The sequence below is a fragment of the Clarias gariepinus genome, chromosome 17 (genome assembly GCF_024256425.1).
Source record: "Clarias gariepinus isolate MV-2021 ecotype Netherlands chromosome 17, CGAR_prim_01v2, whole genome shotgun sequence".
Taxonomy (NCBI): domain Eukaryota; kingdom Metazoa; phylum Chordata; class Actinopteri; order Siluriformes; family Clariidae; genus Clarias; species Clarias gariepinus.
Genome location: NC_071116.1, coordinates 8068379 through 8356736, shown reverse-complemented (window position 1 = coordinate 8356736; position 288358 = coordinate 8068379). Strand labels below are relative to the sequence as shown.

At 39.1% G+C, this 288358-nt stretch overlaps 16 protein-coding genes across 47 annotated transcripts; 6 read left to right on the top strand and 10 right to left on the bottom strand.

Moving 5' to 3' along the window:
- Window positions 1-3600: 3600 nt before the first annotated feature.
- LOC128545738 (kinesin-like protein KIF2A) lies at window positions 3601-24648 on the top strand. Of its 3 annotated transcripts, none has more exons than XM_053516339.1 (21): window positions 3601-3737; window positions 7924-8018; window positions 8343-8471; window positions 10072-10126; window positions 10762-10866; window positions 13758-13858; window positions 15343-15438; window positions 15550-15604; window positions 15728-15890; window positions 15979-16069; window positions 16173-16236; window positions 16324-16415; window positions 16529-16671; window positions 17684-17888; window positions 17987-18097; window positions 18630-18697; window positions 20291-20374; window positions 20804-20951; window positions 22019-22120; window positions 22360-22495; window positions 23908-24648. In XM_053516339.1, the coding sequence occupies exons 1-21, from the start codon at window positions 3677-3679 to the stop codon at window positions 23991-23993; spliced, it is 2190 nt and encodes a 729-aa protein (XP_053372314.1). In that variant the 5' UTR covers window positions 3601-3676; the 3' UTR covers window positions 23994-24648. The 3 variants fall into 3 exon arrangements, with proteins under 3 accessions (XP_053372314.1, XP_053372313.1, XP_053372315.1); XM_053516338.1 differs by having other exon boundaries at window positions 20291-20404; XM_053516340.1 differs by lacking the exon at window positions 20291-20374.
- Window positions 24649-30627: 5979 nt separating this feature from the next.
- On the bottom strand, window positions 30628-99870 carry LOC128505529 (membrane-associated phosphatidylinositol transfer protein 2). Of its 11 annotated transcripts, none has more exons than XM_053476014.1 (26): window positions 99309-99870; window positions 73066-73234; window positions 58270-58484; window positions 57338-57459; window positions 55769-56002; window positions 54590-54913; window positions 54404-54502; window positions 54195-54299; window positions 52309-52373; window positions 51118-51362; window positions 50825-51014; window positions 50619-50738; window positions 49316-49572; window positions 48989-49167; window positions 47279-47449; window positions 46788-46913; window positions 43184-43348; window positions 42687-42905; window positions 40358-40506; window positions 40119-40235; window positions 37696-37812; window positions 37443-37591; window positions 36188-36337; window positions 35213-35396; window positions 34983-35111; window positions 30628-33752 (listed from the first exon to the last, which is right to left on the bottom strand). In XM_053476014.1, exons 2-26 carry the CDS (start codon window positions 73141-73143, stop codon window positions 33402-33404), a joined length of 4260 nt encoding a protein of 1419 aa, XP_053331989.1. In that variant the 5' UTR covers window positions 73144-73234; window positions 99309-99870; the 3' UTR covers window positions 30628-33401. The 11 variants fall into 11 exon arrangements, with proteins under 11 accessions (XP_053331989.1, XP_053331994.1, XP_053331992.1 ...); XM_053476019.1 differs by having other exon boundaries at window positions 54404-54499; XM_053476017.1 differs by lacking the exon at window positions 99309-99870 and adding an exon at window positions 83678-83910.
- A 934-nt stretch (window positions 99871-100804) lies between these two features.
- LOC128505531 (M-phase phosphoprotein 9) lies at window positions 100805-123358 on the bottom strand. 2 transcript variants are annotated; one of them, XM_053476026.1, is made up of 24 exons: window positions 123277-123358; window positions 121192-121433; window positions 120197-120344; window positions 119758-119847; window positions 118429-118841; window positions 118113-118257; window positions 116872-116926; window positions 116499-116602; window positions 115973-116098; window positions 114734-114996; window positions 113661-113810; window positions 113411-113498; window positions 111384-111599; window positions 110585-110632; window positions 110406-110470; window positions 110156-110257; window positions 108766-108873; window positions 108201-108352; window positions 106572-106739; window positions 104909-105029; window positions 104695-104783; window positions 103935-104116; window positions 102690-102758; window positions 100805-102054 (listed from the first exon to the last, which is right to left on the bottom strand). In XM_053476026.1, the coding sequence occupies exons 2-24, from the start codon at window positions 121395-121397 to the stop codon at window positions 101953-101955; spliced, it is 3210 nt and encodes a 1069-aa protein (XP_053332001.1). In that variant the 5' UTR covers window positions 121398-121433; window positions 123277-123358; the 3' UTR covers window positions 100805-101952. The 2 variants fall into 2 exon arrangements, with proteins under 2 accessions (XP_053332001.1, XP_053332000.1); XM_053476025.1 differs by lacking the exon at window positions 123277-123358 and adding an exon at window positions 121580-123263.
- A 2372-nt stretch (window positions 123359-125730) lies between these two features.
- LOC128545550 (cyclin-dependent kinase 2-associated protein 1) lies at window positions 125731-128227 on the bottom strand. Of its 2 annotated transcripts, none has more exons than XM_053515943.1 (4): window positions 127991-128227; window positions 126650-126747; window positions 126441-126567; window positions 125731-126340 (listed from the first exon to the last, which is right to left on the bottom strand). In XM_053515943.1, exons 1-4 carry the CDS (start codon window positions 128058-128060, stop codon window positions 126273-126275), a joined length of 363 nt encoding a protein of 120 aa, XP_053371918.1. In that variant the 5' UTR covers window positions 128061-128227; the 3' UTR covers window positions 125731-126272. The 2 variants fall into 2 exon arrangements, with proteins under 2 accessions (XP_053371918.1, XP_053371917.1); XM_053515942.1 differs by having other exon boundaries at window positions 126650-126750; window positions 127991-128214.
- An 817-nt stretch (window positions 128228-129044) lies between these two features.
- On the bottom strand, window positions 129045-144874 carry sbno1 (strawberry notch homolog 1 (Drosophila)). 5 transcript variants are annotated; one of them, XM_053515937.1, is made up of 33 exons: window positions 144545-144874; window positions 143243-143359; window positions 142943-143044; window positions 142479-142818; window positions 141284-141322; window positions 141030-141130; window positions 140843-140936; window positions 140471-140631; window positions 139962-140095; window positions 139661-139751; window positions 139402-139563; window positions 139106-139241; window positions 138919-139024; window positions 138660-138813; window positions 138355-138537; window positions 138139-138236; window positions 135756-135901; window positions 135428-135619; window positions 135145-135324; window positions 134000-134172; window positions 133718-133849; window positions 133508-133643; window positions 133279-133391; window positions 133118-133189; window positions 132922-133021; window positions 132753-132827; window positions 132511-132657; window positions 131942-132036; window positions 131665-131751; window positions 131436-131573; window positions 131252-131328; window positions 130967-131160; window positions 129045-130835 (listed from the first exon to the last, which is right to left on the bottom strand). In XM_053515937.1, exons 1-33 carry the CDS (start codon window positions 144620-144622, stop codon window positions 130693-130695), a joined length of 4296 nt encoding a protein of 1431 aa, XP_053371912.1. In that variant the 5' UTR covers window positions 144623-144874; the 3' UTR covers window positions 129045-130692. The 5 variants fall into 5 exon arrangements, with proteins under 5 accessions (XP_053371912.1, XP_053371913.1, XP_053371916.1 ...); XM_053515938.1 differs by having other exon boundaries at window positions 142479-142815; XM_053515941.1 differs by having other exon boundaries at window positions 144532-144622.
- A 9596-nt stretch (window positions 144875-154470) lies between these two features.
- kmt5aa (lysine methyltransferase 5Aa) lies at window positions 154471-163536 on the top strand. 2 transcript variants are annotated; one of them, XM_053515508.1, is made up of 7 exons: window positions 154471-154660; window positions 160120-160270; window positions 160471-160693; window positions 161686-161773; window positions 161987-162046; window positions 162152-162342; window positions 162687-163536. In XM_053515508.1, the coding sequence occupies exons 1-7, from the start codon at window positions 154634-154636 to the stop codon at window positions 162895-162897; spliced, it is 951 nt and encodes a 316-aa protein (XP_053371483.1). In that variant the 5' UTR covers window positions 154471-154633; the 3' UTR covers window positions 162898-163536. The 2 variants fall into 2 exon arrangements, with proteins under 2 accessions (XP_053371483.1, XP_053371484.1); XM_053515509.1 differs by lacking the exon at window positions 154471-154660 and adding an exon at window positions 157413-157738.
- A 1186-nt stretch (window positions 163537-164722) lies between these two features.
- Window positions 164723-167206, top strand: snrnp35 (small nuclear ribonucleoprotein 35 (U11/U12)). The gene is made up of 2 exons (XM_053516273.1): window positions 164723-164852; window positions 166097-167206. The coding sequence occupies exon 2, from the start codon at window positions 166100-166102 to the stop codon at window positions 166880-166882; it is 783 nt and encodes a 260-aa protein (XP_053372248.1). The 5' UTR covers window positions 164723-164852; window positions 166097-166099; the 3' UTR covers window positions 166883-167206.
- rilpl1 (Rab interacting lysosomal protein-like 1) lies at window positions 167207-185411 on the bottom strand. 3 transcript variants are annotated; one of them, XM_053516271.1, is made up of 9 exons: window positions 184864-185411; window positions 182186-182336; window positions 178999-179117; window positions 178365-178607; window positions 175577-175699; window positions 173716-173867; window positions 172496-172600; window positions 172065-172152; window positions 167207-168226 (listed from the first exon to the last, which is right to left on the bottom strand). In XM_053516271.1, exons 1-9 carry the CDS (start codon window positions 185149-185151, stop codon window positions 168221-168223), a joined length of 1275 nt encoding a protein of 424 aa, XP_053372246.1. In that variant the 5' UTR covers window positions 185152-185411; the 3' UTR covers window positions 167207-168220. The 3 variants fall into 3 exon arrangements, with proteins under 3 accessions (XP_053372246.1, XP_053372245.1, XP_053372247.1); XM_053516270.1 differs by lacking the exon at window positions 172065-172152; XM_053516272.1 differs by lacking the exons at window positions 172065-172152; window positions 175577-175699.
- Window positions 185412-186310: 899 nt separating this feature from the next.
- Window positions 186311-205836, bottom strand: LOC128505631 (huntingtin-interacting protein 1-related protein). Of its 2 annotated transcripts, none has more exons than XM_053476157.1 (37): window positions 205703-205836; window positions 204928-205017; window positions 204772-204835; window positions 203211-203353; window positions 202113-202169; window positions 201920-202000; window positions 201757-201833; window positions 201601-201662; window positions 200830-200970; window positions 200518-200575; window positions 200344-200419; window positions 199280-199405; window positions 199146-199195; window positions 199000-199048; window positions 198702-198879; window positions 197476-197564; window positions 197259-197375; window positions 196797-196898; window positions 196507-196701; window positions 196127-196237; window positions 195850-196044; window positions 195481-195591; window positions 194872-195066; window positions 194401-194548; window positions 194226-194312; window positions 194026-194133; window positions 190280-190416; window positions 189895-190005; window positions 189313-189371; window positions 189183-189213; window positions 188761-188823; window positions 188580-188680; window positions 188012-188117; window positions 187716-187839; window positions 187315-187376; window positions 186938-187195; window positions 186311-186832 (listed from the first exon to the last, which is right to left on the bottom strand). In XM_053476157.1, the coding sequence occupies exons 2-37, from the start codon at window positions 205006-205008 to the stop codon at window positions 186824-186826; spliced, it is 3762 nt and encodes a 1253-aa protein (XP_053332132.1). In that variant the 5' UTR covers window positions 205009-205017; window positions 205703-205836; the 3' UTR covers window positions 186311-186823. The 2 variants fall into 2 exon arrangements, with proteins under 2 accessions (XP_053332132.1, XP_053332133.1); XM_053476158.1 differs by having other exon boundaries at window positions 195481-195585.
- Window positions 205837-206157: 321 nt separating this feature from the next.
- ccdc62 (coiled-coil domain containing 62) lies at window positions 206158-216086 on the bottom strand. 4 transcript variants are annotated; one of them, XM_053476162.1, is made up of 15 exons: window positions 215919-216086; window positions 215624-215774; window positions 215481-215534; window positions 213265-213423; window positions 212867-212965; window positions 212524-212716; window positions 210207-210373; window positions 209902-210003; window positions 209651-209822; window positions 208986-209087; window positions 208048-208136; window positions 207633-207733; window positions 207034-207136; window positions 206418-206672; window positions 206158-206292 (listed from the first exon to the last, which is right to left on the bottom strand). In XM_053476162.1, the coding sequence occupies exons 4-14, from the start codon at window positions 213412-213414 to the stop codon at window positions 206457-206459; spliced, it is 1494 nt and encodes a 497-aa protein (XP_053332137.1). In that variant the 5' UTR covers window positions 213415-213423; window positions 215481-215534; window positions 215624-215774; window positions 215919-216086; the 3' UTR covers window positions 206158-206292; window positions 206418-206456. The 4 variants fall into 4 exon arrangements, with proteins under 4 accessions (XP_053332137.1, XP_053332134.1, XP_053332138.1 ...); XM_053476159.1 differs by having other exon boundaries at window positions 215494-215534; XM_053476163.1 differs by lacking the exon at window positions 213265-213423 and having other exon boundaries at window positions 215494-215534.
- Window positions 216087-216362: 276 nt separating this feature from the next.
- Window positions 216363-222288, top strand: denr (density-regulated protein). Its single transcript, XM_053516504.1, has 8 exons — window positions 216363-216523; window positions 220295-220405; window positions 220602-220621; window positions 220736-220820; window positions 220934-221041; window positions 221436-221552; window positions 221721-221860; window positions 221969-222288. Exons 2-8 carry the CDS (start codon window positions 220306-220308, stop codon window positions 222011-222013), a joined length of 615 nt encoding a protein of 204 aa, XP_053372479.1. The 5' UTR covers window positions 216363-216523; window positions 220295-220305; the 3' UTR covers window positions 222014-222288.
- A 3862-nt stretch (window positions 222289-226150) lies between these two features.
- Window positions 226151-227107, top strand: hcar1-2 (hydroxycarboxylic acid receptor 1-2). Its single transcript, XM_053476318.1, has one exon. It carries the CDS (start codon window positions 226151-226153, stop codon window positions 227105-227107), a length of 957 nt encoding a protein of 318 aa, XP_053332293.1.
- A 3770-nt stretch (window positions 227108-230877) lies between these two features.
- Window positions 230878-253275, bottom strand: LOC128545687 (CAP-Gly domain-containing linker protein 1-like). 6 transcript variants are annotated; one of them, XM_053516203.1, is made up of 23 exons: window positions 253065-253275; window positions 250463-250527; window positions 249416-249573; window positions 248837-249330; window positions 247803-247927; window positions 247514-247709; window positions 247208-247405; window positions 246972-247075; window positions 246817-246877; window positions 245984-246088; window positions 245523-245648; window positions 244513-244629; window positions 243287-243344; window positions 242812-243062; window positions 241771-241833; window positions 237994-238100; window positions 236832-236931; window positions 236665-236699; window positions 234797-234857; window positions 234519-234675; window positions 234375-234430; window positions 232291-232403; window positions 230878-232201 (listed from the first exon to the last, which is right to left on the bottom strand). In XM_053516203.1, exons 3-23 carry the CDS (start codon window positions 249501-249503, stop codon window positions 231973-231975), a joined length of 2844 nt encoding a protein of 947 aa, XP_053372178.1. In that variant the 5' UTR covers window positions 249504-249573; window positions 250463-250527; window positions 253065-253275; the 3' UTR covers window positions 230878-231972. The 6 variants fall into 6 exon arrangements, with proteins under 6 accessions (XP_053372178.1, XP_053372180.1, XP_053372177.1 ...); XM_053516205.1 differs by lacking the exon at window positions 250463-250527; XM_053516202.1 differs by lacking the exons at window positions 250463-250527; window positions 253065-253275 and adding an exon at window positions 252746-253053.
- Window positions 253276-255072: 1797 nt separating this feature from the next.
- On the top strand, window positions 255073-259849 carry LOC128545688 (dual specificity protein phosphatase 26). The gene is given in 5 exon segments (XM_053516208.1): window positions 255073-255138; window positions 255140-255177; window positions 256520-256681; window positions 256838-257049; window positions 257241-259849. Coding segments are annotated over 5 exon segments (681 nt in total). The 3' UTR covers window positions 257444-259849.
- Window positions 259850-264698: 4849 nt separating this feature from the next.
- ved (ventrally expressed dharma/bozozok antagonist) lies at window positions 264699-266119 on the bottom strand. Its single transcript, XM_053515735.1, has 3 exons — window positions 265831-266119; window positions 265268-265524; window positions 264699-265040 (listed from the first exon to the last, which is right to left on the bottom strand). The coding sequence occupies exons 1-3, from the start codon at window positions 266117-266119 to the stop codon at window positions 264699-264701; spliced, it is 888 nt and encodes a 295-aa protein (XP_053371710.1).
- Window positions 266120-272433: 6314 nt separating this feature from the next.
- polm (polymerase (DNA directed), mu) lies at window positions 272434-282703 on the bottom strand. Of its 2 annotated transcripts, none has more exons than XM_053515694.1 (11): window positions 282318-282703; window positions 282051-282234; window positions 281653-281751; window positions 276412-276582; window positions 276267-276338; window positions 276045-276165; window positions 275817-275970; window positions 275382-275484; window positions 273825-274118; window positions 273575-273658; window positions 272434-272844 (listed from the first exon to the last, which is right to left on the bottom strand). In XM_053515694.1, the coding sequence occupies exons 1-11, from the start codon at window positions 282497-282499 to the stop codon at window positions 272758-272760; spliced, it is 1551 nt and encodes a 516-aa protein (XP_053371669.1). In that variant the 5' UTR covers window positions 282500-282703; the 3' UTR covers window positions 272434-272757. The 2 variants fall into 2 exon arrangements, with proteins under 2 accessions (XP_053371669.1, XP_053371670.1); XM_053515695.1 differs by having other exon boundaries at window positions 275817-275949.
- Window positions 282704-288358: the final 5655 nt, after the last annotated feature.

Here is a 288358-nt window from a genome sequence, read left to right as displayed (position 1 = left end):
GATGACCTTCATGTCTTAAAATTACAACTTACTGTTGTTGTTACTTAATCACCTAATGCCATGTGTATTTTATTGTTTTGAAATCCCCAGTATTATTCTAGGGGGTAGAAAAATAATTCATAAAACAAAAAAACATTGAGTTAGAGGGTGTGTCCAAAATTTTGATCATGTGTCTGCTGGAAACTATTTATATTCAGTGTCATGAGAAAGTATTTGCCCCCTTTCTTTTTTTTTGTCACACTTAAATGATTGATTTAATCAAACAAATTTTAATATTACACTAAAATAACCTGAGTAAATACAAAATACAGCTTTTAAATAATGGTTTTATTTATTAAAAGACAAAAATCTAAACAAACCTCACTGGCCCTATGTATGTGAAAAAGTAAGTGCCCCCTTTATTAATCATGAATGAAGTGTGATTTTCAGAAAGCTAAATTCAATTTCACTCCACATTTCCACATTTTATCTTAAAATGTATTCTTTTTCCCCCTCACCATTCTACACACAATACTCCACAAAGTCAAAGTAAAACCAGGTGTTTATAGGTTTTTTGTTAATTTATAAAATAAAATAAAAAAGACTCCTTAGTCCTTGGTCGAAGCACCTATGGCAGCAGTGACAGCCTCAAGCCTGCCTCTGAATTGCTACAAGCAAGGAATTTAACCTGGAGTCATTTAGGGATGAGTGCAAAGTGCAATCTTTATTATGACAGCAGCAGTGTATACACTATATGGTCCACTGTACAGTATGTAAATATTTGACATTCACATCCTGTGTTGGCCTTTCCCAGATGAGTGACACAAAGTAGGAATTACAGAGGTGTATAGGAAGTATTTGGATGCACTGATACTAGGATGTGCTTTTACTGGATCTAAATGCCCCAAACCTGTTCCAGCATGATGCACAATGCACAAAGTAAGATTGGAGCAGGAGAACGCAAGTGATCTGCACAGAACCATAAACTCAACAACACTGACTGTGTTTCAAGTCTCCTCACCCAACATCAGTCCCGGTGTAAATTATAAATCAGTCTGGACCCAGACTGAGTGACTGTTCTATCAGGGCCCTTATTCTTTTCTAATAAACAAGAACAATTAATATACCAGTAATCTAGCGCTTTTTCCCCTTGACAAGGGTGTGGCTCTACGTGTCACTGAACATAGACAAAGTGTGTGGAAGAAACATAAAAAAAGTGGGACACGGCATAGCTAACTCTAAAAAAAAGGAAAGTACTCTTTGAAAACTGAACTTTTCAGGATGAATGAACAGACCAAAATATATATTTTTTTCTGCAGGAAATCAAGAGGCGTTTGAGCAAACATATCCACAGCAGTCCGAGGTTTAAAGTGCTTGTAAAATACCCGAACCGATGACAGAGCAACTGTCAAAAAGATTGCTGTTTGTATTTTAATTAAACACAGGAAAATGTACGAGGTCATCAAAAGTTAAACTGTGCACAAGTTTAATGTAGTAACTGAAAATTTATAATAAATATTATTCAAATGCTACTGAAATTTTTAATAATAGACTTACAATAACCGCATATACTGTATATATAGAGACCTGAGAAACACGAACATGAAATTTGGACCATGGCTTGAAGCAAACTATTACTGACCGGACCTTATTAAAATTTAGTTCAGGACCACTGCTCTAAAATCTAGTGGAAAACATTTCCGAAAGATTGGAGGTTATTATAACAGCTAAAGGGGGCCATATCTGAATTAGGATATTAATCATGCACATATGGATGTAATGAAATTGCCCGTAGTGTGAAAATGAGCGAGTGTGTGTGTGTGCCCTGCAATGGATTGGCACCTCATACAGGGTGTACCCCATCTTGTGTCCTATATCTCCTGGGATAGGCTCCAGACCCCCCATGACTCTATATACAGGATAAAGTGGTATAGACGATGAGTGAGTGAGCGAGTGAGTGAGTGCGTGAGTGAGTGAGTGAAGATGTGAGTGCTCCAATATCTGGTGGGAAACATTCCCGGAAGAGTGGAAGATATAGTAACAGCTATGGGGTATCACATCTGAATTGGGAATCAACATGCACACATGGATGTGATAATCAGATAAATATCCATGTCTCCACAAAGTTTTACCCACATAGTGTATCTATAGTATCCAGGTGAGATTATTAATTGAAACAGGGGAAAAGCTGACATTAATTCTTTTTAACATTCTGTTAGGTAGTTATCTATACAAGGTGGCATGGTGGCTTAGTGGTGAACACTGTCGCCTTGGACCTCCTGGGTCGGGATTCGATTCCCGCCTCGGGTCTGTGTGCATGGAGTTTGCATGTTTTTCCCATTCTTGGTGGGTTTCGTCTGGGTACTCAGGTTTACTTGCACAGTCCAAAGCTGCACTGTGAATGAGCGAGTAAGTGAGTGTTTGTATGTGTGTGCTTTGGCTGGATTGGCTCTCCACCCAGGGTGTACCCTTCCTTGTCTCCTATATCTACTGGTATAGCCTTCAGGCCCCTGTGACCCTGGATAAAGCACCTGGAACTGCTGATAAGTGAATGAGTGCTCTAAAATCTAATGCAAAGCATTCCTTGAAGAATGGAGGTTACATAACAGCTAAGGGGGAATTGGGATGTAAAACATGCACACATGGATGTGATAATTAGGTGCCCACAAAGTGTTTACCCATATTTAAGGGATACATTGGCAACTGTTTTTAATGTATAATTAGAAGTTACCTATACAAAGCGGCACAGTGGCTTAGTGGTTAGCACTGTCGCCTTGCACCTCCGGAGTCGGGGTTAGATTCCTGCTTTAGGTATGTGTGCAAGGGGTTTGCAGTTTTTTTCATGCACACATAAATTCAATTCAATTCAATTCAATTTTATTTGTATAGCGCTTTTAGCAATTGTCATTGCCGCAAAGCAGCTTTACACAATCAAAAGATGAGATGGTAATAGGATGAATACCTTGAGAGGAACCAGACTCAACAGGGAACCCATCCTCTTTTGGGTGAAACAGAAAGCAGTAAATGATCTGCATTTATACAGTGTGTTAGGTGGCAGGCAGTTCAGCTATAATAGCTGATGTTAATTAATGTTAATATGGAGTCCAGGTAGTTATTGAAGACTCAGGTAGACTTGTAGGAAGTTCCAGTCCTGAACAATCGAACTGTCAAGTCCCCAGAGAAACAGTTGCCAACACCAGTCGAGGCCAGAACCATCTTCTAGGTAGAGAATCATCCCAAGACGCATCCCAAGGAGACACACAGGGCATCCATGTGACGAGATCTCTAAAATCTAGTAAAAAGCATTCCAGGAGGTTATATAATATAGAATTGGGATATTTAACATGTACACATGGATGTGATAATCAGACAGATAATCAGGTGTCCACAAAGTTTCACCCATATAGTGTATCTACAGTATCCAATTAAGAATATTTATTGAAACAATGGATGAATTGAAATAAATAGTTTGTAGTGTGTGCAGTAGTTTTCAATAATGTATACACCGAATTTAATATCAAAATCCAGCCATGACATATCGCTTTAGCGCGTCTGTCACTCAGCTAGGAGCGGTGGTTTGCGCATGCGCGGTGCCGCTCCCTCCCGGTTTCTGCTGTGCTGCTGAACTACTTCGTCCCGTTTGTCATAAAGACGCGGAATAAACGTAAATATACGGCGTCTCGTTGACACGTGCGGCATGGCGGCGGTATTTGGGAAGATTCTCATCGGTATTTATGTGGAAATCAAAAGAAGCGACGGTAAGTCACGGCCTGGCTGAGTTCTCCGGGCTGAATGAGGATGCAGTCCCCGGTAGATTAGCTCCATCATCTTTGTTGCCGAGTAACCCCCGGGCTAGCATGCAGCAAGCTAGCGTGTGGCAACCGAGGCGGGGTTAAAACGACCTGGGAGCGGTTATATCGAGTCTCCTTATAGCGTGAGGGGAATTAAAACACCGCCCGTGCTAGTGACAGTGTGCAGGGTGTAAGAGGCTTTTCCTGCCGTCCTGTATCTTATCGAGCCGGGTTAGCATGCTGGCTGAAAACGCCCAGGCACATACACGCACACGCACGCGAGCGCGCGCACCGAGACACTAGAGCAACAAATGGCTTAATAATCAGCCTGGTAATGACAATGGCATTAGTGTAGTGCAGAAATGAGCCAGATTGCATTGGGTCTACAGTGATTACAGTGTGCACCAATGAATAAATTATGACCGTGGCATCAGGTACTAACACCAGGACACTACTGCAGGTTTAAATCATCACATTATAGAAGTGTGTGTGTGTGTGTATGTGAGAAAGAGAGAGAGTTTCATTTTTAAAATCTTATAAATCTAGATTTGCTACATGATTTGCATGTGTGTGGTCATGTTTTTCTACCTTTGTGTCTAATTGTCCTATACATTGGTAGAAATATCTGACAGTTTTACCCTGTGAGGACCTGAGGGAAAAACTAAATAAATAAATAAAAATAGACGCCACAGTGACGTGGTGGTTGGCACTGTGGCTTCGCAACCTAATGGCAAAGGGTATGCCCATAGTGAGTGTGTGGTGTTGCCCATAGTGAGTGTGTGGGTGTGCCCTGCGATGAATTGGCACCTTATCCAGGGTGTACCCTGTCTCAGGCCAAAAGTCTCCTGGGATAGGCTCGAGGCCCTTGTGACCTGTACACAGTGTAAAGCGATATAGACAAATAATGAATGAAAGAATAAATTAATTAATAAAACAAATACTGTAGGCTTGATTCCAAAAAAAAAAGAGCCCCAGATATGTCACTTATTTTGTTGCTGAGGTTAATGTTGGAGTTAGATTTAGATCTAGTCGTAGCAGTAATTAGTTATAATTATGTCAACGTAAGGTCCTCACAAGATGAACAGGTGTGTGTGTGTGTAATATATTAGAATATAATAGAATAATTCTACTTTGGTGAAATCTCTCGGTTAAGTACAAAAAGCTGGCCTTACTTTAACCAGCAGTACTGTGGAAAATACTGCTGGGAGAATCCGTCACGAGTCTGTGACTTTTCCAGGTTTTTTTTTTCTTTATTTATTTAAAACAGATTTCCAGATGTTATCTGTTTCAATACCTCATGACTTTTCTTTTTCCTCAACTATCAAAAATTCCGTATTAATCATAATGGTGCATCATTGATGCATCAATTTTTCTCACTTCCTGTTTACTCTTTAATAGGAATATTAACAATTTGAATCATTTTGCATTGACCAGACACCAGCTTCTCAAAGTATTTGCATTCAGTTGCACTTTTTGTGAACTCACTTGATGACATCTCAGGAGTGTCAGAATGATTTTTGATTTGAGACACAAGAGGAGATCTTGCATGATTCACTTATTCAAAGTGACACTCCTTCAGATTTTCCTGTTTGTTTGAACATGAAGTCAGTTGATTCGGGTGGCACTTATTTTTAAGGTTGTGTCGATACTATAATTTTACAATGTCATAACCTTTTACTTTCAGTGTAATAAGCCTGTAAAAAAAAGCATTGGACGATTATCACACTCACAAGGCTTTATAATCTCACTTATCGAGATTTGTTTTATCAAGCTTTGTCTGAATTAAGGGTCTGAGTACTTATCTAAATGAGCACTTTCCTTTTTTGATATTGAATATAATTTCAAACGTATTTGGGGGGAAAAATACGTTTTTTCTGGCTCAAAATTAGTTGAAGGTGATACCAACTTAATCATGTTTACACATACATGTTGTGCTGAATTAACCTTCAGCTAATTTAAGCAAACACCTTTTTTATATAATGTACTGTTTTTAAAGACTTATTTTTTAAAGTAATTATATGACAGAAGAAAAGGATAATTATTGTTTTGAAGCATATTTTATTATAGCGTATAATTAAGCAATATCACATGATGGGAAGACAGTTAATGCATTTAACAGAAGTGAAATTAGTTTTAAATTCTTACCAGTACTGTGTAGCCAAAATGTAAGAAGAATAAACTATGGAGGTGGAGGACAGTCCTGTAAATCTCATTTAAATTTAAGTTTCTCTTCATATTTCCAGTCATTACCTTTTAGAATATCAGCTTTGTTAACTTTCCATTAAATTCCTAATAGTGTTAAATAGAATGCTAGTGTACTGTTCTATGTAGGGTGTTTAATCCCTCTTCCCATACACAAGTAGTGCCCTTGATTAGGGATTGCAGAGGGATTTGAGATTCAGCCTTGTGTTAGAAGCTAGTCTTACTCGTCTTAACAGTAAATAAAACAACAAGGGGCAAAAACTTCAGAGTAATTATTATGTAGGCAAATTGTTTAAAATTATATAACATTATTAGATGTGTTTCCTTGCTAAAATGTGCCCATGACTGATTTTAATTGTGGGTTTTGGCAGGCAGGCAGGCTCTCTTCTCAGTATGATGGACCACAGTGACCTACTTTCACGCATGCTGCAAATGAGAGTTAGTGTAATTGAGATGGGTAAAACACCTAGGATGCAGAGTGATGCATGGAATGTTATTTTTATTTTTAATTTTATTTATAATTTTTTTTAATATCAATTTTGCAGGCTTTTTAGTTCAGTTCCAGTAGTTTTACCATCTTAAAGTTAGTTGTTTTCTTTGCTTGACGCAGCCCAATAACATGACCCTTAGGAAATGGTGACTTTTTTTTCGGCCAGGCAGTGTGAGTGTGTGCGTGTGCGATTACGTTTAACTGACATATATCTGATACTGTCTGCACTGTTTCATCTTCCCTCTAATGCCTGAACAAAAAATAACAGTGATGGTATGTAGCTGTCCTGTTAATTCAGGACAGTATACATGCTTGGATTTAAGGGAAACAATATTTACCTGTTTGAACAACAACAATATATCGTTGCCATCAGACATATTCCTGCTGCAGAAAAAAGGAGCTTATCTGCTGAGTAGCAAGGCTCATCTGAACACACAGATTAGCCCAACTGAAAAAGATAGTGATTCAAGATGTTTTGCCAGGCTTGTGACTTTTCACCCCATCAGCTGGCGGTGGCTTTGGGAACAGATCTTACATGTTAAGTGCTGTTGATCATACACCGTCCACTAACCGTGACATATTTTACAAGAAAATCTGACTGAAGGTCATTTCTGCCTGTGTATACCACAGATAAACTTCACAATAAAAAAAGCTTTTTTATTTGCTTGAACTATAACATTTTATATTGGAGAACATGTGCAATTGTTACATTACTTTAATCCTCCCAACATGTTTATTATAATTGTACAGGATTTTGTTCAATCCTTTTATTTCCCCAGCAGTGTTTTCTTATTTATGGTCATTCCTTTTGATGCTATGATTGTAAGATACTGCATAGTAGTTTCTAAATGATTTTTAATTAGAGTTTGGCTTTAGGTTTGGATTTAGTATTTTGACTTAGTTACATTTCTTTATAGTAAGTTTGTAAGTCCCTGACTTACGAACATCCAAGTTACAAATTTTCGCAGATACGAACGGACCACTGTAGTCACAGAAGTAGCTCACATTTATTATACATTTATACAAAAAATGGACCCTGCAGTGCACCAGATACCAATATTTACAATTATATACAATTTTCCAGTTACTATAAGTCTGGTATATTGTGTAGGGGTGCGGGAGAAATAAGTTGGCCTCATTGGTTTCAATAAATCTGTCTGGAAGCATGATAATAGAAAATGGCTGTCCTATAAATTAGTCCTCATGGTGAATAATATTCATTTTGGAAAATCCTTAACAAAACAGAGTTCACAATGGAGTGTAATTATGCACTGATTATGCAGTTATTACAAACAATGTACAGGTTTTTTTTTTGCTTAACTGTATAAATTGCATACAGGAACACAAAACAGATATATAAAATTAATTATATAAAGAGATTAAAAATCAAGATTAAAAGTCAAATGATCCATGCAGAATGTGGATGGTTTAAAGATGTGATCCTTTTTTTTTTCGTTTTAGGACGAATACACCAGGCCATGGTCACATCGCTTAACGAAGACAATGAAAGTGTCACTGTGGAATGGATAGAAAATGGGGACACCAAAGGCAAAGAGGTGCAGCCTGTTGTCTTTATGAAATCATAGCCTGTGCACTGGATGCCGTGCTGTGTCTTGGATCACTAATAATGTTTATGAAAATTGAATTATTTTTTTCTACCTTCACTAACTTGTTCTTTTTTTACAGATGTAGTTTTGGTCTGTCCATATAGGGACTGATTAACCTCCCAGCAGTTTGATCTCACTAATTTCCTGTCACACAGATATAAAATGCAGATCCATTGATGCAGTTTGCAGTGTGTTTTATTAGGCAGGACATGTAAAGCCGCAGTATAATGGTTTACAAAGCGTTCAACTAGTCAATTTGATTCGTCTGAACAGATTGACCTGGAGAGCATTTTTGCCCTAAATCCAGACCTCGCACCCGATGAAGAGATTGCACAAAGTCCAGAGACTCCGCCTCCTCCTGTGTCAAGTTCTGTTAAAGTTAACAAGGTCCCAGCAAATAAGGTTTGTCCTTAGCATCCTGAATAGGATTTACTTTTAACGCAAGGAATGTTTTGTAAATTGAGTGTGGATTTGTAAATTGATTGTGGATTAAAATAAGACATGCTGGTATATTAAAATAAATCAGTGATGAGGAGTAGGGTTATTTTTACCCAGTAGTTGAACACATTAACAATCAATAATTAATTAATAATGATTTATTGATTAAACTCCATTATTTATCTATTGATGGAGTTAACAGTTCTTTTGGCACAATTCCAATGAATTACTTATGTGAGATAGGCCGATAAGGCCAAAACAGTTTAAACAAACAGAAAAAAAGATTTTTAAAAAGGGCTGTCCAAAATATTGCTTTTGTCATAGATATGTAATCTAGGTTTTTAAATCTGTAAAATTATTAATGTCAGTTAATCGTATGAGTGATAGTTCAGATCTTAAATATTATGGTGTGAAGTGGAGTTACTGTTATCACCTCTAAATTGAAAATTTTGTTATAACAGCAAGAAGGTAAATTTGGTGTTTTGTTGGGATGGGAATCACCAGGGTCAGCCAGATACGATATTTTTATGATCCCTGGGTGCCGATTCGATCTGTTTTGCTATTATGCTAATATCCTGATTAGTTATTATTTTATAAAAGGTTTTGGCACAATTCTAAACAAATTTAGGGGAAATAATATTGCTCCTACAACAAAGGATGCTGTGCAAATAGTTTAGAGCGCACCACCTGTACGATTTTACCACCTCAAATGCAAACTATTAATATATCATTAATTAAGTTAATAATATATGTATATATATGCACTTACCCAAAGGATTATTAGGAACACCTGTTCAATTTCTCATTAACGCAATTATCTTATCAACCAATCACATGGCAGTTGCTTTAATGCATTTAGGGGTGTGGTCCTGGTCAAGACAATCTCCTAAACTCCAAACTTAATGTCAGAATGAGAAAGAAAGATGATTTAAGCAATTTTGAGCGTGGCATGGTTGTTGGTGCCAGATGGGCCGATCTGAGTATTTCACAATCTGCTCAATTACCTGTATTTTCACGCACAACCATTTCTAGGGTTTACAAAGAATGGTGTGAAAAGGGAAAACATCCAGTATGCGGCAGTCCTGTGGGCGAAATGCCTTGTTGATGCTAGAGGCATAATTTACATTATAACACTCTAAACCAGGGGTGTCAAACATACGGCCCACTAAGGCGTCCAGTACGGCTTGCGGGCCCGTATGTTTGACACCTCTGGTTCAGAGCGTTATAATGTAAGTGGAAACATGAGTTAACTTGTTTCCTGGACATTTCACAGCGTTAAATGTAATAATATATACGGTTAAACGGCCAGGGGACGTCATCCAAAAATGCTGAATCGGCATCTTTTAATAGAAAAGGTTTTTTTATATCAATAATTACTCATGTTTTTAAATTAAATTTATATGGCATGTCAGTAATATAAGTCGCTTACAGCTACAACAGTAAACTGGTAATAAACACAGAATAGCATGTTAGAGTTTCTGATTCAAATTCTAATTTTATTTGTCACATACACAGTCATGTGAAATGCTTGTATGATTCAGCTTTTTAACCCTTTTTTCTGTAGAATCGCCGTACTGCAGCACCATCTAAGAATGAAACACCTGCAAGGGATAACCGAGGTAAGGCGCTCTAAGACAGACCCAAAGAAATCACAGTAGGATTTTTATTTTATTTATTTGTCACATTTTAGACCCAAATCTTTAATCTAAGAACTTTAATATCTTGGATATACAATGTTAACATTATGCTTGTGCTTAGTATTATCTTTAAATCTTTAAAATTTTTAAATCTTTAAAAGAAATGGTGTGCTACAATGCTTTTGCAACCTTGTCTCTGAAAGCCAGCAGCTGGTCTTTTAAGAATAGCAGTGATCATTAGTTTAGACACCTATTCATTAACATGGATCAGAAGATCCTCTTTCCAAAAAAAACACTGTGCAAGAAATCCAGTTATTCCATGTAAACTACAGAAGACTTCAATACAATACAGCTACATAGTGTTTTTTTCCCTTGTACCTTATTTATTTTGCTTGTGGAAGATTTGAAAGAATTTTGCAAATGATCAGGACCTTGTATTAAAGTTAAACAGATAATTTTATTTTTTAACACTCATTAAAAATCATCCCTGTAGCAGCCAGGAGAAATAGAAAGCCTCATAATATCATCGTAATTTCTGGCGTAAAAATGCGTAGGTAAGCTCCTGTCGCAGTCCCTGTGCTGAAGTCTATTAACCTCTATTGTGTTTTTCTTGCTAGTCATAGGTACAACGAGAGCACGGCCCAGCCAGCAGATTGAACAGGCTCCTAGTGCTCCACCTCCGCCTCCAATCCAGCACCAGACACTGCAGCAGCAGCAGAATGGTAAAGAAACCCAGCACAGCACAATGAGTGGAGTTTGGACTGTGTACAGTACACCAAAATGGTGGTAAAATTAGTGATTTTAGAAAAACTTTAAAATCAGGTGAAATTGACTGAAAACAGGCAGAGTGTAAAATCCATTTTATCCTCCTTCTTCTTCTTTGTCGTTTGGCTGTTCCCTTTCAGGGGTCGCCACAGCGAATCATCTGCCTCCATCTTACTCTATTCTCTGCTTTCTTTTCTCTTACCACAACTAACTTTATGTCCTCTCTTACTACATCCATAAATCTCCTCTTTGGTCTTCCTCTAGACCTTCTGGCTGGCAGTTTCAACCTCTACCGATAATTTTGACTTGAAAAATGAGCATTGTCTTGGTTCACGAGTACCGAGTATCATGTATCACGCATGCACTTATTGTTTTGACGCTGAGCGCCACGTGATCACAACAGATCCAACGGTTTTTCTCTCTCCTGCGCTGCGTAATTGTGGATAATCGTCTCCCCTGCTGGGTCCTAGTGCCCGTCTCTTACTGGTATAATCAACATCCGTGCACATGTGTACTGTTTACACTGTGACCGTGTGTGTGTGAAGCATATTTTATTTTGTGTTTGTAAACTGTTTGTACAGCTAAAAAACAGCACTTTACCTTTGAAAAGAATCGCGACAGAGCAGAGTTTCTGTGTAAGGCAGACAGAGTGTATGTGTGTGTGTGTGTGTGTATATAAGTGTGTGTGTGTGCCTGGAGGAGGAGGGGGTGGGAGAGGTTTTGTAAAGGCATATGTGTGTGCGCGCGCATAATTTGACACCGCGCTCCTTCACTCACAGCAAAACGAACACACACACACACACACACACACACTCCCCGCCTTTACAGATCCAGACGGACACTCTCTGCACACACACACACACCGCCTACTTGCACAAATGGAAACACTTATTTGTTGGGATTTTTTAAAACTTTTTTTTTTTTATTAATTATTTTTATGTATTTATTTTTTTGGGCTGTAAAATTAATAATTTAAGTTTCCATTATTTCTTATGAGAAAATTAAGTTTGGTTTATGAGTGTTTTGAAATACGAATTATGCTTGTAATCTGAGGTTCCACTGTAGTCAGAAACTCTACTGCCACCTCTCCTAAGCATTCCATACCTTTACAGATATGTCATCAGGACCAACAGCCTTTCTAATCTTCATCCTCTTTAATGCCCTCCTCACCTCACTCTCACTTATATTTGCTACTTCCTGCTTCACAACAGTCAAGTCTTCTACTGTTCGTTTTCTTTTATTTTCCTTATTTATCAACTCTTTAAAGTACTCTTTCCATCTTCCCATTACCCTCCTGGTATCTGTCAGTACATTTCCATCTCTTTAATCACTCTTACCTGCTGTACATCCTTCCCATCTCTATCTCTTTGCCTCGCCAACCTGTACAGATCCACTTCTCCCTCCTTACTATACACTCGAGCATACAAGTCCTCATATGCTCTTTGTTTGGCCTTTGCCACCTCTACCTTTATCTTACGCTGCATCTCCCTGTATTCCTATCTACCGATCTTTCCCATTTCTTGTTTAGAACATACTGAGTTCACACCACAAGCCACATTGTTTAATTTAGATTTTTTTTGGTCAGATTGGTTTTGCATGCCATAACAGTTCACATTCATAATTGCATAACTAAGTGCTTTTATCAGACTATAATATGGGCATGACTGTTCTCTGAAATGACATCGATATGTTGCTATGCACCATCTGGAGTAAACACGTCATATTAGTGTGACCAGTCACATTCTTTCATTATATATTATAATAGCCAAAAAAAGCCATTCTTGGGATTTTGCTCTTGAGGATGGAAGCAGTTACTCAGCTATATTAGTTGAGATCAAGAAAAAGGAAGGAAGCCAGACGCTTCCCTTTACCTGTTTTATTGCTAGCGCCGCTAGGAAACCCCACGCGCAGAGGCAATAAAAAATAAGTCTCATGAATCTGTGTGTTCTCATTTAAGTCAAGTGACCATACAACAAATAAATATTCGATCTAGGATCACATACAAAAGTGCCTCAGATCCACTCTGAGAAAACATTAGATTTATGTGTTCAGATAGCCCTAACAAATTTAATCAGATTAGGATAAAAAAAAAAAGGAAATAAAAAAACTTGAGATAATGTGAGTGTAGCATGGAAATCTAGCTAGATTATAAAATAGGGGGGCAAAAATCTTTTCTTGTGACAATTGAATTAAATTTTCTCATATATCTCATATAGATTTGTAGTAATTTTTATAGATTTAAATTCATGAATTATTAGATTTTCAGCATTTTAATAATGAAACGGTGAACTTTACAGTTTAAATGCCCATGTTCTTGTGTACATTGAAACTCCTTAGAGAAAAAACTCTTTGCCAAAGTGCACAAGGTAATAAAGTACACTGTCCTGTGTGGGTTAACAAATGGGGGAGGGGGGGTGCTGCCTTTTAAAAATGTTAGTGCTTAAAAATATAAAATACACAATACAGGTAGAGTAGTTCTCAATAATAAACAAGGTTGTGCTCTCTCAAGTGGTAAAGTGTATCATTACCACAAAAGACGTAACACAGAGAAATGAAGAGCTTTCCAAAGCTTGAACAGAGATAGTGTTTAGATGTAAAACAAACCCAGCATTTAGAGTTGGTCTGTAGTTGCTGCTTAGATGTTACGTCTTGTCACCATTGTTCATGTGCAGCCAGTCGGCTCAAGCTAATGTAATTACTCCTTTTCACTGCGGCATGTCATATGTACAGCTTCATTAATTAAAGTTTGCAAAGCGAGGATGATTTTAGCACAGCTTTAAAATGCTGCATTGACGACACTGTTTCTGGTTAAAATTCTATTTAATTTGCGTGTCCTGTGTATTCTCAGCTCGCAGGAAGTCAAACTGTGTAAAGGAGGTGGAGAAACTGCAGGAGAAGAGGGAGAGGAGGCGTCTGCAGCAGCAGGAGCTCAGGGAGAAGAGAGCACAGGTACAGGGTTAAAGCTCACCAGGAACTCAAAATGCTTCTAATCTGATGAGACATCTTATACAACTGGTAAAATATTCTTAAGAAGAAATGGCAATCGGTAAAAGTTGATAACTAATCACGAGAGCTTGTTTAAGATTCCGTCCCCACTGTGCTGTTATAATTACCTTCACTGATTTGGAAAGGCTTTCCTGCAAATTTTATAGCGTGACTTTGAAGTTACTGTATGTTTGTTCAGGCCAAGAACATTAATCAGGTCAGAGACTGAAGCTGGGTGAGGAGTCCTGGCTGGTAGTCAGCGAAGTTTTCACTGGTTTAGTGTTTCCCACAGGTCTGAAGTATTCTTGCGGAACATCCCAGCATTTCTTGCCAGCACAAAAGTGTTCTACTACATACAACAAATAACATGTAACCTTGAACATAATATTTCTGTAATCCAACCTACTGTACAATCCACCCTTTTATCTACCCATATGCAAAGCGTAAGATGAAGTAAATAAAAAATTAAGAACTAAATACTCTTTGGTGTACAAAGATGCCACTTTTTTTTTTTTTGGTTTGTCAGAGCACGTAGTCTTTAAAAACCAGAGCATTTTTTTAATCTGTTTTTTTACATCACACAGTTTTGATAAATATATATAGGGCTTAGAGGCGTGGTGTAGTGGTTATTACTGTCGCCTTGCACCTCCAGGATCCGGGTTCAATTCCCGTCTCTGTGTGCATGGAGTTTGGATGTTCTCTCTCATGCTTGTTAGGTTTCCTCCATCATATATAACTTTTGTTCTACATGAGATCTTAGAAAACCCAAAGCACAGTTTGATGTCTAAAGCCTCTGTCGACACACATCGGCAGGACTTCCGTATAAGCAGGTTTTTTTTTTAAATTGGTCCCCAGGCAGGAGTTTGTTTTCTGTCTCTGGTGGTGAAATCTGCTTGTGTCAGGCACCTACAGTAGGCTGCAAATTCTTTCCTACAATCCATACACACATTGTCAAGGACCTGCTTAATTTTTGGGGTTGCTGTCAGATTATCTTTCTATTTTTTTTATTTAAGGCAGATACTGTAACATAGGCTTAAACTGTGATGCTATCAGTTGTTTTATACTTAAAAGACGTTTTTGAAGAGGTTTAATGGACATTATTTTTATAATTGTATTTTGTTATAAATCATCATGTTATGTATTTAATAAACAGACATTGAGTTAATTGCAGAGCTAATGATTCATGCTAAATTATTAAATCTTACTTACATTTCTATTTCTTTGGCAATGTTTATTGGTGTGTTTTTTATTTAGTAAAAAAAATATTTGTTTTAAAATGTATCTGTTCATGTATTGTACAAAATTGAGCTAATATTTATTGATCATTTTATCATTAATAACAAACTAACAAACAAATTGACTGCGATGTATTGATTTCTTATAAATGGATTGTAAAAGAAGGCATTGCATTTCTTTTAAAGAAGAACTAATAATAATTTTCCACACAGGAAATAGACACAACAACCCCTAATTATGAAATTATGTGCATGATCCGGGACTTCAGAGCCAGTCTGGACTACAGGCCACTGACTACTGCTGATCTGGTAAAAATGTCAGGCTTTTGCAGTTTTATTTAGTATAGAGCACAGTAAAATGAGAGGTTTATACTGGGTAATTGTGCACTGTAAGGTTTATATTATAATTTTTATTTCCAGATTGAAGAGCACAGGATATGTGTGTGTGTAAGAGCAAGGCCACTGAACAAAAAAGGTAACAGAAGAATATTTTAAATATTGTAAACTGTGTGTTATGTGTTAGGTGTTTTTTTTATCTTTGTGATTTTCTGCGTGGTGTTATTATTATATTCACTGAAACACTGTAAATCTGTCATAGAGATGAGCTTGAAGGACTTGGATGTCATCACCATCCCTAGTAAAGACGTCGTCATGGTCCACGAACCCAAACAAAAAGTGGACTTAACAAGATACCTTGAGAACCAGACATTTCGCTTTGATTATGCCTTCGATGATACCGCTACGAACGAAATGGTTTACAGGTCAGACACTAAAATTGTTGTATGGAGAAAATATGAAAATTATAGAAAAACGCAGTGATTGCAAGAGCTTTTTCCTGGATCTTTGCAGGTTTACCGCCCGGCCGCTTGTAGAGACCATATTTGAAAGGGGAATGGCTACGTGCTTTGCCTACGGACAAACAGGAAGTGGTAAAACTCATGTAGGTGTTACTGTTAATAGCATTACGCCAGAGAAGCTGGTCTTACTGAAACAAAGGCTTTTAACCCAGTCTCAGTGTCCTAATCTGTTTCTCTCTGTTCCAGACAATGGGTGGAGATTTTTCTGGGAAAAATCAGGATTGCTCTAAAGGGATCTACGCGCTAGCAGGTATTCATTAGAAACTTTCGTGGAAATTAGTAACTGGAGGTTTGTGGGGGATTTTTTTTTTTTTTTTTAAACTCCATTTCTTTGCAGCACGGGACGTTTTTCTAATGCTAAAGAAGCCAAACTACAAGAAGTTAGACCTTCAAGTTTACTCTACCTTTTTTGAAATTTACAGTGGAAAGGCAAGTAGCATCCTACAGTATCTCCCAAGTCATTTAAAGTCTAAAGGGAAGACTTCTTAAGGCTTGTAACTGACCTAACTCTGAAGGAGCTTTAAAACTTTGTGCGCCTGCAGGTGTTTGACTTGTTGAACAGGAAGGCGAAGCTGCGGGTTCTGGAGGACGGCAAGCAGCAGGTGCAGGTTGTTGGACTGCAGGAACGAGAGGTTCATTGCACAGAGGACGTCCTCAAACTTATAGAAATGGGCAACAGCTGCAGGTGATAACCATCCCAAGTCAGAATTTCAGATCACTTTCTGATGAGATATAACAGGGGAAATCATTTACCTCCTTATAATTTGCAAACATTGAGTTTTTTGCAATCGATATGGCCTCCCTCCCCACTTTAAGGTTATAAAAATAAAAAAAAAGTAATAGTACTAATGTATCATTACGCAGCATGATGGCTTAGTTGTTACTATCGCCACTGTGCCTGTTAAGTTTTCTCGGGGTACTCAGGTTACCTCCCATACTCCTAAAACGTGCAGATTACGTCATGCCCAAAATGCCTGGAGTATGTATGTGTGTGCATGTTATAAGGGATTGGTACCCTGTCTCTTTGTCTAAAGCTCAAGGCCCTGTGACCCTCAGTCCAACGTGGATTAGGTGTTTTTAAATTGCCCATAGTGAATGTTTGGGTGTGTACCTCATTTGCACTATATTCAGGGTGTATCCCATATTGTGGTTTTAGTTTCCTGGGATAAACTCCAGGGCCCTGTGAGCTTATGCATGGTCTGCAAAATTGAAGGATAGATAAATGATGTATTAATGATTATTTTTTTAGTCACTTAAAATATGACTCATGGTTATGATGTTGTTTTTTATTCATAGATAATATATGAGTGCTGTTATTGGAAAATAATAATCATCAGGGTGATGTGATATGTTAGAAAGTGTTTTATTTTTCTTGTAGTACATCAGTTTGTCAACATTTGTCATTTGTAACTAGTGTTGCATTAGTACTGTTAAACTTTTTCTCTCTCAAATACATAAGACTAAAGAAATGCAGCTTGTCATGCTACCAGAAAAATACTTTGTATACATATTTATTATTTAGTTGACTAAAATTGTTGTTATAAAAATAATAATTATGTTTCTCAAGCTCAAGCTCAACCAAGCTCAAGCTCAACCAATCAGATTAGAGAATTCACCAGCGTTGTGCTGAAACATAGAATATCTCCTATAGTATTGATTAAAATTGAATTTAATCTGCTCTGTGCTTCTTACTGCAGAACGTCTGGACAGACCTCAGCCAACGCACACTCCTCTCGCAGCCATGCCGTGTTCCAGATCATCCTGCGGAGGAGAGGCAAAATGCACGGCAAATTCTCCCTGATCGACTTGGCAGGCAACGAGCGAGGGGCGGACACGTCCAGCGCCGACCGCCAAACTCGCCTCGAAGGGGCCGAGATCAATAAAAGTTTACTGGCTCTGAAGGTTGGCCTACTCTCACAGACACACACTTTTATCTTTAATAGAAGATGCCTCAGTATTTGATTTGTGCCCTCACAAAGTGAACTTGATGTGCTTGTTAGGAGTGCATCAGAGCCCTGGGTCGCAACAAGCCTCACACCCCGTTCCGAGCGAGCAAGCTCACGCAGGTTCTGCGAGACTCCTTTATTGGAGAGAACTCCCGAACGTGCATGGTGAGACGATCAGAAAATCAGATTGTGTGTCACTGCAGTTTAACTAGAATGCATTTATCCATGTGTAGTTGTGCGGTTGTTTTTAGCAGCATGGATTTATTTTGGTGTGTGTAGTACGAGTGTTTAGCTCTAGCCATAAAAAAGACAATGTTTCTAGTTTACTAAAATATTAACCATTTCATTATGTGTATAATGATGGAGTCTCTGCAAGTCAGTGATTGTAAATTGCTGCATTGCTATTCAGTTTGTTTTGCCAAATGGGCGCTATACTTCACAATAATGTAATAGCTGAATGCTAGACATTCTTTATAATAATGTGCGTGATAGTTTAAATACTTATGACAATCAATATACTTATGGAAGTAATGTGCGAGCTTAATTATAGCGCAAAGGCATTTAAAAAAAAGGGGGGAAATATATTCTCAAAAATGCAGCTTCAGTGTAATCCACTTTTCAACAAAAAAATTACTGGTTTTATTCAGTGCGAAGGACGTTAGATAGGGATGAGAATGTAAATCTGTCCTGTGTGCAGATTGCCACCATCTCTCCCGGCATGGCTTCTTGTGAAAACACCTTGAATACACTGAGATACGCCAACAGGTTTGTACCAGCCCTGTGTGTAGCATCACTGCTTTAGAATTATAAATTTAAATGCGTTTAGTATGTATTTTTTATGTATTTAATGTATGTATGAACATGATTGTTAATCAAGATTAGGTCTCCTTTGCCACCCATGTGCACGAATCTACTTCTCCAAGGATTTGTAGAGAACTACTATGAAGGACTGGCTCAATGTACTGTATGAGACATGATAAATATCTATAAGGCAATGAAGTCAACTGGTTTTTATGAGTATTAAACAGTAATAAACAGTGTTTCCTACAGGTGTGAAATATACTTGCGGTGGTAGCCAGCGGAACGGGCCGGGATGACCTCCCAGCACGAAAGTGTCCTATTACATAAAGCAAATACATATGAACTTTAACACAATATTTCTATTAATTTTGAATTTTATACATCCAGCATAAGAACCGTCCCATCCCTTTAGCCATATGTGAAGAGTAAGACACAAAAAATATTTAGTTGTATAAAGATGGCACTGTGTGTGAAAGTACATTACCTTTAAAAAACAGAGCATTTTTAATACATTTTTGGCATTAATGTTTTACACATCCCTTTTTTCCAGCTCAATCTAGGCAATATAATGAAGCAACAATTTTTTTATTAGTTTTTTTATTTTAACCAACTATGCAAACATGACTGAGAAAAAAAAAAAAAAAATTGAGTCACATAGGCAAAGAAATTTATAAGAACATACTGTAGATTCATTAGATAATAATAATAATAATAATATGCACATTTTATAAGTAAAAATTTTTTGAGACTTACATATTTGAGACAATTTTAAGATATTCCATTAGCAGTAAAATTTACGCTTTTTAAAAGTAATAATAAATTCTTTAAACCAGTCAATGACCAACAGCATGTTGCCGGCACGGACCCCTTGTTTTTTTTTTTTAAGAGTCTGTTCATTGTGCAAAACTGTGTATCTCTACAGAGCATGTGCAACAATCAGTACGCCCTTCTTATTCCTTTTATGGCAGATGGCATCCGTATTGCATTTACTGCCTCTCAGTACATTGCTCTCACAGTAGCAGAATAAACAGGTACATGAGCGATAGCGTTAGAGGGAACTGTCCGCTTCTAGTTAATCGATCGTTGGATGGCACCGTCAATATAATTGGGTGGTTCGCTCAAATATATGGAAAACGCTGATGAAGGTAAAGGTACAGTAGGGCATGATTTTTTTGCTCACAGCAGAGGTACAGGATCTGGCTGTGCTGAGTGATAATTGGATTCAAGGAAACTGAGATGATGAACCCACATACTATTTTGTGTTACCTAGACTTCTTTTATCCTTGGTGGCAATGCATGCATGATTCACAAACCTTATCTTGATCTCTTACCAAAATTGTTAATACAGGGTGTTTTGTCAAGTTCTGTCATACTGTTCATGTGACTCTTGTACTCAACCATTGGGTTTGTCCACAGTTTGGTAACCGTCTACACTGAATCAGTGATGAAGTGAAGATTTAAGAATACAATACTATTGCACTTGTTGAATGACCAGTTATCAGAACATGTCCACAGTGTCTATTCTTACTGTCTGGTCTCCGTGTGTCCCTCTGTCAGAGTGAAGGAGTTTGGGATAAGCCCCTCAGACATCCCTTTCTCTCAGGGTGGAAGCGGACGCTCTGAACTCTCTCCTACCTACGAGTATGATGACTTTGCTTCCTCACCCAGCAGGTCTTCATTTTTTCCCGTCACGCTTCTTCTTCTTTTTTTTCATTCTTGATTGTTTTTTTTTTTTTTGCCATCAGTTATATATAATGATTTGCTTTCATTTCAGTGTGGAGATACATTTAAGTACTTTTGTATTCTTTTTTTATTACCATGTTAATTTAATACTATTAACCTCATTCTTTCTCATCAGTGCATCTTGTAGTCCTGCATCTGGGCATGCTTAAACCTTTTAGTTCATATCACTATGTTTCTCATGCTTGATCCTTATGTAGCTAATGTGAATGACTTGGGTCAGAGGTCACAAAGATCCTTTTTTTTATGATTTGCTTCATTACCTGGCCATGAGTTAATGTCATGAACATCTTGGGCATTTAAAAATACATGGAATGTGTGTGTGTGTAGAGTGAAGGAGCTTACTGTGGACCCGGGTTCAGTGATGGAAGGCAGATCAGGAGGACATCAAGTGAGCCAGCTAGACGTGTTGGAGCCACAGTGGGGAGTGGGCAGCTCTCCTCAGAGAGACGATCTCAAACTGCTTTGTGAGCAGAATGTAAGAAAAACGATGGCCAGGTCGTTAACACCACCTTTGGGTTAAATGAATATCTGTTGAGATCACCTGCAGATAAACAGTCAGTGTAAATGAGGAAGACCAAAACCTAGCTAGGTTTTCAAATACGATTTCCTCACACAGTCACACTTTAATTAAGTTGCTTGATAAATTTCTATTGTAAGTGTGGCACACACTTTAGCTTTGATTATGGCACGTACTATATTCGCCAAGGCATTGTTTCAACAGCCTTATACAACACAATAACATTTCATTTCTGTCCAGTTTTGCATAAACTTTTGGCTGAGATCTTGTATTGATGACAAAGGCTTGTCTAGTGCATCCCAAAGATTTTCACTGGGGTTAAAGTCAGGAATCCTCAGGAATGAAGGGTATTGAATTGCATAAAACAACAAAAAAAATCCAGTTTTTTTCACTTATTAAACAAAAGAAATCATCAAAAATGAATGTTTCAACTAAGGAAAAAGTTAGGACACCCCCATTATTCATACTTATTCAAATGGTTAAAATTACAATTTAAGTGATTCACATCAGGTGCAAATGATAAGAACATCATATAAAAGTATTTAAAAGGAGGCATCCCTTACTTAAACCTCAGACAGTTAGTTTGGTTTGCTCTTAATTAAGAGAGGTGTAAGCACGGTGAGATCCAAAGAGCTCTCCGAGGCCTTCAGAAAGAAGATTGTGGATGCTTACGAGTCTGGTAAGGAATATAAAAAGATCTCCAAAGAATTTTTAATCAGCCATTACACTGTCTGGAAAATAATTTACTAGGGGAGAACATTTAAGACGACTCACAACATGGCCAAGTCAGACTATTCAAGCCAATTTTCCCCAAGAGCAGACCGCAAGATGCTTAAAGAAGTCTCTGAAAACTCTGAAAAATCATCATGGGATCAATTAACATTTAAAATCAACTGTGAATGCTTTTTGTAACAGTCCATTCAGGCCTCTTAATAATAAAATAGGAAAGATGGGAATGGTGGATACGCTGACTATATAATTATATTGTGTATATCTCTAAAGTCTCCTAATGTGGGTGTGTGTAGGAGGAGGAGGTCTCCCCTCAGCTTTTCACCTTCCATGAGGCTGTGTCTCAGCTGGTGGAGATGGAGGAGCAGGTTTTGGAGGACCACAGAGCCGTGTTTCAGGTACAGCAATAACACTGCCATTATTCCTGTCATTCCCTTTATCTGCTCAGACAAGTGAGTGGATAGAATAACCCATCTTCTTGAATCAGATCAGTATGAGTAATGGGAGATGGAGGATGCATCATTTGTACTGTAAACTTAACTGGAAATCATAGTTCTCGCTGCATTTTTAAACTGCACTTTAAATTTATACAGTGTGTGACTTATAATAACCTTACGTGCTCTGTATTCTGCTTCAGGAGTCGATACGCTGGCTAGAAGATGAGAAAGTTCTAATAGAGATGACAGAGGAAGTGGACTATGACGTGGACACGTATGCTACACAGCTTGAGCAAATTTTGGATCAAAAGATTGAAATCCTAACAGAGCTCCGAGGTAAATAAATACTAGATTGCCTATAGTGATGTTTGTAACCTAGATCTGCACCCCAGCTGTTCCTGTGCATGTTTTTGTTTGAATTATTTTCTTTGATGCATGTATGGGCTGGAGAAAAGTTTTTTAGTTTGTGTGTGTGTCTCTCCGCTAAACAACTACACTGTTTACATGAAGGGGGATTGATATGTCTATAAATGCCTAATGGAAACCTACTGTACCAAAACATCTGCATCTGAATGCAAACTGATGTTCCTGTTATCTGGGCCAAACTTATAGTTCCAATTGCTTCTTCATCTCTGTCATTGAATAACCTTTTGTAATTTGCATTCCTTCTAATACACCAATGGACTTGGATGGCAGGTGCGCATAAAACAACTCATAAAAAAAGTGTGTAATTCATTAATATCGGTGTTACTTGAGCATTTTACAAACACAACACTGTAAGAGTCCGAAGTAGTAGGTACAGTAGCTTTCTCTTTTGGTTTCCAGCATGAGGAAGTCTTTTTTTAATTTTTTGTCATATAGAGCTCAAGAGAGAGAAAGTAATGGAGGTCGGTACAGTAAGAGAATAGCTAGGTGTACTGCTTCTGTAAGATATTCAAAATATCTTAAAAATAAAATATACAGCACTGGAAAAAATGAGACCACTGCAAATTTCTTACAGGTGCATGTACTGGTGAGACAAAATATAAATTTGTTAGTTAGATTGTTTATTTAAAGGAGCTGACAACATCACGACACATTAAAATAACCCAAGATCATGCAGCATTCAGTTAATGCTTTGGACAAACACCATTAAGAAATCAGTATTTGGTGGAATAAACCTGCAGATTTGCAGTTACAGCTTTCATGCGTTTTGGATCTCCACCAGTTTTTTACATTGCTGCTGCAACTTTACTTAACTTCTTTTCACAAAAAAGCAAACAGCTCAGCTTTGCTCAATGGTTTGTGACCATCCATCTTCCTATTGATAACATTCCAGAAGTTTTCTGGAATAAATTGCAGTGGGCTCTTATTCTTTTTCAAAGCTGTTTACTTGGGCGGCCGTCAATATATATGGGCTACAGTATGTGTGGGAAACAAAGATGGATAGTGCTCTGGGGTTCAGCTTTGCGTTGGGCCTTATTACCATACACAGTCATATGATCCTGTATCAGTATAAACAATCTGTCTCATTTTTCTTCCTTACCTACTGTACATCATTGTTAGTTTTAAATCTACGTCGGTCATCAAACATCATTTCATTATTTCACTGCGAGTGGACTCTCTAAAAATCACTGGCGGAAAAAAACAAAACATAATTTTATTCAGATTGAGTGTTTGTCTTTTAACCTGTTGATTTGTTCAGAATGTCACTGACATGTCCAAACCTTCTGTAATCTTTATAAATTGCCCTTTCTCCTTCGAAACAGATAAAGTGAAGTCGTTCAGGTCTGCTCTTCAGGAGGAAGAGCAAGCCAGCAAGCAGATCAACCCCAAACGGCCACGAGCCCTCTAACTCTCTGAGCGCACTGACTACAGATCAGGCAGCTGAAAGGGGAAACCGCAGATCTCCAGGTTTTCAGCATTTCACCCTCGTCTTGGAGTAACTTCCTGTACGAATTCCTTTTTATTTCAAACAGAGTTAAGAAGCACACTTTTACGCCTAATTGTATAGTGTTAAAATAAATTCCAGTTCTAACTAAAAATGACTTTTATAATACCATACAATGTACCGGCCACGATGCGGTGTAAAAGAGAGTGAAAAGAGATTGCATGCACGCAGTGGCTCTGGTCGAACCCACGCATTCCCTCACATTTGCACTCACCTTTTGTCTAAACTACATTTTCATTGGATACGGCTGCTTTTAGAACATGTACAGTACTGACTCCTCGAGTTATGTAAGAGTGGCCCGTGAAGTGAAGAACAGAGCAAACTGCAGGTAACGCAAATGGACTGAATCTAAAGACATTGTTCAGAAATAACAGCTATTGTCTAAATGAATACAGATTCAAATAGGAGGTACACTTTTTTTTTTTTAGGTTTAAATGGCATGTGCTAGAGCTGTTGCACTACTTTCATGCTGGCGAGACAAAGGAGGATCCAGTGATGTTCTTACAGTGTTCATTTATTCATCTTTAATAACAGCGTGGTCAGGGGGACACTGCTTTAAATCCAGATAACTTTGTTTATATATATATATATATATATATATATATATATATACACACATATATATATATATATATATATATATATATGTGTATATATATATATATATATATATATATATATATATATATAATAAAGCCAGGTAAATTCATTTAAAAAATATTGCAGTTAAGCACTCGTGTGATGTAGTTGAGGTTGAGGACTTGAGTGAGAATTTACCCATCAGTTTAAGGTTTCTTTCATGCTTTTCAGTATTTCTCAAAACAAAAAACTTCAGCTATGAATCTCAACTCATCTTTTCTTTTCCACGCAGTTTAAAAATTAAATTAGTATTTCCACAGGGTCCTGTGTAACCAGCACTACACTCACCGCTCACTTTATTAGGTACACCTGTTCAACTGCTTAACAACAGAAATATCTAATCAGCCAATCACATGGTGGCGACTCGATCCATTTGAGCATGTGGACATGGTCAAGACGGAAGTTCAAACTGAGCATCAGAGAACGGTAAAGAAAAGTGATTAAAGTGATTTTGAATCTTGCATCGTTGTTGGTGCCAGACGGACTGGACTGATTATTTAAAAAACTTTTGATCGACTGGATTTTTTACACAAAATAATTTTTAGAATGAACTTACAGAGAACAAACTGAAACAGAGATTACAGAGAATACCTTGTTCAGCTTTATTCATCTCATGCACATCACTGCACAGTGAAATTCTTTATTCTTCGCATATCCCGGCTTCTTGTGAGTAGGGAGGTCAGATTGCAGGGTCGGCCGTTATACAGCGCTCCTGGAGCAGACAGGGTTAAGGACCTTGCTCAGGGGTCCAACAGCGGCAATCTTAAGGAGTTGGGGATAGAACCGCCGGCCTCCCAATCAATAACTTAGAGCCATAATACACTTAACACACCACTACCGCACAGTATGCTCCACCCAGAGGTGATGGCACCACTGGTACAAGCTGACAGAAAGGCAACAGTAACTCAATCAAAACATCTTGTTACAACTGAAATGTGCTGAAGAGCGTCTCAAACCTTAAGGCAGATGAGCTACAGCAGAAGATGATGACCAAACCGGGTGCCACTCCAGTCAGCTTCGAACAGTAAACTAAGGCTACAATTAGCATGGACTCACCAAAATTAGACAATAGGCAAACATGAGACTCGAGACCTGATTCTCTCTGATTATGTAATTCCTTTTATGACCAGAGGATAACAAGCCAAAATGTGCCAAAATGAGATAAATCTAAAATCATCTCAAACTGGTTTGTTGAACATGACAATGAGTTCACTGTACTCAAATGCCCTCACCAGTCCTTATATCTCAATCCACTAAAGCGCCTTTGTGATGCAGTGGAATAGTGGACTCGTCTCATGGACGTGCAGCCAACAAATCTGCAGCAACTGGGCGATGCTATCGTGTCGACATGGACCAAAATCTCTGAGCCATGTTTTCAGCACCTTGTTACAGTAAATCTATGGCACGAATAACTAAGGCAGCTCTGAAGGCTTTTTTAAATGCAAGTACCTAATGAAGTGGCCGGTGAGAGTACATGGCGTGCTCGAATTAGTTAGCATTATTTGCATCATGATTTATTATTAAGCTAGTGTGAATTTATATAGCAGAAAGCAAATATTTGAAAGCAAAAAATTGTCTTGTATCCTCCAGCTCTTTGCCTTTTGAGTGCACACTTTTGAGGGAAAATTGATGCAGGTTTATTTGAGGAAAGAAGTATTGAAAGAATGAAGGACTATTGCTGTGAAGAGAGCCTGAGTACATGACTTAATCACCCTGCCAAGATTAAATGCATATTGTTACTTAGGCAGTAAAGACAGTTAGGGAAACTTTGTGTGTCTGTGGGTTAAAACTTGAAAAGAGGAAAAAAAAATAAAGCATCGTTACAGTCAGTATCTTAAACCTGTAAACAGAGAAAAATGAAGCGGACATTTCCATTGCAGCTGTTATTTAACTTCCCGGTGTAAAGTGTTTCGTCTTCGTTTATTTATTTATTTATTTGTTTGTTGTTTTTTAAATCACTGAACGTATACACGCCGAGTCTAGTGTGTGCTTGTGGCTGTCCTTTACAGTCGTTCATGCCGTACTGAATCCAGCTTATTTCACTCGCACACATGACCTCTGCGTGGTGTGATGCAGCGTCCAGACAGCACTACACCTAGAGAATAGTTCAGCACAAGCCAGTGACAATAAGAAATACATTTAAAAAACAAAACAAAAAAACAGCTCTCCTGTATCATACGACAGGCACCAACAAGAGACAGTAAACAAACTTCCTGGGACGTGAAGCCAGACGAATGTCTCGTTTTTAGACCGCTGTTTGCCATCAGGGTTTCGTGCTCTAAAGGACAGTGTGCTCTGCAGTCCTGAGCTCACTGGTATTTTGAGTGAAATTCGATAAAACACTGGTTGTGAAAGCAGATTCAGAATACGATTAATAACTGTGAATAACCCCAGCTGAGTAGAAAAGCCACAGAATCCCTAGACTGTGCTAGAAAAACAATTACAACTTGCTTTTATATTAGGTTAGTACTGTAGCAATTAAACATGATCAGAAAAGTTGCTGATTTGAAAGCGATACCATAGTGTCCACTTGTACCATATAATCCTGTGTAATGCCGCACCACACAGAGGTCTTTATCCTTCTCCGTTATTCATTTCATTTCAGATGTACTGTCCCCATTTGAAAGCTGTTTTTTAAAAAGAATACTGAGAAACTCATGCTCCTGAGAATAGCTGATGCAGTTTACATTTTGTGGCATTGTGTGTGTGTGTGTGAGAGAGAGAGAGAGAGAGAGAGAGTAAGAGAGATGAGCTAGAGGAAGAGTGTGTGAGAATTGTGTGTGAATGTGCACATCTGATGTATTGCTGGCATAAAGAATAAAGAACCTCATAATTACTGGATCTGTTGCTCTATGATTTCTAACACAACTCATTAGTAATTTGTCAAACCGTGCGGGCCTCCCCCCTCATTTCAGCCTTCAGGAAGAAGAACGATGGTGAGTTTTATGTACAGAGCTGCAAAAATAATACCTGAGATTCGAACACTAGAAATGCATCAATGCTTATATTTGGTGTCGAGGCTGTTTAAAGTCGGCATTTGTTGTTTTTTTTTAAAGCAGATGTATTATACAGATGTATGAATATACAGTTATTAATTAAAGCAAAGCAAACAGCCAACACAGTAAGTCACCTAATAAAATAGCATTATGGTGTTTTAAGAGTATTTTAGCATGTGAGGGTGTGTATTTATTTAAAATGAGCAGTTTGGAAATCCGATAAAGGTCACTGAGCTTTCTTTTGTCTTTGCTCCCCAGCGTTTATACTTAAGTTAGTCAACTGCATTTTGTTCTCACTAATACTGATGAGATAAAAATCAATTCTTTTGTGTGGCAATTTATGTATGGCCACACTATTTGGTCAGCCCCTGTTTCTGAGCCAAGGTCACATTTTTATGGTGTTACGTTATCAAAAGTTGCAAGCATTGAAATCGCCTCTGATCACGTTTTCTTTCTCCAAATATTGTTAAGGTATTAGTCTTAAAACACACTTGTTACACACACCAATCTTAAAACAAGTCCAGATTTAAAGTTAGTTTGTATTGTTTAAAAGCTGAGCTTGTTTGTTTACGTGAGAGAACTTGTACTGTATGTTATAAGGGGCAGTCATAAAATTCGTATTATCTTGCAGGAAAAAACAAGATATTTCCCTAAATTTTGTCGCTGGAAATGAATGTTCATGAACATTTCTTCTTGTTTAAAAAAACACAGTGGTATAGTACAGCACAATGCCACTAGAGGGTCAAAACCAAGGCAATGTGTTGTGGATCGCTCACAAAGGGGGTTGCCTTCTTCATGACAATGCGCCAGCCTATTCAGATTACAAAACGGTGAAAGTTGTGATATGGGGTAACATGACTTCAATTAATCAGTTGTTAGGTCAGCTGTTCTGGAAAAGTTTTGTCAAGTGCATTTGCAAAACCCATCAAGCACCATGATGAAACTGGCTCTCATAAAGACCTTCCCAGGAAAAACAAGACCTAAAGTTACAGTTGTGTTCAAAATAATAGCAATTCAACATCAGTAACCAGATCAATAATTGCAATTTTGCATTATATTGCATTTCCCTTTGAAAATCAGAGTAAAACGGGTTGTTTCAGACATTGTTCAGAACAACAGCATGCTTTGATTCAAAAGTTGATTAGAGATGAAAAAACATACAAAGAAGTGCAGAAAATGATCGGCTGCTCTGCTAAAATATATCAAATGCTTTAAAATAGAGATCAAAACAAGAAAGATGTGGGGGGGAAAAGAAAAACTACCATTCGAATGGATAGAAGAATAACAAAATTGGCAAAGACTCCAATGATTGGTTCCAGCATGGTCAAAGAACACCTAAAGTTACCTGTGAATATTTTGTGGACTGAATATTTTGATTGTCCTTTTTGGGTCTAGAGGCCGCAGACAGTTTGTCAGGCGACCCCCAAACACTGAATTCAAGCGACAGTACACTGTGAAGACAGTGAAGCATGGGGGCACAAGTATCATGATATGGGGATGCTTCACGTACTATGGTGTTGGGCCTATTTCAGAATACTTAAAGAAGTCATGTTGCCTTGTGCCGAAAAGGAAATGCCCTTGAAATGGTTGTTTCAACAAGACAACGACCCCAAACACACCAGTAAGTAAGCAGCATCTTGGTTCCAGACCAACAAGATTGACGTATGGAGTGGCCGGCCCAATCCCCGGACCCTAATCCAAAAGAAAACTTGTGGGCTGACATTAAAATGCCGTTTCTGAGACAAAACTAAGAAATACAGAGGAATTGTGGCGTGTAGTACAATTGTCACAGATGTGAAGCAGTTCTCAGAAACCATAGTTACAGTATACAACTAAATATTAGTTCAGAGATGCACAAGAAAGATTAAACTTCAAGCATTTTTGTTTAAACAGTAAATTCATCACTTTGTAATGATGAATGATGACACTGCTATTTTTTTTTTAACAGGCTAATATTTGTTTTTCTTCACTTTCTGTAAACTAATAATCCATTTAGCACATTTTTCTTCATGTTGTGATTCAGAATAGAACAGAAGGGGTGTACAACGACACTATTGATTCATCCCTAATAGATGAATCAATGGTAAAATTCCCCGGCATAACGTTATATGTGTAAAGGAATGAGCAAACATTCAAGAAACGTCATAGCTGTCCAACTGTATTTAATCCACAGTACATACAGTAATACAGAATCGAGCACAAGTGGGTGAAAAAGAGCCGAGAAGTCATTCAGATCAAAACTGTATACAGGGTTACGCTTTGTATTCGGAGCGTACGGTTGGAAAGACAGGACTTTTTCAAGAAACGGGATACGTTATGTTTGAAGACCATCCGAACACTCAGGAGAGGGAAGTTAAATGTGAGGAAATAAAAAAAGGTTTAAAACCGCTGCCACGCCTTATACGTGTGTATAGTACAGTGTGTATAAGCAGTACATTCTCTGACACTTTCACAATATCACATTGTGCCATATACTCAGAAATATGTGCAAATGAATCTGTTGTTTTTTTTTAATTACATGCTGATTGCCATTTCTACACAGATGACATTGTGTTTATAAGTTATTGGAGAATCGAGCACTCAAAGCCTGACCTGGTATTGTATATAAAGATGTAACACACTGTATAAATGATGTACTGTATATTATATAATAGTGTAGCTGACATGCATGTAAGAATGAGGGACCATATTTCTTAACAGGTTAAAGTGTTGGCCTGTGTTATATATTTTATAAATGTTATATAAAAAGTTAAACAAGTTTTACTTTTAAATTGATGAGTGAGAGAAAATGGCTCGGTTTCCTGTAGGTGCCAGTGATGTTTACCAGTTTTGTGACCGTATTGGATGGAGTGCATCATGTGCTTGAATTAAAAAAGGAAAAATAATAATAATGAGGCAAGCAATGGCAAAAAAATTAATAGGGGCTTTAAAATAAAAGATTATACAGGGTCTGATTTTTGATTGCAACGTGATTTGATTTTGAAGATTAACTTTTAAAACAGCAGTAACAAACGGCGAATCTTAGTCAAAAAGTGCTTCCTAAAGAGATTTTATCATTCATTCAGAGAAAAAGGTGCTGGACATTTCTAAAAATCTGTATTTAAAAAAATAATAATAATAAATCAACTACTATCAATAACATATTGCACATTTCTTGGCCCGAAAGAAAGAAAGGAGGAGGAGGGAAGCTGCTCATTCGCACCCTCTACTGGACAGATTTATATAACAATCTGATGGCGTTAGATCTACACAGAAACATTTTCACTTTCAGGAAAATTACGCTTGTGTCATGTTGCACTAAATACCATAATTAAACAATGTCATTTCATTTTGATGAACTCCAAATAAAAAAAATACAAATAAATAAAAGACCACATAAAATCTGGCACAGTTTAATAAAATAAATCTTTTCCATCCTCAAGATCAAACGTCTTTCATCTAACAGACTTGTTAAATATTTCATAAGTGATGAGTGTCGTATCTCCAGATGTTGGTGTTTTCTAGGTGTTGCTTGTGTGCCCGAGACTGATTGTCTGTGCGGTGGTGTCTTTTGTAGTCACAACCTGCGCTGATGGCGATAATGGTGTTGGTCCTTAAAGAAGCAATCTTAATTATATAACCAAAAAATATATAATAATGATAATAATATTAATAAAATAAAGCAACCACAAAAATCGGACATTACGTTTGCGAATCTACATAAATAATTCCTGACCATACATTTTTCCTATATAGTAAAATGTACATCTTTACAGTATCTACAGTACACGTCCATCATCCGCACGCGCCTGGAAAACATTCTGCGATCCCTAGAACTAAAAACAACAAACAAACAACTCCCAGCGCTTGATTCAAATATACAACTCCTATAATATCTGTTAATATTAAATACAACGTGTCCTCTCATCCAGTGTCTGCCTCTTAACAGATAACCAAAAAAAAAAAGAAATCTTTATACAATATTTGGCTAAAACGCGTCATGCCGTTAAATCTAAAAACAAACATAAAATCACAGCTTATGATTAAAAGAACATCCTGCGATAGATCTATACATTTCACTTACATATGAACAGTAAGCTAGAGCACGGACTTTTAAAGGACTTCATGTTGACCTGAAATGATCTAAAATCTTATAAACATTATACATGTGCTGTCGAAGCTGAACTCAACAGATCTTTACAGCTTAAATATATATATGTACATATATATTTCTATACGCTCGGATGAAATACTCAGTAGTACGTTACAAAGGAAAGAAGTGATGAAGCCTAACGTTTCATTTTTTTTTTTTTGTCGTTCCTATATCCGTCCTAATTTTAGCACGCTTCTTAATCCTGGCGTTAGAGATAAATACTACCGTTGTGCACACGCGTACTCGAATCCTGTCGTATATTAATAAGGATCATGCACTACACGATAACAATATGTAGCCACATGAGATGGTAACAAGGTTCTCCACTATCGACTTGTGCAAAAGGAACAATGAGGTTATACAGTTACGTAACTACAGCTTCTGGAAAAGAAATGATTTTGGCCGCCGGTTGCGTCAAGTTGTCACCAGTTGTCCGTATACTCTGTGATTTTTGTTAGCAATAAAATCGAAGCGATAAAGGTGCGAGAATTGGCGAGAGACGACGAAACTACCGCTGTCGATCGTCTGGAGAGAAAATGAACGACCCGCTCCAGTCATCTTATCCGTAGATCCGAGGAACGCAGTGAGCAAGGGAATCGGTTTTGCTCCAGAACCAGAGAGAGAAGAAAAATGTTTCTAGGAAACGTGATAGCATGGAGGCTCAGAAGGATTCGTACTTGGCTCTCTATACTGTACATGGCATGCTGCACCGTAGAGATGAGAAAGTTTTCAGAAGCACTAGACATCCTAGCGATGTCTGAGAGGTATTGCAAGCAGATGGTCAGATAAAGGGATTGTTGCCAAATTACAGATTAAGTGTCAAAAAAAGAAAAAACAAAAACGCCAACGTCCTCGCTTTTAGCCCCAGAGCAGCACTCGCACCCGTGAATGGTATTACGCTTTGAAGAAGTAAGGCCTCGGATGACCTGCGAGCCAAACACACGATACAACTCGGTGGGTCCTTATTGCCAAATGCTGCAGGGCTTTTTTGTCGTAAACCTCCTCCGTAAGAACAGCTTAATAAAAAGAGGAAGAAACTGGGGGGTTAGCAGTTGTCAAAGAGGGGTTACGTGTGGCTAACACAAGTGGCGCCTGGGATCGACCATGGCCGACTTGTCTTTACACGGCTGCCCTGAGCACGTGAGGAGGGAGGCACGTATTTACACGTGGAAAATTTTGGTGGACATCATGATGACACGTTGGAGAGTTGTTCCACTTTCCCATGGTGCAGGTGGAGATTAAAGAAGTCCTAACTACCCAAGCGTCCATTTTCTCTGTACATTCAAGCTAATGAAGAGGCAAGGATCAGCGTTTCAAAACCTAGAGCGATGCTTAAGGCAGTAGATTTCTTGTAAGTGTGTTGCCTCTGTGGAACAAAATCTTTGTTTTTTTTATTTTCCCCCAACGCCACTCTTGCTACATTAGAAAAGCTGTGCCAGTCTCTCACGGAGTCTGTTCCATGTTATCATTTTCCCCCGATTCACACTTCCTCAAAAATATCATACGGACTGGCAGACTTCCCAGGTATAAACACCAAGCTGAGAGTTACTTGGGGCTCAGGGTGCCTCCGTCCATCTTCCCCGAACGCCCGAAGCAGCCTGCTGCGATGCTCATGCTCCTCTGCGCACGATCGGCCCGCTCGCGGTCAAACTCCGATTGGCTCTGAGCGCGCTCGGGACGGCCCCCGTGGCCAGAGGACGTGACCGAGGAGGTGGGGGTCGGCTGGGAGGAGATGGTGCGCAGCAGGTGGTTACGTTTGCGCAGAAAGTCGCCGCTGGCACCAAGACCGAAGCTCCCTTTGCGCAGTGTCACACGTGTGCTGCCTGTCTTGGCTGGTCGAGAACGCTGACTGTACTCCAGGTGGGACAAGTGAGAGGCGTAACCGTCCGAGATGAACTGCAGTGTGACAAAAAAAAGGACAAAAAGATTTTAAGAAGTTTATGGAGATCAGCATTATCATTTTTTTTTTTGTGAAAAAAAAAATCAGTGTTTCAGAATGCTGTATGAAGTAACAAAAATATAAACAAACAAAACCTGTTTAGTCAAACACATTAGTGGTCTACAGTGCTGAAACTGGACGGTCACTAAAGGTTAACTCTTAGGACACCACTACCATAACCCCATATATAAGGAGTGGAGAGATCTCTGTACATCATCGAATCTCTTTAGAGAACTGAGGTTTCACTAACAGTAACCCATCATTTCAGATCCCAGTGAGAGACTGATATACAGGTGGTCGTCTTGTAAATGTGGTTCCTGATACATCTTGTGTGACGTGTGATACTTGTGAAACTACTGTACAGTATGCACACCTAGAGCAGGAGTATCTACTGGCGTACTAGTAGCAGTACCTTACAAATGTATAACAACAGACTAAATTAAAGAAATTAAATTTTTTGGTTTCTTCTGACGCAAATCATGTCCCTGGGCAGGACATTGGACCTCCTGAATTTATCATTTGTTTACTGCTAACAAGGTCTTGTTGTATGACCGAGACAGTGGTGAGAAACTAGCTGGAAGGTGACACAATTAAACACCTGCTACTTCTTCACATATAGAGTGGCGAAAACTTCTCAAAGTGACGCAATTTTTGTCCTACTTTTAGGAGTAGGAGTAAGAGCAATTTATTAACATTCCTAAAATAGGAAATCACTCCCATTTCCACCAAAATGTATAAGATCTCTGGAGGTGTCCTAACTGGTTAGGAGTAGTGAGAAAATGGTGTTCAGGCAGAGACGTGTGCAGAGGAGAGACGTTTTGATAACACTGAGTGACACGGAGCTTATTAAAAAATATGTTTGAACAGAAATGAACTACGTTCTGTGATGGATCACGTTTAACCGGCTAATCAACGAACATTTTGTAAGTTGTGTCCCTATCAACGAAGGTAATTGCTACCTTTACGGTTTTCTTTACAACTTTGCAATGGCGGCAATAATAACTTGACACTGGTCAAATCATGTATACTGTATAAACTGTATCTTGCAACTTTTGAACAAACTGCCGAAGTCACAATCGTATTTCGTGTTGTTGTATAAATGAACTTACCGAACAAGAATAAATCTTGCCAATAAAGAAAACATGAAGAAAGACAACAACACACATGAAAAGAGCTCTAAGGCGTACCTGACACTGGTGCTGCATCTTTTTCGTTGGTCTGCCCACAATGTAGATATTAGATGGCGGCAGGCCGAGGGAAGTGTACACCGAGATGTCCTTTGTGGAGCCGTATGCAGCAAAGATCTTCATTTGTGCCTTTGGACAGATGTATTTCACCATTTCATTCACCATGTAATAGCCTCGCTCGTTAAATATCGTAAATATTGTTTCAGTTAATGTCGCATTTAATTTCCTACCTCGGTGATAAGGGACTTTAGAAAGTTTGCTTTGTGACGAAGGGGGTCGTGCACCAGACCGTCGCAAAACGACACTATGCCATGAGGAAAATTGTGCTGCGAGAGCCAGGCCACCACCCGCTGCTTCTGCATGTCTGGACGGCCTGTCACGTACACAATCAGGTAGCCCAGGTCTTGCCAGTGCCTGTGAAAACAAAACATTATATACAAATGTAAAGATGTCTTAAACAGTTAGCAGATATAGCATTACGACGGAAAAACTTGAAAAAAAAGAGGATGCTGATAACATGCTAAGCATTCTTGAGTTTTCCAATAAAGTCAAGGTACTAAAAGCAGCTCACAGAATTTTATAATAATACAATGAGTGTTCAAGTCAAACCGGGACTTTTGATTGTGCAGAATAACAGAACACAGGTATGCGAGTTAAAATCACATTTCTTTCTGTATATATTTATACTGTATATGTACATATTCTTTCTTATATTGTATATCATCCGCTGCTACACTAATGCACTTATCAAAGAGTTTTACTAGTGCTTGGATACCATCAAGGGAGAAAGCTTTTCCAGTACACCAGATTCATGATCGCACTGTATGCTTTGAGTCTGATAGTCATTCATGGATATACATCCTTTTTTTAAAAATGTTGTGCAATTCAAATGTTTTACTGCAGCTACGAGTCACACCACTGTGCCCACGTCAATTCAATTAAAAACCCTTTCCACTGTGCTTTATGTCTTCTTTAAATGTCAATCAATTTTGCATCCTCATTCACAAGAAATTTCATCACAAATCCTGGTTTGACATAAACACCCCTCCTACTGTATATACTGTGTGTGTATATATAAATAAATATATAGTTTACTTTGCTGTCCTCTCATCCAAAATGTCTAAATTTTTAACCTGAGTCATAAAAAAGGTAGAATGAAAACACAGAATACATGGCTGTAATTAAACAGGAATGTTGTGATGTACCTGACTACGTCCACTGCCCCAGCTCTCACTTTAGGGTCACTGCCCATAATAGACACACTGGCAGCAAACGAGCCATCGATGCTGAACACTACAAACTCCGTGGCGCGTGGCAGGACAGTCAGATAGCTGTCTGCAGATGTGTGATCACCTCTGAAAGTAAACAAAAGCATGTACAGTAAAGCCTCGGACTGCGAGTGTTCTGCAAGACGAGCAAAGATTTTTTATACATTTTGACTTGAAAAACAAGCAAGTCTTGGTTTACGAGTACCAAGTATCGTCTATCATGCCTGCGCTTATTGTTTTGACGCTGAGCGTCATGTGATGACAACTGAGCCAAAGGTCTCCTTCTTTGTCGTTGTGTGTGCGCGCGCGCGCGTAATCTGACACTGTACCCCTTCACACACACACTCGCCTTTACATCAACTCCCTCCCCCCCGGCTTCAGACACACACTCTCTGCTCTACACAGAAACACTACTCTGTCGCGATGCTTTTTAAAAGGAAAAGTGCAGGTTAATTTGTTTGTTTGTTTTACTTTACAGCAGTAATTGCGTTAGTATGCGCTGACACGATGCGCTTACAATGTTCCTTGCAAATTTTTTACCACAAAACAGTCTTTCCGTTAATATGTGTGTGTGTTTGTGTGAAAAGAGAGGAGAAAGGTCTACTGTGTAAGATGAGAACGGGAGGCTGATTCCTCCTCTAACTTCACACACATACACACAGTGCCTGCGCGCATAAACGGAAACACTTATCTGTTGGGATTTATTTTTACTTTTATTAAAGATAAAGTGCAGGTTAATTTGTTTTATTTTTACTTTATATTTTTTATTAATTATTTTTATGTATTAATTTTTTTGACACGTGGAATAAATAATTTGAGTTTCTATTATTTCTTATGGGAAAATTTGCTTTGATACATGAGTGTTTTGGAATACAAGCCCGCTTCCAGAACGAATTATGCTCGTAATTCAAGGTTACACTGTACTGTATATTACACACAAAAACCCATCACAACACTTAATCAAGTTCATTAAAAAAAAGTCTCACAAGTCAGTGAACAAAAATCTCAAGCCTCACAAACCTCAAAGGCCTTAACTAATCCAGGGTACTGATGGGGAAGTCTACACTCCCTATCAATTAAAACATGAAGACATGAGCTGCTCCAGGGATTTCCCATATATATATATATATATATATATATATATATATATATATATATATATATATATACACACACACACATATACACATACCTGACCACCATTTTAACTGGGTACACGCCAATCCCTAGCCGTTTGCCCTCGGGGATTATGTAGGAAACTCGGCCGCTGCTGTTGGTCAGCTCCGTATCGAAGAGCACCCACTCTCCGGATGGAGGTTGTGTCATTATGTGGATGTCAACCTTAAAATGCGAAGCATGTCAAAAGTGACATAACCAAATAACAACCAAAAAAAAAAAAGATAAAATAGTGCTAAATACTAAAATTCACTCTAATGAAATTGTACCTTCTCTCCAGTGAGAGTGACCATATCCAACGGGCCGTACATGAAACGGCCAGTGACCACCTGCATGCCGTCCTCCACAAAGACTCCGTCATTCACACGATGGTTCGCAGTCACGTTCTGCAACGCATGCAATAGACAAAAAAATGTATGCTTTGCCTTCATGCTCTGCTTTCCGATAAATTCTTTTTTATTTTTAAGACTGATCTCAAATATCCTTTATGCTGCACACTCTGTTTTAAGTTCAGCCACATTAATGCAACACAATGTGAAAATTAAAAGCCAAATCCTTTTTTGTATTTTTTTTATTCCACTGAACTGGTTTAGTTGATTCATATCTTGAGGAAGTTGGGCTAAAAATGTTGTGGTATCTAGAAACAGAAACAGTTGCTGTAGTGTTTAAAATTCAAACATCAAAGGCAAAACTGATCCGCACTCGGATTAGATTAACACTTCTGCTGGCTTATCAGCACTTTCCGTCCAAGGCTACTGTCTCCTCAGTTACTGCTGTGCAGGTGTGAACGTGTTACATCAGTTCATCTGTAACTGCGGTGCGAGCAAAAAATGTTTTCCCCACTTGCGATTGGTACGAAAGTAGAGCAGAGTGCAGTAATTTGTTTTTGTGGTTTGAGGGTGTGTCTGGTGCCGAAACAACTCACGGAACAGCATAAACAGAGGCGTTTGGATATGTGCAAACTAAATATAAACCGATACTCTAAGGAAGGTGAAAGTTTCTTAAAGAGATTTATTAAAGAGACGAGGAATCATCACTATGAAGCCTGAGAGTATGGAAACAGGCAATCGCTGACCGAGGAAAAAGTATAAAGGTGAACTACAACAAGCTTAAAAATTCATCAGTGCTTACAGTTTTCTGAGATTCTCAAAGGCCAGTATTGGAAAATTATCAGGAAAATGGTTCGACTATCAACAGTGCTCATTACAGTGAGACGCTCATTGAAGAGTTGAAGCCTAAACTTCAGATTAAACGCAGAAGACTAATATCCGAGAGCATCGTGATCTCGCATGACAATGCATGTCCGAGTGCTTTATTTTGAGGTTTTTAAGCATCCTCCCCCTATAGTCCATAGCTAATATTTACAAAGCTTATTAAGCCTAAAAGTCCTTCCTAGTGAAGAAATTCTAAGAAAAACTCTTAGGATTATGACATTTTCATAGAATTTCACCATAAATTTAGGACTAAATTTTAGTAAAGGTAAAAATGATTTACGGAACATCTTAGACCTAAAAACAGCTCCTAAGGTAAAAATTGTTAAGGGGAGAGGAGGACGTTTAAAAGGCTTAGGAGTTTCTATAGTAGAGGACAAAATGGTGGAAAAAAGAAATATTCTTTAAACGAAAAAGTAAAAACTGTTCTTTTGTCCAATTTGGTTTTCTTGTTGTTTTACTTCATTCTATCTCTCCTGGATTGTTGGCTACAGTACCTACTATCAAAAAGTTCAACTTAAATAAACTGTCCTGTAATCATGTAAATTGGTAAAAGCTGAGACATTTTGCTCACATCAATCTGAAATGGATTACTAGTATTAAAATTAGTACGGTAAATAAATGTAAAAACTTAAATATATATTAACTACTGTGTGGAAATAGGCTGCTTCAAAAGTAGACACATTTTCAACATTTGGCCATTTTAATGAACTTTTACGATATTTAGCCTATAACAGAAACCTTGCATAAAGTAGCATGTATTCATAATTATACAATTTCTTTATATAGAAACATTATGATTTCACTGTCTGTTTTATTATGATTTTATATTTTAACAAAGAGTGCATTTTAAAGACCTTTACAGATTTTTTTTATCAACCAATCACATTCCTTAAACTGCTGCGACACCTTCTCACTAAGATAAAGGTTTTTGCACTTTCCTTACCCTGAGAAGTTTCCTAATTTACTTTTAGTCTAGGACTCCCAGCTAGGACTTTTTAGGCTAAGATAGGAGCTCTCTGAGAAAATTCTAAGAAGCTTTGTGAATCAGACTTTCACCTGTTTGGTCCCCTGAAAGCAAACCTAAGAGGACGAAGATTCACCTCTGATGAGGAAGTGAAGATAGCAGTGCATTCGAAGATTATTTCAAATACTGATGCATTTTTCTTTTCTAAAAGTGAGTTAAAATAAATTCTACAGCCAGAGTGCAGATCATTTTCTCACTCTCGTGTATACAAGACCAGGCAACCACATGCCTCAAAAAATAATTCTCTTTAAATCTGGAGTCTCTTTCCACTGAAATAAGGGAGACGAGGGGGCTGACCGGTTGCTCATAGCAACAGAGTGATTATATACGTACTCACAGTGTGCACTGCTATAGTAGTTTTACCTGATAAAACCGTCAATAAGTTTAGGTACAAAGTGAGTGTACTGTATGTAATATCTATTCGATGTGGAAAAGGAGGAACAAACAAACGCACCCTGATCTTGACGTGTGTTCTCTTCCTTTGCCACTTCTCCCTTGGCTTGGAGGGTGTAAACTCTGAAACCTCCTTCCCATCCAGCTCCAGAATACTGGAGTTCTCATGCCTCATTACCTGGGAGCAAAAGAGAGATTCATACAAAAAAAAGTAAAAATATAGATACAGATTTATTAAATTGTTCTGTAATAATTTTCAAAAGTGAAGAAAGTGCTTGTGGAAAGCAGATCTAACAGCACCTGTCTGAGCAGAAAGGACACAACGTCTGTAGACTCCCAGTAGGAAGCGTGGAACAGGTGAGGTAGAGCCACAGTGGGAAAGGCAGTCAGGGCATCAGGGCAGTACAGGGCAAAGTCAATGCGCTTTGTCCCCCACCAACGAGCAGCGACTACAAGAGCATTTAAAATAAATTAGAATCCAACAGCAACAGATCAAGGAGTTCCAACACGGCCTCTAACACACAAAAACACTGGCAGCTGATCTACAGATTTAGGATAGAACAAGTACTCTGGACAGTCTGACTTTCTTGGACTAAGCGACAAAAGGTCAGAAGATATGGCACAGGTAAATGTGAAGGGCAGTGGAAAAAGAAGTGAAGTGGAAACACTGGAGTGCACTGGTTCGTGCTATGATGAAGATATCATCTTCTTCCTCCCACAGCCTCACAAGAGTGAGTCCAAGCCGCCAAATACACGTACCCAAACCCGAATCTGGTCCTGCTTCAGTACCGCGGAGAGCACCTGTTCACAACAAGATAGCAGCCTATTCACTGGAGAGCAGCCCAAGCAGGACAGGAAAGTGAAATGAGATACAGCTGGCAGCTTCCTGTTTCAGCAGAGCCAGAAAAAAAACAAGAGTGTTCTAAACCTAACTCTAATGGCACCAGGACAACATGGTGAGCCACGTATGAGGCCGCTCAGACTCCTTCCGCTCACTCACGCTGTCTCAAACAAATTTACAGGAACCCACACAATTCTGATTTAACTGTTTCAAACAATTTTTATGATAAAAAGTCTTGAGCCAACCCTTATTTGTTCATATTTTGCTTCCAAAAAAGCCACACTTTCTTGAATAATAAAAAAAAAAAAAGTATTCTTAAGGAATAGTTCTCCTGCCTTCCTGAAATAACTTTTCTTTGGCCCTCAAGTTTTTAAGAAACAGGTTTATATGATAAAATGTTCAGGCCAGTGATTAGTATACTGGTGATAAGATATGCGGGCGGGGGGGGAATATATATTCAGGTATCAATTAAGATTCTTGTGCGTGTGGACCAGCATGGTCATGTTAGAAGACGTACATGCCCATGTGCTTGCTGTCACTCGACCCACACGCTAACTGTCTGATTGAGAGTTTGGAGGTGTTTGGGGCTGTAACCTGCTCGGTAAAATTTAGCTTTTTTGTTGCTTTAGTTTAATATTAAGTTAAATGTTAAACTTTTGTAATTGAAGTTTGTATTGTTTAAATGCTGCGCTTGACTTTTAAGTGAAAAAACGAATGTTATAATAAATGTGTTATATTTAATTGATCATTAAACTTTTTAAAAGGTTTAAAATCATCATAAAATCTGAGAAAAATGTAATATTGAATCAGGATGTTTAAAAAAATCGCGATACTTAAGCGATCGCATCAAATCGGCAAGGAGGTAACGTGATAACATCATATTTTATTGTATCTTTGGACACTTTCCAGCCTGTCACAGTAAAACATTTGTCCCTATTTTTAAAAATTACATTTAATATGACTAAATGCGGGGTAGCTGAAGACTTATAATATAATACAGAAGTAATCTTTTTTTTAAGTTTTAAGCAAACCACCACCAGGGATAGCCAGCAATACTGGGTGTAAGGCAGACTGGGATGCCAGTCCATCTCACTATCCAGACAATCATTCACACACATTAGCAAATTTGTGTAGCCATGCAGGCTATTGAACAGTGGAAGGAAACCAAAGAACCCAGAGGAATCTCACATGAACATAGTGAACACGTGAAGATGTGAACAACTCTGCACAGACATTAACACTTGAGTGAAGCTGAAGATGGAACATATTTACAAAATGTACCTAAATATCAGACACTAAAACGCTATTTTCGGAAAAAAACAAAAACAATAATAAAGTTTATGATAAAATTGTGATATCGCGATGACGACCTTTTCCACGTGAGACATGAACGCAGTGTAAAATATTCAAATATATGAGGATTTCCAGTATTTAAAAATCAAATGCCAGTTTTAAACAACTCCAGGGCAACCACAGAATATCATGCCAGAGACAACATGTTCATTTAAAGCATCTTCACAGGCAAATTCATCCTCCAGAAAGACACAGAGAAAGCTCGGTATTGCAGATGAAGACTCTATGGTCATGGTATGAGTGACAGAGCGGAGTGAGGACTGAGAAAAAGAGAAGCTAGAGCACAGTCTGAAGATGCAGAGAACTGCGGTAGGGTTTAGTGAGCGCTAACAGGGCAGGACTGGGTGGTTCAGACCAACAGGCACATGGGACAAAAACAGCAATGAAGAAGAGGAAGAGGAAGGCCCGTGTTCCTCCACGCTCCGGCAGCAGTACCTTGCTCGATATCCAGCTGCATGCTCGGCGATGGAGGGCTGGAGTCGGGGAGAGGGGAGGGCTCAAAGCAGCTCACCTCATCCGAGCCTGCCGCTCTGCTACTGAGCAACTTGTAGCGGGCTTTCGGGGATGGACTTCTCGAGGACATTTTGTTATAAGGGAGGGCCAGCTGGGACAAAAGGCTAAGCTTTTTGGACTGATTGAGATGGCATGCTTGTGCTAAGAGATAAACAAAACAACAACATAAAAGGAGGAAAGCTGTAAAGGTAATACTGGACATTTTATATTTCATACTGACTGTGTGTGTGTGTATTGGGGGGGGGACATACTGTACACGAGACTCCCAGATTTTCAGAAAACTTTAAGTTAAACATCATTTCTAAAGTCACAGCCTGGAGGCCTGTTATGCATTACAGTGCAATTTATCATTTTGACATTTGCGTGCACGAGATACAAGAGTGTGTATGTGTATACAGTACATGTGCATGTTTACTTACTATTGGCAATATTGGAGGCAGTGTAACTATCAGCCAGGCCGGACACCTGGCTGGCGATGCTGACCTCGCTGGGTCTTCGAACGATGCGGGACGCCTGGGCTGAGGCAGGAGACGAGGGGTAGGAGTTCTCCAGGAACATACCCCCGTGAGAATGCATTACGTCCGCTAGGAGCACAAAGACAAAGATTAACTTTAAAAAACGAGAGCAGAGATGTTTCCTTTCGTCCAATGTTAAGGTCAGAATCCACCTGTTAAAGGTTCTTTTAGTTCAAGCTGAATGATTATACTGTACCTTTGCTTGATTAAAAGAGACACACACACACACGTGTATATATATATATATATATATATATATATACACACACAGTACTGTCTTAGGCACCATATTATATGCAGTACCAATTTTTGTAATTCACTACCGTTCAAAGGTTTGGGGTCACTTTCTAACTCCATGATGGTTCCTGATTTTTATTTCTTTCTACATTGTAAAGGCGTACAAAAAACGCATTCATCTCCTTTGAACAGTTGATAATGAGATGTGTCTGCTACTTACAGTGGTGTGAAAAACTATTTGCCCCCTTCCTGATTTCTTATTCTTTTGCATGTTTGTCACACAAAATGTTTCTGATCATCAAACACATTTAACTATTAGTCAAAGATAACACAATTAAACACAAAATGCAGTTTTTAAATGATGGTTTTTATTATTTAGGGAGAAAAAAAATCCAAACCTACATGGCCCTGTGTGAAAAAGTAATTGCCCCTTGAACCTAATAACTGGTTGGGCCACCCTTAGCAGCAATAACTGCAATCAAGCGTTTGCGATAACTTGCAACGAGTCTTTTACAGCACTCTGGAGGAATTTTGGCCCACTCATCTTTGCAGAATTGTTGTAATTCAGCTTTATTTTAGGGTTTTCTAGCATGAACCGCCTTTTTAAGGTCAGGCCACAACATCTCAATAGGATTCAGGTCAGGACTTTGACTAGGCCACTCCAAAGTCTTCATTTTGTTTTTCTTCAGCCATTCAGAGGTGGATTTGCTGGTTTGTTTTGGGTCATTGTCCTGCTGCAGCACCCAAGATCGCTTCAGCTTGAGTTGACGAACAGATGGCCGGACATTCTCCTTCAGGATTTTTTGGTAGACAGTAGAATTCATGGTTCCATCTATCACAGCAAGCCTTCCAGGTCCTGAAGCAGCAAAACAACACCAGACCATCACACTACCACCACCATATTTTACTGTTGGTATGATGTTTTTTTTCTGAAATGCTGTGTTACTTTTACGCCAGATGTAACGGGACACGCACCTTCCAAAAAGTTCAACTTTTGTCTCGTCGGTCCACAAGGTATTTTCCCAAAAGTCTTGCCAATCATTGAGATGTTTTTTAACAAAATTGAGAAAAGCCTTAATGTTCTTTTTGCTTAAAAGTGGTTTGCGCCTTGGAAATCTGCCATGCAAGCCGTTTTTGCCCAGTCTCTTTCTTATGGTGGAGTCGTGAACACTGACCTTAATTGAGGCGAGTGAGGCCTGCAGTTCTTTAGATGTTGTCCTGGGGTCTTTTGTGGCCTCTCGGATGAGTTGTCTCTGCGCTCTTGGGGTAATTTTGGTCGGCCGGCCACTCCTGGGAAGGTTCACCACTGTTCCATGTTTTTGCCATTTGTGGATAATGGCTCTCACTGTGGTTCGCTGAAGTCCCAAAGCTTTAGAAATGGCTTTATAACCTTTACCAGACTGATAGATCTCAATTACTTTTGTTCTCATTTGTTCCTGAATTTCTTTGGATCTTGGCATGATGTCTAGCTTTTGAGGTGCTTTTGGTCTACTTCTCTGTGTCAGGTAGCTCCTATTTAAGTGATTTCTTGACTGAAACAGGTGTGGCAGTAATCAGGCCTGGGGGTGACTACAGAAATTGAACTCAGGTGTGATAAACCACAGTTAAATTATTTTTTAACAAGGGGGGCAATTACTTTTTCACACAGGGCCATGTAGGTTTGGAGTTTTTTTCTCCCTTAATAACGTAAAAACCTTCATTTAAAAACTGCATTTTGTGTTCAATTATGTTATCTTTGACTAATAGTTAACGGTTTTTGATGAGCAGAAACATTTAAGTGTGACAAACATGCAAAAGAATAAGAAATCAGGAAAGGGGCAAATAGTTTTTCACACCACTGTATGCTCTGTAAAGCCTTCATAACGCCTTTAATCTGAGGTGCTGTTAATTGGTCATGTTTCAGGCTGATAACTCTAAATGAACTTCTCGTCTGCAGCAGAGGTAGGTTTTGGTCTCGCCCTCCTGGGATGGTCTTCATGAGAGCCAGTTTCATTATGGTGCTTGACGGATTTTGCAAATGCACTTGACAATATTGTTTTTGCAAAAACTATTACAGAAAGGCTGACCTCTGTGTCTTAAAATAACAACTAACTGTTGCTTTTCTTGTTGTTACGTAATTACCTAATCCCATATGTGTTATTTTATAGTTTTGAAATCCCCAGTATTGTTGTAGAATGTAGAAAATAAATCACTAAACAAAAACAAAGAAATTTGCAACTGACCCCAAACTTTTGAACGGTAGTGTATATGTTTATCATGGCCGCATAATTATGTACAAAATCAATTAGTAGTTCCATATATAACTTAAAAATTAATAAATAAATAAATAAAATTACAGAAAAATTTATGCATGGCTGTAAAGAAAAAAATCGATAGTACAAGACAGACCAGTATTTAGATGGAAACAAAAAACCCAATATACGCTCCTGGGATTTGCATAAAAATAGAAAGGAGCGAGTGTGACCAGAAGTTACCAGAAGAACTCGTATTCTCCAACAAGCTCAGTAAAACCTAACAGCTATTTTACTTTTAGTACTGTGTAAAGGTCTTGGACACATACAAAAATATGGTATAAGCAAAAGATGCTTTTGAAAACATTTCTGCATAAAAGAAACTTCTATAAAGAGCAATAAAGAGCAATAAAATAAACAGTCAATATTTGGAGTAAAAACTTGTTGCTTAAAATCATGAGTTTTGAAATTTGTGCAGTTTTATAAAAAAACAGCAGTTTTTACTGGTTTTACTGAGCTTGCTGGGGAAAAAAAAACTGAACCTGGTTCCCTCCGACAGGAGGGTACGACCTTAATGTAGATAGCGTTTTTAATACGACCCCAAACTATATTAATTTTGGTCCAAAAAGGTAAATAAGTAACTACTTGACAATGTTTTAAAATACTGTAAACTGCACAGCACCCCCAAATATTTAAGGCAAAATCTTAGTCACTGTATGATAATTCTGGGGATGACTAGTGGACTTTGCCATTATTTCTCTCTTCATATTGAACTGCCACTGATGAATCACTGATGCAAATTTCTCAGTGCCGATTTTCCCAACCATTTTAGAAACTGCGTACGAAAATACACACATGACAAGTTATGACACAAATGTTCCTTGACTCATTTCTGCTCATTCCAAGCAGCTACATTATCATCAGCGCACCATGGCACAGATTTTTACAAGTCTCTGAAACACACTTACTGTACACACACACACACACAGACACACACACATAAATAGCAGGTGAACAACAGAACAGGAATGGCTACACACACTCGGGCGTGGCTGGCGCAGCCTGCCAGTTGAGCACGGGAACGGGGATGGAGGTCTCGCCTAAGCCATCATGGCAGCGGCCTGCACTCTCCAGCAGGAGGTGAGGGTTGCTCTGGAGGGTCTCCACTGCATGCCAGCCGCAGCACGAGGGCACATGAGGACAGGACGGCACGAGGAAGAGGAGGAGGAGGAGGGGAGAAACAAAGGAAGACAAAACAAGGCAGAAAGACAGACAGACAGAGAGAGAGAGAGAAATGGTATGAACAGATGACAGAAAAGCAGATGTGAATCAAAGAGTTACAAGGGCTGGAATGGACACGGGTCGACTCGACAAAGATGTTCTAACTGAAACACTAGGACGTTGCTTTTTAAAAGCTTAGAAAGATGTTATTCTAATTTTATATACCTATTACATACAAGGCAGAGACAGGATGGAACAGAAATGCAACATGTGCAGGAGGCCTGTGTGGCCGAGTGTGGCCTGGACTTACCCAACAGGGCCGAGAGCCCATCGCCCAGAGGGAAACGCTGGTAACGTGGCACGCTGAAGGGCGCCAGCAAGTGGAACTTCTTCTCCAGGAGCGGCTCCAGACGTGAGGCTGACGGGTCTGCAGGGTGGAACAGGTTATACACCTGCTGGCAGGCTGGACGGAGATGAGCCACTGGACCAGAGGAGAAGACATGTAAAGCGCTTTAGTAACCTGCTGCTTGGACCTGGCGTCAACATGGAAAATATGAAACTATAGTAGATACAAATACAGGAAATACTTTGAGCCTAGGTAGATATGGGATATAGTAGGTTGTTTATAAGTTTATTCTGGTCCTGATCTATTTTCTACTGTTTCTCTCCATTTCCTCTGCCAGCTGGTGTTTGCGCGCCTTTCGGGTTATGCAACAAAACCCAACAGAGCATGAACAAATGCAATTTCTGCCCCAGTGTAAACTATGCACTGTGGAGAAAAAAATAAAAACTATAAATATGCTTGGCTCAGGACTGCATAAAATTTTTATTGGCAGATGGCAGATGTTAATCTCACATATGACTCTCCGTCCCCTTTCAGCTCACCATGTATTTAAGAAGGGGCTTTAAGCAGCTTTGCACAATGAGCATTTAAGCCTTTTATAAGATTTAAATATGTAGCTAATCCGCAGCATAACGCTAATATACTGTACACCCCCTAAAAAAGAAAGAAAGAAAGAAAGAAAAGTCGCAATTTTCGAGGGGGGCAAATTATTGGGCTGCATCAAGCAAAGAAAACAACTAAGGAGATTCAAAATCACTGGAACTGGGTTAAGAGCCCTTCTACACATTAGCAAAACCTGGAAAGATAGGGCTGAACCGTAGCTTTGTGGAAGAAATATGGTCTGAAAAAAATCATGACTGGAGATCACTTAAACACTAAAAAAAATAAATCAACTGTAAACACCAGAGCTGTGTTTAATAGTGAAAGTAAGAGCAAAATATCGGTTTACTTCAATTTGTTCCACGCTGATCAAACGTACAGAGTTATAGATCTCTTGTACTGTCTTTATTTATAACTATGTAAGTTTAAGATTAAGACAAATTACCATTTGTGTTTGTTACACCCTACATCGATATTAAATCTAAATCTGGCTGTTTTTTTCGGGGAAGCTTTCGCAACAGCAGCGGGCGGTCAGTTATGAAGCTTGTGCAAGAACATAATATTTACAGTATTTACGTTTGCTGGATTCTCCACACATAGCTGATACTTTGGTGTTGTGCCCAGGTATACTGACAACAGCCCAAGTATAATATAATAATATTTATATATTATTTATTATGCATTTAAAAAAAAAAAAAAAGCTCTGCTTATTTATTGAGCCATTCTGGGAAGTTACAACAAACCGCCATGTCACAAGTACATGTGAATTTTGCTTACACTACAGTATACTGCGGTAGGAAGACAAACAGCCCATCTTAAAATTATTAATGAGAGTATTTGCTTATTAGACACAACGATCGTTCTGATTGAAGAATTCTGCATTAATCATGCACGGGAACAGAGCGAGTGAACGAACCTGAACGAAATAGTGCCTTATAAAGGCATTAATTTTAATTACAACAACATTCCACATTGTCTTGTGAGTTTCTCAGAAACGCTTTAGAAACACTGAGCTGAATATATTCAAACAAAGTGCATTTAAAATAAGATGTGAGGAGCAGACCAGCGTCAACCTACCATCAAGAGAAGGAACCACAGTTTTCCTCAGAGCCAGGACTAAACCCAGAGGAGAGCCAAACAGGAAGAAATCAGACACCTCGAAATCAAACTTGCCCAGAGCTCCGCCTCCTTCCAGCATAGTGCTGTTACTGGACCGCCGAGAGCCTGGATCATTCCTCAAGACGCTGGAGTGCAGACTACATCAGCCAAACACACACACACACACACACACAGAGCAAACTTTTAAAAATATCAAACCAGATGTGTCACCAGAACTTGCTGCGACACACACATACACAAGTGTCCATCCATCTAGCACATTTGTTTTGTTTTTTTTAATCGGACCTAGACAGGAAGGCCTGGTGCTGCTTGATGGTGTCCAGTTCGTAGGTGGAGGAGTCGCTACGCTTGCGGGGCAGCTGCTTTTTGGGGTCGTCGGCACTGCTGCAGCGCGGGATGTCGATGTTACTGCGACTCAAGTGACGGCTGCCTTCCAGGGACAAACCAGAACCCGAACCTGAACCCGAGCCTGATCCTGATCCTGATACCGTGCCTGAAGGGCTACTGTTGATGACGATACCCGGCGAGAGCAGATCGTTGTCCTGCAATTAAGAGATAAATAATTACTGCTAGAGAAAATGTGACACCTGATACAGTGCGGTTAAAGCTGCAGTATGTAATTTATACTGTACAGTACATACAGTACCGGAGCAGCATTACTAAGTGAGTAAAGAATAAAACAAACATTCTTTTGCTGCTGGCCTGAAAAGCCTAAAATATTCATGGAAGGGCAAAGCTGTCAAGTTGGATTTGGAGCGAGCTTCTGAGTCTAATACGCCATCGCAGATATTGTCGTTCCTCATCACACCACGACCTTAGGCTTTAAAGAATGTCAGGACAGCGTCAGTGACAGTGTCATGAAGTCAAAACAATAACAGAATAATAACATGGAGGATACCACCAATGGACAAGATCTTCGATTCAAACCCATCAGTGTCACATATATATATATATATATATATATATATATATATATAAAACAAAGAATTTAAAAAAATAATCCGCATTCTGGCTGTAAAATGAATTTAAATTAACTTTTAGAAAAGAAAAATACGTCATCATTTGACCTAATCTCCTTGCTTTTTAATACACTTTGTCCATCTGTCAACAAGCTTTCGTATTCCGTCATTAAAAAATGTTTTAGACTGAGCTGTGAGCCATGAATGCACCGCTGTCTTCAGTTTTAACTTCATCAGAAGTGAATCTTCATCCTCGTAGAGCTGCTTTCAAAGGTCAGATCAGACTAAAACGCCTTAAACTAAGTTTTTGCAGAGCGTCGATAGTGTTGTCAGAAGTATACGGACATGCAAGATGACAGCGCACTTAGTCCTCTGGATAGCAGTCCTCTGTCTTCAATCCGAAGTTTAGTCTTCAGCTCTTCAATAAGACTCTCACTGTAATGAGCACTGTTGATTATCAAACCTTTTTCCTCATAATGTTCTAATACCGGCCCTTACGGGAATCCCAGAAAACTTTAAGCACTGATTCATTTTCTAGTTGATGGTTGACTTTTATACTTTTTCTCGGTCAGCCATTGAGATTGAGCGTGTGTGTGTGTGTGTGTGTGCGTATATATTTTTGTTTTTACCTGCACGCTGACTATGCTCCCTCTCCTGCTACTGTTCTGGCTCTCTGACACGGTGATGTTGCTGCTGCAGAGGGCATCGAAGCCCAGGATCCCTCCAACACAGTCTCCTATAAGACACACCTTTCCAACCGACACAGATACACTGCGTAAGGTACAGATTCTTCTCAGTATCCCAATTAACTGATGTCAAATCACAAGACACTGACCTGGCCGGAGAATGCGATACCTTCCAACGATTTAATGAAGTCTCCGTACACCTGATTGGCGCGCACTATCACCGCAGCCACGGCGTCCTGGTACTGAGGAGCAGAGGTGGCCAACAGAGGCAGGGCAGCGAGAGGAATGTGGTCCTGGCTGTTAGAGAGGCAGCCCTCGTCATAGCTGTATGGGCTTAAACTGGTACGGAACAACAGACATAACAAATGGAAAAAGTAGGATTGACTGCCTGATTCTAAACAAGACTAAAATGTAAGGAAAATTGATCTGAAAGAGAACTTACTTTGAGACGAGTGAGAAAGCCTCCACGCACACGGCGGGACACGGCACCATGCGGATGGCGATGCGGCCCAGCGCCGCAGGGTAATGCACGCGCATGACTGTCTCGAACACTGTGCTGATGGTGTTGACATCAGCCTGCTTGCTGCTCTGATCTCCACCTCCCGTGTCCAGGATGTTGCCGCCGTGCAGGACCAGGAGCAACACGTGCACCTTCGACGACTGCAGGCCCTGCTGACCCGAGTCGTCCTGGATCAGAAAGATCACACAAAGATGCGGAGGTTACTCGCTGCAGCGTTGTCTTTTTAGCAACTCCAGTCTGGAGGGAGCGATGTGTTGCCTAATTGTACATTTTCTAACATGTTTAAGCTTCCTGATTGAACTTGTCATCCAATTATCAATGCTGTCATGAGCTAATTGAGGGATGTTAGAGATACAAATACAAAACCGTGCCGTGCTTTCGTCCCAGAGGACGGACGGGGCCTCTGATTGACACTCAAACCTACACCCAACTAATGGAAGGAAGCAGACTGAAGCACCATTCGAACCATTGAGCTAACCACATGCAAGTGGATTAAACTCAATCAAACTGTTTACTAAAAGGAAACGTAATCTCTATGAGCTTCTATGAGAGTGCTCCTATGAGAGTGCTGGACGTCTGGACACTTTGCGCCTGTTCGGTCTCTACGAGGATAAAAGACCATAGAGAACAATTTAACGCCCCCTCAGTCCTTCTCTTGCTTTCTCTCTATGACTTTCAGCTGCATGAGAACTAGGCTCTCATCCTAATCTAAGTGCATATCGGCTTTACCCCTCTGCCTGGATACACACACTTCTGTCTCGTTTGGATAAATCTTGGAAAGGGACGTAGCGGACTGTTTTGGGTCTGATGTAATCCTGTACGCTCCAAGGCAGGTAGTCGATTTCACTTTCGTGCTTGCACTGAACCTTATAATAGCAGCACAGGGAAGGGAAGAGCAGCTGGAGCCAAATGTTCTGATGATGATGATGGATGCTAATTCTGCTTAGCCATGAGGTTACCCCGCATTCGCGATCAGGTATCGAATCTGGGACGAGGAAGCGCTAGGGATTTCATGCTCTCGTTTTCAAGAATCATTTTAGCAGCATAATGAATGCTAGATAGTGAGCTTCACCGTGACGCACTAAGCGAGTGGAACAAGCAGAATTCACACACCTCAGTAAGTCTCTGGACATTCCCAGCTTCGGAATACTCAACCCCAGAGTCCTGATACAAGTCACCTGAAAATGAGTAAAATTCATGACATTCATGTAGTCCTGGCCACAAAAAAACAAACAAACAAAAACATATTCTGTAATTTTCAGCTTTACTTCTTTGAACTTTCCTGATTTATTTAATTAGTATTTTCTCTTTAGTCATAATTTAACACCTGCACATTAAAACAAGTAGGTTCAATGTTGAGTCCTGAGATGCTTTTCAGTTTAACATGGTTGTAAAGAGTAATTATTTAAATTAGACAAAATTCACTTTGTCAGTCATTTTTACACATTCAGATGAGCATGCATGTACAAAACAAACAAAAAAAGATTTTTTAACCCGGCCTTTTTGCTCAGCTGTGCTGTTCAGTCCAATTTAAGTAACAATGGTACTCATCACAAAGCACTGTTACAGAATTAAACATGATCTGAAGAAAATCTATACATATAATAAAACTGTAATGTTTGCAAATCTGTACATTGAAGATATTTGTAAAAAAAAATCATTTCGGCAGAAGTAAGATAAGTATTAGAACACATCAAGATAGTTTTGGGAATTTTTGTCGGACTATTTGTCTGCCTGTTTGTTTGTGCACGCATCACGTGAAAACTGCTGGTGTATTTGGCCGAGCTTAAGGTAACATATATGGGCTTTGTTTCATCGCAATCTGCCCAGGGGAAGAGATGATGTGCTACTTTAAAGTTTAAATAAAAAACACCCTCATATCATAATCTAAAAAAAAAACAACAACCTTAAATAAACCATTAACTCAGATCAAAATTTAACAGATGGTGCCGTACCGTTTTTAATCTCACACCCTTATTCCGCACACTCCACACTTTCACTTTTTTTACTTTCACATTCACATTTCATACAAACTTAAATAATTATTTTTGATTGTGTAACGCTGCTTTGGGACAATGTCAATTGTTAAAAGCGCTATACAATTAAACATTTAATTAAACTAAACTACACCATTCCAACTAAATTCCACTCAAACGAAGTCGCGGGCACTTCTAGTGCAGACTATAATTATCACTTTCTCCTTGATGACCAAGCCAAAGACGGTGAGAAGACAATAGGAATAAACCTTGACATAATCCAAACTCAACAGTAAACTCATCATCATTGGGGTAATAATTCAGGTTCATTTAGGCTCGGCAGTAGCGATTTTTTATAAACACTGAAATGGTGCATTTAAAAAAGGAATGGACGATTTGCATTATTTGCATGTTTCAGATGGAGCATTGACAGACAAAATCAATGGGAGCTCTAAGACCTACAGTATGTTAAAGAAATTGTAAATAACGGGGCCTTTTAGTTATCCGATACTTTACCTGTCTAATGTTTTGATGTTTTATGTAATAATTGCATAAATAAACAGTTACACAAGGTCAGGGAGTGTATGTATCTTATTTTTGCATTGTATTTTAAATATTTTACTTCCTTTTTTTACTTCTTGCTCGGATCTACTTCTCTAATATATTTCCATCTGTTTTCCTGTTGAATATTTACTGGCCACCTTGTTATTTTACAAGAAAAAAAAAAAAACATTGGTGCGTCAAGTAAAAATGCAAAACATTCGATGCTTGCATAATGACAAGTGTATTCAAGCAGAACGTGTTTAGGTCCCTCAGTTATTTGCAAAGCTTCCAATCTAATTTCTGTACTCCAAAAACTGTGAACACAAATGGAAAGAAATAACTAACAGAAACTGGAAGATTTTTGGTTATGAAAGAAGCGTCCAAAAAAAAAAAAAAAAAACTTCATCCCACACTGAGGAGACATAAATAGCCTGTGTGCTCTGCAATGCATCAGGCAGGCTGTAATAATCTTGTGCCTACTTTGGGGCTCGTCCACCTCCGTCGTCTCGATTTTGTCCATCAGGTCGTTGGAGTTCCACTTGGTGATCTCTTTAACAAAGATCTCCTCGTTGTCTGAGAGATCCTCTGTTGAATTGGAAGAAAACTGTTAGTTTCGGGAATATTTCGCGAAGCGATATATTTAAAAAAAAAAAAAAAAGGATATACTGTAGATATTAACTTTTAATTACCGTGTGCATCGAAGAACTCGTCGTCTGTGCTGTCGTCCGAGTCGCGTGCGATGCTCTGCATGCGCCATTCGGAAATACTGTGTCGAGACGGGCTCGCTGCTCCAGTGCAAAAAGAGAAAGAAACGTTAGTGTGTCACTTAAGAGACGCGCATTATCCGTTACATATCACTTCGCAAAGCAACATACTTCCTCTTTTTGAAGAGCGGGAGGATCTGGATGATGTAGACCACTGCTTGGTGAGCTCTCCCCGAGCCTGGAGCGTGTCCCCGAGACTGCGCGTTGCGTTTTCGTTCTCGATGGCGTTGATGGCCTCCTTGGTGTCCTGTTCTTTGGCAGGACTGGCGTTGCCCTCGCCTCCGTCCTCGTTGCAGCTAAACTGCGCCATCTTCTTGGCCAGGGCTAGCTGAGTCTCTAGCTCCAGCTGCCGGATGTCCTCCATGGTCAGGCCGTACCATTCGTCTTGCCAGCACCAGGCCTGCCGGTGTGCACGCACCATCACTTTCCTAAGACCTGAAAGAGGACGGTCCATGAACTTGCATTCGTCAGTACCTAAATACACCCAGGATTTGTTAATATATTTAAGGCGTTTTAATGGATTTGGGTTGAAAAGGTGAATTCAAGATATATGTATTGTATTATGTGTATTAATAGAACATCCATAATTGGATATATTATTTCTAATCCTACAATCAGTGCAGTAAATCTAAAAAGCAAACACAAACACAAACTGTTTTCAGCACTAGGACAAGGACTGGCTGGATATCAGGAGGTCAATGTACTGAATCATATGTGGGTGGAAAAATGGGAAATGTCAAAAGAGCTCCTGATAAATTAACGGTGATGGAAGTCAATAAACACAAAGATATCGGAGTAATGAAAATGATTAAAGCCCGGGCACCAGCACACGAGAAGGAAATTAATCCTGTCTCGATGTTGTCTGAGGAAGGTGGATGACTCTCGTTCCCTGTCTCACTTTCGGTTCCTCTTACGTCTCTCTCTCTCTCTCTCTCCCTCATCCTTTATGTCCTCGTTTGCAATGAAGCGGCACTGCATCAATCTACTTTTCATTAAGAGCAGGTTAATGATTAAGGCAGCAGAACCAGGGCTGTCCCAATAACACTCTCTTCCTTTGCACAGCGCTTCACAGCTGCTGCCCACCCACTTGTCTAGATAACGTGACTTACCCAAGCTGAAAGCGTGCGCACGCACACACACACACACACTTGTATCACAGCACATGCAATTGAAATCAGAGCAGCTGGGCTGCTGGGGAAATATTAGTTGAGCAAACGTCCTCCCCCACAACTCTCACAGAGTAAGTATTCTGAGGATTCCCTGTGGAAATTTCCAGAAGATTGTACGCACCCACGTCGTGAATGAAGCGCTCGATCTTGGACTGCATGCCCCAGTATCGGAACTCCACTTTGCACAGCTTGTAGGCGCACATGATGGGCATAGTGCCCGGGTTATGGCTAATCTCCTGGATCCAGTTGTCTGATAGGGGGCCTCGCTGAGTCTTCACCGACTTGTACAGCTTGGGGTCTTCCTCGGCCAAGTACTCGTGGGGTGCAATGAAATCTTTCACGATGTCTATGGGGTCTGGGAAAGAGAAAACCTTCGGTCATTGCACTGCCATGTCTCTCACACACAGTCCGATTGCAAAAAACAAAGTGGGGAACAAAAAGGTTATTATGGTACACTGCCCCCCTCCCGCCCCAAAAAAAATACACAATTTGATCACTGAAACTTTCTTTTGTAATATCATAACATTATTTATATATTATTGGTCTGTAACTCAAATGCGCTTGTTTTGATACGTTATCGTTTCCATAGTAACAGCTTATACACAGGAACTTTTAATCTTAGGTTTACATTTTTTAAATAAGATTTTGCAAAAATAAATAAATAAACAAAACAAAAAAAACTTGTTGATATGGTAAAGTTTTAACGGTGTGATGAAATCCAACATTAAATGGTCGAAAATCAGGACAAGCTCATTTCTGAATTAAAACTTGTAATCGTTTAAAGACTGTTAAAATTGGAATAAATCACTTTATGCTGTTGTAGTAAAATAATCTTATTTTGTGACAACCTGCTGCTTTTTATTTTATGCCTTATCCTTATTACTGCAATACAAACAATAATACATTTTTAAACAAATGAAAAAAGACATATGTTGGAGTTTGAACACTCTATCCCATTAAAGACGTATTCTTTTCATAAACTCATAAAACTAAATGAGTTCCATTACTTAGTATTTAACCACTTTTTTCATCTATCCCCTATCTCTCGCCCCATTGTTTTATTGCTCCTGCACGGCAGATTGATTAAAAGCCTCCTGCTGGAGAATTTGGCAGATTTGGCAGACGGCCACTAGGTGTCCCCTCTGCACGGTTTCGCTTTTGAACATAGTTATGCAACAAGCACAGGGCGCTTCCCCCTGCAAAGGCTACGCCTGCAGTCTGCCTACGTCTCGGCCTGAGCCTCCAGCGCCTCTTCCCATAATGCATCAGAACACGGGCGTTGAGCAAGCACCGTGTGCGTGTGGGGGCACGGAGGATTCTTAACTAAAAAGCCTGGTCAGCATTGTAAAAACCAGCACGTGACAGAAGGGCAGTGTTTTAATCCGCTCGGGAGACGAGCATGAACGCGTTACGTAACAAGGTTAAGAAGGACGACGCACTCTGGCCTGATTTTCTGCAAGCGCACGACTTGAACTTTGCATCTGAATCATAAGAATTCACCATCCCGGTGCAAACATTCGTGCACGTGTGAAGTTATTTTGCATGACTAATACAGGGATAGAGTACACTATCTGTACTCGTGTGGACGGACAGCATGCACACACTGTAGTGAACGTGTACAGAAAGCCAAATCAGTGTGTATAGATTCTTTATGGGAAATCTAAAAATAATCATGAGACACCATCCTTACCGATATCTCGCTGCCTTTTCTCCGCTGAAGACAAATTAAAGACGTTGTTGTGGGTCCCTGTGTCAGGCTTGTAATACGTCTCGATGTCGATAGAGAACTTCTCCACGAAGGGACACGTGTAACTGGAAGACACAGAGGAACACCTCGTTTACATTTGACATTTTATCTGGGTAACTCACACAACGAGCCCTGAACATGGACACACAGTGAGCGACAACCGAAGATTCTTTTCTGTCGGTTCTGTCTCCCATTAGATTTGTTCTTGTATAAAAATAAATAAATAAATCTGCTGAATGAAACGCAGCACAGCTGCACGTCAGTCTGTGCTCTCGATACCTGTCGAATTCTCAGTTCTGCTCCGTCAGAAGGTGTCGATTGGTCTCGTATAACACCTGCTCTGACAGTAGTGATGGTTATAATTTATATCACAGGTTTATATCCAGACTCTTGGTGTAACGTGTTTTTGTTTCTATAGTAACAACTTAATGTAGATATGAACTTGTAAGGCTGATGCTCGACATAAATATATATATATTTTTTTTAACTGTCATGTATTGCAATACGCATGGTGTATCTTCAGGTTTGGTATCATACAGTAACACGAGCCTTACATTTTCCCACATTTATTTCTCAGCACTTGTATAAAGAACTAATTCCGGTGCTACAAGAGGAGATTATCTGCAGGCTTGAACATGTCATCTCAGACATGCAAATCGCTAGCAGAAGACAATGATATGTGGCAAGTTCCTGTTTGAGAACCTGAAGTGCATGCACACTATCTAACTTAACTACTGCTATAAACCAATAAAGTCATACGCTTGATACAGGATATTATAACATCCCACGTGTGGGAAGCTGGCTAGCGGGAGGCCGTTTACTAACTTTTAGCTTTGTGTGTGTAATAAATGCAGAAATTGGGCAATCAGTCTTACCGGGTGCGAGTGTAAGGGTAGGCGTTCCAGGACTCCTCCTCCACCCGTAGAGCAGCTTTGGGCAGGATGGAGCGAAACCAGCTGGGGATGTGCTGGCCGATGTGGTACACTTTGTGAGTGTACTGTCCTGTGCCGCCGGGCCCGTCCGTGTAGGGACGGTTCTCTAGGATCTCCACGCCACTGCCCTCGCCTTCGCTCTCCTCGCGGCTCTTTTTCTGCAAGCCAGCGTGAGGGTTTTCATTATAATCATTCCATGCATACATTATGTTAGTAGATATAATACCATAAGGATAATGATATGTGTCCCAGTGTGAAATTCTCACTAGATGAAAAATGTCATGCTTACACAGTATTCAACTATTCCAAAAAAATAAATAAATGCACACAAGTGACAAGAAATTTAAGCATAATTTAAACATCTGTTTATTCAATACATAACAAAAACATCATTCAAATTCCCTAATAGTTTGTCTTTCTACTGATGACATCTGGAAACGTCATAAGTTTGTCTCGGTAGCCATTATGATCCCAAACATAGGAGTGTCTTCATGGTTGACACCCTAAAAATGTGCGTGTGTTAGTGTTACTGATTGTTTGGTATGCTCTTGTTTATCAGGCATGGCTGCATCATTAGTAAGTCACATGACCATATGTCTATGCCATACCTCTGCCTATGCGGAACTCTTTTTAAAGTCTGTTTAATGCCTATGTTTAAGACTCGTCATGGAATTTCTCGTGAATGAAGGCTTGAAACTGATTGACATTTGCAGAAGATTTCAAGCTGTTCAGACTTCAGTACGGTGATGAGATTCTTAGCTGCAGTAAAACATCTGACTGGTGCAGATGTTGTAAAGAAGGACGTACATCTGTGAATGAAGATCCGGGCCGAGGTGGCTCCTAGATCACTGCAGTCATTTCTGGGAACATTTAGTGAGTGGAACATCAACAGATATCTTCTCTAACTTGTAGAAGAGACGCATCCGTCTGTGGGAAGTGTGCACACAATCATTCACAAGCACCACTTGCATATTACAGGAATTCGGCTGGGAGTTAAGTTTGGGCCATTAACTGAGTTCCTGGGGGAGGCACGGTGGTGTAGTGATTAGTACAGTCACCTTGCACCTCCAGGGTCTGGGTTCGATTCCCAGACAGATTCGATTCCTGTCTCTGTGTGCATTAAGTTCGCACCCGTGCTTGGTAGGTTTCCTCCTGGTACTCTGGTTTCCTCCCACAGTCCAAAGACCTGCAGATTAGTCTAATTAGCCCATAATGTGTGAACAAGTGTGTGTGCCCGGCGATGGATTAGCTTAGTCTAGGGTCCTCCCCCAAGTCTCCTGATATAGGCTCCAGGTCCCTGCGACCCTGAACACTGGATAAAGCGATATAGACGATGACTGAATGAGTAAGTGAGTGAGTGAGGAGTTCCTGGGAGGCCAGCATTTTAGACGTGAAGCAGGTTGTCCGATCATGGCTCCGACGGACTGAGAAAACTATCTGAGATAAGTGCATTAGTATAGTTTCATAATTACGCAGAGGATTATATAAAAAAATAAGGGAAGTTTTTACTCTTAGAACTGTTCTATATTCTCAAGGGTTTGACTTGAACGCATCTCACATAAAATATTTGATGCCAAAAAAAGCCTCTTATGCCCACAGGACACGTGTTCACATTACTCCATGTAAAACAACTCCAAACAGAATGGGGCGTTAGAAACATTTTCAAGAATGACTTTTCCATAAAAGCAGGTTTTTAGAAACTGAAGCATGGCTTTAAGGAAAAGCCATGAACTGTGAACTGAGGCAGAAACTAAAAGAAAAACAAAAAAAACAAACAAACAAACAAACAAACAAAAATTTTAATCAGGGTTTTGGGAAAACATCAGCAGTAATGCTAAAGCCCTGTTACTAATTAGGATACAGTAAGACCATTAATAAATCAATGTGTGGATAAACAAACTGTAACAAAAGAATCTCTTGCAGAATCTGGCAGTACCACCTCAAATACCCTGATACCTCATGGGTATGTGATGGCAGGTGGGTTATCCGAGACACATCTTTAGCCTCCTAGGCTTAAACCTATAAGAATTTGCATTCCGTGATGATGATGATGATGAAGAATATCCCACTGTGAAATGTCATACAGGTGAAAGGAGCCAGGTTTCTCTGATTCCTTGTGAGAGATCTTCAGCCCTGACCAACTGTGTCTGTGGTGACGGTTGCTTCAGGTGCTGAATCAGAGTAACAGCTTTCACACACAACTGCATTTTTGTCCCAGTAATCCACGGCCAGGCGAAGGCCAGGTGATATGGCTGTTTCTGGAGAACGTGGTGGTGCGTTTGCTCTGTGCGTGACTCATAAGCGGCGGCTTTGTCACGCTCATCTTGAGGACAGCTACGAATCCTCCGAGAATCAGAAATGAAAATGTTCTCTCATCAGTCAAAGCAGCACTGTTTAGCTCGATGGTAGTAAACAGAGGTGATTTGGTGATGTGTTTAGTCATGAAGTATGATCAGCTGACCCTTTTAAACCCTTAGACCCTTTTAAGAGTGATTCCGTTGTGATCAGTAGGACGAAGATTCTTCACTCTAATCCTTTAGCACAAAGACACTATTCTTTTCTATTAAAAACCTCAAACAGACCACGGCTTGTTACAATTCTATAAATTATAGATGAAGAACTTGTCAGAGACGCAGCATTTCAAAGGGTTGAGGTATTTCTTTTTTCTTTACTTTAAAGGACCGGTATCTCCTACACACATTGAGGGGAAATACATATGCAGAGACTTTAATACTGCTTTTGTTATTTAATGTCATTAATGAGGAGATAGAAATATAAAGTCTGTAGTCATATGCTTAGACAAAGATTTGTTTAAATAGCTGAAATGATAAGGAGAATTTGGGGTAGGGCCATGTTGATATCACAAAATAAAACTAACAAGTCTTTCCAGTTTTCAGAAGTACAGTAAGTCTGATGGGACATTGTGGTGCAGGTTCGGCTCATTGTTTTACTTAGCAAACTTCGCTAAAGGTTCAAATTGGCCAATGTTATGAGAGACTGATACGCAATATTAAAATCCTCCATAAATACACCAATCAGACACAATATAGTCACCACAAAACATGAGCACATTGACATTAATTGTCAAGGCCAGTTAATCAAGAATCGTTTATGCTCAAAGAGATTCTCAAAAGTCAGACTGTCTGGCCCGGTCCCACAGAAAAGCCAAAGTAGCATAAATCTCTAAAAATAGTCAATGCTGGTCATAACAGAAGTGCACCAGAACACCCAGTGCACCACAGCCCACTTCGGTTGGGGTCCAGCAGACAAAGAGCTCAGGGCTGCCTCCAAACTGCCTAGATCCCAAACTGAACGAGCACTATGGGATGAGCCAGACAAACAAGTGCGATCCACAGAGGCCACACCCGCAACCTACAGCACCCGAAGGATCTGCTGCCAACGTCCTGGTGCCAGACATCACAGCACACCTGCAGAAGTCCTGTGGATTTAAGCACAAGGGGGAACCTACACAATACTTCAGGATCTTCAAAAACCATCAAACATGATGATAAATCTCGCTCTTACAAGAACGACCACAATCTCTCTCTGAGACAGGTCCATTTAATTACCAACTTCAAAATAAATCCCCAGTTCAGAGCACCTCCTGCATGACAGCTTCACAAACCTGAAGCAGCAGACACACCTGATCATCAACTATTCGATGGAGTTTTTGGATGCCTGCAGCGTTGTTCTACGATGTAGAAAACACAATGAAATTCCACAGAATGAAACTATTTCAGGAGCTATTCAGCATCGCCTTCTATTTACAAAGCAGTCCATGGGCGTCCTACAACAAACTTCTACAATCAAGGCCATGAAAATAAGTACAGAATCCAGAAACCTCCTGAAGAATAACCTTCATCTCTATGCTATGAATTGATATCGCAAAGAAGATTTTTACTCAAACCTTCCCGCAGGAAAACACAGTGCACTTTCTACCACAACAACACAGGAGCACTACGCAGCCCCAACTCTAACAGACATTTCTACAGAAGCCCAGATCAGCACTCACCCATGGTAACGAGTTTGCATAAACGAGTTTTTGAAATCACAAGGAGCGTTCAAGCCAAACCGGGACTTTAGATTGGTTGAAAAACTCCCCTTATTTCTCTATATAATCCCCTGCCACACCAATGCACTTATCTCAGTCTTTCACTAGTGCTTGGATACCATCAAGGCAGAAAGTTTTCTCAGTACGCCAGAGCCGTGATCAGACTCCCTGCTTCACGTCTGACACGTTGGCCTCCCAGGAACTCCATTAATGGCCCAAACATGTAGAAACATATGTTTCCCAGCCGGGTTCCTGTAATGTGCAAGTGGTGTTGGTGAATGACTGTGTGTAGAGTTTCCACAGACAGATGCGTCTCTTGCACATGTTGGAAAAAAAGTTATTTTCAAATGATTTTCATCAACATTCAACTAACTGAAAGTTCACGGGAACGACTGCACTGGGCTCCGGGATCGTTATCGGCGGACACACTGTACGGGTTTGTTTCAAACTTAAAGTCTTCTATAAATGTCAAATGGTTCTGCGCCTCCCTTCATGAGAAATTTCATCACAAGCCCCAGATTTGACATGAACGCCCCTCGTAATTTTCCTGTCCTTATAAAGCCAACAGAGCACTTCCTGGCCTGGCTCAGAGCTCCTGTAGCTACTGTTCTTGCGCATCGATAGTCACGAATACCCTTTGGTTTCACATCAAACCAAGCTAAGCACATACATCAAAACCTTGTGGTAAGAGGCTTTGCACGGCAGTGCTGTACGATTCCCCTGAACGAAGCCCGCTGTTCACCAGAATACCAGCACCTTCTGGTTTGAACAGGTTGTGTAGATCCGCCATGTGCGGCGCCCCCACAATAACCACCAAATAAACACAGTCTGACACAAGATCATGAACAGACAGAAGTTGTTTTAATGTAATTTAGTAAAAAGGGAAAAAAAGGCCTCATTAGAACAGGAACCAAACAGTTTCACATCTTCACAAACCACTTGGCTGTTGGGATTTTCCTTTTTCGTGGCTTAACCTTCTATTAAAGTAAAACTGTTTGGATAGATGAAGGACAGGTTCAAGGACTGACTCATGAACTCATATGAATTAGCAAAATGTCATCTGGCTGATTAAAAACAGAGGAGTCGTAGTTTTAAAGTTTATGACTGAGAGCATCAGTGGTTACTATGGCGAAAACGTTGTAGTTTTAAATGTCGACACGGATATCCGGCTGTACTCTGATATCTTTACTTATTATGGCGAGTTAATGCACGGCGAGTGAGGAAAAAGCTTTGTGGTATTAAGTAAATGGAAGTGACCGGAGAGGGATTGGATTACTTAAGAGGATGTAGAAGTGTATAAGGATAAGACGGAGACCTGAACATGGTTGTAAAAATTTGCATTGAAAAAGAAGGAAAAAAATACTAAAGTAATATTAATGATGCACCAGTTGCATTTCTCAAAGCAAAATAGCAAGTAAACAAAAAAAAAAAAGTTGCAACAAAAATGTTTGATTTTTCTTTTTTTTTTTGCTTCTCAGTTTGCATTTATAACGCTTGAAAGATTCAACACTGTGATTTATTATGGTTGTATTTTTGAAATGAAAATGTATTTCAACCATTAAAAATTCAGTGCCTAAATGTTGACCTGTATTGTAACCTATTCAAGGGTTACAAACACCCTCGTCCCTCGTCAGGCAAACAGCCAATCAGGCTGTGAGCTCACGCAAGCGCCAGGAGCAGATAGCGCTGTCCTCCGAGTGTGTAACTCCGCCCCCAACGGTGCGTGAGTGAGCAGTTCGAAAAGATGCGGTCGGCTGGCGTCACGTGGTTTGGAGGAAACACGCGATAGTCCTCGTCCCTCCCTGACTGTAGGAGTAGCTTAATGTGAGAGCGCCCCTACTGATGGGGAGGAATTGGACATGACTAAATTAGGGAGAAAATCGGGGGGAAAAGCCAAAAAAAAAAAAAAACACCAACAATTATATTTTTGACAATCAAATATATTTTAAAACAGCAATTTCCGTCGAATTTTAAACACATGAATTAAATTTTCATAAAAAATATACAACCACAAATTGCCATAAATAGCTAAATTTCAAGGAATTTAAATGCTTTTTCCCCCCAATTTAGATCAAATTGAAATGCCTTTTTATTGCAACAAGTTTTTGTTCGGTTCATGTAATTCAACATGCTATTTTGCTTTGAGGAATTTTTACACTTCCAAACCACTAGTGCATTATAAGGTTTCAAACCTAGAGATTAAGATTCATTTATATATCACATGTACTTTACAGCACAGCAAAATTATAATATTTTTCACATACCTGGAGCAGATAGAGTTAAGGGGGCCTTGTTTAAAGGATCAAGTGCTGGGCTTGAACCTGCCACCTTGCTATCACTAACCCCTGAGTTTTAACCCACCACTGCGCCATATTTCAGTGCTTTCTCAGGGTAAAAACAGAGAGGGTTGTATGAGGACGGGCAAATCAAATACACAACGCATGATACAGTTGCACTGTAGGAATATCAGATGAAGAGTAGAAGTATTAGCTGTTTCTCTTCTTAGAAAGAGAGAGCATGAGGAAAAAATAAACAGCGGACACGACAGCGATGCCGGCTTGTTGCCGGGATCCGGGACTGACGTCTACACAACACACCTGCATTTTGACTCGGTGAAGAGGAATGAGCAGCCGGAGAGAGTGCGTGTGTGTGTGCGTGTGTGTGTGTGTGCGTAGAGAAAGAAAGAGAGAGAGATGTCTGCAGCTAGACGTGGCAGGTGTGGTGGACGCACAGCAGGACAGAGTGGCAGAGATGGACGGAGAGAGAAAGGGAGAGACAGATAGATGGATGGATGGAGACGGTGGCTGTGGTGGTGGTGTGTACGGCTCTGCTACTGCTCTCCTTCAGCAGCACTTCATTAGGGTGCTGACAGCTGAGATCAGACCCGACACCCGCCGCCCAGACCGCCATCAATCCCTCCCCCTCCCCCTCCTCCTCCTCCAGCCGCTGTGGAAGAGCTGCTGCCTGTGCCCTCTGTGCATACACACATACACACACTCTCTTTACACATGTACATAAAGAGCATGCGGTGGTTGTATGACAGAAAGTATCAGATATTTAAATCCGTTCAGAAAACGTCACATTCATTCCGATCAAAGATAACCGGATGTTTATACGCCACTGAATTGCCCAATACGATGCCATCGCTCGTGTAAGCTCTGTTAGTCGAGGAAATGATGCGCGACTTGCGAACGTGACGTAATTCTAATTTTCCTCAGGGATGTAAAACTCGATCAGAATAAGTTTTATGCTTTCCCCCCCCCCCCCTAATTTGAAAAATACTGCATTCAAAGTTCAATCGATTAGCCAAAAATGTCTGCCGGTCTAGAAACGAACCAAAGCAAAAAACGTTGTATTTATTTTTTTAAAAACCGTGTTATCTACATCATCTGCAAAGGGAAATCATTAGTCTTCGCCAAAGAACACTCAAGTCCAATTTGAGGTTTCAACCCTCAGCTGGGACGAAATGACATCACTACTAATGATGTGTTTACCAACAACAACAACAAAATCGATTATACTAAAGCTCCACCCTAGTGGACCAACATTAAATGATTCTTTGACTAAATTACAGCCAGAAAGTGTAATTATTGCATGAGATCCTGATCTAATACACTCGGTCCAGTGGTGAGAGAGTGGAATTGGGAATGTGTGCAAAAAGGGTTGTATATTCAGTGGTACGAGTGTCATCGCGATGCTGCTGATGGCGCAGATGCACAGCTGGACAGATGTGTGCCCGCCCACCGGGGACGATCGCACACAGATCGCGTGCCAGGAAGATCTCCTCGACGTGCGCCACCATCGCTCAGTGCTTTCGAGGACAACATCGGCACCCGACACCACGTGTAACGTTCGTGAGGGCACTGTGGTTGGCTTGGTGGTGGTTAGCACCGTCGCCTTGCACCTTCAGGGTCCAGGTTCGATTCCCGCCTCTGTGTGCATGAAGTTTGCGTGTTCTCTCTGGGTTTTCTCGATACGTCGCCGCAATAAACTACTATTTTATTTAAAAAATAATAAATCTGGATCAGAGTGGTGATGTGCAAATAGCAGAAAAGAATGATCTATCGCTATCTGTTTTTTACATATCTATCTATGCAGAGCAATACAAAATGAGGGAGATTCATAAACTCATAGTCACACAGACACTGAAGGGAAAAAAAAAACAGAAAGGGAGAGAAAAGTGCCCCTTTGACACCCTGTCAAAACCAGTATTATCATATCAAGTGTTCTTCATCGTGTCGTTTAGTCATATTATGTACACAATGCGAACAGGAAGTGTTGCTTTCATGCTACTTTTTAGAAAAGCAAAAAATGTCCTCCTGCAAGCGTGACCAATCCCCCTCCCCAACCCCCCGTCCCCCCACCCTTATCACACCACATCACATCACAACACCCCACCTCCCCCCTCCCATGTGCTTGAGTTCCAAATGGTGGTTCTTGTGGTCACTCTGCAGGGTGCACAGCTTCATGATGACACACCCTGTGTGGAAAGCATTCGCTATCAACACCAAGCACTTCGGGATTCTGTGTGCCGGCGCGACTGACGAACGGGCCGTGGTAAACGTCGAGCCACTGAAGAGAAGAGGAGGGAAGGAGGGAAAAAAAGGATGACGTGAAACGTATGAACGGAAAAGCGGGTGACGTCAGCGACGCCGTGTTTCGCTTGGCTCGTTCATTTCAGAGCACTTATCCAGACTGTGTGGAGAGTGGCGACACCACTCAGCCTTAATTAACTTACAGCTAGCGCACACATTATCTCTGCCAATTCCCCCCATCCCAATAATGACTTTTACCCATTAAATATTAATATAAGGAAAGTGCAAGGAGAGGGGGTGCACACACACCAACACACACACACACACACAAAAGCCCCATGTTGAGTTTACGACAGTAATACACTGTCATTTCTTTTTAAAGTAATTTACAACCCTTATAACAAAAAAAAAAAAACTTAGAGCTCCTGGGCTGATTCGATTCGTTTATTCTAGTGATGGATTGTGTTCATGTGACTCACGCTAAAATGAGAAATGTCCAAGTCAATACAGGAACTTTACGCCACTCCGTACAACTTTGTTCGAGGAAGGATACGTCTCTCACATTGAGAGCAAAGCAAATCAGCAGGAACCATATTGCATTCCAGACAATGCAAATCATCCGTCCGGAAAATCATCTTCATTTCCCTATCCAGTCCTGGTCGTCTATAGGATTTTTTTTTCTTTTCTCCCCCCCCCCAGCCACCGCTCCTCCTTCCTAAATCCAGCTGACCTCTTTCCAACGCGCCTCCGGAGTCCATCTCGGGCGGCGGGAAACAAAATCAGCGGAGTAAAAAAAAAAAAAAAAAAAAAAAGTTGCCATGGCAACGTGCCTACATCACCATCTTCATCACCACCATCATCATCAACACCACGACCTCTCCCTTGGTCTCCCCTCCCCGACACTACCGCGCACACACACACACACTGCAAACAAATGATTGCAGTGCGCGCCACGCTCTCCTTGCTGATGTCACCGGTAACCATGGCAGCCGGAGCTCAGCTGTGACGCTGTGCGTGCGTGGCGGGGAGGTGGACGCGAGAGGAGAGAGTGATACAGAGACAGGAAAAGACGCCGGACGAGACGGACTCTGACACTCAAGCTTCCTCGTTTTTTTCCCCCTTTCCTTACCTTTCCACTACATGTAGTTTCATCAAATAAACATGCTGCAGAATAATAAATAATAAATCGGAATAGTAAGAAAGGAAAACAAAAACCTGTCGATCAAATTAAGTTCAACACCTTTCTCGATCGCGTCGGACTGTCGGACTGTCTGACTGTCTGACTGTCTGACTGACTGACTGACTGACTGACTGACTGACTGAAAGCTCGCGCAGTAGCACCGGGTGGATTGTTCTAGATCGCCTTGGCGGCTCGGAAGAAAAAAAAAAAAGGAAAAAAATCTGCCTGCGCCTCCTGACAACTGTTCTGACTCATGGTGCAGAGCTCATAAGACATATTCATGCCGCAACACCATCAGGAGAGGAATGAAAAGCCCACACAAGCCAGAGAGGGCATTTAATACTACACCGGTGGGGTCAATCTGCCAGTGTGTCGGTGTGCCACGCCGGGTGCCCGGCCTACCCTCAGCCATTAGACGAGCTCTGCCCTGCCATGTCACACAGGCCACAGCAGATGGCTGCTACACGTTTATAACATCGGTGTGTGTGTGTGTGTGTGTGTGTGTGTGTGTGTAGTGTTGAAGGGGGAGCTAAAATTAACTTCAGCAAGGACAATATGTGTTCTAATCAGCTTTCCATGTGTTTACTATTATGTAATAGGAGACGATGAATCAATTATTTACACTAAATCTTTTTTTACTGTATGTAGCCCTGCTTTAGTGCTAAAAATAGCAGCGCTTCAGAATAGGACGAAAATTCACAAAAGGTAGGGACTGTGAGACATATGCAGGGGTGTATCTTTCCCTACAAATAAATACATTAAAAAAATAATTATTATTATTAGCCGGCTTGGCTGGTCACATTGAAAAGCCTTCAAATAAAGTCAATAAAGTCTTACATCAGTGGAAAGAACTCTTATAGCACTAATATATATATATATATATATTTTTTTTTTTTAACGATTATGTTCTTGAAGTAGATCTATTCAGAGGCGTCTGTGGAATTTTCACACTTAAAGTTTGTGAACACCCGATGCACAGTAGGTGACTCAGTGATGGCTCAATAAATTAATAATAATAATAATAACAAAAAATAATTATTATATAAATCAGCAGCAAGTTGCACCAAATCAACTATAACTCTCACTGAAAAAACCCAATATAGTCTAATTTTGGAAATGAAGTCTTCGCCCGGGGGTTAAAGAGTGTCAGGCGTGTGATCGCTTCTGGAGCTGCCTGACTGTGCAGCGCTGTCTCGCCTGCCTGACAGCTGGTCTGACAGGATGCTAATTAACCTCTTAAAACCGCTGCGCGAGAGCCGAGCATGTGGGAGGACCGGTAGGGACCTTCGGCCCCTTACAGAGCAGCCCAACCCACGTCCGTCTCTGCAGTCACGACCCACTCTCCACCAGAAAACAGAGACGCCTTCAGCGCCCACCGGCGGGAGATAAAGGCTGACCTGCTGACTTATGGAACGCCGCCAGCTCGACACATCAAGATCTGCTTCTTTTTTTTTTGGTTGTTATAAATATTCCTGTGTGCGTGGGGAGTGTCGATTGATGTTGAATAGGGAGGGGAATGGTGAAAAGACAGGAAGTGCTTTCACAAAGCCCTTGCTTTCTATTTTAACACCTCAACAGATTCAACAACAAAACAAAATGCCAAATGCGTAAGGTTTCCCACAGGAGCAAAGCCATGAGAATACTTTACATAACGAGCCTGAAGTCGAAACTGCCAGAAGGTTTGTGCTGCTTATAGTTTATTTTCTTTCCCCAGCATTAAATCACAGCCTCGGTGTCCTACAGAGAAAAGAACATATTTTCTGCACTACAAGATATTTCAAGTCTGTCAGGTTATGCTAGCTCAATGGCATGGCTGCCGGGGCAAGACCCAGTACAGTGCGGGAAGCATCGGGGCGTTGTGCTTTATTCAAAAACATTCCTGCTCTCGGAGATGCCCAAAACCAGAATCTCTCTCGGTCGAGATTTGCCTTGCTCCCAGAAACTGGTGCGAGTTATGATTAATGATGTTATACTAATAACCGATAATGTTTGTTTTGGCTAATAATGCTCCATAGCTCACATTTCCATTCACCTGCCTAATGTGAATGTGCTCTAAGCTAAACAAGCAGGGTTGCCAGATCGGATAGGATTCAGGTTACTTTTTTTTTTTTTTTATCATTGGCTGTAAAAATGTGTTTTGGGCCGGTGATAAATAAGCTCATCACCTCATAAAAGCAACAGGATGAAACCCCGTACTGATATTTGGCCAGTTGTATTTTCTGTCTACGCCTTTGCCTCAGTGCAAGAGACTTTAAGCATGCGACAATATTATTCGTGTGTGTGTGTGTGTGTGCAATAAAGAAATAAAAATAAAAGAAATTCAGTCATGCCCTCCCAGATTTAACATCACGTGCAGATCTCCGTTACTGCCGTTACACCACTGGTCATTATTACTCTTTCATTATTAGTATTATGTTTGTTTAAACTGTTTGAGTTTCATTAATTTCTCTTACAAAACCACATAGTTATAAATATTATTGGGTAATTATTAGTTATTAGGGCTGATATAATAGCTGATTGTTAAAATGGTTAATAATCATGCTCAAGAATAAGTGCAAAGTTTTTGAACAATTACCATTTTGTCTAAAATCTACAAAATGCTTTTTTACCAGGCATCACACCCTTACTATTGGGTGTAATGGCATTGCATGATACACCTGTTTCACCGCTGCATACCTTTGTAAATCTAACATTATTTCCAAAAACCATCACCTTTGGATGACTTAAATAATTTAGAATGTGTTAACGATCTTTTGCATCCGATGTCTGTCTGTCATGGCCGTGCCCACTTCGGGACCACACATTCACAACCCATCACGGGAGCAGCTTCAGCAAGAAAACACATCTGATAACGTTAGGCCACCTCACACACCACTTTGTCTCATTAGTTCTTCCGCTAACTAGCTTCTAACACAGGAATCCCTCTCGAACCTCTGGTCGAGGACATTACTTGGTGTGTGGAACAAGGGCTTCTTCACCCTACATACTATAGAGAACCAGCTTTCCATTTTATGCTATTTGGGATTCAACCCCAGAACAGTTGGTTTGTAAAGCTTGAAATGCCAGTATTAGTTAATGTTGTCTGCATTTCATATTATAAAACATAAAGTACAGCATATTCCATGACATCATCTCACTTGCAACATAAGCACTGAACAGTAATGCTGCCACCATATCCAGGGGCTAAATCAGATCAGATATTTGTACATCCTCATCAGGTTACGATAAGATATCAAACTTCTGCAAATTAATATCTTTATCCATTTTCACACGCTTGCTTCCAACACAACATACTGCATATGAAAATAATTAGCAGAACACAAGTTATCTCTTGCCAGTTTACTCTTTTATTTGTGTAATCAGATAAACCGGTAGGTAATCAGGTTATTGTTTTTTTTTTTTTGTTTCGATATAAACCTTGGTTAACTTGCCACCACTGACACTGTTGTGCCCAGTAATAAACAAAAAAAAAAAAAAACTTTCCATGAGTCAGTTTGACCTCTGATGAAGGAGTCTCTGGAAGCTGTTTGCATATGCAGATCACAGAAGTGGTGGTGTAAGCTCCTGTATCGATTGCGGGTGTCACCCGATGGCAATCAGCGCTTGCAATCTTTTGTTGTCAGCACGGGCTTATTGGCAGACCGGAATGCATACGCCGCAAGTACTCTCTGACCTCCGTCGGCAGCAAACCCCTCTCGAGGCAGGAAACACTAGCCTGGCCGACAGGAAAGCCAACAATAGAGCTAACGTGTCGTTTGTTTATCTCAGCCTGTTTTTATTACAGGATGTAGTGTCTTTAAACATTTTTGTCCAGAGCTTCTTATTAAAGTGGTCCAGAACTCAGAATCAGCGTCTCTGAGCTTTTTTACATATCTGGTAATGTTATTGAAAATCACCAATTTGATAATACAGTAAGTCCCCGACTCACAAACATTCGACTTACGAATTTCCGCAGATATGAACGGCCAGCGGATCCACAGATATTCATAGATGCAAACAAATCACGGAGGTAGCTCAGGTGTATTGTACAAAATATAGACACTGCAGTGCACCGAATACCAATATTTACAATTATATTAATGATTGTATAAAATATATATTATGAGTGTATAAAATGTCCAAAGTCCGGAATATCCAGTAAAATGTCTGTCCTGTAAATCTGTCCTGGTGGTGAAGATTTTGGAAAATCCTCAACTAGACGAGTTCACAGTCCGAAATAGCTGTGAAATAAATGCCGTCCGTTCAAGTGTTAACCACCCACCGCCCTCCCCATTTATTAGGCACAAATATTTGTGTCCAAGGTGTAAAGACTCACTTTGTCTGACTTATGAACGAATCTGACTTATGAACCTGCTCCCAGAACAGAACTCGTGTGTAAGTCAGGGACTTACCGTATGGGGAAAATCTCATTTTAATTTTATATTCTGTCACTGATCCCCATATTCAGTTTGCTCACCCTTGTCAAGTTTGTTTAGATTGGCTAGGTGAGTGACTTGTAAATTGAATACTCTCAATACTCTAAAACTCAAAGGGCCGAAATATACTTGCTGTTAAACCGTGTGGTCTCATTATCAACCTGCAACGTTGTAACCGGATTTGTTCACATACTCGCCTACATACTACCAGAGGATTCCAGTAGGGGGCAGATCGGAGAATTAAATCAGACAGTGTTGCATGAAGTAAACAAACATAGCAACACTCGAGGAGCTTAGCTTCCATGTTGACGTTTGAGATGAACTGTTCTGAAATGCGTATTTGTCACTGTGCAGTGTTAAAGATGCATCATACAGGCAGGGACCTGATCGTACAACTTTTTCTTGAAACTTTCATTAACAAAACCGTTTACATGTGTATTACCTCAAATCAAATCAAGTCACCCATGAAAAAACTTTTTGTTCCTTTTTTTTTTTTTTACAACATTTACACCTAAGTCAGAGATCAAAAAGAAAAGAAAAGAAAAAAAAAATACCAACCTGGATCATGTAGAGCTGGGCAATGCGGTATTCCTCCACGCTCATGGGCATGGGGATGCGGTACTCTTTAATCAGCATATTGGCAGTGGAGCGGGGCGAACGAGGAATCCACCAGGCAGGCCCTAGCTCGAGGGCATCAGAGGGCCGGAGCCAAGTTCATCCCGTACACCTGGACACAGAGAGAGAGAAAGAGAGAGAGGAATGAGAGGGCAGCGTTAACTTTCGTTATCTCCAGATCTCTGCTCGACCCACATGCTCTTCATGTTGACAGGGGAGCGTGTTGACAGGACGCAGAGTCGCCGAGTAGCCTGGTGAGAGACACGCCACAAAAACCAGACAGGGACGGTAATGAATAGACGCTAAACGCTGATAAGAGGAACGTAACCCGAGCACTCGTGCCGTGTTTGACAGGAACGCTGCTGGATGATGTTAAATCTGCTCAGGATTATTTATATATATATATATATATATATATATATATATATAAACCTAATATAAAAATATATAATTAGAAACTGGTCTTGTGTATTTTACTAAAAGCTAACAAACTGAATAGATAGATAGATAGATAGATAGATAGATAGATGTATCATCAAATCATCAAAGTGCAAACAAATGTTTAACTCCAACCAATTAAAAGTGGACTAATCCACATCAAAAAAGCGTAACTGCAATACATGGCAACCTTTTCCTGGGAGGTGGCGATCCGAATCGAAAATGGAAGCGTTTACAAACCGTGTAGCGAGCCCGAGCTTGTGTACGAAGAAAATGTTGATCTGACGACGGCGACAGTGTCCACGCAGCAGGACTACACTTTAGCAGGTCTTTGGCATCACATGACACAACGCGCTTAGTGTAAGACGGATTATCCACAGTCATGATACACAAGTCCGCTGCGAGTCTGTGTGTGCGGGTTTGTGTGTGCATGTGTGTGTGTGCATCTGTGTGTGTGTGTGTGTGTGTGTGTGTGCATTTAAAACAGGCTGAGCAGCTTTAAATGTAAACGTTTGCGGTACACCCGCGAATGGTCTTCCCCACAGCGGCTAACCAAATCAAATAAAAAATGAAGCCTGTGTATATAGAGAGATATACCTGTGGGTGTGTCTAAAAATATCAACTATTCTGCATTAGTTTATAATGATGTGTCATACAATGCTTTACCTTCCAATGCAAGAACTCCGGCCAAGAAACTATGAACCATGTGTTCCAAGTTCACTCTGATAAACCGACGTAATCAGCACGGCGAGCTCGCGACGGAGTAAACGCATCGTATCACAGGACCGACTGGTCAGAAGCTGTTTATTGAGCTTTGAGAGTAAACCCCTGACAGCTGTGTAGAAATATGCTTGTTCTAACGTGTTGCTGCTAACGCGTAAATACTAACAACTCATTCACAGAGCGGATGATCTACACCCTGGCACGGATTATATTCCTATAACAGCATGCCATGTCGTGGCTTAATCCCTACTTTACACCTACTCTACAAAATGCACAGAACAGCAATCGAAATAAATACAATTTATTAACCGACGGGCCCGCGGGATGCTAACAGTACTCGACGCCACGCAGGATCTTGAGTAGTTTTAGGACAAAATACACTGTTTGTCAAGTAAATCTAGCAGACAAACACACTTACAGTGTACAGACTGTCACCCATCTGCTGTGCTGCACCATTTGCAACCCCCGCCACACACACACACACTTTCCTATTCAAAACCAGAAACAGACCACTGCTAACCAGAGTCGATGCTGCTACTGATACGCTGCACCTGAAACCTGGCCTGGTCTTTCTCCAACCTTCAGCTCTCCAGTTTTGAACACTCAGATTTCTGTTCTTATGGCATTTCAATCTTGCGAGCCTGTCTGCCTTAAATCACAATAACCTGTGCGTTGCGAGATGCCTTTAAGCTCACGTGGATGTGGTTATACGACTCCTGCAGTCCATCCTCCAGCGTGTTTTAACCAGTCTGACCTGTTTAGAAAGTGACCTCATAGATGCCGTCAGTCCCTTCTGACATCTGCATCTCATCGTCTGATCTGTACGTCCATGGCTGACGAGACAAAAGTGGGAGCGTTATTCTCGACACAATCGCCAAAATAGCAGGCATAGTGTGAGTAGGGTTGGGTCCCAAAAACCGGTGCTAATATGACACCGGTACCTATATAACCGGTATGTAGCGGACCGAAACAGAACACGAATTTCAGTGCGTCATTTCGGTGCCACTTAAATGCCTGAACTGTCGATTGAGATATTTGTGCTCTGGATTTATATATTTTTTTTGGAGATGAATAGTATAATAGATTAAATAAAAAAAAATAAAAGTACGAATTATCAGGAAATGAGAGACCGTCCGAGATGCGCGTGAATGCAACAACTAACGGTACACTCGCTCTGACGGCAGCAGGCGGTCTACCGCTATCTTAGCTTGTTAAATGAAACTTTCGTAAATGCCTAAAACTAAACGGTCGAAAGTGTGGCTATATTTCACAAGAAAGGATTCCAACACCGCGACGTGCAGCAAATGTTTTACAGCAGTTGCGTGTAAAGTGGGAAACGCGTCAAATCTAATGAAACATTTGAGGGCACATGGAATAAAGATAAAAGCAGAGGGATGCACCGTGATTGACAGCTTGCGGACGACAGCTGGCACTATCGGTGTGGACGACCCCAGCACCCAGTCACACCAGCTTTTGTAAAGTATCAGTTCAGGCACCGTTTTGGCACCGGTACCGGAAAAAACCTAAACGATACCCAACCCTAAGTGTGAGGGTCGACTCTTTTCAGTGTTCAGTGTAGAGTATACTTGGGCGGGCCGCCCCAGTATATCGACGGCCACCGGAATATATTTTCTCAACTTTTTCCGGAATCGATTAACTAGTAGCGGACAGTTCTCTCTTTATCCTGTTTACTCTGCTACCACGAGAGAGTCCTGAGAGGCAGTAAATGCAGTACGGATGCCATCTGTCATAAAAGAAACAGTTTCGATAGGTGAAAAAAAAAAAATCCTAGGAAGATTGACCCTTAACACTCAAGCGGCACAGTGCGGCAACACATTATTGGTCATTGACCGTTTTAAAAAATAAACAACTGCTTATAAGAGGCGGCACGGTGGAGTAGTGGTTAGGACTGTCGCCTCACACCTGCAGGTTCAGGGGTCGATTCCCGTCTCGGGTTCTGCGTGCATGGAGTTTAAATGGTCTTTCTGTGCTTGCTGGGTTTTCCCTTGGTACTCTGGTTACCTCCCACAGTCCAAAGACACTCAGATTAAACTGATTGGCGTTCCTAAATTGGCGGTAATGTGCGTGTGCGTGTGCGTGTGTGTGTGTGTGTGTGTGTGTACACGTGTTCCCTGTGATGTATTGGCACGCTGTTCAGGGCGTACCTTGTCTCGTGCCACAAGTCTCCTTGGAATGACGTCACAGAAATGTAGAACACTAATTATTATTTATTTATTTATTCTAATCACAGAAACACCCGAAAAATACCATAAAAACGCACAATGTTATGAATCTGCGGTATTTCTTTGCTTATGTATCCCATTTGTTAAAATGCAAAAAAAATTCAGCTCATCATATTGCCCTGCTGAAAAAAATGGCACCCTATTACTGCACAATCCTGGATATAGTACGTACATGACAAACAGTGCCATTTCTGTAGACCAAAAAGTGAGTATTATTTTTTTCTTCCTTCGTCTTACTCTTCACATACGGGTAGGTTGCATTTCTGAAATGTGAAATTAATAAAAATATCAAATAAATCAAAATTTTGGGGTTAAAGGTCAGATGTATTTGTGCCGTTCCGCTTTCCAAAACCGCATCAATATTCCAGACCTGAAGGAAACACTGCTGTTATTGCACTCTTTTTCTTCATGCTTGTTTTTTTGGGGGGCGGGGATCCCCCCCCCCAAGGTGCATACTGCCACCTACTGTATCGGAGTGCGTAGACGGGCAAGCGCGCTCGGGTACGAGCCGCTACCACTGATGTGAAAGCTGACCCGACCATTGGAGGAAACAGTACTACACGCTCATCCACAATCTAACCTAACTTAAAACAAAGGACGGGTGTGTATAATTAAACAAAGCGTACGCCCAGTGGCTCTGTATCCCACCCGGAACTCAAGACTACTGACAGTAAATTCCACCCTACCCTGACACACCCTACTGTAGCATTCAGATGCTCCTTGATCAGCTGCATCAGACATGATTACGTGTGGCAAATAAACAATACCCAGAGCTAACCCTAACCCACACATCGCGGATTCAGTATAAGAACTTTGTTTGTTTTTGTATGATTCGTCGCGCTTCCTTGTCCACCAGGCGACTACAAATAAAAAAACTTTAAAAAAAACTCTTATCCTGGCCACCAGGACACGCCACCCCTGAGTACGTATTCCTACTAAAAAAAATTATGGGTTTTTTTTTTCCAACACTGAAATATGCAAGCGAAAGGTCAGTGACTGGAGAAATTAAGAGAAGCATTAGTATCTGTACACAGGACACTAGTGCTAGCGGAGCTCCGTTCCTGAATTAGCATAGCCTCTACAAAACAAACGACCTTACTTGATGTCAGATCTGACAAACAATCGTTGTTTACTGTATTAAACAGGAATTAATCGCAATTTCCACTAAAGTTTGAGCACTGAGCGCTGTTAAAAAAAATTCCTCTGGATCAGCGATCATGTACAACTCAGAGGATCTCCACAGGAACAGGGATCATCATCCATCAGCCGCCTTCTGTTTTAGTTTATCTTAACAATATGAATCATAACCAAATATGTCTATGCACAACACCAGCAACAAAGGGTATTGACCCTTTAGCTGCTGGCGCCCGATGTTCTAGCGAACCATGTCCCTACGTCACTGTGGATCGTTCACAAACAAGAACGAGGAGTTCAGTATCGTATACGGTATTATCCGACCATCTGTGGCCCAAAGGATCAAAACGAATAAATGCGCACTCCAGCTGTAGAAATGTTTTATTATTATTATTATTAATTATAAGAAATACATCATTTTCCAACATAATCTCCTTGCCGTACAATCCGTCAAAAAGCTTCAGTACGTCCTCTACGAATCCACCACTGTAGGGCTGAAACGGTTCCTCGAGTAACTTGTGTAATCTTTTGCTTAGAAGCTTCTTTCAATTAATTTTAAAAGCTTGCGTTATGTTTTTGCGCAATTATTTGTTTGGCGTGACACAGCGCTTCCGGATGCAAGCCGCCAGTAAACACTGATGAAGAAGAATCGCTTTCGTCACCCCAAAATTATATTAATATTTATTGTAATGTGTACCTTAGTTCTTTTTAATACTTAGTTATTTGAAATACCTTTTTTTAGTTTTTGCATCTGAGCAAAGGCTTTAAAATAAGAATGTATGGCACTGTAATGCACTTAATTCAACCTTAATTAACTGTAAGCTATTCCTAGTATTGTGAATAATGACAATGTTTATTTTTGAAAAATGCATTTAAAAGATAATAGTTGATTTTTCTAAAAAAAAAAAAAAACAATCTTCTTTGTTTCTCTTATATATTTTATATTTCTGTTTAATTACGCAAAAGTACATTGTATCCGATTACTCGATTAATCGATAAAATTTTTGGTAGAATACTCGATTACTAAACTATTCGATAGCTACAGCCCTACATCACCGTCTTCATTTCTTCATCAAAGTAAATCTTTAACAGCTAAGTGTCTGATGAAGCGAGATCAGGACTATAAGGACAATAAAAATTAGGGATGCACCGAAATTTCGGCCCCCGAAACGTAAGAAAGCGCCGAAAATAAAAGCCGAAATTGTCGCCACGCCTCTCCCATCCTCCCATCTCGTTCGCGCTGTCATTACGCATCAAACACGGAGTATGTCGGCGGTTTGGAAGCACTTCAAAGTTTCAGATGAGGACAGCAAAGTTGCAATATGCAACATTTTTTTAATACAAACAAAAAGAAAATATTTTAAACGTTTTTTAATGAAGCCATTTTCGGTTTCGGTATCAGTTTTCGGCCAAGTGCATCCAAAAATTTCGGTTTCGTTTTCGGCCCAGAATTTTCATTTCGGTGCATCCCTAATAAAAATGCTTTGACACCTCAAAATTATGTTTTTGCAGTTTCAACAGTGTGGCCAGAAGTTTGCGGACGTACATCGTCATGCAATATTATAACGCCCTTACATAGCAGTCCTCTGCATTTAATCCGAAGTTTTAGCTTCAGCTCTCCAATAAGCGTCTCGCCTTTGAGCTTTTTGGCCCTTGAGAATCCCAAGAAACTTTAAGCATCAGTTTTCCAGCTGATGGTTGACTTTTTTCTCTACGATGGCAAAGGAGGATGTTTCGGTTCCATGCTCTACCATTTATTCTCAGGCTCGTCATGATGAATCCGTGTCTCATCTCCAGTAATGATTCTCTTTAAGAAACTTTCACCTGGTTAATCAGCTTTATTATAACCGGAGCGCGGATATTTTTGTTTTTGTCTCACTCTTCTACATTCTGAGCAAGATATCAAGCCAGACTTTGTTTATGACGATCAGAAGGTCAAAGGTTCAAGCCCAGCATAGCCATGCTACCAATATTGGGGCCGTAACCTCGTAAGCACAAGGGATGGTGTGTTACAGCAGACCCTGCGCTCTGACTCTAGCTTGGGATTCCAAACCTGGGATTTCAGTGTGCTGTAATGTATACGTGACAAATAAAAGCTTCTTATTCTCCTCCTATAAAGCAGAATCGGTGATGTCACATCAGGACAAATGATGAAATTAGATCACTGTGTGCTGATCTCCGGAGTTTGTTTAGCTAAGCTTCCTATGGAAGAACCATAAGCAAATGTGTCTGCGTTCAGGAGCAACCACAAAGGGGTTTAACCTTTCCATGTCTGGGGTGAGACCATGAGCATCACTTATTCGAGCTTCTGTATGTACTGCGGTCACGTGACGATAAGGAGAAGCAAAACTGATATCGGCCGAGCAACATTCTCTAGAACATGGTGGCGCTCAAGTTCCTGATGCAACACGTTACACAAAGCACAATCTGTCCCAAGTAATCGAAATTTCTAATCGAAAATGTCCACAGAGATCCTAGAGGGCTCTTACGGTGGTGTTTCGGCACAGAACAGCCCCAACAGGTTTCCTAAGAGATAAACGGGCAATAACAGAAAACGGCGCATTCATCAGCCTAAAGCGCTCAATTAAGGGCAAAACTGGTAATTGCCCGTTTGTGTTTGTGCCGAGGACGCGTGTGGGCCAAAAATAATAAATAGCAGATGATCAGACTAAGCAAGACATTGTAATGCTTTCTCAAAACCGAAAAAAGGGATTAATTCACTTAAAAATTGGCAACCCAATAGTCAATGACAACATGTATGTATATTATTTTTTTCCTTCCGTTAAATCCATGCACTATGGTCTTCCTGATCTCCATCCTAACATTATAAAGGTTACAAGGTCCAGATGGAACGATGGAAACATCCGAAAGCTTTAGGAGATTACGAATTACATAATCAATGAGTAAATCAATGTCCAATGCCTTTCTTTAGCACAGAAGAAGGAGCGCAAAACATTCAGGACGTACAAAAGACATTTCCATCACCATCTACAAAACGGAATCCAAAGTAATACCGATAATAATGACAATAATAATAATAATAACAATAACAACTACAATAACGATACCGATAATCATCATAATCGAAAACGACAAGATGGAGTTTAATTAGACGAGGCAGATCCAAGCCTCATAAATGCAAAAAGCACATTTCGGCAAAAAAAAAAAAAAGATTTTTTTTTAAATAAGGCATGATTTACCTGGTCTATGGAGCATAGCAGAAGGTCTAGTCAATCAATAGAAAATGAGCGCGCCCCACTCCACGTCTCATTCCCAAACACGAACGCGCTACACCCATGCCAACACAGCCTGGGATCTGCGTCTGCTCCCAAAGCTCACAAGACATCCGAGACGGTCAACGGAATCATCGGATAGATTGGAAATGAATAAGAGAGGGAAGAAAAAATATAAAAAGCCTCTTTTCTGCAACATTATTCACCCCCCCCTGCTCCTGCTGCTGTTGCTCCAGTATCCACTGCTTGTGGTGGGCTATAAAGCGCTGTTACCATGGAAATGCAAGAGGCCGTGTCAGCATTGGCTGGGCCCAGCGTGATGAAAACGGCTCGGGGACGGCCCCTCGGCTCATCTCCCCACCCTCTGTTTGCATTTCTCCCCTGGCTCAGTTTCACAAGTCAGAACATCGAGGAGTGAAGTAACACCCGCTGTCTGTTCTTAAACCGTCGCGGACTGCCGTCGCTCTTCACGCGGGAGACGGTGAGGCGATGAGAAAGACAGCCGGAGCGTGTGGCTGATAGATGAACCTGTGCGGTCACACACTTGCCCCACTAAAGCCCCGAGATCCCCAAAAAAACGTCCTCTACACTGTACAACCACATCATGTTTATGTTCACGAGATGTGGCATGAACACAAACCGGCCATTTTAATAGGTACACTAATTGATTTATTTCCTCAGTCAATCCTGTGGCAACAGTGCAATATATAATAACGTGATTAACGTTCACAGCAAACATCAGAAATGTGAATTCCTGGGCTTTTCACACACCACCGTCTCCAAGGTGCGCTATATCCATTTTTTTGGATACAGTTGCAACTACGCGAGTTCTACAGCCAAGATCTCATTTTTAGTCCCATGTTTAATGAGGTCTTATAAAAGGACGAAAACTAAGGAAAAAAAATAATAATAATCAGGACGTATGACAAAAGAGGTTTCACTCTGCATGAATGAAACACATTCATCCGAGTAGGAGATGTGTCGTCGTATCAGACGCTGATAAGCAACCTGCGGGTCACGAACCAGAGTTGATCTGCACAAAGCAGGAACTTGAAAGCGCTACATGCACATTCCTCTGTGACAGTCATGGTACAAGGTGAGAGACAGTAAGACTAGGGTAATGCATGGTTACCTGTGAACAATTTCGTCTACTTCACAGAGGACACTGAAGTTAATTATTAATGGATATTGATATTACAAGGTGCCGTGTGAAAATCCACAGACATCATGATTAATTAAAATCAATCACGTCTACTTCCCTGGGAACCTACAGGACACTGAGAGTTGTCCAAGACATAAGACTGTGAGGAAAGTCTCATCATAAGCACCGACAACTACATGCGTCTGGCACGAGATTTAGTGACTGTCTTGTCATTTGTCTGTTTACTTAATTAAAAAAAATAAATGAATCGGAACTACTTTTATGAAACAGATACGTATTAAATAACTTTGTTGCTTAGTTAAAAACAAATCCATTCTATTACAAATCCTATGCACTCATTGATCATTTTATACTCTCATGATAGTATTCTATTCATTTAACATCCAACCGATGCCATGACATCATCTGGCGACTCGCGGTAACCTTTTCAGCACACGTTAGCTACAGTACCTTCCCTGGCGCTCATCACCTACAGTACCAACTCTAATGCTTTATGTAAGCGAAACATAGCGTCTCTCGTCCAACTCTGCACTTCTGAATCATACCATAATGGGGGGGGGGGGAGGGAGATATTGCTAAAATCCTCCAAACTAGCATACTACAGTGTTGTCTAGGACACATATCAGAATGCACGCAGTCTCCTCGGTTTTAGCAGTGCTGGAGCTCAACGATAAGCCCGAAATATCACAAGTGCGAAGAAACGGGCAAAACGGGGAGCACAAACAAACGGCTGACACGAGGGGCGGATGATGAGCAAAGGCAGTTTATTTATAGAGCGGCCCCAGCTGATAGTGGCACGCCTCGGCGCTCGTTCGTTTCCTTAAATTACTGTAATAAATCACTCACCTCGAGGGCATTTCGAGCTCGGATAATCGTCAGCCGCTCACCTCGCCACTCACAGCTATTAAAAAGCCTCTTTCGGGGCTGTGGAAGTACGGGATAATGCCGAAGCGCCCATTTCTGCGAAGTCTGACTCGAAAGGAAATGCAAGAATGGATCGCTTATGATCAAATGAGTGAGAGTGAAAAGGTATCTGACTTATACTGGGGTAAAACCAGCCTTAAAAAAAGGAAGAATTAAAAAAAAACAGTCACACTGACCATCCTGTCTGCGATGCTCTGCATTTCAACAATGAAAGCATTCAGGATTTCCTGACTCAGAGTCAGTCTGTTAAGCAGATCACCTATTAAAAAGTGTAATCTGAAGCTGTGCAGGAAATGACATACCTGCAAAAAAAAAAAAAAAAAAAAAACTTTAGACTCATTGAATTTACTGTATAAGGAATTCGAAGAAGCCTTATGAGCTTGAGAATGAAAGGCTGAAGTTACTGTGTGTATATATTCGCTCTTAAAAGTGTGAACAAACCTTTAGCCATATGAGGGAAGAAAACAGAACTAACAAAACTTTGTTCTGAGAACTAAAAAAAACCCAATAATTTCCTGTTGCAATGCCAAAGTTAAATGCTTCTGAAGCTTATCTCTCGCTCTCGCTTTAAAGTGACGTGCTATAAAAAAAATAAAAAAAACAAGCATAAAAAAATACTCTAGGTCTTAGCAAAATCAACATCGTTTTTGCTTATGCAAATATCAGCCACAAACAAAATGCATACTCAAATGACTTACGATAAAAACATGAGCGGAAAAAGCTGACGGGTCCCGCGTGCGGTGAGAGGAAGCTCTGAACAGCGTGAGATGTTGTAAAAGAGCACGTTTGCAGAGGAAACGCGAGTCGGCAGGCCACAATTCCGTCACAGTTCGGATGGCAGTTCTTTCCTCGCTGTAAGACGGTGAAGTGTAAATAGTTTTGGGCTGCTGCTGCTGCTACTGCTGCTACTACGAGCCACATGATAATAGCGCAGCTCGTGATGTGGCTGTTAATAGCGCGAAACGCTGTGCATTTCAGGGACCTCACAACAACGGAGCGATTATGTTATCTCTTTATTAATAACTTCATTAAATACAGCGTGTTTTTTGCCCCACCCCTGAGGGTGTGCTTAAAAAATTAATGAATAAATAAATAATCTGGGTCTCAGGCGAGGGGCCAGACTAAGTATGGTTTAAAAAAGCCCATGAAAAGAGGAGGGACAGCTACGGGGCCTGGCCAGGCACAGCCCGAAAGAGCAACTTAGACCCCTATTCTCCCTCATTTTGTGGACCCCCTACCTGTGAGAGAATCCGTTGGGGTTGGGTGCGCTGTTATTTGGGTAGCAGTAAAGGCCGAGTGCCTCGCGGACCAGACTCAGGAGGCAGAAGCTGGCTCTGAGGACGTGGAACGTCACTTCTCTGTGGGGGAAGGAGCCGGAGCTTGTGCAGGAGTGGAGCGTTATCAGTTAGATTTGGTGGGGCTTACCTCACGCATAGCCTTAGCTCTGGATCCATACTTCTGGATAGGGGTTTGGACTTTGTTCTTCTCTGGAGTTACCCAGGATGTGAGGCACCAGGCAGGTGGGGATACTCACAAGTCCCCGGCTGAGTGCCACGACGTTAGAGTTTACTCCAGTAGACGAGAGGGTCGCCTCTCTGCGCTTTAGGACCATGGGGGGGGGACTCTCACTGTGGTCTGTGCTTATGCAGTTCAGAGAATCTCTAAATACTCTGCAGTTCAGCGACTCTGAATGGAGTACTGCATCGGACTCTGGTGGGGGATTCCATAGTCTTGCTAGGGAACTTCAACGCACATGTGGGCAATGACGGAGATACCTGCAGGGGCGTGATTGGGAGGAACGGCTTCCCTCGTCTAAACCCGAGCGGTGGTTTGTTTTTGGATTTCTGAGCTAGTTATGGATTGTCCATAACAAATACCATGTTTGAACAAAGGGATGCTAACAAGTGTACTTGGTACCCGAGCACCTTAGGCCAAAGGTCATTGATCGATTTCGTGATCGTTTCATCTGACCTGAGGCCATATGTCTTGGACACTCGGAAAAAAGAGAGGGGCGGAGCTGTCAACTGATCACCATCAGGTAGCAGGGGAGGCCACTGGACAGACCTGGTAAGCCCAAACGGGTAGTGCGGGTGAATTGGGAACGTCTAGGGGAGGCCCCTGTCCAAAAGGCCTTCAACTCCTACCTCCAACGGAGCTGGGGACATCAATTTACCGGTTGATCTTCGTTTCAACTCTCACCTACAGTATGGTCATGAGTGTTGGGTCATGACTGAAAGTACAAGATCACGAATACCAGCGGTATTTTTCTCAAAAGGGTAGCTGGCTTTTCGCTTAGAGATAAGATGAAAAGCTCAGCCATCTGTGAGAAACATGGTGTAGAGCCGCTACTCCTTTGCATGGAAAGGACTCAGTTGAGGTGTTTCGGGATGCCTCCCTAGGGAGGTGCTTTTGGCACCTCCAGCTGGAAGAAGACCACAGGGCAGACCAAGGACTTGATGGAAAGATTATATCTCCACACTGGCCTGGGAACGCCTCGTGATTTCCCAGTCAAAGTTAGCTGAGGTGGCTGGAGAAAGAGAAGTTTGGGGTTCTCTGCTGGAACTGCTACCTCTGTGACCCGACTTTGGATAAGCTGTTGAGGATGGATGGATGGATGGATGGATAATAATCTGATTATGGTTTTATGTGATTGCTTTTACACTTACACTATTAATTTGTATAGGGAAAAATACAAAAATGATCCACGGTTATAATAAAACTTCTGTCTTATCAGCGCTTTCCAATCAAGCCTACCGTCTCCCCAGGTGTGAACGTGTTATATCAGGTCATTTGTTTTTTTTGCGGCCTTAGAGTGTACCTGGTGCCGAAACAACTTGAGGAAGAGCATGAACAGAAGCGGTTGGATATCTCCAACCAAAAGTGGACTGACACTCTAAGGAACTGAAAGTTTCTCAAAGAGAAATCATTACTGCTGACGAGAAACTGATTTATCACTACGAGTCTGAGAGTAAACGGCAAAGTACAGAAAGAAAATATCCTCAATCACCGACCGAGAAAAAGTTCAAAAGTCAACTGCAACAAGCTACAACAAGTTTTCTGGGATTCTCAAGGACCTGTTTTGGAACATTATCAGGAAAAAGGTTCTACAATCAACAGTGCTCGTTACAGTGAGACTGTGGTGCTACGTAAGGATATCATGATCTTGCATGACGATGCATGTCTGCATACTTCTGCCTACACTGTAGACACTCTGCAATGACTTCGTTTTGAGGTGTTAAAGCCTCTTCCTTCTAGTCCTGATCTTGCTCCATCTCCTGAAAGCAGTCCTACAAGGACGAAAATTCACTCCTGCTGAAGAAGTGAAGACAGCGGTGCATTCGTCGCTCGCAGCTCAGCTTAAAAAAAATTTAACGAGGGAATATAAAAGCATGTTGACAGATGGACAAAGAGATTATGTGTATTTATCTCTTCTAGAAGTTAATTCGAATAAATTCCACAGCCAGAGTGCGGTTAACTTTTGACCTACCCTCAAAAATAAATGATTGTTTTAATGTTAAATTACAAATCAGTCGAAGCACCACCTCGTTTTTTTTCCATGTTCAAGGCATATGCTGAGAACAACAAAAAACACTGCCTTCTGGGTTACATAAAGAACCTGATCACAAAGCCGCCCTCATACTGCGTACCAAGTGATCCGGCTTTTTCCTGCTCTGAGCACGCGAACACATCTGCCCCTTAACCCGGAACTGTTGTTACTGAAAACAATTCCGAGCGCACACGACTGAAAGTCGGCACTCCTTCTAATCGTTTTAGGGATTCTGGCGCTTTTCCCAGTCGGTGCTTGTTTTTTTTCCCAAGAAGTTCAAAAGCTTCTGAGAACAAATCCGTCTGCATTTTCGTCTTTGCATTTTGGTCCTGCGACGCGCTCACCTGCGCTGTGGGGTGTTTACAGGGTAAGCATGTTCGTGCCTGGAATTTGAGCATCACGTTAAGAGACTATAAACTACCTTATAAACTACTACTCGTGTAAAATTTAATTTTAAACTAGACTCTGTGAAGTGTGAGCAGTGTTCTGATCGCACCGTGAAGTCTAGAGTTGGTTATTTAGTATGAAAAACATTTAACATGGTGGTTTTTTACTCAGTAACCACGCTGTAGACTAAACAAGGGACCGGGCTCACCGACGTATTGGGATATCAAGCATGCTGATATATAAATTATTTACACTAAATTAGCCATAACAGTAATACCACAAACATTATCACATTAACTCTGATTATCAATTATATACCAGTAGACTGGTGACAGGATCATGAGAACCCAAGACTCATTTACGCCAGTAGGGAGCAAAGGCTAGCCTGTCTGATCCAATCCACCTCAAAAGTCAATGCAGAACAAATCACAGAGAAAGTCCAATGCTTGCGACAACAGAAAGGCACCAGAACACCCAGTGCACCACAGTCTGCTGCACACAGCACGGAGCCCATTGCCCCCAACCAGAGCTCCAAACACGAATTGAATTGAACACCCACGGGATAAACTGGACGCACCCTGTAACCCAGAGCACCCAACGGATCCGCTGCCAGTGTCCTGGTGCCAGACACCAGAACTGTAATGTTATAGCTGATGGATGCTTGTTACAGCTAGAACTACTTTTTTTAAATGATGGTGTTACAGAAAATTAATGGACACTTTCTGATTTGAGAATTCAAATCAACATCATTAGATACAAAGATAATGTATGTACAGCTCTCTGATGTTTTGTTTCCATTTACATTAATGGCATTTGGCAGGCGCCTCTATCCAGAGTGATTTCCATTTGAACGTCGATAACAAATACGCAGTTGAGGTTTAAATGCCTTGCTAATAGTGGGCGTGTGCTGCTATCCACTGCCCTGTTTAAACACAACTTTAATTATGTTGAGGGAAATTCTAAAAAGGCAGCGCTTGGGCTCAAGAGTGACATAGTAGTTGCCTACTAAGGATTTTTATTTTTTATTTTTTGCCAATTTGTCCAGAGTCCTAAACCTCCACCATGCCACAGCACCTCATCCACATCAAAGGAGTTTGACTAGAATCAGTGAGATGCCAAAATGAATCATTGGCACTGAAGGGAGGTTGGGTGGCTCCAGCGTGCCACAGCCCAATACCATTAGTGTCTGGATTGGCTCCAAGTGCAAAGGCTGGAAAATATACAGTTTCTTCTCACAGCATTGATGACACAGTGCTCGGAGCCAGCCATGACATAGGACCCTCTCAGTGGGTCTCCAGCCATTTGTTACCAAGATTAAGCGTCTATTAAGACCAAATGCCCACTTCCTGATTGCGTCCATTAATAATGGCTCTCTGCATTGTGGACAATGACTTCAACCCACGCACAGCTGCAAAGCGAAGTTGCAAAGTGCCGGGGTTACAAAAGCAAGGCTTTCGAGGTTGTGAAAGTAGGACTACAGGGCTTTCAAAGAGAAGTGGGACACGTTAGATAATATTAATGCTCAAGCTATTTCGTCACGAGGATTTCATCATAATCAATTGTGCAATTCAGGATCCAGAACACGACGAGAAGGAGGGGGCTCGTTAAAATAAATAAATAAATAAATAAATAAACAAACAAAAAGTTTGGCCGAAAAGGCAATGCATTAGAACCAGGAGAGGTGGTACACTTGTTCATTTTATTTTATTCCAGAGAAATATGAAATAAGTCCAGTTAAAAGCAGCCGACACTGACGGTGATGTGTGTTATTATTGGTATCTGTTTAAAACGTCCACATAATAAGATAAGCCTTAAAAATACATAAAAGCCGGTGGAGAAAATTTGAGATAACTTATTTAATATTACTTTTGTACATCTAAAACAAACAAAAAAAAAAACTTCCCAACTGGTTCTATTAGTGTCTATTAGGGATTAGAATCATCGATACGAGCCCACGATACCCATGTGTGCGGTTCTGATCTTCAATTGTGTTTGTTTTTTAAATTTCGATACAATTTTTTAAACAAACTTTTACGCTAGCAATTTGCTCCTACCACACACAACGTCTCCATGTCTCTATAAAGACAGTTTAGAGCAACATTTTACTCATTTAAATGCAAAGATAGAGGTTAAAAATGTATTTAAAAAAAAAAAAAAAAAGATTTTTGGGTCGTATTTGGGTCATGGTTGTATGTGGGAGTCATTGAGGTTGTATTTGGGTTTATAAGGATGTATTTATGTTTATAACGATGTCTGAGGTAATTAGCATAAATTTGCAATGGAAAAGCCATCGATATAAAGATCATAGAGATGATAGTATCTTCACTATGTCACAGTATAAAGCCCAAGAATGATATGTAGTGTTCATTTTAATGAAATGCTTGTGCTTTATTACACAGTAAGTTTTTTTTTTGTTGCTGTAGTAAAAAAGTGGGGAAAAATTGGAGAAAATTAAACATTACTAAAAACTGAGATCTAAGAAACTGTAAAAACACAGTTGTAAAAGTTAGTAGAGAACGAGGGAAAGTGCTTCAGTTACGTGTTGTTATTCTTCTGCATGGTGATACAAAAATTTTTTTTAAATAATTAAAAATAGTTTTAATTTTAATAATTTTTTTTTTTTTATAATTTCAATATTTAAAAAAAAATATATATATATATATATATATATATATATATATATATATATATATATATATATATTTGTTTTTTAGTTTATATGAGAAAAAAATTTGTTTTTATACGATATGAATTTTTTTGTTTGTTTTACTATATGCCTTGTGTGCTAGGAGCAAATTATATGCTGGTATTGCAACAAAATCTGGGAAAAAAATAACATCGAATCAGGATATTAAAGCAGAGTGATACTTACAGAGTTGCAATTGTACGAAATGACAGACTTGACTGCCCCGACACAAACTCCACTCCAGGGTGTGTTATGATGATGCTTATCCTCCAAGCGGCTTAATTTGCTAGAATGTGGATCTTACTAGCGGTGTAATAGTAAAGTGTCACCTACAGTTGGGTAAGACAGTGGACCGTCGAGACCCATCCTACATTCAGTTTAAAGGATGACCTGAATGGTCACATGGTCTCAGTAATATGTAAATCCTATCACTCAAATGGTGTGATACCACCCACAGCAGGAGGATGCTAGTGATAAGACGTGATGACCAAAAGTAGGTGATCAAAAGATGTTTATTACAAATGGTTTCAGTATATTGTATTTAAAACAAGCCTATTTACCTGAGGAGTGAAAGGGGTTGTTTTTAGGGACAGTGTAAATGATTTAGTCCAGATATTTAGAGTTATTACTTTTGACTCAGAGCAAACCGAAGTCCTTCATGTATTTTGTTACTGTTATTGTGAATTAAAACTTCTAGAATCTTCAACGTCCTCATTTTTTTTTTTTACACAATACAAATCGAATTGGCATTTACAGCACATATCAAGATAATCAGCCAGTAACCCTGGTTATTCCCATCACTACTAGTTATTTGAATTCTTATATAAGAACAATTATACAGTATACTGTATAAAGTCAGCCAAAAAAAATTTATACACACTTCAACATGGAAAAAACACGTCTCTCTTCTGACGATCACACAATAGCAGGTGCGACTATTCAATTCAATTCACTCCCTCACTCATCTTTTATAGCGCTTTATCCTGTATTCAGGGTCGCGGGGACCTGGAGCCTATCCCAGGAGGGTTAGGGCACGAGGCAGGGTACACCCTGGACAGGGTGCCAATCCATCACAGGGCACACACACACACACACTTATTCACACCCTATGGGCAATTTGGGAACGCCAATTTGCCTAACCTGCATATCTTTGGACTGTGGGAGGACACCGAAGTACCCGGAGGAAACCCACCAAGCACGGGGAGAACATGCAAACCTTATGCACACAGAGACGGGAATCGAACCTGGACCCTGGAGGTGCAAGACAACAGCGCTAATTATAGACAGGTGTACAAAACGTGTACAAATCAGAGTGATCTAAAAATGATCAGACTGTCCCTGGTGAGCAAGATGAGACGACGGTGGCATGCTGTGTGTTAGGAGGCTGGAAGTTCAGTATAACAGTTGATGTCTCTAAGTTAATATGGAATCCAGTTTGTTATTGGAGGCAAAAAGAGAGAAAAACGTAATGTTAACAACTATAATAATAACTGCTGAAGTGTGGATAAATTTGGCTGACTTAAAAGAGAGAGAGAGAGAGAGAGAGAGAGAGAGAGAGATGTACCCATGTTCCTATATTAAAGTTCTGGGTATTGAGCGACACTCCAAATAGATACGTAATAAAGCAGAAGCTTGCACACAAAGATCAGATTGGAAAAAAAAAAAATCTCTCAAATCCAACAATTCCAAAATCAATATTTTAGCCCAGTATTAGCTTCAGTATAGATGCTTCCTAATCTTGTTTAAGGAATGCAGTTTGGCCAATTTGTCCACATTTACACAATTAATGTTGAAGTTGATCCTACTACACAGCAAATTATCATACTTTCCAAACGCCTCTTCATCATAATCAACCACAGGGAGTTCCTCTTTCTGCTTCTCGAGGAAAACATGAAAATTAGCTGCTCTAAATCAAACCCAATGTCAGGCAGGGCGGCTCTGACGACTCCAACGCTGACCGCTAAACTGAGCGAACAGCCTGACATACTGACGCGTTGCTGAAACGTTGATCTACCTTTGCGCTTCTTCAGCATAGATTTAAGCTTTTACTTTCAGTATTTCGTTTCATTCTCTGAAACATTCTGCAACCCTGAGCCCTGTCAGTCACCATGTAAAAATAGGTTATGAGCAAAGTGTGGGGTGGGTAGGGGAGGGGTGTTTAAAAAAATAAATATATTTTAAAAAAAAAACTCCGATGTGGTTGCCTTTGTGGAGACCAAGAGGAAAATGGTGCTCGGTGGAAAGAATGACGTCCAGAAATAGCCACAGGAAAGCTGAAGCGAACCATCATGAGGTCAAGGGTGATTGGTCACCGACAGGACTGGCTCGGCTCATCAGGCGGCCTCGGCGTAACCCGACACTTTCAGCAATCACGGCGCTTACGCCTTCGTCCGAGAGGCAGCGCCGCGCCAAGGAGTTCAGAGGTAACCGGCAGTGAATGTGAGACGTACGACCCTTACAGAAACTCATCTCACTTATTAATGGTCTTCCCTGAGGAAGATAGAGAGTCTGGAGGACGCACGGTTTGATTACACTCGCCGACTCGCTCGCAGCAGAAGCGTCCTTCTCTACTCTGGTTATTGTCACTGTGTGACAGCGTGATCCTGCGAGTGAATCAACGTGTTTACCACATTCAAATACTGAGAGCGCTTTGGAAATTTCCATCATGGAAGTACTGAGGTTTTTATACTCACACACACACACGCACACACACGCATGATCATTTCAGTGAGGGCGGGTGGGACTGGCTAAGGGGTCCAAACTTCTTGACGGAGAATTTCATTCAGTGACACCTAATCCCCGTGACACGTCTGACTGTTGATTAGGGACTCATCTTTTACTCACACTTGTAAAAAAAAAAAAAAAAAAATCCCAAAACACAATGTGACGTGAACACTGCGTACGTCATCATTAGGGATAAGAATCACAAGTCACCACCCGATACCATATTATCACGATACCTCTGTGTCAACTTGATTAACATCACGATTTTACATCAAGTATTACATTGAATGTATTATTTTTATTTTTTTACAATTTTAAGAACTTAAACTTTAAATAAAAAAAAGTTAAAAAGTTTATTTTTAATTGCCAGAACTCAACATGAGTAATTTAATGTAGCTCATTCCTTATAACATTATATTCTCATTTAAAACCAAGAGCCGCATTCAGACTATGAAAACTAACTTTATATACAAGAGTTTAACCCTCTCACTATTCAGGGTCGCGGGGACCTGGAGCCTATCTCAGGAGGCCTAGGGCACGAGGCAGGGTACACCTCGGACAGGGTGCCAATCCATCGCAGGGCACACACACACATATACACTCAGACACACTACGGGCAATTTGGGAATGCCAATGAGCCTAACCTGCATATCTTTGGACTGTGGGAGGAAACCGGAGTACCCGGAGGAAACCCACCAAGCACAAGGAGAACATGCAAACTCCATGCACACAGAGGCGAGAATCGAACCCGGGCCCTGGAGGTGCAAGGCGACAGTACACTACCTGTACACTACCCACTACACCACCGTGCGCATCCGCCGTAATTATTTTGAATTAATATTAATTATAATTGAAATAATTCACTTCTACATTGTGTGAATAGTTCAGAGTGTATCACCTGTATGATTATAAAAAAAAACAGTGATGTTTAACTGCTTCACAAACGCCTCCAGTCTTGTTTAGTACTTGTGAGCATGCAGGCAGGCACGTGCGCGCTTCTAAGGCACGTGTTTTGAAACACTAGTGGTGTGTTGAGACTGGTCTAAGAGTGCGTAACAAGTGAGTTTCAAAACTACTTTACTTGCACAGTTAAAGGAATAGGCTTATCGGCGGATTCTTAACACACACGACTTTAATTATGTAACACCATAAAAACGTTTCTGTTGTGCCATACAGAAGCTCGTGCACTCGACACAGAATCGGTTAGATCCAAGGCTGATCAGTCATGTCTGACCAACCAATTCTCCTTACTGTTGGTCGACTAATGCGTCTCTATTATAAATGCCAAAGCTCTAGTTTTAATGCTAATCAACAGATGAGGCACAACAACAGTGATCTGGACTTATTTACAATTAGCAACTGCGAAGCACAATGTACACTACTATTAGCATCTTCTTACAATTTAATCATGCACATAAAGCTCATCTAAAGGAGTGCACTGCTAACAGCACGCAGCAGCAACCAGATATGCAGATCTGCAAGAAAAAAATGTCTACTTATAACGTTGGGTCAGTAAAAATAACACAGCATCACGTTTCTGATGACAAGTCACTTGTTCATATTACAAAAAAAAAAAAGTATTTTTTGCCATGATGAGTGAGAGGACATCCGGGCCAGGGTACGAAGAATCACCGTGGGACTGGTTCACTTTGTTTTTCCTTTTGTTTAGTTTCTTGTAAAGTAAACTATAAAATAACTAACTTTGAAAACATGAAATCCCGCCTTCTGAGTCATGATTGGTCAGAAAAATCCCATCTTGTTTATTATTGGTTATTACTCTAGAGCGCCGTTTAGTACAATATCTGTCCTATATTAAACCTCAGTGTTGTTCCGAACCACATTCATGTACGATTCAGTGATTTATAGATAATAGTTTACGGAAATAATAAATTAAAGAAAAAGTAAAACTGTTAGTTAGAATGCGTGAGGTTAAGAAGTCCCGCCTTCAGCATTGTGATTTCTGATTGGTCACATGAATTGGATCTCGTCTATTATTGGTTAGAAACTGTGTGAAGGTGTGATTGTGTTTTTAAACACACTTTTAAATACCAGGAAGTATATGAGTCACATGGGGTTTTTTAAAATGTTTTTAAAAGACTATTTTTTTTCTTTCTTCTTCGATGTTTGTTATTTCCATTCTAGCCTCCGTACAGTCTTGTTCTTTTAAAGAGTGATTTATTTATTTTACTTCCCACTTTTCTAAAGTGAAACAATGCAAGCTCTCAGATTCTTTCGTGTCTTTTATATATATATATATATATATATATATATATACTGTATATATACTGCAGATAGCTACTACACTTCATTTCAAATCGACTAGCTAACCTCGTAAAGAACGAGCCTAAAAGTCTAGTCTTGTGATCATGATTTGTGTATATGAGCCATAATTTCATCATTTCATAACCGTAATTTAGGCTGGGGCAACAACCCAAGCGAAATAAAATGTTATGATCCAGCCATATCATCTCATCCTCCGTCCGAATAAATAAACCAGACGGGATACGTGTCTATTTCTGGTCAGAAGACGTCTGAGAAACCACGGTCTGCGGATTCCTCTGCACTGTCACTGACCGTGTTTTATTTTTGACACTGAACATGGAACAGTTATTACTCACTTACGTACTGCACTGGGTTATCGTCAGGACATGGTGCTTTTTTTTTCTTCTTTTTTTTTTTTTTCAATAGCCAACATTTCTGAGCCTGGTTTCTTCCCAACACAACTACCGGACATATCGCAGACTCTGAGAATCGAGCACAGAAACAGGAAAGAAAAACGCCACATTGCTGTTTGGTCATCCACATATATTCCATCCTGCTTGCTTAAACATGGTTCCTATGATACCGTCGACCCCTGGTTCAACCAGCGAATCCAAGCAGCCTTGTATAGAAACCGTGGACTTCGCTGTTTACCATGCAGCTATAAATAATGCAGCTGAGGCGTGTAGCCGTTGGACTCAGGGTCATATCGGTATGCTGGTCAGAGTCTGACAGAGGCCCCCCTTGGCTTGTCCTCCTGTTATTTCCAGGCTTCCCTGGGCTTCGGTGTGGGACAGGAAGACAATCAATTCTGTGACTCATTCTCTTAATGATGGCTTCATCAAGGACAAACCTAATCATCTTGGTTTTATAACTGGACCAAGGGAAGCTTTTTTGTTTTGTTTTGTTTTTCTTTTAATAATATTTGAAAAGAACGCCATTTAGGCTCAATCCATAAAAAACACCGGGCGTGGCGTAGTAGCAGAGGGAGAAGCAGCACTCGAGTGAAGTAACTGTTAATATTAACAGGATAAGGACGATCGTAACTCCTCACCTCAAGCGTGAAGCACGCAGAACGACGCGACGCGGAGCGAGGCCGCGCGTCTGAAAATACTAACTTCAGGAAACCGATTAGGTTAAAAGATATCACAGTAGGCTGAGTCAGCAGGAGCGGATCTTGAGGTCGGTGATCAGTATAAAACGTGGCTTCACTTCGCTCGAGAATCACTTCACAAGTAAAAACGTGAATTAGGAAACGTTTCTGTAGTTCAAAAAACAAACCCTGAATATGTTATAGACTAAATTACATTCTGTAATAAAACAATAGTAGGGTATGAGTCAGAAGCAATCTACTTCTCTAAATCCCAGGAAACATGTTTCACATTTCAGGAAGGAGTTATATAATGAAATGAGACGTAAGCTTCGAGCACAGTCGACTCTATCCGTCAGCTAACTGTTTTAAAAACAGTAAATGAATTTCATGCTGTTAGAGGTTTTTTTTTTACTTTTTTGCTTCCAAAGAACCTTATCTGGAAACAAACACCACATGAATAATATTTCGAAAATATTACGCAGTTTGGGGACATCTCCAACCCATAAGAGCTTAGACCCAGTTCTCCTTTAAAGGACATTACAGGGGGAAGTAACGCAGAACCAAACAGACCACATGGCACTGCAAGACTTTACATGGCATTTTTTCCCCTGATGATTTTAGGTTTAAAAGCCCTATGTGACATATTTCGCAACAATATGTTCTTAATTTGTTTTAGATCAATTTGTTCAAGAAATGCACTCAGAACAGGTTAAATATTAAATATAAGATGTTATTAAATCATTAGAGTTGTTAAATAGGATGAAATGTACTTTCAGTAACCAAAAGAAACAAGCTTTTTAAAATGATCTCGTTCTGTCACATGGGCTTTCCAGGCACACCACCATATGATGCATAATGATGTCATGGGTACACACATTCACACTATAACTTCATGAGTTTTAAAGTCAAGGATGAGGAACTTTTCAGAACATTTAAAGAGTTTGTGTCACCACGGGCTCTTATGAGCTAAACATCTCCAAACATACAGCAGGGTAAAACTGAACACTGCTCCGAAGTCGCTAAAGACTGGCCTGAGAAACGGCAAACTAGAAATAAATTACCAAGAATCATCTCGTACCAGCTGCCTGCTCGCATCCATTCGTACATTTTTAAACGATTCACTGGCAATAGTTAAAGCTTCATGAAGCAGGCAGAAAGGAACAGATTGAAGTCTTCTGTGTCCAACAGCCACTGATGTCCTGTTATCTTCGACACCTAGAATTAAGACTTGCCGCATGCCAGGCCTATGAGTCACCCGAGCATAGAATGATAACCCAGACCAAAAAAAATAAAAATTTCCCTCACTTCACCCACCTACACACCACCTGAGATAAAACCGTGACAAGCTTGTCTGCTTCAAATCATTTACCGACGAAGGTTTTCGTTATACTCGGTAAATACTGATGTCCTCTGTGACGTAGTGATGAAAATCTCGAGACGTGATGCCGTGTGAGCGTTGCTCATAGAAAAGCCTAACGGACCGTGCTGCCTATTCTGGTCCCTGTTGCATCACAGATCTGCTCCAGATTTACATCAGCTGCACATTCATGCTGTGAAGCTCCTATTCTAGCACATCCCAAAGGTGCTTTATTAGATTCTGATCTGATAAACGAGAAGGTCACTGAAGTACACTGAACGGACTGTAATGTTCAAGGAGGTCAGATTGATACGACTTATGCTTTGCATTTTATATATGCGGATATGTATACAGTATGTATATACTGTATGTAAGGGGTGGAAATCACCAGGGACCAGCCGATACGATATTATCAAAATACCTAGTTGCCGATTCAATTTGTATTGTCATTCTGTAAATGTCACAATTTTATAAATATTCCGATTTGATATTTATTACGATTCTAAATAAACATAGCAAATAATTTGCTTGTACCACGCAGGATACTGTTAGTTCGTTCATGAATGATTCCTTCTTTTTTTAATGAGTCTTTAACGTGACTTGGAGGAATAAGTGGTCTCAAAGCGTGATTCGCTCATTGTTCCTGGACGGGCATCTCTTTTTTTTATTTACAGCAAGTCTTTTAATCCGAGTCGTTCATTCTTTTGTCGCGTGACTCCCATAGAAGCTATGCATAGTGTCTATGGGATTACGTGACAAAAGAATGAACAATTTGGACCAAAAGATATAAGAGGTGAGCTGCTCATTCTGTTTATCATAATATGTCGTTAGCTACATTGTAATATTTTTATTACTGGAACTATAGCCAAAATTTGTGTATGTAGACATGTTGGGACTGTGTTTATTGAAAATGTAACATTTTATTGTATTTTTTCATCAAAAGAATGAAATGAACTAAATGACAATGAGCTTTCAGCTCTCTATTATGAGCAAGCCCGCTCCCACAACAGTTTCAGATCCCTGTTCTTGACTGATTTGCAGCTCATCTACTTCTAGAGTCGATGTGTTGTGTGAACTGCACCCTTTCTATCAAAGCAGACCTCCGACCTCTGTAATCAATCAAGGCATTTCGACATAAAGAAACACCATGTTCTCTCCGATCCTCCAGAACTACTACACCATCTCTCAGGGATTGAGGAAAACATGCATCTAGACAAGTTTTCTGTTCTGAGTCCTAGATAGTGGACTGAACTTCCTCTAGATGTCCGTAAAGTCGCATCACTGGCAATCTTTGAGCAACGACTAAAACTTTGTTTATTAGTCCAAAATATAAAAAAAAAAAAAAAACTTCACAACAGTGTTTGACTGACTGATGGTACTTAGTTAGTAACCTAGTCACCAGTGTAAGTATCTATCAGGTGACGGAAACTTCAAAGCACTTTTGTAAATCACTTTGGATAAGAGTGTCTGCCAAATGCATAAATGTAAAATACAATTGGCCTCAATAGTTCCTAGATGGAGTGTAAACAAATCAAAAAAGTATTTGCATGATTCCTTTTTTATGGTGTTTATAATGAACTGCCAGTGAGTATATGATACTATAATCCACCAAAATATGTGTATACACAAACACATATATATCCACAGTACAGTTTATACAGTCAGCCAGAAAATGTATACACATATAAATATATGTGCAAATAGCATGATGTATATTATTTTAATACAATAGTAATAATATTATCATATTTATATCAAAATATTATCATATATACATAAATATATAAAGTATAGCAAAGAATTTAAAGGTTTTTTTTTCCCTGAATTGTGTATTCATTTTTGAGTAACTGACTATATACAAATATAAAACACACAAGGGTGTGTGTGTGTGTGTATATATATATATATATATATACACACACACACATGCAGTATATATAAATACACACATACAAGCCCCGCCCCTTATAAAGGTTAACGACGACTTTTTAAATGATTTATACATTTACGCTGTGTTTTAAATAACACCTTTATCTCATTTTTAATCCCATTTTCATTAAACGTGCAGCGAGACGCCGAGGCGTGTGGTGGTTTTAATCTCCTCGGAGACATGTAGTCGGTACAGACGCGTTAGCTACGCGGCTAAAGCTAGTCTATTTTCTTCCCCTTGTATGAGCGCGCGCGAGTTCGCGCGCGCACACACATGCATACATACAAAACACCCCTCTGCTGGAGAAAGCGCGAGCGCTGAGAAACACACACAAACACACACTTACCTCTAATGTTATGTAGATTTTGAGCTTTGGAGATCTGGTCCAGTCGTCTATTTATGAAGCATGGCCATTTGTTTGGCAAATTCCCGAGCTAGCTAACGTATGCACATCCTGTCTGTGTGTGCGTGTCTTTCGCAGGTCGACGCTGTCAGTGTGTGTGTGTGCAATGCTATGTTCTGCTGTTTGCTAGCAGTGCACGCTAGCTGACCCCAATACGCGACGAAAGGTGAAGCAGACCTTCTTGCACACGTAGTGTGTGTTCATGCACGCGCAGTCGCGAGCTTCTGGCTGCTTCTCGTCCGCGCGCGTCGCCGCTGCTGTCAAGACACTCCAGATGTGCAGCAATGTGTGCGTGCGTGCGTGCGTGTGTGTGTGTGTGTCTCTCTTTCTCTAAGCCTGGGTCTTCCGGCTCAGTCACAAACACAATCCGACTCACACTCCGCGTTGTGCCACAGCTTCCCTCCTCCTTTCCTCCTCTTATTCATCATCCGCAAAGAAACAGAAAGCATCACCATCTCTGCAGTGATGATTAAGTTCTTCTATCAGACACACATTCACTCCTCCTCACGCCATTGCTCTTTACCAGGGTTCTGTATTAAAGCTGGAGCGCCACCTACTGGTGGCATGGCACACAAGAACATTGTTCAGCCTTGATTCCTCACATGTACAGTACATTACTGCACAGTCAAATCCTTTCTTCTGCGCACACAGTATCCCAGCTTTGGTAGTAGGCTAGGGTCAGCCATTACCTCCCACAGGCCAAAACCATGCAGATTATGCTAACTGGTGAATGAATGAGTGTGTGTGTACGGCCAACGAAGTAACATCCCATCCAGGGTATACCCTAAATTGTGCCCTAATTCTCCTGTGATAGGCTCCAGCCCCCCCCACAACTGGAGGATAAGCAGTATACATTTAAGCATTCAGCAGATCCTCTTATCATTTTTTTATCTCATTGTACATCTGAGCAGTTAAGGGCTAAGGGCCTTGCTCAAGGGCCCAACAGGGACAACTTGGTGGTAGTGGGATTTGAACTAGGGACCTTCCCAAACAAACATAGCCCAATGCCCTAACCACTGAGCTACCACTGACCCCAGTATAGGTGATGAGTGAGTGAGTGAGTAAAACACACCAAGATTGGTATGATAAAAAAAAAAACTGTGTAAATTTTAATGTATCCATGTATCCATGCTGTTGGCACCAAATTCTGATAAAAAAAAAAAAATTAACCCTGACATCAGTGCTAAAACCAAACCATCGTCACATTGTCTTACTCCCAACCTGTTCAGTTATGGTGAACCGGTCTCCTTTGATGTCCTGCATCAACAATGCATTTCTGCCTTTTTCTTTGTACCATTGTGTGTAAACTCATGCAAAATCAGTTTTTTTTGTCATTCTACTGTTTCATCTTCTATAAAACTTTCCTGTTAAAAATATTTAGTCTTCTGACTGCGCTACACAGGATGAGCTTTAATAGTATCCTTGATTTAAGCCAGAGACCATTTTAATACTTTATTTGTAGGTCAATAAAAGTATTTTTAAATCCCATTACTAAGAGTCTCACAAATCACCTTGGCAGTGTAACGACCAACACAAAGCATTTACATTTATTAATTTGGGGTAAGCTGTGCATCTTAGAACTCAATACAATCCATTAACAGAGCTGAGTAGAGGAGTATTAAGGATAACGCTCAAGGACGTAAACAATGGCTCAATCGGCAACATTCTAACACAGAAGTGTAACAACGGGATTTCTGAAACAGTCAAGTTTTGCATTTTAAAATATATTTATTGAGGTGCTTGGTGCAAGAGTAAATAGCGATCTAGCGATCTACAGGGAACGAAACAGCCTAATTCATGAGAACTAAACTGAATTATTGTAAATCTTTAATTTTCCATGCATTATAAAGGCATTCTGTTTAAATTGGCACAAAGACCTTAAAGTGGCAAAGCTCTGCCTTGTACAAGAGTGCATAAACTATCGATGTTGTTTAGAAAGAGGTAATAAAAGTAATGTGTGGAATGTCTAAAAGAGATGTATCAATATAAAACCACAGATGTGTGTGTGAAAATGTTGGTCGATCCATCTTGTAATGACATGTAAAGGTAACTAAAAGCTATCTGATGCATTATAAAATATTCACAGGTGACACAGTAATAAAAAATGGGAATAAAAAATGGCTCATGTGAAAAAAATAAAAATATAAAACCTGTTGGATAAAAATTAATAAATAAAATTCAAGTACAACTGGAATTTAAAAAAAAACAAATGATTGAACTGATGGAATCAAAAAATAAAAAAGGAACACTGTAAATGTCCTGTTCTTCTAAACATTTTTTGCCATTCATTGTTTCAGCAGCAAAAATGAAGAAAAAAAATACATATAACCCTGAATGAGTCAAGCATACAACACACTTCCATGATGTAAAAAAGTAATTTTTTTTTTTTTTTTACAAATCCATGTATTAAAATATACTTTAAAAATCAGTTTCTGTACTGCATATTAAAACTAATCATATAAACATAAAAAATATCCTACTATGACAAAAGTACAAACGGTGAACGTTGAACTTTGTACATTGGAAGTGTCCTGTGTCCCAGTCAAAAACCTTTTACAATTCTTAGAAGAGGAAAGCCACTACTTCTTTACATGTTGGCAGAGGAGCGAAGGACGTGGAATCGTTTCAGAGTCATGCGGATGGATCCCAGATCACGGTTCACTTTTTCCAAACGGTTCTCTAACGACGCCTAAAGAAAAAACAGCTTATTAAAACGTCTACATGGTAAATATAACAAAAGGCAAAGTAAACGGATGAGTGCAAACATTTACATCATCTGACGGGAAAGTAATAATTCTGTGGCCCTATAAAATTCTTGACACTGATTGGTCAGGTGTTGGTTAATTTCCATAGATAAACCCAGCAATAACTCATTAACAAAGGAGATATAATGGTTGATATAAAGCAGCATTCTATAAGGTGATTATGTTTAGGGAACATGAATGGAAGAAGTCTTCAGTGTCAGTGCTTTGTAATTGTAAGTAAGCTTTTGTGCAACATTGTGCTTTCCTGTTCCTCTATAACATGACAAGCTGCATTTTTTTTTCGTCTTATTTACGTCAAAAAAGGCTTCTTTAGCTATTTTTGTAAAACTTTGTAGCATTCTTTAATTAATAAAAAATATTGTAAATTATTATACAAGAGGGACAAAGCATGGTGTTGTAAGAAAATAACCAACACTAACTACTTGATACATGACTGCATCAAACCATTATGTATTTGATTATTTTCCTTACACATTTATATCCTTACATATTTTACTTGTAGCATATTTTTGAACCATCTCATTCAGTTTTATTCCGTTGTTCAGCGCTGCAAGCATACCTGATCCAGCTTGGTCTGCAAGGTGACCCTGGCTCCAGCCCCGGGAATGCGATTGAGTGCTGCCTCGATCTGTGGGAAAGAAATACAATAAATATTTTGACGTTGGCGCATCATACCGTTGAGAAAATGAATGAAGTGGCTGGTGATGAGGGACAGCTGGAACAACATATCTTTGAATTAGCACCTCTTGGGTTTCAGTACGCAGGAGGGAACGACTCAGGGCTAAAATTAGAGACGATATACTAGGACAGAACTGGCATGTCATGCAGGAGATGTGTACATGGATGATGTGCTGAGATGGACTGAAGCCATGGAGCTTAAGGCGGAGAGCCAGCGGGTGAGACGTGCTGATGTCCTTTTGTGGGCCATGTGGTGTAGCTCAGTCTGAGTCTATGCAGTCGCAGGGAGCTGGAACACTGTGCCACTTACCAGACGGTAAGGGGAAGTTTAACGGAACAAAAACAATGGCTTTACTAACTGAATCTCTGACAACTCTGAAGGACTTGTTTTAAATATTATCATATAGACATAAAACCTTTTTTTTAATGTGTCATATTATTTTTTCGGGCACACAGTGACCTCAAATTACAGTATAGAATTCTAAAAAATACTCCTATGCATCAATTATAGTTGTGCATTAGAGCCATCTGTACATAGGCATGAAACTACTATACATATATATAATTTTCCAGGAAGTCCAGGGGGTCCTTCGCCAAGTATAATCACTTAACATGGCTGTCACTGTCACTGGTTGTTTAAATCTACAGTTTGGGCTTGAAAAAAAAAAACTGTCTTAGCTGCTCCTTCACACCAGCCAGTGTGTACAGTATATGTTTTACTTACAACTATTAGAGGCGTTCTCCTAAAAATATAAAGCACTTTAGGACACTTCTTTTTATCAGATATGCAAAAAAACTCAGTCTGGTTTTGCTGCCATTTTTTTTTTTTTTTTACTTAAATGAGAGGCCGCGTTTATAACCAGCTGGCTGTATTGGTGTATTGTCTTGATTAAAACCTGACTGATCCAATCAAGAGCTAATAAGCGGCAAAGGCCACGGTGTTGTTTTGAATTAGTTGCCATTTGCTGTGTTGGTTGCTATGTCCTAAGCCATAAATCCGCAGACAGTTTTGAAAACATTATTACCCACTTGTATACACGAAGAGAGAGAGGAGATAGAGAGGTGCTTTTCTAAGCGCACGGCGCACTTGAAGCCTGAAATAGGGAAGTATGAATTCCAGACTAACCTGCTGTTTCTCCTGCGTGAGCTCGTCGAACAGCTTCTCGGCGTCGGCTAGAGACTGAACCCGAGGGAGGATGGGTTCGTCCTCGTGGTCATGGACCAGCAGGTCTAAGTCTGTAACCTCTTGCTCCTCAGATTCGCTGCTCCCTATACGCTGTGCCGACGCTGAACTGGTCTGAGGTATAACTGTGAGAGAGTGGTTAAATCCCTGTTAATAATTGCCTAAAACCCATCACATCTAATATCACAGTTCTTACATGGAATGAATATGGATTGGGTTGCTTAAAAAGAAAAGGGGATGCAGGATGTAATAGTGTTATAACAATGCAATAAATTAATACTCCCTAAATTGTATATATATTATTATTATTATTAGAGAGAGTGCATTAATATACACCCGATGTCTTTTTTTGTGGCGACTGGCACTATTATCAGAGTTTCTGTTATAGAAAATTCAACAGCTTTAACAGCATTGTAGTACGATTGTAAAACCCTCAACAATAATATTAAGCACAAAATGGGAAAAAGAAGCGACTTCTGCTCTACCTTCCTCTTTTTAAAAAAAACTTTAAACAAAAATTCTGGAAGACAACAGTTTCGACAATTCCATCAGCGTCAAGAGGAACTAGAATTTAAAGTCAATCTCTTTTGATATTACTGTTATAATGTTCTTAGTGTTGCTCTACATTAGCGTGCATGTTGCTTTATAAATATTTTATATATGTACATTTAATGTTTAGAAGTGCTTGACGAAACAGCGCTACCTTCTGACATGAACTGCAGTCTCGTTCTGGAGTTGCGCCGTGACGGCAGCGATGAGTTGGAACCCGTTTGATCAAAGTGAAAATCAAACCTGAAACCACAGAAAGACCAACTTCTGTTTAAACAAAAAAGGAAATCTGGAAATCTGTGAAGATCATTTTGCTTCAGTTTTAAAAGGGTGTAAAGTAAAAAAAATATAAAACATAAAATTTGTACCGGTTATGCAGGTGCTGTTGGTAATGAACAGGACGACCGAACACAGTGGATACATTCTCTGTCGGGCATCTCTTGGGACTGGACTTTGCAGAAAGCGGATAAAGTAGAGTTTCTCTCTTCGCTAAATTGATTTAAAGGAAATCACCAAAGGAGGAAATAAAATTAACGGTCATCTTCCCATGACATCCTCAAGCCAACATTTCATTGTGTAATTTAAAGCGGATCCATCACACAAAATTAACTTTTTATACATTTTAGATGTATAAAAGTGTGTGTGCAACAACAAAAAGTAAATTTCTGCTTTAATCCGTTTTCCATTTTTGTATATGCCTAGGTTTTAAACAAAGCCAAATAAATTTATTCCGTATTGTGACCTCATGTAAGACAATACCCTTCCCAATCTTGTTGCTCTTTTACAGAGACTTTGAAGCAACGCAATTAGAGGAGCATTTATTTTATATTATTTATTTAGGATTATGTTAGCAGAAACATTAACAGACAACGGTGATTCCTTCTCAAGATAAATGTATTTGGGGGCCCTATCATCCGGGGAGCGCGCGTTCGAACCCCGGGTGATGCTGTTTTCCTCTCACAGCCGGAGGCACAGAGAGAGCTGATTGGCCGAGCTCTCTCAGGGGGGAGGGATGAGAGGTACTTGCGCTCCCACATTAATCACAGCTCTACAGCCAATCAGGGGCGTCTGTGAGCTCGCGCACGCGGAAGGAATGGCTAGCGCTTTCCTCCAAGTGTTACTCCGCCCCTAACGGTGTGAGCGAGCAGTTCGAAAAGATGCGGTCGGCTCGCGTCACGTGGTTCAAAGGAAACACGGGATAGCTTTCGCCCTCCGACTGAGTGGTAGTAGTAGCTTTAATGTGGGAGCCTTCTAGTGACAAGGAGGAATTGGCTACACGACTAGATTGGGGAGAAAATCGGGGAAAAAGAAAAAAAGAAAAGAGAAATGTATTTTTCTTTTTAGTAATTGTCATATATTATTCCACCTTGTGAGGTACAGTTATTGTACATTTTATTTTTTTTATTACTAGGTGGAAAAAGCTGCATAGTTTGATTTGAACATACTGAACATTTTATTTTAATATATTTACTTATGTAATGTATCAACTTTTATTTGAAAGTATTTAAGCTAACACCACATAATGGAACAAATGGTCTTATTAAGAGGTTCTATACCAATATCTATTCATTACCTCAAAAGTATGTAAAGAAATAAACAATTCCACAAATATTGTTGTCCATATCATGATTAAGAAATATATCCGATTAATTGTGTAGCACTGAGGTAAACAAATAAAATTGTATTTATTCATTCACTGAATGCATGTGCTGAAAAAATAAATCTTTTTAATCCTGTGACTGAATCTGTATCAAGTCTAACTGTAACACACACTTTCTCCACAATCCTGAACTTTTGCTAGAGTGCACCAAACTGTCCTGGAGCGGTTCTTGGTTGCTTGACTCTACAACAGCACGTGAGCTACGAAACAGTGCTTAATTCATGCAGAACCTTTTATGAACTTAAATGAACTGATGAGGATTAAAATATAAACTGGTCTTTAATCAGATTTTGTTTGATTAATAACCATTAACTACTAAACATAACATTCTCTTTATAGATTCTGCAGCAGTGTGACATGGATAAACTCACTCGGTGTGGAAGGAGGACCCGCTCTTTGTGCTCTGGGGGGAAGAGAAGAAGAGCGATGGCCTTCTGGAGAAAGACTTCTCTGAGGTTGAAGCACAGCTTCACCTCTTTCCTGGAAAGATTCTCTTACACTGTCCACAAATGCAACCGAGGGTCTCTTGCTTCCTAACCCTGCGCCACACAAACACACACAACACAGGATAATAAAATGATTTTTTGATAAAATTAAAATTTTCACCATCCACTAATATGGTTGATGGATGAATGTATGGATAGATAAAAAGAAAGAAAGAGAAAGAAATTGTCAAAGCAGCAAGTTCACCGATTGTACAGCATCCAAGCCACAAGGGGGAAAAAAAGTTTTAAAAAATGTTTTATATAAAATATATATACAATAATAATAATAAAACATATGATAAACTGTTAGTTTAGATAAACAATAGTGCAGTCAGGTGGGAATCTGAAAACTGATCATTAAGATGCATTAATGAGGTAAAACTTTGCAAATTAATAATATATTGTGTCTAGGTACAAGATTACTTTATATATACAGGTGGGGACTTAAGAAACTATACATAAGGTGCACCAGCTAGTTGTAATATTAATAAAAAGAATAAAAGTAGATAATCATATCAGTGCAACCAGGTGGACAACAGAATGTACATGACCCGATTTATAGTGTCGTCACGGAAGGAGCTCCGTCTCCTGACACAGAGCAGAATAATTGTACACAAGTGCATCATCCAGTTATACAATAGAGGGCAAAAGTTTGCATCCTCCCTGGTTTTCAAGATATAAATAAGGTTGGAGAAGATTACAATGACATGAACAATAATATTTCATTTTAACAAAACAACTTAAAAGTCAATTTCAAATGAACAACGAAACCCTAATATATGCTACTTTTTTATTTTTGCTACCCAACACACTAAAACTCTTGCTGCTATCAATTACTGTTCATTCTGTTCCACAGATAAGCTAACAACTGTTGATACTGTTGACCTTTTGTGACAGTCGTGCCTGGGTGTGAAGAAGGGATCACAGCTAGATTAACTGTAATCACCTTGTCTGAGAAACATGACACTAGGGTCAGCTGGCACGACTGTCACAGACCTCTTTTAGTGTGGACATCACATGTTACAACATTTTACCTCAAGCAGAAGATGAACAGCAAACAAACAAACTCACAAACAGCTTTCGCCCCAGTGTGCCTCATTAACTACAGCACAAACTTGGCACTTTAGCCTGAAACTCTTTATCACATTCTGTATTTGCACAATATTGCACAAAATACTGGATCATTGCACAATTCTGGCATCACACCATAGTTTAGATAACTAATTAAATATTTTTGCAAAATTTATTAGCTAGCCCATCGGACATGTAAAAAGCTCCGTGACTCCTCAGGTCGCTGTAATAAATAACTAAATAATGTACACCTAACCTGTCTGGTTAAGTGCACAGGAATGAACAAGTTGCCATCTTGTATACATGCTCATGTAGTTAAAAGCACACATAATGGAGGCTTAGCGGTCTGGAAGAACTGCTGATTAGAAAAACCTGATTAGCCAGAACAGAAAGGTTGTAAAGCATGTGTGTGTATATGTGTGTCTGTGTCTGTGTGTGTCTTACTCGGAGAGCTGCAGAGGGTTTTCGACAGAGCTCGTCCCTCTGTGGCTTTGGTGTCCTCCATCTGAATCAGAGCCTTCATCATGGGGGTCAGTGGTACGTCGTTTCTTATCAGCTCCTCGTGTGTCTGCTCTCTCTCCAGAGGTGAAGGACGGCTACGAGAGAAAAGGGCGATGAAGTGTCATGTCAGCAGAGTGTTGCCACATGCAAGGCTTGGAAAATTGTCACAAAATGCGATTTGGGTGCTTCTAACGTTTGATAGCCATGTCAGCGTTAACACTTAGCACTTAAATGACTTTTAATGTGTAAAACAGCGTAGCAGCACATCATTAAATAACATCATGTTTAGCTCATCTCCATCAGTACATTGGATTAAAAAAATAATAATGATAAAAAAATTACCCAGTTTAGACGAACTGAAAAACATTTGGAAAGGTTAAGTAGACTGTGTAAAGTGTTTTATACAATTTTTATGGGTTTGATGGGCTAAGAGGGCTATGGGACTAGAAAAGAGGATTTAAACTGAAAGGAAGGTGAGTGAGATCATGATCTCATCAGAAAGCCATACCCTCTTCCTATTCCTCCTTTCTCTGAAACGCCAGCAGTGTTTGTGCAGCATTCCGCATCTCGCTGCCTTTTGCTTGGTGAAAGTAGAAGATCAGGGTGGAGGAATAAGCTGAAGAGGAATACACACAACACAAGTGAATATAAATGAACTTATCTTTGTCCCAATTAGTACTTAACAGGGAAATAGGGGTAAGAACATGCATGCTAATTTTAACTACATTTAATACAGTGCAAGACTCTGTACCAAGCATCCCTATGCACAATATGTGTTGTTCTATCTTGTCTGTATTGCACAGCTATAATTACTAACACAGTAACTATTAAAGTAAAAAATAACTATTAGAGTCAAAAATTAACCGCACTCTGGCTGTAGAATTTGTTTTAAATAACTTTTAAAAAGAAAAAAAAAGAAAAAAAATTCGACATAATCTCCTTGATTTTTAATACACTTCATCCATCTGTCAACAAGCTTTAGTATTTCCTCATTGAAAAATGTTCTAGGCTGAGCTGCAGGCCATAAATGCACCGCTGTCTTCACTTCCTCATCAGAAGTGAGCCCCCGCTCGTAGGGTTGCTACGATGAAAGTCCGATGGAGCGAGATCAGGACTACAGGGGAAACGCTTTAACACCTGAAAAATGTGGTCCTTGCAGAGTCTCACCAGTGTGGGCAGAAGTGTGCAGACGTGCATCGTCATGTGAGATTACAGCGCCCTTGGGTAACTGTTCTGTGCATTTAATCAGAAGTCATTCAGGCTTTAGCTCTTCAATAAGCATCTCACCCTAACAACCACTGTTAATTGTTAAACAAGTTTTCCTAATAATATCTTAATACTGGCCTTTGAGAATCCCAAAAAACATTTTCCTGAAACTTTCACCTTACTTAAAGTATCAAAACGCTTCTATTTACACTCTTCTGTGAGTTGTTCTGGCACAAGGAACCACCAAAAACAAATAAATGTAAAAAAAATAATAAAAAAAATCACTGCACACTGCTCTACTTTCGTGCAAATCATAAGTGGGGCATGCACCGCAGTTACTAATGAACTGATGTAACATGTACACACCTGCACGGGAGTGCGGATAATTTTTTATATTCACTCTCGAATTATGTCAAAGCATTGATTATAAGTGTACAAGAAACTTAAAGATGATCAACATTTTTTTTTTTTTTTACTTTTTGTAAAATTTAGTTTTTGCTTTTTTTGCCTTCATTTTTGCTTATTACAAATTAAAGAGGAGAAAAAACTATATGTTAAGGCTGTGCTATAAGAAAAAAAAAAAAATAATGAAAAGCTCTGGCTTACTTCGTAAATGCACTGCAACAAGTACTAATTGTTTTTCATTTAATAATTTAATAAACTAAATATCAGACATGGAGTAAATCTCTAACCCAGCTCCTGAAGGGTGCAAGTGGCTGTGCAAAGCTTGACGAGTTTTAGCCATGTTCTCATGTTCCAGCTGCTTCACTTGTGCTTCCAGTTTGGAAATGACCCTAAACAAAACAAATAAATAATAAATAAAAAAAGTTAATGTTTACAAAGAAGTCCACTTTATTCCTTTTTCAAGCTTTTTATTAAAAAAAATGTTAGATTTCATATGAAAGCTATAATAAAATCGTGTATATATATGTATGTAAGTACCTCTTTAGTTCAGCTATTTGTTCATTAGCATCAAAGAGCTTATTTTCCGTTGACACCAAATTGTCCTTGAAAAAACACCAACAAAAAAAAAAAATTCACACACAACAGATTAATCTTTGCAAAACAAGCTCATATTTGTTGCTGTTGTAAGAATATTAAAATAGTTATATATAAAATACCTTCACTCCTTCATGATCTTTTCTTAATGAGTCATACTCCTGAAGCAGCTGAAAAAGAGAAAAACTAAATGCCCACACAATTCTCAAACTGCCTCAAACCAAATCTTATTATGAGCTAGACAGTCATTATACAGGCTGGGTGAAAGGTAACTAGGCATTAAAATCTATACATATAATAAAACTGTAAAGTTGGTGTTTCTGTACATTGAAGATATTTGCGAAAAAAAAGTATTTGGGGGGGAAGTAAGATGAGGAACAGAACACTTAAGCTTAAGGTAAAATCAGCCCACTGGAAGAAAATTTGAAATTTGCTAATTTGAAATTAAAATAGGAAACACCCTTATATCTACTTAATAAACGCGGTCTCGCCCTTTTATTCCGCGAACTTTTAGGTAATTCCAAAACTCAACAGATGGCGCTGTACGTTTTTTTTTAAAACGCGCTTACGAGCGTGCAATAAAATTCCATCTGAACGAAGTCGGGGGCACATCTTGCTGGTAATAAAGTTCATACTTCTAATACAAATTTGTAAAAACAAATTGTACATGTACTTTATTACTTGGGAAAATGAAAGAACATCTTTAAATTTGAACGTAGACACCTTCTGAAGGAAGTCGTTTGGGATTTTGCTGAGAACCTCCTGACTCCATAACTCCAAGTCCTCCATATTGCCTAGTTAATTTTCAATACAATTTTTATACAAATTTATAGCATATGTTTTATTAGAAGATATGTACACTGATATAAAATGCTAGGTGAGCTAAAATCAGTGCAACTGAGACAAAGAATACGCTCTCACATCCTGCAGCATCTTGTGCTCTTTCTTCAAGCACGCCTCCTTTTCGTCCACCTCTTTGCAGGCGTTCTGAACGGCCTCCTCCAGTTGCCGGAGGCGGCTCCTCAGTTTGTTTACGGTGTTGTCTTTTTCCCTGCTGCTTTGCTTGCTCTCCTCCAGACGCTGCTGCAGGGCCTTCACCGTGGAACTGGCAGCATCGTAGCGCTCAGGCCACTCCGCCTGAATAAAGTTAAACATTTTAATCAGGCATTTTATACACTGATGACAAAAAAAAATAATATATATATATATATATTTTTTTTTTTTTTATTTTTATTTTTTTTTTTTTTACACTTTACAAAGTCTAATGTGTATTTGAGCACTGTGACCTAAGAGGCATGCCATTTTATCAAATGACATAAGCATTAGAGATGGGGGAGAAAACTGTTTCATATTACGATTTTTTTGTGCGTCAATTCGTATATCATCACTCAGAAACCAATATTTTTTAGATTTATGTTTATACGCTTATCTTTGAGGTTGTAGAATGTTGCAACTATTTTTTTATTAAGAAATAATTTATAATTACTTAATTATAAATTCCACAGGTGGTGTGCTCTAAACTATTCACACACTGGCAGGAAGCAAAAAATCCTGTGTGGTAAGAGCAAATTATTCTCTCATCAGTTATCCCTTGTTGTTTCAGGTCCCACCCACTTCAGTCCGCCCTTTCCTGCAATCTATTGGTTGCTGTCCTGCCTGTCCGTTGTTGATCCCGCCTCCTGCCTGATGATTGGGTAACAAGGAGACCCAGAGGGCTACATAAGCCCTTCAGACCACAGTGCTGCAGACCGTGCTTTGCTTACTGTTTATTGAGAATTGTTGTGGGAAATAGTGTATGAACTCGTGCTACGTTTTCTGGATATGTTTTTCCCCACTTTAATATTTGATTGGCATTTGACAAACTTTTGTGTATGACCATTTGCTTGTTTAGTAGGGAGTCAACATAATTTTGTTTGTACTTGGTTTGTGTTTAGTAAGAGAGTACGGTTAGTATTTTGTATTTTTTTTCTTTACTTTTGGTGCAGGTTAGTTGTTTCACTTCTAGGACTAGGTAGAGGGAATTTTGTTTATTGTTTTGGGCTTGTCGGCTTCTGAAGCTTACTGCCACCTTTGGGGGTTTTGCTTGTTCACCTTTGTAAATAAACACTAAGCGAACACACTATTGGACTCCCCCACCTTTTTTTCTCTTTTCATTCCTGTTACGGCCTGACCTAGACCGGGGCGTAACAATAAGGTATCGGGATAATATCGTACTGGGTGGTTCCTGATGATTCCAATCCCTAATAGGCATATATTGATAAAGGTCTACTAACTCCCTTAAATTATTGTTATATAGAACTCGTGCCATGTCTTTCACAATGTTCTAATAACAGACACATGCTGGGTTAAAATGTGGCCGCAATTTTACCCTCATTCCCATAAAAAAGAGGTCAAGGAGAGTGATTTACAAAGTCTTCACAGACTAATCTTAAATATAGAATTTATGAACATAGCAGAGTAATGTTTAATATTAGGGCTATGTAGTATTTGGGATTAAGGCAATTCAATATTCAGAATTCAGGGGAATTGGAGATTCAGGTTTAAGGAAATTCGGTATCTGTGATTAGAGTAATACAGCTACTATACTAGAATTAGGGCAATGGTGTTCAAAATTAAGGCAAAGTTGCTTTTAGGTTTAGGAAAAAGGTAAAAAGCAGTAGGGCAAAACCTTATGTGAGATCAGGACAATGAGGTGCTTAGGATTTGGACAATGCTGCATTAGAGTTTAGGAAATTAAGGTATTTAGGATTTAATATGTTCAACATTTGATTAGACAAATTTTTATAAAGGAGATTCCATTTACACCTTAATTCCCAATCATTCTTTGGCTGAAAAGCAAGACACACTGCTTTCTGGACACATTCACCAGATAATTGTATAGGGGGTGTGTCTCATCAGTCTCATCTTCTTAAATCTGTAAATTATAAAGGAAATTTACAACTACTCACCAGATGTCTCTCCAGGTGGTGGTTCTTGTTCTCCAGTTCTCTGATGCGCATACTCGCCTCTGTAAGCGCCCGCTCCAAGTGTTCGCACCTGTTAGTCACCAGCAAAGACAGAATTATTGTGACTGGCAATGTAATAACAACAAAAACAACTCCTTGGATACATGTTTAGACTTGCAAATTAAAAAAAAATAATCATGCAAAAAAAATAATAGAAAATGCATCAGACATGGAAAAAAGCCTGGTCTCTGACCGTTCTAGCAGGATCTGGTTGCTTTTCTCCATGTCCAATGGTAAATTGACCAAATCTAACTTTTCTTTCAGGGCGCTTATCTCTGATTCGTAGTATGCTCGAAGGTCCGCTATGTGTCGTGCGTGTTTCTCCCTCAGGTTCTGTCTCAGCCTGAAACAAAGCCAAAAAATAGTTAGTGAAGGAGGTAACAATCCTATACAACTTTCATATTATTAAGTTTTTGGTTTGTTGCTGACTCTTCACAGATTACAAACATAGAGAAATAAAAATAGGTTTGATATGCCTAAGCTTTTTTTCCTCTTTGAGATTAGCATGATCTGTCTGCAGTGTGTTATACAGTATTAACATATGCAACAAAGGGCATTTGATTAGGCCAAAGCAGATTTTATATAGATTATATGATGCACCTAGGATTCAAGATGAAGTAGATGCTAAATTATTATTTTTTTTAAACATGTGAAAAAGACATTCATTCAGTATTTGTTCAGTTCCCTCCAAAAGTGTTGGAACACATATTATTTAGTTTTTGCTAAACGCTGTGAATACTTCGGTTTGAGATTAAAATGTGAATATGAGATGACTGGTCATAATTTCATCTTTTGTGTCCTGAAAAACTCAGAACCCAAAATAAACAACAACTGAAGGAAACTGCAGAAAAACAGATTACAAAAAAAAAAGTTGTTTTTTTATTGTTAGTATTATTACAGTTACTTAATATCTTAATATAATTAAGATATGTTTCAATACTTATGCTCACCTAAAAAAATGGGTGTTCTGCAACAAATATTTTTTGTATTATTTTATTGAATTTTTTATCATGTAAGCTGAAATTCTGGACCATGTTCTCATATTTATCTGATCACGATCACAATATCAAATGCCTTGGCTGTGCTGTTCTAATACTTTTGTCTGGGTAGTTATAATATACAAAATTAATATTTTAAGCTTCAGTTTCAAAAGCGTAGAGTCTAGATCGTCTAGATAGAGTTACAAGTAAATGCACAGATAGGAGAATAATTCAGTATGCAAATGAAACCGAACTGGTTGATGAAAGCAAGAGAAATGACTCTTACAATGAGAGTACTACAGGGTCGTCCAGTGAACCCGGAGCCTCCAGCTTCCTGCTGTTTGGACGTGGCCCGTGTGGAGACGAGCCCGTGGCCTGCAGTGTCATGGTGGCTGTGCGGCTGCCTTCGTCGTCACTATAACCTCGAGGAGGAACCATGTGTGAGGTGTGGGACATGGGCGAAGTGGGGCTGCTGAAGCGTGAGGGAGACGTGAAGCCCGACGTGCGCTCTGACTGCCTCGTGTGAACTCCGGGTTCCAGAGTCAGCACCTGCACCACAGGTTAGAAAGGTTAGAAATTCTGACTATAAAGACTTGAGAAAGTGAGTCTTCTAGATCTACTAAGGAGTACCACAAGTAGAATATCATAGAAAGAAAAACTGGGAGTGACGGCATACTCTGTCTCATAGTGACACTAGCCAAACGTGGGCTTTTGTGAGGTCATGTATGCAGAAGAGGGCAAATAGTGCTGTCCTCCATGTATGCACAGATATACAGTATACTACCGCTCAAAAGTTTGGGATCACTAGCAAATTTCCTTGATTTTGTTTAGTGATTTATTTTCTACATTCTACAACAATACTGATTTCAAAACTACGAAAAAACACATATGGATTTAGGTAATTATCTAACAACAACAACAAAAGTCAGTTGTTATTTTAAGACACAGAGGTCAGAATTCCTGTAATAGTTCTTGCAAGAACAGTATTGTGTCAAGTGCGTTTGCAAAACCCATCAAGCACCATGATAAAACTGATTCTCAAGAAGACCATCCCAGGAAAGTAAGACCAAAACTTACCTCTGCTGCAGAGGAGAAGTTCATTTAGAGTCACCAGACTCAGAAATCACCAATTAACAAACAGCACCTCGGATTAGGGCCGTTATGAAGGCTTTACAGATCATGAGCAGCAGATACATCTCAACATCGACTGTTTAAAGAAGATTGTTGCGTATTTTGGACGCCTTCAGCATTGTTTTACATTGTGGAAAGAAATCAAAATTATAAACGACCACAAAGTTCAAAAGTGATCCCAATCTTTTGAGCTGTAATGTAGCCACTTGTTGTCTCAGAGAAAGCATATGTTCCCCTTTAGATTAATAAATCACATAAGTATAAAATACACAAGTGAATATTTACGCTTTATGGATTTGTAGACGCACTACCTATGTTTCTGTTACTTCTATTAGTAGAGGAGTGTATTGGCTGATGACTTGTAACCTGGCATGTAACCCGTCTCAGTGCTCACCTGAGGTGAAGAAGCATCAGAGTTGATTAAAGAGTCCCACTCCTGGCCTTTGGGCTCCACCTTTTGCTGCTTGTTCTGGTAGATCTCTCTGAGAGACAGAGACATGCGTGCCTCATCTTCTTGAGGCTGCGCACACACACAACACACAACACAGAATATACAATTGAAAACGCTTGAACAAAGACAGGCCTTTTTCCCATGTCACATCTTTCTGTCTGCTGGAATTTGTTCACAAGTTTCATGAAAATATAACAGTAATAACAAACATATTGAAAACATTTTATTAAAAAAAATGTAATCCACTAATGGAGCTTTCTGTAAGAAGATAGTTAGTTGACATTTATGAAAGGAGTCTCCAGTGCAAGTACTTTATAAAAGTCAGACGTTAAACTGTACTTTAAATTGTCTGACAAACCACTGCTGAATGACATGAGGAATAAAATGCTGCTGTGTATGATATAGAAAACAACATGCAGTCTTTTATTTAATTCCTGAACCTGATCAAGAAAAGCTGGAGCATATTTACCTGGCTCAGGTTAACATCCTGCATTAGATAGAAAGAGTTGTTCTCGAAGCTGTCCGGTAGAGGGCGGTAGAGCTCGCCTTCTTCCAGCTTCCAGTAGGTCAGACCTTAAAAACACACATGAATGCAAACTGCATTTAAAACAAGTAACGATGCAAAAAAATTGTGCAGCACTGTGGAATCGGGATCTTTTTTTTTTTTTAGAAACACATTTAACATTATAAAAATAATTCCATCCACTTGATCAGTCATGATGTTATTAAAACTGCTTTTGTACAGAATTTGATCAATAAGATAAATTCACAGATTAAAGTCTGCTCCTAAAATGATCACACGCTGCCAAAAAACAGAGCTTAATTCACTACACGATAATTACCCGAGGCTTCCGACACAAGGCTGTCGCTTCTCTTCAGGGCGACTCTACGTCCAAACTGGAGAGGGAAAAAAAAAACAGGAATCAGATGTGAGAGCTTTGTACACACCGACCCAGATTTTATAATGACACACTATTAATGTATACTTCATCTGACTACAAAATGTGACTCAGCCACATGATGCAAGCGAGTTAAAATTTCTTCAGATATACCAGTGTTTTTTATGGACATAATTCCAACTTCTGTTATTAAATCCAACACAGCGCAAGCTAGCACAATACAAGCCGCCTTAATAAATAAGTATAAAGAGCAGCAACTTAATTTAATAAGAACTTAAAACAATGACAAACACTGGACCAGCATACAAGGGTGAGTCGAAAATTTTGCCGCACCCTGGCTAACTTTTAGCTTACTTTTAGAAAAGACAAATAAATATTTTTTCAACATCTCCTCATTGCTTTTCAATACACTTTGTCCATCTGTCAATAAGCTTTTGTATTGCCTTGTTAAAAATTGCGTTAGGGCATTGCTACCGAGCCACGAATGCACCACCATCTTCATTTCTTCATCTGCTTTCAGGGGATCAGACAGGTGAAAGAACTATAGGCAGGATGAACACCTCAAAACTAAGTTTTTGCAGATTCCCTACAGGGTAAGCAAGATTACGACGCCCTGATATAGTAGTCCTCCATGTTTTATCGAAGTAATCTGAAGTTTAGGCTTCAGCTCTTCAATAAGCATCTCACTGTAACGAGCACTGTTAATTGGTGGATCATCTTCCTGATAATGTTTCAATATTGGCCCTTGAAAATCCCAGAAAACTGTAAGCATTGATAATTTTTTTTCCAGCTAATGGATGACTTTTGAACTTTTTCTAGGTGGGTCATTAAGAATGTTTCTGTTCCGTTTACTCTCAGACATAGTGGTGAATCCGTGTCTCATCACCTGTAATAATTCTTTTCAAGAAACTTTCACCTTCCGTAAAGTATTTTTACGGAAAAATTTTGCTTGGAAAAAAGGGTTAAAAGAGGGTAAAGAAAAAGTCTAGTAAAATACTAGACTAGGTCCACAAGTTCACCTCCTATTTCTATCTTTCAGTTTTGGTTTGTCAGGGGAAAAATACATATACATAGCAGCTGTGGGCAAAACAGACAACCAGGACAGACTTCTCTTTCTGTATAAAATTTTGAGGGGTAAACGAAACAAACTAAACTGAATCCAATGGGGCTTTTTTTCCGCTTACTTCATCCGCTTGTTCCATATGTTCTTTAGTAGAGCCGCCTGACCCATCCTCTCCTCTCCGCTCTATCTGTGGTGAGCGGGTTTCTGCCGTTTTGCTTTTTCTTTGCCTCTGTTTCTGCCTCTGGGTCCAGGAGGTCAGTGGTTGGCTACAAAAAACAAAACAAAAAAAACTTCTGAACCTTCTGTTAAAAAACAATGGAAACCCTTACATCTTAATTTCTTTCTATTGTGTTATAACTATGTCTTGATAAGGCTGCTCTGGTTATGCAACGTTTCACAAATCGAAAAGGAATGTTTCACACTGAAAAGCTTCCTACCTGTTTGGTCTCTGCTTGTCAGAAGGAAGGACTGGCACAGTTGAGAAAGGTGAATTATTTGAAGCCATGATCCTGCTTGCTTTACTGTCCTGTCCCTGCTTTTTCGACACGAGGGAGTGTGAAGTGCCTCTGTCCTGTTTATTTCGCGAGGGCCACGTCTCGTCCTTTCCTTCCAGGCTCCCCGTTGTTGTTCCAGGTTCCCAGGTGGACAGGGTGCCATAGCCGCTGCTCTGGACAGTCAGCTGACCCTCGTCTGAGCTCTCTTGAGGGTTAGAGGTGACCTTTGATGGGCTGAAAGCCTCAGTTTCATTCTCCAGGACAGCCAGAATCTTGGCTGTGCCTGATGGGCTCGGCTGTGCACTGCTTTGTCGATTCTGTAGCTGCACTAATGCTTTAATCTCGTCCTGAATGAGCTGCGAGGTAAGAATAGTCAGCATGTTTTTCTTATACCTTACTTGTAGTTTCTAGCATTGCTGATTAAATAAAGCGTGCTTGCTATGTTATTTTTCTATGCTTGTATCAAGCCCTAACCGTTCTGTACAGGTAGTTCCCGACTTACAAACGAGTTCCGTTTCGAGAGCACGTTCGTAAGTCTGATTTGTTCTTAAGTCCTACAAAGTGAGTCCTACACACCTTTCTGACACGAATATATAAATGGTAAGCATACCAATCCACTTGACTAAATCTGTCCCCTTTCCACACACTGCCATTATGTGGTCAAAGACCGTAATCGCGGCTAAGGAAATTAATCTCATAGTGAAATGTCTCTTCGCCTTTAAAATGGCGAGGGGAATCAAAATTTTGTCTTCGTTTTTTCACTCAGTTTTTTTTTCTATTTTGGAGTTGTTTTCCACTGTATTGAACTGCAAACTCTGTTGTGTTGAGAATTTCCAAAACTACCTGTGTATGTTCTATATGCACATTTTTTGTGAGTGGTTCATAGTTCGTTTCTAAGTTTTGAAAAAGATTTCTGTTTTTCTTCCAGGTTCCTGGGCTCCCTTTAACCCTACAGAAAAATGCCAATAGATGGCCTGGCTACACTATTAGATCATTAGATGTGAACATGGAGTGCAAATATATGTGTGTGTGTGTGCACGTATGAAAGAGTGAGTGAGTGAGTGAGACACCCTGCCTTATACATAGTGTTCCTGGGACTGGCTCCAGATCCACTGTGATCAGGAGCAGGATAAAAGCGCTGAATAATTCCAAACATGACAAAGGCTTCATTCAAGAAAAGATTGACTTGCAAACAAATATATAATAAAGAAAAAAAATTTTTAAAGCATATGCTTCAAACTGTTAGTAATGATTCAAGGTCCTACAACTGACCTGTATTTGGCACTGATACTGGTCTTGCTGAGCTAGAATTTGTTCTTGGTATTGCTTCTCCACCAGCTGAAAGAGGTGTAGCCATCTGCCCTGTTTGAAGAGAAACAACCAAGTAATAATGTGTCATTACACGTCATATAAACTTTGATGTTTTCACATGTACAAAATATATTTATTTACACGCCTAATTCTCACCTTATGTTTTCATTATTGTTGTTAAGTTACTGAAATTATTTACATCATGTGTGCCTTTTTTAATGCCATTTTCAGCAGTATTTTAGTACCATGTCTCAGCCTCCTGTGGGAGAAGATAAGCTGTGTGTGTGTGTGCTCATCAGGAGTCATTGGGGAAGCTCTAAACATTGACCCAGAAACCTGAGTAACTCACCGCGACCAAACAGGCAAAAACAGCAAAGCTAACGCTAATGTCTTTAGTCACCTCACAGTTCTTCCAGATCTCAGGGTCCGTCTCGCTGGTCTGGATCTCGTGCAACAACGCTCGGAGCGTTTCTAAAGAACTTGGGTTGATGAAGGGCAGGTTTCTCCCTGAGCTGAACGCCTCCTCAGCGCCACTGAGACACAAACTCCTGTCGCGTCAGAAAGGGAAGAGAGGTAGCATTACAAAAATGACCACAATTCACACACAGTGAATTACCATACAAAACCATTATGTACTATAAAATATAAAATCCAAACAGAAGCTAAAGTTCAATAACACAAAGCCAAATATAAACTAAATTATCTTACAAAGAAAACTGGCCTCAACATAAAAAGATTCTGATAACGCAAGATAAAATAACCACAACAAAATATAAAACAAAATGTGCAACCACAAAAGAAAAAGAAAATAAACAAGTGAAAAAAAAACAAAAAAAAATGCTGAACAAGTACCAAAAGGCCAAACACAAAACAAAATCATTAACCCTCTAAAAAAAAAACAAAAAAAAAAAAACACAAAACTATATCTGAAAAAGCAAAACAAAATCTAAAAACACCATAAAATATCTAGTGCACATCACCCAAAAAAGGTTTAGTAAAGGTTTGGCCACATTCTCATAAACGATTTAAAAGGAGCTACTGATTGAGTTAAACCGTGTTGACGACAGATGACAATGATATAAGACTCTAAAACGCTAAATAAATTTCTACAAATTAAATAAATCCTAAATTTAAAACAGTGCCAAAGCAAAACAAAATCTAAAAGCACCAAACAATGCCCTACAAATCCCAAAAACTTACAAAAAAAGGATCAAACACAAAACAAACTCACAAACTCAAAAATTCCCAAAGCTTTAACACTAAACAAAATTCCAAATCAAGATCCAAAATGAAACTAAATACCAAACAATAATTTGTTAACTTAAAAAAAAATAATAATAATAAATTTCGCTAAAACGCTAAACAAATAAACAAACAAAAAAAATACATACATACCTTATTTTGCTGGAAATGGTGCATGCTGGTGTGCTGGAGGGTCGAGTTATCACAGCCGGCTCCTCGGGAAGAGCCAGACCCGACACTGTGTCTGCGGACGAGACCACAGAGGCCTCGCTCTCCTTCCCTCCATTAGGACTCGTGTGGTCGTGGCTCAGTGCCACGGAGCTAGACACATCCTCCGAGATGCTGTCATCTGTGGACATGCTTAAGCAGCTTGGCTAGATGAGTGCACACAAGACCTGTTGGAAAACACACACAAAAAAGCAACTTTTGCATGCTTTAAAATGACATTAGTCCATATTATTTTTAATTATTAGTTTATCCAATTTCGTTTAACAATACAATGCAGATATTCAACATAAAATGGTGCATAATGAAATTATACCTTCAAATAATTTGCCAATATTTCCTCACAGAGAGCAGGCTTGGTTGTTGTCCACAACACGGATCATACTTACACCACATGTTATGAATTGTTTACACGACTGGTCACTTCTCTGCCACGCTTCTAACTTAGTCTAATGTCTGCACCAGCATCTCCACTACTTTTATGTTTGAACTAGCATTTAGTTCTGACCAAGTAATCTGATCGAATGATTGAGATAATCCACGAATGGTGATATAGAGCATAACAGCCCTGTGATGTTTTACTATATGAATCACTGCATCAAAAGTCTTCTAACCATTAGGGATGGAAATGACCAGGGAGTATGTATATAAATAAAAAAAAAAATTAAAAATACTTTAGAGTCAGTTTAGCGATACATGTATTGGCACACAAATGAACTGCGATAAACTAATTGACTTTTACTAATCTCTACTAACAATCACAAATGACACTGTCAAGCGCAACATAGGTGAAAGCACTTGCCTGCCAAAACCTACATACAAAAAATGCACATCTGATAACGTCATCTTAAATCTCTTCAGTAAGGCTGAACCATCCGCGTTGTTCTGCTAACACGAGCTACAAATATTCTAACACAAGGAAAAGTTCCTCCCTAACCCATGAACAAGGGCACTACTTTGTACAAGGAATTTAACACTATTTGGGATTCAACGCTGAAACACGAACGTTAGCCCATATTCTAAAGCAAAATAAGTGGAAATATAATGTAACGCTTGTAAGTTTCTCAGGACTGTCCAACACTTTGATCGTTTATTCTTCTTACCTTTTGGCCCACATGGTAAGAGTAAGAACTTAAAACTACCTTCAACACCGTTAATTACCCTAACTGTCGGGCGCCAGCTAGTGTGACTGGCGAAACTAACTGACTAACTAACTGTGACTGGCAGAGCTGGCGACGGTCAGTTATTAATAAATGAGGTTTGTAGAAATGGTGTCACATACAGGTGAAAGCAACATCACACACAAGGTCGTACTGAATATCAGCACGGCTGTACGTCATCGTTGCGCCTGTGATACCTACGCCATCAAGCCTACGTGGGCATCACAGCCATGCTGATATTCAGTACAACAGCACTCCCTCTCTTGTAATATTACTCAATGGGGTTGACCACAGATGGACCTTTATATTGTAGGACCTGACACTAAACCCTATATAGCTACATATCTGTTATGTTAGAGATATTCATGCCGCCGTGTGACGTCACTGCGGCACACAGACACGTTGACTTGTCAGAGATTATTAAAAACAAAATACACCATCCTACAAACTAGCAGCACAATCCATAAATCTACATAACTTCTCTGAAAGATGCCTCGCTTGAGTGATTTCATCTGGACAGGTGAATTAGAGCAAAGCGCAGGAGGCTGAGTCCGTCCTAATGCCCCTGTATGTGGTGGATAGGCACCCTACACAGGGTCCTTCACTCTCATTTCATCCCAATGTTAAAACAAATCATGGAAAATTGGGATTCGGCCCAAAGCTAGCTGGCTAATTAGCAAACACACTTCCTCCAGGCTAACGCTAGCTAGCAGCTGCTGCCACACACACACACACGAATACACGACACACACATCAGCACTGCGGCTACAGACACGTCTTCAACAGCAGCTCGGAGGACAAACAGACCAGACTCGTGCTGCCATGTCGGAAATACGACTTTAATCACACTCACTTGTGAACTTGTCTCATCACTTCTCCCATTTTGACGTATCGCTTTTGCGCCTCTTTCCCCGCAGCACAGCGTTCAGGCTCCGCCCACTAACGGCACAATGCGCCGAGACACGCCATTGGCTGAAAGGGTTCCGGAAAAGGTGATTCGATTGGCCGAGGGAAAAATTCGAGTTTTCTTCTCGCTCTGTGATTGGTGGAAAAGCGCGCATTCAGCACGTTCTGGGAACAAAACATTAGGGCTGATTGGAGGTCTTTGTGTTAACCCTGGACTGGGAAAAAAGAATAATAAAAAAAAAAAAAAGAATTAAGTATAGATATAAAATAAAACATTATTATTATTATTATTATTATTATTATACTGTGCAAAAGTCCTACAAAACTTATTATGAACATGGTGAAGTTCATGACCTGAAACTATTCAACACTTATATATATATATATATATATATATATATATATATATTTATTTATTTATTTTATTTTTTTCCATTTTAAAGTGTGTAATTTTTTTTTCTGTATAAATTCCATATCATGGTCTTTTTCATTTTTATTATTAGCAATAAACACTACTGCAGTATAATCATGCTGAAGGCAACCAAAATCTGCAATAATCTCCTTCAAACAGTTTATATTGAGATGTATTTGCTACTTGTGATCTGTAATGCCTTCAATAACGGCTCTTAATTAATTGTTATAAATCTGTTTGTTAAATAAAGCTGTTAATTGGTGATTCCTAGATGAACTTCTCTGCAGCGGAGGTAGGTTTTGGTCGTGCTTCCCTGAGAAGGTCTTCATGAGAGACAGTATCATGGTGGTTCTTGATGGGTTTTGCAAATGTGCTCGACAATACTGTTTTTATAAGAACTGTTCCAGAGCAGCTGACCCTCATGACTTAAAATAACAACTCATTTTTGTTGATCATGTTTTTTTTTTATAATTAATTAGCTTATGCCATATGTGTTATTTCATCGTTTTGAAAAATTCCATTATTGTTCTAGAATGTAGAAAATAAATCCAAACAGGTGTTTAAACTTTTAACTGGTACTCTATGTATGTATGTAAACGTCCTCTGACTTTCAACTGTTTTAACTTTCAGTAAACCTAATGCGTAATTAATTGTATTTGTATGAACACTAAAAGAGTCGACACCATAAGACATAAACTAAAAATGTTTCCCAATGTGTCCCTGAATGAAGGGAGGCTCAAAATCAAAAGTACCAGTCAGTATCTGGTGTGGGCAGCAGCTGCTTGAAGTACTGCAGTGCATCTCCTCCTCATGGACTGCCTATTGCGGACAGTCTGAGCACTGATGGAGGGATTGTGTGTTCCTGGTGTGACTCGAGCAGTTGTTGTGGCCATTCTGTACCTGTCACGCAGGTGTGATATTCGGATGTACCGATCCTGTGCAGGTGTTGTTACACGTGGTCTTCCACTGTGAGGATGATCAGCTGTCCTTCGTGTCTTCCTGTAGTGCTGTCTCACAGTGCGGACATGGCGATTTATTGCCCCAGCGTTATCAGCAGTCCTCATGCCTCCCTGCAGCATGCCTAATGCACGTTCACGCAGATGAGCAGGGACCCTGGGCATCTTTCTTTGAGTGTTTTTCACAGTCGGTAGACAAGTCTCTTTAGTGTCCTGCGTTTTTAGAATTGTGACCTTAAATGCCTACTTTCTGCAAGCTGTTAAGGTCTTAACGACCATTCCACAGGTGCATGTTGGTGCAGAGGTGGACTTGCTGGTGTATTTTGAATCATTGTCCTGCTGCATAACCTAAGTGCACTTGAGCTTGAGGTCACAAACTGATGGCCAGACATTCTCCTTCAGGATTTTCTGGTAGCGCGCAGAATTCATGGTTCCATCAATTATGGCAAGTCATCACCACCTCCATGTTTGACTGTTGGTATGATGTTCTTTTTGTGTCCACAGAATATTTGCCCAAATGTCTTGGTGATAATTAAGATATTCTTTGGCAAAAGAGGGATGAGCCTCGACGTTCTTTTTGGTCAGCAGTGACTTTCGTCTTGGAACTCTTCCATGGATGGCATTTTTGCTCAGTCTCTTTCTTGTTGTTAAATCATGAACACTGACCTCAACTGAGGCCGAGGCCTGCAGGTCTTTAGATGTTGTTCTGGGTTCTTTTATGACCTTCTGGATGAGGCATTGTTGTGCACTTGAGGTAATGTTGGTAGGCCGGCCACTCCTGGTAAGGTTCACCACTGTTCCAAGTTTTCTCCGAATGTGAATAATGGCTTTCACCGTGATTCACTGGAGCCCCAAAGTCTTAGAAATGGCTTGGTAACACTTTCCAGACTGATACATGTTAATTACTTTCTTTCTCATCTGTTCTTGAGTGTGGCAAAGTATTTCCGTAATTAGAAATATGTGATATATATTTATGATTATAATTATATCCACATCATTCCACCCACAGTGCAGCAAAAACCACAAGAACACCTTATAGACAACGATGTCATGTTTATTGACCTTTATACAAAATTTCAAAAAGTGACCTTTTTGTACATGAAAATACATTTTATTACACAAGGTAATAAATAAAAAAGAACTAAAACGATGTCATTACTATAACTGTCCTCGCTGTCTCCCAATTTAAAGAAAACCTAAAACCTTACACTTGATCAAATTTTAAGAGGACTTCCCTCCTGTAAACCTGTAAAAGCCATGCACATTCACACTCTGATCCATCTCCCTCCTTTCATGCAGATAAGCTTGCTTGTTCTTTATGCTGGAAAAAAATATATATAATAGGAGTTATAAGAGAAATAAAATCCCAAATGGCAACACTCAAATCCCACCTCTTGTTGCATTCATCACAAGTAACATTGCGACACCTCCATCCCATGCTTTAACTACACTACTTAATGAATAAATTTTTGATTGTTTTATCCCTCCGTTATGGGAAAAAGCCATGCAGCACCCTTCTGTAAAAGTAGTAGAAGAAATCTTCTGCCCTTTCTGATCAGAGGCAGGCTTCAGAGGCTAAGATCGCGCATTTCTTTCCGTCTCTGCCAGACACTCCCGTACAAGACCTCTTGCATGGATTATACCTTTGATGCAAAAGAAAAAAACAAAACAAAAACATATGGTGTTTACACCAAGGAATAAAATATACATCATTAAATCTTTTGAAACACGTGATAAGAATACCTCTTTTAAGTCGCTCCATGGCACTTTTACTTCCAGCATACGTCGGCCTTATTTCTTTCCCGAGCTCTTCGATGATTGCGAGAAGTTCGGCGTATTTGCTCTGTGGAGCCTGAGTTCCATTTGGGCCCTGTACATGAGGGGAATCATTCGGATACGGTTAGCTGTAAATAACACACAAGAACCTTGTCCTCATCAGGATTCTAACTGACCTGTGAAAATCCGAATGACGGCAGCCCAAAGTCATTTATAATTGGCTTGTATGACTGAACTGTGGAGATGGAGCTGGAAGAGGGAGAGGGGATGTTTCCTGCTGAAATGGACAAAACATATTATTACTATTATCAGTAAAAGTAGTAGTTTTTAGAGTGGGCGCTGATGCTGCCTCACAGCTCCAGGAATCCTAAGTTTAGGTTTCTGTCCGAGTCAAGTTTTTTTCATGTTCTCCATGTGGGTTTCCTCCGTGTTCTCTGGTTCATCTGACTTTCCAGAAACATGAATGAGTGAACAAACGTGCATGCACGGTTCCCTAGAACAGACTGGTATCCCATAAAGGGTGTTTTCCCAGCTTGCACGGGAAACTTTGACCAGTATAAACTGTTTACTAAAGATTAATGCATTATTATTATTATTGGTACTGTTATAATTAGTCATAGGAAGAGGAGGAGGAGTATTTTTTTGTATTCATTTACCCCAGAATAAAGTGACCTCTCAGAGAGCTTATCCCCTGGGAAAATTGGGCGCATTAATGGCTGACCCTGCGCGCTAACACCTGCCTTCTAACAAAGCTTGGATATACGAAGAATAAAGGATTTCACTGTGTGGTATAATGTGTATGTGAGGAATAAAAGTCTGTTCAATTTACCAACCTATAAAGGTATAACGCATTATGGACAGAGTAAAGGATGAGCACATGCGCACAGACCGGAGGTGAGATTTGAACCCTTAAATCCTGGAGGTGCATTTTTTCCCCCTTTGAACTAAATTCTAGAATTAAATTCTAAGAATTTCGGTAATGCTCTAAAAATAGTAGCAGTATTCTATTTTTGAGGGCTTTCACAGCACAATGTGGGAAATATCTGTCCTGCAGTACCGCAGATGACCCCTAGATGTCCCCAAAACGACGTCTTTTTTTTTTCTTTTCTTTTTTTTTAAGCGCGTCTGAATGCGATCAATCAAGCGCCCTGGAGAGACTATCATGGAGGAAACGGAACGGCGCTGATCTTAGCAGCTAAAAGGATACCTTTTTATTACAACGTAGCGGCCTTCACCGAAACCCGATCGGCCATCTAATGACACGGACACGCCAAGAAGGACCGACAGAACCGCCACAAGCTAGCATTTTCCGCCAAACTAACCGGGGATGGCTGTTTTTTCAGTGGTAATAATGGCGGATGTGAATTAGCCTAGCTCTCAGGATCTGACCCTTTAGCTATCTGACTGGACAAAAACTACAGACACGCTTTTTCCCCAGGTATCCTTTGTAACGCCAAATTTTTACACTCGACGTAACGAAGCGAAGACGCGACAGTTTCGCGCATTTTTTCGCTCACCTTGGTTCCCAGAAGTTCCCGGAATGTGCTGGTGGGGGTTAGGTTTGTAAGACATTCCTAAAGACATCATAAATTACAGAAATAAAAATGTCCCTAAATTCAGCGAAGCGTCCGTCTCACAGTCACTTTTTGTTTACAGCAGAGAGAGCAGCACCGGCAAATATGGCCGTCACTTATATTGACACCCACAATGCAATCCATCATTATAATCATAGAGAAGTATTAAGTTAGACTAAAAAAGCCATTAAAAAGGCTCTGGATTTCGCGGGAAAGCAGGAACATCTTCAACGAAAATCGGAAAAGTTTTATATCAGAAGCAGAAAAGATCAAAAGATGATAATCTCGGGACAACCTTTAACTTTAATGTTACATATGTAGATATTTTTTTGTCTTTGATGAACATGATTAATAAAATATATATTTATGTACGTAAGGCTTAATACAACTAAATAGACAAACCGCGACGCGATATGTACAAAACACATTTTGGTTTATTAATCATTTTACTCCCAAAAACACTTCACTCGGTGTATTTTAACGCTTATTTAAAAAAAAAAAAAAAAAAAAGTGTTTCACTTCGGAGCTGACTTTTAAAGTTTTATTAATCAGAAATAAGCCGGTCTAAAGAGAAACCAGCTCAGCTTCTCAAGCAAGGCTCGACTTTTACATTTCAATTATTTTACCTTGAGGTATATTCATTTTATATTGATTATATTGATCTTACAAGAAAAAAAAAAAATCCACTTTCCTGGGCTTTATCAGCTTTCCATATCAGATTGTACTTGTGGTATCTTAATCTACACATATTGTTTAGTCAGTTTGTTTTATGAGAAATTTCTTCGATAAAATAAATTGATTTTGTTGACCACTAATCAATGCAAAACCACACCACAGCCAGGTAATGTAAAAGTAAAAACAAAATTGATGTACAACAACTTGTAAAGAAGAGAGAAAAAAACCCATTTGTACATTTCACATTCACACATTTTACTTTTACTTACTTTAATTTTTTTTTTTTTGGTGTATTAAACATAAATAAAACAAATAACCTCACTTCAAGTTTAACCACAAGATTTATTGGTCATATGCAAGAGGTAGAGATCTTGCACTCAGCTCAATGTTCATAGGGTTCTTCGTTTTGTTTTTTGTCTTTTTTTTTCCTTTGTATTTACAAGTGATCCATCAGTAGTGCAACTCGTGCAAGGCTGAAATGATATTGTCCCTAAAGTGTGCCAACAACTATACTGTAAGCAGAACATAATTTCAGATATGCAACTATACACAAATATTGGAGAAACTTATCATTTTGCACTGGTTGAACGTTTACACTAAATTATGGGGTGGTAGGGGGGAAAAAGGGGCATTACAGTTCTTCCACCCTACCACATTATATGTTCCATGTGACAGCAAATACTAAAAGCAAGAAGCAAATGTGCTAATTAAAAGCTGGCCACTGGTGACATGGCCTTGCGATGAGCAGATTCCAGTTTATAACAATGTTCAGTCAACAAATCTTGTTCTTAAATATACAAAAACAGAGCAAAGCAGAAAAATAAACTGACCCTCTTAAACTTGCTTGATAAATAGACCAAAAGAGAGAAAAAAGCTACTTTTTCATTTAACCCATAGCGTCAGTTCCTGATGAGCCCAGACAAGTCTTTAAGGGAAATAATTTATTAAATGTATTAACACCCACTAAAGAGCCAGCGCTTTCCCTAGGAGAGCATTACTTGATCAAGATCTTGCTTGATCTTTACACAGGTATTCCACCATTTTTGCACTATGACATTCAACAAATCTCTTCAAAATGTTTGCAGTGGGTAGCATTAAGCATGCTACAGAATGTCACAGGGGGTTTACAGTGCAGAAAGGCAGATCCCATAGGATCCTACCTTGCAGTCAATCATTGTGCAATTCTGTTCTTGTAAAAATGCATCTCCTCCAAAATAATAAACAAATCAAAATAAAACAAAATGATATACCAGAAATTTCACCATGTAATCACGGAATTTGTACAACTACATCCTGAACTAAAATATTTGCAAAAATTTGTATTCTTAGGGGTAGTTATGTGAGAGCCTCAAAGACAAAGAAAAAAAAAAAAGGCTCTGGACACAATTAGGATAAACTGGGATTTTCTTTCAAGTAAATTAATAATTTAGCCACAAACATCCGATTTTTTTTTTTTTTTTACCCAAATGCAAGTTATCAGCCAAGATAGTTAGCTTATTTTGATAAGGAGGATAACATGTACATTATTCTTTGGCCAAAGTGTTTAATTCAGTGCAAAAATGATGGAATAGATAAGAGTCGATCAATGGCCAAGTAGTATGGGGTCCAAAACCAGGGCAAAGCATGCCTTATGTTTTGAGGCCCGTAAAAGAACTGATGTGACGTCGAACCCCTGAGCACTGACCTGTTTAAAACAATTATGCTCGACTTTGCAGCTTTAAAGAGAATAAGGGGTTGAACACAGGGAAAGGAGAAAAAAAAACTAAACAAGCAGCCTGAAAATTTCATTCTCCCAACCCATCCCTCACACTACTTCCTCTTCAACATGGGAGGCTTTACAGCTTTTGAGTCAGTAGTCCAGCAAGCCTCTATCCACACAAAGGCAAGCTTCCTCATAGCATAGTGGCGGGGAGGAAGGCTCGTGATGCAGCGCTGGGGTCCCGTGTCTGCTGTTGGCCCACTGGGTTTTGCTATGTGTTGAACGAGTGGCTGAGGCTCTGTGGGTGCAGCTGCTGCCACATCTGCTGCTGCTGCACAGCCAGCTGCTGCGATTGGTCTGATGAAGACAAGATGTTGGTAAGCGGACCCACGCAGTTTGCTGGAATGATCAGACCTGGGTGGCGAAGTGTGGAGAGGAGGGAAAAAAAGGGAAGGGGGGGGGTAAATAAATAAATCAGCGTCTACTCATGAGATACACAAGGAGGTCATGATTAAAAAAAATAATAATAATTCCATCTTACTCACCCACTATTCTTTGTCCGTCCTCGGTTCTCAAACGAACAATCTGCATCTTCATGTTGCTTCCACTTACAGAGGCTAAAACACCTTCTACTTTGGTCCACACGCTGAGGACGGAGCCACACAGGACATAATACGTCCGGCAACGCAGTCCTATTTCACACTGCAGTCCCACTGATGCCTTCTTACAGTTCCCACGCCTGTGTAGGAATCAGATTTTGTTAATACAATGGAACTGCAAAAGCAAGTATCTCCAGTAAGTAAAACTGTGATAAATAAATAAAATCTCACCAATAAGCATGAGAGCAAACATCCGCTGAAGAGTCGTACTGATCAATCCAACACTGTTTTGCCTCATCTGAAAGAACCTATTTAAAGGTAGAAAACATTTGTAAAAAGCATGCCAATCAGTCTTGTGTTTTAGCCAAAGACTGTTTACAAATATTTTGAGACACAAACTGGCAGGAGAAATTACCTTTTTGCATCGCTTCCGTATATCTACATACGTCTCCAGTTTGAGCTGTTTTCCAGTATTTGGTCGGTACACCATGAACAGTCTCTTTTTAGTGTTGACTTCCTTGACCATGATGGCTATTTTCTTGTTATTCCGTACCTAATTGCGTCAAAACAATTAAACAGAATGTCTTGTTTAAGCACCAGGTAATGTAAACATAACCTACAAAGAGAGATGCAGTTGCTCTTACCTGCACGTAGAAGCCGTCGTCTGGTCCGTTCTGTTCTGCCCAAATATGGGTAGCGTCCTCCCATGACATGCCTCTCTCTACACTGACCTGATAGGCAACAAAACCTTTACTGACACTCTCGTATTATGCAACAGGAAAGAAGCCAACCAAATCATATACATCAGCTTTTAACTGAAGGCAAGCTGAAAGTATGTATGATATTCACAATGTTCATCAAATTTTGTTGCTGTGTACTAAAGGATACTAAAGGATATTTGCATTCTCTGTGTGTACTTACAGTATAAAGTTCAACATGGCCTGAGGTGGAGTAACCTGGCGTCAAGAATTTTTTCGCATCAATCTTTTTAACCTTCTCATCCCCAGAGCCCAAATCTGGAAAAATAAATAAATAAGCCTTAGATTATTGACTTTAAAACAATGCAAATTGATGAACTATACACCTTACGTATAAAAAAAAAAAAAAAAAAAAAAAACAGTAGACAGCAACACAGACTATGGTTTAAGAAAGATATTGGACATGTTCACACTGTTTGGCTTGTGCCAATAATGTCCATTTTACTATTTTTTTTTAATCACTGTATACAAGTAGCTTATTTGAGGTATGTAGAGTACCACTATGCATGGGTAATACTCACTGTAACAATCACTTTTACTACACTGTGAACAGATTTTTCTCAGTTTTTCCGGTATTTATAATTGTGTTGGTGTGGTTCCTTTCTCATTATTATTATTTTTTAAACAATGAGCTACTGTAACAAAGCAAAGCAATTCCGTTCTGGGATTATTAATGTTATTTGAATCTTGAAACAAAAAGCCACTTAATCCTCAAAACCTGTTTTCTCTTACCCAGAATTCCCATGTCATATCTGCCATTCTTTTTAGCGTTCTGAATGACAGCATTTAAAGTGTCCGAGAAATACTGGAAGAGGGCATTCTGCTGCTGGACCTCCATGCCAAGGATACGGTTTAAGAATTTTCCAATGTTGTTATAGTCTTAAATATAAATCAAACAATTAATGCAATTTTACTTACACTACAGGGCATAAACATATTTAAGGTAATAAAAAAATAAAAATAAAAAAACTTACCCTTATCCAGTGATAGAACACCAGACCTATCCTCCACATTTATCAACCCCACACCAATTAACCCATTGCGGATTTCTGCAGACATACAAAACCAGTCAAATTTGACTATTCAGGGTTTTTTTTCCTTTTATAATTAAAATAGTCAACTGGCATATGAAATTCTTCCTACCTTTAAAAAAATCCCCATCGAAATGAGAAGGTGGAGAGACCAAGGGAGAATCCAAATTGACAATGGACTTCATAACAATCTCAAGAGCATTTCTGCCATACTATTGGGAAAAAAAAAAAAAAAAAAAAAAAAACAGGTTAGTGTCTAAGGCAGAACTTAAGCAAAATGTTCTTGATTGTAAACAATCTCTTCTTACCTTGTTGTCAAAATTGAATCGACTGAGGTCCCTAGTCTCTGTGGCTCTTCGGTCTCCGTGCGTAAGCGCGCCCTGTGAAATAGTTATTTATTTCTTTAATAGATTATTATGGGGGGGTTTTAATGGGTGGTGGGAAGGCAGAAAAAAAAAAAGGCACCTACCAAGCTCTCTAGTCTTTTGGCAACAATGGAGGCAAATCTTTGTTCTCCGGCAAGTTCAGATATCAGGAACACATACTCAGGAGCCGTTACCTGGTTAGATCTGTGTGTTCTACCTGTAAGGTACATTCTAACACTTTAATCACATCCACAGCAATTAAAAAAAAAAAAAAAAAAAAAAAAAAATTTGTTGTGTATTCTAAAAAACAAAGCAGATTGAAAACGTACTAACCAAACTGCTGAATAGCTCGGTCTGCACTCCACGGTAACTCTAAAGTCATATGAACTCTTCTTCTCTGGTTCTTCACTCTACGGTCAGCTTGAAGTGAAATACCAGAGCTGGCTGCCTCAGATATTATAGCAATGTTCTACAAATAAAGGCAAATTTAGTCCTAATTTCAATACAAGGAACAGTTTGAAAGGGAAAAATATTACAACTTACCTTCTCTCCATCCATGAATCGCTGCTTCTCCGTAAGGTTCAGAATTTCTACAGGAACGTCCAGTTCTGATCTTGATTCATACGAGATGCTGCCGTCGTCATTGCTGACTACTCTGCCTTTGCGTCCCGTCATCTAAACACACATGGGTTGTCCAGATTACATAAAAGGACTAAAAGGACATAGATGCTGCTTCTATACTGACTGTTTAGAAAATTAAAGCAAAAACATTTTTTTTTTTATTTATTCTTTAGCATAGTAATTCCACATTGTCTCATATGGTACCTCTGCCACATTTTCAGGGCCTCCCAACTCATCAATAAGCTCATCAAGTGTGTTTGGTGGCAGATCCTCAGCCAGTTTCTCTAGCTGTTCTAACAGCTCCCTTTTCATTTGCTGGGCATCCTCCACTGCATCATTACTGGTCACACAGCTGTTTTCTTCTGGTTCACTTTTAGCTGAAATAAGATCACCAACTCAAATTCAAGCCTTAAGAAAAAAATACACATTAAAAAAAAAAAAAGCGCACACATTTAATGCTGGACATAGCAATGGAGAGATAAGACCTGAAATTAGTACATGCAACACTTTTGCACATATTTCACCTACCTAAGTAGGCATCATCAATGATATCACCCAGGAATGTTTTTTTTTTTGGCCCTTCAGTCAAATTAAGCATTTCTACACCTATTTACTATCCAAGCTCTCCACCTAGAGTATTAGGCTAAATAAAGTGCCTTGTACACTTTATACAGTGTATTTAAAGATTGAGACAAATGAAACAGTAAAAGTTTGCCTGATATTCGCAAGAGTAAGATTAATTACAATATATTCTTACTCAAAAGCAGTCCTATAAGCAACACAGTTCATATACACTACCGCTCAAGTTTGGGATTACAAATGTTATTGTTTTACAAGAAGACGCAAAATTAGTCTAAATACAAAATACAGCAAAAGAACAAGACATGCTAGTTAGAAATTATTTTGATGGAAATGAATGTTCTTCAAAATTTGCCTTTATCATCAAAAATAAATACATAAATATTAATAATAATCATAAAATAAAAATAAAAAACACCTTTTGCAGACGTTCTAGCTGTCAATTTTTCACAATAATCTTATTTCACCCCATGCTTCCTGGAGCATCTCCCACAAGATGTTTTGGCTTGATGGAATTTTCCATTAACCATGTACCTGTACCACTACATCACGTAATGTGTATTTTCTTAATTGGAATAAGTTGTTACAGAATGACAAAGATTTGAAATGTCAAGTAATTTTTTGGATTCAAATAAACATCAAAATGTATACAGTAATGGGTATGGGTGAAGCAAATAATTTTGCACTTATTCCTTGCACATGAATAAGTAAATAAAGTACAGAACAAAGATGAAAAACTACATTTTGAAAACATGCATCTAACCACCCACCGGGAACAACAGAGTTGTTGGACGTTGATTTTACAATAGGTGTTGTGAAAGCAGGCCTGGTTGAACCAAGCCCAGAAGCTAACAAGGCACTTTGAATGGAATCTGGGTCTATGCTTTTCTTCTTCTTCTTGTTCTTCTTTTCCTTGCTCTTTTTTGAGTCTTTACGGATTAGCCAAGGATCTACAAGAAATAAAATTACAATATAAATCAGTATAATGTACTAATATACATCAAAGATTCTTGTTAAAACCGTTAAAAGAAGGATCTACACCCAGGTGCTTACCATCTTCTTCATCCTCACTGGAATCATCCTTGAAGGGGTTGAAGTCATCCTCGTCATCTCCTGAGCTGACCGAGTTAAAGCTGTCGTCGCTGTCATCTTTGTCAGAGTCTTCTGAATTGCTCTCATCTGAGCTGCTGCCTGAAAGCCCTCCGGATTTACGGGACTTCTTTGCTCCTTTTTTAACATCTCCACCTGGAGGAAAATTGTCGCAAAAAAAAATATGAAGGTTTCAAACATTTTTCCCTTAGTCATCTTAAAAATGTAAAACTGGTTAGGAATGAGGTAATGAAATCTTTTGTTTTTCTGGACAGAAACGAATTTGGAATACCTTTCCTTTTCTTGCCCTTCTGCTCCTCCTTAGTTTCTGCTGGTGATGGGGTTTTCTTTGCCGATAGATCAATACCCAGTAGGCTGAAGAGCTTCTGTCTGTCTGGAGCAGGGAAGTGCTTCTCCACCAGTGACTGCAGGACACCCCTTCAGAATAAAATACAAAACTTGTTTCTAAGACCACTGGGATCAATTGGAATTTCCCAACACAATTATATTAACATGCTCATAATGGTATATATACTATAAGAAACTAATTTCTAGAACAAAAATCAGCGATATCGCTGGCAGCATATACCACCTGGACAAAAAAAAGTCAGATTTCAAAAGGGTAAAATTATTAAGCAAGGAAAACTAAGCAGATGTGAAATTACTGGAACTGGGTTAAGAACCCTTCAATACATTATCTGTAACATAACACGGAAGGAGTGCTGAAACCTCAACTATGTGGAAGAAATGTGTTTAAAAAAAAAAAAAACATTTAGTTACAACATTTGGTGAAGTTGCATGGTTTAAAAAAGTTTAATAGTTAATGTTGCATGTGTTAATATGCAACATTAAGAGAGTTCAAGATTGGGACAAAACAGCTGTGTGGCCATAAGAAAGCTACTTGCTAGTCAGACTCGATCAGAGAAAAAAAATAATGCTTTAATCAGCTAGAAAGAATTTTTTTTTCTTCTTTGAAACAATGGAAAAAGGTCATGTGATCTAATGAGTCCAAAGTGATGGGTGTCTCAGGGCAAGAAGGGAAGTGCATGAAGCGATGTGACCATCATGCATAGTAGCCACTGTTCAAGCCTCTTGAGGCAGTGTCATGATCTGGGGTTGCTTTAGTTGGTCAGGTCTAGGCTTAACCACCTTATGTGGCAATAAAATGAAGTCACCTGATGACCTGAAAGTACTGAATGACCAGGTCATCGCATGGGCATATTCCAGGACCCAAATCATCTAGGAGAATGAGCAATCATTTTTACACATGAACTGGCCACCACGGTGTGTGCTCTAATCAAAGCTAAAGGTGACTGAATGAAAACCACAAAAAGCACATTAAAAGGGTACATCAGGCACCCATGTTTCAGCTGTAGAATTTATGAATTTTCACCCCTTGCTACAGTGATTGTTATGGTTTTATGCATTCTTATGAAAAAAAGTCCACTAAAAAGGAAAAGACATGAAGGATAAATGTTATGTAAGAGTAGGTACTTTTACTTTACACTAACTGCATCTAGAATTTGAGTTTGTTGCTGGACGGGTTCTAGTAAACAATTAGTAATTCTGTTTATACCCATTAATGATTTTTTATATATTATATATATATATATATATTTTATATATATATTATATATATATATATATATATATATATATATATATATATATATATACACACACAAAATTTTATTCAATTAGACATATGCAAAAATGGTATAGAACGTTGTGTTTGTCTTAACCACCAGGTCGTTCAAGAGTCACCAATTTTGCATTACAATTTGGGTATTTCATATTTTCCTTTCATGTCAGTAATAAACAAGTAAAAATATTTTTAAATTGCATGGATGCATGTTATTGTTACTACATAGTATATAGACACAGACAAGTCTTTAAGCCCAATATGCACATGTGCTGATACTGATAGTTGCATAAAATAGGCTGTTACACTTAACTGGTTGCTTAGAAAGACAAGGGACCGTTTTCCAGACACTTTTCAGCTTTAAATGCCTAATAAACAACATCTAAAGATTATAGCGTAGATAGTAACTGACGAACTGCATCACTGGTGATCAAGTTCATCTTTTCTTGGCTACAGTTTATCCACACTCTAACAGACACTTCCAGCATAACAACAGGTTCTCTCATGCATGCATCATTACTGAATGTTATTCAAATGCTTAAAATGTTCTTAATGCTTAACCTGCTCTCACAGTCCCTGAAACAATGTTCATTAGACACCACAGCTATAGAAAGAGCAGCAGTAGGATTTGCTGTAACCGTGTCTGCTGTCCTGCAAAATCAGTGAAAGCACAGCTACAGGAGCAAGCACAGTACTAAATAATAAACGTTTTCTGTGCAGAACATGCTAGGGAAGACTACATAACGATAACATTTTTCAATCATCTTTGTAAAAGCTTTATTCTTGCCAAGGTCACGGTGAATCCAAAGCCTCTCCCAGAACATAACATTCAGTATATAATTTAATATTTTTCATTGTAACAAGGCACTCTTGCTTGCAACACAAAGCAGAACATAAAATATTCCATGGATAGTGGAGTTTTCCAACTCTTGTAATAGGGATTTTTAGAAGTAGAAACAGCAAGAGGAAGTAGCAGGGATCTTCCTTTTTCTTAGTCTGGCTGAGTGAATATTTTAAAAGGTGAACGACTCACTTTGCAGTAGAGACGAAGTCATTGAGCTCGCCTCCACCTTCCTCCAAGGCCTCAAGTGTTCGAGCTTCACCTGTTGACTGCAGCCCAATAACAACGCACTAAAGAAGAGGAGGGGAGGGGGGGGGGGGGGTTTGGCAACTTAAGTAAACAGTATGGCTAGCTTTTTTTTTTTTTTTTTTTGTTTAACATGTGAACGTACGCAAAACAAAAATTAACCTTTCCATTCTTGACTTCCTCTCGGGCTAGCTGCACCACTCTGCGCACCTTTGAAGCAATGCACAGGTACTTAAAGAATCTCTGGTGTGCGGACCAGAACTGTCCCCACATTGACTTCTTCATGCGCTGTTCAGCGTCCATCAAGTTAGCTGCTTGTTGGAATTTCTCTCGTGCGCTCACCCACTGAAAGCAACAGCGTCACAGGGATGGAATACTTAATTATTAATCGAAAGCCCAAAAGACGTCTCCTTTCTTATGGGAAAATATATTCTTTCATTATAAATCAGATAGCTTGGTGCACATACCAGACGGACTGACTTGTTATACATTTTGATGTAGTTGTTTGTCAGAGGGACTTCCTCAATCTTAAATGTCACACCCTGGAAGCTCAGCTGTCGAGCAATGTACATTCCTCTCAATTTCATATCCATGGCAACAATTTCCATGGCACCAACACCTCTAAAATAAACCAACACAAAAAGGAACATATTAAAAAGAAAAAAAAAAAGGCAAGAGATAACGAACATTAAGAAAGCCACATTATCCAAGTGTGAAAGAACTGACCTTCTTTCAACAGCCTGAATAAAATTAGAAAATTCTTTGAAAGGGGTTCCTTCCCCCCAGATCCCAAGACGATTCATGTAAGCCATGTTCCGAGGCTCAGAGGCTCCTACACAAAAAACAATAAATGAAAGAGGAGCCAAATCCACATTTAAGTTTAAATACAGAGAACACATTTCTGGGCACAAACCTGTAGCGCTGGCATAGACCACACGTGCTTTTGGCAGCTTGTTCTGGAGCTCGAGAACAGCCAGTCCGGTCTTTGTGGGTTTTGATGACCCAATTGGACAGACGTTTTTGGCTTTGTGACATTCATCAAAGATTATCTGAAAGGTCCAGTTAAGGAAAGCAGCGCTACAGTATTTAAAAGCTCATAGATGCAGCTGATTGCACAATTAAACAATGCTATTACTCTGAACGATGTTCATTGCAAGTTGTGTTTTTTATCTTTTAAAAAATAGAAAGCCGTTAGCGTTAAAAGGATACCACACCATCAAAATCATCACCACACCAATGCAGTAACTGCTTGAACCTTGTCTTGTATTTTCCACCTGTTTGGCTTTCTCCAATCAGAGATGAGTATGTAGCAAAGATCACACCTTTTTTCACACTTCCATTGTGCTTCGATGAGATTTTTCCATACTTGAACTGGTGTAAAAAATAAAAAAACAAACAAACAAACATTTACCAACATTTCACTTTAAATTTTGACAATTAAACATTATGGAACAAAAGCTTTCAGTACCTTGTTTAAAGAATGGACTTGGATGTTCTTTGCTCCAATATCTCTCAAATCCCTCTCTGCGTCATACTTCAAGTCGTTTGAGACGCTAAACCTGAAAAGTAAAAACAGCAGTCAAGACTATCCAAAAAAAGAAAATCTTCTATAATGCCTATTATAAAAGACCATTGCATTTGGACATAGATATAGGACATTTAAAAACATTACATAACAAAAAAAAAAACAATCAAGTTCTGCCTTCAAGAGCTACTAAATGTTAACACAACCTTTACATAGATGAAAAATAAGTGAAGTGTTTCATTACCAGAGAGATCGTTTTCTGCCCAGAAGGTAATTTTCATATATGATTCCAGCAATAGTTCTTCCCTTTCCGACACCAGCACCATCACCAATCAAGTAAGCTGCTCTGTCTCCATTTGGAAGGAAAGTCTCATGTTGCTGTGAAGTCATGACAAAAACGATGACCTTTCCTACAGCAATTACTCGCTAAACAAAATGGTTATTTTTCTAAGACAAAAATAATACACTACAAATCAAACTCAAAGCATGTATGCCACATACAGCCATCTGCTTTATTATAACAGTACCTACTACAATTTTTACATTAGATCAGCAACATGGTATGATGACTAATTTAGTAGTTGATCAATAGGTTTAATTTAAACAAGCATGACATGCATTGACTTTTCTCTCTCAAACATCCTTAGTTTTTTGGCCCTTCAAGGGTTCACACAAAACCAGACGAAGCAAAGCCAGACTGAGCCCGACATCCCCTGGATTAAATATTTTACAGATGAGTTTGTGAATACACACCTGACTAGCATACGTAATGGCCTCAAGCTGAAGAGCAGATAGCCAGCCACGGTCGATTGTTTCCTCTGGAACAGAAAGCCTGTACCACACATTAGGAGGGCTGACACTCGAGAGGGAGCTGGTCTCTACCACAGGATCAGGATGCCGCTCTCCTATTTTCACTACAGGCAAAGAAAAACATTTTAAAAAACAAAAAATTTTTAATAAAGGCTTTTTAAAACACAAGTAAGACTCTGCAACCTCTCAATAGTGTGCTCGCGCGCACACACACACACCCCACTCTAAAGCCAAGTCGCCTACATAATTTCAATTTGATGCCATGTGCACGGTAGTGTTCAACAGTGTGTGCTTTTTTTTTTTTTTTTAACACACATTTCATCGGCATGTATTCAGCATATGTTTCGGCGTGTCCCAACTCCTCTTCCTCTTCCTCCTCTGGCTCATCCTCCTCCTTCATTCCAGGTAACTTTTTAAAACAAAGCAATCAAATTAACCCATAAACAATGTTGAGTAATATGGAGTGCATATATTGCAATAAGAAAAATTAATAATCTCTTACATTTACAGGCGAAAAGCTGCGCATTTTGATTTCTTCATTGGCCCAGATTCTGGCAACATCTTTGCTCGACACCTCCTTTTTCACACCGTTGTTGACCTCCACTGTAAGAATCAAAAGAACAGTAATGCTGAAAGACGACAAAAAAGCAGCTTAAATTTTACATGGCTGGGCATAAAAATACACCAAGAGTGATCGCCAAAACAGCTGTACACACTGCAATTAAGGTGAACCTTAATTAAAAACCCTACGCCTACCTGGTTTATTCATCAACTTTGTGGAGAGCAAAATAATCTCTGAAATAGGAGAGCACATTCAGTATTGTAGAAATAATCAGACAAGCAGAAGTCCTCATAACAGAATACAACAATTTATGCAGCAGTTTAAATGAATTAACCAAAAAAAAAAAATATTAAAACCAACGCATAGTAGTTTACAAAGTATTTGTATACTACATTTTTTGGTGTATTATGGATTAAAATTTTTTTTAACATCAAAATTAACCTGTTGCCTGTATGTCTATATTCATACTTTTGGGAAGTACTAATGAAAACATGTATGAACTCTACCACAAAAACACTGAACATGTCTGCGACAATAATTAGGTGGTATCACAGTAAAATCTGCATGAATGCCAGGACCCATGGGTTCCCCAGAGCATCACACTGCCTCCACAAGCATGCCTTCTTCCCATAATGCATCCTAGTGCCAACTTTTCCCCAGACAAGCAGTGCACACATGCCCAGCCATTCACAGTGCAACAAGAAAATGAGTTTTATCAGACCAGGCCACTTTCTTCCTTGGTTCCACGGTTCAACTCAAGGATGCGATGTCCATTGTAGCCACATTCCGGAACAAACACGTTCAGCATGGGCACTTGGACTGGTCTGTGACTATGCAGACTTAGAACACGAAGTGCCTCGCCACTTGCTGTGTATGACACCTTCCTGCCAGAGCCAGCAATATAATTTTTTTGACGCAGTAGCTCGTGTGTGAAATCAGACCAGACAGGTCAAACTTCGCTTCTTGCATGCACGAGTGGGCATTGGCTGCCCATGACCATAGTAAACTGGAGAATTGGGTGACAGCTTTGAGTCAGGCTTGATGTTGTGCAATTTCCTATATTGTGTACTTCTTTTTTTTAGGTCATAAATACAGCTTCCTTTTACAACAAAACATTACTTACTTATAAAACAAACTTATTCTCCCAGAAGCAGTATCTAAAGTCATAACACCTACCCACTTTTTAACGAACCACACAAGGGGTTCTTCTTGGCTTTTAATTGCAAATAACGTGAAAAATAACTAAATTTAAACACATTTGTGATTTCATCTTGGATTATGTTTTCTCCTACCTATAGGTGTTTGATGCTTCTCAGCAATATAATGAAAGAAAAATTTGTCAAGCTTTCTAAGCAATCACAAATTTGTCACATGCTCGAAAGAACTCACTCGTTCCTGTAGCTGTAGCAACAGGCTGAGCAATATCAGGTGGAGGCTTCAGCTTCATAAGTTCACCAAGGCTGTTTGTTTTCACGCCGCTGGTCCGGAGCAGGTCCTTTAGCTTGATCTGCTCTCGAGTCGGTGGGACCACACTGCACACGGTAGCTGTAGCAGATGGCGAGGAAGAGCTTCTCTGAGCTGGCGATGACGTCTGCACCACCTTGGTTACTGTGATGGTCTGTCTTGAAGAAGGGCCCACTGAGGGCTTTGTGACTACGATGGTTCCCAGCGATGGCAGTTGATTTAGTTGATTTAAGACGAATGTGGTGGTTGAGGGCTGAGGCTTCTGCTTTAAGAAAAGGACAAAATACAAGTGTGGGTGATTTATTAAGACCATGAAAACAGAATCTGTGATAAGTGTAATTTCATAAAGAATGATACTAAAATTTTTACAAGCAAAATCAAGGACTTACTCTGATTGTGACTGTAGGAGTGGGTGGCACAGCAGGTTCAATTCCAACAATTCCAGCTGCTTCGCTGCCGAGACCAATGTCAAGGACATTCTTTGAAACTGACTGAAAGACAAGAGATAAAGGAATATATATATATATATATATATATATATATATATATATATATAAATATACAATTTTGCCATTGTACTTACTTGTATATTACAAAGACTTGTATATTACAAAACACGTGCATGCACACACAGTACCAAATCATCTAATTCCAAACACCACAAGACATTCCCTAAATTTAATTTTTACCTGTTGAGAGGAAGGGGACTGAGCAGTTTCCTGAGAATCAATGTCAAAAAGATCATTTGGGCAGATTCCACTTTCACTAAGGGCTGCGAGAAGCAAATCTTGTCCTGGATCCATCATCTGAAAAACAAAACCACAGAGTTTTGAGATCGAAAAATCAAATACAGTTGGGAAGAAAGCTTTTAGATTGGACAAACCAATGTTGTTAAAAAGACAGACAGACAACGCTTGTTACTATGGATGGCACGAATTGTGTTTCACAACACACTCAGTAACGTTACTAACAATTATTACACAGGTTTTGTTGCTACGACAAATGTCAGATAAAATGGTCTGAAATTCATTCCATCAAAACGCGTTTTGGTGCAATATATACATAAAAATATATATTATATTAATAAGTTTTCAGGAACAATACAGCTTCAACATAGCATGCACCTTTGCACGTGTTTGCCCAAACTCATTCGCTAGCAACTACTTCCTGGTCTGACTGTGCCTTTTTGGCACACCAAGCCACACGGCAACCGGCTAAACGTTTGTATATGTTATAGTACAAGCATACTATGGTCAGAAACAGAACTTATTCTAAAGCACAATCACTCTACAAGGTGCATGTGTACCGTTTTAAAAAGGGATTATTCTGGAAAATGGGTTAGACAAAAATAAAAGCTAACTGCACTACATCTGAGTGAGCTAGTAACCGGAGTCACAGGAGAAGTCTTAGCTAGCCGAGAGTCACTTTCGTTTTAACGACGCCTTCGTTCAGGTCTTATTTACTCGGATAACACGACTAACCCCTAACCAACTCTCTACAACTCTTTTAGTTCTTATTAATACGACTCCGGTAATCCCACCTGGATTTAAACGGCAGTGTAACACAGCCGAGCCTCACGCTCTGAAGTTCACGCGCTAGCTTGCTAACGTTCATCTCCCTCGCGACCTCCTGCGCGTGAACTTTGAAAGACGAACGGTTATTAAAGCAAATACGTTTCAAAAAACACCGCAGTAACACCAAACATTAACGTAAAAAACACTTTACAATAATACACACAAATACAAATTCCTGACTAGCCACCAACCTTAAGTTACGTTATGCTAATATCGCTAAGCAGTTAGCAAAACACTCTCGTGCTCTGTCACCCAGCAAGTTGTCGAGCTGTCTGTCCGGCCAGACGTTACGGAAAGCAGAAAATAAGCGTTTCTACGTCATAATGACAGTTTACTAGAGGAAAATAAAAATTACAGATTCACGCAAAAAAAAACAAGCAAAGTTCGTGGAGCCAAACGCCGACCAGATCTACGTACTAGACGATTTCCAGGGAGCTCGAGTGTCGCGGCGGTTTGAAGGATGTTGCCCCTTTGCTTCGCTTGTTTTCTAACCATCCGCCGCCATCTTTACCAAACGGCAAGAATCGCGTGGAGGTCACGTGATCCTCGGGCTGAAAGAAAGAGCATTTCGACGCCGACTTTCCACCGCCGTAACGCCGCCAACGGCGCGCAAACCGCGCGCTGAGCAAGACCGCGCCGCAATCAGCGACTAACGGTACAGTATCTGCCATATTATTGTTAGTTTTAAGCAAAAAAGTTGTCAGAGAAGGAGAGCGCTAAACCCGCATCACGTGACCGGTCCGTCGCAACACGAGGAAGTGACGTCTTTGCGATAGTTTCCTCCGGTGACACATAAAATGACTTTGAGGACGCCATGTTGGTGAGGTCGCAGTGACACATGTTTAACCTCTGCTAAAAATGACATTTAACATGGGTCACAAAACACACACACACACATACACATGTATATATTTTTTTATTATATGTATGTTTTTCTGTGTATATTTTTCTGTATATATACACACAGTGAGGTCAATAAGTATTTGATCACCCTGTGATTTTGCAAGTTCTCTCACTTAGAAATAATGGAGGGGTCTACAATTTTCAGCATAGGTGCAATTTCACTGTAAGAGACAGAATTTAATAATAAAAATATGAAAATCACATTGAATAATTTTTGAACAATTTATTTGTAAATTACTGTGTCAAATAAGTATTTGATCACTTACTTATCGGCCAGATTTCTGACCCACAAAGACCTGTTGTTATTTTGCTTTTAAATACTCCAGCTACACTCATGATTCTAAATTAGTAGCACCTGTTTAAGGTCGTTAGGTGTCATAAAGACACCTGTGCACCCCACAATCAGCCAAAGTCTAAGTAGATACATGGGATATCAATGAGGCTAAGAATGGTGAAGAATCAGCCCAGAACTACACGGGAGGAGCTGGTCAATGCAGTGAAGAGAGCTGGGACCAGCGTTTCCAAGGCTACTATCAGTAATACACTAAGACGTCATGGTTTAAAATCTTGCATCGCACGGAAGGTTTCCCTGCTTAAGTCAGCCCATGTCCAGGCCCGTCTGAAGTTTGCCAGGGACAATCTGAATGATCCAGAGGAGTCATGGGAGAAAGTCCTGTGGTCAGATGAGATCAAACTTTTTGGTCTTAACTCTATTTGCCGTGTTTGGAGGAAGAAGAATGATGAGTATCATCCCAATAATACCATACCTACAGTGAAGCATGGGGCTGGAAGCATCATGCTCTGGGGGTGTTTTTCTGCACAGGGGACAGGAGGACTGCACTGTATTAAGGAGAGGATGAACAGGGCCATGTATTTGGACACACAATGTTTTTCATGCATGTTTAATTAACTATAATCAATTAATTAACATGCACCTGTGGAATGGTCGTTAAGACCTTAACAGCTTACAGAAAGTAGGCATTTAAGGTCACAGTTCTAAAAAAGCAGGACACTAAAGATGCTTAGGCATGCTGCAGGGAGGTATGAGGACTGCTGATGTGGCTAGGGCAATAAATTGCCATGTCCGCACCGTGAGACGCCTAAGACGGCGCTACAGGGAGACAGGAAGGACAGCTGATCATCCTCGCAGTGGAAGACCACGTGTAACAACACCTGCACAGGATCGGTACATCCGAATATCACACCTGCGTGACAGGTACAGAATGGCCACAACAACTGCCCGAGTCACACCAGGAACACACAATCCCTCCATCAGTGCTCAGACTGTCCGCAATAGGCAGTCCATGAGGAGGAGATGCACTACAGTACTTCAAGCAGCTGGTGGCCACACCAGATACTGACTGGTACTTTTGATTTTGAGCCTCCCTTCATTCAGGGACACATTGTGAAACATTTTTAGTTTATGTCTTATGGTGTTGACTCTTTTAGTGTTCATACAAATATTTACACATTAAGTTTACTGAAAGTAAAAACAGTTGAAAGTCAGAGGACGTTTCTTTTTTTTGCTAAACTTAATATATATATATATATATATATATATATATATATATATATATATATATATATATATATATATATTTGTGTATATGGTGTTCTGTATATATCTCCATCCATCTGGGAGCCTCTGTAGTCCAACTAGGGACTGTGAATATTCCCATTTTTACAACCATGGTAGAACCTTCAGTCAGCCTTCACATGTGCATTAACACTGCGTGTATGTCTGCATGTCTTTGGACTGTGAGAGGAAACCAAAGTACCAGGAAGAAATTTACCAAGCATAGGGAGAACATGCAAACTCCACGCGCACAGACCCCCAAAGTAGGAATTGAACCCGGACCCTGTGTGGGTGCAAGGCAACTTTATTACAGAGAAGATAAAAGCAAATCTTAAAATTGCACTGTAGGCACCGGTGGCATCAACCAGCTGAGCATAGAACGCACAGTGTTCTAAAGGAAGTCATTTGTGATAGTGCTGAGAACCTTTTGAATCCGTGCCCCCAAGTCCTCCAGTGTGCAAGGCTTTGTTCTGTACATCTCCTCCTTTGCGAAGCCCCACAGAATGAAAAAAAAAAATTTTATGGAATGATATCTTGTATTTCTTGGAGGCCATTCATGTACAGTATTCCATTTCGTCCCAGCCAACCTCCTGGAAAATGCACACACACAGTAAGAGCAAAATGGGAGAGACTGTTTTCATCATAACTCCAGTAATACTACAAATTCTATAGCCATTAAATATTTGCCAACATTATATTTGCGTACTTCGGTTTTTAGATTGTAGTGCGTCCTGGGTTCAAAACGGTGCATCATGAGTATTTCGAGCAGGGGTTCTCAAACAGCCCTATCAATAAATAAATCAATCTCTTTATTTTAAAAACATAAATGTCGTTATTTACATATGTACAACAATATGCAGCTATTTATTGTCTTAGAGTTTTTATAAATGTTGTATAAATATTTTGCTCACTCTCTCACTCACACATCTTCTATACTGCTTTATCCTGAATAAAGGTGCGCTCAGGTCCGGAGCCCATCCCAGGAGACCTAGGGCACAAGGGAGGATACACACATTACATTACTCACCACATTGCACATGAAATGAAGACTAACTTGCACTTTAAAACATTGACAATAACACTACTGCTGACACACACATCATATCATTCCATATTTCATGTTTTACTCATGCTGCCGCTCTCAAACCTACATGCCGCTCTCAAACCTACATATCCTTTAATACCCTTTTGCACATTCTGCACATCCTGTACAATTTTTCTATTTAATTAGAATGTGTAAATTTTTTCCTTTGTGCAGTATTTCTTTAACTGCAGTAAAATCTTTCTCTTCTCCTATTCTAATTTATTCTTCAATTTTTAGGTCATGAACAGTTGTATAAGCATTTCACTGTTATACACATATCATCTTGTGTATTTTTTGTGTATGTGACAAATAAAATGTAAATTTGGATACGCTATATCTTCAATATGTAGTTTTATCTCGATTTATTAACCGTTTTCACTGTCTTTCACTGTAAAATAAAAGTTTTCTTCTTCTTTTTTTTTAACAGATGTTTTCACTAACTGCTTACTGCTAACCATGTTAATGATGTACCTAGGCAAGGCAAGTTTATTTGTATAGCACATTTCATATACAATGGTAATTCAAAGTGCTTTACATAAAGAGGAAGAAAATAAGCATAAAAGAAATAAAAAATAATAGCACGAAAACTTTTTAAATAATTTAAATTTAAAATAAAAAACAAAAACAGTTTGTTGTGGCACTTTTAAAACTACTTAAAATTTTATTTAGAATAAAAATAAAACTGTTAAAAATACAATGCAGTCAGTTCGGACGTAGTGCAGTGCTCATTTAATAAATGCACAGCTAAACAGATGAGTTTTAGGTCTAGATTTAAATGTGACTAATGTTTTAGCACATCTGATCTCTTTTTGAAGCTGGTTCCGTAATAGCTAAAGGCGGACTCCCCTTGTTTTGCGTGAACCCTTGGTATTACTACGTGACTCGATCCTAACGATCTGAGTGGTCTGTTATTTTTATATTCAGTGAGCATATCTGCAATGTATTTAGGTCCTTTAAAATCCTAAATGCTGATTTAGTTACTGCTTTGACATGACTACTGAAACTAAGGTCTGTCTCCAGAATCACCCCAAGATTCTTGACTTGATTTTTAGTTGTTTGACCCCTAGAGTGAAAGTATGCATTCACATTCAAAGCTTCATCTTTGTTTCCCACTGCCATGACCTCAGTTTTCTCCTTGTTTAACCGAAGAAAATTTTGGCACATCCAACTGTTAATTTCCATTAATGCATTGGCAGAGGGAGTCAACGGGGCTGTAGTCATTTGGAGATAAGGCCAGGTAAATCTGGGTATCATCAGTATGGCAGTGATAGGCAATTTGGTTCTTTCTCATTATTTGACTTAGTGGGAGCATATACAGGCTAAACAGGAGGGCTGCACTTAGCCCTTATTAAGAGTTCTTAAGAGATCTTAAGATCTTTAGGTTAGCCTCGAGCCATTTAGTACTACTAAACAGACCTAGGCAGCACAGTGGCCTAGTGTTTAGCATTGTGGCCATGCACCTGTATGGACGAGAGTTCGATTCCTGTCTTGGGTCTGTGTGCATGAAGTTTGCATCATGTTCTCCACGTGCTTGGTCAGTTTCCTCCAGGTACTCTGATTTCCTCCTACAGTAAAAAGACATGCAAATTAGGCTAACTGGCATTTCCAAATTGCCCGTAGTGTGTAAATGAATGTGTGGATGTACCCCATCTTGCCCTAATTCTCCTGAGATAGACTCCAGGTACACAGGATAAAGCAGTATAGACGATGACTGAGGGTGAGTGAGTGAATACTACTGCAGAGCTCTATAGCTGCTTACTGCATTGTGTTTATAGAGTTTCAGAGGCTGATGATGAGATTTCGTTGGCCCATGTTATGCTTATTCTTATTTTGTCTGATTAACACTCCCTTATATTCAGACTTTGTCCTCGATTTCTGGCTCATCTCCCTTACTCAGACAAGTTATTGGAGCTGCTCACCACTGCGAATACTGTATGCATGCCAAGATCTCCACATTTTCCTTATTTGTTATTAACTTCAGACTTCTATTGCTCATATTTGGGTAATTCCACCCCTATTTTTACCCTCCTTGGATGTGTTTATTTTTTATTTAATATATTGCAGTCTCTATCCTCTATTCTATTCTAATATCCACCTCACACCTCTACATATCTTGCACCACACCAGATGGTGGTCACTTCCTATTGTCCCATCCTGATGAACTGTCCACTTACATTATGGAGCAATGTTAATAATTACAAGCATTAGATCAAATGGTGAACAATTTTTTGTACTAATACCTATCCTTGACCTACTTTCATTATTTAAGTATACAAGTTTTTTTCTTCTATTTAATATTCTATTATTTTTTTATTAAAATCCAATGTTTAGTCACAAAGGGTCCAGTTTCTGTGTAAATCGTCACTCCATATAACATTACCTTTATCCTGCCATTTTACTTCCTCTAAACTCTGGAATTCCAGTCTCTTGTTATAATAATTCACGTTCATCATGCTCCTTATTCCAACCCATACTTTCACAAACGCATACTCTTGTTCTTTTCCATTATTATTACTTCACAATGGATGTGTTGCCTAATAAATGTGGCACAACCTCCCCAGTTTTTCTACCTCTCCCCACTGTCACATATCCATATAAGATAAAATCCCACTTAGCTTTAAGCCATGTCTCTTGAATACTTTTTATCTCTGGCTTTTCTTCCCTGCTGCCTAAAAATTGTTTAAACTCTTGTCCTCCTTGCATTCCACCGAAGAATTAGCATTTATTCACACTAGTGTGTTCTTGACTCGATTGTTTCCTTAATCTCTAGATGATATTATGCAGCTTTCACTACAACCTGCATCTTCTCTGCCTTTGATTTAATTTCATACGTTACATTTTCTTCCTCCTGCTATAAATATCACCAGTTTCTTCTTTTCTCTTCGTCTCTTCATCCTGCCTTGCTGCCTTGCTCTTATCACCATTTTCTCTTTGCCATCTCCTCCAATCTTTCTCTGTTTATTCTGTTCTACCTACTTAAATTCATCTGTATATGATACATTCTCTTTTGTCCTATCTGATGTATTTCTATTTCTTTTTTTACTACAGTATACCTCAGTATGTTGCACTATGGTTGCCCACACAGTTGCAGCATCTTGGCTTCACTCCCTCTCCACACTTCTCATATTTGTGGTCTCTATTACACCTGGCACACATTCTTTTCTTCTTCTTTACTCCTCTATTGCCTTCAAATCTTACCACTGCATTGAATAGTTCTAGCTTGGGATCCTTCTCATTTACTGATTCTTCTATATGCTTAATGCTTGTTTTTCTTTGACGTCCCTGGCATCTTCCTTCCCACTATAATCAGCATTTTTATTAATTTTAAATATTTTATTTATTTGCCTATTGATCAATTTTCATACTCCAATATTCAGGCTCATAAATTTTGGAACAAAGAAGTCATTCGGCATTTGGCCTTGGTATACCATTTAAAATGAAACACCCAATATGTGAGCAAAGTCAAAACATTCAGCTTTAATTTAATTGACAAAACTATTCAGGAATTACAGCTATTTTTATACACAATAAAATAGATTTTTTTGTATTATGTGTTATGACAGTGACAATATGTGTATACAGTATTTCAGTAATTTGTGTCTTGCGTGTGGCTCTGCCGGTGGTGAGATGGGCATGTCACTTACAGTACTTAATTTTTAGGTCCAGCCCACTTCAGTTTCCAGTAACCTATTGGATAAACACTCGCACTACTCTTCCAAATTAGGGCCCAAGCACTATGACATTAGCCCAATGTCATTGTGGTTGAAGGGTCATATTGTTTTCCCAAGGATTTTTTTTTCCATCTTTTTGGGCTTTTTGGAGGTTGAAATCTGCTGCCTAAGATTTTGCCTTGGAGTCTGAGATTCACATGAGATTTTGCTGCATAGCTCATACACACTTCCACATATGCATGCGAAACCTGATACACATTTAGAGCTCATTGAGCTGAACAACTTTCACATTGCATGTCATGGACTCAACAGGAAGTCAGTTATTTTGTGTCGTTTGCCAAAATGCACCCGAGGGAATTTGATATAAACTTCCTAGGAGATTTATACAAATACCACCAAACTGGGCCTATGTGATCAAAAGACATTGCGGATGAGGGGTTTTTAATATCTCAAACGGGTCAGCCCGTTTGAGATATCCGATAGCCTGTTTTGATATCTCAAACGGATGCCTTAAACTTATACCGAAAGTGGTTAATAACTTTCTGTGGGACATCATTGAGTGACATCACGTTCAGTGACATCACATTTTGTGACATCACATTGAGTGACATCATAATGTAATGCTTTTTTCCATCATCTGGGGCTTTTTGGAGGTCTAAACACAAAATTTCCCCCTTTATAAAATGATGTATTGGTATTGGGATATCCCCTTTAAACGCATGTGCCCACTGTGCCTGTATTTCTAGCGTGTCCAGGTGGCAGGGTACTTGGGCCCATCATTGCTTGCAACTATATTCTACACTGATTTATAATTGTACATCGGTAAACTGGTGACAGGATCATGAGCACCTAAGGCTCACCCATGACTGCTGGGACCAAAGGACGGCCCATTTGGTCTAATCCCGCAAAAAATAGCCAATTTAACACAAATGTTGGCCACAGATTAAGCCAAGGCCACAGACCAGACTTCTCAACTCCCAGATTCCAATCTGATCAAACACCCATGTGATGTGCTAAACTATTAATTACAATATACAGTGGCCCCACCCCATAACCCACAGCAACAGTTGAAACCGCTGCCAATGTCCTGCTGCCAGACCCCACAGCACACCCCAGGAGGTCTTGTGGAATCGTGCCCCGGAGGCCAGAGCTGCCCTGGCAGAGGAAACCTACACGATACTGGGCCTAATTTTTTCCATTGTAATTTTGTGGCTGATTGGTGTACAATACATTGTATTATATTGTTCTGGAAAAGTTAACTGAATGCTACCACTGAATGCTAAAATTCCAAGTCTTCCTCCTCACTGTCACATATAAAGGACAAAAAGTTCAATGTTAAGGTAATACAACACCTCACACTGACACACTGAGAAATGGACTAGAGTCATCATTTACCTACCACTATTAAAATAACATTTTAGACATGAAATAAGGCTTAAAGTGCTGAACTACAGAAAAAAAAACTGATCATAAATATATTGATAATAGCAATAAAAGTATTGCTTATTGTTTTAATTTCTTTACAGATTAGAAAATGAACAAATGATTGGTAAAGTGTTTCTTTTTAGAACAACCCCATTCTCAAAAAAATCTGGCTTGTTTTTTCAGTCACAGGCCCTGGGCAACCTTGCAAGCACTGAGTTGATCATAAACTCCCTCTGTATACCAGAGTATTCTAGAGGCAAATGTAAGGCCTGACATCCATCCAACAACTAAAGCTTGGTTTAAATTGGGTCATGCAACAGGACAATGACCAGAGGCAGACCAGTAAATCTACATCAGAATGGGTGAAAAAGAAAAGGATCAAGGTTTTGGAAGGGCCTAGTGAAACTCCAGACCTCTACACAACTGACATGCTGTGGTTGGACCTTAACAGTGCTGTGCATAAGAGAATTCCCAAAAGCCTTAATGAACTGAAGCAATAAGAGACTGATAAAGTCATATAGGAAACGATTACGTCAAGTTAATCTTGCTAAAGGTGGCTCTACAAGCCAATGAAGTCTACCTGAGCCTCCAATAATGAACTGGACCCCAGATTAACTTAAACAAATCTCCTGTTATACTGAACTTCCAGCTACCTAACACACAGTATGACTGCAGATCAATCCCTGTTATCCGTTGTCACCCAAATGAGGAGGGTTCCCTGTTGAGTCTGGTTTCTCTCAAGGTTTCTTCCTACTGCCATATAAGGGAGTTTTCCTTGCCACTGTCGTCGTCGTTGTCCTCGGCTTGCTCATCAGGGACAATCTTATCATTTTGTTTGATTCACATTTCATACAAACTTTCATGCAAGAATCAATAATTCTCTTGATTGTGTAAAGCTGCTTGCGACAATGTCAATTGTTAATAGCGCTATACAAATAAAATTGAATTGAATTGAATGAATCATGAGGTGTGTGTGTGTGTGATATAGTATTGCCCAAATGGTTGGCCTTATTTTTGTTAAATAAATAATAGCACGGTGGAAAAAGTTATATGTTGCTGTTCGTCTGTGGCTGTCTTTGCCTAATATTAAGACCCGCTATGATTTATTATGTTTTAAAAAAAAAACACATCGAATTCATAGATGATGCACGACTTTTATTTTTACACGACTGTAAGTTGGGATACAGCTGGGAGTTATCTCCATACATAATATTGTTTGACCACAGGAAGGTTGTAGAGAGCTATTTTAAGAATAAATAGTAATATTTTTGTGTTTTTATACATTTAACCTCCATCCTTTCGTTTATAATCTATACTGTTCACTGCTCCATACAGTATGTGCTCTTTAAGCAAGGTTTGCTTGCATTTCAAACTGAAAATACAATAACATTTTGGTGAAACCTGAAGGCTATTTAACCAGTTCTTGAAACAGTTTGTCATGGTCATTCAGAAACCTTGCATCTATAAAAAATAAACCGAAGGTTGTGTCTGTACATTGGGCAGAATCCGGTCTTTCAGCGATATCGTTACTCGATGTGGGCGTGGCTTTACGCGTCCTCCACAGAGCCAATCAATCCAGCGCTCGTGTCTCGATGTGGGCGTGGCTATAGGCGTCACTCAGCAGAGCCAAACCACGCCATAGTTTAATGTGCATACACAGATCATGCGGAAGACACAGAAATGAGAAACGTCCACAATTCCGACCAAACACAAACAAAAACGCGACACAGCATGGCTTACTTCCAAAACCATCGACGGACACTATGAAACTGGGTAAAATAGGTTAAAATAGCAACTTTAAATGTTTAATGTTGGCTCTATGACTGGTAAAGGGAGAGAGCAATGGAATGGAAGCAAGATTAAGGACATTGGAGGTGGGTTTAGACTGCTTTACTATGATGTAGATAATAAGAGACATTGTGTAGGTCTAATACTGAGGGTAGGGTAATAGGTGAAGTGGAAGGGTTAGTAATAAATGTCACCAGTGCATACACTCCACAGGTATGGATGTGATGTGAAGGGGAAAGAAAATTTTGGTGATTTTAAATTTTGCAAAAAAAAAGTTGGAAATGACAGTGGTGAATACATGTTTTAAGAAGAAAGAGGAACACGGGGTACAGGGACTCAATTCAATTTGTTTTATTTGTCACATATACAGTACAATATGCAGCAAACTGCTTATACAATCACCTGTTAACCTAAAAAACAAGATTATAAATTATGGAATAAAATAAGCATAAAATATAGAAAAACTTTAGCTATAGAAGATAAGAAACTAACTATAAAATATAAATAATATAAAAAATGTCCAGGGTGTGGGCAGATGTGTAATGTCCATAAATGTCTTGGGTGTGTGTGCAAATGTCCATAAATTACAGTGTGCAAAAATGTTTTAGTCCTCAGTCCTCTTCAGACTCTCTATATTGTCCTTCAGGGAGAGGAAGCGCTTACCTTTGTACTTCCTTTTCTGCCTTGTACTGAAGTCCACCATCAACTCCTTTGTCTTGTTGATGTTTAGAAGGAGATTATTTCTATATACAGTATTATACTCCTTATGCTAATATAATATAATGCTAATGGGGTCAGGGTAGCTCAGTGGTTAAGGCATTGGTCTATGGTTTAGAAGATCCCAGGTTCAAACCCCACAACCCTTAACCTTCATTTGCTCAGATGTATAGCGAAATAAAAATGTATGTCGCTCTGGATAGGGGGGTCTGCCAAATCCCTAGATGGAGATATAAAAAAAGAGTGTCTATTAAATTAAATCACATTAGTTACATTGTGGTTACCACTGTTGCCTTGCATCTTCAGGGTCAGGGTGCATGTCTTCCCCGTGCTTGGTGGGTTTGCTGCGGGCACTCTGGTTTCCTTCCACAGTCTAAAGACATGCAGATTAAGCTAAATGGCGTATCCAAACTGCCCCCTAATGTGTGAATGAGTGTGTGTATGTGTGTGCGCTGAGACGGGTGAGCACCTTAAGTGCCCTAAGATTTTGGGACAGGCTCCAGTCTCTTGTGACCCTGTGTACAGGATAAATCGGCATAGATGATAAGTGAGTTACACATTTGGGATTACGTCCGTCCATGTGCCATTTAGCACATTGGATGATGTTTACTCCCCACTCTTGAAATATATCCAGCTCAGTTCCAGCTCAAAGCCTGATTGTTGTTCACACTACCCGGCCATTTGGAAACATGAGTTAGCCTAATCTGCATGTCTTTGGACTGTGAGAGGAACCCACAACACATGGTGAGAAGATGCAAACATTGAGAAGATGGGAAGTTGGACCCTTGTATCTGAAGGTACAAATTTACAGTGTTTACCATTATGTCACTGTGCCACCAATAGTTACACATACAACTAAATATAGACATGAATGGACATTTTGGACTGTTTGTGTGCATACAGCTATGTTTTTCCATGGTAAGGCTGACCTTTGCTTGGAATTCCCCTACTATGTCTTACTATGATTAAGCAAGGCCAAATCCTTTATTTAGTAACTTAACAAATCTCTTGTTTAACTGAACTTCCAGCTACCTAACACACAGTATGACTCCAAATCAATCCCTGCTATCTGATATCGCGCAAATGATGATGGGTTCCCTGTTAAGTCTGGTTCCTCACAAGGTTTCTTTCTATTGCCATATCAGGAAGTTTTTTTCCTTGCCACCGTCGCTCTTGCCTTGCTTATCAGGGACAATCTGATCATTTTAATTTAGACATATTTTCTCACACATTTTATACTTATTTACATTCATTTTCTTTTGATTCTGCAAAGTTACTTTGTGACAAAATCAATTACATTTATTTGAATCTGTATTATATGACCATAGATGAAAATAGTTTTTTACTGTTTTTATGACTTTCACTTTTATTATATATGTTTAATATATGACAGGCAAAGCTAGATATGGCTCACGGTGGCTTAGTGTTGTTGGCGTAGCCTTGCACCTCCAGGGTCGAGGGTTCAAATCCTGCCGCAGGGTCTGTGTGCATGTTCTCCACGTGCTTAGTGGGTTTCCACCGGGTACACTGGTTTCCTCCCACAGTCCAAAGACATGCAGATTAGGCTGATTGGCGTTCCCAAATTGCCCATAGTGTGTAAATGAGTGTGTGAATTGGTGTACCCTGTGATGGCTTGGCACCCTGTCCGGGGTGTATCCTGTCTCGTGCCATAAATCTCCTGGTATTGGCTCCAGGCCCCCGCCCACTGTATACAGGATAAGGCGTTATAGATGATGAGTGAGTGAGTGTGGTATTATATGACCATAGCTGAAAAATCTATATTTTTTCCATTATAGTGATGCTGACTTTCATTATATAGTACTGTATATGTTTAACATATAACAGGCAAAGCTACATTCTGTTTCTACATATAACAGGCAAAGCTACATTCATGGTTGTCAACGTAGCCTTGGTTTCCTCCCACTGTCCAAAGACATGCAGGTTAGGCTAATCAACATTGATCACCCTATTTGGACTACAGAGGTAGATAGATGGAAAGCTACATAGGGAGGGGAGGGGAGGGAAGGGGTCATGGTTCGAGGGGTGGGTCTTTTTCAAAGTATAAATAATTGAGAAAATGGGGGAAATCTTAGGCAGGAGGCAGCAGAATAACACGGGCTAAACAGCGCCCCCTGTCTGCGGCTCCACCGGGAACAGCCATTTAAACGCTCACATGCTCTCCTCCCTTCAATGACTTCTCAGCAGAAACATGGCGGCGTGGAAGTGAAAACACTGACTCGGGCGAGGTGTCGCAAATGAAACAGCAAAAAGTTTGTTCTTTAGCGCCTTGAAAGAGAAACCTTCGCGAGTAACCCTGGAAAGTCGCCTTGCTGCTCCGTGCGAAACTAGAATAAGGTTGTTGTTTTTTCGGCTCGCCTGCTTACACGCAAAGCCCGCATCCTCGTCGGAAAGCAGCAGGAGGAGGAAAGACGCCTGAAATGAACGGGGTAGGTCGGACACGCGAGACTCGTATCGCAGTAAATGCAGCTTTAATCGTAGACTTTGGGATTCTTTTCTCTTTAGTAAGTCACATCTCTCGTGTCCCGGACAGACCTGTGTGCTGTCTGTGCTCCATTGTTTCACTCTGATAATGGCGCTGTACAGATACACATGCACTGTTCGTTTGTTTGTCTTTTCCTTGTCTGTCAATGTAATTAATTTACGTACTAAAACTATACTGGCTTAATAACGATATTAAGATATGTGTTTAAAAGTTGGTATATTATAATAGAAGTGAGCAGAGTTAAAGGCCCAGGAGTTGTGTAGGCGTGTTCAATTCCAACAACTTAACTGCGTCCATTCATGGCTTTTATTTATTTATTTACTTTATTAAGCCTACGCTATTTTTTTTTTAAGTACTTTTACCTAAATACACAGTGCACAACTAAAAGTTGTTTTCCCATCATAAAGCATTAGGTTTTAATCCCATCATCATGCTGCAGAGATCAACTTTTTCGAACCTTTTAAACCCTTTGTTCTTTAATCAAAGAGTAATGACATCAAAGCAAATTTAAAATGACGCAAATAAATACAAAACCTTAACGCATCACTTTGAACATCCCTCGCGCTGGTTATTATTTAATACTTAAATTAGCCACCCTGGGCATTCAGGTGAACTGGACAAATCTAACCTGAGTTCTTCAGTACAGTGTGTTTTATTACAGAAATAACAGAAAAAGACACTGATTTCTGTTGAGAAATGTAATGTTGATGTAAAAAGGAAAAAGACAATACATGTTGCTATTGGTTATATGTTTAAAGCGGCAAATACTCCAAACTGTTGTTGTATTCTGTTGTTAGCCGGAAGTGGGCGTGTTCAAAAGCGGAAGATTATTTTTTAAAAAACGCGATTCTTCTGTTCATGTCCCGGAAACGCTCGACAGCACTTCAAGAAAAGGCGCCAGTTCGAACAGCGACTTCCGGGGGCTGCCTGAGTGAGTCTGCAGAATGAGATTGAAATGTGGTCCGGGCGATGTTTGCAGACATAACCATGAAACTTTTATTCAAGCCCTTATTGGGTCTAAAATAATAATAATAATAATAATAATAATAAAATAATATATTAGTGCATTCTAATGTAAGGATAAAAATGCAAATATTTCAAATATTGCTAATCACCAAATGTATTTGTTGTTTGAAGTTTGGTCGTGTTTTAGACCTAACTTATAAGAAAATTAACAAAAGAGTTGGGAAACTTGCATATCAATCACCTCACAAGCCATGTTGCTCAATTCCAATTTTATTATAAATTTTTTTTTTTTTGCTCAGATTGGGTTCATAATTGCAAGTGACTTTTATATGGCTGAACCATGAACATGTCTGTTTTCAGAAACGTCACACATGCGCACCTTCATATATCCTTTACTGCACCATTTGGCTTAAAAAAAACCACATGTTTATTGTAAACAATGGATGCTATTTTAGTAAACACGTGCAAAAAAAGAAATGATTGATGTTTTGCTCCGGAGGACGGCAAGCAGTTAGTCAGCTGTATTTGTTGAGGTCCTGACAAAGGACAAAAAAATCCAGATGCTTAATTTAAAGACACTTTTGCACTAGGTATGATTGATTTGTACTGTGCCCAGGAACAATTGCTTCCCCCCCCCCCACTGGCCAGCGTTCACATTACTCTTGACGTCATGTCCACTTCAGTGTTCTGCTACAATTGACTTCCATATCTGATTCGATCATATTCGACTAAGCTGTACCGTACTCGATCCCGTTTTCCACTGTTCCCCAGCCTGGAACGATTGTGTTTTTACTAATCAGAGTTAACCAGATTTTGGGTTTAGGTGTCGGGAGGCGGGGCTAATATGAAAAGGTATCTAGCTGTTTTGGCAGTTATTGCTAGCACTGCTGTGAAACTTGACTGATTACATCAGCACTCTACACAAAGGCAAAAAGTCACATGACCTCTAATCTGCTAGTTCTCATTCAGGTCTCATGACCACATGTAGGATATCTATCTGATTTAGGACCACATATGAAGATTTGATCTGAGACAGTAAAAATAAAATCTGACCTATGTCACATTTAAGATAAAAAAAAAAAACCAAACAATAAATTCAGCCTAGTCAAAGTGATTGAGATCCAATCTGAAAAGCATTTAATTTGTGCATTCAGATAGTCCAAAAAAGAAATCCATGAGTGACCTTGGGGCTGTAAAGTGAAAGCAGCCCAAGATTTGTGCAGCCAAAACTGTGGAATAAGCTCCAACAGACAAGCTTATATGGTTTATGATGGTGCAGGTCAAACTTTAAGCAAAATTAGTTTTCTTTTCAGTTTCTTAACATTTACAGCATTAACCCATGTTTTGTTTATATTTTAGGAAATAATATGCAATGGACGTGCTACACTTCACAGTTTTTTGAGCCACCAGCCCTCAAAGGCGCAGCATCATGAAGAGATCTCTGTCCAAGTCATCCAAGAAGGGAAATCCTCAAGGATATTTTGCACACAGACTGAGACTCAGAATAATTGTAAGGATGAAAAATGTTCTTACATATCAACTTGCACAAACAGCTAACAATATAAATTATTCTTTGTTAATTTAGTGAGTTTTTAGTCTTAATGTTGTATGATAATTATACGAGTAAACAAGTAATTGTTTTAATTTTTTTTATTTAATATTTTTTTACATACTGTGTTGCCCCTAAAACTTCTTCCTTATCTTTTACAGCCAAAAGACCCAGTACTGTAAATGGAGAGATCGTTCTCCCTACCATGGCTGTGAATGAAGACCTCCAAACTTTAACACACAAAGCCGAGGAAAAGAGCAAGTGTACACAGGCCCGTCTGCCCTCACCAGCCGGAGTCACTCCAGAAGTCAAAAACACTCGCGCACCCTGTCAGAGAAAGGCAGGCTGCCGTAGGGCCAAAACGAGGAAGCCTTCGGAGAGGACGTAAGTTTGAAGCTTTTAAGCCTTTTTGTTTTTACACTAAGTTTGGCACTTGGTCATCATTCCTGTACTCTGTTTAGACTGGCAGCCAAATCTGACACATTGTCGACCTGTCTGGATTGGTTACTGTGGTGGCGACACCAGACTAGAACTTCTACATTGTGTTGCAAGTGAAGTAATGCACAGTTTGATATCTGATTTTAGTGCGTAGAGAATCCAGAATGAGACGTATCACAATCTCATAAGTGCATTTTACGTATACACTAACAGTGGAGTGTCTGCACTTTAGTTTACCCTAATTGGAACTTAAATTTCCAGCAGTTCAGGAAGTTCATTGTCATGAGTTATAGTCACTGGACGCATAAGTGCCTTTAGAATTTTATCTGTTTGGGGCCCTTGGTGGGAGGGTGTTTTTTTTTTTTTTCTTCTTTTTTTTTCTTTTTTTTTTCTCTTCTCTCTCCCCTTTGCCTTTGGTGCAGTACATTGAGATATGGCATGATAGCGAGGGGCTTGGTTCAACGGATTCAAACGATTTTTAATGCAGTTTAGTTGCATTAAGAAAGTTAATCAATCATGAATTAATGATTGCAAGAAGTGAAACACAAACACTGGGACTTTGGGGGTTGTTGTTTTTCCATCCTTTTTGCAAAGTTGCCAATAATTAAAAAAAATAATTTTTATTTTATTGATTGATTCAGTGCAGTGTGATGCTAAATCAAACAACAAATTTCATTCTTGTTTATACTGGGCAGAACCTGTGTTTAAGTGTAAGCAACCTAAAAAGAGCAGCTATTAAGACCTTCAGGAAAGTCTTTTGTATTGAACTGATCTATACTTGTATTGAATTCTGCTACAGCTGTTAAGTCTTTGGACAAATGTAAAACAGTTCATTTATGCCACTGTATTGTTTTTATTTAAAGTAGTGACCACTTGTAGTAAATAATGCAAGTCATTCATTCAGTAACTCCTGCATGTCTGTTTCCTTTCCTCTTTAGTGCAGAGAGCAAGAATTCCAATAATCGAAAGGTCACAGATTACTATCCCATACGGAGAAGCTCACGGAAAAGCAAGACTGAAATAAAGGTAACTGATTGTGTTGGTGCTGAATTAGGAAAATCTCCTTTAGCAGTAAAACTGTGACTGAACTGGTAAGCCACAGAGGTCTGCTTTAAATTATTGATGGTTCGAGTCAAGCAATCAAGGTTTATTACATGTGTGTCTGCTAGGAACGTTTGATAAACTCATGGATCATGGTGTGTGTGGACTTAAATGCATTTCTTCTTTTTTTTCCTCCAGTGTGAACAGAAGAAACATCTGGATGAGCTGATCACAAAAGGGATAGAGAATGGAATGATGGTGAGTATAAGTGATTTGTGAGATACTAAACGAGAAGTGTGCATGCGTATCAAATTGTTAAAATTGAATTGAACGTGTGCTTTTTTTTTTTTTTCCCCCTCGTAGGTAAAGCACATCGAAGGTAAGGGGAGAGGTGTTTTCGCCACGCAAAGCTTCCAGAAAGGGCAGTACGTAGTGGAGTATCACGGTGACCTGCTGCTGCAACCCGATGCCAAAAAAAGGGAGGCTCTATACGCACAAGACCCTGCTACGGGCTGTTATATGTACTACTTCCAGTATCTCAGCAAAACGTACTGGTATGTCATGGCACCTAAGCACGTCTTTTTATTTTTAGTGAACTTTATGGGGGAAAACGTTTTTTAACAATGAAGTTTAAAGATCAAGTTTAGCTCTTAAAAGAAGCCCCCCCCACTAGCCCTTTTCCAGATAAGTACAGGGTTGTATTAATATGAAATATAATAAAGAGAGAGCAAACACTGGACTTCATGTTCCAAAATGTCATGTGGCTTATTTGTGCAGCCACCGTCCTCTCTTTAGGTAGTGGAAAAAGGGAGAAATGAAGGGAAGTGAAAATGCCTGTGATTATTTTAAATACCATAGAAACTTTACTACAGCTTTCTGTTCTTTGCTTTCGCCTCAGCGTGGACGCCACGAAGGAAACTGACCGCTTGGGACGGCTTATTAACCACAGTAAGAACGGCAACTGTCAGACCAAACTGCATGACATCAATGGAATACCTCACCTGATCCTCGTGGCCTCTCGAGATATAGAAGAGGGAGAGGAGCTGCTGTACGACTACGGAGACCGAAGTAAAGCCTCCATCGCCGCTCACCCGTGGCTTAAACACTGATGGATTCCAAGAAGGGAACAACTTGTTTCTTAAATCCAGTTTTTAATGTAATTATTGCCTTAGCAAAACTGAGAATGTTTGGGGGGTAGTACTTGTCAGGGTGTGTTCATCAGTGACTTAAACACATTTAGGTTACGGTACATATTCCACATGTCCTACATGACTTTTTAAATATATTTATCCTGCTCTGACATGCTAGTTTTGACTTTTTTTTTTTTTTTTTTTCATTTTCCTTTTTTGTATATTTTATATACTTGTAGCGCAGTGCTTCCAAAGCATGCAGTTATAGTCAAACTTTCTGCATTTTTATAAGGAGTTTTCTTAAGCCAATGTATAGTATTTAGTGGCTTAGCAATAACTATTTATGATGTGCAAACAGTTCTGTGGAATGCAAAGTGATACTTTGAAGAGCCATGTTTTAAAAGCTTGGAAAAACTGGAAGGTACCTCCCCCACCCTCCTTTGGCTTAATTTGGAGTCTTACAGTTTTACAATGTGGAGCGTGATGCTAATGATTTGAGAAAAAAAAATCTGCCTGAACCTCTTTGAGTGTTTGGAATGAAATGACCCAAGTGTGAGTATTCAGCTGATTGTCTATGCTGGGACTGAAGCCTTGTTTAATAAAATGATTTTATGCAAAGTTTTGTCTTGTCTACATATTTATAAGCAGCATTGAAGCATGAAATTCATCCAGATATCACCATGTGTTTTCATTTGTGTTATGGATGATGAATTGAAGCCTTCTATAGAAATCTTTTCAAGGCTGTTTTATTTTATTAATAATAATAAAAATACATGATACTCTTAACCATCGATTTTTAAGTGTTTCTTTTACTATGGGTTGGGTGCCAGTCTGTCATGTCATGTGAATACACTTTCAATACAGTTTAGAGCAGACAATCCAACCTGACATGGTTTTGCAATGTGGCAGTAAACTGGAAGAAGATATGAACTGTAACCCGATCGACCCTGGGACCCTGAAGCTGCCATTCTCTAACCATTTGCTAGCATAACTCATCTCTGATCCTTTTTTACAGCCCATTCATTAACTGTTTATTTAAATCACTATTGTTTTTTGGGGCGGGGGGATTTAACCCTTACCTGAAAGAATTACCTAATAGCTCTATAACTTCTACAATCTAAAGAGAGATTTCACTACCCCCTTATTTAATGTTTGTTCATTATCTATACTGATTATCCTGTGTACAGTGTCATGGTAGCTTGGGGCCTATTCCAGGAGACCTAGGGTGCGAGATGGTACATTCTAGAGAGGGTGCTGCTAATCTTTTGCAGGGGGCACACACTACAGGCAATTTGGGAACACCATTTATAGTAATCTGCATGTCTTTGGACTCTGAGAGGAAACCAGAGTACCTGGAGGTAACCCACCAAGCACAGGGAGAACTCGCACACAGACCCGAGGTGGGAATCAAACCCTTGACCCAGGAGATGTGAGGCCTCGGTGCTAGTCACTCTGCCAATGTGTTTTATGTTATTGTCTATAATTCTTCACTTTGCATGACTTATATGAGTTGTTTGGGTTTTTAAACATTTATTGGGGCAAATAAGGGTGAGAATGAAAATCTAAAAATGCTCAGGTGTTCCCTTTTCTGGCCACCAGAGGTCACTAGTGAGTAATTTTAGCCTCGATAAAAATAATCAAATTTTCCTCAAATGAAAACTTATATGCTAATATGCTAATATTCATTAAGCTTCATTTTGACATTGCAGTATTTATATAAAGCAATTTATATTTCTTGTCATTAAATAAATACAGAACTTTTAAACTTCAAATCCCAATTCATACATAGGCTACAGGACACTGATACCCGGACCAGTTACACGGCGGAGGTTTCTACACGAAACTATTACTCTGCTGCACACGACGGAAGACTCGCTATTGTGTTTGTTCAGTTATAATATTTGTTCTTTTTCTGCGGGGAACATTTTTGTAAAGTAAGTAACGTTGCCAAAGTCATGTACGTGTATTTCTAATGTTTGGTTGTTTGTATAATTATTCAGTCGATAGCAGCAGCACTGTTTAGGTGTGGGTTGTAGTTCAAATTGTTTCCCACTCGCCCTGTAAGTGTACTACATAGTGGATATAGTTATGGTTTATCCACACTCTATAGTGCACTAAGTCTGTAATTGTAATCCGATTGGAATTCGGTAACTGGATTTCTGGCGTTTTTTTCCTGTTAGAGGAGAACTGTTTGTACTAAACACTAAACAAACGATAATATATGTGTCTCTGTCGACTTTTGAATAAATTTCCATTAATCCTTTATGTTTAAATGTTATGTAATGTTTATTAATCCTGTGTTGTGAGCTCCATATTTTGTAAAAGTGATCTTTTGTGTTTGTAAATAATATCTTCTCATCTTAAATGCCAAATTATTTGTAAAAATTACCCAAAACTCCAAAGGTATTTAAAATCTAACACAATTCTAATTTATTTTTCAGTAGTCTGTGTGCTTGTGTTTATCCGGGTTGCCAGTTATGAGCCACTAATTCCATCCACTGTGGGTTTAAAATCCCTCCCAGTGCATTATAAATAATATAGGATTTGCACTAAATTACCCCCTTTTAATTAATTAATAATCCTTAAAAAAATAAAAATATAAAAATATTAGAATTGCTATTTGATAAGTGAGAATAAGAGACGTTTTATCATTAAAATTCATACAATGGTAAATATTAAATCAAATTGTGAAAAGTGGAGGCATTGTGGCTCCAGGGTCCAGGTTCAATTCCCGTTTCCGGTTTGTCTGTGTGTATGTTTGCATGTTCTCCCCGTGCTTGGTGGGTTTCCTCCGGGTACTCCAGTTTTCTCCTGGTCCAGGGCAACGGAGAGTGTTCAAAGGAGGTGAAGAGGATAGGGTTAGATGGAGGCAAATGATTCGCTGTGGCGACCCCTGAAAGGGAACAGCCGAAAGACAAAGACAAAGAAGAAGAAGAAGACTCCAGTTTTCTCCCACAGTCCAAAGACATCCAGATTCGGCTAACTAGTGTTCCCAAATTGCCCATAGTATGTATTATCATTGCGATGAACTGTCACCCTGTCCAGTGTGTACCCTGCCCTTTGCCCCAAATCTCCCAGGATAGGCTATAATGCCATTTTCAGGCTATAATGTTTTATATTTGTAACCTGTACAAATCTGATAAGATAATGTGTTTCATTTCTTCTAACTTTCTATTAGACAATGAACGAGTGGAGTCCTCTGGCGAAAGTCTATGACCCCCTCAAGGCTGGCAGCATCGACAGCACAGATGTCGAGCCTCATGACCGGGCCATATGGAGGGCAATGAATGCCAACTACAAGCCCAACAAAGATGTAACGGGTGACCCTCAGCTCACACTGTTTGTCGCACGGCTCAACAAAACCACATCAGAAGAAGACATTCGCGCCGTTTTCTCCAGATTCGGTGACATCCGACGGCTGCGGCTCGTCCGGGACGCTGTGACCGGCTTCTCTAAAGGCTACGCTTTCGTGGAGTACAAGGAGGAACGCTCTCTAATGAGAGCATGGAAAGACGGCAACAAGATGGTCGTAGACCAGCACGAGCTCTTTGTGGACTTTGAGCAGGAACGTACGCTGCAGGGATGGATACCTCGCCGGCTCGGTGGCGGCCTGGGAGGAAAGAAAGAGTCGGGCCAGCTGAGGTTCGGAGGCAGGGACAGACCATTTAGGCGACCCATAAACTTGCCCGGTGCGATGACCAGACCAGTCGATCGGTGGAGAGATGGAGACGGAGGGAGAGCAGAACGACAGAAAGATGAGAGAAGAGATGCATCTCCAGGTTGGGACAGAGAGCACGGGCGACAACGGAATCGCAGGGACGAATGGGACCGAGGTGGCAGGGATTATCATAAAGACAGGAGGGACTCCAGACGATACAGGGACAGGAGTAGCGAGAGAGAATCTAACCGAGAGAAGGAAGAAAGGAGATATCGGGACTCGTACAGAGAGTCAGAAAAAAGATGACTCGGCTATAAACTTTTTGTTGATTTTGCAAGGCTTGCTTTTTCCTAAATAAAAAAAAAAGCAAGTAATTTTTAAGGCGGGTCAAAGATCTGGATGGGACAGAGCTAAGTGCACAGAAAAGCGTAAACTGAGTCTGAGTATGAAGAACCCATCGTTGTGCTTGGTTTGCATTCCATAGTAAAATATATTAAATTACCAAGATTTCTAGAGAGAGTTGCCTTTGTTGCATTAATCAGGATGTTGAAGAAACCTAAGAGATGTTGAATATCTGTACCAGAAAATTTGATTATATGAATTATATGAATAAAAACCACAACGACAGCATGATGTATAAAATATTTTAATGGCCAATAAGATGTAATTATGCAGCATTCTTTGTTACCGTCCATTAAAGATCTGTAGTGTGGTACATTCATCATTAGGAAATTCCTGAAATCTTTTAATAACCACACAGAATGCATATTTATTTATTTTAAATAATGAGTAAAATCTAGGATTCTGGCAAGGATTCCATGCTCACAAAGAAGCTTTTGTCAGTATGTCGCTTTAACTGTGCTGGCGTTTTCATGCTTTGACTAAACAACTCTAGGACTGCCAGCATAAGCACCACACATGTCATAAGAATGCAGAACAGCTGGTGATGGACATTTGCTGATGGGAATCTTATGAGAGCCTAGAATGTCTGGATGCTCATTTTTTTCTTTAAATTATAGCAGTAACAACATACTGTACTTATGTACATGTTCCATATTTTCCCTCATAGTTGCTGTGCAAGCTTTAGGTTTAAAGCTGTAAAGTGCCACCTTTTTATTTGCGTTCTTTATGAAAGTACATCCGGATCTGCCTTCATTAGGCATGGAATTGTTTCATTATTCAATTTGAATTTAACATGATAAAGTGCCCTGTTCGAAAATTCTACTCACAGCGTATGAGCATGGCCTCCTTGGTTTGCCTCATAACTGCAAACATGATCATAATCTGCATACTCCCGTAATTCTGTAATCAAACGCGCACATAAAACTACTTAAAACCTTTTATAAATGTCGGAAGAATCGTGTAGCTGTATCTATGTTCGAGCTGTTCTGTATCCGTTCAGCCTGCTGGGAAGTGTGTCTGTAACAGTGGAGTGTATGTATTGCTCATGACATCGCAGGGATGGGAAGTTAAGGGATTAGAGGGTCTTTTGTGCTTCGTCAGTGTTCTGTGAGTTACATGTGCTGTAAAGCTTCCTGCGCTTGCTCTGTATACACGTCGTCTTTACGGGACCACGGGCTGAAGCTGTCATCGAACTGCGCCGTGCTCTTCTGCGAGTTGCGCCGCTTGTCCCGGGAGAAGAAGCTAAACCTGAAAGGGAGAGAAGAGACGTTGCAGTTAGCTTTCTGAGAGAGGGCGTGCAGCACGGATCATTTTTAATCTAAAGGACGCAATTCAGAGTCGTGATATTAAAGGTCTGAGTCGTGATATTAAAGGTCTGAGTTTCACCAGGTGTCTGATACTGATCCAACACAGACTGTACCATTATTAATTCAGCTGATTCTCTACAAACTTCAATAATAAATATTTATAACTACTATAACTATACTACTATAACTATAATAAGTAGCAACTTGGTGGTGCTGGAATTTGAACTGAACAGCCCAATAGCACTGAGCACCTCGACCCTGAGAACTTGTGTTCTAAACTGCATTCATTATATAAAAAAACTACAGTGGAACCGTGGATTGTGAGCGCTCCATAAGACGAGCAAGGATTTTTAATAAATTTTGACTTGGAAAACGACTAAGTCTTGGTTTATGAGTACAGAGTATCATGTATCACGCATGCGATTCTTGTTTTGAGGCCGAGCGTCATGTGATCACAACTGAGCCACGGTTTTTCTCTCTCTTGCACTGCGGAATTATGGGTAATCGTCTCCCCTTCCTGGGTCTTAGTGCGCATCCCTCACTGGTATAACCAACATCCGTGTACATGTGTACTGTTTACTATAACACTCTGACCACGTGTGTGCGCATAAAAAATATTTTATTTTGTGTCTGTATGCGTGTGTGTACAGCGCGCGTTTACTGTTAATTATAACACACAAGTGCGCACGTGTAAAGCAATAGAAAGTTTCATTAGTGAGGTTAAAGATGCATTTTCTCTCTCCCTCTCTTTCAGCCTTTACACACACACACACACCCCTCCTCCCCTTGCTTTCACAAACACACACACACACACACACACACCCCTAGTCCCCTTGATCACACACACACTCTCAGCTCTACACAGAAACACTGCTCTGTCACGATTTCTTTTCAAATGTAAAGTGCAGGTTACATTTTTTTTTATTTATACTTTACAGCAGTGATTCTGTTAGTATGCGCTCACGCGAGTGTCATTAACAATGTTCCTTGTTAATTTCTCCGATAAAACAGTCTTTTCGTTAATATGTGTGTGTGTGTGAAAAACTTAAATAAGAGAGGAAGAAGGGTTACTGTCTAAGTTGAGAAGAGGGAGAGGGTCCTCTTACTTTAGCTTCACACACACCAAGTGTCTGCACGCATATTTGTTTTGGCTGTGAAACGAATAATTTGAGGTTCTATTATTTCTTATGGAAAAATTCTATGGAAAAAAGTGTTTTGAAATACAAGCCTTGCTTATGCTTATAATTCAAGGTTCCACTGTAGTCTATTTTCATTCCACTGTGCATCTGAGGATATCAAGATAAAGTTGTTCTTCTAATGCAATTAGGGATAAAATTGTACACATAAAAAGGTACACATAAGGCTAAAAGTATGCAGACACCTGACTCACACTCAACTGAACTAATGCCTTGTTCAGACTGCAGACAAATCAGAAATGTCTGATCGTACTTTTGAAAAGATGCATCAGTAGAGGCACAGATGGAGGGAGTGTAGACATTTCACTTCGTCCTCCGTCCAGGGATTACTGATCTCCAATTCAGTTCACTCACTCATCTTCTATACCGCTTGATCCTGTATTCAAGGTCGCGGGGGGCCTGGAGCCTATCCCAGGAGGCTTAGGGCATGAGGCAGGGTACACCCTGGACAGAGCGCCAATCCTTCGCAGTGCAAGGCGACAGTGCTAACCACTACACCACCGTGCCGCCTCAATTCAATTCAGTTCAATTTAAAAACTGTAGTGCCTTTAACGGCATTACAGAATGAAATATTTATGGAAATAAATTAGAACACACAAGGAAAAGAACTTATATAAAAACTTATATGAAACTCAAATAGATTATAACTATTAGTTCGTTCCTGTATTTCCATATCAAGTGTGTACTTGAACATCTGCGTTATGTTGCAAGCGATGTCATAGACAGTGTGAAATCTGATTTAAAAAAAATCTCCACAGCTGCCCCTTCGCAGGAGTGAGGATCTTATTACAACAGCAAACAGGGGACCAACTCCATAACAATGCCCACAGTTTCAGTCCTCAGGTCTGCTCATACATTTGGCTAGATCGTGTACCAAATCTAAACAATAATACACCATGTTTAAAATAATGGATTTGGTCCAAATTCAGTTTGATCCAAGGAACACACATCCCTAATTTGTGTAGAAACATTTGCATTTCAAATGCAGCTCTGTCACCATGTACAGGGGGATAAGTCCATGACTGGGTGCCATTTGTGTCTCACTGATATTCCTTTCACAAATATGTATGTAAGAATAAAAAAATGCATACAAGATGTCCTTTCTTCATTACTATGTCTCATGTTGCAGAAAGACAATCTTATATCTGAAACATCCTTTTCCATGAGACATCTATTATAGGTTTTGAAATAAAAAGAAAATGTTTTCTCAGCCCCCCCATCAAGTATTTAGAACATTCCAGAAGTGACATGATCAACAGGAAATGATGTAATCCAAATTTCCTGATGATTGTGTAAAGAAGTAAAATATTTAATTTTTAGTGGTGTTGACTGACGAGATCATTTGGAAAGTTGAAAGTAATTAGAACAAGTAATGTTTTAAGCGTCCTCATGGTATTAAAGAAGGACACCTGTCACCAATATTTTATGGATTTGCTATTCTGTATTTTGTGGATAATTTTACTAGGAGCGTCCAAATCAAATCAGGACTTTTGATAGTGCAGAGTAACAGAACACAGTTATCAGAGTAAAAACTCCTTTTACTCCGCTGCTACACTAATGCACTTATCCCTGCGTTTCCCTAGTGCTTGGACACCATCAAGGTAGAAAGTTATCTAATTACTTTCTTCACGTCTGAAACGCAGGCCTCCCAGGAACTCCTTAAATGGCCAAGCATGTGGAAATGTTTTGGATGTGGAAATAACTCCCAGCTGAGTCTCCTGTAATGTGCGAGTGAAGTGTTTGTGAATTATTGTGTGTACAGTTCCCACAGACAGATGCATTATCCAGAGATTATCAAGAATCAGACGTTCCCATGTTGTTCACAGGAATGACTGCAGTGTGCTCTGAGCCACCTTGATCCAGGATCGGCATTCACAAACGTACGGCCTTTGTACATTGAAGTACAAATGTTTTAGTGCGGCTAAGAATGTCATCACCGCACTGTGCTTGAAGGCTGTAAATGTCAATGGATTTAACAGCGTCGTCACAAGTCCCGGTTTGACTTGAACGCCCCTTGTAAAAACACTCCACCCTGTTACTAGTTTAACGCAGGTATTTTTAGAAAAGAAACCTTTGGGAAATGTTTTTGAATGCATGTTTTCCTAAATCGAATGTTGGCTAAATGTGATACACCCGGTCATGGAATCACCCTGTGACCCCACACATTAAGTAAACAAACATTTCAGCCATCCATATGATAGTGAGTCACACCAGGAAACGTACAGAAATGTGCTGGGGCTAATCATTGTTAGGGTTTTAAAATCCTTAGTGAGCCAGTGAGTCATGGTTAAGTCACAAGAGTTAGCATGTGAGCTGGACCACATGAAGAGGAAACGCTGCTTTTATTCTGACTGGCTGATTCTAACGACCTTCCTGCTAACAAACTCGGGACAGCACAACCCCACAATCAGCCAATCAGAATATTCTTGGTGTTATGACCGTCTCCAGTGAGCGGTCGGAATGGGGAAGGCATGCAGTGCCAGAAAAAAAGAGAAATAAAAAATAAATAAAATCACATGCAGGGGTAAGGGGTAAGGTGTTAAAAACAAAACACAAAGGTTAACGATGAAAAAGGGGCCGTACAAGAGAAACAAGTCGTCTGATTGGCTGTAAAGTGGGGTCATCTGCAATCAAGCCAGCCGCCACCATCGGCATAATGGCTGTGAAGATCCTGTTGCAGAAAGGCACAGACACGGAGAGTTGAGCAAAAAAAGGGAACAGAAATCACAAAATAGCTCGTGCTAACGCTGGACGTCTGCCTAAACATCTCATTAGTCAGGATGGTCCACTGACACCAGGATCAATAACGATCGTGTCAGTAACATGTCAATAACCTTCTACAACTTCAGTGTGTATGTGCTTGAAAGCAGATTTAATATTTACACAAGCTGTTCTGGTCATGTTTTCCTGCAGATATATGTGACTGTGTGATTATGTGTGTGTGTGTGTGTGTGTGTGTGTGTGTATGTGTGAGAAGCAAGCCTAAGAAGTAGGAGAAACTTTGTGGTACGCACAAGCGCTTTATGCCCGACTCTGGCTGGGCACCGGTTCGGGAGCGGGGCCTGAGCGTGGGCGAAGGGTCCGGAGTGGGCGGGTGTACATCATCTTCTTGCTCTTCACTAAAGAAAACAGAACACACGAGTTTATGGGTGAATCAAAAATAGCTTCGTATTGACATGACAAATGAATCAGCATGCTATACCACAGCTCTCTGATTGGCCAGAGCCAGAGTGTATTTCTGTTGCTGTGATGCAAATCACAGGTTCATATCAAAGCATGAATTCTAATGCAGTGACATTTCTACATTATTATAATGAAGGACTGCTACTGCTATTGTGTGCTGGTAACTAATATGTCGACGTTGTCAATTGGTAAACATTTATGTGTTTGTTTGTTTTTTGAAGGGAGAGGGGTGGTGTACCATAGTGGTTAAAGCGTTGGACTCATGTTGGGAATGTTGAGAGAAATGTAAGTCGGTCTGGATAAGGGCGTCTACCAAATGCCATAAACCTGAAATGTAATTGTAGTTAAAGATGAGGCTATTGATTTTGGTTTTCTGACATCTTCAGTTTGTACTTTGCGGTTTCTCAATGGGCCGGCGAGGGAACGTCAGCTTTTAACGCAACCGATAACAGTAACAAACCTCTTAACTATAAAAGAATAAAAAAATATTAATCATGAAAGCAAACTGCCCAACTCAGCCAATCAAAATATTCCTGGTGTTACACTTTAGTAGAACTTCAGGGCGTCAATTCATCCTGTCATTGATTATTTTCCTGAAACAGCAGTTTATCTTTTTTTATTTCATCCCATGGATGAATGGTTCTGTCTATGTGCCGCCCGACACATCAGACGATGGATATACACCCGCTGTTTCTGTGGCAGTTGTTTACAGGATCGGGTTGGCAACGCCTGATTGTAATCCAACGCCTTAATCATAGAGCCACAGTTTATATTAACATGATTACATATGCAGTACTGTATTTCTTCAAAAACTATAAAGCTCAGTTAAAATTACTAAGGCAGTATTTGGCATGACATAAAATAATGAATAATAAAAAATCCACAGAAAAGTTTGTACACAGGGGGCTAAGACGTTTGCACATTGCTGTATGTCATACACTGTGGCCAAAACTTCTCTTAAACCTCCAGTCCCCATGTTTACAAAGTAGGAAACAAAAGCAGCCCGTTTCTGACTATGTAATATAACAGACTCGAAGCAAAATCAGCCGACCCTTTGTAATAGGCGATTTCCTCTTGCAGCATGAACACTTTGGCCTTCAGCTCATTTCTCTCATGCAGGACGTCTCGCAGCTCCTGCAGAGTGAAGCGTGGTCGGTTTGGATCGTTGGGATCGAAACCCACTTCTTCCTCACTCAATGCCTCCTGTCGAACGAGAGGAATGAAGTAAAGGTCAGCACCACAACACAGTGTCTGTGAGCGAACTGTTGTTCCACAAAAATGTACAGATTAATCAGATTAGATAGACTTTATATCAGGGGTGGCACCTTTAGGCCTTTAAGGACTTCAGTGAAGGCATTTTATTTCTTTAGAGTTTAGTTAGGAGTTATTGTATTAAATTTGATTAGATTGGATTTTATCATTGAACAAAGCCAATGAAATGCAGTTAGCATCTAACCAGTGCAGAAGTGGCCTATTTCCGATAAATAACAATGTGGTAAATGAGAGTATGGGTCCATATGTACAGATGAGGGTGCTTCATGTACAGAAAACCTTTTTCTGATGCTGTCTGCAGTGTGATCTGAAATTCAGCCAATCAGATTGTTTTTTTTTCCTGCTGTTGCTACATGGTTACTGAACACTACAGGCTTTCTCATAAGCTTTAATTTATTTGCTTTGAATTCGGAATGATAATGAATTAATCACTGATTAGCTAACTAGCAAATCGGATTGTGGTGCATCGTTGATGGGGGTATTGTTTTTTCACGTGATCGGCACATCTCGACCATGTTCTGGGGGTCCTCTGTACGCAGGATATTTCTTCTTTCTTGTTCTATATTCTTAGGACTATTATCAAAGTAGTAGTGCTATTGGTTTAAGTAGTAAAGTACACCTATGATGGTGACATTTATTGTAGGATTGTACAAATGTTCGTTTTTATATCATTTTTGCGACCTCCTTATTTTCATTGGTTAACACTAGCAGTGCCGTGCTACTGAGAAGCTATGTGCAGGAGTTGACACTGTAACTTGGTCAAGACCTTACATTTTTGCTGGATCAACATAGACCATTATAGTTCTTTTTAGAATTTCTCTTGCATGACATAAGCTTTACTGATGTCTGGATCTTCAAACGCTTACAAAACCTGTTCATGAACTTCAAAAGAAGTATGCGGTTACTGTTGCTCTGGAGTGCTGTGGTAGCCCTACACCTTATATTACAATGCTTGCTTGTGAATTATCTGAAAGACATGATTTGCTACTGCTTAAAATACACCTAATGCTCTACTTACATCCATCATGCTTCATAACGCTCCATTTTATAGCATAGATATAATTAGGTACATACCTTGAGCTTCAGGTACACAGTACAAGTCGTTGCTTGCTTTCTGAAAAAACACCACTGGGGCGCTTGATTAATTTTTTTTACTGAGCTTGCAGTTTTAAATTCAAAGACTTGCCAGAAAGGCGGTGAGCAAGTCGGTTTGAACAAGTCCTTTCACTTAACTGCACATCTACTGTATGTGCCTGGACTGGGTTCTGCATTAAACCTTTCAATTCACTGTTGAAACATGCATATACAGGGGTTTTCATTGTCCCAGTAGTCACAAACACATCACACACACACACACACACACACATGCTGATGAGTTAAAATATCCCCAACAATAAAACAAAAAAAACCTCATTTGCATTAACACTTAGCACACGAATGAACCGACACAATTGTTGGCTTATATGAACCACACCCAAAACACTGCAGATGATTCCCACACACACACACACACACACACACCTTCTTCACAGATCAGATTAGCTAATGCTCTAATAATAACAGTGACACTACGGGCGGTCACTGCAGGAGCGATGCAAATTAGTTTCAAACCGTGCAGCCCTGTTAAGCTAAAGGGTTACCCATAACAACACAGCCTCTTCCTCCTCTTCATCTGCTTCATCCTCATCTATAAGCACTTGGCGGTTCCGTGGAGCCAAGGACAGCGGAGGATGGTGTGATATCACAGGCTTGGGGAGCAAATTCTGACCCAAAAACAAGGGTATTAAAAATAAATAAATAAAAAGGTTATGGAAAGTATGAAGGCCTACACAAAAACAGGCACAAATTAACTCTTTTTAATAGACTGAGTGATATTGTATAAGGACAACACCCTGTTCTATTTGTATTATGGGTATTATTAGTGCTTTCGAAAATCATCAGGAGCTCAACGCTATGCTGTCAAAACCGCAATAGAGGATTATTTTTTCTTTATGTAAGGCACATTACAATAAACCTCAGAATAAACAGAAGCGGGTGTTTCCAATCGGCATGAGGTCATGCTTCACAGCAACAGATCTCTTTTAGTGTTGGCCCACATATTCATCGAACTGTTCCTTTAAATGTCCCTAGGTCATGTTCTTCTAGCTTGCCGGCCAAACCACAGCTATATTTATCTACCGGCTCAGCCTCGACTCGCCCATGACACACCGACGGGACCGTCTGATTCACTGCAGTCACGGAGGTGCGAACTGTCCTGATCCGCAACCTCATCACATTTAGGGCAGCGTCAACTTGGTTTGCAACAACAACAGAGGGCACACAATAGATTTTTCATTTATATCATAAGGAATTATGTGTAGATTTATGACATATAATCCCACTTAGGTTGATTTAGGTTCCAGGTTGTAACACAAGGCACTGTATTTATAATGTGACTAAATTTCATTGTAAATTATTGTATAAAAAACATTTAAGTTTGTAAAAAACACGTAATTACATTTAAATTATGACCTTCTTATTCAATGTTCTTTTTCTTTATTTTATATAGTTTTTAACATTGTACTGTATATTAACAGACGCTGAAATAATGGCAGAACAAATACGGAATTGTGTTGTCAACAAAATAGTGTTAAATAACTCAGAATATGTTTTTACATTTTCAATTCTTCAAAGGAGCTGCCCTTTGCTTTGATGACAGCCCTTGGCATTCAACTGCAGTCAGTCTCTTGAGGTAGTCACCTGGAATGGTTTTTTCAACAATCTTGAAGTTCTTCCCGCAGGTGTTGAGTGCTTGTTGGATGATTTTCCTTCACTCTCTGGTCCAACTCATCCCAAACCATCTCAACTGGATTTTTTTATCGGGTGATTGTGAAGACCAGGTCATCTGATGCAGCACTTCATTACTCTCCTTCTTAAACAAATAGAATTTGAACTAAGTCACCAACAGTGTCACCAGCAAAGCAGCTGCACACCATCACACCTCCTCCTCTCTGCTTCATAGTGGGAACCAGAGTTTCAGGAACCGTATGTTTGCCCTCTTTACTTCTAACGAAGACATGATAATTAGAACCAAAAATCTCACATTTGGAAGCATTAGACCAAAGAAGAGTTTTCCACTGATCTAATGTCTATTTCATGCGGTTCTTGGCCCAAACAGGTCTCTGCTGCTTGTTGTTCTTCTTTGTTGGTTTCTTTGCTGTAATTCGACCATGATGTAAAAATGTATCTGCCGCATTGAAGGGTTTGTAAATCGTCGATTTCTGAGTCTGGTCATTCTAATAAACTTATCCTCTGCAGCAGAGGTAGCTCTTGGTCTTGCTTTCATAAGAGTCAGTCCCATCATAGGAATTTGGTGGTTTTGGTGACTGTACTTTTTTTTTCTTTCTTAAAGTTATGATCGAGTGTCTTTTCTCTTTACATAACTGAGTGTTTCTTGACATAGTACGGATTTGTACAGTAGTTGTATTGGCACTAATAATCACTCTGTACCCACCCTTTTTTTTGCACAAGACAACTGATGGTCTAAAGCAAGAAGGCAAGAAATGTCACAAATTGACACTCGACAAGGCATAAGGTAACTGAAAACCATTCCATGTGACTACCTCATGACTCTAATGACAGAATGCCATGAGTGTGCCAAGCTGGCACTTTGAAACAATCTGAAATATAAAACACATTCTGGCTTGTTTAACACTTTTTTTTGTTTACTACAGACATGTTCCTTATATGTTCTTTCATAGTTTGTACATTAATGTTGAAGACATCCAATGTTGAAAATGATAAACATAAAGAAAAACCACTAAAGAATAGAGTGTGTTCAAAGTTTAGACTGGTATTGTATGTAATGAAATTCTTTGAGGTTACTTAAAATAATTATAAATTATTATTAATAATAATAAATTATTAATTATACATGGTACATTGTATTTTTAGTTTATTTCTGATGTTTTATGTGGTGTTAAGTAAATTACCACGTTTATCTGTCATTAGTAGTTTAATAAGAGAAAGTAATTAATTTAAATAAAGAAAATGTTTAATAATGTAAATAATGTAAATAATTCTTAATTATAAAATAGAAATAAATGTAGCAAAAACTTGTAGTCAAGGTCATGTTTTAAATTAAATTTAAGACGATTAAAGCTCTAGTGCAAGCTAATTTTAATGCTTGGTGCTTTAACTGTTATCGTTGATGACTTACGGTACGCATTGTGGCTAAGCTGGAGGTTACCGTGTTAAGAGAGTAATTCGAAATAATTTATTAAAAATGGATCTATAAAAATGGATGCTAATTAAGATTTAAACATTTGTGCAATTTATGTTTGTGCTAATTCAATAGATTTCTTACTCCAAGTTCACCCAAGAAGACAGAAATACCAGTCTATAGCTCCACCAGTAGAGCAGTCTTCATACATGTGTTTTTTTGCATACCTGTGCAGGTGATGGTGGAGCGGGCGGCTCCTCGGTTTCAGGGTTTTTGGTCTCGCCCTGGAGACGCTCTCTGAGTCGCGTCACCTCTTGTCTCAGGCTTGCCAGCTCCTGCTGCCTGGCCTGGGCGAACGCCTCAAGCTCCACCTTCTGCTCGATCAGAGCCTTGCCCTGCGCCTCCACCACCGTGATCTTGTGCCTCAGGTCGTGGTTAATCTTCATCAGCCGGTTCTGCTGCTGCTGCAGCTGGAAGACAAACGGGTAAGGCAGAGTAGGAAGGACCGCTCATCAGAGTCAAGTAGAAATAAACAAAATGAAATCCATGGCATCTTGTTCGATGTTTACTTTGACTGAGAAATAGGCAAACACGGCCCAGCCTAGGCACCTGGTAAAATGAATGAACTGAATGAATGAGTTTCCAAAATTTAAGTCTTTAACAAAAACTATAGAATAATTTCATGCCTAAGATGATCAATCAAAATCCACCACGTTGATCTAATCGTAGTAATACTGACTGATACTCATTTAATATGATGACCGTCAATGCGTCATGCTAAGGACACGTAGCATGCGCTTCTATCACAATGCCGTATTGTCGCGCACTCGGGTTGACTGAAATGGATAAGTGTTCACTTACTGCTTCAATGTCTTCATTCTTCAGCGTCAGTTCTCGATCCTTGGCACGAATCTCATCCCTCTGCTTATCCACCACCTCCTTTAGCTTTTTCATCACTTGCCTCTCTCTTTCCGACATACCTGGTGACCCAGACATGAAGATGTTTTAGTTATATGGTGAAGCCTGGAACTGTAGATTGGGAGTTTAAATCCCAGCAGCAGCAGCAGCACTGGTCCACTGCTCACTCTGAGCATTTTTTGCTTGGGATTTTCCCTTACTGGATCAACAGGTCAGCTAAATGTACAGACATTTCAATATTTTTGCATGAAGTCCAGGCCTCTCTTGTGACTGCTATTAAAGCATTTTTAGCAAATAGTCAGTCAAAAGTCAAAATACTAATCTTGGGATAATATTTCCTCTACGCATATTTGTTCTGCTGTTGGGTCTGTTGTAACATTTCCTGTGTATTTTACAGGAAACCGGGAATGTGCTGCACTCCAAGACCCAGGACTCATAGCCATGTGGTTCCTTTTCGAGCTCCTGTGTAGGTGCACTTAAAATAGATCTGTACCAGTGGACCTCTGATGCATTTACACACGCACACATGAACAAAAATAACTTGGGCAAAACATAACTCTCCTTGCATGTACTGGAAATAATCACTGACTCTAACCAATGCTCTATGCCTTTAGATCAGTCATAAGTATGTAATGGAGAACAGAAACTGTCATTGGTTCACGCTCTGGGTTACTGATCAGAAGTTTGAATGATGTTTCAAGTCGTTACTAGCAGACCCTCGAGCAAGACCCCTAAACCTTTCTGCTTCAGGAATGCCGTATCATGGTTGATCCTGTGCTCTGACCCAGATTGATCTCATCCGATTTACATGGGATAAGAAGAAAAGAGAATTTTTCTGTATTATAATATACAAAAAATAAAGGCACACAATAACCGTGACATGGTTTTGTTAAATGTATACACTTGCGGCCACAACCGGACGTACAAGTAGTTCTCTGTGTGTATGAAACAGGTGATGTCACTAATTAGGTCTGGGCTATCTGGCTGTAGAGTTGCTAATTAACTGAAAAACAAGTTTAAAAAAATTTGGCTTTGTGACAATGGTATTGAGCTCCTGAATGGCCATGGCCTGGGTCATCTCGAAGGGGTATTGTGTCCTTGAAATGATTGTTCAAGTTCACGTTAGGTTTGTCTGAGTGTAAAATATAGCTACAGAACTGGCAGCACGGACATGTAGCACTGTGGCCGCTCTCCTCCAGGGTCAATGGTTTGATTCCCACCTCGGGTCTGTGTGTGTGTGTGTGTTTAGTTTTCATGTTCTCCCCGTGCTTGGTGGGTTTCCTCCAGGTACTCCAGTTTCCTCCCAAAGACATATCAACAAATAGTTGATTTATTTCAGTAGTCCAATTCACAAAGTGAAACTCATACAGTCTTATGCAAAAGTTTTGGCACCCCAATTTTAATAAATAACAGATTGTGGTGATTTTTAAACTGAAAAGATGTTAACACGGCCTCTCTTGGAAATTAATAAAATGCGCAATATTTTCAGCAAACATTGATGCATAGTTATGTCATAAACTAAACAACTAAACTTCGCATGAATCACTGCAGCAATGCAGCGTGGCGTGGAGGCGATCAGTCTGTGGCACTGCTCAGGTGTTATGGAAGACCAGGTTGCTCTGATAGCTGCCTTCAGCTCTTCTGTGTTGTTGGGTCTGGTGTCTCACATCTTCCTCTTCACAATACTCTATAGTTTCTTTATGGGTCTTGTGTGGGGCGAGTTTGCTGGCCAATCAAGCACAGGGATACCATGGTCCTTAAACCAGCTATTAGTACTTTTGGCAGTGTGTGCACATAAAAAGTCCTGCTGGAAAATGTAATCAGCATCTTCATAAAGCTGGTCAGCAGAGGGAAGCATAAAACGTCCTGGTAGACGGCTGCGCTGAACTTCGACCTGATAAAACATAGTGGACCAACACCAACAGATGACATGTCTCTCCAAACCACCACTGACTGTGCAAACTTTACATTGGACTTCAATCAACTTGGATTCTGTGCCTCTCCTCTCTTCCTCCAGAATCTTGGACCTTAATTAGGTCCTTAAAAAGGAATGTGCCAACGTCCTGGATACGTCTGTGCGTGGTGGCTCTTGAAGCACAGGCTCGAGCTGCTGTTCACTTCGCGCGAATTTCCACAAATTCTTAAACCTTTTTCTACCACATTTTTTCCTTCCATTCAAATTTGCATTAATGTTCTTGGATACAGCCCTCTGGGAGACCATTTAAAGGCTCAGGAACACTTTGCAGGTGTTTTGAGTTTATTAGCTGATTAGAGTGTGACACAATGCGTCTCCAAAACATGATAATAATGTCTCCAATATTAACATTTTCTGACATACTGAATTTGGGGTTTTCATTAGCTGTACGCCATAATCCTAAAAATTAAGAGAAATAAACGCTTGAAATGTATCAGTCTGTGTGTAATAAATCTATATAATATTTAAATGTCACTTTTTGAATTGAATTACTGACATAAATCGATGATATACATTTATAAATGAATTATTTCTGAACTAAAAATTGCAAAACACAATTTTAACGTTGCACCCTAACATAGTGTATGTTCCGTCTGTAGCACTATAATATTACATTTGCATTATTAATATTTTAATAATAAATTCACCGTATGTACAGTATAATGAGACTTAACAGATAACCAGAGTGCATATCGGTGTTAATCAGGCACGTCGAGGAAGCCCTGAAATGAGGCACGTGTGACTCTGATGAGCACTGAGGAATCTCTGTGTGTCTCCCTGAGCTAGCCCGCTATGGCAGTTACGCATCCTGGCTTCCCTTCAGTTACACACAGAAAGACTCCTTTGTGTGACCCAGCTCAATGTCTTTTGTTCATCTCTAAACAGCGGAGAGAGAAAGCTACGGGTATTTACCATGTGTGGTCTCATGTATTTGTTAAAGGACAGCCTGCATGCTTTAGGTGTGTGTGCATGTGTGTGAAAAGTGTAGACGAGGAATTGAACCTATATCAGACGATTCAGGATCCACGTGTTGGTAAACTTCCTTCCCCGAGTGGCCTCGCGCCATTGAAACATTTATATAGAGGCACTCTATTCAAAACACAGGCGCAGCTGCAGAGTTGGAGCGAGTTGTTCGAGGAAGTTTATGTAAATTACCTTCCTGTCTCTGAACATCCTCCTCTGTCATTGGGCAGTCTTTGACTGACAAGTTGTTGAGGAGGGTCTTGTTTTCCTCTTGCAGCTGGGCAATCTGTGACAACAAGTCTTGGGCTTCACCTCTCCACACATCCTCGACCAACTCCAGCTCCTGTGGGCAAACAGAGAAAAATCTCAGCAGGCTTTCAAATACACACTCCATTGAAATATACACCATCTGTTATGACGGTCTGTAAAAATAACACCTTCGGTCTTGTATATGTAACCATTAGGCAACAAGTGAATACTAAGCTCTACTCAGGAATGATGGCACAGGGAAGCATAAAGATCTAATCGACTTCGGCTAGGAATAAATTGTGATGGCTAGACGATTCAGTTAGGGCGTCTCCAAAAAACATCAGGTCCTGTGGGCTGTTCCTGGGATGCAGTAGGTAGTACTTACCAAAAGTGGTCCAAGTAAGGACAACCAAACAACTGGCAATGGTGTCATATATACAATTACACTTTACTTCTTATACAAGACGGTTCTCATCAGCCTTGGGTTCTTTGCTTTTCTATGGCGTCAGACCTGATGGGTTGGCATTTGCTTGTTATGAACTAACCATGATCCTGTCACTAGTTTATAACTGATAATCGGTGTTAGTTTTTTTACTGTTATGGCGTAATATAAAAAATATACAATTTATTGTACTTAATGAGGGCGAACTCCGTTGACAAAAAAAAGTATGGTTTAGGAGTATTTCTCTGTAAGGGTACAAAGGCACATCATTTACCTTCCAAGATTTATCCGAAAAAAACAGAAAATGGTTCATTTATATATTTAAAAAAATACTTTTCTATTTGCTTCCATGCTTCCAGAAATACGTGTTAAAGATACAAAAGACATATATGATTTATCACTGCTTTCACTGTGAGTGAACCAAAGATTTATTTAGGGTGCTAGGTGTTGTTATTTATTTATTTGTTTATTTATTTATTTAGGAAAAAAGTTAATCCATACTTCAGGAATTTATATGGATCCCTGATCCATATAACTTTTTTTGTCATTATACATCTGGACAGTCGATTGTAAAGGACACTGGCTCAAAAAAATCGACCCACTGCTGCCCTGAAAGGTGGATATAGAATAGCGTTGGGAATGAGTTATGATATATAGAGCTGTAACTATGTAACTACATTTACAGGATCATTTCTAGGTTAATGTAAGTCATGAAAGGGTTTAAAATGTGACACTTTCTCTGGGGAGAAGAATGGTTTCAGGTAGAAGTCTTGAAATACCCCAAGAGTGTAGTGTGGGTGGTGGTATACGGTAAAATCCCCAGTGTTGAATTAACACTTTCTCAGTTTAATGTTCAATCTGGTATCTATATAAATAAAAAAAAGGTTTTGTCTCTATATTGGTTAGAACTTGCTCTTTTAATGTTATGAGCAGTTATTATGTGCCAAAGTATGTCACAGCATCACAAAAACTTGGCTGGACAGAATTTAATGAAACTTTTCTAATCCATCCAGGTATCTGCTTGAAGTTAAACCTGTACCATAAATGAAGTTAAAATGTTGAATAGAAGTGAAGTTAAGAGCAGTTTTGTGCCAGATTATAAACCAGACGTTTTTATTACACATGCGCCAAGCTGTGAGGGCGTCTTAACTCGACCGCTGGACAGGATTTAATGAAACTTTTGCCGTACTTTAAGTTTAACCTGCACCATAATTGAAATTAAAATGTATAGTAAAAGCGATGTTATGAACAGTTATGTCCCGGATTTAATAATCTACTTTTTAAATAAGCTACTAATAAGCTACTTGCTCAATGTAAACAAACACCTGCACCAATAGATATAAATTAAGAAAATCTAAACTGAATATTTGTACTGGGATAACTTAATATCTTCACCACAGACATAACAGCACTGAAGTGGTATAAGTGAATTTTAACGAGTCGTTTTAAGACGAAACTTTATTTTTATCCGATCTACTTTTTCTCATCTGTGATTCACTCTCCGATTACTGAACAGGGAGTGTATTTTCCTGACGATGGAAGAGGAACAACTTAGGGTAAACAAGGCGTAAGATACTCAACCTTACAAAACTGTATCTCTTTGTATTAATAAATTAGACAGAGAGTTCAGAAATGCACGTGAGCTTCAACCTGAAATAATAATATCACTGATTATATTAAAGTTGACCGACTTATTTTTTTAGCTTTAACCTTTGACCTATTTCTACACACTCTTTTTCTGTCAACGATGGGTACTAACGCTGGTATGATAGATGTCCAATTGGACATGTTATAATATATATAAACACTGTATTGTGTTCATTTTGCAGTGTAAGATTAAATCTCATTTCTAGACAAATTGACATATTAAAAGCTTTTGGGTCCCACAGGACTGGTAGTGACTTGGAAAAGTCCAGTTTAGTGTGAGAGACAAACTCCCTTTATGTGTGTGTGTGTGTGTGTGTGTTTACACTCATTCGGTTAGAATACGGATTCAGAAATCCGAATATTCGGAACACTCCCATTTCCGGATATAAACAGGAAGTTCGAGCTTTTACTCCCTGACCTTTAACCTCATCACCAAGGCAACAAGAGAAAAGCAGCATTTCACACCTGTTGTTAAGCCTAAACTTCTACAGACGTGTATCACGTTTCGCGCCCATACCAGGACTTGTTCTACCTTTTTGTGTTTCTTCTCCCTCTCCAGGCGGTCCAGTCTCTCCAGGCGGAGTTTATCCAGCTCCAGCCGCAGCTCCTCGGTCTCCGGACTGATGCTGTTGCGGCTCACCAGCACCTCCAGGATTTCTAAAACCCGCACCACTTTGGGCATGAGCCTCGCCAACGCCTCACAGCCGTACTGATCTATGATCCGCTCAAACTCCTGGCCCACCACAGCCGCTATGTCGTACACGTCCATCACGGTTAAATCCGCCACGTTTTTCTCCAGCGCTGATCCAAACCCTTCCATGATGACCGACTGTCGCTTCTTCCTTCCCTCCCACCGCCCTGCTCCGTTTCCTCTCTAATCAAAATCCACGAAACTTTCCTTTTATTCTACACGGACGAAGCTGACGAAGCGCTCACACGAGTTCTAATGTCATATTCGCAGTCGTAGCGGTCACACGTGCTGTTATAGCGTCTAAATTTCCCGATAATAACAATAATACTACTTGTCCCATCTCTGTCCCGCTGCTTCTCGTCCGGATTTCTTCAGTGGACGCCTGACGCACTCAGTGCGCATGCGCGAGCGACAGCGGAGAGTTGAAATGGCATCAGTTACACATGTCAAAATACAGCAAAGCAAGAGTCACTTAAATAAAAATAAAAAATATATAACTTCACAAATCTCTTTTTTTTTTCACGCACGCCAAATTCATGAGTTGTTTATCTTTCGTTTTCTGTAACACGTGTGTGTGAGAAATGTCGAGGCATGATTTTCATATCATATTACAAAACAAAAGAGCTGTGCCACTGAGGAATTCATAAACAGCAGCCATAGCAGATGTAACTCAGACATTACCTTACAGTTTGTTTATATACACATACACACCATATTAGCAAAAGTATTTGGACAAACTTAATTTAATTATTAAATTCATGTGGTTCGATCAGGTCCTTCATCCCCAGTGAGGGGCAATAATAATAATAACAGTTTGAGGAAAGCCCTTTTCTATTCCAACATGATAATTTGATAAGTTTGATGTGAAAGAACCTGACTGGCCCGAACACAGAGCCCTGACCTCAACCCCATTGAGCACCTTTGGGATGAACTGGAACACAGATTGTGAATCAGGCCTTCTCGTCCAACATCAGTGCCCGACCTCATTAATGTTCTACAGAATGAATGGCCATGAATTCCACAAGAACCACTCCAAAATCTTGTGGACAGCTCTCCAAGAAGAGTGGAAGCTGTTATAGCTGCAAAAGGGGAACCAACTCCATATTGAAGTACTGGATACATATTGTCATTGCAGGTTTGGCCAATTAATCTTGTCCATATAATGTGTATGTATATAATGTATGTATGATATCTGTGTTATCCGTAGTGAGTGTGTATGAGCCCTGTAATGCATTGGCACAATCCTGTCTAGGGTGTATGGTCAAAATTAATTTATTGGTAAAAGAGTATTCCTTTTTTTATTTAAACATGTACAAGAATAAAGAAGATGGGAGGTGTTGTGCTCATAACAATGGTATAAGCTTTAATAATATTAATCACAGATTTTTCATTAAATATGTTTACAAAATAGTTATAACAGGAAATAATATACTTGCTTTAAAAAGCAAGATTACTGTAATTAAGTAAGGTTTATACAAACAGGTTTCCCACATGAATTTACCTCAGAGATCACTGGTTCCCACCCCAAAAAATCTGGTAGGCAAATTTGTAATTATGTATCTCTTACAAAGTGAGTGAGTATGTCAGTATGTGTGCATGGTGTCTTGTGATTGAATTCTTCCCCATCTAGTGTGAATTCCCATCTCACATCCAGTGTTCCTGTCCTAGGCTCCGGATGGATTGCAATTCTAAACAGAATTAAGCCATTATCAAAATTAAATAAATGAATGAAAGTAAAAAAAAAAAAGTTAAAACGTTTAAGTCAAATTGACTTCTCCACTGTACAGTCTTCACAAAGGCTTCATCTGAACTGCAAAGAAGTAAAAAAAAAAAAAAAAAAAAGGATCAAACACCAAGTTCAGCAAAAATAAATGCAGTAATACTATCGTCAAAGTTAAAAGTATAGCAGATTTACCTTGTTTCTAAGGAGGCTGCCAGATTTATGGAAAATTGAAGATTTTTTAGCTGGTGGGTTTTTAGAAGGCTCGAGTTTGGGTTGTTCAGGCAGCGGTGGCTCAGGCACTGGTGGAGGTAGAACACCAACAAACCCATCGAAATCACTCTCCGCAGTCTGATCAAGAGAAACTCCAGCCAACTCGTAGTGCTTTTTCCTTAGCTCGCCCAGTCGCTGGCGCTCAACTGACAGCTGATTCTCCAGCTCTAACACCTTCACCTATGCAAATCCGCATCATTGACACATATAAGGTAAGTGAATCTAATTGTTCTGTTATGTGTTTCAATAATGCACGCTCATGGAATGCAAAATTCCATAAGTAACCTGGGTTGAATTACCTGAGATTCCATTTCCTCCGTCTTCAGCTTGATCAGGGACATGTCTGAAAAATCCATGGGATCTGTGAAGTGCCAATACATAGAGTCAATCTAACATTGCATCTAAAATCATATAGGGTGCATATCAGGATGCGCCACTATTGGTGATACCAGAAATTTCAAGAAATAAAATGCTAAGTAATTGGCATGATTATTTTTATGTTTAATTTGCTACTGTTACACTTTATTTCATCACCCTTACACTTCTTTCTTTTTAAAGCAGAATTTCAAAACATGAAACCTTTTTTCCAACCCTTTATGGCTTTTAAATGGCTTGACACTTGGGTACATCTCTGAAAGCTGGACAGTCAGTAAATACTGCGTTCATAAGTTTTCTTATGCTGCAAAAATCCGTAACTTACCCTTTTCTTCTATTTGCATCTGTCCAGCTTTTGTTGAAGTCACAACGACTGCAGCCATATCATTTACATGTCGTGAGGCTTGCAGAAGCGTATTAAGTTTCTTATTACTTCGATCTGTCTTTACCTGCAGTAATAAAGAAACCGTATTCAAACTAAAAATAACACCATGTTCCAAGTAAAGAAAAGAATCTCTGATGATATGTTAACTGTGTTTTACCTGTACTTCAAAATGTACAATACATTATAAATTGGGAATATTTATTTAATTTTATTAACCTTTAGTTTCTTAGTTTTACCTTAGAGGCAGCTACGAGCTGGGCAGTGCTGGCAGCAATCTCATGGGAGCACACGATCAGTTCCTCATATTTGCCTCGGTCTGTCACGACTTTGTCAGCAGAATCACTAGGTAATAGGAATGAAATTAATTTATTCTGCATGAATATAATTATCTGCATGTGTATCTGACACAAACACGCTCATCGACCCAACACTAGGGAGTGAACACTAAAAATAAGGTCTGGTTAATATATGGCATTGATGGCAGGTAGTGACGAGAGAATAATCAATAGTCTATAAATGTAAAACTAAGAAAGGATAAAATAAGATTTCTCTGCTTAATCGTGTAACATTTAAATACATGCAAAGTGAAAACAAATATGTGTGTAAGTGAGAGAGAGAAAGAAAGAGAGAGAACATGGGCTACGTTATACGTACGGTATGCTACGTTTCTTCCAATAAGGTTTGTCAAGTGCACACAAAACATTTGTTTCTTAAGAACATTTAATTTTTTTGACAGATTTATTTTTACATCCAGCAATTAACAACAATCAGTATAATCACAAAGGCAGGTTTGAGTGCACTTACACCATCTGTGTGGCTCCCCATCCTACAGCTTTGGAGGCAGAGATAAGCCCCTCAGTCCAGCAGGAATTCTTGGCATAGAAGTCTTTCACAGAACCAGCTCCCTGTGAAGAAACGAGTTCAGTAAGAACCTTCTACAAAATTCCTCCTCTTCATCCTCTATCTATTGTATTTGTTAACCTACCCGACCACTTTCCACAATGTCCTTCTGTAAATCTGTGGCTGCTGTGACCAACATGTGTATGGCCTGTAGGAAACATGCATGGTGAGCTGAATTTTTCCAGTTACCATAACCTGTTTTAAATCCTGGGTACCAAGAGTGTTCAAGTCAAAGCAGGACTTTTGATAAGAGATATGAGAGTAAAAACTAACTTTATTTCTCTATATAATCCCCTGCTACACTAATGCACTTATTCTAGCATTTCACTAGTGCTTTGATATCACCAAGGTAGGTATGCTTTAAGTCTAAGTCCCGGGCGAAATTTCACCATTTCGAGTCTGGTTTGACTTGAACACCTTCTATTTGCTTTAAAATCAGGTCTGTCAAATGAGGGCATGTGATAAATCCAGTAACAATGTGGCCCTGTTTAAGTGCATAAGACTTACTTTCATCAGATCAGAGCAGGAACCGAGGATGCTGAGCAGAAAATGTGGAAAATAACGCAAAATTAGATAAAACATTAAAACAGAACAAAACCACGTTGCAGGATTGAACTGATCGAATCCCAAAACTAACCTTTGGTTAACTTCCAATTTTAATCCTGATGTATCTCTTCTTGCTTGGCTTAATATTTCCTGCGAAACATAAGCAGAAATATAAATTATACTATGGTGATGGAAAATGATCATTTAGGCTATCATTTGTCTATTACTTTCTCGTACTGGAACACATCTAACAGAAACATTTGACCCTTACATTCACAGATTATTATCAGTTATTCATACTAATAACTTGTATAAATAAATAACTAACTACTAAACAAAAACTTAACTAATCCTTTACAAAACTTATACTAATCAGTAAAAGCTAAACAAAGGTAATGTAAAGAGAAACAGCATGGTAACAAGCTACAAAAACACTCTGAAACATTTTGCTATAGGAAAATAGACAACTTCGTCAGGCTACAAGCGTGATACCATTTCAAGGATAATTATTTCACGATAAAATCATCCTAATGTTTTTTTTTTGCTTTTGCTTACATAAGCAATAACTAATAACTTGAATAACTTCAGTACCATGATCATTACAGTAAACACATAATGGTGGCCTAGTTAGTTATGCAGTATATTATTTAGTAATCCATGACTGATCTCTTACATCCATCCTCAGAACAGCATCCTCAATAGCAGTGGAGGTTGCAGTCATCTCTTTATCCACCATGTCTGCCAATTCTGCTTTCTGTATATCTGCGTTACTGTGTCGTAAATCCTGCAGAGATCAGTCCCTGGTTAGTCCGATTTAATACTATTAAATAATTCAACTTTCGAGAACATCGAGGACATGACTCAAAATCGAGGCATAAAAAGCAGGACGTTACATCGCACCGATTATTCAGCCATTATGTCAAACTGGTATATTTTATAATAAACAGATGTTGCATCTTATTCTCTAGAAAGCATGGCTGTCTACGTACTTCAGCAAAAACTAAACACTGTTTTGGCCACAGTTCTCCAATAATCCAGACAAACACACACACACTCACAGTGGCTTGGTTGAGGATGCGCTGGACTGTGTAGCGGATGGCACTTGGGTCAGCCCCCTGCAGTGTGGCCTTCAGCTTAAGCTCTTTAAGGAACTGCAGACAGTGAGTGGCACAGTCTCTGCAGTTATCCGTCAGCCCTGCAGAGAGAGTTAGTGATAAAATAGAGTTTTAAATTGAGTCAAAGTAACCAGAAATAAGACCACTGCAGAAATCTCCACAACAACATCATGCAATAGTGAGGACTTCATAAACTTTTTTAATAATAAAATTGTAAATATAAGGCATGAAATTGAGGCTTTGAAACCGAACAATGTAATTGATGCAGATGTTAATCTAGCCATGTCAGATCAGAACCTGGAATACTTTACTCCCCTTAAAGAGAATGAACTAATTTCACTCATCTCTTCTGCAAATTCATTAACCTGTATATTAGATCCTGTACCGACACATTTTCTAAAACAGATAGTACCAGCAATAACAGAACTCCTGTTGAGAATAATTAATTCTTTACTCAGCATTGGATATGTTCCAAAATCTTTTAAATTAGCAGTTATCAAACCAATAATTAAGAAACCTGACCTTGACCCCTGTCAGCTGTCCAGTTACAGACCAATATCAAACCTCCCCTTTATCTCTAAGATTCTGGAAAAGATAGTAGCGGAGCAGCTATGCTTATATCTACATAGAAATGGCATACATGAACTGTATCAGTCAGGATTTAGGCCTCATCATAGCACAGAGACAGCACTCGTTAAAGTAGTAAATGACCTCCTATTGGCCTCTGATCAGGGTTGTGTAACTATGCTTGTATTACTCGACCTCAGTGCAGCTTTTGACACCATTGATCACGCTATTCTTCTTCACAGATTAGAAAATGTAGTAGGAATTAAGGGTACAGCCCTCTCCTGGCTCAGATCCTATCTGACCGATCGTTATCAGTATGTAGACTTAAATGGTAATTATTCTGCATGTTCTCTAGTGGAGTTTGGCGTTCCGCAGGTTTTTTCCACTGCTTTTTTCCCTTTACATGCTTCCTCTGGGCAACATAATCCCTAAGCATGGTATTAGTTTTCATTGTTATGCTGATGACACACAGTTATATGTCTCAGCAAAACCTGATGAGAAATGTGTGCAGGACATAAGAAACTGGATGCTAATTAACTTCCTTCTGCTTAATCCGGATAAGACAGAAGTTCTAGTCATAGGACCGCATACAGCTAGGAGTAAAATTTTAGATCACACCATAACTTTAGATGGTCTTTCTGTTCCATCAAGTGCAACAGTAAAAGACCTTGGTGTGATTATAGATTCCAGACTTTCATTTGAAGCTCATGTAGATAATATTACCAGGATAGCATTCTTTCACCTCAGAAATATATTGGCAAGGTAAGAAATATATTGTTGCTAAACGATGCAGAAAAACTAGTTCATGCTTTTATCACCTCTAGGTTGGACTATTGTAATGCCTTACTGTCTGGTTGTTCAGATAGATGCATAAATAAGCTTCAGCTAGTCCAGAATGCAGCAGCGAGAGTCCTCACTGGAACCAGAACATATGAGCACATCTTATCTTCACTGCATTACTACTAATGCACTACTAATGTCTTATGAACTGCCACGCCTACTTCGATCAAAGGATGCAGGCTGCCTGTCAGTACCGCGTATTATGAAAAATGTGAGAGCTTTTTCTTACAAAGCCCCAAAATTATGGAATAGTCTTCCAAATAGTCTTCGGGACTCAGACACAGTCTCAGTGTTTAAGTCCAGGCTAAAAACCTATTTATTTAATGAAGCATTTTTATAAATAGATTTGCCTTAGGTAAAGGAGCAGATCTGGGGGACTCATGGACGTAGAGTATTATGGTGAACTGGTATGTTGTGAACTGGTATTAGATGCTGTCTTCCTCACTCTCATTGATCACTCAGGTTTGCTGACGGTGAGGTGATTGTTTGCTTTACATCTCAGGAAGCCCTCATGTTTGTGTTGGCTCTTCCTTTTAGTTATGCTGTCATAGTTAGTCCTGCCGGAGTCTCTGCTTGCACTCTACAGTTAATATACATTCACATTATACATTGTGTGACTGTGACCATACCTAACTGCCATCTCTCCTCTTCTTCTCTTTCTCCCCCTCTTTCTCTTTCCTCTCTCCCCCTGTCTCCCCCTTTCACTCTTTTCTTTCTCTGTCGAGCTACACATGTCATTCCTGAGCTGCCAGTGATTCAGACTTCCTCTGCCTGTCTAACCCATCCCGGTGCCCCGCTTCTGGTTGGAGATCTCGTCACATGGATCCCCCGTGTGTCTCTTTGGGATGCGTCTGGGGATGATTCTCTCTACCTAGAAGATGGTTCTGGCCTTGACTGGTGTTGGCAACTGTTCAGGACTGGAACTTCCTACAAGTCTACCTGAGTCTTCAATAACTACCTGGACTCCATATTAACATCAATTAACATCAGCTATTATAGCTGAACTGCCTGCCACCTAACACACTGTATAAATGCAGATCATTTACTGCTTTCTGTTTCACCCAAATGAGGATGGGTTCCCTGTTGAGTCTGGTTCCTCTCAAGGGTTCTTCCTATTACCATCTCAGGGAGTTTTTTCTTGCCACTGTCGTCCTCGGTCCACTGACCATTTTGATTCATACACATTCACATTTCATACAAACTTAAATAATTATTTTGATTGTGTAAAGCTGCTTTGCGGCAATGACAATTGCTAAAAGCACTATACAAATAAAATTGAATTAAATTGAATTGAATTCAAAATTGAAGGAATGCGATACTGCGATACTACATACTCAATCTAATGTAAAATTTCTCTATCTAATATTTGGAGGATTCTGAGCACTTAACCCTGTCTGCCCCAAGGGTGCCGTATAATGGCTGACCCTTTGCTTTGACCCCAGCCAGTGAAAGAAGGGATGGGTAAATACCAGGGTGAGTAAAAGCATTCGTATTATTTCATTAGGCTGGGATTTCAGTCCAAATTTTGTTTGAATATCCAAACACTTCTGTTTTAAGCCCTTCCATTAGTTTTTTTGGTGCCAGGTACACCCTCAGACCACAAAAAACAAATCACTGCTCTTCTTTGGTGCAAATCTCAAATTGGGTATCCGTTTTTGCTCGCTCTACAGTTATAAATGAAGTGATGTAACATGTTCACACCTGCACAGCAGTGACTGGGAAGACAGCAGCCTTGAGATAATACAGTGCGGCTAACACAAGTTCTAATATAACCAGAGTGCAGATCTTTTCCCCATTATTAAGTCATGTCCAATTCCTCCCCATCATTAAAGCTTCCACATTAAGGCTACTACCACTCAGCCAGGAGGGCCGACGACTATCACGTGTTTTCTCCCAACCAGCCAACCACATCTTTTCGAACTGCTTGCTCACGCACTGTTGGGGGCGGCGTAACACACTCGGAGGACAGCGCTATCCGCTCCTTCCACTTGCGAGCTTACAGACGCCCATGATTGGCTGTAGAGCCATGATTAATGTGGGAGTACTAAATACCTCTCATCCCTCCCCTCTGAGAGAGCTCGGCCAATCAGCTCTCTCAAGACCTCCGGCTGCGAGAGATTACAGCATCACCCGGGAATACCTGAGAGCACTTTACCACTGCGCTACTCAGAGGCATGCAGATCATTTTTGACTCACTCTTGTAATCCCAGCCTCCAATTATATCCCATAATTTTTCCTCACCACCTTTCATGTTTTAATCATTCATGATAGTGTGTTCTTACTATCAGCCTGGTCAGTAGGTGCAGAGTGGGACGCAGCAGCTCCGTTAACAATAGTGTCTGCTGCAAGGTGGGAAAACTGAGTCACAGATCTCAACAGCCCACTGGCATCTGCAAGGAACAGATTATGAATAGATGTACTGAATCTTTTACAAAATATTCTGTAAAAAAAAACCTTATGCATGTAACAGTTTAAACCTTACCGTCCAGATTTTTTAGGTACCCAGCATGACTTAGCTGCATCTTGTCAATGGACACCAGAGTGGTCTCTGCTCGATTGATTAAATACTCTGGTATCACAAGGACAAATTTAGGTTAGGAAAGAGTATCAGTTTTTGTATTTACAGTATATTAGTGGTGATTGCTTAAGAAGCATACCAGGAGTGCAAACACAGCGCACGTGCATGGGGTCGTCCACTTTGGCCAGGGCGTCTAATATAATGCCCTCTGCCTCCACCACAGCGCATTGCAATAAGCAAAACTGCTCCTCCTGAAGCTTCTGCTGGAGCTCCGACTCCCGGCTCAACTGATCACACACACACACCAGTCAAATGTACTGATGAAGCATTTACCATTCATCTCAACACCAGACACACAAAAGGCCATGGATGATTTTTTTCCTCACATGTCTGACGTGAATTTCAACTGTATTGAATACAAACTACTCAATTTAAATACCTGACGCCCGACTATGCATGTCTTAGACGACCCAGCTGGAGGAAATTAGCAAAACTCAAATTGTGATTAAAACCTAAAACCTATTTGAAATTACTTCATCTGCAAAATAGTAATAATATGAAATTTGTTTTTTACACAACATTCATGTTCAGTAATCCCTAGATGCTTGACCTTGGCCTGTAGTTGGCTCTGCAGAGCGCTCATCTCTCTCTGGGACCTCTCTCGCTCCTGCTGCATCATGGTCTGGTCCGTTTGAGCAGCCTGGCGAAGATTAGCAAGCTCAGCCTCCTGTTCTTTCAGAGAACGCATCAGTGTTTCCTTTTGAGCCTGTAGCCCCACCAACACACTGCTCATCTCATGCCCTGCCTAAAACCCACAGAACAAACAAAAAAACAGGACATTATGCTTATTAAAACAGGATAATTATCAAATATATCAATTAGGAAAAAGCACTTCATCCCAGTCATTGTACACTGTACAATTGTACATTGTACTTACACAAAGTAGAATTGTTTATCATGTGTTTGGTGTGTGCATGCTTTAGAGTAGGTATATCTTTAGATTATTGTATACAATGAAATCCAGACAAATCCAAACAAAGCTAACATTTAATATAATCTTTACTGAAACCCCTAACACATACATCATCTTTAATTATTAACCTAGAACAAAGCCAAATGAATTACATATAATGGTATATACTGCACCCTGTAGGTCAATGTTTAAACTTCTAACAGTTCTGTGTGTGGGACTAAAGTAAATTAGGAGAAACCCAGCTACCGTCTCCTTGCTGTGAAGAGCACTTTGAGCGCTCGCCGCTTCTGCCCTCCTCTCCTCTAACTCTCGTTTCAACTGAGCGATTTCCAGCTGCTGCTGCTGCTCCCGCTGCAGCTGGCAATACATAAACAAATACACAAATACATCACACACTTCGTCCTGCACAGCCAGGGAGAACGCAAACACTTAGACTGTACCAGGATAACTGTGTTTGTCTCAACATTTAAAATGAGCACATGATTAAATACGGGTGTTGTAATGAGAAAACTGATTATTTCTGATGATTGTGCAGCATGGACCTCATCTTTTATTTGTACTATGGCCAACTCAATTATTCTTCACATCAGTTTATATTTTCAGTACTTGACTCACTTTTTCCTGTAGTTGGCTTTTCAGGGAGTCGATCTCTCTCTGGTATTTATCCCTCTCCTGCTGCAGTGTGATCTGGTGCAGCTGAGCAGCCTGGCGTAGTTTAGCAAGCTCGGCCTCCTGGTCTTTCAGAGAACGCATCAGTGTTTCCCTCTCGGCCTGAAGCCCCACCAACACACTGCTCAGCTGATCTCCTGCCTAGGATGAACATATAATTAAAATCACCAAAAATCTGTGAGGAATAAAGCGCACTTATTATGTGATGTAAGCAAATCCCCACCGCCTCTTTGCTCTGTAGTGCGCTCTGTACTGTCAGTGCTTCTGCTCTTTTTAACTCCAGCTCTCGTTTTAGCTTCTCCAACTCAATTTGCTGCTCCTGTTCTCGACTCACCTGTAAAAAAATTAATAAATTATATGAAATATTCATATATATTCATGGTCTTTTAATATAGATATATCAACTGGTCAATATCTTTCTTTTTCTTCTGTTAAGGAGGATTTAAAATGTCCAGGGGCTAAGTTGTAAAACATGAAAAACTTATTTCTAAAAAAGTTATTTCTACAAAGTAAAAAGATCTCAGATATTCTGGAGTCTAATTAACAAACTATAACAATACTGTAAAATTCAATACCTACAACATATTTCAACACACCACTCACTTTTTCTTGTAGTTGGCTCTGCAGGACGCTCATCTCTCTCTGGGTCTTCTCTCGCTCCTGCTGCAGCGTCGTCTGGTTCAGCTGAGAGCTCTGGCGCAGGTTAGCAAGCTCAGCCTCCTGCTCTTTCAGAGAACGCATCAACGTTTCCTTCTCAGCTTGAAGTCCCACCAACACACTGCTTAGCTGATCTCCTGTCTAGAAGCCGCATGAAGACAAGATAATGAGATTAAGGAGCAAAAAATGAATGTGAAAGGAATGAAAAAGCGTATCAGTGGCACAATGGGACCGACCTTTTCTTTGCTCTGAAGTGCACTCTGGACATTTATTATTTCAGCTTTTCCAGTCTGGAGTTCTTGTCTCAACTGAATGATTTCTGCCTTTTGTGCTTCAAGCTAGATATCATAGTACAGCTGCTTAATACAGTATAGTGGTGAGGCACATTAATGACCAATGTATAGTCTACGAATAAATTAATTATGGTTTTATGAGCATTATCATAAGTCATATACATTATTATTGAATAATGAGTTTCAACACTGATACTAATAGATACTATAAATTAAACAATATAACCTAGGCAATGCAAGAACAGATCAAAAAACTAGCAAACTACTGTAACTAGCAAACATATATATAATGTGTGTTGGTAATATGTTATGGATAAGATTTTAAATGTCAATTTTTAAGTGCCGCTTTTAATACAGCGCCTGCAGAAACATGCTATTACATGGAAAACTTTAAGCAAGTTCAACCTTGGTACTGTTCTCCTGTTTAAGCTGCTCAAATTCTTCTGCAATCTGCTGCTTGACCACGACCAGCTCCTCCTGAGCTTGCTGAGTGCTGGCCAGCTGCTTCACCATGTCTGCATTCTGACACAAACCAAAGTGTTACACCCAGCCTAAGCACAGATTTTCAACTCTGGCTGCAATTCAGTCTCTATAAAATGGACACTGATATAACAATGAGCACCTTTCTCATGAGATCAGCGTGCCTGGTGACCAGCTCGGCGTGTTTTTCTTTAAGTCGAGTGAAATGCATCTGGGCAGTTTGAACTCGGCCTACGGATGCAGATAAATGTACTGTTTCATTGCTGTGTTGAATAACAGAGATTGTTTTGCAGATTAATGTGGTAAAGTGTTAAACTTCTAAATACACGGTCACACTTATAACAAAGTACAACATGCATTATTTCAACCTGCATTTTTCTTATACAGAACTTGAGTCACCCCTTATTTCTTCATATTCAGAATGCACTTTCTTGCATTTTTTATTTTTGGAATGTAGTCTTGAGCAATAGTTCTCCAGGCTTTTAGAATGACTCTTGTTACTCTAATTTTTGGCAAGTTTTTGAATTTGATTTTCAGTCTGATCCCCATATCTGACCAGTGTCATGTTTTTAGTTTGTTAAGCCACAAGCGACCTAGAAATCATTCACACATTAAGAAAACACTCTAACTTAAAGCATGAACCAGTAAGAAACAGGTGCGGATGAAGAAAGATGATCAGGCCGGTGATTAGTATACTGGTGATGCTGAATGCTAAAAGATTGAAACAGATGAGAGGGGAAATGCGGTTCCTTGCTGATGAGGTTGTTACATAAACAACCATTTTTTTATTGTATCTTTAGGCACTTTGCAGGTTACAGTAAAACATTAGTTCATATTTCTTTCATTTAATTTACATCATTTACTCACTCTAGTCTATACCGATTTATCCTGTATACAGGGTCGCGGGGGGCCTAGAGACTATCCCAGGAGACTTGAGGCATGAGGTGATGTACAATTCATTGCAGGGCAGACACATATACGCACTCATTCGCACACTACGGGCAATTTGGGAATGCGAATTAGCCTAATTTCAATGTCTTTGAACTGTGGGAGGAAACTGGAATACCTAGAGGAAACCCACCAAGCACAGGGACAACATGCAAACTCCATGCACACAGAGGCGGGAATCGAACCAGGACCCTGGAGGTGCAAGGCGAAATGCTATCCACTACATCACCATGCCACCGTCTACATAATTTAATTTAAAATTTTTTTTAAATGAAGAAATACGAATCAACTTCTGAAAAAAAATACTTGTGAGCATAAATTTTGTGTAAAATTTAAAACCAAGGTAGAACAAAGGCCTTTGATTGGTATGCACAAAACTATTCTCCATAGAGGGACGTCTGTATAGAAAGGACGACTCACCGTCATCTATGGAGGCCTGCATACTCGCCGCGATCGCTGTCTGTGCCCTTAATGCTTCCACCTCCATGCGCAGCTGCTCGTTCTCCACCATGGCCATCTGCTTGTGAGTGCGTTGGTCTTCCAGCTCCGCCTCCAACTTATTCACTTGGTCTTTCAGGTGAACGACAGCACGCTGAGCCTGCATGCAGAAATGAATAAAATTAATTCTTTAGAGATTCACTCACTAGCAAACTCCTAGACACTTTCCCCAGTGTGTAAATTACTGTAAGTGTTTATTATTTACTTCTGCTAGTTTTACCTCTGCTTTAAACAGCTCAACTTCAGGACTCATTGCTTCATCTTTCTCTCTAAGGATGTATAAAGAATCATAGTAGACTCCAAAAATGAAAAGGAGGTAAATCATTTGCTGTATGTAAATTTTTGCATGAAATAAAAGTATGTTACCTTTGAAAAGGTCTATCATTTAGTGGGTTGTACTGGTTTAAAGAATGGAACTGTTGAGAGAGATTTGAAATATGGAGTTATGCACAGTCATGGAAGATTACATTCAAAAACTCAGCCACAACAAATGAGCATACCATTGAGTATCCTTCTGCAACGTCCACCTGAGTCTCTGCATCATCGTCCTCTAGAAACTGATTATGAACCACCACTGGCTTGACATAATCAGCCATTGAAGCTGCACGCAGGAAGTTTGGGGGAGACTGTACATATAAAATATATGTGCGTTAGCTATTACAGTATCTATGTTCGGACAACCAGGTCACAGTCTAATATTTATATCTCAGTGCTACTAAATTTTTAAATTTGATTGTTCAGAAGGTGCTGATTAATTTTCTCTAAGAGCAGCTTTGATAGAAGTCACAGCTCTAATTTAAATCACAGGTTTATATTAAAAAGCTCATTCTGATTGAAAATCATTTCTACAGTATAGTACAGTATTCACATTTTTTATAATAAACATTATAAAATGTGTAGTCAATTAACATTCAGTAAGAAGATTATTTATTTATTTTATGCTAATATTTATAGAAGGTTTTAGTGTGTCAACATTTTGTAAGTTTTCCATCTCGACAGAGTCTTTAAGACGAAGACCTTTTAACTTTCTAGTTTGCTGGTAACATTAGAAGTGGTGTTTTTCTTTCCTATTAATTTTATAAGAAAGTCAGGTTATAACTGTGAGTACGTATACAGTATACTGTAACTGTTATAATGCAAATGATATCAAGTACATCCTTTCTGTTAAACAAGATCAAGTGCCACTATAAACTGATTACAAAGTACATTTGCACATTACTATAGTATGGTATTAGAGGAATAAATCACTTCAGGACAAGCTTTCATAAAAAAATTATGAAATTTGTAACAGTTACAACTTTTCTTTCAAACATTTAGAAAGTTGCTAACATATGCTTCTAAGGCACAATGATTAATTCTGATTAGCTTAGAAATATTTAGTTATGAGTAATACAATTTCAAATAAATAAGCAAAGAATGATCTGAGAGAGAAATAAGGAGATTTTTTCATCTGTATTTTTTACTTAATTTAAGCGACTATAAATTTTAGATGTGGACTCAACAACAGTTATTGTACTTGTAGCTCACGCATAATTTTCTGACATAGATATGTTTATAAGCTTACATCAGGAAAATCAGGAATCTGTATAATGGCTTTAAAGAACTCCATGCTCCTGGCTTTCTTAAAAAACTGAGAAAGGCTGGGGGGCGACAAAAAGAAGAAAACGCCACATTAATGATAACAAACTTCATACAAACTTCAAAATCATTAATCATTGAGAGCAAAAACAGTGCTTACCTGGTAAACTGGTTACGAAATCGCTCACGATGGCCCAACAGAGCATCCATGGGTATTCCTTTAATACCCAAAACTTATATTTAGTACAGATAAAAACCACATAATATGTTCTAACACCATTAGAAAAGTCAAGTCCGGTGAACGAGTGTATAATTTTGAACCCGTGAAAATGTGTTAAAGAGAAAAGCAATGCATGGCATAATGTTCATATTTGCCCCTTCATCCCTTCACTCACTTTGTAGTGTTACAACACAGAGGCAACTTCTAATTGCTGTAAAGATAGATGAGTTATGAAAACAAAAATCTACTCACTGCTGTGTAACTTGAACAGGAGCTTGACGAGGAAGTGATAGAGAGGGCTGCAGTCTTGGATGAGCGGGACCAGAGGAGCCAGGCGGCACTGACCCACTGTAGTCGTCGAGCTTGTATTGTTCGATTCAAGTTGTCTGAAAACTGCAACGGAATATTGAAAAAGGACATGGGAAGTATTTTAGGCACATTATACTGTATAAATCCTTGCTATTAGCCTTAATATCGCAATTTTAATAATAGATAATAATAGATAATTTTAATAATTTTTTTATATTTTCATATTTTCATCTAGGGATCACTGCACAAATCAATTTAATAAGACACTTTATCATATTTATATTTTCATCTATGGACCACTGCACAAATGACTTTAAATAAGACACTTACAAGGGTCACTTTTTATGCATATTTGCACACCAGAGCCATTTAAAACTTCTAAATTTCTGTTTTGACAAATTTCTATTTTCTTTTCTATATTTCTACATCTGTTATATTGATATTTTGTTCTCATTTCACTAGCTAATCTTATTTTCTAACGTATTTCTTTTATAACAGTATATTTTTTGTACAGTATATTTTACTATTTAATTTTTATTCTTAACGTATTTCTTTTATTCATATTTATTTTCTTATGTATAAGATTTTATTTTTTAAGTTCACTGGCAGTCGTGTAAGCATTTCACTGCATATCGTACTGTGTATGACTGTGTATGTGACAAATAAAATTTGAATTTGAAATGTTCACAGAGAGGTCAGATTAGATTCATTTACCTGTTTCTTCTAACACAAGCGCAGCATCCATATAGTCTAGCACCTCACCAGTGGTTTCAAACCTGAACGCAAAACAAATTCACATTCCTTCAAAGACCCTTTATTAGGAAATTTATTTTAATTTAAAGAACACCTAAACTACATACAAATACTCACACTTCGTTTATATCAACCGCAATAGCCCTCTCAATGACCTCGTCAGGGGCTTCAAGATTTGGCGGAATTGTTTTGTGCTGTTAAGACAATGTGAATAATATTTTTTTCCAATAAGAACAATTAAGTAATTTCTGTTTTAATAGAGAGGGATGTTTGTTCTCACCTTGCAATGAAAATCAATTTTGATGCACAGGAACTTTGCATACAAAGCCACAATGTGACCATATCGATCATGGAGGCTCCCCTAGAAATCAAACACCAATAAATAAAATTTATGTAAATATTTTTGATTAACAATGTCTTACAAAATCTAAATCAATGTAAAGGTAGTAGGTGTTAGTTTTTTAATCCCCTACCCATAAATTTCCCATTTGCCGAATGTTTGGGACATTTCCTTTGCTGTCTCCCAGGGTCTGAAATTTGTACCAAAAGAAATGTGGTTATGACAAGGCCATGAGCATACATTCAACCATAGCAGACTGCAATGTTCAAACGTTTTATAACCTTAAACTGTTAGATGACTGGCAGTAAAATGATACTATTACAAATGTAATGTGTGACATTTGTTGTAAAAGCCAGTAGCACACTAGGGAAAGATTCAACTGTAGTAGGTGTGAAAAACACAGTACAGTGGGACCTCAGATTGCGAGTAATGTGGTTTGCGAGCGTTATGTAGGACAAGCAAAGATTTTTAATGATTTTGACTTGGAAAACGAACAAGTCTTGGTTTCTGAGTACCGAGTATCATGTATCACGCATGCGCTTCTTTCTTTGACACTGAATGTCACGTGATCACAACTGAGACAATATTTTTTCTCTCTTTTGCGCTGTGAAATTGTGGGTAATCGCCTCCCCTGCTGGGTCTTAGTGCGCGTCTCTCAACATTCGTGCACGCGTGTACTGTTTGCTGTAACACTGCGACCATGTGTGTGTGTGCGCGTAAAACATTTTATTTTGCGTCTGTATTCGTGTGTGTATAGCGCATGTGTATAGCAAAAGCAAGTCTCATTAGAGAGGTTAAAATTCCATTTTCTCTGGCTGCTCAACGCTCAGCCTGCTCTTTGTGTCGTTTTGCGGGTCTGCCACGGGGCCCAATCGAGCAAAGCCCAAAAGAGCAACATGGACCCCTGTTCTTCTTATGGACCCACCCCTGCGAGAAAAACTGATGGGGTTGGGTGCGCTGTTATTTGGGTAGCAGTGAAGGCCAAGGGCCTCAACGGACCAGACCCAGGTGGCAAAAGCTGGCTCTGGGGATGTGGAATGTCACTTGTGGTGGACATCTGTGGTTAGGGAAGTTTGGGGTTCCCTGCTGGAACTGCTACCCCCGCGACCTGACTTTGGATAAGCAATTGAAGATGAATGGATGGATTAGAAAGTCATACCTGTGTACTGTCACACACCCACCTCTGGCATGTTTAATGGTGTCAAGTGTTGGAAAAATTAGAAGCACTCACATTAGGATGGCCGTCACGTAGGAGTTTATGAACCATATGGCAGAACTTCCAGCTGAGGATGGCATTGCTGGCCAGAGGCAAACTTACAGCATGGGACCAGAAAACAACGGCTCCATTTTCCCAATGTGTTCCTAATAGGATATCTGTGGTAATGTTAAGGAATGGCCATGCTGACATGCTGTTCTAATATCATCTCTTTATAAAGTTTTCTCTAGGGTTCAACCACATACTCTACACTTTATCCCCAATCCAAACATTCAGGTAGATAGATTTTATTGATCCCGAAAGAAATTTAAACACCAAGCCCCGAACACCAATCTTCTTACCATCTCGTGTACCATAAACACTGACCCAACCATACTGTTAGGTTACTTAACACTAAACAACATCACTGATTGCCTAAACACAGACATCTTAGCCATCTCAGGTCCTCTTACACTGGTTTGCACACCATACCTTGCGCCTAAGATTCAACTGCATGTCCAAGTTCTAATATTTAAGCACATCTAAAAAAAATCAGGGCATGTCCTCTAACAGTTGCTTCTACCCCATCTCTTATACCCCGAGGTAGCTCAGTGGTTAAAACGTTGGACAGGTCAGCTGTGTAAATTTAATAAATGCAAATTACTTAAGATAAGAGACTTTCCTTTTTGGGTGGTAGGTGTTCAGCACAGTAACTGAAAACTGAAATACTACCCCTTAAAAATAACATTATGAATTTGTTACAGTTTCTTACACACATATTCACCCTGAGACCACTACCCACACAGCAAAGTATAGTGTCAGTAGCACTTTGTTGCAGTCATGCTTTTGATTAGCGGAGACTGAGAAACTTGCGATGAACTTTCTCAAGAAGGAAGGCATAAAACCCATATGACATTTACAAAAGACTTTTAGCCGCAATAAAACATGCAAATGTTTTAAAAGAAGGCTGTACGTCTGTGAACGACGATCCTGCTGAGATGCCTCAGAGCCCACTGCAGTCCTTTCCATGAACATTCAGCGATGAAAATGTCTGTGGAAACTGTACACACATTTTTTCACCAGCACCACTTGCAATTTACAGGAACATGGGTGGAAGTTACTGATGCATCCCCTATACAGTCCTAACCTCTCGGATTGCCATGTTTGGGTCATTGCAGAAGTTCCTGGGAGGCCATTATTTTTTAAGGAACAAATAACCAGTACTGCCCTTATTTTCAGTATAAATTTTGTTCTAAATGTTTTTGTTACTTTTGCATTATTGAGTCACATTACATTGAGTCAATAAGTCTTTACCAAACATTACAAATAAAAAAAAAAATCAAATAGTTTTATATAGTTGTATATCAATAAAGTAAGAAACGTTTGATCTGTAACAGATCAATTTTGTGACAAAAATGTAATAAAGACTGCTGGGTTTTGCAGTTGTGTACAGTCTAAAAACAGTCTAAAAACAGGCACAATAATACTTATCAGACAGTTTTCTTTTAAAACTGCACAGTTTTCATTTTTACAAGTATTTTACTTCCCCAACTTACACCACAAGAAAATAAAAAAAGGAAAACACTTAAAAAGATACTGCGGCCATATCTCTCCTTTATTGGAGCTTCAGTGGGGGTTATGCACTTTGAAATGCTCTGCAGCTGTAAAAAAGAAAATATCATTAACTTGATTTTAGGTTAAAAACTCTACAGTAGCTGGTAAACTGCAATACGATGGCATATACTGTATGTACCTGAAGTTTGACAAATTGTTCCTTTTCTGCTGCCAAAGCTTTCTCGGATTTGTCCTTTTTTTCATTTTTCTCTTTTGACATTTTTCAGTCCTGTTAGAATTACAATGAAATCGACTGGTCAGACAGTAAAGCCAATACAAATTATGATTCTGGTGCTGTCGTAAATGACCCAGTGTTGGATATGTACTGTACTACACAAGGGAGACAAAGTACTGTTTCATACCCTGCATCAACTAGCTTTAATCATTTGCAAGCATAATTAAATGTGTCTACTGTAACATATTACTTATATTAAAATATTAAAGTTATTTAATTGTGCAGTGGTGGCATAGAGGACTAAGGCGATAAGTAACTGATCAGAAGATTGGTGGCTTAATCCCCAGCTCAGCCAGGTTGCCACTGTTGGGTCCTTGAGCAAGGCCCCTAACCCTATCTGCTCCAGAGGTGCTGTATCATGGCTGAGCCTGCTCTCTGACCCCAGTTATGCTGGGATATGCGAAGAAGGAATCTCATTGTGCTGTAATGTATATGTGACAAATAAAGTCTTAACTAACTTCATTAATTTTTAAGCAAAATAAATATGTCCTGTTTATTTTTCCCTAATATTACTTTAAAAAATAATCAAAAGTTTTGAAAATATTTAAGTCATACATTTTTAGGCATTAAGGCATTATTACATCTAAGATTATTATAACAATTATGTATATTATATCTCAGGAACTCAAAGCTCAACATTTCACACTTAATATAAGTTTTTTTTTTTTTTAAGAAATACCTTTTTGTTGTTGTTCCCAAATCCCGGAGAGTGGTCTGTCAAATATCCGAAAAGCTTGCTTTAACTAATGACAGGTGGCATCCACAGTACACAGGCATAAAGTCTACAAGTGAGAACCCCTGAACTGTTCCTCCAGTTTAAAAATATCAAAACTCACACTGGAGAGTTCACTTTTAAAAACAGGTCTAATGACAACGAAACTGGAATGACGAAACAAGGAACACCATTGAAGCCATCTTGCAAGACAGGTTTAACAGTTTATACATGGGTACTTCACACGTTTGACACCTTATAAATAGGTAGCTGGTCCACAGGACAGAGCAAGATGTAAGGTTCACTTTTTTAAGAAGTATAAAAAGTTTTTTGTAAAAAATAATTTAATATAAAACTTTTTCAGTCAAAATGTTCATAATGTTTTTGTTGCTCTAAAAACATTTTATAGTAGAGGAATGGCTTCATCCACAGAACTCTCCACTGAAGATGTCCATGTTGGTTTGTTTTCAAAAGCCAAAAGATTTCTACACAAATATTTATTGACTATGTTCTACAGTTTTCTGTGAACCGTTGACGCTCTGGACTCGAGAGCCATCCTGATGAGAAATAAAAAATAAAATAAAAATAATTTAAAAAATTGATGAGAAAATAGGTAACACTTACAATTGTAATTCTCCTAAAATAAAACAAAAATAATGGACATGAGAACACAAAGATGTACCATTCTCAGCTGCCTTTCTTCTTGGTAAGTACTGGCGGACTAGAACTGGTCACAACTCTCTGTATTGTTACGGCTAACGTGATGGCTGTTACAATGTGAGGTGGAACTCAGGACAGGACTTGAGCTGTGATTTGGAGAGCTTTGGGAATGACTTAGAAGCTTCCCAGATGAGTTTTCCAGACTGGCCACCATTTGTTGTGACTCCGTGAGCAAGCGTTGCAAGCGACATGTGGATGAGGTCAACCCCTGCTGCTTCTGTATTTTAAAAAAAAGAAAGAAAAGAAACCAAAAAGTCATCTGCTCAGAAGTCAAAATAACAATTAAAAAAAAAAAAAGCAATTTGTGTGCCCTGGTTTTTATATTTTAAGAGTAGATCTATGTAGTCTATACCTTAAACTGTTTTTGGAAGTAGATTAATTCTGGTCATAGTTTGTCTAAAGCGAGAGGACTTACCATAAGAATGAATTACACCTTGGATGGGATGCCAGTCCATCTCAGGGCACCATGCATACACATTTAACATATTCATTCACACCTAGGGGGGAGGTCTCTTAGCCAGTCCACCGACTGACATATTTTAGGGGGGCGGGGGGGTATTTGTCATCGGTTGTATTACCTGTTTGCTGAGTGTTGTGTCCTCTACAAGTCCGGGGCTCATTGTCCTATTCCGTGGTGAGGGTGTAGAGCGGTCCACATACACACAAGTTACATCCCCTGGACTGCGTAAAAAGGAGAATATCATAACCGTCATCAATAATTACTAAGCAGCACTGCTCAAGAAACCTCTAGAACATCTAGTACACTATACATTAGTTCCAACAAATACCTTGTAACATTAATCTCATTGATAATTTGTATTTCAATTAGTTCGTCTGACTGCTGTCCTACCAAGAAACCTGTGGGTCGTTTACAAGCAGCATTCGGTCCATCATTGTTACGGACTAAAGTTTTGCAGCTCTATGCTTGTCTTGTTTCTCTCCATCATACCAGATATTCTGAACATGTTTATGTTCCCCTGATGTAACAAAATTGAATGTGTGATTTTCCTTTTTTCGGGTACGAGTAGGCTTTCGCTATGGCACTCTCCATTTGACCCTCTCATCTCTGTCTTCTGATGCTTACAGCCTTCTAAAGCACAAATTATTCCAGCTACACTCTCTTTATTAAAACGACAAACATATTTTAACAAAAATTGCTCAAATAAGGTTTTTTTACCTTACAAGTGACCCTTGACTTTCATACTGCATTAATACCTCTCTGGTGCTCTCTAGGTTAAGCTTTAAGAGCTGTAAGTCGTTCTGTTGGTGCTCACACACCTATGACAAAAAACAAATACAGATTGACAAGATAAATATGCACACTTTCCCCAAATTCCATATTTCATCAGGTCTAGAAACAAGTGCCTTGAAATTGGATCAGACAGATGACAAGTTCATAGCTAACTCAGTCTCCTGGGGAGAAATGCAAGACTTACTGAGAGAATGCTGAAAAACCGGACGACTGCTTAAAGAGCAACAAATAAGGAAGCGCAATGACATTTTAAGAGACTGATAACTAACAAAAAAATAGCTGACATTCATCATTATCAATGTACGTTCATATTAGCAAAGTACAGCATGGTAGAAAATACCTGCCGCAGACAGAGAAGCTCAGACCCGGTGCGTTCTTGTTTGGATCGCGCGAGCGCAAGCAACTCTTCCCTCCAGCTTTCACCTTCATCTAAGCAACATACAGTGTTAGCATGAACACACTCTCTACCCCAGAAATTCTAAAACAAAACTCTATATTAACTTCATGGTTAAGAGAAAATGACATATGGATTATTAAAATATATGTGGTGTGTTCAGGTCAAACCGGGAGTTTTGATTGTGAGTAAAAACTACCGTCATGTCTCTATTTAATCCCAGCACCAATGTATTTATCCTAGTGTTTCACTAGTGTTTTGATAGCATCAAGGTAGAACGTTTTCTCAGTACGTCAGAGCCATGATCAGACTGGCTGCTTCACATATGAAATGCTGGCCTCCCAGGAACTCCTATAATGGCCAAAACATGTGGAAATGACTCGGAACAAGGTCAGGATGGTACAGGGGATGTGGCAGTAACGCTGAGTTCCGAGTTCTTTTACTGCGCAAGTAGTGTCTGTGGAAACTGTACACACAATCATTCACTAACAGATGCATCTCTTCTGCAATTTGGTGACAAAACATCCATCCATTTTTAAGAATCAGACGTTCTACTGGCTTGATGTTCACAGGAACTATTGCAGTGGGCTCAGTCACCTCGTCCAGGATCTTTAGTGACAAACAATGGAGAGTTTCTTTTTACAATTCAGATGTTTTACTGCGAGTCTCATCACTGTATTGTGATGATAAAGTACTGTGATACACACCGTACTTGGAGACTTGAAGTCTTTTGTAATTTCAGTTAGTTTTACACCTTTGTGCATGAGATATTTAAAGTCCCAGTTTGACTTGAACACCCCTCATGAAATTAATAGTACAATTTGAATACATAAACCTTGCATTTTTTTTTTTATATTGACAAAACTCTGGGCATATCGTTCTACCTGCGAGGATCAGTTCTTTCCTGAGCAGCTGGTTCTCTTGTCTAAGTCGAATGAGCTCCTCTCTCTGACTGTTGTTCTCAAGAGTCTTCTCTTGAAACTCATCTGTAAGGGGGAAATCAAAACATTTTTAAAAGTTAATGATGTCATATCATGCATGGCTCAATACAAAACTTTACTGTAAGGATTTACAATATAATAAAAAATGTCCGCTGTATGAATTAGGCAAGATGGACAATATGATACAAATTTCATGTTGTTTTAGTTTTTCATCCTAGCTGAAAAAAACTGTACATCATCTTGCAGAAGAACTCATTCTTGCTTGTTAGTTATACTGTAGTTGGTTGTGTAAGTCATATTTCATACCACTCTGGATCAAGATTAATATGCCTCCATCACCTTTGCAGTGGTGGAGGATCCTAAACCTAATTTTAACCCTTGGCAACATTGCTTAAGCTCGTGCAGACTGCTTAAAGACTGGTGAATGTTAGAAGCACATTCACAGATTTTTAACTATACTGAGATTTAGGGTTTAACCGTGCCATTTCAAGACGCTCGGCAAAAAACATCCAACTACCGAAACCTACACGCCTTTCAATGTTCATTTATTAGACTGCGACTATATTTCAAGGCCCTAAGTGCCAAACTTCAAACTTTAATATTTTTACCTTTCAGTTGAGCGTTTTGACGTCTGGCCTCTCTGAAGCGGTGCTTGTACTCCTCTGTTTCCTGTAACAGTTTGCTCTCACGAGACTGGCACTCCTTTAGCGACAACTCCGATTTCCGTAGCCGGTCGGTCAGATCTAAAATGCGATCTGTGGCTTCTGTCAGATCTTTGTCCTGAATAAATGCATGTATAAATGAAAGAAACTGTAAAATCTCTCTGCAGGCCATAAAGCTTAAGAGGAAAGAGAGCTACCTTCAGCTTAAGCGTGGAGCTAAGCTCTTCATCATGAACCTGAAGCTGGCCAAGCTGGGATGAAAGAGACAGAATGCTCGAGCTCAGACTTCGATTCTTCTCCTGTAAAAAGTCAGCACCGTTTAATATTAAAACACACCTAAAGGAAAGTATTTGTAAACGGTATAGATGGCGATCTTTTGAGTCTTTTTAAAACCACTATGTCCCACCTCTATTGTTAATCAATATCTGCCTGCTGTCATGCTTGATGTAACTAAACTGTACAGATGCTCGTAACTAAAGAGCGATATACATAATGCAGTAACCTCCAGGTCTTGATGGTGTTGACTGCTGTGCTGATGTCTCTGGCTAAGCTCCTGCATCTGCTGCTGGATGCTGCTGAGCTCCTTGCGGCTGTCCTGCTCTCGCACCTCCGCCATCTTCAAACGCTTGCTAATGGCTCGGATCACCTCATTACGCTTCTGCAGCTCATCTAGCAACAGAAGTCTATTTATTTTCTTTTTATACAGATTTTTTTTAAGAGTCATTTCAGTCTTAATTTTTCTTCATTACTATTTCGTTAAAAAAATTCTGAGATCAAATCAAATTATAAAGCAAGTATGAGTCATGACATGAGTGTATCGTTACACCCCAAATACAGTAGGGTGATTCCATCTCAATTCAACCAGTGGGTTCCACCACATGATTACCGATTTTGCTGATTTTTTTCACCAATTGTTGGTATTGGCATAAAAATAAACCCCCCCAATTTTATTGTCCCAACTCCCACTCATAAAAAAATGGCAGCCATCTTGATTTTTGGCCTCGACACGCTTCGAGACGTGCCACGCCCCTTTTTGAAATCCTCTTTTCCTTAATAACCCACTTGCTATATGGAGATAAAACTGGGTATATTTACGTACTTTTTACGTACAAAGGGATGCAGAATCACCTGGAATGTATCCTAATGAAAACCTTGAACAGCATCCTGACAAAAGAATAGCTTTCCGCAAAATCCATGAAGATAACAGCCTTCTCCCCAATGGGAAGTTTCTCTTTCAGTTCATTCAAATAAGCAGCTTGGGCCTTGGCTGTATATTGATGAGCTGTGCAGGAATCACATTTTTCACTAAGTCTCATAATGAAATCAGACACTGACAAAGACTTGTCAGAAATTTTGCCATGGATTTCATGAGTCCACTGCTTGAACTGAACAGTGTCATCTGGGTCCAAATCAGCATTTTCAAATATACCGTCAAGTTTAGGGCTGGGTCATATTTTACCTTTCACCATTATACCGGTACAATGTTATGTACAATGTTATGAAAATGAAATATCGCGATAGAATATTGGTAAAACGCGCATGCGCAGTGCCTTTGTTTTCATACGCTTATGGCGGAAAAAGCATGGGCGAAAGCAGATCGTTGAATGAAACAGGTGAACCAGAATTGGTTTGTAAAAATGGTGCTGTTAACATTTTATACAGGTTTAATGCACATACAAACAGCTGCTTGTTAATTGAAAATAAATTGATGGTTTTTTTTGCACTAATAAAGTTTTGGAATTGTAAAGTATTTTGTCTCGTGTCAATCATATCGTCAGTTATATCGTTATTATATCGATTATCAGATAGCTTTGATTTAGGGGGGCACTGCTCACATCTGTGCAAGATATAGTCACGAGAATCCAAAAAACAGACAAGCTTTGCCATCAAGTCTTTGTAAACAGATTGTGATTAAGACAACAAACTACATCGAAAAGATTCAATAAATAAATTAACATGAATAAAACACACTCACCTGCTTTTGTTTTTCTGCAATCACCAAGTTCCCTGAGTACGAGGTCACTCATGGAGTTGGTCGGAGATAATTCAACTTTCTGATCAGTATGAACCTGAATGGTTTAGTTACATGATACTGTTTGACAGTGATACATGTATCTTACATGTACCACCATAAAATGACACATTTAATGGTAGATAAGGCCTATTATGTAGATCCATGTACATTCTCTGTATATAAAATGTATATTAAATCGTAAAACATTTGCAAAACCTGGACAATTAATTTTTGATGATTTTTATAAAACAGGGCATAACACACCCCTGTTTTTTATTTATTTTCAAAATGAGGTGATGTGAAGTAACCCCTATTTTTTTGAGGAACATATATACATGGAGACCTTGGGTTCTGGGGGGGTCGAAAAGGGGTACACCCCAAAATGTTTTTCCCAGAAATATCTCCATAACCACAAAAGAGAGCCAAATTGATTACAGAATCTGAATCTACATAAACAATTACATAAATATACCCAGTTTCATCTCCATATGACATATAGCATGTGAGTTATCAGGGAAAGAGGATTTCAAAAAGGGGCGTGGCACGTCTTAAAGCGCGTCGAAGCCAAAAATCAAGATGGCTGCCATTTTTTAACGTGTGGGAGTTGGGACAAAAGAATTGGGGGGTTTTATTTTTATGCCAATACCAAAAATTGGTGAAAAAAATTAGCAAAATCTGAGAAGTGATGGTGGAAAATTTCTCTTCCACTGGTTGATTTGAGATGGAATAACTCAGTATGTAACCACTGATACCTAAAGCAATCAATAAAAAAAAGCCATCTCTAATTTTGAAAATGAAGTCTTACCTTCAAGGCGTGCACACCTCTGCTCCAAAGTCAGTACTCTTTGCCGGTCCTGCTCCCAAGCCTGCAGCTGTCTGTGATGAGCCGCGGCCATGCTGTTAAGCTCTTGATCGCGGTCCTTCAGCTCTGCTATGAGCAGCTGCAGTTCCATCCTCTGCTTTTGGATGGTTGTGATCTCCAGATCAGTTGCACGAGTCTGCCAGTAACACATACAGGCAAAAGATAACTTTTATTATCATCACAGATGGTAATGACATGACAAGAATTAAAAATTAAAGTTCACAGAAGCATAATAGAAACCTTTTTGTTAAAATAAAGTCTAAAATCTATCACCGTGGGTTCTCACCTGAGATGCCTGCATGGCAGAGGGAGATGGTTGCTGGGTTTCAGAGTTATTATACATGCTCTTTGCAATCCGTCTTGCCATGCTGCCTTCATCTGTGTGCTGAACAGTGGAGAATAAAAAAGGTGGACATTTTAAGAATTTGATTAACGTTTATTTATAGAATAGCATTGTAAAATTCTCAATTCTGATTAATTTGTTGATTTATTACCATAACAGCGGCTGTAATTCTAATCGTACCTTTGTTAATACGCTCATCCTAATTCATTATATATTTATACACTAATACAGTCATAAATTACACATTGAAGTGTACAGCACACAAGCGAGATAATTTAAAGTTAATTTATAAATATGTGATTTAACAAAGATAACCAGTGGTCAGCATTGTGGCCTCACACCTCCAAGGTCAACGGTTCAATTCTCTGCCTCAGGTCTGTGTGCATGGAGATTGCATGTTCTCCCCGTGCTTGGTGGGTTTCCTCCGAGTACTCTGGTTCCCTCGCACAGTCCAAAGACATGCACACTGTCCAGGGTGTACCCTGCCTCATGTCCCAAGTCTGAGGATAAGCGGTATAGAAGATAAACGAACGAATGAATGAATTTGCATCACTTCACACAATCAAGTCATTGTTGATTACTTTCCTCCAACATTCAAGATTTAAGAGATTTTGTTTGTCATTTGGACACATCATTTATACAGTGATAAATTACACAGGGATGTGTACGGCACAAAGGCTACATAATTAAAAGTTAATTAGTAAATACGTTATTACTGTACAAGCTTAGGGATGGGAATCAGCAGGGATACGATACTTCATTATCACAATACTGGGGTGCTGACTCGATTTGAGTCTCTGTTAGCACCCTGAATTTAAAAATGTCGCTATTTTTTTCCTTCATTTTGTTACAACTCTAAACAAACAAACTACAGCTAATATTTTATATACAGACAGAGTTCTGCCTGCCAATGTGTAAATAGTTTGGAGCACACCACCTGTAGGATTATAAAGGAACTGCAACACTTTACCACCTTAAGTGCACATATCCATTCATTAATTTTCTATACTGCTATTTTCTATACAGGGTCATGGGGGGCCTGGAGCCTTATTGGGCACAAGGTGGGCAACCCTGGATAGGGTGCCAATCTATTCCAGGGCACACACTCACATACTCATTCACACACAACGGGCAATTTGAGAAAGGGAAATTTTTCTATTTCTGGTTAATAGATGATGGTTGAATTCTGATAAAAATTGTCATTGTTGTGGTACAAGAAGAACATATTACTTCAACACATGATGTGATTGGAAAATGATTCAAGGCACAGCAGCATGATGGCTTAGTGTTAAGCACTGTGGCCTTACACATTCAGGATCAAGGGTTCAATTCCCTGCTTCGGGTCTGTGTCCATAGAGTTTGCATGTTCTTCCCATGTTTGGCGGGTTTCTTCCAGGTACTCCGGTTTCCTCCCACAGTCCAAAGACATGTAAATTGGGTGGGTGGGTGCGTGTGTGTCCTGCAAAGGATTGGCACCTTCCTGAATGTACCCCGCCTCATGCCCTAAGTCTCCTGGGATAGTATCTGTACGAGATAACTGGTATAGAAGATCCAGAAGATACAATTGATTTTAATGACTTTCCTTTAACATTTAAGTGATTTGATTAGCTATTCGTACACATACCAACAGTATGTACCAACAGTACCAACAGATTTTTTTTTGTGCAGTAGATCTCAAAAAAAGATTAATAAAACTGTAGATTTATATATACCATTAGACTTTTTTAATATATATACAAGTTCTCTTACATTGGTGGACCAGAAACCAGTCCCAAAAAAAATCTGTTTGTTTGTCTGTCAATCCAGATTTTGTCACAGCATCACTCAAAACTGGCTGGACAGAATTTAATAAAACTTAGATTAGACACTTGCCAGTCCTTAAGTATTTGACTGGAGTTAAACCTGCGCCATAAATAAAACACAAATGCTGAGTAGAAGGGAAATTATGAGCATTTATGTTCCAGATTTAATAATCTATCTTAAAAAAAGTTTCGAATAAGCTACTTGCTCAATGTAAACAAACACCTGCACCAATATACACTTTATTGCCCAAAGCATTCGCTCGAGTGCCATGAACTTAATTTAATTAGAGTAACATCTAATTCTTAACCATAGCGTTTGATATCATGTTGGCCCACAGTTTGCAGCTAAAACAGCTTCAACTCTTCTGGGAAGGCTTTCCACAAGTTCTAGAAGTGGGTTCATAGTAATTTTTGACCATTCTTCCAGGAGCGCATCTGTGAGGTCATTAACATTGATGTCGATGTTGGAAAAGAAGGCCTGTCTCGCAGTCTCCTCTCTAATTCATCCCAAAGGTGTTCTATCAGGTCGAGGTCAGGACTCTGTGCAGGTCAGGGTCAGGCAAGTTCCTCCACACCAAACTCGCTCATTTATATCTTTATGGACCTTGCTTGGTGCACTGAGGCACAGTCATGTTGAAACTGGTGTGGGGTTGTTTTTCAGGAGTTGGGCTCGACCTTTTTGTTTCAGTGAAAAAAACTCTTAATGCTGAGTACCTGCTGGACTACACAGTGACTACAAAGTCGTACCTACCTACCTTACTAACATACCTTTTTTACAGGAGTGCTGTGCCAGGGGTCAAACAGGAAACCTGATGGAAATAATGAAAATCATATTCAATTTCGATCAACAACACAAGATTACAAGAATAACCACTAAAATCATTTTTATGTTCATTACCATCATTGGACATGAGACTGTTCCCAAAACCTTTTGACTTTTCTTTCCCTTTAACTTCATCCATCATGTCTTCACAAACTGGAGTTGTAGACTTACACATTATCAGCTCTCTCTCATCCCATTAGCAGGTTGTGATTGCCACAATGCTGCTCTGAAGTACATTTCATATGGAATCAAATATTTTTCAGACTTATCACTAAGCAAATCTTACTAACCAAATCTAAATCTAACTAAACAAACTGTGGAGCTGTTAAAGACGTTAATACTTATAATATTCTCAATTTACCTTACTTACCTAGGTGCTAGAATGTTAACGAATTATATTAAAAACAGATAAAATAGTAGTATGAACCTGAGTTTATACACATTTATACTGAAGCAAGAATTAAATGGCATAACTCGGTAAACAGTAACCTAGTTAACAACTAGTTAACTCGCTGTTTTAAACTAACGGCATTTTTAAAATTCGTTATTTTGACAAGAACAGCTTGTGTTAAACCTGATTACTGCCTGCGTTAAAAGCGCATTAATATCCCATCATGTTACACCCCTTCGCATTGCTTTGTTTGTTTATTTTTTTAGCTCTTTCAAATATATTTACTCAAACTACGCAATTAATTCTAGAATTAGCGCTAAACAATTATTATACATTAAACAAACAGTCAGGCATATTTTGGGACAGCAAATATCGCTGTGTTGCGCGCATGCGCAGGATGTATTGCTAGGACCCCAAGCCGAATCAGACTGTAGAGGTGTGCTCAAGCTGTGAAACAGCATAGTCTGTGTTTACTAAAAAAAAAATAATAAAAATAAAATAAAAAACTAAAGGCGCTTAAACGTTTTATGTAATAATGCGTAATATTTTAGCGACAAGAAAGACAAACTGAGGACGGACCAGAGGTATGTATTATCACAACGTTATTGTTTATGCAGGATGATGGTGCTTAGCTAGCAGCCGTTGCTAATGAATGGGTGGAAATTCTCCATAGAGACAGACTAAATCCCAAACGGCTTCCTGTTGCTAAACTGGAGTTCATTTTTTAATGCAGTAGTGGATCGTTTATTTGGGATCAGAGCTCAGAGCTGGTCTTGATTGCTCTAAGGCCTGCTGCTTTCCTGTGCGCCATGTGAGATATTGGCATTGCCACACAATCACACCTGGCACATCAGGGCTCCCAGGTTTTGCAGAATAACCAGTTATCTGTGAATGATTTATAACAATACTGTTATTCATTTTTGTCAGTTGCATCAGGTCCATTAAACCTGACTTCTCCATATTACCTTTTAAACGTGATCAGCTTTAATGTAATCAGTTATGTGAAGCCCCTGTACATGTCTTGTCTGTCTTTTTGTACAGAACTCTCTTCCTAACTTATTAATAATAATAAAAAAAATTGTTTATGCTTGTTTTGAAGTCGTACTTCATTCGGCCTCCCTGTTTGGTAATCTGAGAGTGAATCACAGATGGGAAATTGAAAAAGTAGATCAGATAAAGATGAATTTTTTTCCCTCTAGCACATTACAAATCACTCATACCACATCAGCGCTGTTATTTCAACTGTGAAAATACCAAGTAATTCCAGTACAAATATTCAGTTTAGCTTTTCTAATTAATATCTATTGGTGCAGGTGTTTGTTCACATTGACCAAGTATCTTATTAGTAATTTATTTTAAATTAGTTTATTGAATCCCGGACACAGCTGGTCATAGCATTGCTTTCACTCAACGTTTTGATTTCACTTATGGTTCAGGTTTAACTTCAGTCAGATATCAAAGTACTGCAAAGGTTTCATTAAATCCTGTCCAGTGGTCAATTTAAGACGCGCCCACAGTTTGACGCATACAAGGTATGCCGTCAACTTTTGCTTTGTAATCTGGCATAAAATTGCTTATAATGTCTCTTCTACTAAACAATTTGATTTCATTTATAGCGCAGGTTTAACTTCAGGCAAATACCTAAGGATTGTTAAAGTATTATTAAATTCTGTTTAACCAGTTTTGTGTGATGCTGTGACAAAATTTAGATGAATAGATAGACAGACAGAAAGACGAGGCCCAGGTGTTGGTCTTCCAATGTATGAAATGTAAAGATATCATTAAAAGACCGATTTCAGAAGCAGGTTTATTTAATTTCATTATTTTTATAGTGCTTTTAATAACGAAAAAAGAATTTTCGAAAGAAAACTATGGAAATTTGTATAAAATGTAAAAAATTTGTATGAATCAAAATTAGTCTAGATAATTGGCAGCTCACGAGCGACATGTGCAGCACGACAGAGAAAGAAAGAAGAGAAGGAGAGATAAGTTCGGTATGGTCACAGTCACGTTCAAGCATGGTATGGTTTGACCCCTTAACCCTATCCGCAACCAGGAGGTGCTGTATCATGCTTGACTATGCGCTTTGACCGCTAGCACATGGGGGGTGGGATTTATCTTAGTGTACTGTAAGGTACATGTGAGTGGCAATGTGGCTTAGTGGACAGACCAAAATATAAAAAAAAAAGTGACAAATAAGTGAATCTTACATTAACAACATTTGGCAGACACTCTTACCTGGAGAGGCTTACATTTTATCTCATTGTCCATCTGAGCAGTTGAGAGTTAAGGGCTTTGCTCAGGGGCCCAGCAGTGGCAAAGTTGGTGCAGAGGTTTAAACCTGGGACCTTCTGATAAATAGTCCAACAACTTAACCACTATGGGGAGTGGATTTGGTCCTGATCGACCGCAGTCTTGAAGTAACATCTGCTGCTGTGTCTTCTTGGTTATGGAGCTGATATTAAGCTGCTCCCACTTGACATTCTGGGTGGTGATGGTTCTCGGTACTGATTGAGGCGCGCTACAGGCTGGTGGGATCTGTTTGAGTTCTTCCTCCATCTTCACTGTTTTTGGAGTGTTGAGGTCCAAGGCAGATTCCTCACTACTGGAGATGAGCCCAATCTGACTGGAGGTGGAGCTGTTTGTATACCGGGGAAGAGTGGAGGAGAAAGAACACTGACTTGTGTAGAACCAGTGCTAATGGAGATAGGGTGAGAGATGTTTCTCCCTAGCTTCACTACTTGCTACTTCCTTTCTCGGGACCCTCCGTTTGTCTTTCAAAAACGACAGAAGAGCTCATTCAGGTCATTAATGGAGAGTAGGGCTCATCTGAGGTCTATATACAAAACCCGAGTCTGACAATTATTGGATAATTGTTTTCGAAACCTCAGTTGTAACCTGCCTGGTGTGTGTTGGTATCCAGCAGCCCTCATGCAACCTGATGTAGAGTGTTACAGTCTTCGTATTTGTCCGGAGTGAACTGGAAACATTCCATACCCCGTTTCCATCAAAGTGAAACAGATGCTACTTCATGTCTGGTGCTAGTGTCAGTTCAATAGCAATCCTCCCAATTGTTTTATTTTTTTTGTCTCTACTTTCCCAGCAATTCTATTGGTAAAAGAAATGCTAGCGAATTTCAACATGGCTTTGCAAGCTTTTCTTCTCGCTCTGTAAGTGTACTTCAGGATCAAACCATCATTACAAGAAAGCATTTGTGCTGCACTTTGTCTTTTGTGGTAGATATGACACTACACTACACATTAAAATCCCACCCACCAGCCTTTGATGATTGAATGTTTTATTCCAGTTCTAGTATCCAAGTGTTGGTGCTGCCACGGAACGGAATTCTTTGTCTGAAACTTCCTGGTGCTTTGAAATGAGGTACCAGTTAGTACCGTCCTAGCACAAAGCTTCTCTACAGCATCACTCGCGTATTGACACTCTCCGATACAGCAGGAGGCAGTATGCACTTATTTCATTCGGGAGTCGTCATTAAAGACAAGAGGAGAACACAAACATGAAATATTTTGGGGAAAATTCCTTGAGCGAGGGTCAAGTATTGTTTAAAAAATGATCCTGGGGCCTGTAACTTGAAAACGTCCCATGTTTATTCGCTCCACACATGGTATCAGGTCAGCGAGGTCACGTTATACGTCGTGCGCGTGACTATGCAGTAAAATGTAAACTCTGACTAGTATAAAGAATTATACTTAACACATTATCACGTGCTTTATAAGGAGAAAGCCTTGCAGATTTTGACATTTCAGACATTTTCGGCTTAAATCACAAATAGTGTTAAATGGAAAGCTACTCCACTGGGGTGTGCAATCCCTTGTTCAACACACCAAGTAGTGGCCTTGATTAGGGGTCACAGAGGGATTTGGTATTCAGCCTTGTGTTAGAAGCTAGACTTGGGCATAAATAAAATTCTGATTCAATTCAAAACCACTTAGAATTATTATGTGGACAAAGTGTTGTTTAAGATGATGTAACGTTATCAGATGTGTTTTCTGGCTTAAAAGGGCATCCATGACTGGTTTTAAATGTGGGTTTTGGCAGGTAGCTGCACTCTCCTCAGTACTGCAGACCGTACAAACCTCCTTTCACCGTCACTGCGAAGAACAGTTAGTGTAATTATCAGGGTGTTCTCGTCCATTATCCGCACTCGTGCCTCTCGTCCAATCGAATTACTCGTTGTTGTATAATTTCAATTAAGAAACATCATTCATAACCAGCACTGATCTTCATCACAGGTTCTTTTATCATTTGAATCTCGTCTGATCATTCTTTCTTAATCGATCTCAAATATTTTGCTACAAAAGAAAATGTTTATCTATTTTTTTTTTATGTTCTAGAATAAATCAACATGTCTGCTACTGAGACCGCCGAGTCAGGCTCTCCAGAGAACAAAGCGGATCGGGCTGATGGGGACACGAATTACCCGCTGAAAGTGCTTTATTGTGGAGGTAACAGTTTTTTTTGCCGTAACTTGTATGTAAATGATGTCTGTGTAATAGTGCATGTTGTTAAGCATCAACAGATTTTTTGCCTGATTACATTATAGTCGAATTTCAGAAGAAGTTGGTTGCTGGAAGTATTTTTAAATCCAAAGAATAATATATTTCCCTTTTATCCCCCCCCCCCCCCAACACCCCCTTCTAGTGTGCTCCTTGCCGACAGAGGTGGGCCCACATTATCATTGTGCATTATCATTATTATTGTTATTATTATCATTATGCACCAGTTTGGTTACTTATCTTAGGTGTAATCTTGGGTTTTTCTGTGTACACCCGCAGTATTGTGAGTACATGCCCGAGCCAGCAAAATGCAGACAATGGCTTGAGAAAAATTGCCCAAGCATGTTTGCTAGAATGACCGTTGGTAAGTGTTACTTTTCCTCTCAAGTCATATAGACTCTGGTACTCAGTTTTTAGTACTAAGGCAGTTTTATGTATTGGAGCTACAAAAAAAGACTGGAGTATTTGTGGCTGCAGGGAATGCACCCAAGCAGGAAATAGGAGGAGAGGGAGGAGGAGGTGGAGGAGTGGGCACAGGGGTGCCACCTGCTGGAGAGGAAGAAGAGAAGAAGAAGCAGAAAAGAGGTAATAAATTTTTCTGGTAATTCATGCTGTTTCTAAGGACTTTTATTTGGGAAAGAAACTGTGCCAAACTGTATTGAAATTCTGACTTCTTTTTTTTTTCGATCTTAGGAAATAATATTTGAATATTTTGAAATGCAAAATTAATGCTTTTCATGCTTTGTAAGCCATAATCATCGAATTTAAGTCCAAAAGGCCTGAAATAGTTCACTTGATGTGCACTGGGTTTATGATGTATGAGATTTTTACTTTTCTAATTAAATTATAAAAGTAATAATTTTCCACAATATTCTAATTTTTTGAGATGCGCTGTATATTGCACACACATTCCCGTGAGGTTGAGGTCATGACTTGAGTTGTGATTCTGAGCCCAAGCTGGTGTTAAATGTGTTTCCAGGTGGCAGAGGTCAAATCAAACAGAAGAAGAAGACCGTTCCCCAGAAAGTCACGATAGCAAAAATCCCACGTGCTAAGAAAAAATATGTCACAAGAGTGTGCGGCTTGGCCACCTTTGGTAAGACATAGCACGTCATTTATATTATTATTATAATTCTTTCTAATCATTAATAATAATTATAATTATTAGTGTGAATGCTTTTTAAACAAGGAAATAATTGTGAACTTTAACCAGTGTTCCTCAGTGCTAATTATAATTGCTTTCTTGTACTGTTTCTCTCCTCAGACATAGATCTTAAAGAGGCTCAGAGATTCTTTGCTCAGAAATTCTCCTGTGGCGCCTCAGTGACAGCGGAAGATGAAATCATCATTCAGGGAGACTTTACAGATGACATCATTGACGTCATCCAGGAGAAGTGGCCTGAGGTGACGATAAATCTTTTTTTACATGCCTGCTTAAAGGAAAACTTGAGACAAAGTAATTTTTGTGTTCGATATCCCGGAGCCTCACAATAAACCTACTCTCTCTTACAGGTGGACGATGATAGCATTGACGATCTTGGAGAGGTCAAGAAATGAAATCCTGATGTGCACTTTTACTGAAACAGTTGCGACACGACACACAAAAAACATGGCCAAATGTACACATTAACATCAAGTTGTTTTATATCTCTTTTATTTACTGTATAGAACATGGTGGACTTGGCCACACCCTTGGCGCTTTTTTCTCCCCCTCCCAGTTCTAATTAGCTGCTTACGCTCTTGGTTGCCAAAGGTCTGGTATGATGTGAATATCTCAACACTTTGCTCAACCAAACTTCAATGCTAATAAATTCCAGGCTCATTGGCTCGTTCTTCGTATATTGGTCTTTTCATTTCACTAACGATACTTTATCTTTTTCAGCAAAACTGCTTTTGATTTGAGGATTCCATATAAAATGAGACAAGATATTTTTATAAAGGGGACTGCGTGTATGGTGTGTGTGTGCGCGCGCATGTGTATATCTATGTGTACTGTGGTGTGGGTATATCAGAATGGAGCCGTGAGAAACATTTACATAAAATCAAGTTATGTCTAAATTATCTAATATACGTCTAAAATTATGTCTAGAAAACCATCTTGTGTCTGAAAAAAGATTTCTTTCACATGAAATTTACTACATTAGAATTCCTCTATATTCACAAAGCTGTTTGTCTCCAAAAAGATTCCAGAAAGCTCCTGATTAGCCAGTTGTCATATTTAGGAATGAACAGGAGTGTACATGTCACTGTAAAAGGTCAAAATTTTGACCTGGAAAAGGTCAAAACTTCTATTAAGTGAGTCCTACATTTAACATAACTTGTTAAAAGGTGTTATATATGGTCGTCAAGTACCTGTTCTAGGCATAAAGATGTCAGGAACTGTTATTAATCAGGGCTGTCTATGTAGGAAAAGGTTGACGCTTTCAGTGTTAATTTAAAGAACATTAACTCAACAATGAAGCATGGGGGTGGTGGCATCATGATGTTGTAGAGGGATTTTCCTGAAAGACCTCAAGACGTCAGCCAGAAAGGTAAACCATAGTCATAGGTCTAATAAAAAAAAAAGCCTACAGACAACAAAAATACTGGCGTATTAATCTCAAAGCAAACTTAGCAAGAAGGCCCTGATCCTGAGTTATACCAGCTCTCAGGAGAAATTTTATTCCAGTTCATTCCAATTAAGAGAAATCTAACAAGTCAAAGTGTTTTTACTGTCGTTCCACTATACAGCTTGTATACACTGAAACAAAATGTCGATGTAGGGTGTTGAGTAGTCTTGCTGCTTCCAGAAGAAACCGTTGTTGAATCTGGTGATGGTGGCAAGGAGGCTTCTGTAGTGTTCATTTTGTCAGCTATTTTTAATTTTAGTCTTAGTCCTGGGATAAATGAGGAACCTTAAAGTATTTTAATTTAGTTTTAGACAATAAAAACTTAACATTTTAGCAATCAGATTATTATTATTTAACCCTACAGTCAATCTAGCCTAGCCAAAACCATGCTTTTAAAGGTTTTTCACAAAATAATTATCTTCAGATGAAAATATACATTTTAAATATTATGTTTTTAGCCAATCATATTTATTTTTAACCATCACAACAACTGCTGCTTGTCCATATTTATGAACTACAAAACAATAGGAGCAGTATGGAAAATAGTGTTTAAATAATAATAATAATTCTATTAATTCACACACTTGGACTGTTATAGGGACAGCTCCTCTGGGTAACAATCATTTGCTAACCTATTAGCTTAATGTGTTTGGCAATGATTTAAAACTGGGTGATTTTTATGGTATATCTCTTGATGTGTCTCTTCAGGTTTGTGGTATTTTCCCCAGCGATTGTGTTCCCACACTGTTTCCCCTCCGATATTACTACACATCGTCTTTATTCCGCCGGTTCAATATAAAGGCAGCAGTTTTGTTAGTGTTTTTTTTTAGTTTTTTTTATGTCACTGTGACTTCACCGATTTCACAGGAAAAAAGGTTGTTGATGAAATTGTCACCTTCAGCCAGATGTCAGATGGTTGAAGAGTCCACCTAACAACTTCATCTGAAAGCTCGAGTCAGGTTTATTTAAAAAAAAATATATATATATATATTATTATTATTATTATTATTTTTTAAATAAACCTGACTCGTTGAGCTTTTAGATGAAGTCACAGTGACATAATCAGTATGCAATATTGTAGGTGAAAGATGATGAGACTAAAATGTGGATAAATAAAAACACTAAAATCACACTCTCAATGGGATTTATGATTACAGTGCGTCCGGAAAGTATTCACAGCATCAGTTTTTCCACATTTTTCCACATGTCACAGCCTTATTCTAAAATGGATGAAATTAATTTTTTTCTCAGAATTCTACACACAACACCCCATAATGACCCCATAATGACCCCATAATGACAACATGAAAAAAATTTACATGAGATTTTGCAAATTTATTAAAAATAAATAAATTGAGAAAGCACATGTACATAAGTATTCACAGCGTTTGCAAAATTGGGGCATTTCACCCTGTTTCCCCTGGTCATCCTTGAGATATTTCATAACGTGCATAACGTGGCAGCTGAATTTCTGCAGCTTAATTGAAGTCCACTTGTGGTAAATTCAGTTGATGGACATGATTTGGAAATGCACACACCTGTCTATATAAGGTCCCGCAGTTGACAGTTCATGTCAGAGCACAAACCAAGCATGAAGTCAAAGGTTTGTGGACCTCCGAGACAGGATGTCTCAAGGCACAAATCTGGGGAGTGGAAAAAGTTTGAAACCACCTGGACTCTTCCCAGCGCTGGCCGGCCATCTAAACTGAGCGATCGGGGGAGAAGGGCCTTAGTCAGGGAGGTGACCAAGAACCTGATGAGCACTCTGTCAGAGCTCCAGAGGTCCTCTCTGGAGAGAGGAGAACCTTACAGAAGGACAACCATCTCTGCAGCAATTCACCAATCAGGCCTATATGGTAGAGCGGCCAGACGGAAGCCAGTCCTTAGTAAAAGGCACATGGCAGCCCATCTGGATTTTGCTAAAAGGCACCTAAACTACTCTCAGACTATGAAAAACAAAATTCTCAGGTCTGATGAGACTCTCTGACCACTGTGGACTCTTTAGGCTCGATCAAAGTGTCAATTCCTAAAACTTGAGGGTTGATTCACATATCTAAAAACAAAACAAAAAACAAACCATAACTTCTGAAGAAATGTAACCAATGCCTTGTATTCATGCTTCTCTAATGCATTTAATCATATACATTGACTGAAGTGCACTTTGTGAACATTCGAGGTGTTTGGAATGACAGTTTTATCGTGTGTTTGATTAACTGAGGAACCATGAAGGTACGAATGCTCTGTGATTTGTTATGTTTGTAGTGTTCTGTATCGCGGAGATGAATATTAGGATAAATAGGCAAGAATGGGCTAAACCAGGATGCCTTTTCAGATTAGATGAAAGTTCCGGCCTTCTATGAAGTCGAATGTGATTTTATAGGTAGGATTTGTGAAGCTCATGCTCAAACTTGTTGCATGATTTAAACTGCAAATGCAAATAAAATGTCTTGAGCACTTTATTTTAAACTCCAGTCTGATATCATGACCAGCTGTCACTGACCAATGTTTCAACATTATTCCGAATAATGTCTATGTACAATATTTATTTATTAACTGTGGCACATGGGGGGCACGTGTGTGTGTGTGTGTGTGTGTGTTGATGCATACCATCCAGCTTACTGCTTGCTAGTGTTAGGTTGTTAAAAAAAACAAACATAAAACATGTACAGTTAAACAACCACAAGCAAGACCATGAAACTTCACACTGAATGTGGGGTAAATACAAACAATGTTTTGTTTCTGTTTGTGTTTCAACGATGAAAGTTTCCCCCGAGGCAGAGCGTTGCGTGCCGTAGGGCACTGTATCATGTTCATAATCATTTTTAATTATTATAAGCGCATAAGGGTGATGACCAGTGGGATGTTTCATGTGCCTCATTAGGCACTTGTGGGTGTAGTCCCTTTTGAGATCATTTTCACACAACACCTGGGTTTGTTATCTGTGAACTAGCTTACAGGAGCATGAATGGAAACATTAGGACACCCTGGGGCACACTGCCTCATGGGAAGTGGAATAAAAGAGCTCGGAGAGGTAAAATTCTCAGACCTCTGAACTCTGAAGCTCATTTGCATCAGCGCTTCCCGCATGTCGAACTCCTCGGTTTGTTGCGCTTTCGAGTCTCCGGTTCTGGACCATGTCCTCCCTCCCGTCCTTTTCCTAGAGTTCATTTTCGGCCTCTCCGGGAACGTTTTAGCCCTCTGCATGTTCGCCTTCCACATGGAGAGCTGGAAGCCCAACTCCATCTACCTGGCACACCTGGCCATAGCTGACACTTTGGTGCTGTTCTGCTTGCCTTTCAGAGCTGACTACTACCGCAGGCGCAAAGACTGGATTCATGGGGACATCTTTTGCCGGATCCTGCTCTTCCTACTTGCAGCCAATAGGGCAGCAGGTATTTTCTTTCTAACAGCAGTGGCCGTGGACCGCTACCTAAAAATTGTGCATCCGCTCAACCGGATCAATCGAATGGGCCTGAGTTATGCCATGTGGGTCTCTGCGGGCATGTGGGCAGCAATAATAGCCATGACGGCTTACCTTCTCGGGTCACCACACTTCTTCAGTTTCGGCAACCGTACCCAATGCGAGAGCTTCAACATATGCATGGGCAGCAATCCGCTTTCAAACTGGCACAATGCCTTTTACGTGATCCAATTCTGCTTGCCCACAATCATCGTCGTCTTCTGCACAGCCTGCATAACGTGGCAGCTGAAAAGCAAGACGGTGGACACCTCAGGCAAAATCAAGAGGGCCGTTCAGTTCATTTTCATCGTCGCTATGGTCTTCATCATCTGCTTCTTTCCGAGCACTGCCTCACGGGTTGCCGTTTGGATACTGAAGATCTGGTACACCGACTGCTCGTATTTCACTGAGGCAAATCTGGCGTTTTACACTTCAGTCTGCTTCACCTACTTCAACAGCGTCCTCAACCCTCTGGTGTACTATTTCTCCACTCCAGCATTCAGCGGGACCATACAGAGCCTTATTTTAAAACTCAGAGGGAAGAAAACAGGTAGCATCGTGGCTACGGTATCAAATGATTAAAGTGAACTGGAAAAAAAAAAGAAATGCATGAAATTGTGATAATAATGTCAAACTATTTCCTACATCACTAACTACATAATGTGTACATTTTTTTTTATTTAAGTCCCTCAAATGATTACACTCAATAGATTACACTCAATAGATTACACTCAATAGCTGAAAGATTATATTATGTAATATTGTTTATTAATCAGACAGTTACTTAGTGCGGTAAAAAAATAATTCATTATAACACAGATATTATATTATTACGTATATTATTGTATTATTATATTATAGTAATAATATTACTTCTGAACAGATCCTGTTTTGTTTGTTTTTTAGTTTTTGAACTAGAAATGTATAAATGTTCCCATGATTATACTATGTAACACATTTTGTTTCTGGATAAAGTTATTTTTTATTCACTTCAAACATTTCTTTTATGACCTGGATAATGAGATGAAATTTGCACATTTACATTTTTATTTCTAAATAAATGTAAATGTGATAAATAAATCAAATTAATCAAACTCGAACATGTTTCAATTTGATTTATTTACAAATAAATGTACATGTATTTATACTAAAGTTATACAAAAATGACCCAAAACTGTTTAGCCAAGATTTAGTCGAGATTTTACAAAATCATTTTCATGTATCAGCCCCAAAATACGATCTCCCATCACATTTTCCTTATACGCTCCTTTGTAGCAGGATTCAAAGTTCAGTATGCCTGAAATATGCCATGTAGGCTTCATACATTTTAACAGTTTCTTGATTAATTAACCACATACATAGCAGAATGTCATATACTGTATGTCTAAACAGTGTCAAAAACAGATCTTTTTCATTCTAATCATGCATAAGAAATTTGAAAAATAATGCTCTCTGCTCAATAACAAGTAAAAGTGTTATTTTTACTGTAACTGCAAAGTAATTTAATTTTCATTCATCGGGGCCAACTGTTAAACACAGCTGAATTATAAAAGCACCAAATTACTATAGAAAGTCTATTAAGCTATTAAATAAAGTGTATCATACATACTGTGCCAAAGGAAATTTATTCTCTTACTTTCGGCCAGAAGTGATCTCTGTTCATCTAAACTCAGACACCATGTTGTTTCTATCTATATATATTTGGGTCAATGACGTGACGCCCCCTTTTTCTGTCCGGGTTAATTTTATTTTGCAGAAAAAAAAAAACATTTGCAGAAAATTTCTCATCTACTTGTTATACCTTCTTTACCTACTAAACCACTCTAACTTCTCCAAATTTTTAAGTTTTCATCATTTTTCTGCTATCCGAAGTGCCAAAACACCATATGGGGCGACCGTCCTGCCTTGACTTTAGTTAGGACAACTGGTTTAAAAACACTTTAAATCAACTTAAATATATCCCTTTTCCTAGTTGGCATAATTTTAAACATGTTTTACATCCATTGACAAAACTATAAAGCATTTGCTCATATATTTCTATCATGATATACAAACGAATGTTGTCCGAATTATGTTGATTCTATCCATTTCATCCGGGGCGACCATCAACAAACCACAATTTTGGGACCTTTATTTTAAAAAACATCTCAGGGATGGGATACTGCATCAGCCAGACACAAGTGAACAGACACCCCCTGGAAACAACTGTATAGTAAATCAGTCTCTCTCATATAGTAAGAAAAAACTGTTTTTAACGGCTGTGATGTCGTAGTCACTTTTGAGCATCATGTGGGGCGACCACTCCAAAACTGTGAATTATAATTTTTTTCCACAAATCTATATTTTGATGATAAATTTGATAGTGCTTTGTCACTAGAAGAAGCTAGTTTGGTTTCTGAGGCTAACTGTTAGCCTGTTATACTTGAGTAAACTTGAAAACATCATATGGGGCGACTGAGTATCATGTGGGGCGACCACTGCTAAATGTTTTAAATGATAGATATATGTGCTATATTTGTAGTTTTCATATTCTATACATCAATTATATACATAGAGTTAATTGTTTAAGCATAATTATTTGTATATTTTATCTTTTTTTTTCTAAATTCAGCCATTTTCCATTCCTTTTATAGGGATAAACATTTATTTTAACTGGATAATGAAGAAGACTCTGATATTATAGAATAAACTTGTAAAATAATGGTTTTCATAAAATGAAAGGGCACTAAAGTTTATCTTTCTTCATCAGTTTATCTACTTACTGATATGAGTTCAACTAGTCTTAATGATACATAAAAATGTGAATTCTGAGATATAATACGGTTGCCCCAGATGACTTTTTTAAGGCTATGGTTTATTAACTTAAGTGTAAAAACACTAAAATGACAATTGTTTTTACTTTTCTTTATAAAGGCATGTGTACACTACATTCCAAATGTTTAGAAAATGGCCAAACATATCCATATTTTTGGTCTTTTAAAATTGGTCTATTAAAAAGTCTTATCCGTCAATGACCCATTTACTTCTTATAAACCTTCTCTTAAACTGTGGATTATTCCGAGGGTCATGTTTTGTTTTGCTGTAGTATGAGTCCATCAGGTACAACAGCCTTGTTTTTAACATACACAATAGACAACCAGTCTTAAGTCTTCAGCCAAGAGCAGTCCCGTTAGAAACATACACTAATGAAGAGTTCGAGGATGTGTACAGGAACTACTGCCAACATCCATAAATATATGGATAGGCTTCTAAATAATATAAAATTAACCATTCTGGGAAAAAAACAAAAACAATGCTCTTTCACTCCAGTTCGATATTATATCATGGCATTTGATTGTAAAAACTTCTGGTTTCATTTACTTTTCATTACTTGTAAATTGCTTTATTTATTGTTCAGTGTATGATTTTTGAACTCCAGTGGTTCAGAATTCATTAAGAATAAGACAGGCTTTTTTTTTTTTTTTTTTTTTTTAAGTAGAATCGAAGTAGATATAATACAAAAACCTTGTAGTAAAAGTTAGATAAACCTGTGAAGAAAAAAACAAAAAAGTTAAAAGATATCCACTAATTCAACTGATGAAAATACTTACCTTTACATTATATATAAGTAATTTTTAATTCACACAAATTATTATTCAAAACAATACTTTCACTACCACTAAAGTTTTTTTTTTAATTGTATTATTGTTAAAAGAACACTAGAAAACTAGGAAGAAATCTAGTTTTGTGTAGAAACCCTGTTGGGGCTTTATGCACAATCAGGGTGATCTGATTATCTGAAAATCAGCCATGAGGATCCCAACACCAAACCTGTGGTCTAAAATGAAGAGGACAGTCCATACACATAACTACAAATATATCCAATCTTGGTAGACATGCAAGGTTTTCACAAATTATTTTAAGAACACTAATCATTTTGATCCTAGTATAAGGATTGTTTTAAAATAAATAAATAAATAAACAGATAAAGGTATTTATCAAACTACTGTATCATGCACTGTATGTATTATATATTTCTACTCATTTTCACAAAATGCCAATAGTTATGTAGTTGCCTCAAATATAAGAAAATACAAAAAGAAACCTACAGACTAAATTTGTTTTAAAATATTCCCACAATCAAATAAATAAAGCACTGAACTGCTCTGAAAATAGCAGAACAATTCGTCATTTAACTTTTTTTAAATGCAAAATTGTAAGGAGATAAACAAGAAATTTTACTTTGCCTTAAAAAATCACCTTGCCTGGTTGCATTCTCATTTAAAAATATATACATCAGGCAAAATTACACCACAAATGCTGTTTGTTAAAAATGCAAAAGAAACCAAACAACCACCAAAAACTTTGTACATTATAATTTATATAGAATTAGTGTGTATACACTCCATGAGCAATACAGTAATTATAGACTGTTGTAATGTTAGAACATTAGTTAATCATGTTTTGTGGTACAAACACTGTGATCAACAACTGTATGATGAAAGACACCAGAGGCCACAAGCATGGAAGGAGGTGAAAAAAATCAATAGAGACACCTGATAAAAATATGCATATTAAAGTATTAAAGTGTTAAAAATATAGAAATGTGTGCAGCATTACTGTACAGATTTTAATAAATTTAATTTAATTCAACATTATCATCAATAGCTTTTTTTTTTAGCTCTAATAAGAGTAACATATTCAAGTTAATTTGTTTCTGCATGAGGTTTATGCTGGTATCCTTGTGGGGTTGTCTTTTTATTTCTTTTTTATTTTTATTTTTAAATATTAATGAGAAAGTTCAATTTGCTTCAATACTTATGGCCTGTTGTGCACATATGAGATCATTTAAACAATGCAAAAATGGTCAAAAACATAGTTATATTTGCATAACGTGCATTTTTTTTCTCTTGAGTTTAACAGGTTAATTTGTAAACATGTCTTTTATATAAATATGAGAATTACAGCCATACATAGTGATGGAACTGGATGCAAAGGTTTAAGAATTTTAGTACACAATTTAAAAACACTTAAAAAGCCATTTATAAGACAGAGTATCTACCTCTTCTTAACATTTAATATAAAAGAATAACTTAGACAACTGGCAGTTAAAAATATGTGCTTATTATGTTCCGAGGAATGCATTTAAAGTGAGCAGTGCAATAATTTACTATCTTGAGCTTGAACGTCTTTTGGCGCGAAAGCTTCCAAGTGTCTGTGATAAGTGTTCATTTACCACAAAGAGGTCGGATCACTGTCAAAACATGACCTACACCATACACAAAACGATATTAATGACAAACAAGCAGGACGTCTCATCTTTGCCTTTCAATAAAGCAGCATCACATAGCCTTCAGTCAATAGGAATGCTTTAAATTACACACAGAGCGTACAAAAATAAGAGCTAACCTACGTCAAAATAGTTTTGCCTTGCCTGTTCGTCAAAAAAACGTGGGAACATTAAAGGATTAAAAGGTTTGGTCGTCGTTACAGGAGTCTGTCCAGTGGCCGAACGCCTCGCAGATGTCGCAGTAGGGCCGCTCTCCTCCACGGCTGCCGTGATGCGTGCTGTGAGGAGGAGAGTCAGGAGACTGCGTTTGGGTGGGACAGTCTTCTGTGTCGTGCAGGTCAAAACAGTCACAGATGTCACAGAAGACGCGTGGCGGGGCTTTCTTCTTTTTCTTGACCTCACCCGAACTAAATAAAAAAAAGAAAGGTGAATATAATTGATGCTACTCTTAAAGCCTATACTTTATGCATGTGGTTCAGTAAGGAAGTAGACCCACCTATCATTCTCTTCATGGCCGTTGAATTCAGCCAAAGCCATTTTCTTCAGTTTTACTTTCAGATCCTCATTCTTCCTTTGAAGATCTACGATGACCGAGTTGAGGAAGTTGATCTGATGAGCAAAAGAAACAGCTGAGTATACTAACTGTATGAAGCAGCTGAGTAAAAAAATATTTTCACAAGGGGGAGCTGACAGTCAATTATCTTTGATTAATTGGCATAAAACTATCTTTGATTATCCTTGTGAAGTAATTTAAAAAAAATAATGTTACGTGTGAAATCAAAACTTTGCAGCATCTCATAGTATAATTGATCAACATGATAAAATACCATATAATTTTTAGAGAGTGCCGATAGTTCTGGAGTTGACTCAATATAAAAAAAATAAAAAACTACTGAATAAATTGAAATATATTTCTAACAGTTTCTTTATTCAAGTAAATAAATAACTTTAAAAAAAAAATGCTAAATTGTAAGGAGTTGAACAAGAAATTTTTCTTTCTTGCATGCAAAAATCACCCTGCTTGGTTGCATTTTTAAATATATATATGAGGCAAGATTACACTACCCTGTTTGTTAAGAATGTAAAAGAACAACCTCCAAAAATATTTGCATTGTTTATTAAATCACAAGCTCAAACATATCCGATAAGATCACAGGCTACATGTGATTCTATGCAGTACGATCGTAGATAAATGTTTTAGTAATTTTTCCAGAGCAGCATGAGGCATTTTGGGTCTTAATGTCTCTCTTTCTTTTTTTTTATATATTATACACATTTTGTCATCCTAATGATACCAACGATGTACTATAATCATTAACCAAATGCCTCGAGCTAAGTTTCTGCCATTAAAGAGCTGTCAGTACTCTAAAGAGTTGGACTGTACTCTGGTTGAAGATCTCGTCACATGGATGCCCCGTGTGTCTCTTTGGGATGCGTTTAATGTCTGGGGATGGTTCTCTCTACCTAGAAGACAGTTCTGGCCTCGACTGGTGTTGGCAGCTGTTTCTCTGAGGACTTGACTGTTCGATAGTTCAGGACTGGAACTTTATACAAGTCTACCTGAGTTTTCAATAACTAACTGGACTCCATATTAACATCAATTAACATCAACTGTTATGCTGAACTCCCTGCCACCTAACACGCAGTATGAGTGCAGATCAATTCCTGCTCTCTGTTTCACCCAAATGAGGATGGGTTCCCTGTTGAGTCTGGTTCCTCTCAAGGTTTCTTCCTAATACCATCTCAGGGAGTTTTTCCTTGCCACTGTCGCCCTCGGCTTGCTCACCGGGGACTATCTGACCATTTTGATTCATACACATTAAAATTCCATACAAACTTAAATAATTCTTTTGATTGTGTAAAGCTGCTTTGGGACAATGCCAATTGTTAAAAGCGCTATACAAATAAAATTGAATTGAATTGAAAATTAAAGACAGCAACTTCCTGTATTGTGATAGTTTCACTTACTTTATAAATGGACAAATAAAACCAGAACAACCTTCACATTTCAACTAGGGTACAGGAACAAACAGAAATATAGTTGCAAGCACGCTAAGACCTCTAAAAAGCCATGGATGCTGATGTCACTGAATATGATGCCATTCAACATGATGTCACTAAATAAGGTTTAAGGGAATGTCTTGGCTCCACCGTTTGAAATATCATATTACCTTAAAAAAGTTTTGAGATCATATGGGCCGGGTTTGGTGGTGATCATATAAATTCCGTAGGAAGAGTATATCAAAATCCTTTGCGTGCATCAATTAGTGTTAAACCAAAATAACTTCCTTCTTGTTATATTTAGCCCATGACATGCATGGTCAAAATGCAGGTTTAGCACAATGAGATCTAAATGTGTACAGAGTTTGACAAGTATAAGTGCAGTGCAATAAATTACTAAATAAATAATAAATGAATAACCCTTAGAAAAACAATAGGGCCCTTGCAAACTTTGACATCTGCACTATCAAACATCGACACTATCATAGTGCTGATGTCATGGTGCTTGGACCCTAATAAAAACCAGAACAGAAGTAAAAGTGCTTTACAGTATATCGGTAACATTTCGTTCTTGTTTACCTGTCCCTCTGCAAACTCTTTCTCTTCCTTAAGTTGGCTTATAGCTGCATCACCTACTGTATGTAAAGACACATAATACACATTACAATCCAAACCACAGTAATCATAAAACATTACAGGTACAGCCCTGGTGTGCTAGCTCACCTGAGGAATTCCCATCCTGGTCATCACTCTGCTTGCCCTCCAGTTTCTGTTCAAGGCTGTGCACTTTGCCTTGAAGCTTCACCTTGTCCCTCTCCAGAGACTCCACTGCTGCTTGCAGTGTTTTGGCCATGGCATTCTCTCCACGCAACACTGCAATCTGACATAACAGAGATCTTAGTTCAAAACTACACTACACCACATATAAAGAAAAAAAGCACAAAAAGCCAGAATGTCAACGTCAGCTTGGTGGAGTTTCAATCAGTACTTAAAGCTCTTACCTCATTTCTTAATGCTTTTAATTCTTTGTCCTTCTCAGATATTAAAGTGTTGAAGTTTTCCCTGAAAGAGCAGACATATTCAGCAAAACAAATAAAAAAACTTAAGTGCTAAAATGGAGCAAGTGTACAAGCTAAAACTAAGTTGACAAAACATCTGCATAAAAAAAATCCAGCATATCATTACTAGGAATACTGTATTTTCTGCAAATAAAATAATACAGATAGAAAGTTTCCATCGACCTCCAGAACACACTGAGAATACTTATATAGTGCAGAGTTTATTTTAGGTGATCTCTCCAAGGAATACAGTGGATTTTTTTTAGCTTCTCCTTCACTGGCCCTCGTTTCCCAACATGCCTTTAAAAAGCTGATCTTTACTCCGGTTCTGTATCTCAACATTATATCAGACATGCAAACTATGAAAACCTTAAGGAGAATAATATACAGTAATTACGTGCTGTTTCGATAGAGTAAAATAATGTTCAATCCAATATGTTAAAAAAATGTGATGCAATATTGTTTAGTCTTGTTTTACCTATAAAACTTTTGCCTGTGTGAGAACTAGACTGTAACTGTCTTTCTGCTTTACTGGGACTGAACAGCATGGAGAAACACGAAGTTAAATAAAAAAGAGCAAGAGACAGAAGCACAGTTGTTAATATTTCTAAATTATAAAATATCACGCAGCAATTTATACCAAGATGGGTCAAAAATGATCCGCATTCTGGCAGTAGAATTTATTTTAATTAACTTTTATAAAGGACAAAAAGATAATTTTTCAACATAATCTCCTTGCTTTTCAATACTTTTTGTCCATCTGTCAACGAGCCTCTTATTCCCTCATTAAAAAAATGTTTGATTTTTGAATGTTTGATGTTTGAGCTGCGAACCACGAATGCACCGCTTCCTTCACTTCTTCATCAGAAGTGAACCTTCGTCCATGTAGAGCACAGCAACTTTCAGAGGATAAAACAGGATTATACTTTAACACCTTAAAATTATGTTTTTTGCAGAGTGTCGACAGTGTAGGCAGAAGTATTCAGACGTGCAGTGTTATGCGAGATCATGACGCCCTTGGATATCAGTCCTCTCCGTTTAAACCGAAGTTTAGGCTTCAGCTCTTCAATAAGCGTCTCACTGTAAGGAGCACTGTTGATTGTCGAAGCTTTTTCCTGAGGTTCCAATACTGGCCCTTTAGAAGTCCAGAAAACTATAAGCATCAATTTTCCAGCTGATGGTTGACTTTTTCTTGGTCGGCGATTGAGGATGTTTCCGTTCCATACTCTGCCGTTTTTACTCTCAGGCTCATAGTGATGAGTCCATGTCTCGCCACTAGTAATGATTCTCTTTAAGACACTTTTTGTTTGCATGTATCCAAACGCTTCAGTTTACGTCCTTCTGTGAGTTGTTCCGACATCCAACACACCCTCAGACTGCAAAATACAAATCACTGTAAGGCTTCCGTTTCTGCTCGACCCGTTACAAATGAACTTATGTAACACATTGACACCTGCACAGCAGTGACTGGGGAGACAGTGGCCTTGAACAGATAAGATTATTTAATATAACCGGATCATTTTTGACTCACGCTCCTATGTGCTGGTATACGTTGGTGCGGCGTTGGTATTGTAAATATTGAGATCGGTTTGCTGCAGTGACTCACTAAACTCCTACTCCTACTGACAGACTAAAATGTAACCTATAAAAGATATCATTTAACTCCTTTAAAGAACCTCAGTATAAGTGCAGGACATTGTTCTGGCTTTTGACGCAACCCTGAATGCTTTTTAGTCTCAGGAAATAACAGTAATTCCCAGGCAGTGTAATTACAGCTGGGAGGGGAGAAACTACAACTGAGCAACTCTTACCTCTCTAAGATGTCTGACTGGTTGTCCGGAGTCAGCTGGAAAAACGAAAACACATCAGCTACATATGCATCTCCATAGAAGATTCATCCAATAATACCCCTCTCAAAGTCATGATCAGTACTGTAAAACCCATGGATGCTGTAAAGTCCATACGACATGAAGCTCACCTGCTGACTTCTGTCCAGCTTCTGAGACAACTTCCCGTTTTCCTCCTGGAGTGACACAATCCTCAGTGACTTCTGATTCCCTGTCAGCTTCAGCTCCTCACTGCAAGGCAACAAGGCCTCATTGGATGGTTTGAGGAAAATGAAACTGGTGTAAACAATATGCTATGGGCCTTTATTGCTCCAAAACATCTGTTTTCATCTGTTACGTGGCTGATGCACATAGCTGCAAAATCCATGCAGTGTCAATAATGGTGCTTAAAGTTTTATTTTTCTTGCTTGCTAATTTTTTTGTGATACGTATTTATTATTTATATTTTCATTCTATATTTGTTCTACTCTCTTTATCAAATTTGGGATTGATAAATAATAATAGATGAAAGCATTAATGAACCTGCGACCCTGAATACCGGATTAAGCGATGACGATGAGTGAGTGAGTGAGTGAGTGAGTGAGTGAGCAATAGCAAACAAATAACTTTTTTTTAAAAAGGGTGCTATTGAGAAGCCACAATTCCGTGTGAATCATCACATGCATAGTCATTACTGTCCTGTGGGCCGTCTTATTTTCACCATCTGCTCAGACCGATTCAGCTGAGCACTGTTAAATCCAATTTATCACACTTAAAAGGATCGCCGAGTTCAAACGCAACCATAAAATCGTTTAGAAGTCTTCTTAATAAATCGAAGGCATACCACAAGAAACACTGACAACAAATTATAATGAACCCATTACGATAAAAAGCAAGCAGCAACTGAAGAAAATTAAATGCGCCGCATGTTCTTGAAAAGCTGGTTAACTGTATGAGAAATGCAGATATCTCCCTGTGTAAAAAAAGATCTCTCCTCTAGTAAGGTCATGGACAGGCCTGCTGAGGAAATGTCTCTGGGAAAAAATGCAATTATGCAATGTATTGTGGGAAAAGCATCTGTGGCTCTGTGTTGTGTACAAGTTTTTAGATTTCACGTCTCACTGACATAACTGACAAGACCTGACTGAGAGGGCTTTAAAGGTAAACTGCATGATTGCGATTTGGATTTGTTTTGTGTATAACGAATGCAAGATGCTATAGCCTTCTTATCTTTTACTTTTTTTTTTTATTAATTCTAAGGATCAATAAGATTGGTCTCTGATCACAGAACAAGGGGTTACAAAAAAAACTCACATTTCTTTGCAGAGGCTTCCAGTGCGCTGATTCTCGAAACTGAGCTGCTCCTTGCACACACTAAGCTCCTCTTGATAATTGGAGTTTTGTTTTTTTAAAGCTTCAAGCTGGAAAAAAACAGATTATTTGTATAAATGTCTTATAACTAGCCATATGCATTCAGTCAGATCCAGAAATATTTGGTAAATTTTTTTTTTGGGCCCCTACACACCACAAAAATTTTAAAATGAAACAACCAAGATCCGATCAAAGTGTACCTGAGTACCTGAAGATTTTTTTTTTTTTTTTACACAGTTCCTTTATTTTCACAGGCTCAAAACATTACTGAAATAGTTTCAACTATAATAATTATTAGTAAATATGTTGCTGCGAATCCTCTACAGTTAATGACTGGAAACCATGAACATCACCAATTCTGTTTTCTCCCTTGAGGTGCTTCGTCAGGTCTTTACTACAGCCACCTTCACCTGATGCTTGTTTCTGCCTTCAGTTTTGTCTTTAGTAAGGGAAAAGCCTGCTCATATGGGTTGAGCACAGGTGACTGACTCAGTTATTTAAGAACATTTACTTTCTTTAAGAAAAAAAAGGTTGTCTTTGCAATGTGTTTTGTGTGTGTGCTTATCTCTCTGCACTGTGAAGAGCGACCTATCAATTAGTTTTGCACCATTTCACTGACTCTGAGCAGAAAGAAGAGCTCTATCCACTTCAGAATTAATCATGCTGCTTTAATCAGCGGTCACATCGCCAATAAACATGAGTGAACCAGTTCCATTGACAGATAATGTGGCATGCTTTAGATCAGGAGCCCTACCTTTCCTGATATTCCTTTATATTTTATATTCTTTTCTTCTAAAGTTTCTGGGGCAAGTTCATCTTGGTTTCATTTGCCCAAAGAATACTGTTTCATTCTAGCAAACTAAATCTGGCCTTTTTTTTTAGCAGTGGTTTCCATCTTGAGATAAAAAATCTGCATTTGCATTTGTGAGGCTGATTTGTAACACTTGAGCTGGGCACCTCTACATCGCATAGAAATGTTGAGCATTAGTTATGAAAATAGTTTAATAAGTGCCTTGTTTTGAAACAAGCTTTTTTGGACAGAATCATTGGGACAAATAATAATTTTTTTTTTTTTTTATTGAAATGTTGGAAAAAAGAATATCCAATCGACTACACTACTGTTAAAGATACAGTAAAGATACTGACAAACCTTAAAAAATGCATATAAAGGGTCCGGAAAAATCTGGCAAACCAAAGGCATTTTCCTTACATTCATTATATTTCATATTTCCTTTTTGGTTTACACCCAAGATAGCTTTGAAAATAACAATAGAAAATCAAACGGAACCAGACCTAACACCATGTGACTTTTTTCTTAATTGGAATTGTCCCAGAGCAATCACTGTACCGAAGGAGAGAATCATTGTTATGTGTAAAAACATTAGGAAATGATCAACATTCTTGTATTTAGCATGTTTTAGGCAGCCAATACAATCTCTGAATAACCAAATTTAACCAGGACGAAGCATTAAAAATAGAAAACTGTCAATAGGTCAAACATAAAGCCACCTACTAATTTCAGCATTTTCAGGGCTGTTTACATAGAAACAAAACACACACAAAACATATACAGTACACTGACTAGAAAATTTACTCTAAGCTGAGACTATGAGTGCAGTACCTGGTAGTGAGAGGTATACATGCTTCCTGAGAAGCTCTGCCGCAAGGCTGCTACATCCATGTCTGTGTTGCCTTGAAACCTCTATATGCAGACAAGCCAGCAAAATCAATAATGCATTGCCACCGACCTCCTGCTGAGTGACAGCAAAAGAGCACACGAGAGCAGCTCACACAGCCTGCACACGTTCTCGAGCTGCCGCCGTCCCGAGCGGTCACATTCACACCCTCTCCGACATGTTTCGCAGGACAGCTTCAATACGTAAGTGCCGCCAAGCTCCTCCCTCTCTCACTCTCCCTTTGTGTCTTTCTGTCTCTCTCTCTCTCTCACCCAACACTCCCCCCTTCTTCTGTCCCCCCTATTTCCATCCCACTGTCTCCACCAATCTGCTCGATGTACCCATTCCCCGCCTTCACATCTATGTCACTGGGCATCCTGTATCCAGCACCTGTTCTCTCTGCCTCCATGCTTTTCTCAGCTCTACCAATAAAGTGACTGTAGACACTGATTCATAAAATCTGTCACATTACGCACATTTAGCATCACAATGCTTTTTCATTCCACAGTCTGCGCCAGCTAACACAATGCATGATATTCATAGGATTTGTCAGGCAAAAAGGTCCAGCCAATTTTAGGCCTAATATCACTGGCTTATTTCTATTAAGGAAGAAAATTATACAAAAGAGACGTTGTTTGGCAATGTAAAGTGACGGTGGTGGCCAAACCCTGATGTTCTACCCAGCCAAGCAGAACAAGGCAGCCTGCCTTTGGGTACACACTAACATATGCATGATTACATCATGCGTGGAAAGCACTGGAACAGACTGACAAGGTGAGAGAGCTATAATTCCAAAAGCATCAACTTAATGATCACTGTTGCATTTCTCGTCAAAAATGGTTTCCGATAAAAGCCAGACTACACAATAAATTTAAACATGTGTGTTCGGTTACTTAAAAAAAAAGGTCATGTATGTAATCAAATTGACTTAGGCATCACTGTTAGATAGCGGACATCCTTATCTTTTTTATCTTCCTCAGTCACTTAAATCCCAGTATACAGTACACTGCAGGACCACTATTTTTTCGTCATATGTTAAGTTATATGTGCTTCACAGCTTTAAGGAAAATTATGAATAGTTTGACTAGCCAGTAGTAAAAACTCTTATTATTAAATTATTCTGTATTTTCGTTCATTCAGCTTTTCTTTAACAGTTCACAGCAAGAAATGCTCTAAAATGATGAACTTACAAAATGTATTATGGGGATTGTAATATTAAGACCTGATGACTTTGCTATTGGTATTTGGTAAGGAACCAAGCAAAAAGGAATATAGTTCACTGAGTTCATCAAAGCAGCTGCCCTGTTAGTCAGGAAAAAAGTGGACAATAAATCTCACTCTATCTACAGTAGGTATCGGTCAATAATTTTGAATTTAAAATCTGGAAAATAAGACCCTCAAGGTTATTGTCTTCCCAGAGCTGCAAAGGCAGTAGAACCCTAATTCCTATGTCCTTTAAATGACCATTTCACTGATTACATAAGCACACATGCTTCTTTATGCTGCACATAAGGCTGTAGGGCAAAACACACACAAGTTAGGTAACAGCTGCGTCAAGATTTGAAGCTGTTTTTTTTTTTTTTTTAAAGTTCATTCATTTATTTATGCCTGCTGTTTTCTCCTGGCTGCTGGAACACAGCACACACTCACACTCCACATCAGTTTACTAATCGGCATGTTTTTGCCCAAACCAGGAGAGCATGCAAAATGTCACACAGTCTGTACTACAACATTAGAATAAAACCAGAGACCCTGGAGTTGTGTGGGGGCAGCTGAACTTTTCATGTAAGAGAAGTGAATGTATAAACGCTGAAATACTATGATATGCTGTCTATACAAAGGCCAACCAAAGGAGTAATAATGTAGTTCGTAAGTACGAGACAAGTAAAATAAAAAAAAATTAATTGCAGCATAGAAACTAGATAGCATGGTACACCTGGTACTCCATAGCTCCACCCTGTGCATGAACACTTAATTACTAAATGAAGCACTTATTTCATCCAAAGATCAACCTTACATCATCAGAAAATTCAAGCTCTCTCACCTCCTGGTGCAGCTCTTGATTTCTTTGTTTTAGTTTTTCCAAAGCATCTGCAGGCTGGATACTCTGGAAATAAAATACAAGAGGTTAAAATTACATTACTTATGATGCTTAATCACAGGAAACAAGACATATACAACTGTTATTAATAAGGGTACTGGGCTGTATTTTCTTGCGTGCACCAGGACTACAAAAAGTATTGCTATTTTAGCCACTTGTTTTGTACCTTTTGCATTCACACTCCACCACAGAGGAAGACTTGATAAAACACAAGCTAAACTGATGCAGACATCTCTGTAATAATTCAAGTCATTGCAATAAGAGCTCAAAGAATTGCTTCTAGTCTAAATACAGTGTTCATTTGAGAAGTTAGTGTTTACATGTGAAAGTGAAATCAAAAGCTATTTCTAGATGCCTTGTGTAGTGATGATTTGCTTAGAAAACCCTTATTTTATCGCTGCATACTTCCTGCCTGCAGAACAGAGCGATAGAGCTACAAAGCACTGTGGATTCCCGTCCAAGAGAGGTATGCACAGCTCCAAAGTAGGACATTCAATCAATGTAATACTGTACAGCTGATCCCTGGGGGACGTCAACACAGTTTACGAGCAGACAATTTCACAGAAATTTTCCTTCTGTAAAAAACAATGAAAGGTGTCGAGCGCATGTGACAAATATTGTGACGGAAAATTGCAAAGACAATTCCTATAAACCCATCCTACATTCATTTATTAAATAAACAAAATTATTATTATTATTTTTTTTTTTACTAAACCTTAATCTAGCTCATCAAGTGGCTGAATACGAGGTGTGTTCAAGTCAAACTGGAAATTGTGACGGAATTTCTTGTGAATGAAGGCGTAAAACCGACTGACATTCAAAGAAGACTTCAGGCACAGCACAGTGATGAGACTTTTTACCGCAGTAAAACATTTTAAGTACTATTAAAATCCATTTTGGAGCATGGGATAATATAGAGAAATAAAGGTTTTGCTTTTATAACTTCACATCCATTTGCCACTAGTTTTGAAGTTGGCCCATCACCTGGGTTTTGTCTTTGAACATCTGCAGCTCAGCAACCTTCTGTTCCAGCTTAGCGCTCCCTTCATGCACTTTGTTCAGCTCCTGCTCTGCCTGGCTTAGTTTCTTCTCCAGCTCTTTTTCCTGCTGTTTGTACTCCTCATTTCGTTGCTGTTCCTGCTGTTGCCTGGAGGCTGTTTCCTCCTCCAGCTTCTGCTTTTCACTGCGCAGCTGCTCCAGTTGTTCCTTGTCTGCCTGCATGCTGCGCTGCATCTCTACAAGCACAGGGATAATCGCTCATATTAACATACATGCTCTTGCTTCAAACAAACATTTAATAATGCAAACTAACAGAATGCTAGGAAACTTAACATTATGTTATTTCTATATTAAGTTTTTCGCCTTGGTATGTATGTTTATGCAGTGATGCAAAAGAATGATACAAAGGTTCAACAACATACACACATGTGCATACAATCCATGCATGATAATTGTTTACCTTGTATTGAAAGTGCAAGTTTTTTACTTCCTTCAGCTTCTGTATCAAGTTTCTTCTTCTGTGATGATGAAACACAAATGAGCATAAGCTAATAGAGCCATTTAAAATTCATGCTACTGAGTGATAAAGTAGTGACTGTTCCTCATTAATTCACACAGTAAAATACATAAGAAACCTTCCATACCCATGCATTTTTACAATTTATTCTCAAATTGGCAACGGAAACACATTCATTAATGCAAGTTAAACCTTCACTGGTTTGCAGGAACTAATTAATTTTATATAACAGAAGCTTTGATAGTAGTCCTAGCTGTAAATAACTCTGGTAGAAATTCTCTTACTGTAATTTGTTATAGTTTCTATAGTAACAGCTCATTCACAGGTCAGTGCCTGGATTAAAAAAATTTTAAAAAAATACCCACACTAATATTTCCTAAGAAATCCATTGATGGGATGACATTGTCATTCAGTACAGTCAGACAGTCATGTAACTTCCTTTTACTGCCACACAATCTTGCTGTTCATAACTTTTGATTATAACAATGCCTTCAGAGGCTTGTACAATGCACTACATACATATTATGAATGCACCGCTTCATGTGCTTACCTTCTTACCCCGAGATGCCCATCCCTCTGGAATAGGGACAATCTAAACTTATCAGAGTACATGTTCTTTTTCTATTGCTTTAAAGTCCAATTTTTATACTCCCTAGCAAACTGAATCCCTTTTTCCCCGATTAGTCTCAATATAAAGTGGTTTTCTTATGGACACATAGCTGTTCTTATGGACACACTTCCAATCTTTTACTTCTCTTTTTTTTGGCAGTGTACTTATTTGGCAGACTCTCCATTACATTAGTTTTAATTATGAATATATGATGTGTCATTAACTAATAAATCATAAACTATAATTTGTGATAAATTGCCATGCAATAGGAGGAATAAATAATTTTCACTGCTTGCTGTTATAGTAAGAAAATCCATTTAAATTTGTAGCAGACTGTACTACACCATCCTATCATGGATTATTTTCCTAATATAGCATGCACTTTTATTCCTTTCTTATATACAGTATATGATATATAACTGACAGGAAAAGCTATTCACTGATGTGGAATGAAATGGTTAAAATTACAGTTTTAGGGAATATGTATAAAATTAGCTGAAGCTTATGAAAGTTTGGTGCGTAATTATTTGTAAATTATTTACACTAATTAACATCATACCAAATTATCCAGCTGATGCTGAAGAGAAGTGTTTTCCTGATGAGACGAGCTAAGTCTCTGTTGGAGGGTAAGCACCTCCTTGTGTTTGGCCTCCAGCTCACTGCTCAGCTCTCTAACCTGTAACAATAAAGAGGACACGTTCTCATTTACACTGTCAAAGCAATGTAAATTGCTAAATATAAATATAAAAACATATATGAAGTTGTCTTTTAAAAAATGTTTCTGATTCACCCTGCCATTGCTACTGTGTGATGAGGTAATTTATCATGTGTATCCATGAACCACTAAAAACAGTATCCTAAAGTTAGACCAAGATAACACCACCTCGCTCTCTCTCTCTCTCTCTCTCTCTCTCTATATATATATATATATATATATATATATATATATATATATATATATATATATATATAGTATTGTGGCACCATATTATATACTCTTAGGCACCATATTATATGCTGTACCAGATTTTGTTATATATGTTTATCATGTCTGCATAATTAATTAAACCTAATGTACGCTCCTTTACATAAAAATAGAAAGGAGTGAATGTGAAAAAGTTACCAAAAAAACTCATTCTTCAGCAAGCTCAGTAAAACCGAACAACTATTTTACTTTTAGTACTGTGCAAAAGTCCTGGGCATATACAAAAATATGGCATAAGCAAAAGATGCTTTAGAAAACATTTCTGCATAGAAATTTTTTTTATAAAGAGCAATAAAAGCAATAAAGAGTAATAAAATAAACAGTCAATATTTGGAGTGAAAACTTTGCCTAAAATTAGGAGTTTTAGACACATATTTGTGCAGTTTTTATTTTTTATTTATAAATTTTTAAGTTATATATGGAAATACTAAATGATTTTGTACATAATTATGCAGACATCATAAACATATATAACAAAATTGGTATAAGCATATAATATGGTGCCTAAGACTTTTGCACAGTACTATATATAATTTTTTTTGATGATGTAAATATGTAATTATCTACAGAATAAGGGCCTCAACCTTTTTATCCTGTAATGGAGGTGAGCCTGATCCAGCTTCTGCTCGCTGAGAACGTAGACGTAGCTGTAGTTCTGAGACCTCCTTCTCCAGCTCCATGATCCGCGACCTTTCAGACACTGTGGCTACCTATAACATGACACTCACTGACATAAGTTACTTTACACAGGAACACACACACACACACACAACACACAAGATGAGTCGCCTTTTATTAGCATGCTTAACTGATTCAATACTGGCTGAAAGGTTCTAAGCAGATATCTACAGCAGTATCACCATTAAAAAATGCAAAATGCTGTTGACGTTGCATCATTGTGCTAATGAAAACTCCCAACCTACCTCGCTCCATCATGCAAAAAAGTGTTACAAACACGCGGCACTGACTCAAGCCCCGAGAGACCACTCATGCGGTCTCACTCTTTGAGACGCCTGCCTTATTTGATAATGTGAGACTGAATTACCCTAGTATCCTCTAACTCCCTCTGGAGTTTATCAGCTTTGGTCTTTTCAAAGAGAAGGCTCTGTTCGAGCTCCTTAATGTGGGCATGCTCCAGTTTGGTCTGCGTCTGTTAGTAGAAAGAGGAGAGGAGAAAGAGAACAGCAGTGCTGCGGTCACATGCAAGCCTAACGCCAAGTACGAAACAGCCTCACGCAAGACTTGACATCATCCACCGTCTATGAATGAGGACAAAGAGAGTAGTGGCACAAGAGATGGCTGTGTGGGAGCTGGTCAGAAAGGATGGCAACAAGGGGTTTGTTGGGAGAAACCAAAGATCGGAAAAACCAAAACACAAGGAAGTCAAGAATGAGAAAGGAAAAAAAATGAATGAAAGTATAAACGCATGAATGAGAAGTGAAAGAAACGAGTACACATTTCTATTAAATAACATAAAATTAATCCACAATACTATAAAATCATTTTAGTACAAATTATAGCATAAATAAGCATAAAGCTAAGTTATGTTTTCTTATAAAATATTAGTATGTGAATTATTTTTATTAGCATAAGCAACCAAAACTAGGAAAAATTTAAGAAAAGGCAAAATTTATGTATTTAGATAAATGAATACACATCTAATACAAATTAAATAACACACTCAAAAAATAAATAGTAACAAGACGTGACTGTAAATATACACCTAACACATCTAATATCAGAATCACTTAACAGTATTGATAAATATTTGAGAAATATAAATTGCAAGCAATAAATTAAATGTTTATTTCATACATCTAATTTTTGTAAGAGTTGCATGTTCCTTGTATTTAAATAGACATGAGAGTATCAGTTTACCTCTAAGTCACCTTTGGTAATGTAAGCTTCCTCAACACGGAATTGAAGATCTTCAACCTTCCTGCACAACAGACCAAACCCCTTTTGATCAGCATTTACTTGTTGCTCAAAGCTGATTTTAACATAATTATTACATTTTTTATTGTAAATGTTACCTTTTTTCCTCTTCAAGCTGATTTAACAACTCCACTTTTTCCCTGTCTGCAGTCTCCACAAGCCTGCGCAACTGGTCGAGTTTAGCCTCCATCTCAAGAACATACTTGTAACGCAAGCACACGCAGGTATGTTCACCACATATACAAATGTAGCTATGGATTAATTAAATGATGCATCATAAAGTACATTTGTTCACACCACAATGCACCATCAAGGACATAAACACTCAGCTGACCTGCTCCTGGCCTTTTCTGAGGCGGGCCAGCTCCTGCTGCACTTCTCCAGCGTGACAGGTCGCCTTGGCCACTTCAGTTCTCTCTAGATCCCTCTCAGCCAGGAGCTGCTCGATGTGCTGCTGTTTCTCCTTCAGAGCCTCAAGCAAGGCTGTGGTCCCAGAGATCTTTCGTGCATAGCGGGAGGAGGTCTCTGTCAGCTAGATAATGAGGCGGAACAGCAAAAGGACAAGATGTTTGAATGGAAGACGCAAGTATTATAAGGATCTTGCTGAACTTTCATTTTAACCGACATCTCCAGTGTTTACCAGGCCTGCGCGACTGGGTTTCCCTCCCACAGAAGAGGTGACAGAGCTAAGTGAGCTGACCGAAGAGGCGCTGGGGCTATGCTGCAGAGTAGACCTGCGCTTTGTGCTTTTGGCTTTGGTTGTGGACGGGAAGCCAATGCGGGTCACTTTATGTGTTGGAGCGAACAGACCGTATTTTGGCAGACACTGGAAATACCTAAAACAAATTTAAAAAGCATAATTCATTTACACAAATGTAGGAAACACAGGGAAGGCATACAGACTTATGCTTGGTAGTACGCAGTCATACCTGCCACCAGCCACCGCTCCATCATTCTTGCCGAGCGGCTCGTCCAGCTCCACCCCACACCATTCCCCTTTGGCAAAATCAGTCTCGCCCAGGAAGCGCACAACGCCTGCCTTTGTTCCCCCAATCTGTGATCAGGACCGCAAAAGATTTGGCATGTATCTGAACATTTGAGAATGATTTGATGGAATTGGTAAGTAAAGAACAGGCACATGCACATGAGTATGCACATTTTCATTTGGCTTTCCTCAAAACATAGCTTTGAGCTCTTATCTAGCATTACTCTACCTACAGTGAGAAAGGAATAGTGCCAACCTTTCCATCTGGCCACAAATGGCAGTGATATCACTATGAAACTCTGGGCTTTCTGAAAGAACCATTAATGCTTTAACTGGGAAAGAGCTGCTTTCTACTTTTTAAACAGCCATGAATATTTATCATCTTTTTAAATACAGATATAAACGGAACCAGCACAGAACAGAGTAAAACGGGGACTGGTAGTCTATGGGTCACTCTATCATTCTACAAGAACAGGTCCTTTGTCACCCACACAAAAGCATTTTATGTTTCCTAAACTCTAAAAATGTCATGATGAATCACAAGTGTGGACGTAGGCACCAGCACAAATACAGCCGTGAAGCCCTGCTTGCTGACACCAGCAAGTGTTTCAATTTTACAGGAATGAAAGAGGTGAAAGAAAGGGATTCTTGCAAGATTTGTCACTTGTAATTCTTTTTCCAACCTACGGTGCAGGGCAAAAAAAAATGTAACCATGTAATTATTGATGATGTAATTTGCCGAAAACTGTATGGGGGGGTTGGGGAAATGGGGGAATGGGGGATGTCTGCAAAGTACAAAAATGTCCTAAGAAAACAGGATGTGCTGGTAGAGGGATTATTTTTATGCACAACTGACTTCTTCTAAGACATCCTGTTTCTCATTAATCTTTCAGGACTGTTTCAAAATTCTCTAAACATTTTAATTTTTTAAGATACAATACGGTCTGGCCCTTATATAAATATTATATAAGTTCTCACCAGCACACGGTCACCCAGCTTCAGCTCCCGTTTCCCCTTCATGGTCGAATCTGTCTCAGAAAGGTTGGAGACAGAACCACTGGCAGCTTTGGCCAGATTTGTTGAAGTCTTAGTAGCGGTAGGGGCTTGACCCTCATCAGTAGCAGCAGTAGGAACAACAGCAGATGATGTCTGGCTGGCTGAAGGAGGCGCACCATTGGCCTTACATTCCGGAAGAGGAGTCCGGGACAGTTTGGAAGGCCGGGTGAAGATGCCTCGTAAGTCCTCGCACTGAAAGTAGCGAATTCCAGCGACAGATCCATCATTCTTTCCTATTGGCTCGTCCAAAACGATGCCAGCCCACTGGCCTGGCGCGAACTGGGTTCCACCGATGAACTTAACATATCCTGGCTTATTTCCATTCACCCATATGCGTTCACCAACAGTAAATTCTGCCACTGAATCGTTTACAACTGTAGCGCCAGGACCTGTTAAAGTTGACGGTTTTGGAGTGGCTGTAAATAAACACAACACGTCAGTTTAGGATTAAATCTATGTGTGGCACATCACTTACTGATCCTACCAGTAATATATTCTTACCTGAGGGAAGCGAGGTCTTCGTTGGTACAGAGCTGGGCCTACTGATCTTAGTAGGGGGCTTGAGACCACTTGGCTTTCCTGTACTCATGTTTCCTTGCGCTGAGCATGTGAATGTGTTGACCTTGCGGGGGGATGGGGAAGTTAACCCCTTGCCTCAACTGAGAGATAATAGTCACAGTTAGGATAATGCAGGGGGGAAAAAGTATTAAATGGCTTTGTTTGCTATCATTGTTTGTTTACTGTAAAATCCATTTTGTATGGCATGTAACATAATGATATACTATATGCAGAATGTGGGAATGACTTCATGACGGAATCATGTTAGGTCATGAAGAGACTTGTAACAGTGCACTAATAATAATATTATAATTATACTATAATAATATTACATATTAATAATATTATTTAAATTAATAACATTTTATGCTAACTTTTTAAAATTCTGGTTTACTCCCACATTCCCAAAACAAGCAGATTCACCTAACTGGCATTTCCACTTTTGTGGGTGAGTTAATGTGTGTACTATGCATGCTTGTGTGCCCTGTGATGGACTGGCACCCCATCCAGAATGTATCACGCCTCGTGCCCCCTGGGTGCACCTCAAGTCCCATGGGATAGACTCTAGGCCTCCTGTACAGGTTAATCGGTATAGGGAATGAGTAAATGCAAGAGAGAGAATGTGAATAACTTTTTAGGAATTAACTTTTCAGCTAAAAATTCTTTTAAAAAATTTTTGTCACATAATTTTCTGTAATTGTGTGAATGAGCAGCTGTACAGATGCAGTGAGGCTAGTGCAAATGTCAATTTATGTATGATCATACATACATTTCAATGTCTTTTAACACTTCTTCAGAACCAAATATCAATTCATAGAATTTTATATGTTCATCCCAGAAGGATATTGCAAAAGCATTTCCCAAAATGTTGATTATTGATATTGATATGTAATTTATAATTAATGAACATAACTTATGAATGAGCGACATGGTGGTATATTCGTTAGCACTGTGGCCTCGCACCTTCAGGGTCGAGGGTTCGATTCCCACCTGTGTTTGTATGTTCTCCCTGTGCTTGGTGGGTTTCCACGGAGTACACTGGTTTCTCCCACTGTCTAAAGAAAGGCAGATTAGGTTAACTGGTGTTCTCAAATTGCCCATAGTGTGTGTGTGCGCCCTGTGATGGATTGGCACCCTGAGATGGTTGCACCCCGCCTCATGCCCTAAGTCTCTTGGGACAGACTTTAGGGCCCCACAACCCTGTACAGGATAAGTGGTGTTGAAAAAGTGAGTGAGTGAGTGAGTAAACCTTTATGAATGCACAAAACGTGAATTATGATCTGCGTTTCACGAAAAAATTTTGCAGAACGGTATGACATTTGACGGACATCCTTATCCAGAGCGACTTACATTTTTGTTATACATCTGAGCAGTTGAGGGTTAAAGGGCCTTGCTCAGGAGTGGAACAGCAGCAACTTGGAGGTGCTGGGGTTTGAACCCAGACCAAAATCCAGCACCTTAACCACTGAACAACCCCTGCCTCTTTGCCTGTTCCTGGCCTATTTAAGTGTGGGAAACAGATAATCAAATTGTGACATGGGAATAAAGTGTGATCAGTGTATTGTGCCCTAAAATAGAGTTTGCGTGTAGTAGACAGCAGAACATCACTAAATGATGGACCACATTCTGGTTCCAGACCGAGTGACAGTTCTCTTTAAATCCTGATTTTCTGATAAATAGGAATAATTAATACATTAGCAATCTGTCTCTTTTTCCTTTAAGGTCGGCGCGACTATACGTGTCACTCAACAGAGCCAAACAACGCAGTAGTTTACCTTGTACATACTGTGCAGAAGAAACAGAAACGAAAGCGCGACACAGCATGGCTTACTTCAAGAAAAGGAAAGTAGACAATGAAAATTAACGTTTAAAGATGATCGAACAGATCAATATATGTTTATTCTACCTGCGAGAAGTTTAAAAACAGTTTGTCTCATACAGTCTAATACCATGGTGATAATAAAAAGCAGTATGTTAAGCACCACTATGAGACAAAACATCGCAGCAGGTGAGGGCGTCCATACAAATAAAAAAAAATAGAGAAAGCCATTAAAGATCAAACTGTCCACATGTTTAAATGTAGTTACTGATAATTGACAACAAATATTACTGGAATTGTATGGATTTTTTAAATTGACTATTTTTGTTACAGTATATAGAGAGATAGATCCAAAACACTCACTCATCTTTTATACCGCTTTATCCTGTATTTAGGGTCACAGGGACCTGGAGCCTATCCCAGGAGGCTTAGGGAACGGCGGGGTACAGCCTGGACAAGGTGCCAATCCATCGCAGGGCACACACACACTATGGGCAATTTGTGAACGCCAATTAGCCTAATCTACATATCTTTGGACTGTGGGAGGAAACCAGAGTACCTGGAGGAAACCCACCAAACACGAGGAGAATCTACATGTCTTTGTTGGACTGTGGGAGGAAACCAGAGTACCCGGAGAAAACCCACCAAACACGGGGAGAACATGCAAACTCCATGCACACAGGGCCAGGAGTCGAGCCTGGCCGGGAATCGAACCCAGACCCTGTAGGTGCAAGGCAACAGTGCTAACCACTACACCACCGTGCTGCCCTAGATCTGAATCCTAACACGAAAATATAATTTTAACTTCGACTTAAAAGAAAAATTATTGACTTAACCTAATTAATTTTTAATTTAGGACCCCTGGTGTAGAGTATCCACCTTGATCCAGGCACTTGTTTGGGATAAGATATAGACACTGGAAATGTCTACAATCAACTTCTTACTTGTGCATGCGTTTGTTTTAAATAATCTTTTGATTTATGTGAAGAAGGTACACATAACAACAGATATCTCAGATCTAGACTGACTCTCCTTATCTTCCTCAGGCCTTGAACTTGAACTAACTCTGACGTGCCGTCAGACACACAGAGGAAAGAAAGAGACGACACGTAAACAGCGACTCCCATCTCCAACCCAAACAACTGACGTTATTTGTTTCCTGATAGCGATTTCTGCCTTATGATTAAAGTACCTGTGATATGTTATTGTTGTTGTTAGTGTGATTTTCTTTAAAATGGTAAAAACCTCCTTTCCTGTAGGAACTTCTCTAACCTTATCTATCCGCTGAACCATCACGATACCTACACAAATATCTTAGAAACGGCTTCGAAAATACAGTGGTACACACAACTTCGCGAGCCATGATAAACATCATCGACATGTTTGATACTTAACGTTACAAGACATTAGACATCGAACTAATGCGAATAAAAAAAACAGTCATAATGTCTTACCTTGTGAATTAGACACCGCCCCACCCCAAGAAGTGAAGGAATGCTATGTGCTGCATCACAGGGGCTTGTTCCGTTAGTCTTCTCTCTCTCTCTCTCTCACTCACACACACACACACACACACACACACGTTAAGTTACACACCCTCGGTTAGTAATACAGCCCGTGACACTAGCTAGCAGTAGCAGCCAAGCTAGCCCTCCTTCTTTTCACGCCCAAACAAGGCTGGCCCTAGCATAGCTAGCATAATATAATATGGCGCAGTAACTTTATCCCAGATACCACATTTTAACCGAAATAATAAAGACATAACGAGTTTACCTTTAAGAGAACACCATACAACGTCTGTGTTTGCTCGTTCTTTCATTAAAACGGTTATCCAGCTAAGTTAGCCGCCTAGCATGATGATGAATAACATCAGCGCGAGGCGTTGCTATGGCAACTGGCGAGCCGCCCGCACGAGACTGAAGGGGAACGTGTACTGCTCCCATCTGCGTCTGTGCTGAGCTTCAGGACTTCAATACATTTACAAACTTGTTTCATAAAACTGTTCCTTTTAAGCAACGTTTATGTGACATGGAGATGATGGAGGAATTTAAATCTAAGGTCACTGGCCGCCTCTAGTGGTAGACAGACCGAAAAATGTCACGCACACGAGGGTTTAGTCTTATTTGTTGGACTGGATTATAGTTTTACATGGGCGGCTTAGTGGTTAGCATTGTCGCCTTGCATCTCCAGGGTCTAGGTTTGATTCCCGCCTCGGATCTGTGTAATTTGCATGTTCTCCCTGTGCTTGGTGGATTTCCTCCGTACTCTGGTTTCCTCAAACAGTCCAAATACATGCAGATATTGCCCATAGAGTGTGTGTGTGGCACCCATCCAGGGTGTACCCCATCTTGTGCCCTAAATCTCCTGGGATAGGCTCCAGACCCCCGAGACCCATGTATATGTAATTGGTATAGCCGATGAGTGAGTGGGTAGTTTTACATAGGGAGTTGAAATGATGTACAATAATTATGTTTTACAATATTATGTCTGTATATTCCTGGATTTATTTTTTATCAAAACCTTCATGTCTCGAGTAATTTTCATTGCGGAGGCTCACCCTGGCCATTGTTGCAGTCATCCCAAGTTAAGTCAAGTTAAATGGCTTTTATTGTCACCCCCCTTATAACTTAAACACATTAGAATGGAATACTGTCTGTTTAGAACAATCCAGCACATAATAAAGTAGGCCAATACACAGGAATGAACAAGAATGTGAAACCAAACGTAGAATATACGCACCAGACGATTAATACACTGGACTTACTAGACAGGACAATAGAACACTACCACATGGAACAAAACTAGTGCAGATATAATTTGTACCATTATGTAGAGATAATTGTGACTTATAAAAAGTGACTTACCTAGGTGTTGGTACACTAGTACCTAGCAGCCACCAATTACTTCAGTGTTCCTTGGGATCAATTCTACTAAACTCTTGAGTTGAACTGGAGATAATGTTTTTTTTTTCAAATAATCTTGGTGGTGTAGAGCTTCTTTCTCAGTAACTCACCATTTCAACATGCATTATCATATTAATGAGAAACTCAACCATGCAAATCTACAAGATAATGTCTTTTACACAATGTGTTTGACAAGATGTGAAGCACAATGATGTTGGCAGGTAATGAATGTTAAAGCAGATCTGTTTAACCATAGGGTACAGATGAGAAAGATAGATAGACTTATAGACTGAAACACTGGTCTCTAGAAAGAAGATCATATTGAAGTGTAAATTAATAACTCAGTCGCTCATCTATACCACTTTATCCTTGATACAGGGTTGCGGGGGCCAGCACACATACACACAACAGATAATTTAGGAACGCCAGTGGGAACGCCTAATCTGCATCTCTTTGGACTGTGGGAAGAAACCAGAGCACCACCAAGCATGGGGGGAACATGCAAATTCCAAAGGACACAGACCTAAGGGAATCGAACCCAGACCCTGGAGGTGCAAGACTAAAAGTAAAAAAAAAAAAAAAATTAACACAGATAAAGGTTAGATTCATGGTGGATTTTCATAGATAATGCATAAAGGGTCCATGCATTTAATGCTGCATTAATTCCTAAATATCATCTGAAAGGTTTCTGTGGTCCATCCAGCACATGTAAGTTAGGTGTAATGTCTAATACTTGTAACCTGTAGTGTGTTTGCGCTGGACGTTTCTGCCCCGTCTGGTTGCTTTAAGTGAACGTGCATGAGGTGGGCGTTCCGTGCTGATCCCCTCTACAGGCTGCAATGACACTCATTACGCAGTCCGATATGAGTCACTAAAATATGTCGGATCCATGTCTTTATAGAGGAGCTTTCAAATCGGAAAGAACGAGGGAACAAAGCTGTATTTTTCGCCGTGTGTTTGGAGGCGGCCGTGGATGGAAGAAGGTAAGATGGATTTCAGACGTTCTGTTTTGTTCACCCCCGTGCAATCAGCAATACGCGGTATGTATTATGCATATCCTATCAGCCCTTTGATGATTTGATTACGATTAGTTCCATCGCCAGATGTTGGAATCCAGCTGATTATTACCGAGGGACACGCATAATCTATTCTGTATTCAATATGAATTCATCTATTGTGCTGCTACTGTAGCATACACTATGTACTCATGCTTGTTATTTCCCTTTTTGCATTTTGTAAAATATAAAATCATAATTCTGAAATATTTTTTCCCCCTATTAAACCATGCATGCACATAATAGGCAGATGCACAAACATTAAATTAAAAGGTCAACATGTTTTGATGTTTATTTCTAAGCATTGGACTGCAGGGGGAAAAAAAAGCACGTCCAGCAGCACAGAATAAAATAACAGAACTGGTTCTAATAAAAGCTGTGTTTATATACATTATTTCCATTTCCATTCTACTAATGATCGGAAGGAATGTGATCTTATAACTCATCCGCGGATACTTAACTGCTCAATAGTGATTTGATTGTTCTGAGAGATGCACTTTGCATACTCACTCATCCACAAATTATTATTATTATTATTTTCTGGAAGAGCATTACATAAATAATATAAATCACTTAATATGCACAGCAGCTACAGAAAACACAGGACAAGAAGATCTACTTTTTCACGCTCGTGAAAATTCAGTGATTAACACATGGAGTAGCTGATCAATCATGTCAGCAGAGCTTCTGATTTCTTTATTTATTTATTTATTTATTTATTTTGAGATGATGACCTTTAATCAAAATGCGTGGAGTAAACATGGGCCTAAATTGATTTTCCACTTGTTTTTCAATGTGTTCAAAAGCACAGATATTGCTGCATGTATTATGTGGTTTGTGAAAGCAAAATGAAAGTGCACACAATCAGAATGTGTGTTAGAGTGTGTGCAAGCAGGGGTCAATGCAAAGACATTGGTGATGAACAAAGAAGGAAGAATGATAGGCAATGATAGGTATAATAAAGTCCTTATAAAATAGTACAACACAGCAGGGTGTAAATAGACAAATCAATCAAGAATTAAACACAGAACAGGGTGAACAAAATAGAACAACTAGACAATTCCTCCACTAGACAGAGGTGGAGACAGAACCATAACAGAATGAAAGACACATGACAAAATAAACAAAGACACATGACAGTGACATTAACATTGGCTTTTAATTAAAGAAAAAAACACACAAAAAAAAAACATGTACTTCTATCATCCTTACTTCCTTATGTTTTCACAGAACCCCACTAACAATCAGTGCAGATGGCGTTTATGTCTAGATTCTCCCGATCACGAAGCAATTCAAGATCCCCTAACAGGAGGGATTCCGAAAGAGGGTCTCCTGCGTTGAGCATTTCTGAGCTCGAGCGTCTCCTGTACACTGGAAAGACAGCTTGTAATCATGCCGATGAGGTTTGGCCAAGACTCTACATCGGAGACCAGTGAGTAGTTTCCAAATTTTAGAAAGTAATAGTCTTGGATATAAACTTCAGACATTGTGGCTTTATATTTGCAGACATGGATAATGTCAGAGAATATTGTGATGTACAGTATACCACTATTTGACATGTTCACCTGTTTTATCAAAAATATTTCAGGGACATTGCCTCGAACCGCCAAGAACTTACAAAACTTGGGATCACGCACATCCTTAACTGTGCACAGAGCAAATGGCGGGGTGGTGCAGAGTACTATGAGGGAATGAATATCACCTACCATGGCATCGAGGCCCATGACTCTCCCTCCTTCGACATGAGTGTCAACTTCTACCCTGCTGCAGAATTCATTCACAAGGCTCTCACCATGGGAGGTAAGGCCGAACATGGATTAACATGACAGCATTTTCGTTGTAACTACATTATCAATAATGCTTGATTAATCTCCAGCGGTCCCATCCACATTACAGGTGACTCAATGTCAGGGTCATGGCCCTAAGGTTGGGAACCTGCAATATGTGGTAATGAGTTTTTCTATTTATATAGTCTATCTTTGTCTTTATAGGAAAGGTGCTTGTGCACTGCGCAGTAGGGGTGAGTCGCTCAGCTACTCTGGTGTTGGCGTACCTTATGATTCGACAGAACATGACCCTAGTAGAAGCCATTAAGACAGTCAAGGATCACAGAGGCGTCACCCCTAACCGAGGCTTCCTCCGGCAGCTCAGTGGCCTGGACAGCATTCTACGCGCCAGTCGAAAGACAACCTGAATCCACTGGTAAACTCTGGACTCCCACTTTAAACACATTGCCTTGGCCAATGTGTGTACATGTACAGTATTACCATCACTCACACTGTTGTTCTGTGATCAGTAGAAATGCCTTACTACATTAAGACCTCTTGAGGTGTGCATACTGCCTTATTCAGCGTTGACCCTGACATTCTGCTCAAATGACCAGATCACTGACCATCTTCAACCAGTTTGGATTTCACTTTTCTTGAAGAGGGCTTGTATAAGTATTTACCCCATTGAAGCACAGTGCAGTGTTACAATCTTGAATGAGACAAATTAGGACTACTGTCAGAATATTATGAGTATAATTTACAGAAATTTTAAAAAACGTGATTGCAGACAAGTAAGATTGTAAGACTGTCGCCTTCACGATCCAGGTTCAGTTCCCACCTCGGGTCTGTGTGCATGGAGCTTGCATGTTCTCCTTGTTTCCGACCAGACGTTAGGCGGATTAGGTTAATTGGTGTTCCCAGATTGCCTGTGATGTGTGGAAAACTGTGATGGATTGGCACCCCATCCAGGGATAGGCTCCAGGCCCCCCGGTCACATGACCTCAGTTCCTGGAAGTTCCTAGAGAAGAAACATCACAAAGACAGAGGAACAATCAACAAAAGTTTAATACATCATTTTGTAAAAACTTCAATAAGGTTTCGGTAATATTAATTATATGGCACAGCCAGGACTTTAAAGGAAAGAATTAATCTGAAAAGCAACAGAGTGGCCTATAAAACGTTCAGGGAAGGTGAATACTCATACAAGCCACTGTAAGTCAATTTCCAAAGCAAACAAGAAACAGTGAATGAATTGTTGGTGCATATCCAGCTATTGTTCTATGCTTTGAGTAGCTTTGCTTAGTATTGGGGGGGGGGGGAAGCTTCTGATTTTTGGCTGGTTATCAGAGTGAGTCTGATATAACTGCATTTAAAGAAATGCAATTACTACTATAGAGACCCAGTACGTTCGAGTTGCTTCAAACAACATATCTGATAATAAGCTGCTTATTCTAAGCTGCTTTTCTTAATTATGACCTCATATGTAATGCCATAATATTTACACCGGAATTACGTTAGGCAGCTCTTCATGTAGCAGTGATTTGGCCCCTTTTCTATGAGTTCATGCAATATAACAGATCTGCAGTAAAACCCAGCATGTCATTGAAGCATCTCTTTCTACGTTCATTTATGATAATTCGCATTCATGTTTTAAACCAAATCTACCAAAAAAGTGTAAATTATCAATGAATTTTACAAAACCAGTCATTCTGTCCAGTTACATTTGTCCTGCCTTAACAGATGGTACTATTAGGTATTTATTGTAATATTAAGTATTAGACGATTATTATTAGTATTATTATTAGATGGTGTTTGTACATGAAAGTGTTATTCTGTAAATCACCTAAAGAAGAAAAAAAAGTCTTTAATGTACGATTTTAGTGTATTGTTTGTAAGTTTGTAATACAAATTTTTAAAATCGGGACCAGACAAACTTCAACACGTAGAACAATACTGCACACCAAATTGTGTCTTACGAATAGTTTCTCTGCATTCTTTAAGATCTTAGAGAGAAACAGATTTCATAGAGTAGTGGTTATACTCTGTGTGTATGTGTCTACATATACAAACGTAGGTATTTCTAAATCCATGAGTGATAAATACCTCAATAGTGTCAGTATTTATAACATGCTGCATCGGTAACCACCAAGCCATAACCGTGTGGTGTGAATCTCCTGGGCGTGATACCAAGATGTTAGCTTTAGAAACGTGATTATACAGTATTTTGATTTCAAGTGTCTTGTGAATGGTTCTGTAACATTGTCCGTGACTTTTATTGTATTGTGACGCAGAATCTACGACTTCAAAACCAACTTTGACGATTTTTATGATTCAAGTGACAGGCTCTAGATTATAACCCGTACAGTATCATAAACTTCAGCCGTTCCGTTCATGAATATCATCGTACCGCAGCTAAGTACTGTTATAAATGATTACGAAATACCAGCAACATCTGTCAGACCACACTGCCCATGTTGTTAATGAGGACACCCTCAGTGTAAAACCATTCATCTGATTCATCGAAATTTGACTATAACAGGATTTAATCATCACAAAATCAGATGTAATCAGTTTTTAAAAATATTGTACATTTATAGAGACGGATAAAGTAGGATGGTACATGTAAAAAAAAATGATTTGTGCACTGCATTTCCTCTTTTCTTTGCATTTCATAGTTGCAATTGGTTATGATGTACATAACCAATATTACAATATTGTGTACTAGTCTAAAATTTCTGATTTACTAAAATGATTACATTGTATTTCATGTTTTGTGCTCATTTTTCTGTATCCTACCATTATAATGGACCCTGGTTATATCTATACTTGAATTCTTTTCAGCATATTTTTTTAAATTCCTCAGTCTATGAAATTAAATTGAAAAATAAAAAGAAGGCCAAATGCAATTTGTTGCTTGGGTATCATTTCAGACACGTTTTTTTTGTTATCTATATATTTATTTAATAATGATTTGCTACATTTAATGATGTTTCTTAAGTAATAACAGCAAAAAATACAGCAAATTCTAATTCAAGATGGGACTTGTGATGAGATTTCTCATAAATGAAGGTGTAAAATAAATTGACATTTACGGAACACATCAAGCACAGTACGGTGGTGAGACCCTTAGTGATCGGCAAAACATTTATATGGAGCAAACATTTTAAAGAAGGCCATATGATCATGAATGCCATCCCCAGCTGAAGTGACATGGAGCCCCTGCAGTCTTTCCTGTGAACATTAAGGATGTGGAACATCTGATCCTTGAAACTTTATGGATAACTTCTAAAACTTGTGGCGATAGAAGCATCTGGCTTTGGGTACTGTAAACATAATCATTCACATGCATCACTTACACATTATAGGAATTAAACTAGGAGTTATTGCCACATCCCTCGTACAGTCCTGACCTCACTCCAAGGCATTTCCACATGTTTGGGCCATTAAAGGTGTTCCTGGGAGGCCAGTGTTTCAGATGTGAAGTAAGCAGTCCGATGATGGCTCTGGCGTACTAGGAAAACTTTCTGTCTTGATAGTATCCAAGCATTAATTTTATAAGCGAGGGGGGGGGCCTATATAGAGAAATAAAATAAGTTTTTAGTCTCATAACTCATCTGTTATTCTGCATAACCAAAAGTCCCAGTTTGACTTGAATGCCCTTCATATTATCAGCCTTTATAATAGTAGACAAAACCTTTTTACCTTCTCTTTCAAGTTTTCTTTTAAAAATCCTCGCAGAATTATTTTCACCTGTAAATATAAAAAAATACAATCAAATTAGTATAATGCATATATTTGTCCTTATGACCTGTTCTGGTGTCTTTGGGTGATTTCTTGTTTCTTGTGAGTTTTGTGTAATGGTAATGTAATACTGTACAGTAATTTGCTTCACCCAATAAGCAACCTGTAAAACCACTCATGGCGCTCGCCAAAAGAACACAAATTCTTCCGCTCACACAAGAAAATCAGATCTTGATCTCGACTCTTGGAGGAGGGTTAGACTAGATTCTTGAGTATACAGTAGCAGTGGGCATTTGCCCTTTCAGTCACAAAAGCAGGCACTGATGGTACCCGCATAATCATCATTCATCACAAATGTGTTTGGTGGAGTTAAACTCAGGGCCCTTGGCAAATTATGTCTTGCTTTGTATACAGGGGCATTGTTGTGGAAGAACAGGTCCAGGCCCATTCATGTCTTGTTAAGGGAAATTGTACAGTTTTTTTGCAAATACATTGTGTACAATTGTTTGTAGAAGACCCACATATGGGAGGGACAGTCAAGTGACCATAAACCTTTGGCCATATAGTGTACAAAAAAATGACCCTTATTCCTTGGACAGCAAAATGACCAAGGCTCAGTTCCGGGCCAACTCTACTACATGCATCTGGTCCATATACTGCAGGGAATGATGCGCGTTCAATGCTAAAGGCACACCAGAAAAATTATTGTATATTTATAGAATCAATTTTTTTTAAAACAACACTTGATCACCAAAAATTGACTTAAGTAACTGAACATTTGTTGGAAAAAAAAAAACATTTAAAAACAACTTTAAGCACAAAAGAGCATATCCCAGGAGACTTTGGATACAAGGCGGGGTATACCCTGGGCAATTTGGGAATGACAATACCATAATCTGCTATTTTTTTATGGAAAATGAATGTAATCAGAGTCCACGGGGGAATTTTGGTAGAAATCAAACACGACCTGAAAACCATGCCGTCCTATTATTATTATTATTATTATTATTATTATTAATTAATTACTTGTGCTGCAAGTGGGCCAACAGAAAGAAAGAAAGAAAATGACACTGCAGCTTATATTAATGTGACTATCCTGATCTTCGTATACTTGCACTGCACTACATGGGAGTTAATATACTGTACACAGAAATATGGGAAAATATTTCTGTAGTGCACAAGTCTACCAGCAGGGGTCGCCTATTGCACGTATGTGTGTTTGTGTGTGCACGCGCTATTGCAAGAGCTGTAAACAGTTTTCTGTTGTTGTTTCTTGCACATTACACCAAAACGTATTAATTTTAATTATAATTTTCTTCACCTAATTTACCAAATATGTATAACACAGTCTCCAATTGAAACTCCTCTCTAACTGAGTTTACTGGGGTAACTAACCATCTAACTAAGCATCTAACTAGCTGTTTGGCTAAATACATATGATATGAATCTATACTTTGGTTATGTCTTACTTGCCTTTTTATTAAGCTGGATAATTCAAATGTTTTAAACACAGTTCACAACCATTCCCACTAATTCTTACTGTTCATCAGTGGAAGTTCATCCTTGTGTGTGTTCAGTAGTTTATTTTTCTGTTATTTGGTTATTAAAGTTACATGCTGGACTGCATTTATTTATGAATCTTATTATTAATTGAACAAAGCAGTCAGGAGGAGTCCCATGAGAAATTTTACTTTGATATAGGTACTGTTACTGTAGTGTCTTGACAGAATCATTGTACTTATTTGCTGTTATACTGTAGTACATGGTACATACTTTGGTACAGTCGTACAGTTACTTCAGTGTGTGATACTGTGGTATATTATAGTTTGTACTATAGTTTACCATACAACAGGAAAAGCTCTTTATGAGCTGTTTGTTTGCTCATAAACACATTTAGATTTTAATGTCCCAAGCAAATATAATCGTCATTTTTCTGGTAAAACCCGTCAGAGTTTTATTATTATTATTATTATTATTATTATTATTATTATTATTATTAATAATAATAATAATGCTTTTATACTGTAGACAATTGCTAGTGATTGCAATAAAAAAAAAAAAACTAGGTCCAAGACCATGGGTTCGATTCCTGTCCCAGGTTCTGTGTGCATGGAGTTAGCATGTTTCCCCTGTGCTTGGTGGCTTTTCTCCAGGTACTCCGGTTTCCTCCCACTTTGTACAATATGTACCATTGTACATATTGGGCATCAAATTTCAGCGGATATGAAACCACTGATACTACGCCATACTTACATTTACATTGACATTTAGGCATTTGGCAGACGCTCTTATCCAGAGCGACTTACAATTTATTTATTTGTTTATTTTTAAAATCTCATTACACATCAGAGCAGTTGAGGGTTAAGAGCCTTGCTCAAGGGCCCAACAGCGGCAACTTGTTGGTTTGAACCTAGAATCTTCCGAACCGTAGTCCACTGCCTTAACCACTGAGCTACCCCTGGCCCCTACCCCTAGTATACTTGTATACTAATGTACAAACACACATAGTAGTAGCTTCTACAAACATTTGTGAAAGAGCTCAGTGAATTCAGGAGGTACCGTGATAAGACACCACCTGTGCAATAAGTCCAGTCGTGAAATTTCCTCGCTACAAAATATTCCACAGTAAGTGAAAGTGATTGGGAACAGCAACTCAGCCACAAAGTGGTAGGCCATGTAAAATCACAGAGCGGGGTCAGCGGATGCTGAAACACATAGTGCACAGAGGTCGGCAACTTTCTGCAGAGTCCGTTGCTACAGATATCCGAACTTCATGTGGCCTTTAGATTAGCTCAAGTTATAATGTGTGTTTTTACTTCCAGCGATAGAAACTCTTAATGCTTTAGTATACCAAGACATTGTGGACAAAGTCAAGCTTCAACTAAATGGTAACAGTTTGGGGCCAGCCCCTTTCTTTTCCAACATGACTGCACACCAGTGCACAAAAACAAGATCCATAAAATACATTAATGAGTGAATTTAGTTTGGAAGAACTTGTTTGGCCTGACCTCAACCTGATAGAACACCTTTGGAATGAATTAAAGCGAAGATTGCGAGGGAGGTCTTCACATCCAACATTAATGTCTGACTTTACAAATTTGGAAGAATGGTCAAAAAGTCCCATAAACACAGTCCTACACCTTGTGGAAAGCCTTCACAGAAGAGTTGAAGCTGGTATAGCTAAAAAGGATGGGCAACATCATATTAAACTGTATGGATTAAGAACTGAATGTTACTCAAGTTTGTATGCATGTGAAGGCAGACGAGCGATATAGTGTATATCTGCATGTGTTCTACTGTATCTGTTATATACATAAAGACTTAAATAAATAAAGACTCCTAAATTGTGTGCCTTTGTGGATATTTAACATGCGCTCTGGCTTTAATTGCATTTATATCCTTATTAAGATATTTGGAATTAATAATCTGTGATCTTAATCTGTAAATTACTGAATGTTGTGTAATTACTGTGCATAGTGTTTTGTCTACAATATATGTACTCTGATTTAAGTTGGTCCGTACTCTGAGAGCTACAAACAGCCGGAATCTATTTCCTTGTGTGTGTCAACAAACTCGGTGAATAAAACCTGATTCTGATCAGAATATTATTATAAGTGGATTATTGCTTATTATAATGCAGTGATACACATTGTCTAATTCACAAACTGTCCAAAGTCCAAATAAACAGATAAACATTTATTATACAGTTCTCTGGTACATATAAAAATGAACAAAATATAACTTTACAGATTTAAGCATTTACAAGTGTGTCTTTAAATATTCTACATTACGGAAAAGAAAAATACATTCACAGTTGCACTCCACCTTGTGTTCTGAAATGAATTACAAAATAGAAAGGGGATGCTTCATTTAAAAAATAAAAAATTAAAAATATGTGATCAGTTCCTCAGCAGTCCGTGTGGCTCAAATCGACATTGTTCACTGTGAGCTGAAGTACTGGTGAGAGTACGGCTGGTACGGCTGCATAAGAGCCGGATTACTAGGTGCCACTGAAAGACCCTGAGGGCATCTGTACTGGTAGAGGGCGCTGGCAGACAGGGTGGGCACAACAGAAGGGCTGTAATGGATATTGGCTGGGCACATGTAGGGACTCGCGCTCTCTTGTGCTGGGTAGTAACTTGGGTATGGTGCTGGTCTGAAGGACTGCAGGTCGGGGTATGGCATAAACTGTGATGCCACATTGGCCTGGCAGGCATGTGCAAGGGCGTCCTGCACTGTCCTCTTCAGTTTCATTCGTCTGTTCTGAAACCAGTTCCTGATCTGTGAGAAGACATAATAGTTGTTAGTCTCTCCATAATGACCGATGTGATAGTCTAGCAATATTATTTTAGTAAGAATTTACTATAGTAATATATTAGTAAAGAACAAAATGACATGATAATGTAATGAAGGCAGATTCTGAGCCTAAATGAATTATTTCCTCATAGCACTATAGTACTATATCAGGTCCAATAGTACAACTATTCCTTTAACGCAAAACTGCTCACCTGCTTATCAGAGAGACTGAGCCTCTTGCACAGCTCGGCTTTGTCCTGAGCTCCGAGATAAGCGTTCCTCTTGAATGCTCTCTCTAAACTGTCGATTTGCTCAGCTGTGAAGGCTGTCCTAGCTCGCCGCCCTGTACCAGGGGAGGTTGAAGGTGCTGGCTCCTTGGTGACCATGGGTGAGAGAGAACGCCCTCCTTCGCTTTCATACCCGGATGTTTCCTCCTCCTCTGTCCCACTGCTGAAGCCTAACTCTGGTGCTGCAATAGAGAAAATGTAGAAAAGAAAGTTAAATGGACCGTTTTAATCTCTGTATAGTATCAAGTTGATTGAACTAAAGTTTTGAAAAGGTTAATTCAGATAACTTGCTTCACATTTTCAAGGATCAATGATCTCCTACTGATATTTCACACATTTTTACTTCTTCAAAATGCTCAAGCTTTTAATGTTCTCTTTAACTTCCAAAATGGATTAAAATCATATTTTGTTGTGATATTGTCAACAGTTTAAGAATTTTAATGCTTAGCTATAGATTTTACCATGGTTGTAATGAATTAAGATCTTACCATGCTGGAGGTTCTCAGTGGGAGAGACAGTGTCTTTCTTTGGAGCAGTAATAAAGCTTGGTGCTGGCCCCACTGGCTCAGACTGGATCTGCCGGGCTTCCATCTTATCCACTCTCCTGCTGTAGAAACCAGGGAGAGTTTCTGGAACAGTACCAGATGTGCTGGCTCTATCAGAGGCCATGGAGATGCAGGAGCTGGAACGGCTCACTGCACCAGGGCTTGATGGAGTACTAGCACTGCACTGGCTGCTTTGGGAGAGCCATTCGACTGAAAAGTGTCCCTTCATCATTCCAAATCTGGTCCAGGGAATAGCAAATATATCCAAGAAATGAAAAAGTAAAAAAAAAAAAAAAATGCTTCTTTCTGCTAAGATTCTTAATGGTAGAGGGTCGGAATCCCCAAGCAGAAGAGTTCTCTAGAGGACGGTGTCCTGAGCCTGAGTGAATGAGGTAGCGTACTGTTTGTCTTCGGATAGGTGATAACCACCTCCAGTGCAGGTCTTGGGGTATTTATAGGGCTAATCCTAGCTCATTTACAATTGACTATAGGCCAGGATCAAAGGAAACATCCTCCCTGCTCCACTCCCCACCCCTTGAGTTTTCACAAGTGTGGTAATTAAGACGTCTCAATCGCCTCTGAATGAGCCCATTAATTCCTGGCTCCAGTAAGTCTGGTGATGCACCAAGATCCCCCTCCTGACTTTCAAAACCATCTCTGATCCTGTCTCCTCTCTCATCGTAGAACGTCTGTCTGTGTTTATATATACTCAAAATTTCATAAGTGTGGAGATAACAACTGAGCTCCATTGTTAAAAACTGGACATACAGTGGCTCTTCGAAACAAGTATGGCTGATTAATGTTCATTCAAGCTTTGTTGAGATTTGTTTAGTAAAAAATAAATATCATTCTGATTATAAGTTATAAAATTCTGCGAACACAGGATGGCAAACATTTATTCGGCTAGGCAGGTCATTAACAAATAAAATCTGTAGTTACATTTTTAAAAATACATTATAATTTTAAATTATATACAATACATCTGTTGGTTTTTAAAATGATTAATTGATAATTTATTTATTTATTTATTTTGTTGTATGTGTGTGAGTGTTTGTGTTTGGTTGCATTTTTTCTGTCCATTGTGTTACACTGAAGCATCTACCTCAACCTCTGTATATTGAGTAACTTATGTATTGACATTATGTAAATGATTAATAAACTTGATTTCTAAAACATTTGTATAGTCCCCCCTTCTTTTCTATCTTCTCTATTTACACTATTGGGTTCTTTTCTCAAATGCACCATAAATACCCGATGGAACAATGACAATAGGATGACAATGAATTGATAATTGAATAGCAAATAATCTAAATTATTATATATTTGAAGAAAATCATACCTGTTATCATGCATACACTTATAGACATACATGCACATTGTGAGTTATCCATTGCAATAGGTAATACTTCATTTAAAGTACTTGCATTGAATTTGTATGGCATATTACTTGTTGTTAAATAATAATAATAATAATAATAATAATAATAATATAAAAATAAATAGTAGTGTATTGCTACGTTAAATAATCTCAAAATGCAATCAGATCAGATTATGTATTCGGGATCATCTTGTAGTTTCACAAAGACAGAAATACACACACCCCCGATCAGACAAACACACAGTGAGTAGCTGTAAACGTGCCTCATTGGCCCCTGGTATTGGTATCAAAGCTCACTGCTGCTTTGAAGTGCCAGTAAGTGGTTAATGGCCGATTACAGAACACTACACGTAATACCCAGACAACAGTCTGGCCCAATTCTACCTCTCATCCAGATAAACACAGGCCTATTCCCTAGCCGAAAGGGAATGAACCACAGCCACTGTGGCTGACAAAAGCCCAGTAATGCCGCACTAAAGGAAAAAAAAAATACACATATTATTGACAAGGATCTAAGGTGTTGCTAATCCTCAGTTATCTTGCTCAAATGTTAATTAATGGGATTAACACGATCAATCCAATTCATCATCACTAAGCCAAATATACAGTAGGTTCAAATGCAAGTTCATTGTTTGGGATTGATTAATTTGATCCTCTTAAAATCCGACAGAAAAAGACAAAGGAGAGAAAAGATGGTGCCGTGGGTGGAGATTTCAGGTGTAAGCCAGAGCCCCATGGAGAACATGTCTTCCAAGTCTGTCTGATACACTTCTTGAGATTATAAAAGTCCATGTGATGTCATGTGAGTGGCCGAAATTCTGATTCTACATTTTAAAATCCTGAGTGCGAATACACATAAAATACACATATGATTCATACGTATGGGTTCATATCATTACTTTAACTTTGGTATATTTTTCAGTGTTCCACTTTTTTAGAGAAACCTCAACTACATAGTAAAAAGTTTGTGGACACCTGACCATCATACCCATATGTACTTGTTCCAGATTTAGTCACCTTTGTTGATATAACAATCTCCATTCTTCTGCAAAGGCTTTCCACCAGATTTTGGAGTATTGCTATGGAGATTTGTGTTCGTTCAGCTACAGGAGCATTAGTTAAGACAGGTGCATTAGGGTGCATCCCAAAAATCAGTTCAGTGGGATTCAGGTTCAAGCTTTGCCTTTATGGACCTTCAACAGCATCATGATAGAACAGATTTCTGCCTCTTAGTTCCAATGAAGGAAAATTGTAATGTTATGATATAGTTATAACACTGTAACATAATTGTATGCTTCTAATAAAAAGGTGTACATAAGATATGGGAGTGATAGTCAGCCTTATACAAACTTTTTATCATATACATTGATCAGCCATAACATTAAAAGCATTAACATTATAGCCACCAAGGTTTGGGTTTCCCTTGTGTCTCCTGTGTGATAACAGCCCCTCTGAGCACGGCTCCTCAAGGCCTCAAGGGGTGTACTGTGGTGTCTGGCAGTGGGTCCTTTGGGTGCTATGGGTTGTGAGATGGGATATCAGTAGGTCAGACTTTTTGTCCGTTTTTTTTTTTTTTTTTTTTCATGGATGCTCAATCTGATTGGGATCTGGGGAGTTTGAAAGCCAAGTCAGACACTTTTCTCTTATAGCCAGGCTTTGATTGATTTTTTTCAGTGATTTGTGCTGCATTGGCTTTTCATTGGGATCAGACGGGACGGGATGGCCTTTGGTCCTTGTGTGTATGCGTAAGCCTTGGGTGCCCATAATCCTGTCACCAGTTTACTGGTATATTATTGATAGACAATGTTAATGTGTTAATGTTATGGAGTATGTTTTATTATTATTATTATTATTATTATTATTAGTGAAAATCATAGCCTGTTCTTTTTAACCTTAGTGTATTAGTAATTACGTTCTTATAGGTAGTTATGACCAGGAGTTTGTTGCAATAATGTATATTTAGTTGGATTTCTATCTTTATGGGAAAACTTGGTTGCACATTTACGAACCCCTGACATGAAAGTCCCTGATTCAAAATAAAAACTCCTGATTATGTGTGCTACATCTCAATTATTTGCCTTCTTGCAAAATTATTTACTCTTTCAAGTTAGACAGTCTGCAAAAAGGCTCCAGATTGCTCCATCATGCAAATGAACACCACCTAACTTTCTCTATTTATGACTTCAAAGGGGAGATAACTTGTTAACTCTCTCTCTCTCTCTCATCGTATCTATGCCGGTATCTCGCTCCTGCTCTTTCAGTTAAAGGCCATAACAAAACCCAGATCTCATGCCTGTCTGTATCTGCTGCTGATCTCTCGCTGCAGGGGAGTTTCTGTACTCCCATGTGGAATGCATGGTGAGGGGGACAGTCCCCAGCTCGGTTCCAGCTTCCTCAGGTCGTCAGATGTGATAAAGAGGTGGAATGACTTTGATGTGAGGGGTAGCACAGAGAGATACCGAGAAATACAGAGAAACACTGAGAGAGACAGGGATACAGTACAGACAGCAGCTTGGTTTTATGGAGCACAGACGGGAGGAGCAGGAGACGCCATGTCCACCTCCTGTCCCCATGATCCTGCCATCAAAGCAGTGATTACAGTCTGTAGATGTGTTGTCTGCTCCTGGGCTGATCTTGAGTGGTCAGGATAATGAGACTGCTAAGCAGGTGTTTGACTAATTTCATTCAGAAATCAGTTTAGAGCTAAATCAGTGTCGCTATATACTGGAAAGTATGACGTCATGCATTTTTTTTTTTTTTTTTTACTGATGTACAAATAGTAAGATGCAAATGTAGGATAAACCATCGTATACATATATAGCAAGATTAGCTAGTCTTGCAATTTTGTTTACTCTGGAGTTGCCTTTGTGTCTTTATTTCTGTAAATCTATTACTTTTTTAAACCAGCCGTTAGTCTAAGGCCTTACCATTGCAATGAAAGTGTCACTCAAGCAGTGCCCCCCCCCCTCCCAGTCAGCCTTTAGAGGTAGTACAGACGACAGTCTCTCAAAGTAAATGGGCTCCAGCCGTGATTGCCTTTGATTCCCTTCGCTAATCCCCTTTCATCTCTAATGGGTGCTGTTTGCTGCCCTGTTAGGGACGCAAATGTATCATCCCTTCCCTGACTGGCCTGTCTTCGTCCCTGAACGTAGCGACCAAAGACACGCGAGTTTCTGTCAAGCCACCCGGAGCCGTCATATTTCACACAGGATGGGAACGCCTCCATATAGCTTTATTAGATGTGAGAGGGTAATAAGGGTAATGTTCTGCCTTACAGGGTGTGATTGCATCCACATCACAGCTGGTTTGGGCTTGGAGAGATTTAGACAAGTTTCCTTTCTAGTTCTTGCTCAGATACATGCTCAGTCTGCTATCTTTACGACATAAAGCAAAAACTACAGTGTAAATGTTGTTTAATCCTCTACAAAACAATTAACATATATTTAAGTATTAATTTGAAAGGTTGCATAGAAGTATTTATGCTTGGTTGAAAATTATATAGTCAAGGCCGTCTGAGATTTTACCCAAGAGCCACATAAGAGCTCCTTTAAAAATAAACTTACAGCTGTACACCTTAACTAAAGGCTTTGTGCTACACTGTACAGATCTGTACAGAAAAACTGACTTATACCCAGAGTTTTGATTATTGGAAGTATTTATTATCTGTCCGATTTCTGACAGGATGCATGTTGCTTAAAATATCGTTTTTTTAAGCCAGATTGTATGCAAACCAGTGTTTGTATTAAAAACACATAACTGGATAGATTTCTTTGGGTTAATTAAAAGCAGCCCATAGACCTTGTCTCCTTAGAGCTTTTCTCCAACTTTCAGTTCATCTTATAATCACATCATTTTGACTACAATACCCCCATTAACCCTCCCTTATTGATCCTAATCAGTAGGAACTTTAAAGCGGTAACCGGTGGAGCTGGTCTCGTTCTAAAACCCTATGGTTATTTGACAACAAAAAGAGAAGTGGGGGGTTGAAGAGACTCAGGCCCTTGGCTTCGAGGTAGAATCCACTCAGACCTTCGGCCCCTGAGCTCGGCTCGAGACGACGGACACTGACTTCAAGTGCCTGATGTCTTCTGCCGGTCCCTGCTGGATTACAAAGACATCACACCCTTGTCGTCTCCTATTCACAAGACTTTTGCTTTCACACTTCTGGGCTGTGAAAGAAAAAAGTGTCAAGAAGGGATTAAGGCCTATTGAGCATTACTGATCCCCCCCCCCCTAACCACCACCCACAATTCACACGGATCCACATTCAAAACTCCCAGTCCAGGTCGCAGAGGAGCCGAGGAACTGCTGACATGTTTGTGAATGGGGCATGAAAAGAGTGTCAGGAGAGTCTTCACTGGGGAGGGGGAGAGTTACATTTGGGGCTTTCCTTTTCCTGTTAAAAGGTGGTGTAATGAACACTACAAGGTGCTAGGCTGTCTTTTGAAGTTCAAAGGACGTCAGTTAGGTGGCTTGCGAAAGGTGGATGGTATAGTTTATGACCGGTTTAACTGTTTCTGACTGGTTTCATGCATAAGTGAGGATCAACAAAACCCACAAAAACCCCAAAGTGACTAAGACTTTTTATAACATTAACTACACCTAAAACTGTCAAGATGTCATGATAAAAAGTGTGCTGGTACAAATACATCACAAATAATAATAAAAAAGAGATACAGGTTTTGGCTTCATAACCGTGAATTAAACATAAAATCATTATGCTACACACTAAATATACAACCACTATTTCATACAGTACAAATGCTTTTGAATTAAGAAGGCACTAAACAAACACTCATAAGAACACTATTAGACAAATAACCATGTTAAGGTGATCATTCAAAACGTTTAGTGTTGGAAGAAAAAAATGACAGTTAGAAAAAGGAGGCCAAAACATGCCAGGTGCACGTATACGTAAAAATATATGTGGCTTGACTGCAAATGCATACTGCACATTCGGCAATATGCATCACACAAATGCATTCACGCAAACACCAGCTGCTATACAGCTCATCCCCCAAGTCTGAAACCTCACGGAATATATAAACTTAAACAGGCTTTATAATGAATATAAATTGTTATTTTAAATAAAACAAGACTGTGTAGGAAAAAAAGGACATTTTCAAATGATAAAATATTTTATTTGTTTATACTTTTGCTACATAATAAATACATCAACGTCTGTCTTTCCATTTGATAGATAAAATCAGTTTTAGTATTAACAGTAGTAAAGACAATGATACTCTTTAAAGCATATGTAACAATTATACATTATAATTTATATTTATAAAGAATTATAATTAGATTCTTTCTTATAAAATAATCTAATTCTTATTTAATCGTATAAAATTGATTAACAACAAGAATAATTAATAATCATCATTATTCCTCAAATCTTTCTGCATAGTTTAAAATAAGTAATTTAATATGGTGATGGTGCAAGGCCGGCAGAATGAACCATCAGCTGAGGTAGAGTGTAAACCTGAAGTGCATCACGCGTTCCTCTCTGAAGGTGGAATGTACTCCAGGCCCAAATGGGAGAAAATTTCCTCTTCTGAGTCTGCTCGAAAGTAACACTGCTATAAAACACATACAGACACAGACACACAAGTGCAGAAGAAGAATTTAAAATGAGGAGAACTAGCAGACTAGTATATGCAAGACAACTGTCCTGTTATTATTTCTATTATTCTCATAACAACATCAGTTTTAAACTCTAAAGATCTGAGAATAAATTACAAACATCGGGTAAAGCTATGCAATTAGTCCATAACCACTTACTCACAAAGGATTGAAAGAACGATCAAATATTCACAAATTTCCCACTAATCTCAAAAATAAGCCAATAATTAAAGCTTAGAGTTTGTCTCTTTAGTTCTGAAACTACAAAAGATTTTCACTACATACACACACACACACCTCACACTTGAACTGAACAGTTGATAGAGATACTCTTTAAAGCCTTTATCACGTCTCTAATCTAAAGTGCTGTTTATTAATTGGGTTTTTGATGCTGGTGACTCTAAATGAACTTGTCCTCTGCAGCAGAGGTGAGTTTAGGTCTTGCTTTCCTGGGAAGACTCAGTTTCATTATGGTGCTTGATGGGTTTTGCAAATGCACTCGACATTACTCTTCTTGCAAGAACTATTTCATAACAGCTGACCTTCATGTCATAAAATATCAACTGACTGTTATCGTTGTTGTCAATTAAAGACTTAACGCCATGTGTGTTTTTTATTGTTCTGGAAATCTCCAGTAACGTTTAAACTTTTAACTGGTACTGTATATAAGATGGTTTATGTGCTTACTTTTTTGCTGTCGTAGAGTGCATGACTACTCAAGGACATCCCTTTTTCCTGTCCTGCCCAGCGCCTCAGCTCCCTCTCAAAGAGCTACACAAGGAAAGTGTTTTAACACATTTAGTTTAGTTTCCCTTAGAGGTGCATTTAACCCATAAACACAATGCTGTTATTACTGCATTATGAAATCAGCACCATGTATGGAAGAAATACTATCTGAGGATGGATCAATGCATCATTTGTTAGTAATCCACCTTACCTTGGACCCCGTCCAGCCTAGTGTAGCGAATGCAAACTGACTGTAAGGACTGACTACAAGATCGACTCGAACAGCTCTCCACGAGGAACCAGAGTAACTTTCTTCATTTTTATCTGTCGTACCAGAGCTGTCCAAAGAAGCTTTAACAGAGGTATCACAGTCCACTTTGAATTGCTCAAGCCTGAATATAGAGAAGCATCTCTCAAATCGGTCCATGTTACTAGGAGGACGTGCGGGTCCATCTTTACTCTCTAGGTAAGAATTCCTAGTTGTTTTCTGGTACAAAAGCAAACCCTAGGAATGAAAATTAAGAGCTTTAAGTAAAAAATTCCAAACATGACTCTGGCAATAAAATAACAGCTAGTATGTCATAATGGCAACATAGAATAAACAATTTACAACATATTACATCATGGTATCTGCTTATGTCTAGTTATTCCTAATGTCAGTGTGCATATAAAGTGTTTAAAAAAACTCTTTTAACAGGTTTCACATTCTTACGAATATTTTATTTTTATACACTGCAATTTTATTTTATATAGTGCAATTCCCTTTTGTGTCTCGTTCCTATATTATCCTCCTTATGTCCACTCAGTTTCTCCACTGTCACTGTAACATCTGCTTTGCTTATTGAGGATCTAAATCTGGATTTCTGTAAAGCTGCTTTGAGGTGTCCATTGAAGCAACTGCCATGTGATTGGTTGAGTAGATAATTGCATTAATGGAAAATTGAACAGGTGTTTTATATATATATACACACACACACGTATTTAATAGCCTAATCATGTCAAACTGCTTAAATATGTCAACATTTATTTACAATATGATTTTAAATAAATGAGCATTGGTGGCTCAGTAGGATTCTCGTTTGATTCCAACCCAATGCCCAAACCTCAGCAACTGGATTCAGTGCTGGTCCCAAGCACAGATAAAATGGGAGGGTTAAATCAGGAAGGACATTTGGTGTAAAACCTGTGCCAAGTGGTGTGTGGATCAGCAAAAATATGCTTTTAAATAAATGTTTTCCATTAGATCATGCGATTCTGTATAATCTTTCTAAAATGTGGCCAAAAATAAAAGTCCCTGCTTTTTAGGCAAGGCATTTTTATTTCACCTTTAAGTCTATAAATCTAATAGTCTTTGCTATTTACAATCCATTGGTTTTCTTTTATTGTGCTAAAGATTTCTGAGGGCTTTGCAATTTCTGGACAGCATTAAAAGAACTTACAAATCATAAAACAACTGGTTAAACACACTAAAGAAGATGCTATTAGTTATGGGCAAGGAGAAAGCTTGTTAATGTTTTAATCTCAATTACAATCCGCTTTACCTTCAGCAGAAACCCAAAAAAATAACAAAATGATCCTTGACGTGATGTTGAACATGTGACAATAACTTGACAATGTCTCTATCTATTCTACTATAGCATTATATTAATCATATTACTATTTTACCACTGTATACAGTAGTTACTGTACATAGGATTCCTAAGATAAAAGTAAACCTTTAACATAAAATCAGTGCCATTTATAATATTTCAAAATTATCACTGATTACCTGATTCTCCAAATAGTTCACAATTTTGGGCATCAATTTTTCCTCTGCCCCCTCTTCTGTGTGTGTTATGAGAAAGTCCACATCATGGCCTACCTCCTTACCCCTTAAAAATATAAATATAAAGGTACTATAAGCCACATGTATACGATTAGAGTTTTAGAGGCAGCTGTGTGACTCAGTTAATCAGGATCTTGTTAAGTTTAGCATAGTGGAGCTAATGAGCTAAATCTAGTATTCTTCTTATCTCTCAATAGTCGGAAGCTGTTAATTCATTTTGTAGAACAATAGTTATGACAGAAAGTGCAATAAAATCTAAAATTAGTCAAATAAAGTTAATAATCATGAATAAGATATTAAGCAAAATATTTTTTTTTATCCATGATGCAGCTGTACCTAATGCTTTAAACTATACAAACAAATTGTTTATACAAACACCTTCTGAATCCTCCTGTCAGTGTAATAATTGCCCCAGGCAGCACAGCTTTTACCGCCTTCTCGACAATGTCACTTATGACCATAGCCTCCTTTTTAGTGACAGGTGTGTTCAGATCATTATAATACTGCACTCCTAACAATCGGAAAGAGACAGCTATAAAGATGCTATAGACAAACTGAATCATTAATTGTATATTATTTAATTCCTGAACAGAAATCATTCTTTACCTGCTTGCTGTGCGTGGTTCAGCTTTTGTCCTGTGTCTATAAGGTCTAATGGGCTACGTATACCTTCCCTAAACCACCGATCTGCAGTCCTTACTCCTACACCAAAAACACCAGTCAGTGCCTAAGGACATGGAACCGGGTAAAAGATATATATAATTTTTTTGAATAGGAATTTTATTGCATGTATTACATAGCATACACTAAAATATGTCAATTGCTAACCTTCATGGCTTGAAACTGCTCAGACTGTCTTGTTGACTCCACTTCACTCGAGGTGCCGTCTTCTAAAATCTCCTAAAAGAGAGATGTTCATTTCAGCAAGAGAGCCACTTACTGTAGATAGATATGAACCGGAGATATCTCTCACCTTTATAACTCTCAGGGAATGATCACCCAAGCAGGGCAAGCCCTTCAAGTCTTGCATTGTACGCACAATATATGGAAGTGCCTTCAAGACAGACGATGACCTTCGAAAGGCAACGCTTCTGCCTTCATTCTCACTGAATTCTGCATTTTCAGCCAAGACCTCCAGAGCTTCCTGGGAAACATACGGAGCAGCACAAATTTTAGGATTTAAAGTAAATAAAAAATAAAAAAATTTCCAGAAATTTAACCCGAACGGGACGCCAGTCCCACCAAATTCCCATGAGAGAGAGAACAAACAACACACCACTCAGGTTTAAGCTAGATGGTATTGTAAACCACTGACTGTTTGTGGGGTCAAATTCTGAAAATAATTAAAATATAAAACACCAATATAATATAATATAACAGTGAAACCTCTGCATACAAATGCCCTCCCTTACAAATTTTCCCCTTACAAAATTTTGCACGAAATTTGCATTTCCATACAACGCATTTTCAAAATACGAAAAAACAAACCGAACAGAACGCAGACTAAGTCGATGTACGTTCCGGAGCCTTTTAAAACTTGTTTGCATCAGTGGAAAGCCATGTGAAGCGAGTTCACAAATTGTACGTTTTTTTTTTTTTTTTTTTCAAGTCATACCACTGTTTGGCAGCACAGTGGCTTAGTTTAGCACTGTCGCCTTGCACCTCCAGGGTCCTGGTTCGATTCCGGCCTCGGGGTCTGTGTGCATGGAGTTTGCATGTTCTCCCCGAGCTTGGTGGGTTTCCTTCGGGTGCTCTGGTTTCCTCCCACATACCAAAGACTCACAGCTTAAGCTAATTGCCCAGAGTGTAAGTGTGTACTGTATGTGTGTGGCCTGTAATGGAAGTCTTCTGGGATAGGCTCCAGGCCCCCCAGTTACCCTGTATACAGTAAATTGGTATAGATCAGTGGTTCTCAAAGTGTGGGGCACGCCCCACTAGTGGGGAATACAGATATGACAGGTGGGGCGCAATGAACGGGAGAGAATTAGTGGAAAATAATAGGAAAGTACCTATTCTAATTCATGCTTTTCTTTATTGATTTATTTAATCTTTATTTTCTTTATCGGACACTCGAAACTAAATAATGACACACAAAGAAATGAATCATTAATACAAGTAAATTAAAATAACATCACAGAAAAAGTAGAACCATAGTGCAACAATAACGGTTTAACGTCGGCATGTTAATTGCAAAGGAACAATATATAAGGAAACATTCGGGATTATATATGTCATTTTATTTATTCCTATGTGTATTCTGATGTTTCTGTATTTTTGTTAAAAATAAATATTTTATCAGGCAGTACTAGTCTGGCATTTCTAGTTTCCAGTGTGGCAACAAAGTTGCTTTTTGATCCTTCAGGCGCTGAACAGAAGGAAAGATCAATATCGTTCTACGCTTTTTGTTGGTGTGCGACATTTTGTGATGATCCCTAAATTATTCGTTGCGCCGTAGAGAATAATGGTGTTTATGCTTTTAAACATGTATAATTTAAGGCGGATGTAGCTTAAAGACAATGTAGAGAGGAAATATATGTGGGTATCTTATTCGCGGGTTTATTTACGCAGGTATTGAATTCGGAGATGTGAATATCAAACTAACTTTACCGCGGACACAAACAGGTGTTATGCGCTAAAATGCCCCCCTGCCACGGATTGCCCCCCTACATAATCTCTATCAAATATTATATTAGGACATGCATTCAAAGGTTTTTTAATATCAAATATATTATTACTATTATAATATAGTAGCGTACTGTATGTAGTGAGCATAATAACATCAATGGATACATTTGTCACATGGACCACAAATAAGCAGGTGATTCAGCACAATCAGCCTAATCAACCAAAAATCCAGCCGAAAGGAAAACATGATGAAGGCTGTGTTGCGCTTGGATTCATGGTGGGGATGGTGGGGGCAGAGGAGAGACCCGTGTGTGTTTTGTGTCTTAAACCGCTGGCAGCAGACAGCATGAGACAAAGTAGGAAGACACTTATCGACAACACACCCTAGTCACGTTAATAAGCCACTTAACTTTTTTGAAAGAAAGCTCTAGATAAGTGACAAAGTAAGCCTGTTATAACAATTGCACGTGTATTTTATCTGTTTTAAACTTGGTGTTATTTGATCTTACTGGTTTAGAAATAGATTTTTCAATAAATAGTACACTTGGCCGTTTTCGTTATCATTTTGTTGACAAGTGGGGCTTGAAAATTCGCCCACCCCCTTAATGACAGAAAATGTTTGAGAACCACTGGTATAGATGATGAGTAAGATGATGAAAAAAAGTAAAAAAAATAAATAATACCCATAAGGTTATGATAATGAAACATTAAGGAAAGTTTTGCTGTTTATTACAAACATATTGCTCAATGGTCTCTTATTGAAAGACACAAGGCGTACAGCATCTTCTTCTTTGTCTTTCGGCTGTTCCCTTTCAGGGGTCGCCACTCTTGATCCTATCCATCCTTGTCACTCCCAAAGGGAAACCTCAACATCTTCAGTTCTGCTACCTCCAACTCTGCCTCCTGTCTTTTCTTCAGCGCCACTGTCTCTAAGCCGTAGAGCATCGCTGGTTTCACCACTGTCTTGAACACCTTTCCTTTTATTTTCGCTCACACTCTTTTATCGCACAACACACCTGACACTTTTCTCCACCCATTCCAACCTGCTTGTACCCGCCTCTTCACCTCCTTTAAACACTCTCCGTTGCTCTGGTCCGTTGACCCTAAGTACTTAAAATCCTGCACCTTCTTTACCTCTGCTCCCTGTAGCCTCATCAGAGCAAACCATCACCATCACCAGAGCAAACAAAAAGGGGCTTAGAGGCGATCCTTGATGCAGACCCACCTCCACCTTGAACTTTTCTGTCACACCTACAGCACATCTCACCACTGTCTTACAGCTCTCATACATGTCCTGCACCACTCTAACATACTTCTCTGCCACTCCAGACCTTCTCATACAATACCACAGCTCCTCTCTTGGCACCCTGTCATATGCTTTTTCTAAATCTACAAAGACACAATGCAACTCCCTGTTACCTGCTCTGTACTTCTCCGCCAGCATCCTCAAAGCAAATACTGCATCTGATGTGCTCTTTCTAGGCATAAAACCTTATTGCTGCTCACAAATGCTCACCTCTGCCCTTACCCTGGCTTCCACTACTCTTTCCCACAGCTTCATTGTCTAGCTCATTAGCTTTATACCTCTATAATTGCCACAGCTTTGCACATCTCCCTTGTTCTTAAAAATTGGCACCAATACACTTCTCCTCCATTCCTCTGGAATCCTCTCACTCTCCAAGATCTTGTTAAACAAACTAGTCAGAAACTCTACTGCCACCTCTCCTAAGCACTTCCATACCTCCACGGGTATGTCATCAGGACCAACAGCCTTTCCACTCTTCATCATCTTCAACGCCCTTCTCACCTCACTTCTACTAATATTTGCTACTTCCTGTTCCACAACAGTCACCTTTTCTACTCTTTGTTCTCTTTCATTTTTCTTATTCATCAACTCCTTAAAGTACTCCTTCCATCTTCCCATCACCCTTCTGGTATCTGTCAGTACATTTCCATATCTATCTTTAATCACTCTAACCTGCTGCACATCTTTCCCATCTCTATCTCTCTGTCTTGCCAACCTGTACAGATCCACCTCTCCCTCCTTACTGTCTAGCCTAGCATACAAGTCCTCATATGCTCTTTGTTTGGCCTTTGCCACCTCTACCTTCACCTTACTCTGCATCTCCCTGTACTCCTGTCTACTCTCTTCAGTCCTCTCAGTGTCCCACTTCTTCTTACCTAGCCTCTTTCCCTGTATACACTCCTGGACTTCCTTATTCCACCACCAAGTCTCCTTGTCCACTTTGCCCTTACCTGATGATACACCAAGTAACCTCCTACCTGTCTGCCTGATCACATTGGCTGTAGTTGTCCAGTCAACTGCAAGCACCTCCTGACCACCCACAGCCTGTCTCTACTCTTCCTAAAGACTACACAACATTCTTCCTTTCTCAGCTTCCACCACTTTGTCCTTAGGGATGTGCGATTTTATTGATTTAGCAATTTAATTTATCTTTTGTGGGGTGATTCCTTTATTTAATTAACTGATAGGTCAGTTGTGACAGAACTGATTCATACATTTTAACAGATTTGGGCAAAGTTTTAAAAAATTAAATCAACGAAACATGGATGAATTCCTTCATCCATTTTCAATCTTCCATATTCATCCAAAATACTCCAAAGGGTTTTCTTTTTTCCCAGAAATTACAAACAGCATGCATCTTCTGCAAATATCCACATTTTTCATGATTTTCGCTTTTACTGTTTCAAACTTATTTTACTCCTCGAGTTTATTGGGTGTTGGTAAAATACCGCCACCTACTGGTCTGGCATGTGGAGCAGAAGATTATCCCTTAATCAATCAACAACACAAAGTTGCACAGCATTTCAGTGATTATTAGATACTTTCTGGAGTTTTCAATACAGTGGAAGCTCGACATGCGAATACCCTTCCTTAAAATCTTTCACCTTAAAAATGGAAATTTTGCAAGAAATTTGCATCTGCATACAAGGTATTTTTGGCATACAAATGAACAAACTGAACCAAACGTTGCTCGTATGTTCAAAACATGTTTGTGCCAGTGGAAAGCCAAGGGTATTGTGTTTATAAATTTTCAAAGTTTAAAATTTTCATTGGTTACAACAGTTGTGGGTTTCAAAAGAGTCAACCCACAATACCAACATTGCTTTCAGAAGGCGGTCCAAAGCTACATGCTTTTTCACATTTTTTTTTAAATATTGGAAATATTTTTTTATAAGGCTGGAACAGATTATCTGCATTTACATTATTTTTTTATGGGAAATTTGTATCACAATTCTAATTTTATCCTTAAGAACGTTTCTCCAGAATTAATTAAATTTATATGCTAAGGTTCCTTTGTACCTAAAAACTTTAGAGAAATAAAGGTAAATCAGACATTGAATCGAAATGCAATCGAAAGTCACAATGTCAAAAAAAAGCGAGTAGATTTCAATCGAATCAACCTCTGATTTACAGCTTTATTATTTAGGCTTAAAAAACATTTGGGAACGAAACGACTGACTACACTTTGGTGAGTGGAGAATTGTGCACAGTTGATTGTGCATTGTGCCAGAGTGTGTAAGATGACCAAAAGTGAATCAAAATGACAGGATGTAAAGGACTCACTGTAAGGAATAAGTTGTGGTGCTTCAGTGGAGTTCTCCTCTGACAGGCGTAGCTCTTCATTATAATTACAGGAGTAAGCTCAGAGGGCTTCGGGCTGGTCTATAAAGAAATAACTCCTCATCAGTTTCACCGTAAGGGAGAGTAGAAAGCAATGTTAAAAGTGTCTTTTCGAACAGGGACTCCCCTGATTGCACTGATCAGGAAAGGAAGCATTTAATGTTATTTTTGAGAAGGACTAGCCTGGAAAGTCGACAGGGAAGCTGAAGAAAAGATCAGGGAAAATCAGCTTTAAGAGGCCAGCAGTAATGTAACCTACTGAATTTCCAACCGCTGTTAAACAATGAAGGAGAAGAAGTTTCACCATAACACAATAACAGACACAAGAGTTTAGCTATTACCTTTAACCTGTGTCTGTCCTGAATGGGGACAGGACTTCCTCTCGCCATGCTCTCAGTCAACCAGCTGATGTCCAGAAGACTGACAGAGCTGGATGAGACTTTTCCTTCTGTTTCCTGTTTCTTAATCCAAACCTCAACCTCATCTCCTGTGTTGTTTTCAGACACCACATGTGTAGTGGAAGAGCTGCAAAGAGCAAACACTACCATGTTATAACACTGACATGTAAGGATGCTTTAGTGCCAGGAGGATTGTTTCCTGCAGTCTACCTGTAAGACTCTTCTATCAGAAATCCTTTACTCCGAGCAAGACGCGTCAGGAAGGATTTTCTGGACGCACCCATCTTCCTTTCCACGATAAAGATAGCAACATCAGGGAATTTACACTCAGCGCTGTTAGCATGACTGGCATTTTGCTCTGTAGTTACTTTCCTGCGTTTTAGGGGAATCATTATCTCTGTGACGCTCTGCTAGCCAGCTAGCTACCAATTTATTAATTATATCAGGAAAGCAACAGCTTTCGGGTCATGATAAAAAAAAAAGTTAATAAATATACAATGCTATTTGGTTGTCAGTTTGTTTGGTTGAGAGTTCACTGCTCACTCCAGAGAGACACTAAACCGGCGGAGAGCTCTCAGATGACGAGCAAGTGCACGCGAGGGACGTGAGGAAACCTTCAGCTGCGCATGCGCTCGAAACAGTTCCGGCTTGTGTTGCCAGATCCTCAGTTTGTATGCCAGAACTGGAAACCAGACCAAAAACTAGCTAAATAGATAAATAAATAAATACTCAATCACCAAATTAAAGTGCAAGTTAATAATAATAAAATACACAAAATTGAAAATCTATCTAGACAAAAGTATTTAAAAGTAATTATTGAATTCAGGTGTTTCAATCAGGTCCTTTATCCCCAGTGAAGGGCCTGAATTCCATAATTAACAGGTTTGGCCTAATACTTTTGTCTAGATAGATTTTCAATTTATGTGTTTTTGTGTAGTTTTTTTTTATTTTTTATAAGTTAAGCTTGAAATAATTCATTCTGTAGAGCATTTATGAGGTCAGACACAGATGTTGGACGAAAAGGCCTGGCTTGCAATGTCTGCTCATCCCAGATCATCCTAAAGATGCTCGATTGGGTTGAGGTCAGGGCTCTGTGTTGGGGCCAGTCAAGTTCTTCCACACTGAGTAAGTTCAAGCTTACCTTATTCCAAGATATTTGGAGAAGCTTAGACACAGCATTCTCAAAATTAATTTTGACACATAGCTAACTGAATAATGCAGTCAGTGCATTAACCTAACAGCATAAATATTGATATTGTTAGTGTGTGTAATCTCAAAACCATGAACACATTTCTAACATATTTTTCTATGAAACAAATTATGAAGATATAATTTCATGTTTCAGTAATGATATTTTTGATGTTTAAGAGACATTATGACAAGGGTGTCAAGTCATTTTCTGGATAGTCTCAAGCAGTATTACACATTAACTATGTAACATAATAGTAAAATATAATGAAATTGCGGCTTATTGTGAAAAATTATCCAAATGCAGCACATACTTTCAGCAATTGACGTTTGATCGCCCCAGTATGGCGACCACACAGATGCACATCAAATAGCAAAAGCGGTAGCTACATTTCTATATTTATGTTTTTTACAGTAATCCCTGATGGTGGTCACATTACTTTTGTTTGATGCCAATAGCTGTTATCTTTAGTCTAGTTAAAGATAGCCGTTATCCGTATTGCACAAGTTATCTTTACTGATAACTTGTGCAATACTTTTCAGTGTAACAGTACAGCGAGACCCCCTGCCAGGCTTACAGACGGGGTTAAAAAAAAAAATCTGATACTGTCAAAGACAATTTAACAGTCAGAAGTTTAATGTGGCTACACAGTAATACTAACACCACAAGGTGGCAATTAATTTTTGTTGTTGAGCTGTCCTCTTCCCGTGAGCAATGAGCTGCAGGTGGGATGCACATGGAGTGGTGAGGAAGAAACTAGACTTGGTCAATCTTTTGTCAATTTAATACTTTATATGTTTCCTCTATAAAAGGACAGCCATGGCAGACTGCCATGCCAACGAGACCACTGCCAGGCCAATTATTTACAAAAACAAAATTCTACAGTTCTACAAAAACAAAATTCTGGTACACCGTAATGCCAAATGTGGCAGTTAATTTTTGTTTCTTGCGCTTGTAATCTTTCACTGAGCAGGGAGTTTCAGAAGCAGAACACATGGAAGGAATGGTGAGGAAGAACGTGGACAACAAGACAAGAACAATAACACGTAAAAAGTACACCTCTATATGTGCTATTTCAGACCTCCATTCTACATGTAAGTAGTTTTTTTCCCTTTTTCAGTTCAAGCAGCGAAGAAAAAGATTTAATACCAAGTAAGTTTATTAAAGTAAATATTAAAATTTTATTTCGAAGGTATATGCCAACATTACCTCATCAGTCATTCAGACTACTCATTCAACATTATTTGTATAGCAGTTTTGATTTTTAAAGTGACCAAATGTAATTTCCTAATTATTTTCAATACACAGAACTTCTTTTTTTTTTTTTTTTTTTTTTTATGACGTATGTGTTTATTTCTTCCTAATCATAAATTTTCATAACTTTTCTCTACTCTAATGGTACAGAAAAAAAAGCCTTTTTATCCAACAAAGTTCTCTTCAAATGCACCTAGATATTACGTAAAGTTAGACAACACCACTTCACGTTGATCAGATATCATCATGATGTCTTCTGTATCTTAATACTCTTAAATGGCTTCATGTGAATTTGAGTAACTAGCAGGGTCTAGGTTCAATTCCCGCCTTGGGGTCTGTGTTTATGAAATATGCATGTTCTCTCCTCTGCAGCAGAGGTAAGTTTTGGTCTTGCTTTCCTGGGATGGTCTTCATGAGAGTCAGTTTCATCATGGTACTTGATGGGTTTTTCTTATGCACTTGACACAATACTGTTCTTGCAAGAACTATTCTAGAAAGGCCGACCTTTATGTCTTAAAGTAACAGCTGACTGTTGTTGTTGTTACTTAATCACCTAATGCCATATGTGTTCTTTTTTAGTTTTTAAAATCTCCAGTATTGTTCTAGAATGTGAATAAGTCACCAAAACAAAAACAATAAATAAAAATGTGTGTCGAAACTTTTGACTCGTAGCATTTCTAGTTAACATATTAGCAAAACAATACAGGTGCCGTTGCAACATGGCAGGCAGTGGAGATAAGAGATTAATAAAATAAAATAAAAAAAGGGCTCAACCATGCGATAAATCATCATAATCATTTTTCTTTTAACTTCCATTTGGAGCGTAACCATTTTCCTCGTCCACATCAATAATAAGTAATTTACACCCAAAATGATCCATTCTGCTGGTTTACATTCGATGATTAAAAAGTTCAGTGTCCTAACTAACCAGCACTATGGTAAGAACAGTGGTGGGCAAAGTTCACAAACCCTGTACTAAAGTAAAATTAGAGATACCCTAGGCATGGGCGTCGCTAGGCCATTTTTAGAGAAGCTTTAGCCTCCCTAGCATTTGTACTCAGCCCCTCTAAAAATTCTCCATAAACTTCACACAAAAAACTTTCTCATAAATACAGTTTACAAAGTGTCATGAGGGATTAATCAGTTAAATCTTCGCTGTGTTCACCCTCATTACACCAGCTGTTTCCTCTAGTGAAAAATGAAGCCCTTAATACATACTCTATGAACCTGTAGTCTACTTTATAAATCAATCATCCTGTTGCTGTTTTAACTGGAAAACCTAACTGTCTATATAGAACATTACACAATGCATATGGCATTAACTACCATAGAGTTATGCACATAAATGATTCAAAATAGTGACAGCCAGCAAATTTTAATTCAAATTTTATTTTGAATATTACTCATACGCAGTCATACATAGTATGATATGCAGTGCAATGCTTATACGACCGCCAGTGACCTTAGAAAAAAAAAAATATATATATATATATATATACGTAAGAAATAAATATGAATAAAAAGAAATACTAAAGAAAATAAATTTAACTAATCAACTGTACAAATAAGGGCATAATAAAAATATTACAAAATAAAAAAGTATATATATAAAATTTGAAAGTGACAATGGTTGTGCAAATATGCATTAAAAGTGACTTATTAAAGTGTCTTGTGCAATGGTCCAGAAATTAAAATATAAATATGTAGTGCAAGTGTGTAGGAATGTGTCCATGATTGTCCATGATTGTCCAGTAAGTGTTGGGAGTTTAAAAAGATGTTATTAGTCCTGTGTGGTGGTGTGATTGAGAGATCTTATCGCCTGCGGGAAGAAGCTCCTCCTCCTTTATACTACATTAATTCTATATGTATAAAAAAAAACTCACCAAATTGTCATCACTTTCAGCAAAGGAACAATCGCTTCCCAGACCGCAACAGAGAGAACAGTTTATTGTTGGGATGGCTGAGGTCCTTCACAATCTCCCTGGCTTTAGTCCAGCAGCGCTTGCTGTAGATTGAGTGCAGGTCATGGAGCTCGGTGCGGATGATTCATTCAGCTGAACGCACCACCCTCTGTAGAGCTCGTCTATTCTGTGTGGTGCTGTTTTCAAACCAGGTCGTGATCTTTCCCCATGACTGGTCCTGTGTGATGTCAACACCGAGGTATCGGAAGCTGTCCACTCTCACCACTGGGCTGCAGTTCTCCAGATTTCCAATCTCCTCTAGGTAGGCCAACTCATCGTTGTTCGTGATCAGGCCCACTACGACAGTGTCGTTAGCAAACGACACTGTCTGGGGCGCTCCAGTGCTGGGAGTGATGGAGGCTGAGACGTGTCCGCCCATCCTTAATGCCTGTGGTCTGCCAGTCAGAAAATTGGAGATCCACTGACACAGAAATGAGTTGAATCCCAGGTGCTCCAGCTTGGTGGTGAGTGTGGAGGGAATTATGGTATTAAATGCAGAACTGTAGTCGATGAAGAGCATTTTAACATAATTCCATTTTCTAGTGCCCAGGTGAGTGAGAGATGTGTGGAGGAGATGTGAGATTGCATCGTTTGTGGAACGGTTCGGGCGGTATGCAAACTGTAGTGGGTCGAGTGTGTCGGGTAGTGAAGAAATGATGAAGTCTATGATCAGGCGCTCAAAGCACTTCACCACTACTGAGGTGAGGGCTACAGGGCGATAGTCATTGAGGGAAGCAGGATGAGCATTCAGTGTACTCAGAGTGTGTGATTTACAGAGATAGAAAAATCCTTTTTTTGTAATAAATACTGTATTGTATTAAACAATGTCCCAAATTGTTAAATACATTTATTAGCCTTAGAGTAGGGTTTTTGTCACTTTGATTTAGAAAAAAATACTTTTTTGTAATGAACAGAAACCAAAAAAAGATATTAAAAAGATGCTTTGTTTAATTACATTAAAACAATGTTTGTCTATATTAATGAATTTGAATAAATAGCCTAATAGCTGTGACATTTTAAGGGGTTGAATAGAGAACCTACTGTCTTATTTACGTAGCTAAAACACTAAATTAAACTAGAGAACATGATGATCAAAGTTTTAATATAAAAGATGTTCTATTCTCACCTGCTGCTCATTTGGAGACCTACGCCCATGTGACGTGAAAAACCCTCCATCTCCAGTTCTCTGTTCAGTTCTACAGTTCAATTCTCTGAAAGCGCAGCCTCTCAGGCACAATAACACTGTGTTCCCAACATTGAAACTATTTTTTATATTTTTATGTCTGCCAGTTTTCAACAAAAAGCAGCAGTATTGTCAAAGAATGAACAGATAAACGTTTGACATCATTGGCACCTACACAGTTTATTCCACTGTCCAGCCTCATAGGTGTGTTGTTTATATTGCTAATCAACGTAAGTTATATGCTGTTTTCTGGTTACATTTTTCTGATTGTACCTGTACATAGAAACAGGTTTACACAGTAAACAGCGTGTGTGATTAAGAAGACTCATTTGAGTACTGATTCTAAACAAGCCAAATATGTGTTCAACATCTAAGCTGTCTACTAGATTTAGTAGCGTTCTGTGGGAATTTATACCCATTCATTCTGCAGAGTATTTATGAGGTCAGGCACTGATGTTGGACAAGAAGGCCTGGCTCACAATCTCTCTTCCAGTCCATCTCAAAGGTGCTCGAAGGGTTGAGGTCAGAGCTCTGCCCGCTGGCCGGTCAGGTTCTTCCACACCAAACTCATTAAACCATGTCTTCATAAACCTTGCTTTGTGCACTGGGGCACGGTCATGTTGGAATAAACTGGTGCCACTAGGTGCATTGTCCAAGATTGCTC

What these genes read in the sequence shown, in the direction of transcription:
- LOC128545550 (XM_053515942.1), bottom strand. Translation starts at nt 128,060, where the DNA reads ATGATGTCTTTAGGAATGTCTTACAAACCTAACCCCCACCAGCACATT. An exon ending in CGTCATTCGGATTTTCACAG is followed by an intron (nt 126,568 to 126,649) that starts GTCAGTTAGAAT and finishes CCTCATGTACAG; the next exon opens with GGCCCAAATGGAACTCAGGC. An exon ending in CATGGAGCGACTTAAAAGAG is followed by an intron (nt 126,341 to 126,440) that starts GTATTCTTATCA and finishes TTTGCATCAAAG; the next exon opens with GTATAATCCATGCAAGAGGT.
- ccdc62 (XM_053476159.1), bottom strand. Translation starts at nt 215,723, where the DNA reads ATGTGTAAGTCTACAACTCCAGTTTGTGAAGACATGATGGATGAAGTT. An exon ending in ACAGCACTCCTGTAAAAAAG is followed by an intron (nt 213,424 to 215,493) that starts GTATGTTAGTAA and finishes GCTTATCCTCAG; the next exon opens with ACTTGGGACATGAGGCAGGG. An exon ending in GCTCCACGCTTAAGCTGAAG is followed by an intron (nt 209,823 to 209,901) that starts GTAGCTCTCTTT and finishes GCATTTATTCAG; the next exon opens with GACAAAGATCTGACAGAAGC.
- sbno1 (XM_053515937.1), bottom strand. Translation starts at nt 144,622, where the DNA reads ATGGTTAGAAAACAAGCGAAGCAAAGGGGCAACATCCTTCAAACCGCC. An exon ending in AGTCCCCTTCCTCTCAACAG is followed by an intron (nt 143,045 to 143,242) that starts GTAAAAATTAAA and finishes CTTGTCTTTCAG; the next exon opens with TCAGTTTCAAAGAATGTCCT. An exon ending in GCAGCTTTTCGCCTGTAAAT is followed by an intron (nt 140,937 to 141,029) that starts GTAAGAGATTAT and finishes TGTTTTAAAAAG; the next exon opens with TTACCTGGAATGAAGGAGGA.
- denr (XM_053516504.1), top strand. Translation starts at nt 220,306, where the DNA reads ATGTCTGCTACTGAGACCGCCGAGTCAGGCTCTCCAGAGAACAAAGCG. An exon ending in GTGCGGCTTGGCCACCTTTG is followed by an intron (nt 221,553 to 221,720) that starts GTAAGACATAGC and finishes TTCTCTCCTCAG; the next exon opens with ACATAGATCTTAAAGAGGCT. An exon ending in TCCAGGAGAAGTGGCCTGAG is followed by an intron (nt 221,861 to 221,968) that starts GTGACGATAAAT and finishes TCTCTCTTACAG; the next exon opens with GTGGACGATGATAGCATTGA.
- LOC128545687 (XM_053516203.1), bottom strand. Translation starts at nt 249,503, where the DNA reads ATGAGTACAGGAAAGCCAAGTGGTCTCAAGCCCCCTACTAAGATCAGT. An exon ending in ACTTGCACTTTCAATACAAG is followed by an intron (nt 243,063 to 243,286) that starts GTAAACAATTAT and finishes CTGTGCTTGTAG; the next exon opens with AGATGCAGCGCAGCATGCAG. An exon ending in ATCAAGAGCTGCACCAGGAG is followed by an intron (nt 238,101 to 241,770) that starts GTGAGAGAGCTT and finishes GTTTTTTTCCAG; the next exon opens with CTTGAAGCTTTAAAAAAACA.
- LOC128505631 (XM_053476157.1), bottom strand. Translation starts at nt 205,008, where the DNA reads ATGTCAAAAGAGAAAAATGAAAAAAAGGACAAATCCGAGAAAGCTTTG. An exon ending in AAAGCCAACTACAGGAAAAA is followed by an intron (nt 195,592 to 195,849) that starts GTGAGTCAAGTA and finishes ATGTATTGCCAG; the next exon opens with CTGCAGCGGGAGCAGCAGCA. An exon ending in GCGCTGTGTTTGCACTCCTG is followed by an intron (nt 194,313 to 194,400) that starts GTATGCTTCTTA and finishes TTGTGATACCAG; the next exon opens with AGTATTTAATCAATCGAGCA.
- snrnp35 (XM_053516273.1), top strand. Translation starts at nt 166,100, where the DNA reads ATGAACGAGTGGAGTCCTCTGGCGAAAGTCTATGACCCCCTCAAGGCT.
- LOC128545738 (XM_053516338.1), top strand. Translation starts at nt 3,677, where the DNA reads ATGGCGGCGGTATTTGGGAAGATTCTCATCGGTATTTATGTGGAAATC. An exon ending in ACAAGGTCCCAGCAAATAAG is followed by an intron (nt 8,472 to 10,071) that starts GTTTGTCCTTAG and finishes TTTTTTCTGTAG; the next exon opens with AATCGCCGTACTGCAGCACC. An exon ending in TTGAAATTTACAGTGGAAAG is followed by an intron (nt 16,416 to 16,528) that starts GCAAGTAGCATC and finishes GTGCGCCTGCAG; the next exon opens with GTGTTTGACTTGTTGAACAG.
- LOC128505531 (XM_053476026.1), bottom strand. Translation starts at nt 121,397, where the DNA reads ATGTCCACAGATGACAGCATCTCGGAGGATGTGTCTAGCTCCGTGGCA. An exon ending in GACCCTGTAGTACTCTCATT is followed by an intron (nt 113,811 to 114,733) that starts GTAAGAGTCATT and finishes GCTTTGTTTCAG; the next exon opens with GCTGAGACAGAACCTGAGGG. An exon ending in ACTGCAGTTCATGTCAGAAG is followed by an intron (nt 104,117 to 104,694) that starts GTAGCGCTGTTT and finishes ACTCTCTCACAG; the next exon opens with TTATACCTCAGACCAGTTCA.
- polm (XM_053515694.1), bottom strand. Translation starts at nt 282,499, where the DNA reads ATGATTCCCCTAAAACGCAGGAAAGTAACTACAGAGCAAAATGCCAGT. An exon ending in TAGGCTGGACGGGGTCCAAG is followed by an intron (nt 273,659 to 273,824) that starts GTAAGGTGGATT and finishes TTCCTTGTGTAG; the next exon opens with CTCTTTGAGAGGGAGCTGAG. An exon ending in CACTCTACGACAGCAAAAAA is followed by an intron (nt 272,845 to 273,574) that starts GTAAGCACATAA and finishes TGTGTTTTATAG; the next exon opens with CAGTGTTACTTTCGAGCAGA.
- hcar1-2 (XM_053476318.1), top strand. Translation starts at nt 226,151, where the DNA reads ATGTCGAACTCCTCGGTTTGTTGCGCTTTCGAGTCTCCGGTTCTGGAC.
- LOC128505529 (XM_053476014.1), bottom strand. Translation starts at nt 73,143, where the DNA reads ATGCTGATTAAAGAGTACCGCATCCCCATGCCCATGAGCGTGGAGGAA. An exon ending in CGAGTTCTTCGATGCACACG is followed by an intron (nt 54,300 to 54,403) that starts GTAATTAAAAGT and finishes CCAATTCAACAG; the next exon opens with AGGATCTCTCAGACAACGAG. An exon ending in TGTCCTTTCTGCTCAGACAG is followed by an intron (nt 40,236 to 40,357) that starts GTGCTGTTAGAT and finishes TTTTGCTCCCAG; the next exon opens with GTAATGAGGCATGAGAACTC.
- ved (XM_053515735.1), bottom strand. Translation starts at nt 266,119, where the DNA reads ATGATGAAGGGACACTTTTCAGTCGAATGGCTCTCCCAAAGCAGCCAG. An exon ending in CACTGAGAACCTCCAGCATG is followed by an intron (nt 265,525 to 265,830) that starts GTAAGATCTTAA and finishes TCTCTATTGCAG; the next exon opens with CACCAGAGTTAGGCTTCAGC. An exon ending in TCAGTCTCTCTGATAAGCAG is followed by an intron (nt 265,041 to 265,267) that starts GTGAGCAGTTTT and finishes GTCTTCTCACAG; the next exon opens with ATCAGGAACTGGTTTCAGAA.
- rilpl1 (XM_053516270.1), bottom strand. Translation starts at nt 185,151, where the DNA reads ATGGAAGGGTTTGGATCAGCGCTGGAGAAAAACGTGGCGGATTTAACC. An exon ending in CTCCACCATCACCTGCACAG is followed by an intron (nt 175,700 to 178,364) that starts GTATGCAAAAAA and finishes TTTTTGGGTCAG; the next exon opens with AATTTGCTCCCCAAGCCTGT. An exon ending in GAGTCGGGCATAAAGCGCTT is followed by an intron (nt 168,227 to 172,495) that starts GTGCGTACCACA and finishes TCTCCCTTTCAG; the next exon opens with GTTTAGCTTCTTCTCCCGGG.
- kmt5aa (XM_053515508.1), top strand. Translation starts at nt 154,634, where the DNA reads ATGGAAGCAAGATTAAGGACATTGGAG. An exon ending in AGGAAGCCTTCGGAGAGGAC is followed by an intron (nt 160,694 to 161,685) that starts GTAAGTTTGAAG and finishes TTTCCTCTTTAG; the next exon opens with TGCAGAGAGCAAGAATTCCA. An exon ending in GGATAGAGAATGGAATGATG is followed by an intron (nt 162,047 to 162,151) that starts GTGAGTATAAGT and finishes TCCCCCTCGTAG; the next exon opens with GTAAAGCACATCGAAGGTAA.